General features: G+C 42.7%; 4 protein-coding genes and 2 long non-coding RNA genes across 12 annotated transcripts in view; 4 read left to right on the top strand and 2 right to left on the bottom strand.

Annotated features, from left to right (window-relative positions):
* The window catches only part of LOC135548687 (protein C-ets-2-like), a 7,825-nt gene extending 2,908 nt beyond the window's left edge, over window positions 1–4,917 (bottom strand). The window contains exons 1-7 of one of the 2 annotated variants that reach the window (XM_064978518.1): window positions 4,678–4,917; window positions 3,781–3,850; window positions 2,248–2,368; window positions 1,442–1,561; window positions 899–1,099; window positions 602–676; window positions 207–410 (exon numbers count right to left, since the gene is read on the bottom strand). In XM_064978518.1, the coding sequence (XP_064834590.1) occupies window positions 207–410; window positions 602–676; window positions 899–1,099; window positions 1,442–1,561; window positions 2,248–2,368; window positions 3,781–3,843 (784 nt within the window). In that variant the 5' untranslated portion in view covers window positions 3,844–3,850; window positions 4,678–4,917. Of the gene's footprint in view, window positions 1–206; window positions 411–601; window positions 677–898; window positions 1,100–1,441; window positions 1,562–2,247; window positions 2,369–3,780; window positions 3,851–4,673 lie in introns of both variants that reach the window. The other variant, XM_064978520.1, reaches the window with a different exon arrangement.
* A 22,271-nt stretch (window positions 4,918–27,188) lies between these two features.
* Window positions 27,189–143,848, top strand: LOC135548688 (transcriptional regulator Erg-like). 6 transcript variants are annotated; one of them, XR_010456873.1, is made up of 13 exons: window positions 27,190–27,310; window positions 67,847–67,933; window positions 104,398–104,615; window positions 118,975–119,129; window positions 125,467–125,670; window positions 128,325–128,405; window positions 128,872–128,946; window positions 129,427–129,489; window positions 129,777–129,833; window positions 129,929–129,976; window positions 130,252–130,314; window positions 130,482–131,826; window positions 143,831–143,848. XR_010456873.1 is itself a non-coding variant. In XM_064978521.1 (12 exons), exons 2-12 carry the CDS (start codon window positions 67,895–67,897, stop codon window positions 131,000–131,002), a joined length of 1,524 nt encoding a protein of 507 aa, XP_064834593.1. In that variant the 5' UTR covers window positions 27,190–27,310; window positions 67,847–67,894; the 3' UTR covers window positions 131,003–132,617. The 6 variants fall into 6 exon arrangements, 5 of the variants coding, with proteins under 5 accessions (XP_064834596.1, XP_064834593.1, XP_064834595.1 ...); XM_064978521.1 differs by lacking the exon at window positions 143,831–143,848 and having other exon boundaries at window positions 130,482–132,617; XM_064978524.1 differs by lacking the exons at window positions 128,325–128,405; window positions 143,831–143,848 and having other exon boundaries at window positions 27,189–27,310; window positions 130,482–132,617.
* On the top strand, window positions 86,088–86,718 carry LOC135547977 (uncharacterized). Its single transcript, XR_010456752.1, has 3 exons — window positions 86,088–86,168; window positions 86,379–86,436; window positions 86,644–86,718. It is a non-coding gene; the product is annotated as an uncharacterized LOC135547977 (long non-coding RNA).
* LOC135548689 (ATP-sensitive inward rectifier potassium channel 15-like) lies at window positions 133,038–135,573 on the bottom strand. Its single transcript, XM_064978526.1, has 2 exons — window positions 135,299–135,573; window positions 133,038–134,667 (listed from the first exon to the last, which is right to left on the bottom strand). Exon 2 carries the CDS (start codon window positions 134,596–134,598, stop codon window positions 133,579–133,581), a length of 1,020 nt encoding a protein of 339 aa, XP_064834598.1. The 5' UTR covers window positions 134,599–134,667; window positions 135,299–135,573; the 3' UTR covers window positions 133,038–133,578.
* A 75,973-nt stretch (window positions 143,849–219,821) lies between the features above and the next one.
* LOC135548690 (G protein-activated inward rectifier potassium channel 2-like) overlaps window positions 219,822–288,358 on the top strand; it is a 114,614-nt gene continuing 46,077 nt past the window's right edge. Inside the window, exon 1 of the mRNA XM_064978527.1 lies at window positions 219,822–220,152. Coding sequence (XP_064834599.1) covers window positions 220,125–220,152 — 28 coding nt within the window. The 5' untranslated portion in view covers window positions 219,822–220,124. The remainder of the gene's footprint in view (window positions 220,153–288,358) is intronic.
* On the top strand, window positions 220,866–228,741 carry LOC135548691 (uncharacterized). The gene is made up of 3 exons (XR_010456874.1): window positions 220,866–221,135; window positions 225,861–225,936; window positions 226,102–228,741. It is a non-coding gene; the product is annotated as an uncharacterized LOC135548691 (long non-coding RNA).

The raw sequence follows: 288,358 nt of genomic DNA on the forward strand, positions 1-288,358 counted from the left end.
GTGGATAAACAAAAAAGAAGAATGTTTAGTTCACCTGAAACTGGATTAGGTTTAGGAACTATCACTGAAACCAAACACCTTTTAGGAATCGCTTACGTGTTGCCTTGTTTTTTTTTTTTTTTTTCTCTAATGTGACTTTGATCGAAAATGAACACTAATTAACATTGATTAATAGTTTCTAGTCAACAGTGGGTTTGCCTACTCACAGGCTTTGGAGAGCTGCCCTGTGCCTGGGTTGCTCCTGGCGTAGCTGACGTTGACCGTGCTCAGCTGGGGCTTGGAGAACATGGAGAACTCCTGATCTGGAGTCAGCAGGGCGGTCTTGTCTGAGGTCTCAAACAGCTCTCTAAGCAGACTGTCATTGTTGTCAGGCACCTGCAGGGCACACTGGGTCTCCACCAGACTAAAGCCTGCAGAAAGAAGAGAAGAACAAACAAACGCCCATTTAGCTCATCTCATCACATCTACCTCAGAGACATCTCTGGACAGCTTAAGGCTTCTGTTGTTCAAATGAAGCTGAAGCCAAACTGTTTTGTCTATCTGATGTTTAATTAGATTTGAAGCCTCTGGTGGTTAGTTTGTTTTTCTAATGGACACTCACCGCTAGAGCTCATCCAGTTAGTTACGGAGGGCACAACACTGCTGAGGCTTATGGATTCTTCTTTCTCTTGACACTCTGGAAGAAAACAATGGAGGACAAAAGTCAGGAACCAGCAGAAATACTGTTATTTGATTTTAGCGTGTATCTTTAAGCCAAAGGGTACAGTAATTCCACAGGACAAAAAAAAACATTTCCACCCTAATATAACATTTTGATAGGTGTCAGAAACCTACTCCTTCCGCCATCTGCCTTCCACACTAACACCATCTGACTAAAATGTTCCAACGCCATTGTTACCTTTCATCATCTGATCCAGGTGCTCCCACAGGATGTCGCCCACAAAGTCTGGAGCCAGATCCAGGAAGCTCTCCTTACCCAGGTCATACAGCTCCTGGCCGTTCATGTCAAACTTAAAGAAATGGACGTTGGCCAGGCTGAACTCACTGGCCGCCCAGTGCAGCCACTGCATCACATGCTGCTTTGTCCACTTACGAGGGTCTGTGAAAGAGTGAAAGTAAAAAGATATAAGGCTTAATATAATTTCAAATTACAAAAAATTTCAAGCACAATTCCATGGACACCTCACCAAAATACACCAGTCTTCATCTTGATTTGACTTAACTAGGCTTACTTTTTAATGATTAAAGAAAATGAAAATGAGCCCAAAATGTCTTTGACCTCCAATCCAAATTGGGTAGAAAATTAGCAGGAAATACAGCAAGGAAACAAGCACAAAGTTAACTTAGTAATCATCCTTGTAATTAAAAAAATATATAATGGAAATGAAGAAAAAGGGAGGACGATAAGTGATAGAATGAGCAGGTGTAGAAGGTGACTCACTGTTGGAGATGCCATAGCAACGTTGGACCTTGGAGAACCCACTGAAACTGTCCTTCAGGGCCTGACTCATCACTGCCTTACTGCAAGGGGTCAACAGGGGAACAGAGCAGGGGCCCATGTCTGGAGAGAAAAAACAAATGTTTGCTTACTCTATGAATCAACCATTCTAGACCTTTCTTGTGTCATAACATAGTTGAATGTTTACACAGCAACCGCACCCCTCCTCAACCCAACCCCCCCAAAATAATAAATTATAATTTAAAAAAACTTTTGTGTACTAACACTCACACTTGACTTTGCTACTTTATTGAGGAAAAATATATTTACTATGACTGTGATATGTGGTTGTCCCACCTAGCTATCTTAAGATCAATGTACTAACTGTAAGTTGCTCTGGATAAGAGTGTCTGCCAAAAGCCCCAAAATAAATGTTAAACCATATATATTTAAATAGGGTTCAGGTAGACTAAAATGGCTAACTGCCATGGACCTGGATGGGAGTTTCACTTACAACGTTTGGGTTCTGGATAATTGTTAATCAAAAACTATGTAACCACAAATGAACACTTGTTTTTCTGTTAATCATTAAGTAAAAATCATTTGTATGCCAGCAATCAGTTAACCTACATTGTTAACTTTGTGACATAATGTCTGGCTAATAACTGACTAATAGAGTTGTGAAGAGTTTGGTCTGACTTTGGGCTAGGGTGATTAGTTGGTATAGGTGTTATGAAAGTGACTGGTGTAAAGTAGAGGGCTCTCTCTAGTGATGTGACGCTCGTTCGTAGGGTGTGGTGGTGGCATACCGTGTGAGAAACAGTTGAGGCCAGAGGGCACCTCCTGAAGAGACTGGTCATCGTCTGAGGGGAGGAAGTATCCAGAGAACAGAGACATGGGATCTTCAAACAGGTCAAAGGCTGCCTGCCGCTGTAGAGGACAAACACATAGGAAAACAACACACTGTTAGTTAATAAAAAAAGACACAAATAGTTTTCTTTGGCCTGATAATTTGAGAAAGCCCCATACTACTGTATGCCTACATAATTGGATAAATTAGGTGAAACAAGTATAGCCCTGTCCTGATGACCAACAGCTGATCACCCATAGATACTGTGAATCATTTAGGAAAAACTTAATTCACTTCTTCAAACAGAGTCTTATAAGATAACAGAGCAGGCAAAAGCAAAGAGAGAAAAAATGCTTTATGTGGGCACTCCCTTTCAGCAGAACCAATCTGTCATCATTAGTCAAACACATCAGGCTTTTCATATTCTCCCAGCCAGGCTGGACGACCATATATGGTGTTCCTGTTCCGTAGCGTAGCAGACCTAGAATCTTCCCTTGAGGCAGCTGGCATCCGTTCAGCACTGAGCAGTTCAGCTCTGAGGGTTCACACAAACAGCGTGGGCGGCTGCTTTGTGAGAAGAAAACAAACTCCACCCACTCCTCCCCCTCCATCAGCCTCTCTCTCTTTTCCCTCTCTCTCATCCCCTCTTCAAATCAGGTTAGGGAAACCAGACTCTTCTTCACAATTTGATTAGCTAAGATGGAGCCCCTTTGACACGAGCTCACTGTTTGAATCTACACTGTACCCATCTCAGCATTAGCCCTTTACAGATGCAGATGAGACTTCTAATGACGTTATACTACCAAGCCGCACATGAAACCTTAACAAATCACTAGGACGCTAAAGTGGCATAGGTGCGCCTGTAAGTCTAATAGTGTAAGGCACTTGTGATTTTTTATTTAAAAAAATTGAGGGCTAACTCCCCACACTCGAGGTGGAGAAACAAACACCATCTCCTTTGATCCATAAAGTGTTTAATGATTCATCTATTCGTCCTTAGAAAAGGTAGGCTGCCACAAACAGGGCCCTCAAGGTCCCGAGAGACTTTTTTTCTTCCTAGTTGCCAAGGGGACTAATTACTTTTGTGGCAGTAGAGAAGGTGGAAAAGACAGAGACTCTCGTCCATCAGCTCCCCAATTATCCTCACGTTTAATATGTTTGGCTTTATCATCTTTCATCTCTTCTCTTCTCTTACGGAGAAGGAGAATAGCAGCCCCGAGTGTGCTGCGAGACATGCTGGATTTGAAAATAAATCTCTGCTGACATTTGATCTTTGGAAACGTGCATTCTTAACTAAGTAGCCTCGAGTAAAGGGTGGTCCAACTCCAGTCCTTGAGAGCAATTTGGTGTGCAGGCTTTTGATCCAGCCTTGCATTATCAGTTGTGATACAGTAGTCCTATATGTATTATACACAACCATCTCCAGCATTACAATGTATGTAATTGTCCTACTCATCTACTGTATTAGTGGCACAGCCTTGTGAAGTATCACCTTGAGGCTGGACCGGTAGCAAGTCGACAGAGGGGCCACTTGGTCCATACTGAGGTCACACATCAGGAATCTATAGGTCAATTCAACAGAAAAAACTTTATGAGTAACACTAATACACATAAGTAATGACATCACACTGGATGGAAATTAGTATCATATCTTTCTCTAATGGTTGTAATACATTTTACTATAATGATATTTAATTATATGCAGCCTATAGATGAACTGTTCTCCTAAATAGTAACAACTGCAACAACTACATATTATATTACAATGTCTTATTATATACCGAGCACATAATGGCTTAATAGAGCCTGAATTGCTCGACTATTAAATGATAATACATAATATGCATAAAGCCTGCACATTGAATTCAATAGTCTAATGGACATTGACACACTTACTCAAAGCAACCTGAACATATTGATATGACTAGCTTAGGGAATTACTTACACATGTAAAAAAAAAAAAAAAAATCTACAATTTCACACACCATAATTTCCATGACATCACAAATTGCTGAGACAGAAAAAGCGCATAATTGTCTCATCGGTCAAAAATGTAATGTTTCTCCGAAATGACTCGGCCCCTCGTCATAGTGCACCGTGGTTCCTCATATTAGATTAGCGGCCGCAAATTCAATAGTGTTTCCATTGACATATTCAATAATTCGTAAAGATTAATATCAGTGTTAAATGAATAATTACCCCAACATAAACAATGGAATGGATTTATCTTTGCGAATTCCACCCCCCAAAATGTTTTCGAAAATATTATGCAGAACAAAAACAAACTATTAACGAAAGCGGTATTGAGTCAAATGCCACATTGACAGATTGTCTGGGAATATATCAAAGAACGGGGGAAGATAAACAAATAAGGGAACAACCTACCTACCTGTTGAATTGATCGGCGGCTTCTTAAAACAGCAACAGTGTAAATTACAATCCTTTTCGATATGGAAAAAATGATCCTATTCAATATTGTATGTTCACAAGCCTTTTGTAGCCTACTTTCCAGATACAGTGACCAGTGTAAAATGCAATCAAAACAATGCAGTCGTGTTTGTTCGTGTGTGTGTGTGTGTGGCGAGTGTATCCAGTCAACGAGGAAGTGCAGCTCTTTTTGCTGTTGCTCATCGCGCGCTGTGTTGCACATTCAGTGGGAGGAGCGAGCAGTAAACAAATGGCCAGCAGCAGTGCGTGGATACAATCTCTCAAGCCAAGCCAGGGGGGAAATACTTATAACAAACTGTGTTGTGATAATTGCGTTGTTTGCTATAAAATGTTTCATATGCCTTATCACCGTGATATATGGGCCTAAGGCCAAAACAATAAGAAGACACAGTGGCAGAATACATTCAACCATACCTTTGTTTCATCACAAAACCGGAGAGTCCACAGAGCGAATTGTATGTAACAAACAGTTAGATGACCTAACATGGTCAATCAAGTTAATGTTAAGGGCAGTTTTGGACTAATAAACAACTATTGATTTATAGTGTGTGTGTGTGTGTGTGTGTGTGTGTGTGTGTGTGTGTGTGTGTGTGTGTATATGTGTATATGTGTGTGTATATGTGTGTGTATATGTGTGTGTGCGTTTGTGCAAGTAGAAGTCGGAAGTTTACATACACCTTAGCCAAATACATTCAAACTCAGTTTTTCACAATTCCTGACATTTAATCCCAGTAAAAATTCCCTGTCTAAGGTCAGTTAGGATCACCACTTTCTTTTAAGAATTTGAAATGTCAGAATAATAGTAGAGAGAATGATTTATTTCAGCTTTTATTTCTTTCATCACATTCCCAGTGGGTCAGAAGTTTACATACACTCAATTAGTATTTGGTAGCATTGCCTTTAAATTGTTTAACTTGGGTCAAATGTTTCAGATAGCCTTCCACAAGCTTCCCACAATAAATTGGGTGAATTTTGGCCCATTCTTCCTGACAGAACTGGTGTAACTCAGTCAGGTTTGTGGGCCTCCTTGCTCGCACACGCTTTTTCTGTTCTGCCCACACATTTTCTATAGGATTGAGGTCAGGGCTTTGTGATGGCCACTCTAATACCTTGACTTTGTTGTCCTTAAGCCATTTTGTCACAACTTTGGATGTATGCTTGGGGTCATTGTCCATTTGGAAGACTCATTTGCGACCAAGCTGATGTCTTGAGATGTTGCTTCAATATATGCACATAATTTTCCCTACCTCATGATGCCATCGATTTTGTGAAGTGCACAAGTCCCTCCTGCAGCAAAGAACCCCCACAACGGGATGCTGCCACCCCCGTGCTTCACGGTTGGGATAGTGTTCTTTCGGCTTGCAAGCCTCCCCCTTTTTCCTCCAAACATAACGATGGTAATTATGGCCAAAGAGTTTTAATTTTGTTTCATCAGAGCAGAGGACATTTCTCCAAAAAGTGCGATCTTTGTCCCCATGTGCAGTTGCAAACCGTAGTCTGGTGTTTTTTATGGTGGTTTTGGAGCAGTGGCTTCTTCCTTGCTGAGAGCCCTTTCAGGTTGTGTTGATATAGGACTCATTTTACTGTGGATATAGGTACTTATGTACCTGTTACCTCCAGCATCTTCACAAGGTCCTTTGCTGTTGTTCTGGGATTGATTACACTTTTCTCACCAAAGTACGTTCATCTCTAGGAGACAGAATGCTTCTCCTTCCTGAGCGGTATGACGGCTGAATGGTCCCATGGTGTTTATACTTCCGTACTATTGTTTGTACAGATGAACGTGGTACCTTCAGGTGTTGGGGAAATGATCCCAAAGATTAACCAGACTTGTGGAGGTTCTGAGGTCTTGGCTGATTTCTTTGGATTTTCTTTAGATTTGTGTCCGGACTATGTCTTGTGGAAGGATGAAATAGTATGAATAAATTCATCAAAATAACATTTTAAATGAAAATATGTCAATCATTATTTGAGTATGTTGGTAACCCATTGTATAAAAGTTATAATGCCCTCAAAGCCAGTGTTAAGAGGATATATTGGCACGAACAACACCTGTGCCAATATTTCGTCCAAACACCGGCTTCTTGGACATTAACACTTAAGTGTGTGTGTGTGTGCTCGGGCAGTGTTCAGTAGAGAACAACATTGTTCAAAGTTCAGATAGAAATGAATTGTCTAGATATGATCTTTTTTGTCTCTCTGTCAAGTAGGTCTAGCAATTAATCATATCACCTCTATTCATTACATAGGGACTACTAGCATCTTCAATGTGTATATTGTCATCCACCTGAACTCAACTCTGTTGATGCTGTGCTGTATTGAAGGTTTTTGTTGAAGCTGGGTTGTGTTCATTAAACAAGCAAGTTCCGATAGTATTATACCTCCTGTTTCACTGTGTTTTCTTACATGTTGTGCCTTCTGAACATTACCTTTTCCTTTATTGACTTCTTCTCTGTCCGTCTCTGTAGAGGCCTATTGTTATTATTGCTGTATTGACGATGTTGTCTTCTGTTGTTATTTCCCCAGTGGCCTGGCTGCGTTGGGCCGGGTTGTCAGGTGGTGGTGGTGGTCTCTGTGCGCTGGTTTAGGTAGAGAGGCAGAGGCTGGAGGAGTGGCTGTGAGTGTTGAGGTGGTGCCCGTGCCAGACCATGCCAGGGGCCAGAGAGGGCTGAGAAGATAGCAGCTGAGGCGCTCTGCTTTGCCCTCCCTACAGACACTGGTAGGAGGCAGCCTCAGCAATGGCAACAGACCCTGGAACAGGTGAGGAATGGATGAGGGGAGACGACACAGAGAAATACACACACGGACGTGGTACAGGACTGTACTACAACAAGCAGGCTTCCCAAACACGCACGCACACACACACACACACACACACACACACACACACACACACACACACACACACACACACACACACACACACACACACACACACACACACACACACACACACACACACACACACACACACACACACACACACACACACACACACACACACACACATTACTTTTTAGGCAAGGCTCATTCCATTGGAAATGAAATGTGTAGGCATACTTGATCCGACCCCCTTTTGAGAAACTGTTCACTCAGTCTCCAACTACGATAAGACAGTCATATCTTATTCTTCCCCTTCCTGACTGTGATTTACAATTTAGTAATTTAGCAGATTCTCTTATCCAGAGCAACTTACAGGAGCAATTAGAGTTAAGTGCCTTGCTCAATGGCACAACAGCAGATGTTTTACCTTGTCGGCACTGGGATTCAAACCAGCAACATTTCGGTTACAGGCCCAACACTAGGTTAGTCAGGTAAATCGTTGATGTGAATGAGGAGGAGTAGATATTATTTACCTTGTCTAAAATATTTCCCCCGAGGGGTAAGAAGGTATGGCAACACAGATAGTAGGAGAGATATCTTCCACTCACTGTTCTGTTCTCGCCACAACATGTTCTTCCAAACTCTCCCTCCCTCCCTCACGCACACACGCACGCACACACACACATATAAACACACACATTCTCACACACAGTCCTCGCTGCTGCAGATCTTAGCCTGTACCAGTCTGTTTGTGTTATCTTGCCAACTCCTTGTCACTCATGGTGATGCCAAATGTTTGGGTTGACAATGACATCAATGGAGTTAGCTAGAGCACAAATCTATGACCAGGCTACAGACACCTAGGCTTATTCCTGTAACCAACTCACACTGCACCCCATACACACACACTAACCCCACTACCTGTATGTGCCTGTATGTGTGGGTCTCTCGGCCCTGCCCCTCTTGGCCCTCATCATGCCAGAACCTGTCCGTCACTCCTGAATCCCTGACCTCCCATGGGACAGCAGCCTGCTGTTTGAGTTCCTACTCTTCCTCTACTTGCTTGTGGTACTGTTCATTCAGTCCACCAACATCTAATGGACTGTGTGGTGGTATCCTTACAGCCATCCTGCCACTTCCACGTCTCTGGTGGGTTTTAGTACACACACACGCACACGCACACACACACACACACACACACACACACACACACACACACACACACACACACACACACACACACACACACACACACACACACACACACACACACACACACACACACAGCATCCTCTAGGTCTGTGGGTTTGATGTTGCACTACTTCAGCCACGTTTTTAGCTGGTCCTTGTAGCGCTTCATCTGCCCCCCTGCAGCCCGCTGGCCAAGATGTAGCTGTTCCCCCCTGCAGCCCGCCGGCCAAGATGTAGCTGGCCATACAGGATCTTCCGCAGCAAGCGCTCCTGAGACATTCTAATGACATGACAAGCCAGCGCAGTTGATGTTGGGTGACCATGGCCTCCATACATCCTCTTACAGTTGGTCTTAGCAACTATTTCATTATGGGGCATACAGATGCACCAGGTGATCTTATGTGGAATCGCTCGAGCTGCTTGTGGTGGTGACTAGGTGACTGTAGGTGACCCAGGCTTCACAGCTGTAAATAAGTGTGGGGATGCAGACGGCTTGATAGACTGCAACTTTGGTGTTGAGGTGGAGATCCCTGTTTTGGAAGACCCTGTGTCTGAGTTTCCCAGAGGCAGCTGATGCTTGCTTGATCCTATTTTGAATTTCGAGGTCGACGCTGCAGTCTTCTGAGAGGATGCTGCCTAGGTATTTGAAGGATGGGACTATTGCCAGTGATTTGTGTTAAATGGTGGGGGGGAGGGCTGAATATCCATTGGCAGTCCACCTCTGTCTTAGTGGTGTTGATAGACAGTCCCATCCTGCTATATACCCTCACAGTCGCTAAGGATGGACTGAAGGTCTTCTGGAGTGTGGACCAACAAGAGCACAGTCATCAGCACACTGCAGCTCAAGAACACACTCCGTCAAAACCTTGGTGGTTGCTTGGAGCCTCCTGATGTTGAATAGGTTTCCATCCAGCCTGAAGTCCAATGCAACCCCTCTGCTGTCCTCATGCTCCTTGTGGAGAAGCTGGGTGACACATAGGAGGACGATGTTAAAGAGTGCCAGCACACACCCCTGCCTCACAATGATGCTTACTCCAAAGGGCATTGACTCCTGCCCTCCTTGGCCACCCGAGCCATCATACCATCATGGAACTGGCAAAGGATGTTGACAAATTTGTCTGGACAGCAACATTTGAGTAGAATGCCTTATAGTAGTTACCTGCTTACAGTGTTGAAGGCCTTGGAGAGGTCGACAAATGCCATGAAAAGGTCCTGATGTTGTTCACGGCACTTCTCCTGGAGTTGCCGTGCCGTGAATATCATGTCGACCGTACTCCTGTTCTTTCTGAAGCCACATTGTGACTCTGGCAGCAGTTCCTCTGTGATGTTGTTCACCAGCCTGTGTATTTGTATTTGTATTTATAATGGATCCCCACTCTTCCTGGGGCCTGGCAAAATTAAGTCAGTTATACAATTTTGAAAACATTACAATACATTAATTACAGAATTCACAACACACTAAGTGTGTGCCCTCAGGCCCATACTCCACTACCACATATCTACAGTACAATGCAAATCCATGTGTACGTTTGTGTATAGTGCGTATGTTATGGTGTATGTATGCATGTGTTTGTGCCTGTGTTTGTGTTACTTCACAGTCCCCGCTGTTCCATAAGGTATATTTTTACCTGCTTTTTAAAATCTAATTCCACTGCTTGCATCAGTTACCTGATGTGGAATAAAGTTCCATTTAGTCATGGCTCTATGTAGTGCTGTGTGCCTCCCATAGTCTGTTCTGGACTTGGGGACTTTGAAGAGACCTCTGGTGGCATGTCTTGAGGGCTATGCATGGGTGTCTGAGCTGTGTGCTAGTATTTTAAACAGATAGCTCGGTACCTTCAGCTTGTCAACACCTCTGAGGAAGTCAATCTCTCTTCCACTTTGAGCCATGAGAGATTGACATGCATGTCATTAATGTTCGCTCTCCGTGTACTTTTAAGGACCAGCCGTGCTGCCCTTTTCTGAGCAAACTGCAATTTTCCCAAGTCCTTCTTTGTGGCACCTGACCACATGACTGAACCGTAGTCCAGGTGCGACAAAACCAGAGACGGTAGGACTTGCCTTTTTGATAGTGTTGTTAAGAAGGCAGAGCAGCGCTTTATTATGGACAGACTTATCCCCATCTTAGCTACTGTTGTATCAGTATGTTTTCACCATGACAGTTACAATCCAGGGTTACTCCAAGCAGTTTCGTCACCTCAACTTGCTCAATTTCCACATTATTCTTTACTAGATGTAGTTGAGGTTTAGGGTTTAGTGAATGATTTGTTCCAAATACAATGCTTTTAATTTTGGAAATATTTAGGACTAACATATGCCTTACTACCCATTCCGAAACTAACTGCAGCTCTTTGTTAAGTGTTGCAGTCATTTCAATCACTGTAGTAGCTGACGTGTATGGTGTTGAGTCATCTGCATACATAGACACTATGGCCTTACTCAAAGACAGGGGCCTAAACAGCTACCCTGGGGAATTCCTGCCTCTACCTGGATTATGTTTGAGAGGCTTCCATTAAAGAACACCCTCTGTGTTCTGTTAGACAAGTAACTATTTAACCACATTATAACAGGGGGTGTAAAGCCATAACACATACATTTTTCCAGCAGCAAACTATGATCAATAATGTCAAAAGCTGCACTGAAGTCTAACAAGACAGCTCCCACAATCATTTTATCATCAATTTCTCTCAGCCAATCATCAGTCATTTGTGTAAGTGCCGTGCTTGTTGAGTATCCTTCCTTATATACGTGTTGAAAGTCTGTTGTCAATTTGTTTATTGTGAAATAGCATTGGATCTAGTCAAACACAATTTTTTCCTGAAGTTTATTAAGGGTTGGTAACAGGCTGATTGGGGTAGCGAATTGACTAGCTGCCCTCCAGGCCTGAGGGCACACACTTTCAAGTTGGCTTAAATTGAAGATGTGGCAAATAGGAGTGGAAATTTAATCCGCTATTATCCTCAGTAATTTTCCATTCAGATTGTCAGACCCCGGTGGCTTGTCATTGTTGATAGACAACAATACTTTTTTCACCTCTTCCACACGGAATACAAAAGTACAATTCCTGTCTTTCATAATTTGGTCAGATATACAGTACTTGGATTTGTAGTGTCAGCATTTGTTGCTGGCATGTCATCCCTACGTTTGTTTTCTCACCAATGAAAAAGTAATGAAAGTAGTAATGTCAGTGGGTTTTGTGATAAATGAGCCGTCTGATTCAATTAATGATGGCGCCGAGTTGGCTTTCCCCTCCCAAATTTCATTTAAGATGCTCCAAAGCTTTTTACTATCATTCTTTATATAATTTATCTTTGTTTCATAGTATAGTTTATTTGTAATTTTTATTTAGCTTAGTCACATTTGCCAAAAATTTGCCTGTCAGTTGGGCTGCCCGACTTATTTGCCATACCTTTTGCCTCATCCCTTTCAACCAGTAGCCAGTAGCCTAGTAGCCAGTAGCCTCTGTGTCTAGCATCACCTAGCCTCACCTTGGCCAGGACCTTGGGACATCCCAGAAGGGATATCCCCCAGCTGTAGCCGCAGATGGACTTGTCATCCTTGTTCTTATAGATGGTGATAATGTTTGCATCCCGCCACTGTTGAAGGATGATCTCCCGGTCCCAAACCTCAATGATATACGGGTGCAGAAGTAACCTCCTTTTTAAGTAGCTCTCCCGGGATGCTGTCAGCACCAGGAGTCTAGTTGTTCTTGAGGGAACGGATAGCTGATAACACCTCTTGGAAGGTTGGCGAACGGTTGAGGTCTTGAATGGGTGGACGGACAAGGCAGTTCTTCCAGGATGGAGTGCTCTGTAGGAGAGTGCTGATTGAGTAATGCTTTAAAGTGGTCAGCCCACCTCATTAGGATCTGGTTTTAGTCATTCAAGAGAGTCAGATCATCAGCTGTTTTCATCGGGGTGATGGAGTGACTTCTAGGGCCATAGCTTTAATTGAATTGTAGAAATTGTTAATGTCGTTTTTGTTGGCATAAATGTGGATTTCCTGTGCCTTATTCGTCCACCATTCGTTCTACAGAGAACGCAAGGTTGTTTGCATATCCTTGTACGATGCCTGCCATTGCTTGGGTATGGTAGCAGATGTGGGGCTGTTTTAAGAGCAGACCTGTGCATTTTGTGCATATTGTCCAGTAAGGTTGTGATGGTGTCAGAGTTCTCATCGAACCAGTCCTGATGTTTCCTACCTCTGTAGCCAATGGAGTGGGCTGCTGCCTGATGGAGCACTGGTGTTGGGGGGACGTATTCTCAACTGGAGTTTAGCCAGTATCATACGGTGATCTCTCCAGCATTCTGCACCCCTCATGGCACATGTCAGCAGAACGTCATTAGTGTCAGAACGTCTCACTATGACGTAGTCGATCAGTCTCTTGTTCCCAGCTTTGATGCACCTATACTGACCTTGCCTTCTGGATGATAGCAGGGTGAACAGGTCGTGGCTCGGCTGGTTGATGTCCTTGATGATCTTTTTGGCCTTCCTGTGACATCGGGTGCTGTAGGTGTCCTGGTGGTCTGGTAGTTTGCCCCCGGTGATGCGTTGTGCAGACCTCACTACCCTCTGGAGAACCCTGCGGTTGTGAGCGGTGCAGTTGCCGTACCAGGTGGTCATACAGTCTGACAGGATGCTCTCAATTGTGCATCTGTAAAAGTTTCTGAAGGTTTTAGGGGTCAAGCCCAATTTCTTCAGCCTCCTGAAGTTGAAAATGCATTGTTGCGCCTTCATCACCATGCTGCCTGTGTGGGTGGATAATTTCAGATCGTTTGTGAAACTTGAAGCTTATCACCTTCTCCACTCCGGTCCCGTCGATGTGGATAGGGCTGTGCTCCCTCTGCTATTTCCTGAAGACCACGATTAGCTCCTTTGTTTTTATTAGATTGATTGAGAGGTTAATTTCCTGGCACCACTCTCCCAGGGCCCTCACCTCCTCCCTATAGGCTGTCTTGTCATTGTTGGTAATTAAGCCTACTACTGTTGTGTCGTCAGCAAACTTGATGATTGAATTGGAGGCGCACATGGCAATGCAGTCATGTGTGGCACAGGGAGTACAGGAGGGGGCTGAGCATACACCCTTGTGGCCCCCAGTGTTAAGGATCAGCAAAGTGGAGGTGTTGTTTCCTACTTTCACCACCTGAGGACGGCCCGTCAGGAAGTCCAGGACCCAGTTGCACAGAGCAGGGTTCAGCACCAAGGCCCCGAGCTTAATGATGAGCGTGGAGGGTACTATGGTGTTACTTTGCTTTCTTGGGTACAGGAACAATGGAGGACATCTTGAAGCAAGTGGGGAAAGCAGACTGGGATAGGGAGAGATTGAATATGTCCGTAAACACTCCAGCCAGCTGGTCTGCGCATGCACTGAGGACATGGCTAGAGATGCTGTCTGGGCCAGCAGCCTTGCAAGGGTTAACACACTTAAATGTGTTACTAATGTCAGCCATGGAGAAGGAGAGCCCACAGTCCTTGATAGCGGGCTGCGTCTGTGTCACTGTGTTATCCTCAAAGCGGGTGAAGGTGTTTAGCTTGTCCGGAAGCAAGACGTTGGTGTTCGCGACGTGGCTGGTTTTTCCCTTTGTAGTCCGTGATTGTCTGTAGACCATGCCACATAAGTCTCATGTCTGAGCCGTTGAATTGCGACTCCACTTTGTCTCTGAACTGACGTTTTGCCTGTTTGATTGCCTTACTGAGGGAATAACTACGCTGTTTGTATTCAGACATATTCCCAGTCACCTTGCCATGGTTGTATGTCGTGGTTTGCGCTTTCAGTTTTGCCTGAATGCTGCTATCTATCCACGGTTTCTGGTTTGGGTAGGTCTTAATAGTCACAGTGGGTACAACATCACAACAATACACTTCCTGATGAACTCAGTCACCATATCCACGTATTCATCAATATTATTTTCAGAGGCTACCCAGAACATATCCCAGTCCGTGTGATCAAAACAAACTTGAAGCATGTATTCCAATTTCCTGTTTGAGTTTCTGCCTACAGGAATGGAGGAGCAAAATGGAGTCGTGATCAGATTTGCTGAAGGGAGGGCGGAGAGGGCCGTGTAGGCATTTCGAAAAGTTTGGTAGCAGTGGTCCAATGTTTTTCCAGTGTGAGTACTACAGTCAATGTGTTGGTAGAACTTTGGTATCGTTTTCCTCAAATTTGCTTTGTTAAAATCCCTAGCTACAATGAATGCGGCCCAGGATATGTGTTTTCCGGTGTGCATGCCTCCTGAGTCGGGCAAGAAGTCCTCTCCAAATACCTCTTCTCTGCTGTCGGTGTTTTGGAGCAACCTCTGGGGGGTACTAAACAAAGGATCCAATTTGGGAAGTCATATTCCTGGTCATATGGTTAATGCTCTAATGTCCAAAATTTATTTCCAGCTGTATGTAATAACACCAGCACATTTCTTGGCTAATAATGTAAGAAATAACACACAAAATCCACTAAATACTGCAAAGTTGCTTAGGCGCTAGAAGCAGAACTATGGTAGCACCCAAGGGTCTAGAATTTTCTATTTAGATTTTGTAGTGACGTAGTGTCCCCATGAGTGACAGAATACTGAGCCAATCAAAGCGCAACTAGAGAACATTACCAACCCCTACGCTCCGTATTTTCCACTGGCTGCCCCACCACCACAGAAAGCAGTGAGCTCGGGTGAAACATCTCCATTTTGGAGCTACCTTACTCAAGAAAGCAAAAAAGAGACCAAGTTTGTATGCGGCTTTATTAACTCAATGTAATTTTTTTTATTTGTACGTTGTTTGCAAACTGATATGTGACACGTATTAATGCCAAATGACATGTAAAACAGGCACAACAGGTGGTTAAACAGGTGGGGCTCTGCAACCAGCCATGGAGATATGTCAGTCACCATGGAAGTTGAAGAATGTTTCCTCTGGCAACGGGGGTCTCCTTGGAGATGTTAAGCCCGGACACAGACCAGAAATGGCTTTGCCGCCCTGAATACAGAGGTTCTGGCGCCTTCCTCCTTAGGGGCTTCCGATTCGAGATCAGATCCGAAGTTACTTGCACCTTCGTCCTCTGTTCTGTCTCTCTCTCTGTTGGTGTCGTGATGTGACTAAACATTAATCTGATGACTGTTATGTATCAAATTAACTAGCCAGGCTTAATTGTTACACGATTAAATTAATCATGTAACAATTAACTCATTAAGATTTGGGACACCACCGAAGAAGTTGTTTAACGAGTTACCATCTCCCGAATTAAACGCTAGATGATATATCAGATACATATCGGTAACAGTCATTTATTAATCCTTACCTCATATCAGTCTCAAAATTCTGAACGTCGCATATTCCTTGCATCTGCACAAACCCCAGCTTTACTGAACATTCCGTACCACAGAAATTGATTCAATTATTTATTTACTAACTAATTGATAACACAGGATACACACACACGGCATAGGTTATTGATTAGAAACTTAATACGATGAAAACAGGTCCTTAGCAGACTAACGACAACATGACTGCTTGTTTATCAAAAGAGGGAGGACTAGAGAGGAACAAAGGGAGAAAGAGAGACAAACACTTGGAACTACGCTCACAGTAATCATTCTAATACTTTGCCCCTAACCGCCGCCTGTTTGGGGTAAGAAGCAATGAATGCATTTACGTATTTAGATGTCTTCCTTCATCGTTTATCGCTGTTTGACCCAGGCGTACATGAAAAGGGTCAGAAGACAGCTAACCAGCTATGTCGGTTATCCCCAGTGGGGTGATGAGAGTAGTGTAGTTGACGATGATTTGAAGAGTGTAACAGGATGGTCTTACTTAACTTTCTTAGATACACTACTTAGAACAGCTACTCAGCCATAACCTTGATTGTTAGAGAGGCTACTTTGTCGTCTTCACCTCATGTTGATTTTCAGGGTCGTAACCAATGGAGACCTAAGCTGCAGCTTGAGTCCTTCTGGTCTGATATGTTAATTCTCAACTCATCCTTTATACACTCTGGTATAAAGGGACATTCCCGTCATGCTGACATTCTCTCTGAGCTCCCTCGGGTTGGCTACTTACTGGGCAAAGTATCATCAAAACTATAATCTTGTCCGAAAACTAAAATCACATTCATATCTTAACAAAAATATAATTATCATCTTTGAAATGTCTTACACAACGTAACGGATGAAAACCTGACATATACAGTGTGTATACTGTTCAAGTTACAATATTTCCGTTTGAACGTTTATATAAAAGTAACCTGATCTTTGGATCCTCACAGGAGAGTCATGACAGTGGCTTCTACCTCAGGTTCAGATCCTCAGAGCTCCCACCCATCAGATCGTGAGGCTGCCTGAGGGACCGGCCCATTCATCATCCACGATGGATACTACAGCTGGCTTGGGTCCACTTATGGAGTCTTTACAATATAATATAGCTGACTAGAATTTAAAAGTCTGTATGGTTCTTCAAAAGAATCTGCAAAGAACCTTTCAGATCGAGAAAGGTTATTTATAGAACCATTCTCCATAAGGGTTCTCTGTAGCCACAAAAAGGGTTGTAACCATAGCATAACCCTTTTTTTGGTGCTATATAGAACCTTGTTTAATCTTTATTTATATAACCGTAGGAAAGGGTAGCACCATACAGGTTCCGTTTAGAACCGTATGAGAATGGTTCTTTATTGAACGTTCAAAAAAGGGTTCTTTATATCACCAAAAAGGGTTACGCTATGGTTACAAGCCAAAGAACCCATCTGGTACTATTTAGACGTTTTTTTGGTGTGTGTGTAGAATAGTAGAGGGCCTGATTTGGGTGGCCTAAATGGTGAATCGTTTATTGGACTTATAACAGAGGGCTGAAATAAAGTGTTGCCACTTGTGTCTTAGTGAGTATGAGGTATTTCTTCCTATGATGAGATCTGTAATCCTGCAGTGACCTCCTTTAAAAGTCACACTTACATAAAACACCAGGAAAGGTCAGAATAAAAGGAAACCATTTCAGACTGCTGGCACATAGCCTTGGAATTGTGGAGCACAGTGCTAACCATTATAATTTTTACCTTGATATTGTAGACAAAGCCCCAATTTTACATAAATCCTCACTCAAGGACTCCATGCTCACTTTCCCCCTATTCTGCTATTGAAACCAACTTGTTGATTCATACATACTGTATGAGGATGACGATCCCAATGACTATTTCTTCACTTCAATGGAGAGCAGCCCTGTATTGAAACGACCATGAGAGGTCAGATGATTGTGAGAACGTATGTAAAACACTATTTTTTATGTAACATCGTTCAACTGAGGAAAATATAAATCTGGACAACTGAAACCCTTTTTGGGTGGCAGGGCAAGTTGGTCTGCAAAATGTGATTTGTCTGTTCATTGCATTCATCGCAACCACTGTTACTAAGCAACTCACAACCTGCCTTCTCTGTCTGTTTCATTGCTCAATGTGAAAAGGGAGGGTGAGAGAAAGAGAGTGATGAGGGAGAGAGAGAGAGAGAGAAAGAGAGAGAAGGAGATGAGAGAGAAGGGGAAAGACAAGGAGAAAAATTAAGGAGAGATGTGGAGGAAAGAGGGAGTGGGAGAGATTGTGATTGTGGCTATATCAAATGAAAAAAAGAGCAGCATGTGGAAAACAGTTATATTGTGAACGCTGGCCTCTGACCTGCTCAGTTATGGATGTTGGGAGAGACGAGGTAAACAGTGGAAGTAAAACGTTTCTCAGACTCCTGAACAACCATCACAACCAATCACTCATCTTTATTGATTGGTACACATAGTGTCTAAGTAGAGGGAAATGCATTTAATGTCCCTATACATAGACCTCTCAAACTACTCCTCCTAAGAAATTCTGTGTTTCCCAGATAAGCTTATACTACCAAATCACGACACATTATAACATGACTAACACATCACACCCAGAGTGATGCTAGCTGTTTTTAGAGTTTATGTATTTTTAACTGGGGCGGCAGGGTAGCCTAGTGGTTAGAGTGTTGGACTAGTACCTGAAAGGTTGCAAGATTGAATCCCCGAGCTGACAAGGTAAAAATCTGTTGTTCTGCCATTGAACAAGGCACTTAACCCACTGTTCCTAGGCTGTCATTGAAAATAAGCATTTGTTCTGAACTGACTTGCCTAGTTAAATAAAGGTAAAAAAAAAAGCTTTTCTTTGGCCTCACCTTTTGCTTTTGCATGACTCTTCAAGTTTTTTCCCTTTTCTGTTCTAGGAGTATTCGCAAAGGCCTGAACGATGGAGTGTCCAAGTTCAACAGAAATAAAAGCTGAGTGCAATGCACACACAGCAGTGAAATGTGCTCAGGCACCTGGAAGGACAAACCCCTGGCCCACCGTCAGGCCCTTCTGGAGAGAACCCACCGTGAGAAAATCCTCCATAAAATCATCTCTCAGACTCGACCTGCTGCTTCGACAGAAAGCCTCTCAGCAGATGGCTGTGTAGCATACTGAAATAGAAGGAGTTTGCATATTTTTTTATTTTCCCCTGGTGTCTTTTTCAGTCCTGAATGCATGATGGCTTTTCCGTGCAGAACGGCAGATGTTGAAGCTGATACTCATTGTATAGTAATGGTTCCCCTTTTCTTGAAGTTTTGTTGAGGCGTTTTACACTTAAGAGACAGTCACTGTTACCATAATGGCTGCTGGAAAGGTTGGTGCCATTGTGTACCATTAAAACCATTGTGTATCACATCTGGTCATAAATTAGCTACAGTAGGTTGGACTCAGATGTTCCTCTACTTACTGAATATCTCCCCTGATGAGCACTAGCCTAGTTCTCCACAGAAACACATAGAGACCAAATAAGGGGTCAATCTGTGCCCCTAACGTAAGCCCAAAGGGCATTGTAAAGGTAGAGTACCAAACACATTTAAAACTGGACACTAAATCTAGCTACTCATCTGTCCATATTAAACTTGTGTTATTACTGACATCATCGGTCTGTGATCGATTTCTACATCTCCACTCAGCTGACAGCTCTGTGAAAAGAACATGCAGCTATTTGTTTTGATTGTCTGGGGTTGATTTGCTTGGCTATACTTCCCTCTGCTGGCGAAATGAAATGAAAATAGACTGCAAACGTTTGCCCCCAAAAATGACTGCGCTTCATTTTATGGCTAAAATGTACACACCGTTTCACATATTTATTCTCATACATTTATTCAATATTTTGATGAAATAACACTACTGATCAAGTCTTATCAAGTCTGATCAAGTCTGAAAAATACCACATTTCGGTTTAAGGAGTCCTTGTCAAGGGGCTCACATGATTTGACACACTAGGCGGGGATATTCAACTCTTACCCGTCGACAGGATTTCACAAACTCGGTCCTCGGGACACCAAGGCGTGCACGTTTTGGTTTTTGCCCTAACACTACACAGCTGTTTCAAATAATCAATTAATCATCAAGCGTTGATTATTTGAATCAGCTGTGTAGTGTTAGGACAAAAAACAAAATGTGCACCCCTGATAATTAATTGCACCCACCTGGTGTCCAAGGTCTAAATCAGTCCCTGATTAGAGGGAAACAATGAAAAAATGCATTGGAACTGGCTTCGAGGTCCAGAGATGAGTTTAGGTGCACGAGAGCAGGGGTGTGAAACTCATTCCATGGAGGGCCGACTCTCTGTAGGTTTTTGGTTTTTCCTTTCAATTAAGACCATGACAACTAGGTGAGGCGAGTTCCTTACTAATTAGTGACCTTAATTCATCAATCAAGGTCAAGGGTGAAGTGAAAATCCGCAGACACTCGGCCCTCCGTAGAATGAGTTTGACACATGTGGACTAGAGTTTTCAACATGATATCATAGGAAAACATCATCTTGGTATATTTTTGAGAAAAGGTCAAATGTCACAGTAGCTAATGCTTTTCTCAGTACATCGCAGTCAATGGGTTTGAGTTTCACAGGGTTGATATTTTTCTCAATGCTTTGAAGTCAAAGGGAAAAGATGAGTATCACAGTGTTGAGATTTTCTTGTTTATCTCATGTCTCTCTCACTCTCTACCTTCTCTTGATACCACCTTCATTCTCTTCTCTCTCTCTCTCTCTCACTCTCTCCATTTTTTCAGCCCCTCCAACCTCTCGCCCCTCTCACCCTCTCAGCCTCTCTCTCCCCATCCCTCCCCCTTCTCTTTCTCTCCCTCTTCCCCTATTCCTCCCTCATCACTCTCTCTCAGGCCTCTGTCTGTCTGTAGTCTCTCTCTCCCCTCTACCCTCCCCCTCCCTCCTTCACCCTCTCCCTCTCTCTCTCCCCCCTCTTTCCCACTCCCTCACTCTCCCCATTTTCTCTCTCTCCTCCCCCTCCATTCTCACTCTCTCCTTCTTTCCGTCTCCCCTTTTTCTCATTTGTTGCTTCCTTTCCCTCCTCTCTATCTCTCCTACAGACAGACAGACAGACAGACAGACAGACAGACAGACAGACAGACAGACAGACAGACAGACAGACAGACAGACAGACAGACAGACAGACAGACAGACAGACAGACAGACAGACAGACAGACAGACAGACAGACAGACAGACAGACAGACAGACAGACAGACAGACAGACAGACAGACAGACAGACAGACAGACAGACAGACAGACAGACAGACAGACAGACAGACAGACAGACAGACAGACAGACAGACAGAGTTTCGAGTTTCAAGTCAATCTAAAAAAAAAAAACAGAACAATAACCTCTTCAGATTTCCTTCAAGAAGTCATAACAAGGCTGGTAGTTTCAAAAATAGAGGTCAAAAATACTTTTAAGTCAATTGACTTAAAATGTCATATCCCGGGTCGCAAATATGTACAATTTGGTAAGATTAAACCTTTTTAACCCTTCGAAACCCCCCTATGACCCCCAATTAAGTGACTTCCTGTAATCGCAGGAAGCTGGAATTCAATGTACGGCCTCCTGGGAACACACGCTAACGATGCCCAGAGTTTCACGTCTTTACCTTAAGAATTTACCATTCTAAAGAGGATGGAAGACAGTGTTTTTGTGTAACTGTAGGCAGAGAATGAAGGACTGTGTTGAGGATGAATGTTGCCACAGGAAGCTGAACCTCAACACAGTGCATTCCTATAAGGTCTCGATTAGTTGTATGCAAGGACGGTTAGCTAGCTCAATTGCAATTAACGAGGGGCGTCATGGTTATGTAAGGGCTGTGGGTAATGCTTTTATATGGAAGAAAAGCCTCGTTTTCTGTAGGACCCAACTTTTCACTGTGAAGAGTTAATTTCACATGGTCAGATGTAGGCTTGCGTTCATCGGGAGTGTCTGTTGAACGCTGATGTCACTCAAAAGCACATTAACCCTTGGTCAGGCTTCAAGTAAGGCTTAACTTTCTGCCATGTAATGCGGGGAGGGGCAAAAGTATTAATTGTTAATTGGATTAAGGTTAGGGTTATGTCTAGGATTAAGGCTCTAACCCTAACTCTAACCGTAGCTTCATGTCCACATCCCGGTTCAACCTAAATTTAGCCTCAACCCTAACCCTAGCTTCATATCAATTCCCGGCACAACCCTAACTCTAAACCTAACCTTAACCCTCACTTCATCTCCACATCTTGGCTCAACCCTTCTGCCGGTGTCACTCAAAAGCACATTAACTCTAGGTTAGACTTCAAGTGAGGCCTACCTTTCTGTCATGTAATGGGGGGAGAGGCAAATTAATGAATTGTTAATTTGATTAAGTTTATGGTTATGTCTAGGGTTGAGGCCCTAACCTTAACCCTAGCTTAATGTCCACTTCCAGCTCAACCCTAACCGAAACAGTAACCCTAACTCTAGCTTCTGGCCACATCCCGGCTCAACCCTAACTCCAAGAGCTGAGTCAAGATTTGCAGGGCTAGGGTTAGGGTTAGTGTTATGGCTAGGGTTGAGCCGAGATGTGGACATGAAGCTAAGGTTAGGGTTAGGTTTAGGGTTGAGTTTAGAGTTTTTCCCTGCACGGCCTGTCTGTCTGTGAGTTTATGTCTGTCTGCTTGCCATCTGCCTGTCTCTGTCATTCTGTCTGTGAATGGATATGTCCATCTGTCTGTTTGTCTGAGTCTTTTACAAATGTACCCATTGCAGCGCTATCTCTAACTTTTTTGCCCTGAATGCAATGTATTGACTTATGCGCCAATACCCTTGATGTATATCTATGCTTCAAGATCCTATCTGTGGTGGTGGGAAAGTGGAGAGAGAGGCGAAGGTAGGAGAGAGGAGAGAGAGATGGAGGGAGGGAGAGAGAGAGAGAGAGAGGAGGGTGTCATGTCTGTGATGCCTTTATGAGTCCATATTGTGATATTAATCTTTCCCAATTGAATGCTATGTATTGACATAAGCATTAAACCTGTGACATGTTTTCCCATTGAACCCAATGTATTGAGATAAACATCAACCCTGTGACACTCATATTTTCCCATTGACTGCAATTTATTGACAAAAGATTGGATTGGTTGACGCTTATCTTTTCCTATTGACTTCTATGTATTGACGTAAGCATCAACATTGAGACCCTAATCTTTCCACTTTGATTGAAATATATTGACATAAAGATCAACCCTGTGACACTCATCTTTTCCCATTGACTGCAATGTATTGAGATAAACACCAACTACTGACATTTTACCTTTTGCAAAACAGGCCAGAATGACATTTTCAGACTGATAATGGACTGACAGTGTACATGAAACATTTAGAATAAATGTATCCAGGGATAACCATATGAGTACACAATACATCCATACAGCATATTGCAGGTCAGTTGAGATATTCCAAAACATTCTCTGGGTACAACAACAGCTTATTCAGAGAGCCAGCATGCCCACCCAGTTTTTTATGTTGAGAAGGCGAAAAAAAGCAGAGTGAAAAAATTGTGAACCTTTTCATTTGTAATTAGGCGGTGAAATGTGATCCCTCAGTGCAGAGAGAGAGGCAACCCCGAGCTCTGAGCTGGAGTCAATGGCTTCCAGATTTCCATCCTAACCTCCTCTGTCTAGACTTGACGTTGCTCTTTTCTCTACCCCCTCCCTCTCCTCTCCCCCTCTTCTCCTCTTCTCCTCCCTCATCCCTCCTTTCTATCTCCAGGTTGAAAAAACAGACTATTTACACAAAATGTCAAGAAGCCAGGAGATTCGGTTCTCTGCCCCCACCCCCCCACTTCTTCTCTCTCTCTCCCTCTCTCTATTTGTAGGAAGAGAGTGATCTGAGACACATTGTGGCAGGGCCAAATGTGAAAGTGTTGCAGCTCTCCCTCCTCTCACACAACACATGCCATCTAGGAGAGGCAAGAGTGACTTGTCCTGGGGGCCATTGTGGGGTCACACAGACCCACCTCTTCACCCATCTGAACAGTCTAGCCCAGGCCCCCATCACTCAACACTAACCCCTTGACTACAGATGACATAGCTACTGAAAAATGCCAGAAAGTGCAACGTCAGCAACATTCATGCATTGTGAAAATTTAATTGAGCATATATTTTTAATGTGGAGACAAGGCAAATATGGTGATGAAGGACAACAGATCAACTGTTTTTGTTTCCTTCAACAGATCAACTGTTTTTGTTTCCTTCAACAGATCATTTGATTGTCTTCATTTAACCCAAAAGAGGTCAGTTCAAGGGTCCTGCTGGTATACGCAATAAGATATTGTACATAGGTTGCCATTGCAAATCAAGACTGTTAGCTGTCTGAGCTAAAGCCTAGATATTAGCTCTGGGGACTAACTTCAAATGTCAGGCAATGCTACACATTTTGGTAGGCTAGCTCTGCGAACTAAGTGTTATACACAGGTACAACAAAACTATCTCAGACAGCACAGTGTCTTTGAGCCATCTGGGTACTTCTTCATATTGCTTGAGCCAGTGTTCATTCATGCCATCTGGTAGTTGTCAATTCTGCTTCAGCCTCACTGTGCCTCAAGCTACATACAGGAGGATTTCAATTCCCTAAATATTTAACTTTTGTTTGTTCAGAGCGAAGAATGATCTTCTACGTCTGCATTCTTTGTGTACATATGGTTTGATGTTTGTTTCCATGATTTGACTAAAGTGGAACGTCCTTTGCTTGACTGTCTGTCACAGGAAAGGAAACCATGTCGCAGTCTGCCAAGATTCTGTTTACTGACTCACTGGGACAAGAGATACTGGGCGGAAGGTCATAGCAGTATTTCAAGCACACCTTACCTGGAAGCATTGCAGGCCTGGGACAAATGTATGCAAAATGCTTTTTAATATGTCTGATGCACTTGACTTAGCTTGGCCAGCACAATGGAACCAATAGAACAGTCCCAAACTTGAAAACTCCACCTCTGACTCGCTTGCACTCCGGTCAAGCTTAATCAAGTGCACCACAAGTAATTAAAAGTACTGTATTTAACAAAGGTGCAGCAATGCCCTAATGTCAGATTACAATATATTATGTGATTCACAATTGAACTATCCATCTACCGAGACATTACTGGTGGGTGGATCTTTTCGGTGTGAAAGTGCTCTTTAGTTAAGCATTATATTCCTCTGGTGTCTCTCATGTTGACAATGGTGCAAATGATTATAGAGCATCTAAAAAAATATGTACAATTGATAAAAGTTTTTTGGGCACAAGCAATAAGTATAACTGTTCTCTGTGTTTTGGAGAAGGTAGGGATCAGAATGATTGAGGGTGTTCAATCAGAGGTGGGGCGAGGGGAAGAGGGGGAGGACAATGGAGAAGGGAGGACGGGGCCCTTCGTGCCTTTTGCGTTTCCCCTGACCCAGACTTGGGGGTCCATGTGTGTGTGTTTCTTTATATTATTTTTTAAAATCCTCCTTCTCTGCATTTTATGTCACTGAAAGAATGTCTGGGTGCTGAGGGGATTGAGCCTTTGCTCGTGGTGCAGCATTCTGAAATGAGAGAGGGGGGAAAAAGGGAAAGAGGGAAAGTTAGAGACTAAACCACAGAAATGTAAACATGTCTGGAGCTAAAATAACTTTGCTTTCATTGAAAACACCCCTCCGTCACAAACAGACTTCTGTGTTTTACACCCTGTCCAAAACGGTCACCAAAGGCCAGTTTGTTCTGCAGAAGGGTATTGTTTTACAAATAAAAACACAACAAGTATTTTCCTTTTGGAACCTTAAACCTTGAAAACAGAGTGCTGAAGTAGATATTACTAAAATAATCATTACTAAAGTGTGCTCTTGAGTAATATAAGATTTGTGATTATTACCATGACCTTTTCTGTTTTTCAATGTTTGACAAATACTTCTTTGTATCAATAATTGTGGTTATTTCAAAGACAAAAAACTTGCATGTCAATATGCATTAACATTTTGACACTTTTAACATTAAAGATGCACTATGCAGAAATCGCTCCACCATTTCCTGGTTGCAGAAATTCTAATTGTTTGCCTAATTTCAGTTTATGCAACAAAAATAAGCAAGTATAATGTAGAGAAACACTGTACCATCTAAACTGCTGTGAAATATCTTTTCCATAACCAAAAATATAAGCTGTTGTACAAAACCAAAAATAATAGATGTAAAAATGAAACTTAAGAATGGGAAGCATACAAATAGCTCACATAGAACATATCTACTGCATCTTAGACTTGCTTTCAATGAAAATGACAGATCTATAGCTCACATTTTTATGTGAATTTAGTCCGGTCACCCAAAAAGTTAAATTTTTTTTTAAACATTTTATTTAAAATGTAAGTCAATGTCATTAACATAAATTATTACAAATAATTTTGTGGTCATGTCCTATCATTGGGCCTTAGAATATATCTTGCTTATTGCTGTTGGTTATCACTTCTACTACATCTCTGCTCTAATGGACCTTATTGTTTTAAAAGGGAAGGAGACCTCTCTCACCAGGACCCGATGCTTGACCTCACACTGTGGGGGAACTCTTTAAGCCTAGAGAGTTGGCAATTTGACACAATTATGTTATCATTCAAGTCAATTAGCTCTTTCCAGAAACTGGTCAAGCACAAACCAATCTTTGTCTCCAACTCCACCAAAGAACATTGGTGGTCTAGGCACAAGAGCTGGCATTCTTCAAGGTTCTGAAGGGGTTCACTGTAGCCTACACATTCCCATCCACACCCTACCTACCTGTCAATACATGAAATTCCACTTTCACCGGTTGAATCAAAATAGTTTTACTATTTGATATGAATGAAGTAGTCACATGCCATAATTTTTTAACTATAGGCTTTTAATATATAGGCTACTTTATACTACAAATGCAGTATACATTTACACATACTAGAAAAGCATGCTCACTAAAACACATTTAGATTAAAAATCTGTTTTTTCAAAAGAGGTAGACGTGATAAATAACATTCAGAGATAACAAACAAAAAGTTATTGTGCGCTCTCTGTCTCTCTCTCGCTCACGCTTTCTCTCTCTCACGTGCGCACAGTGGTGTGTTGTGTATGACTTGCCTCCATTCTCCAATATCATAGTAGTAGATGCCGTTTGGCCGCATTGAACCAGCAGTTAGTTCATTGAGACAACAAAAAACTAAAACCTCGTTTTTTGTTTTTTCCCTCGGTGTGGCACCTTCTGTTTCCTTCACCGAAAACGATTCAACGTTTCACGACCAAACTGTAAGTCGAAGCGTTATTATCAAAACTTTTACAACTAAAAGTTGATGTATCGGTTTGTGCCTGTTTCTCCGTATCTGATCTGGACCGAGCAGCTTTATCTCAATTATAGTGTATTACATTATAATGTTTCTATCAAACTTTTTCAATGGAAAAGTTTGTAGTGAATTTTAGGAAGGGAGGGCATTGAGCATGTTCAATGATGATGCATTATGCCCCGAAGTGATGGTCCGCGAGTGACAGTTGACAGGTCAGATAGTTTGTTCGCTCCCTGATGAGTAGGCGAGCTACATTTATGGCAGACCTTTCAGTGAAACAATTGCAAAGAAACCAAAGGTCAATTAGAAACTATAATTTTATTTGATGAATTGTCATTAGTTCATAACATTACAAGTTTACAATTTCTGGAGCATTTTTAAGAATAAAGAAAGTTCTAAAGGAGATCAAATAAGTAGACTAAATAGGTTAGAATGACTTAAAATACAATGTGTTATTGTTCTCTTAAAAAGTCTACCATCCTGTATCAAAAACTTTCACATGAGAAGGTTGAATTTCAATTGAGTATGCTATGGATTTGTCACGTAGCCTACTATTATTGATGCAATACCGACAAAAGTTGTTGTGGATATGTGGTAATTGTGGGATATTAGTATTATCCTTAGTGGGGTTTGAGTCTAACATTTCATAGGACAAAACAACTATCTGACAATTAGACCTATGTGATGTTTGGATTTTTTTAAACTAAGCTGAATGCAACAACAAATTTATGGGGATTTTCATAGACTATTCTGAAATATTCCTGGAATATTGAGCAGCCAAGGCCAATTTACTCATTTATTAATCATAATGATTAGTTTACCATAGCTCTAGTTATGATCAATACTAGACTGCAACAAACTAACACAACTTACAACTGAAATTGTCTCCCTGTATAATATCAACAATGTGAATACTTGTTCACCACTGACTGCTAAATCAGGGTCACACAGAGGGATTCTTGGTAGACTTAAACAAATCTACTTTGAAACAAAAGTGTACACCTCACACACATGGTTATTGGCTTAAAAAAAGAAGACACCTGTACCATGTCAGGCATAGAGTTAAAATGTATTCCATTTTGAGGTTGCATCCAAATATTATACTTTATATACATCACAGAAGATTGAAATATATCAAAACTGTTTAACATCAAAACACCGGATTTTCATCTGTTTTTTAAAAAGTATTATTTATTAATTATGATATTATGAAAAATATGAATAACCTTCCACCCATGAGACTATAGATGGTGCTTTTGGTCATTGTCCACAGGACAGGGCTATGAGATGTCTCCCACGCTACCCACACATTTGTGAATAATTGCATTAATCAAGTGTGCAACATTATGTGCAATATGGTTTAGATGAGAAGCTCCTGTATAGTTTGATTTGCTATCATTATTTTGTTTGTCTATATACTATGGTATTTACGGTATGCTAATAGCTGCATTCACACATGAAGCAGCAATGTGGCAAAATACAAGGCTAGTGTAAACAGAGAAGTTGCAAATCTGAGGAAGAGAATCCACCTTAAGGAAATATACATAGCCTATGTCTTTCATTTATCAGTTAAATAATGAGTTATCAGTCCATCAGCTGCTTTTATAATGAGAACAGTACAGTACTGTCATAATTTTTGTAACTTAGCTTTCAGTGTAGAATCACAATTTATTATATCTATTTGTAATTAAATCTATGCAGTGATTTATAGAGTGGGCAGTGAAGTTTGACATGTGTATATACAGTATATTATAAAAACATCACATGCGACTCGTAATGAGACTAAGCAACTAGCCTATTAAAATGTTTATCTGACTCCATAAAGATAATTAAAATATACAGTACAAGCAAGCATTAGGCAATGAGTTGATGCTGACTAGCAAGAATTGGTCTGAGAATTGTCTATATCAAAGGCAGATATTTAATTAACATTATACAATGAATGATAACATTATACAAGGCATACACCTAAAGTTACAAGCATTACAACGCATACTTCTAGGCATATTATTTTTTTTTGTACCTTTATTTAACCAGGCAAGTCAGTTAAGAACAAATTCTTATTTTCAATGACGGCCTGGGAACAGTGGGTTAACTGCCTGTTCAGGGGCAGAATGAAAGATTTTGTACCTTGTCAGCTCGGGGGTTTGAACTCTCAACCTTCTGGTTACTAGACCAACACTCTAACCACTAGGCTACACTGCCAATAGGCTATGTCATTGTTTTTGAAAGAAAAGCACATTTTTGTCCATTAAAATAACTTCAAATTGATCAGAAATACAGTGTAGACATTGATAATGTTGTATATGACGATTGTAGCTGGAAACGGCAGATTTTTTTATGGAATATCTACATAAGCTTACAGAGGCCCATTAACAGCAACCATCACTCCTGTGTTCCAATGGCACGTTGTGTTAGCTAATCCAAGTTTATAATTTTAAAAGGCTAATTGATCATTAGAAAACCCCTTTCAATTATGTTAGCACAGTTGAAAACTGTTGTACTGATTAAAGAAGCAATAAAACTAGCCTTCTTTAGACTAGTTGAGTATCTGGAGAATCAGCACTGGCTCTAACCAGAATAGAAAAGGGAGTGCGTGGCCCCCTGTGCACAACTGAGCAAAAGGACAAGTACATTAGAGTGTCTAGTTTGAGAAACAAACGCCTCACAAGTCCTCAACTGGCAGCTTCATTAAATTATACCCACAAAACACCAGTCTCAATGTCAACAGTGAAGGGGCGACTCCATGATGCTGGCCTTCTAGGCAGAGTTGCAAAGCTAAAACCATATCTCAGACTGGCCAATAAAAGAAAAGATTAAGATGGGCAAAAGAACACAGACACTGGATAGAGGAACTCTGCCTAGAAGTCCAGCATCCCGGAGTCACCTCTTCACTGTTGATGTTGAGACTGGTGTTTTGCGGGTACTATTTAATGAAGCTGTCAGTTGAGGACTTGTGAGGCGTCTGTTTCTCAAACTTGACACTCTAATATACTTGTCCTTTTGCTCAGTTGTGCACCGGGGCCTTCCACTCCACTTTCTATTCTGGTTAGAGACAGTTTGCGCTGTTCTGTGAAGGGAGCAGTATACAGCGTTGTATGAGATCTTCAGTTTCTTGGCAATTTCTCTCATGGAATAGCCTTCATTTCTCAGAACAAGAATAGACTGATGAGTTTCAGAAGAAAGTTCCTTGTTTCTGGCCAGTTTGAGCCTGTAATTGAACTCACAAATGCTGATGCTCCAGATGTTCAACTAGTCTAAAGAAGGTAAGTTTTATTGCTTCTTTAATCAGTACAACAGTTTTCAGCTGTGCTAACATAATTACAAAAGGGTTTTCTAATGATCAATTAGCCTTTTAAAACGATAAACTTGGATTAGCTAACACAATGTGCCATTGGAACGCAGGAGTGATGGTTGCTGATAATGGGCCCCTGTACGCCCATGTAGATATGCCATTAAAATCTGCCGTTTCCAGCTACAATAGTCATTTACAACATTAACAGTGTCTACACTGTATTTGTGATCAATTTGAAGTTATTTTAATGGACAAAAAATGTGCTTTTATTTCAAAAACAAGGACATTTCTAAGTGACCCCAAACTTTTGAACGGTAGTGTAGATCCTAAGGTTAACTTAGAAGACAAAGCATGAACAAAGAGATGACTATTAGGCCAGAGGCCTAGAAGCCTAAGAAATGAGGATTGATCATACAACCTTCCTCCATGGACTGGAACCAGGATAAGCGAGCGAACAAAGGTATTTCATTCCATTTATAACATCTGAAGGTGCAACCTTTCAACCAAAAACCAACCACCACTGACCAATCAAACGATACCAATTTTACAATAACCTAAACACTGCCAGGCCCGATCTCCACAGGATGTCACAGCATTTAAAGGCTTGTGTGGGAGATCAGACTAATGTAAATAAGACAGAATTCCTGAGAAGACAATGAAAACCTTTGCATAATACAGTCATTCAGAGTCCACCCTGTACAGATACAAGTAACCATAGAGATAATACGTCCATATAGATAGCATCACAGTTATCCTCAGTGAACACGTTTCAGGGCGATATCAAACATGGATACTATATCATTATTCAGTCACATTAGTCAGTCCTCTAGATACTGTAACAGAGAGATACACAATGGTGACTAGTCCTTGGGCATTGTCCTTTGTGCTTTCCTTGTGTTCCTGGACCATTTGCATTTCTGCTCCAGGTGACAGAGAGCACATACATTATGGCCAAAGCTACATTTATAGAGATTATCAACTGTTTATAAGCCATTTATAACACAATAATGTATAGATATATACATTAATACATTTTTTAAAACGACTTTTGAACCAGTATAAACTATATAAGATATTTCCACAATATGATGTCTTAAAATTTCCTCCAATCAACTTTTTCTTCTCAAGGCTAGTAGTTAAGGCCCATTTATACCACATACCCATACACGTAACACACACAGCCACTAACACCCCAGACCATTCTGCATAATTAAATCATTTACTGCTGTTTTGTAAGCTTATGTCTTGGTGATTTATGTGGTGGGGATCACTTCTGCAACATCTGGTTTACTCCTTTATCGTATAAAAATGTAGATCACCATTCCAAAGGCAACATTTAACATTGGGTTGCCAGGTCTTTTCCGGCCCATGTGTCACGTCTTCTGAATTAGATTTTGGCGGAACATTTACCCAGTAGGCTCTTTGTTTCTGAGTGAAATAACTGATCCAATGATTCAACAAAGTGCATGTTCAAAAATATGACTTTGATTTAGTTTTTTTATTTACTCGTAATTCCAAAATTGGTTACTTATGGGTAATTCCACGGTAACGGAATTACGTTTGACTCAGTTTTTTTACTATAAATGTATGGCAAACAAAAAACATTGATTTCAAAGTTTAACAAACCATACAACTCTATACACACAGACTTATTTTAATAATTTATATCGAAAAATTTACAAAAACAAATTTAGTGGAAGAACTGTGCAGATGCTAACTTAGGTATCAGAATTCTATAAGAAGTCAAAAGAAAAATTACAGCTGAGCAAAGCTTGTGAAAGAAACGATCTGTAGAGGCTTATTTCCATAGCCTATTATTAGGAATGTGGGTACAACCTACCACCAACGCATAGAAGTCTAGGCCTAATAATAGAGGAAGATTAGGCAAAAATGCTAATTATTGAATAATTCTGGGGACAGCAAAGTTGCAGCCAGGCCCTTTATAATTTGGTCAATAGAGGGCGATACCATTATGTATCACAATGTTTTATGGGTACTTAGTCAAGATAGGACAAAGGTTGACATCGCCCAACTGTACTCAGTACTGTACTGTGTTGTACTGTATTGTACTGTACTATAATGTGCTCTACACACTGTAATGTGCTCTAAGTAGTGTACTGTACTGTGCTATCCAAACTTGTGAAACATACGTCTATAATAGGTTCAGATTTGGTCCAGTCTGGTCAAGACTAGGGTGGACTGACCAAATTTCAACAACTTTTCAACATCCATGGATATCAAATCAATTTTTTATTAGTCATGTGCGCCGAATACAACAGGTGTAGACATTATAGTGAAATGCTTACTTACTGACAGTGAGTCCCTAACCGACAGTGCAGTTTCAAAAAATACGGATAAGAATAACAGATAAAAGTAACAAGTAATTAAAGAGCAGCAGTAAAAAATAGCAATATATACAGGGGGGGTGCCAGTACAGAGTCAATGTGCGGGGGCACCGGTTAGTTGAAGTTAGAGGTCGACCGATTAATCTGGCCGATTAATTAGGGGCGATTTCAAGTTTTCCTAAAAATCGCAAATCTGTATTTTTGGGCGCCGATTTTGCCGATTTTTAAAATGTATTTATTATATATATATTTTGTTATATACCTTTATTTAACTAGGCAAGTCAGTTAAGAACACATTCTTATTTTCAATGACGGCCTAGGAACGGTGGGTTAACTGCCTTGTTCAGGGGCAGAACGACCTTGTCAGCTCGGGGGATCCAATCTTGCAGTTAACTAGTCCAACGCTCTAACCACCTGCCTCTCATTGCACTCCACGAGGAGCCTGCCTGTTACGCGAATGCAGTGGAAGCCAAGGTAAGTTGCTAGCTAGCATTAAACTTATCTGATAAAAAACAATCAAGCAATCATAATCACTAGTTATAACTACACATGGTTGATGATATTACTAGTTTATCTAGCGTGTCCTGCATTGCATATAATTGATGCAACACTGTGGGATGAGTTAACAAAAGCGCATTTGTGAAAAAAGCACAATCGTTGGACGACTGTACCTAACCATAAACACCAATGCCTCTCTTAAAACCTGTTGGAGATCGAGCTACTATTTTTCAACATTCTGTTAAAAATCGCACAACATTTCAATGTCCTGCTACTCATGCCAGGAATATAGTATATGCATATGATTAGTATGTGTGCATAGAAAACACTGAAGTTTCTAGAACTGGTTCAATTGTGTCTGTGACTATAACAGAACGAGTTCCGTGGTCAAAAACGCAAGAAAACCTGATCACAAAATCCACAAAGAAAAAATCTGGGTAGCCATTTGACTAGATGTTCAGGAGTCTTATGGCTTGGGGGTAGAAGCTGTTTAGAAGCCTCTTGGACCTAGACTTGGCGCTATATGGTACCGCTTGCCGTGTGGTAGCAGAGAGAACAGTCTATGACTAGAGTGGCTGAAGTCTTTGGCAATTTTTAGGGCCTTCCACTGACACCGCCTGGTATAGAGGTCCTGGATGGCAGGCAACTTGGCCACAGTGATGTACTGGTCCTTTCGCACTACCCTCTGTCGTGCCTTGCGGTTGGAGGCCAAGCAGTTGCCATACCAGGCAGTGATGCAACCAGTTAGGATGCTCTCGATGGTGCAGCTGTAGAACGTTTTGAGGATCTCAGGACCCATGCCAAATCTTTTCAGTCTGGAGGGGGGGGGGGGGAGGTTTTGTCGTGCTCACTTCACAACTGTCTTGGTGTGCTCGGACCATGTTAGTTTGTTGGTGATGTGGACATCAAGGAACTTGGAGCTCTCAACCTGCTCCACTACAGCCCCGTCGATGAGAATGGGGGAGTGCTCGGTCTTCTCTTTCCTGTAGTCCACAATCATCTCCTTTGTCTTGATCACGTTGAGGGAGAGGTTGTTGTCCTGGCACCACACAGCCAGCTCTCTGACCTCCTCCCTATAGGCTGTCTCGTTGTCTGTGTTGAGGATCAGCGTGGCGGGTGTGTTGTTACCTACCCTTACCACTGTGGGCGGCCCATCAGGAAGTCCAGGATCCAGTTGTAGAGGGAGGTGTTTAGTCCCAGCGTCCTAAGCTTATTGATGAGCTTTGAGGGCGCTATGGTGTTTAACGCTGCGCTCTAGTCTATAAATAGCATTCTCACATAGGTGTTCCTTTTGTCCAGGTGGGAAAGGGCAGCGTGGAGTGCAATAGAGACTGCATTATCTGTGGTTCTGTTGGGGCGGTATGCAAATTGGAGAGGGTCTAAGGTTTCTGGGATGATAGTGTTGATGTGAGCCATGACCAGCCTTTCAAAGCACTTCATGGCTACAGACATGAGTGCTACGGGGCGGTAGTCATTTAGGCAGGTTACCTTAGTGTTTTTGGGCACAGGCACTATGGTGGTCTGCTAAAATATGTTGGTATTACAAACTCGGACAGGGAGCGGTTGAAAATTTCAGTGAATTTTGCACGCCCAATTTTTCAGTTTTTGATTTGTTAAAAAAGTTTGAAATATCCAATAAATGTCGTTCCACTTCATGATTGTGTCCCACTTGTTGTTGATTCTTCACAAAAAAATACAGTTTTATATCTTTATGTTTGATGCCTGAAATGTGGCAAAAGGTCGCAAAGTTCAAGGGGGCCGAATACTTTCGCAAGGCACTGTAAGGTCCCACAGTTGACAGTGCATGTCAGAGCAAAAACCAAGCCATGAGGTTGGTGGAATTGTCCATAGAGCTCAGAGACAGGATTGTGTCGAGCCACAGATCTGGGGAAGGGTACCAAAACATTTCTGCGGCATTGAAGACCCCCAAGAACACAGTGGCCTCCATCATTCTTAAATTGAATACATTTGGAATCACCAAGACTCTTCCTAGAGTATGTGGAGATGGGATAACCTTCCAGAAGGACAACAATCTCTGCATCACTCCACCAATCAAGCCTTTATGATAGTGGCCAGACATAAGCCACTCCTCAGTAAAAGGCTCATGACAGCCCACTTGGAGTTTGACAAAAGGCAACTGAAGGACTCTCAGACAAATAGAAACAAGACTTTTCTCTTTGGCCTGAATGCCAAGCGTCACGTCTGGAGGATACCTGGCACCATCCCTACAGTGAAGCATGGTGGTGACAGCTTCATGCTGTGGGGATGTTTTTCAGTGGCAAAGACTGGGATAATAGTCAGGAACAAGGGAAAGATGAACGGAGCAAAGAACAAGAGAGATTCTTGATGAAAACCTGCTTCAGGGCTCTCAGGACCTCAGACTGGGGCAAAGGTTCACCTTCCAAAAGGACAATGACCCTAAGCACACAGCCAAGACAACACAAGAGTGGCTTCGGTACAAGTCTCAGAATGTCCTTGAGTGGCTCAGCCAGAGCCCTGACCGGAACGCGATCGAAAATCTCTGGAGACCTGAAAATAGCTGTGCAGCGACGCTCCCCATCCGACCTGACAGAGCTTGAGAGGATCTACAGAGAAAAATGGGAGAAACTCCCCAAATACAGGTGGGCCAAGCTTGTAGCATCATACCCAAGAAGACTCAAGGCTGTAATTGCTGCATAAGGTGCTTCAACAAAGTACTGAGTAAAAGGTCTGAATACTTATGTAAATGTAACGTTTCAGTTTATATTTTCTCATAAATTTGTAAAATTTCAAAAAACCTGTTTCTGCTTTGTCATTATGGGGTGTGGTGTCTAGATGAATGAGGGGGAAAAAACGATTTAATCCATTTTAGAATAAGGCTGTAATGTACTTTCCTATTGCATGTGTATGTAATAGAATAAACGTGTCAAAAACAAATGAAGACATGAATAAATGCATTTCTATAGCTTCCAAAATTTTGGAGTACCAAGATAGCTGCACAGGGGCTTCAATACAGCGCCCCCTGTCATTCATCCAGGATTTATACACATCATTGCTACCGCCCAGGGGTGGAATTAGGGAGAAATCACTCGAAAAACTCACCACTGTCGGAGCATCTGGCAGACAGCTTAAACAATTCAACCACTGCTTATGCCCCAGCCGCCACAGAAGCCTCGATATTGAGCAACACTTAATGAATGAGTGCGAAAAAGTATGTATGAAAAGTGTGAAAATGTATCCACTTACTGTAAGTCACTCTGGATAAGAGCATCTGCTAAAATGACTAAAATGTAAAAAATGTATGGTTGGACTGGTGATGGTGAGAAAGATGTGATGGGATTGCTGAGAGGTGTGGAGTCGCAATGTTTATTCATAGTTGCCTATGGGGCTGTATAGATTTATACAAGTCATATTGCACCACAACACCCAATCTATCAACCAGTCTAGCCCAGCTCTGTCCTCGCCTCAGCCACAGCCCTGTCTGGGCACACACAAGCTGTGGCATGTATGGGGAAAGGGAGGGTGCAGAGGACATGAGAGTGGCTCAAGAAGGTCCTCATACAGTATAAATACAGTAACGATAGTGTGTATACAAGTATTGAGGCTGTCCATGAGAATGCATTTTTTGTCAGGGTTGTTGGTTCAGTGTCAGAGAAAGAGAGATAGAGAAAAGCAAGAGAGAAAGAGAGACCCACTTTCTGTCATTTCCCCAAGTAGCCGACAGATTATATTTGATCTTCCTCTCTTCCTCTTCCATCTCAGGTATAGATGGACAATTGGGAAATATGATAGACAGACTTAGCCAGACAACGGTCAATTACAAAGACCAAAGCAAATACTGTAATGACCGGTTTACTGCAAACATTTTTTTGTCAATATTGAGATATGGAAATATTTCTTACAGTGTGTGTGTGTGTGTGTGTGTGTGTGTGTGTGTGTGTGTGTGTGTGTGTGTGTGTGTGTGTGTGTGTGTGCGTGTGCGTGTGCGTGTGCGCGCGAATGCGAATGTCCAAGCAAAAGAGAGTGAACTGAGGCACAGCAATGTCACAGAAAAAGTGCAATAGTATCTTCAGATTCACAGCCATAGGGTAGTACAGTGTGAATACATGTCTGTGTATCAGGGTAGCTGTGTGCATGTGCACATGTGCGTATACTTTTATGTGTGAAGTGAAGCGCAGCAGTGTCGCAGTCGGCCACTGTGACACAATAGAATGGATGCAGCTACCATATAAAAGCTGAGGAATGGTGCTGTAGACGGCCATAAAGGCCAGGCCTGGCTGAACCAGGGGGAAGGAATGAAGTGGTAAACCCCACACTTGGCCCTGCACAGACACAGCACAGGCCTGGCTGGCTGGCTAATTGAAAACGTGTGTGTATGTGTGTATATGTGTGTGTGTGTGTGTGTGTGTGTGTGTGTGTGTGTGTGTGTGTGTGTGTGTGTGTGTGTGTGTGTGTGTGTGTGTGTGTGTGTGTGTGTGTGTGTGTGTGAGTGAGTGTAAGTGCAGTGTGAGCCTGTTAAAGTATATGTGTATAAGTGCGAGCGAGACATTGCACAAGTATGAGTCTGTCTGCGCTCATGGCGATATGTCCACCAGTGCCTTAGCCACACCAACGTCACCTACCCCTCTACCCCAGCTTCACCATCCCCATGAACCAGGTCCAACATCTTTGTTTTTGTCGGCGAGCTGCAGTTTCTTCGCCCTGTGACTGCTAATTAAACCATCCCGTAAATATTCCATTATAGGTAGTAAAACTTAATTTTAGATTTCCTGCTCAGCACAGCGTTGCGTCTGATTGCTAGCACACTTGCAGGAGGGGGCCCAAGGGGTTACGAGGGGCAGTGGCTATAGTGTGGCGTGCACAGGGGCCATGGTAAACCTTGGTAAAGAAGGGCTTTACGGGCCGCCTCTCGCCCGTTAAAGGCCTTTTATCACGTGGTAAACCTGCTCTCTGCTGGTCCACACTACTGTACACTAGAGCCTACTGCTCAACTCAATAACCACAGGAACAGTAACAGCAAAGAAGGTCACGTTAATGATGAGGGGGTCACACTAATGACAGAACTTACTGTCACTTTAATGACAAGAGTGGTTGATGTCAATAGTTTACAACCCAAAACCAACCCGTTTACCTTATCTTGAATCAGCTGCTGTGAAGGTATTGTTACTTTGGTCCTGTTCTTCACCAATGGTAAGGTGTTAACCTGAGGAGTTTGTAATTTGAACAACTTGGTTAGCATAATCATCACCCTTCTCATAGTGGAAGACTCTAGTCTCCATGAGACAAAGAAGCAAAATACACTGCTCAAAAAAATAAAGGGAACACTAAAATAACACATCCTAGATCTGAATGAATGAAATATTCTTATTAAATACTTTTTTCTTTACATAGTTGAATGTGCTGACAACAAAATCACACAAAAATTATCAATTGAAATCAAATTTATCAATCCATGGAGGTCTGGATTTGGAGTCACACTCAAAATTAAAGTGGAAAACCACACTACAGGCTGATCCAACTTTGATGTAATGTCCTTAAAACAAGTCAAAATGAGGCTCAGTAGTATGTGTGGCCTCCACATGCCTGTATGACCTCCCTACAACACCTGGGCATGCTCCTGATGAGGTGGCGGATGGTCTCCTGAGGGATCTCCTCCCAGACCTGGACTAAAGCATCCGCCAACTCCTGGACAGTCTGTGGTGCAACGTGGCGTTGGTGGATGGAGCGAGACATGATGTCCCAGATGTGCTCAATTGGATTCAGGTCTGGGGTACGGGCGGGCCAGTCCATAGCATCAATGCCTTCCTCTTGCAGGAACTGCTGACACACTCCAGCCACATGAGGTCTAGCATTGTCTTGCATTGGGAGGAACCCAGGGCCAATCAGCATATGGTCTCACAAGGGGTCTGAGGATCTCATCTCGGTACCTAATGGCAGTCAGGCTACCTCTGGCGAGCACATGGAGGGCTGTGCGGCCCCCCAAAGAAATGCCACCCCACACCATGACTGACCCACCGCCAAACCGGTCATGCTGGAGGATGTTGCAGGCAGCAGAACGTTCTCCACGGCGTCTCCAGACTCTGTCACGTTTGTCACGTGCTCAGTGTGAACCTGCTTTCATCTGTGAAGAGCACAGGGCGCCAGTGGCGGATTTGCCAATCTTGGTGTTCTCTGGCAAATGCCAAACGTCCTGCACAGTGTTGGGCTGTAAGCACAACCCCCACCTGTGGACGTCGGGCTCTAATACCACCCTCATGGAGTCTGTTTCTGACCGTTTGAGCAGACACATGCACATTTGTGGCCTGCTGGAGGTCATTTTGCAGGGCTCTGGCATTGCTCCTCCTTGCACAAAGGCGGAGGTAGCGGTCCTGCTGCTGGGTTGTTGCCCTCCTACGGCCTCCTCCACGTCTCCTGATGTACTGGCCTGTCTCCTGGTAGCGCCTCCATGCTCTGGACACTACGCTGACAGACACAGCAAACCTTCTTGCCACAGCTCGCATTGATATTCCATCCTGGATGAGCTGCACTACCTGAGCCACTTGTGTGGGTTGTAGACTCCGTCTCATGCTACCACTAGAGTGAATGCACCGCCAGCATTCAAAAGTGACCAAAACATCAGCCAGGAAGCATAGGAACTGAGAAGTGGTCTGTGGTCCCCACCTGCAGAACCACTCCTTTATTGGGGGTGTCTTGCTAATTGCCTATAATTTCCACCTGTTGTCTATTCCATTTGCACAACAGCATGTGAAATTTATTGTCAATCAGTGTTGCTTCCTAAGTGGACAGTTTGATTTCACAGAAGTGTGATTGACTTGGAGTTACATTGTGTTGTTTAAGTGTTCCCTTTATTTTTTTGAGCAGTGTATATCAATGCTGGGACCACAGTTAAAATTACGAATTGCTTGTAATGATGTAGACTATTCAAGCTACTCAGGGATATTCAGATACATTCATACAGTATACTGTAGTATTACACAACATAGAGATCAATTTGGTTTCCACTCTGATGGAAAATGCACAAAGATGATATAATGTAGAAGTGAATGAAAGTCCAGTCAGATATGAGTCATCTACTTTGCTGGACTAGAGTGAGTGAGTCAGAGAGAGCTCACCCAACCTGCAAGTAATCACCTCCTTTCACAGCTGGGGGTCTCTATCTCTCTCAATTTAATTAAATTAAATTAAGGGCTTTACTGGCATGGGAAACATATGTTAACATTGCCAAAGCAAGTGTAGTAGATAATAAACAAAAGTGAAATAAACAATAAAAAGTAATAGTAAACATTACACTCACAGAAGTTCCAAAAGAATAAAGATATTTCAAATATCATATTATGTCTATGTACAGTGTTGTAACAATATACAAATAGTTAAAGTACAAAAGGGAAAATAAATAAATATGGCTTGTATTTACAATGGTGTTTGGTCTTCACTGGTTGCCCTTTTCTTGTGGCAACAGGTCACAAATCTTGCTGCTGTGATGGCACGTGGTATTTCACCCAGTAGATATGGAAGTTTATCAAAATTGTTTTTGTTTTATTTAAATTCTTTGTGGGTCTGTGTAATCTGAGGAAAATATGTGTCTCTAATATGGTCATACATTTGGCAGGAGGTTAGGAAGCACGGCTCAGTTTCCACCTCATTTTGTGGGCAGTGAGCACATAGCCTGTCTTCTCTTGAGAGCCAGGTCTGCCTACTTGGCCTTTCTCAATAGCAAGGCTAAATCAAATCAAATCAAATTTTATTTGTCACATACACATGGTTAGCAGATGTTAATGCGAGTGTATTGAAATGCTTGTGCTTCCAGTTCCGACAATGCAGTAATAACCAACAAGTAATCTAACTAACAATTCCAAAACTATTATCTTATACACAGTGTAAGGGGATAAAGAATATGTACATAAAGATATGAATGAGTGATGGTGCAGAGCAGCATAGGCAAGATACAGTAGATGGTATCGAGTACAGTATATACATATGAGATGAGTATGTAAACAAAGTGGCATAGTTAAAGTGGCTAGTGATACATGTATTACATAAGGATGCAGTAGATCAGGGGTGTCAAAGTCAAATGGACGGAGGGCCAAATAAAAAATTTAGCTACAAGCCGAGGGCCGGACTGTTCGAATGTTCATTGAAAATTTTTTAAATGACGCATATAGTCTAGTGAACCTAATTGAACCTACTGAAAACCTAACAAATATATTCCAATATGATCAGATAAATAAAGCAATATTTTCTTATGGCTCTGTCAGTAATCTTTAATTTTCAACAGACACAAAAGACAAATTTCCTTTATATAAAAATCCCCATAACATGAACATTAAATGAAAGAAACCGGTATTCAAGGCACCATCAGTAGCCTATATTTTCTATTTTAGCAAAAGTGGGCTAAATTTACTTCAAAGAAAAAAACAATAATAGCAATTTTCTATCATCCACTCAACTGAAATATTTTTAAAATATAATTGGATTGAAATACAATAAAATAAAGTGCAAAAATCTATTAATCAAAAACAACACTTTGTTTAAGGAGAAGTAACATGCAGTGAAAACAAATATTAAACTTTAACTTTTAAACTTGAACTGAGTAAAAACTCTAAATATGTGATTGCACAGTAATGTTCACTTGTTTGAGGTTGAGGGTGATACTTGGTGGTGTCCCATCTTTTCCACAAGTTCATCAATGTTCGGGGTAAGGCTCTGAGCTGAGGAAATCCTCAGAATTGAGTGGAGGTGTTCAGCAGTAAGTCGACTTCTGTGTGATGTTTTGTTCAGGTTCATCAAAGAAAAAAGTTGTTCACACAGGTATGTGCTGCCAAACATAGACAACGTTTGAGCAGCCTGGATGCGCAGCTGGGGCATTGTGTCGGGGAGGAAACGGGCGAACTCCGCAGCACCCACTGCCGCATATTTTGCCCTCAGTGCATCATTGCATTGGAGGTCAATCAACTCCATTTGGAGGTTTGGTGGTGAGCTTTCCACGTCAACAGCAAATGGGTTACCGAGCAGTTCCAACCTGCTTTTTTGTGCTTCAAAGTCAGCAAATCGGCGTCGAAAGTCAGCGGCAAGCATACCTATTTTATCAGCCAACTGTGCGCTCGGGAACGCACTGGTAGAGAGCTTCTCTTTCATGGTCTGGCAGCTGGGAAAGTGGCTCAAATTTTCTTTCCGCATCTGCGTCTCCCACAGAGTCAGTTTGGTTTTAAATGCCTTCACTGTACTGTACATATCAGAGATGACATGATCCCGACCCTGCAGCTGCAAGTTCATTGCATTCAGATGACTCGTAATGTCACACAGAAAAGCCATTTCACACAGAAACATTTCGTCTCGGAGTTGTGTTGTGTCTTTCCCTTTGCTGTCCAAGAACAGACAAATCTCCTCACGAAGCTCGAAACATCTTTGAAGCACCTTTCCCTGGCTTAGCCATCGCACCTCTGTGTGATAAGGCAAATCACCATGCTCCGTTTCTAACTCCGTCAGAAATGCCTTGAACTGGCGGTGATTCAAACCTTTGGCTCTGATAAAGTTAACTGTGCGCGTGATGATGCTCATTACATGCTCCATTTTCAAGGCTTTACCGCACAACGCTTCCTGGTGTATGATACAATGATAAGCTGTCAGCTCACCTGTCGCGTTTTCCTCTTGCATCTTTTCCCGTATCTTCGCCACCAGTCCGCTCCTGTGTCCACACATCGCAGGTGCTCCGTCGGTTGTCAAACCCACGAGTTTTTCCCAAGGCAGCTCCATCTCATTTACACATCTTGACACCTCTTCATACAAATCATGCCCCGTAGTTGTGCCATGCATAGGACGTAAAGCCAAAAACTCCTCTGTCACGCTTAGGCTGGAGTCCACTCCGCGGATGAAAATTGACAACTGGGCAATGTCAGAAATGTCGGTGCTCTCATCCACAGCCAAGGAATATGCAATGAAATCTTTTCCCTTTTTCACAAGCTGCTCTTTTAGATTGATGGACAACTGGTCTACTCTCTCGGCAATGGTGTTTCTGCTCAGACTCACATTTAAAAAGAGTTGCCTTTTTTCTGGGCAAACTTCGTCACAAACTTTAATCATGCAGTTTTTGATGAAATCCCCTCCGTAAATGGCCGGGCTGATTTAGCGATCTCTTCTGCCAAAATAAAACTGGCCTTGACAGCAGCCTGGCCTTGTGATTTGGCTTTTTTGAACAGAGCCTGTCGAGATTTGAGGCCTCGTTTTAATTCCTCTGCCTTTTGTAGCCTTTGTTCCATGTCCATATTCTTGTTTTTGTCCGCGTGTTTCGTTTCATAATGTCGTCTCAGATTATACTCTTTCAGTACCGCCACACTTTCTCCACACAGAAGACACACAGGTTTTCCAGCTACCTCCGTGAACATATACTCCGACTCCCACCTTGTTTGAAACCCCGGTTCTCAGTGTCCACCTTCCGTTTTGCCATTTTTGATGGGTATCTGAAAGTTAATTTTACTGTGATGCTGACGACTGCTGTGCCAATAAATATTGAAATGAAGCAGCCTACTGCTCGGTGCGTCACCGTTGCATTGTGGGAAATGTAGTATTGGTGCGTGTAAAAGATCTGCGGGCTGCCGGCTTGCTGCGGTCTGCGGGCCGGTTCTAATAATAAATCAAGATCATCCCAGGGGCCGTAAAAAACCTTCTCGCGGGCCGGATGTGGCCCGCGGGCCTTGACTCTGACATATGTGCAGTAGATGATAGAGTACAGTATATACGTATACATATGAGATGAATAATGTAGGGTATGTAAACATTATATTAGGTAGCATTGTTTAAAGTGGCTAGTGATATATTTTACATCCTTTCCCATCAATTCCCATTATTGAAGTGGCTGGAGTTGAGTCAGTGTGTTGGCAGCAGCCACTCAATGTTAGTGGTTGCTGTTTAACAGTCTGATGGCCTTGAGATAGAAGCTGTTTTTCAGTCTCTCGGTCCCAGCTTTGATGCACCTGTACTGACCTCGCCTTCTGGATGATAGCGGGGTGAACAGGCAGTGGCTCGGGTGGGTGTTGTCCTTGATGATCTTTATGGCCTTCCTGTAACATCGGGTGGTGTAGGTGTCCTGGAGGGCAGGTAGTTTGTCCCCGGTGATACGTTGTGCAGACCTCACTACCCTCTGGAGAGCCTTACGGTTGTGGGCGGAGCAGTTGCCGTACCAGGCGGTGATACAGCCCGCCAGGATGCTCTCGATTGTGCATCTGTAGAAGTTTGTGTGTGTTTTTGGTGACAAGCCGAATTTCTTCAGCCTCCTGAGGTTGAAGAGGCGCTGCTGCGTCTTCTTCACGATGCTGTCTGTGTGAGTGGACCAATTTAGTTTGTCTGTGATGTGTATGCCGAGGAACTTAAAACTTACTACCCTCTCCACTACTGTTCCATCGATGTGGATAGGGGGGTGTTCCCTCTGCTGTTTCCTGAAGTCCACAATCATCTCCTTAGTTTTGTTGACGTTGAGTGTGAGGTTATTGTCCTGACACCACACTCCGAGGGCCCTCACCTCCTCCCTGTATGCCGTCTCTTCGTTGTTGGTAATCAAGCCTACCACTGTTGTGTCGTCCGCAAACTTGATGATTGAGTTGGAGGCGTGCGTTGCCGCGCAGTCGTGGGTGAACAGGGAGTACAGGAGAGGGCTCAGAACGCACCCTTGTGGGGCCCTAGTGTTGAGGATCAGCCGGGTGGAGATGTTGTTGCCTACTCTCACCACCTGGGGGCAGCCCGTCAGGATGTCCAGTACCCAGTTGCACAGGGCGGGGTCGAGACCCAGGGTCTCGAGCTTGATGACGAGCTTGGAGGGTACTATGGTGTTAAAAGCCGAGCTGTAGTCGATGAACAGCATTCTCACATAGGTATTCTTCTTGTCCAGATGGGTTAGGGCAGTGTGCAGTGTGGTTGAGATTGTGTCGTCTGTGGACCTATTTGGGCGGTAAGCAAATTGGAGTGGGTCTAGGGTGTCAGGTAGGGTGGAGGTGATATGGTCCTTGACTAGTCTCTCAAAGCACTTCATGATGACGGAAATGAGTGCTACGGGGCGGTAGTCGTTTAGCTCAGTTACCTTAGCTTTCTTGGGAACAGGAACAATGGTGGCCCTCTTGATGCTCACTGAGACTGTACATAGTCAAAGTTTTCCTTAGTTTTGGGTCAGTCACAGTGGTCAGGTATTCTGCCACTGTGTACTCTCTGTTTATGGCCAAATAGTATTCTAGTTTGCTCAGTTTTTTTGTTAATTCTTTCCAATGTGTCAAGTAATTATTTTGTATTTTTCTCATGATTTGGTTGGGTCTAATTGTGTTGCTGTCCTGGGGCTCTGTGGGGTCTGTTTGTGAACATAGCCCCAGGACCAGCTTTCTTAAGGGACTCTTCTCCAGGTTCATCTCTCTGTATGTTAAGGCTTTGTTATGGAAGGCTTGGGAATTGCTTCCTTTTACGTTATTCTAGAATTTAATGGCTCTTTTCTGGATTTACATAATTTGCGGGTATCGTCCTAATTCTGCTCTGCATGCATTATTTGGTGTTTTACGTTGCACACTGAGGATATTTCTGCAGAATTCTGCATGCAGTTTGGTGTTTGTCCCATTTTGTGAGTTCTTGGTTGGTGAACAGTCCCCAGACCTCACAACCATAAAGGGCAATGGGTTAACGGATTCAAGTATTTTTTTGCCAGATCCTAATTGGTATGTTGAATTTGATGTTCCTTTTGATGGCATAGAAGGCCCTTCTTGCCTTGTCTCTCAGCTCGTTCACAGCTTTGTGAGAGTTACCTGTTGCGCTGATGTTTAGGCCGAGGTATATATAGTTTTTTTGTGTGCTCTAGGGCAAAGGTGTCTAGATGGAATTTGTATTTTTGGTCCTGGTGACTGGACCTTTTTTGGAACACCATTATTTTTGTCTTATTGAGATTTTACTGTCAGTGCCCAGGTTTGACGCTGTAGGCCCTCCTTGGTTGGTGTCACGTTCTGACCTTAGTTCCTTTGTTTTGTCTTTGTTTTAGTATGGTCAGGGCGTGAGTTGGGGTGGGCATTCTATGTTTGTTTTTATAGGTTGGTTTTTGAGTTTGGCCTGGTATGGTTCTCAATCAGAGGCAGGTGTCGTTAGTTGTCTCTGATTGAGAATCATACTTAATGGCCTCCCGGGTGGCGCAGTGGTTAAGGGCGCTGTACTGCAGCGCCAGCTGTGCCACCAGAGACCCTGGGTTTGCGCCCAGGCTCTGTCGTAACCATTCGCGACCGGGAGGTCCGTGGGGCGGTGCACAATTGGCATAGGGTCGTCCGGGTTAGGGAGGGTTTGGCCGGTAAGGATATCCTTGTCTCATTGCGCCCCAGCGACTCCTGTGGTGGGCCGGAGGTAACCAAGGTTGCCAGGTGCACAGTGTTTCCGCTGACACATTGGTGTGGCTGGCTTCTGGGTTGGATGTGCGCTGTGTTAAGAAGCAGTGCGGCTTGGTTGGGTTGTGTATCGGAGGACGCATGACTTTCAACCTTTGTCTCTCCCCCGAGCCTGTACAGGAGATGCAGCGATGAGACAAGAAAGTAGCTACTAAAACAATTGGATACCACAAAATTGGGGAGAAAACAGGGTAAAAAAAAGAAAAGATAATCATACTTTTTAGCCTTTTTCCACCTGTGTTTCGTGGGTGTTTCTTTTCTGTTTTGTGTGTCATCACTAGACAGGACTGTTTAGTTTGTTCGTTCTTCCTAGTTGTTATTTTGTTTAGTGTTCAGTTTTGATCATATTAAAAATCATGAACACTTAGCACGCTGCACCTTGGTCCTCACCTTCTTCCACTGACGACGGCCATTACAGTTGGCGACAGTAGACAATTGACTTCTGATTCTAGTAGGGTGAGGCCGGGTGCTGCAGACTGTTCTAGTGCCCTCGCCAATTCATTGATATATATAGTAGAAGTCGGAAGTTTACATACACCTTAGCCAAATACATTGAAACTCAGTTTTTCACAATTCCTGACATTTAATCCTAGTAACAATTACCTGTTTTAGGTCAGTTAGGATCACCAATGTATTTTAAGAATGTGAAATGTCAGAATAATAGTTGAGAGAATGATTTATTTCTGCTTTTATTTCTTTAATCACATTTCCAGCGGGTCAGAAGTTTACATACACTCAATTAGTATTTGGTAGCATTGTCTTTAAATTGTTTAACTTGGGTCAAACGTTTCGGGTAGCCTTCCACAAGTTGGGTGAATTTTGGGCCATTCCTCCTGACAGAGCTGGTGTAACTGAGTCAGGTTTGTAGGCCTTCTTGCTCACCCTAGCTTTTTCTGTTCTGCCCACACATTTTCTACAGGATTGAGGTCAGGGCTTTGTGATGCCACTCCAATACCTTGACTTTGTTGTCCTTAAGCCATTTTGCCACAACTTTGGAAGTATGCTTGTGGTCATTGTTCATTTGGAAGACCAATTTGCGACCAAGCCTTAACTTCCTGACTGATGTCTTGAGATGTTGCTTCAATATATCCACGTAATTTTCCTTCTCATGATGCCATATATTTTGTGAAGTGCACCAGTCCCTCCTGCAGCAAAGCACCCCCACAACATGATGCTGCCACCCTTGTGCTTCACTTTTGGGATGGTGTTCTTCGGCTTGCAAGCTTCCCCCTTTTTTCCTCCGAACATAACGATGGTCATTATGACCAAACAGTCCTATTTTTGTTTCATCAGAGCAGAGGACATTTCTCCAAATAGTACGATCTTTGTCCCCATGTGCAGTTGCAAACTGTAGTCAGGCTTTTTTAATCGCGGTTTTGGAGCTGTGGCTTCTTCCTTGCTGATCAGCCTTTCAGGTTATGTCAATATAGGACTCGTTTTACTGTGGATATAGGTACTTTTGTACCTGTTTCCTCCAGCATCGTCACAAGGTCCTTTGCTTTTGTTCTGGGATTGATTTGCACTTTTTGCACCAAAGTACGTTCATCTCTTGGAGACAGAACGCGTCTCCTTTCTGAGCGGCATGATGGCTGCGTGGTCCCATGGTGCTTATACTTGCGTACTATTGTTTGTACAGATTGTAGCGGTATTTATTTGAGAGGGGTAAAGAAAGATTTTGTTCGGGCGCCAGGCAGGTATTAACCATGCCGAAAGGAAAAGAGTAGAATAGAGAGAGTACCACTACCAGACCCACACACATCAGCAGAAGAGACTGCCTAGAGTGTAGCCTGTTTACCAGATAGCCAGTGGAGAGAAAAGAGAATACACACCATATAAAACCCACATCACAGCACAGGGGTAACCCCAACAAGAATACTTCATACAATAATACTAATACTAATAATGGCAGAGCAATTCAACAGCATCTTCATACAAGAACGAACCCAGTCATCAACAGAGGATTTGCAATAATCTGTATTATTTTCTAGTGGATGAGTGCAGAGGGTATGAATGTGGGGGGTGTTCATTGACACAACAAAGGCCTTAAAAATGTCCACAGTCTTCTCGGCCACATGTCATTAGTACACCTCACCTCAATACAGTTCACATTACAATACACAACTTGCAAGAAACCTCCCTTTTAACTAAAATGTCCATCAAAATACTTCTGGCAGGGCAATAATAGTCCAGCTCTAATGAACTTCAATGGGAAGTGCATTTGAAAAATAGAGAGTCTGTTGCAGGGTAAAGCACTGGAATGAGAGGGAAGAGAAAGAGAGAGAAAAAGAGAAATCTTAGCTGTGGTCTTCAGGCCTGCCGGTGTACGGTCTGACTGTCCGATGGTTTGTTGGTTGGTATGGTAAAGCTTCGCAACAATGTTGCTACTAATCCATGCGATCCATAACGGGCGCGGTCCCAAACAAAAACAACCACGATCTAAAGCGATCACACTGATGATTGAGTTAAATACTTTATAAACTACAAACGCTGAAAAACAAACAAAACTTCTGCAGCACAGCAAACACAATCAAATTGTCGCGCCAGCCAAGAGCCCCTCCCCAAAGAGCTGAATGAGCTCTCTTTATCTCCTCCTTCCTTAGTGCTCATGCGCTCTTAAAGTGGCAGTGCACGGTGAAGGCTCCGAGCAGATTTCGCCACAAGATGAACGTGGTACCTTCAGGCGTTTGGAAATTGCTCTCAAGGATGAACCAGACTTGTGAAGGTCTATAATTTTTTCTGGGGACTTGGCTGATTTCTTTTGATTTTCCCATGATGTCAAGCAAAGAGGTACTGAGTTTGAAGGTAGGCCTTGAAATACATCCACACATACACCTCCAATTGACTCAAATTTTGTCAATTGGCCTATCAGAAGCTTATAAAGCCATGACATCATTTTCTGGAATTTTCCAAGCTGTTTAAAGGAACAGTCAACTTAGTGTATGTAAACTTCTGACCCACTGGAATTGTGATACAGTGAATTATAAGTGAAATAATCTGTCTGTAAAAATTTGTTGGAAAAATTACTTGTGTCGTGCACAAAGTAACCGACTTGCCAAAGCTATAGTTTGTTGACAATGAATTTGTGGAGTGGTTGAAAAATTAGTTTTAATGACTCCAACCTAAGTGTATGTAAACTTCCGACTTCAACTGTATGTTGAAGAGGGGGGGGGGGGCTTAAACTGCATCCCTGCCTCACCCCAAGGCCCTGTGGAGGGAAATATGTCTGTTTTTTGCCAATTTTAACCAACTTGTCTCCACTTTTGTGGATTGGGGTGAACAGTCCTTGGCGCTCTCTCTCTCTCTCTCTCTCTCTCTCTCTCCCTCTCTCTCTCTCTCTCTCTCTCTCTGTCTCTCTCTCCAATTCAAGGAGCTTTATTGGCTTGGGAAACATATGTTTACATTGCCAAAGCAAGTGAAATGGATAAATAAAAGTGAAATTAACAATTAAAAGTGAATAGTAAATATTACCTCAAAAGTTCCAGAAAAGTAGAGACATTTCAAATGTCATATTATGTCTACAGTAGTGACTGCAGTGTTGTAACAATTTGCAAATAGCTAAGTACAAAAGGGAACATAAATATGAGTTGTATTTACAATGGTGTTTGTTCTTCACTAGTTGCCTTTTTCTGGTGGCAACAGGTCATTCTCTTTCTCCTCTTTGGTGGATTGATTCACCTTGTTGGCTAACATCAGTGTTTAGTGTTTTGCTGGACATGTTCTATTAGATTGGTAGGCAAGTTCAAAGACATGCCGCCTGCCAACAGTCCTCCGGTTACTACCTGAGAACTACATTTATTTAGGCGAATGATTACCAGCTACAGTGCATTTGAAAATTATTCAGACCCTGTCATGGAGCGCATGTCGTTTGCCAACAATACATTGACATATGGCGCCAAAGTTGAGTGTTTGTTTTGCACGCCAGTTACAGGATCTGCATACAGGTGTGCCAAGCTTGTAGGATCATACCAAAGAAGACTCAAGGCTGTAATCGCTGCTAAAGGTGCTTCAACAAAGTACTGAGTAAAGGGTCTGAAAACTTATGTAAATGTAATATTTCAGTTTTGTTTTCTATTTTTCATTCTAAAAAAATCTGTTTTTGCTTTGTCATTATGGGGTATTGTGTGTAGATTGATAAGGGGGAAAAAGTCAAGGTGTCTGAATACTTTCCGAATGGACTGTATGTCAGAGAATATCCAGTCAGTCAATGTATTGGTGCTGTACCATTTGTTTGATTGTCCCATATAAATAAACGTACACTGACTATAGTATGGCTCATGCATATGTTTCTCTATTTACTTCAATTTGACTGAGTCATTGTATTGTGGTTTAGTGTGTAGGCTATATTTATTTGGCTTAATTTTTTTGCATAAGCCTCTTTGACTCTTATATTATAAACACAGACTTGATCTTACATGTGATCAGCCCTTCAGATATCCTTTGTTTTTCCAAAGCCCATTTGTCAATGTAAAGTGTCACACAGTGTTCAAGCTTTTCCGCGTATGACATCTGATTCCCTTTTAGCTGTATTAAGTCATTAAGTTGTATTCTTGTTTTTCCCTCTCAGAAAACTGACACTGTTACATTTGAAATGAAAGACGTTTGTGGTTAGCTGGAAAGGCTGAATAATTTGGCGCACTGCTCTAGAAATATCTAATGCATGCGTAGGTGGAGTCAAAGCAATGGTATTGTTACAGGTTTCCATGAAGCTTTAAATGCATTTATTTGCCCCAGGCTTAAATTCAACCATCACTGCTAAACTTAGGGAAGTGATAGAGCTTCTCTGCACATGATCAGATTGTCCATGTATTGATTTAATTTCTGTGAAGCTATGCACATAGACAGACAGGCAAACAGACAGCCAGATAGACAGCCAGCCATCCAGACATACAGACAGACAGAGATTGACAGACTCACAGACACACAGAGCGCCAGCCAGCTGGCCAGATGGTTGGATGGATTTATGGTGAGCTTTATTAGATTGCATACAAAATCAATCATTTCCACCATGACAAATTCTACCTGGCAGTCCTCTTCCTATAGTTGAGAGAGAAAAAAGAGATTGTTTGTTAAGTGAAATTTGTCGTAATGTTAGTGGTTCACAGGGAGTGAGAAGTCTGGATTCCCTATCTGTTTTTAGCCTATATGTGGAGAGGACTATAGACCATGAGGGCCACAGGCATGTATGGGGTTAGAATGCTACGTTTTATGACTCCAGGCAGCCAGATGAGATGACGCACTGTGAAAAGCCAAAATAACCCAAAGTTATTGGTGCTCATTATACATTTGTTTAGATCTTGTGTTCACCAGACAAGCATAGTTTTAAGTTGCAAGTTTTATTAGTTGTATGTCCAGTTTACACATGGTACACCTTCCAACTAAATGCTTCCTTGCATGTTCCTTCTCAACAATTCAACAATAAGAAATGACAACAATAAGAAATAATAAAAGAGAGGAATACAAACAAAGTAAATGGCTCAGTAGAATTGAATAAATATTTTAGCATCAGTATAATACAGGAAGGCATCATTTATAGTACAATATTTACACATGCATCAGGAAAGGGCATGTGTGCTAAGGTGTGGTGATTCAGTGGAGGAGGTCAGTCCAGTTCAAGTGTTAGTCTGATGGCTTGTAGATACAAGCAGGCTCAGAGACTGTTTCTATTAGACCTCATGCTCTGATACCATCTGCCCGACGGTAAGGGAGTGAACAGATCATGGCTGGGGTGTGTGTGGTCCTTCATGATGCTGTGGGATTTCTTTAGGCACCGTTTCAAGTAGATGTCCTGGATGGGAGAAAATAACATTGATGTGGATCCCTCAAATGTTAATGTGGATCGGGGCGTTCCCTCCTCTGCTTGCTGAAGTGAACAGTCAACTCCTTTGTTTTGCTGAGGTAGAGGGAAAGGTTGTTGTCATGGCAGCACAATGTCAGTTTACTTACCTCCATTATAGACTGACTCGTTGTTGTTGGTTATCAGGCCTACAACTGTGATGTTGTCAGCAATGTTGATGATGGAGTTGGTGTCGTGCAAAGCCAGGCAGTCATAGGTGAACAGGGAGTACAGCAGATGACTGGGGACACAACCCTAGTGGGCCCCTTTTTTAAGTCAGTGTGGGTGATTCTCATGAAACCAACTGAAACCATGTTTGTGATGAATTCAGCTATATAGTCTCTAAAAAGCGTAAACTATTTACTATCATATTAAGGCTCACTATGTTTGATTTCTGGCTATTTAACTTGTTTTGGGCTTAAATCTTATTTTAGTGTTTTTTAAATAAAATGTTTTCTCAAAATCTCATTACTGTAATGCGTCCAGGTCAATTTTGTAGGACTTCACATGCATTTAATTTATAAAAATAACTAACATATTTAATTAAAACCAATTAAATATTGTTATAAGTGGTACAGTACATATTCAAAGACAGTTATCATTTCTGGGTATTCACATTACAAACTAGTCATATTTTAGAAAAAAAAACATGTGTCCAAGCCATGGTTCTCATTACTGTAGCATTTCTTCAAGTTCCTGTACAAGTACAGTGTTTTTTTGTTATACATTTTTTTCGACCCATAATGCATTTCCAAGAAGAGAAGATCAAATATGTCTACAATTTACATTTGATAATTGCTCTCTTACACCCCATTTACCCATTTTATATTGTCATTACCATAACTATGTAATACTTGATGTTTGAGCAAAGTTATTTATTTAACAATTTACAGTATAATAGATTAGAAAGAGTAAGAGTTGATGATGTCATTTTTTTTGTTGCTGAGTCATAATTGCTTCTGCCATTGTTAGCAAAATTTGCGAAGGGCTTCTCATTACCGTAATGCCCATTTCTCATGACCGTTTCTCATTATGTGTGCAACAGATACACGCTAACCAAACAGCAGTTCTAGGTGCATGCACAATTTCATTAAAGGGTAACTACACCATTTTATTTATTGTTGATTTCTCCCAGACCTAAAACATTGTCTCCTGGTGTGATTTAAGCATTGTTAGCACATGCATTCCTTTAGTTTTACTATTTGAAAAGTGTGATTTTGCTAGCAAAAACCTGAATATATATGTTTTTACCAACCCTGCCCCTTTCACAACACTTTCGCATTTCACCACTGCTAAAAAAAAATCTGGAGGAAACACTGAGTTATCATTTATAATTTAGAGACTTTTCAAAGGCACATTACACTTAAAATCTAAAGTTGTATGATGTTGTCAGAACTCAAAGTGGTCTTCTGTTAACAAATGTCCCCATCCTAGACCATCTGTTTTGCTACTCATTCACTCAGCCTATTGAGTCCACTAGTCTCATTCACACAGAACTACACTACGCCTCCAGGTGACTAGTGAGGTCGGCCGCCCCACAACCTGCCCACTCGACCCCTTCCCCTCCTCCCTTCTCCAGACCATCTCTGGAGACATTCTCCCATTCCTCACTTCCCTCATCGACTCATCCCTGACAATTGGCTATGTCCCATCTGACTTCAAAATGGCCGAGTTGCTTCCTTACTAAAGAAACCAATACTCGACTCATCTGACGTCAAAAACTACAAACGTGTATCCCTTCTTTCTTTTCTTTCTAAAACACTTAAGCTTGCTGTCTCTGATTAACTTTCTCGTTATCTCTCTGTACGATCTTCTTGACCCTAACCAGTCAGGCTTTAAGACGGGTCACTCAACTGAGACTGCTCTTCTCTGTGTCACAGAGGCTCTCCGCACTGCCAAAGCTGACACTCTCTCTCCTCTGTTCTCATCCTCCTAGATCTATCCGCTGCCTTCGACACTGTGAATCAACAGATCCTCCTCTCCACCATCTCAGGGCTGGACATCTCAGGCGCTGCACACTCTTGGATTGCATCCTACCTGGCAGGCTGCTCCTTCCAGGTGATGTGGAGAGGATCTGTGTCTGCACCATGTACTCTCACTACTGGTTTCCCCCAGGGCTCAGTTCTAGGACCTTCTTTCTATACACCAAGTCACTTGGCTCCATCATATCCTCACATGGTCTCTCCTATCATTGCTATGCGGATGACACTCAACTACTTTTCTCTTTCCCCCTTCTGACACCCCGGTGGCGACACGCATCTCTGCGTGCCTGGCTGAAATCTCAACTTGGATGTTGGCCCACCACCTCAAGCTCAACCTCGACAAGACAGAACTGCTCTTCCTCCCAGGAAAGGCCTGCCCGCTCAAAGTCCTCTCCATCATGGTTGACAACTCCACAGTGTCGCCCTCCCAGAATGCAAAGAACCTTGGTGTAACCTTGTACAACACCCTGTTGTTCTCTGTAAACATCAAAGCAGTGACCCGCTCCTGCAGGTTCATGCTCTACAACATCCGTTGAGTACAACCCTACCTCACACAGGAAGCGGCGCAGGGTCCTAATCTAGGCACTTGTCCTCTCCTGTCGGACTACTGCAACTCGCTGTTGGTTGGGCTCCCGCTTGTGCCATCAAACCCCTGCAACTTATCCAGAATGCTACAACCCGCCTAGTTTTCAACCTTCCCAAGTTCTCTTATGTCACTCCGCTCCGCACACTCCACTGGCTTCTCGTCGAAGCTCGCATCCACTACACAACCATGGTGCTTACCAACGAAACAGCAAGAGGAACTACCCCTCCCTACCTTCAGGTTATGATCAAACCCTACCCCCCAATGCCACCTCAGGTCTCTTGGCCCACCCACCCCTACTTTCTACGCCTGTGATATGTGGTTGTCCAACCTAGCTCTTAAGATGAATTCACTAACTGTAAGTCGCTCTGGATAAGAGCATCTGCTAAATCACTCAAATGTAAATGTAAAATGTAGATTCAGCTGTATGCAATCCAAAATTAACGGTAAAGACTAAACTTCTTGATGATATATTAGATTGTAAATAGTCATGGTCAAAACATATTTATTCTATTGTATTAAAGATGTGGATAGGTTTGTATGTGATAAATAGATGCTCTGCTTTTTTAACCTTACATGCAACCAAACAAGTCCTGCAAGCTTTGGTTTTGTTGCATCTTGACCATTGCACAGTTGTATGGTCAGGTGCGGCAAAAAAGGATCTAGAAAAGCTGCATCTGGCCCAGAACAGAGAAGCACGTCTGGCCCTCAAATGTACATAGAGGGCCAATGTCAATAACATACAGGTTAATCTCTCCTGGGTCAAAGTGGAGGAGAGATTGATTGCATCAATGCTTGTCTTTGTAAGAAGTATTGATGTTGAAGTTGTCTGTTCAGCCAGTTAACACACAGCTCAAAACCTACACATACCCACAAGACATGCAATCAGGGTTCTTTTCACAGTCCCCAAGTCCAGAACAGAGGCTGGGAGATGGAGAGTACTGTATAAAGCAATGACTACATGGAAATCTCTTCCATCTCAGGTAACTCAGGCAAACAATACAATCAGTAAAAAAACCCAGATAAAACATAACCTCATGGAACAATGCAGACTGTGAAGAGACACACACACACACACACACACACACACACACACACACACACACACACACACACACACACACACACACACACACACACACACACACACACACACACACACACACACACACACACACACACACACACACACACAGACTCAACACAGACTCAACAGCCTTTGTTTCTCAAATGACTGCCTCAAATGACTGAGAGTTCAGTGGGTCAAATCAGAGGGCCTGTTGTCCGGACCTCTGGCAGTCTCTATGGGGTGCCACAGGGTTCAATTCTCGGGCTGACTCTTTTCTATGTATACATCAATGATGTCTCTCTTGCTGCTGGGGATTCTATGATCCACCTCTACGCAGACGACACCATTCTGTATACTACTGGCCCTTCTTTGGACACTGTGTTAACTAATCTCCAGACGAGCTTCAATTCCATACAACTCCCCTTCCGTGGCCTCCAACTGCTCTAAAATGCAAGTAAAACTAAATGCATGCTCTTCAACCGATCGCTGCCCGCATCACCACTCTGTACGGTTCTGAGAATATGTGGACAACTACAAATACCTAGGTGTCTGGTTAGACTGTATACTCTCCTTCCAGACTCACATCAAGCATCTCCATTCTAAAATTAAATCTAGAATCGGCTTCCTATTTCGCAACAAAGCATCCTTCACTCATGCTGCCAAACATACCCTCTTAAAACGGACTATCCTACCGATCATCAATTTTGGCAATGTAGTTTACAAAGTAGCCTTCCACACTCTACTCAGCAAATTGGATGCAGTCTATCACAGTGCCATCCGTTTTGTCACCAAAGCACCATATACTACCCACCACTGCGTCCTGTATGCTCTCGTTGGCTGGCCCTCACTTCATATTCTCACTGGTCACCATAGCAGAACCCAACCGTAGCATGCCCTCCAGCAGGTATATCTCACTGGTCACCCCCAAAGCCAACTCCTCTTTGGCTGCCTTTCCTTCCAGTTCTCTGCTGCCAATGACTGGAACAAATTGCAAATATCACTGAATCGGGAGACTCATATTTCCCTCACTGACTTTAAGCATCAGCTGTCAGAGCAGCATACAGATCATTGCACCTGTACATAGCCATCTGTAAATAGCCCACCCAACTACCTCATCCCCATATTGTTATTTATTTTTTTGTTCCTTTGCACCCCAATATCTCTACTTGCACATTCCTCTTCTGCTCATCTATCACTCCAGTGTTTAATTGCTGAGTTGTAATTGTTTCACCACCATGGCCTATTTATTGCCTTTACCTCCCTAGTCTTACTTCATTTGCACACACTGTATATATATACACACTTTTATATTGTGTTACTGACTGTACGTTTGTTTATTCCATGTGTAACTCGGTGTTGTTTGTGTCACACTGCTTTGCTTTATTTTGGACAGGTCGCAGTTGTAAATGAGAACTTGTTCTCAACTGGCCTACCTGGTTAAATAAAGGTGAAATAAAATAAAATAAACACACACACACCCATACACACTGACACACATACTCTACACAGACTCACACATTATTCTTAGTATTATTAATTTCTTTCCTCTTCTTTCTATTCTCTTTCTTATAAATGTTAAAAATATTTGTATTGTTCTTTAGTCGTAGTGTTCTGAGTTTAGGTTTGTGTTGCAGATCCTGTCCATTAGTGTTCTGTATTTTGTTATGTTCCATGTTGTGTGTGGTGCTCAGGAAGAATAGCTGCTGCTTCATCAACAGCTAATGTCCCCCCAAAAAATAATGAATCACTAGAGGTTGAGGCATAAAGCATGATGTTTTAATTGTTGGCATGCATAGTGGACTCTTCTTGACATTACACTACTTTTACACTAGAAACATTGATATAAACTGTGTTAAAGGGGCATTACACAAAACAATTCAACGATTAATTGTCAAGATGAATACAAGATGATGCCGAACCTTTGGTGGTTTACACACTAGATTACTGGGAGTTATACTGTATATAGAGTGTGCAATTCTTTTTATTTTTGATAACCTACAGCTTCCTCGCTGTTAGTCAGCACCTGTACTAACTTTTAGTGTGTGTGCCAGATCATGCTATTCACAAGATAAATACACACCCCATGCCATTGATTGTGTAGAGCCAGCTGTATGCCTCAACACCAACAGGAAAAGATGAACACCATATAATTTCCAGATCTTATTTGGTGCTTATCGTTTTCATTCATTTGTATTTTTTTTGCATATGTTTATCTACACAATGAATGGCCTGAGATGTGGACTTAAAGGGGTAGTTCCCACAAATTAAGAAAATACATATTGGCTTCCTTACCCTGTACACAGTCCATGAATGAGTTAAGACAGCAATTCATGCTTGGGTTTTCTTTAGCTTGTCACTGTCTCCAACTTTTTAGCATTTATAGCACGAAACCAATGTAAGTGAATATTTTTCTCATTTCATTTACAAATCATCTTAAAGGAGCTATGCAATACATTTTTGACACTTTGGGATGATTTGGAGATGGAATGTGGAAATGCTTATATCGGGGATATCCACTTGCATTGGTTTCGTGTTTTAAATGTTAAAAGAAAAGCATGTATTGCTGTCTTACCTTGTCCATCGACTGCTTACAGGGTAAGGAAACCAATGTACTGTACCAACGTCATTTTGTAATTTGGGTGACCTATGCCCATAAGACTACTTTTGAGGTATGAAAGATCTAACAAACATAACATTTGAGTGTAATGCCACTTTAGGGATTGTGTAATAATGAGGTCGTCTAATAAACAGAACAATTGGATTAATCTAAACTTGGTGTTATTAAGATTGGCAGATAAGGAAAGAAGAGGGCTGCATCAAAAGAATCGAGAGCAACTGTACAGAAATCCAGAGCTGCTTGAGGAGTACAGAAGAAAGAAAAGAGAGGAAAATTGCAGACAAGAGTGTTATTGAGACCTTTTATTTAACGAGGCAAGTCAGTTAAGAACAAATTCTTACTTACAATGACATCCTAGGAACAGTGGGTTAACTGCCATGTTCAGGGGCAGAACGACAGATTCTTACCCTGTCAGCTCGGGGATTTGATCTAGCAACCTTTCAGTTACTGGCCCAACGCTCTAACCACTAGGCTACATGCCGCCCTTACAGAAAGGTTTGGTAACAATGCACATTACATTGCTTTTATATACCTGTGTTGTAACCAGGGCTCTAAATTACACATTTTCATTGGTAACAGTGGTTTTTATTGGTAGAAAAGTTAGAAGCACAACATAATATTAGATTTTTTAATTGATTGAGATGTACATCAAATCAAATCAAATCAAATCAAATTGTATTTGTCACATACACATGGTTAGCAGATGTTAATGCGAGTGTAGCGAAATGCTTGTGCTTCTAGTTCCGACAATGCAGTAATAACCAACAAGTAATCTAACTAACAATTCCTAAACTACTGTCTTATACACAGTGTAAGGGGATAAAGAATATGTACATAAGGATATATGAATGAGTGATGGTACAGAGCAGCATAGGCAAGATACAGTAGATGGTATCGAGTACAGTATATACATATGAGATGAGTATGTAAACAAAGTGGCATAGTTAAAGTGGCTAGTGATACATGTATTACATAAGGATGCAGTTGATGATATAGAGTACAGTATATACGTATGCATATGAGATGAATAATGTAGGGTAAGTAACATTATATAAGGTAGCATTGCTTAAAGTGGCTAGTGATATATTTACATCATTTCCCATCAATTCCCATTATTAAAGTGGCTGGAGTTGAGTCAGTGTCAGTGTGTTGGCAGCAGCCACTCAATGTTAGTGGTGGCTGTTTAACAGTCTGATGGCCTTGAGATAGAAGCTGTTTTTCAGTCTCTTGGTCCCAGCTTTGATGCACCTGTACTGACCTCGCCTTCTGGATGATAGCGGGGTGAACAGGCAGTGGCTCGGGTGGTTGATGTCCTTGATGATCTTTATGGCCTTCCTGTAACATCGGGTGGTGTAGGTGTCCTGGAGGGCAGGTAGTTTGCCCCGGTGATGCGTTGTGCAGACCTCACTACCCTCTGGAGAGCCTTACGGTTGAGGGCGGAGCAGTTGCCGTACCAGGCGGTGATACAGCCCGCCAGGATGCTCTCGATTGTGCATCTGTAGAAGTTTGTGAGTGCTTTTGGTGACAAGCCGAATTTCTTCAGCCTCCTGAGGTTGAAGAGGCGCTGCTGCGCCTTCTTCACGATGCTGTCTGTGTGAGTGGACCAATTCAGTTTGTCTGTGATGTGTATGCCGAGGAACTTAAAACTTGCTACTCTCTCCACTACTGTTCCATCGATGTGGATAGGGGGGTGTTCCCTCTGCTGCTTCCTGAAGTCCACAATCATCTCCTTAGTTTTGTTGACGTTGAGTGTGAGGTTATTTTCCTGACACCACACTCCGAGGGCCCTCACCTCCTCCCTGTAGGCCGTCTCGTCGTTGTTGGTAATCAAGCCTACCACTGTTGTGTCGTCCGCAAACTTGATGATTGAGTTGGAGGCGTGCGTGGCCACGCAGTCGTGGGTGAACAGGGAGTACAGGAGAGGGCTCAGAACGCACCCTTGTGGGGCCCCAGTGTTGAGGATCAGCGGGGAGGAGATGTTGTTACCTACCCTCACCACCACATTAGGCCTATGTGAATCCTACTTACTTTTTAAGCACTTCCCCTGAAGAAGATATTCAATTTCCTTTCTTTCTGTGCCAACAAATGTTTGCATATACTAGTAAAGTTACCAGGTTGTTAGTATGGCTGCACAATATGGGTAAATAATCTACTTGCGATTTTTATACCAAAGATTATTATTTGACTTGCAATATAGATCTTGGAAATCTGAACAGTTAAGATAATTTAACATGGACAATAATTTGAGATGGTATTTTGTCCATAACAAAATAAAAATAAATTGCCTTTGTCTTTTCAAAATTTACCAAGAGTAATACCAAGTTTTGGAGAATCACCAATGTGGAGGAGGTGTTGTTGCCAATCCTCACAGCCTGTGGTTTGCCCATCAGGAAGTCCAGGATCAACAATAGTGTTGAATGCTGAATGGTAGTCAGTGAACATCATTCGCATATATATACAGTAGGTGTTCCTCTTGTGCTATAGCATGTGCTATTCTAAGCTTTAAAGTGGAGACAGACCATAGCTTGAGGAAAGTGAGATAGATGGAGTAACATGGACTTCTGCAGACAGATATCAACAGGCATAATATACTGTATAATATACTGTATCTTTCTAAAGAATATCATAGTAGCATTTTGGCAGCAAAAATGTAGAATGGTGTATTTTCCTAAACCGTAATCATATAGCATTTGTGAGGAATAATCTGTTGAAGCCTTGCACTTACAGAGCACCTTCATCATATGGCAAAAACAATGCAACACCACAACAGTGAGGAACACGCCAACATTTCTGTGTGCAGAATCACAAGACCAAAGTGTGCCTGTGTGTGTCTCTGTGTCTGTGTCTGTCTGCGTCAGTGTGTGTGCAGGCCAACCTTTCTCCACAACCAAATGTGCCTAATTTGCTGAAAGTTCTGTATGCTAAGTAGTGTAATTCTTTAAGGACTATTAGAGCAAGGCTGGAACTTGCGTATGCTGACTACTCTATCAAAGATACAGTTCACCCCACAAAGACATAGTAGTTCACCCTACAACTTCCCAATACACTCTCCAAGATCTACCAGTGTTTTTTCTAAATTAATTATCTTGTGTGTGTGTCACTGTAAAACAACACCATCAGTCAGCCATGCAGCACAGCCCCACACTGAGATCATGGGGCAATTTTAGAGAAATAAAATTAGATAAAATATGAATGAGATACAGATGACTGAAAACGCTCGAGATCGCTGATCCATGCCAGTGTGCTTTTTTCCTTTCTTTTAAAGGACGTATAAATAATAAAGAGGGTTGTGCAAATTGCATTTTATGTGAATGTGGGTGGCTTCCTCTAAGTAGGACTCGCTAAATGCCTTTAAATGTTTTTTTTAAATAGCTAAAGATAGGTTGTGTGGGAGTCTGGGAGAGGTGATCGGGCACATTTTGTTGTTTTCCAACTAATGTGACATTAAATGGTGGAGTTTGTGGTCTCTGTAACCTAATGATGGCACCACTGAGATTGACTGGGGCCAATGATGTCAGTATGACCAGCACACAATGCCCCTTGGCTTTGGTTGTTAATATAGCAGGCTGGTTCTGAGTTTACATTTACAACACACACTGTCATCAGCAGCACCACAGCTATTCAAAATATGATGTGACAAACACTGGTTGAATCAATGTTGTTTCCATGAACTTTCATTGAACCAACGTGGAATAGACATTGAATTGACGTCTGTGCCCAGTGGGACTCCATTTTGGGCCATTTGGGAATATTTTGATCCACATTGCTGATCTATCGTGTCTGTCAACATCAAGGACAAATGAGCTATCAAAGCAGTTGTCATACTAAATTGTGGACATTGATATGGACTTGGCAGAGTAGTCAGAATAGGGCGGCCTCTCATTTAACTAAATGGAAGAAATTAGGCCATTGTAACCAAGTCAATTTGTTGACCAAGACGTATCCCGTCTTCACATATAGTATCAGTAGGATATTGAGCTCTATTTTCGTCTGGCATTAGGCCAGCGCAAATGTCAAACTCTCGCTTGTTTGAAATTTCGACCTGTTAAAGCCGGCATTCTTCTATTTTCAAACCGTAGCGCAAGAATTGTCAATTAACCTGTCTTATATGAGCTCACTTGCGCTGAGGTGGGAGGAGTGGCAATATCTGAGGTGTGTCCATAAAAACGTGTGCCAGAGTGCCAATTTCATTATGCGCTGGTGGAGATATTTAACACCAACCGAAATCTGGCATGGATTTTGACAACGGAAGCACAGCCTATCCAGCTGTGACGCACAGTGCCCGTATGCATATGGATCAAGAGAGATGTGCTTTTTGTGTCCGTAAACCTTGCATTTAGAAACATATATATATATATATATATATATATATATATGTTATATATATATTTATTTATTCATTTATTTTTTCTTCCTAAAAACCAAGCGTAGCCTCCTCTCAATGAGGGCTGTTTTTTGGTCATTCTCAATACATTAGCCAAGTAGTTAACACAATCAATAAAGGGTTTGGCTCATGAGACCGCTTCAAAATATATCTTACTCATCAAAGCTTTATTGAACGATCAAGTTTGGCTGCAGCAAAACAGTAAGCAAACATCCCTCTATAACTATGTCGGCTATTACATTATTTTAACCAGATCCTGTTATTATTTTGGATGTGCCTAAAAACCCCACCATGCGTATTGAGAACGTGCCTCACACATACAGTGTATTCAGACCCCTTCAGTTTTTCCATATTTTGTTATGTTACAGGTCAAATGGATTAAATAAAATATTTTCCTCGTCAATCTATACACAATACCCCATAGTGACAAAGTCAAAACAGGTTTTTAGAAACTTTTTCATATTTATAAAAAAACAAAAACAGAAATACCTTATTTATATAAGTATTCAGACCCTTTGCTGAGACTCTAAATTTAGCTCAGGTGCAACCTGTTTCCATAAATCATCCTTGAGATGTTTCTACAACTTGATTGGAGTCCACCTGTGATAAATTCAATTGATTGGACATAATTTGTAAAGGCACACAACTGTCTATATAAGGTCCTACAGTTGACAGTGCATGTTAGAGCAAAAACCAAGCCACGAGGTCGAAGGAATTGTCTATAGAGCTCAGAGACAGGATTGGGTTGAAGCACAGATCTGGGGAAGGGTGCCAAAACATTTCTGCAGCATTGAAGGTTCTCAAGAACACAGTGGCCTCCATCATTCTTAAATGGAAGAAGTTTGCGACCACCAAGACTTTTCCAAGAGCTGGCCGCTCGGGGGAAAAGGGCCTTGGTCAGGGAGATGACCAAGAACCCAATGATCACTCGGACAGAGCTCGAGAGTTCCACTGTGGAGATGGGAGAAGCTTCCAGAAGGACAACCATCTCTGCAGCACTCCACCAATCAGGCCTTTTTGGTATAGTGGCCAGACGGAAGCCACTCCTCAGTAAAAGGCACATGCATGACAGCCTGCTTGGAGTTTCCCAAAAGGCACCAAAAGGACTTTCAGACAATGAGAAACAAGATTTTCTGGTCTGATGAAAGAAGATTGAACTCTTTGGCCTGAGTGCCATGCGTCACGTCTGGAGAAGCATGGTGGTGGCAGCATAATGCCGTGGGGATGCTTTTCAGCGGCAGGGACTGGGAAACTGGTCAGGATCGAGGGAAAGATGAATGGAGCAAAGTACAGAGAGATTCTTGATGAAAACTTACTTCAGAGTGCTCAGGACCTCAGGCTGGGGCAAAGGTTCACCGTCCTTGAGTGGTCCAGCCAGAGCCCGGACTTGAACTAGATCGAACATCTCTGGATAGACCTGAAAATAGCTGTGCAGCGACGCTCCCCCATACAACCTGACAGAACTTGAGAGGATCTGCAGAAAATAATGGGAGAAACTCCCCTAATATAGGTGTGCCAAGCTTGTAGCGTCATACCAAAGAAGACTCAAAGACTTTAACTGCTGCCAAAGTTTCTTCAACAAAGTACTGAGTAAAGGGTTTGAATACTTGTGCAAATGTTATATTTCATTTTTTTATTATTAATAAATGTGCAAACATTTCTAAAAAACAGTTTTTGATTTGTCGTTATGGGGTTATTGTGTGTAGATTGATGAGGGGGAAAAAAACAATTTAATACATTTTAGAATAAGACTGTAACGTAACAAAATGTGTAAAAAGTCAAGGGGTCTGAATTATTTTCGAATGCACCGTACAATACAATATACGGAAGCCTAGTATGTTTTATTTGAGGAGAAGTGCGATGCGTAAAGGACTATACACGTTGAAGCCAATTACAACAATGTTGGCTGTCAACATTCCAAACACTTGTTATCACTTGCTATCACTTGTTACTGTAGTTTATGCTATTTAATAAACTGTAGTATCAATTCACAATAGACTACAATGAGAATATTTCGTAATTGTAGTTGATGACAATGCAAAGACAGTCAATAACCTACAGAATTTGAGACAAACGCATGCAGTATTAAGCCATGGAACTTCTTGATTGGCCAGTGAATGGCCAAGCCCTCGTCACGCCTACAACTTGTTTATTCATCAAAACCCAGCCCTTTCACGCCACCGCAAGCCATTGCGCTCATAATAACGGCTGTGAAAATAGCAAAAACATTTGCGACACCCCCCCTGGACCTATAGCGCTACCGCCAGAGCTTAGATTTACCATTGCATTAAGCTTGTTAAAATAGAGCCCAAAGTGTACTCTTGTTAATTTTTTCTTACCGCCATACCTTTTCAATTTAGTGCTTAATCTCAATCTTAATCTGAGCCACTTTAAAATGAATTACTTGGCTGTGATGTCACTCGCCACTCTTTTCCTTGCCTGGAGCATTTTTACTCTCTGGAAGGTTTTATTTCTCTTAAAGAAAACAGGGCATAATTATAAGTGCTCTGGCTAAAATGACATGCCACTGGCTGCAGCAGCAGCAGCATAACTCTATCCCTGGCGGGGTATGCCTGTCACTCACTCTACACCAGGGATGGGCAACTTTGATGGGGTTGGGGGCCAAAATAAAATCTAAATTCATCATGAGGGACGGCAGTGACTCGCGGGACTGCGTACCCACATTCATATCCTTTTGGGGTCCCTACGTGAAATTTTGTTGGAGTGCCACCCCCCCCCCCCCCAGCTTGTGAGCAAAACACTTTAGCGCCATCCATCTTGGCAGCGGTGAGAAAGTTAATTTCCTGCAATTCTACACATTTTTGCAATGGTGCGGTGAGAAGATTTAGCAATTTTATAACTAATTTCATGAGGTGGAGAAAAATGTTTGCAGTTTTTGAATGTGATATCTAAGTGACTGAGTGACTAACACTATGTCTAACTGGCCATGAAAGAGATTATTGGCAGATTCTAATATCATGTTTCTTATAGGCCAACACCAACCAATTATGAATGTGGCATATTGCACAAAGAGTTATTATTCTGTGGTATCTTTTTCTTGCTTTGAGTTTCAGGAGTACCTTTCCCTGGTATATTTTGTGTGTGTGTGCATGTGTGCTCTGTTTGCTGTGGTGGCTGGCCTCCATGGGTGTTCTGGAATATGTTGGGATGTTCTCTGTGTTCTCTGTGTGTCGTGGCTCCCTGCTCTGTGTGTGCTGTTATGATAAGTGTGTGTGCTCTGGCATGTATGTGTGTGATGATAAATTGGCCCTCCTGGTTGTCTTTGGTTCCCCACAGGGTATCAGAGTACTGCAGGCAGTAGGGCGACAGAGTGAGTGGGAGGCCACTATGTTGGGCCAAAAGGGCACCCATTATGACATCCTCAGGGTATGATGTCACCTGGCCTGTTGGCCATCACCTTAGCAATGCCTAACTTGAATCCACGCTTCACTGGTACCTGCTGCATACCAGTGTCCCTCAGAGAAAGAAAAAGGAAGCAGACACTCTTTGGGCAAGATGTGTTTTTCTATAAATAATATGGAGTGTAATTGTTGGAGGTCAGTGGCCTGTACATACGGCCCATCGTGGTTAGTGTGGGCTGTTCAAGAGCTGCTTAGACTGCATGCCTCCTTCTCCTACACACACACACACACACACACACACACACACACACACACACACACACACACACACACACACACACACACACACACACACACACACACACACACACACACACACACACACACACACACACACACACACACACACACACACACACCCCTCGCCCCACCCCTCCGCACACTCCCCTCCTCTCCATGACAATGATAATGAAGCAATGACACGGGATAATCAGAGCGTCCCGTTGCTTAACGAAGTATAAATAATAAACAAGTGCGGCGGTGGCGTCTGGGCCCAGCCTTTGATTAACATGCGTAATCATGCGTAAGTAATTACAGCCGGCTTAGCTCCCAGTGGCCAGGGGGCCGCTTGCTGTCTGTGCCCTGATGGCTCCCAGATGTGGCTGGTGGGACGGAAGAGAGGCGAGGAGAGCCCAGGGCGAGTGGGAGACGTGCCTACCTCTCCAGCCCCACTGGTTAACCCTAATGGGCCACATATTATGACCCAATGGAGCTTTTATGTGCCTGACATTCACAGCGACTTTCGGCCGTGACCGTACAAGCTGTTTATTTATGGAACTGGGGGGATTGCCCCGTCACGCTAAATGGAGGTCTCTGTCTAGAGTCGTTTCCCCATGGCGCGGTTAGTGCTCATCCACGGTGTCAGCATTGTGTCGTCTATGTGGGTCCTGCCAAGGCTAGACGCCCTTGTTAACCGATGGGTGTCCCCCAGTGGCTAGGGGACACAGGTCATTACCAAAATGATTAGAACAGTCCCTGTAATACAGTACACACAGAAATATATTAGTAATGATTTCACAATATTATTGATATTGAATGGCAATATCCCCATCTCTTTCTCTCTCTCTCTCTCTCTCTCTCTCTCTCTCTCTCAGGTAGAAGGCTGTGTGTGCTGCTCGTGTCTCTGATGTCAGCCGGGGGTCATGATTCAGACTGGAGCAGATCCTGCAGGCCCCACCAAAGTAAGTCCACTGGTCCAGACAACATCTCTACACTTAACCTTGTCCATACTGCATTGGATCAGCTGTACCATTAAAACCTCTCAGACGTAAAGTCCCCTGTTTTGGGGACCTGCGTTGTTCTGGTACCGGTTCCGACCGACATTTCCGCTTATAAATCGACATGTGGACACCATATATCGAAATGGCTTGCATTGAGCAGTAGCCCTGATTCTCACGGCAAGTGAGTATGTTGCTTCTGCCTGTGTGATGGTAGGAGGATGTCCCTCCTACCATTTCATTCGCTCTTCTGACTGTCCATTAACTCCTGGCTGAACCCTACATCACAGCCACTAACAACGTATATGTGCCCTCCTTGTGGCGGGCCGGGCACCTGAAGGCTGACTACGGTCATCAGTTAAATGGTGTTTCCTCTGACACATTGATGCAGCTGGCTTCCGGGTTGAGGGAGTTTCAGAGGACGCATGACTCGACATTCGCCTCTCCCAAGCCCGTTGGGGATTTGCAGCGATTAGACAAAATCTTAATCACAAAAAATATATATAAATAATTTAATATTTTCATATTTTGATTGTTTTTGTACTGTGTACTTGAGCTTGTGTCCTTAAAAGTGACTACACCACAGCAATGTATAATTAGTTTTAACTGAAAGCTGAGAAGTTAACCTTTCTTGGAGTATGCAGCATTATTATTATCATGATAAATAATTACATTTGGGGATTACGTAGAGAACATTTTCAATTTTAGTCAATTGCTTGTCACTTATTAGTCAGAGAGAGTACTCTGTTGGACATATTCTGTGACTGAAAGAGTCTCCTCAGTTCATTTGGATACTGTGAATGGAGGAGATGCACAAGTGTATCAAAGCAGAGAAGTAGAGTATTGGAATCCGTATACACTGTGTGTGCGTGCATGCGTGCTTGTGTGCATGTGCGCACTGCACATGCATGCCGTAAGTGTGTGAGTGACCGGCATGTGTGTGAGTGAGTAACTCCATGGCCTCTTCTGGGAATGATTGAGCTGGACTGCTTTTCCCATCCTCTTCCTTTCTCTCCATACCAGTGGATTAGAGTGGGCCAACTGACTCTCTCCAGCAGTGTTATGTCTGTTTATTTTAAAGCCATGACAGTGTACTGTGTGACTGCTGGGCGTTAATTTTACTAGCTGCAGAGCCGCTTTTTATCTCCATAAATTCCCCTTCTCTCCACAGTAATACAGAGGATGACCAGATGGGGGTCCCCCAAGGATCCTATTCACAGGATAGGGTTTCATATCAGGCTGGAGAATACTTGTCCAAAAGGAAATAGTCCAGGATTGTAGCTATTCTTGGTCCAGTATTGGACAATGAAACCTGATGTTTACGTTACCCTTGTGGTATTGTCTGCAGGTCTTGGCTCCCTGTTAGCCTCACACCTGTGTGTAGCGCTACTGTGACGTTATCGTAGCATTATTTCACCTTTTAACGTTTTAGGTTAGTAGATCTGTGAATGCATTGGGTTGACTCAAGTGAATGATAGGGAGATTGTGTCTTTTGAGGGAAGCAATAGGGCCATTGTGGATGGCTCCAGTGTGTGATCCTATTTGGTTTGGCTGCAGGCCCGGGACCGTGGAGTCTGCAGATTGCAGTCTACGTCGTTGTCTACATGTACTGCATCTGACATACTATTAACAAGTGACAATTTAATGCCAACAGTCATGAGACTGTGTCATATGACATAAGTCAGTTAGGACATTAATAAGGTATGTGTGATTTGATGTCCTCCATAGGTCTGTGCTTCCTAATGGTGCTGAATGATGGGTAACAGTAGGTTAAAAAAAAGTAGGTTATTTCTCATGCTCTCTCTTGTCTCTCTGCAGCAGACATACAATGAGTGTACAGAACATTAGGAACACCTTCCTAATATTGAGTTGTAACACCTTTTGCCTTCAGAACAGCCTCAATTCGTTGGGGCATGGGATGCTGGGATGCTGGCCCATGTTGACTCCAATGCTTCCCACAGTTATGTCAAGTTGACTGGATGTCCTTTGGGTGGTGGACCATTCTTGATACACACGGGATACTGTTGAGTGTGAAAAACCCAGCGCCTACTACCATACCCCGTTCAAAGGCACAATATTTTGTATTGCCAATTCACCCTCTGAATTGCACACATCCATGTCTCAATTCACTCAAGGCTTTAAAATCCTCCTTTAACTTGTCACCTCCACTTCATCTACACTGATTGAAGTGGATTTAACAAGTGACATCAATAAGGGATCACAGCTTTCACCTGGAATCACCTGGTCATGGAAAGAGCAGGTGTTCCTAATGTTTTGTGCATTCAGCTGGTCCATTCTTAGCACCAGAAGCAGCAACATCAGCAGTCAGGAATGAGCTTCATACATATAGAATTGTGAGAATCGCAATACATATCGTATCGGCACCTAAGTAGAGTTGTAATATTGTATCGTGGGGCCCAGCCCTATCTAATATCACTGTAAAAGACCTCAACGTCTGTGTATGAGTGGAGGACTGGTGAGTTGTGGGAGTAGGGGACAGACTGGGAGAGACTGTGTGTTATATCCACCTCTCTTTTCTCTTCAGGGGATCTGCTTCCTCTGTGGAAGTATATTCTAAATGGGAACATTGTACACATTTCCAGGGACCCTGCAGTCACCATTGAGTTGAATGGACTGCTACCTTGTGGAAACCATAGATCCTCACTGACTGGTTGATCCTGTGTTTTGCTGGTCTATAAGCATGTCTATACTTGCTATTCCCACACGTTAATTCCTCACAATTCCAAGTCTGACAAAGAGGAGCAGGTTAGACTTCTCGCCCATCGTTCCAAGAAATCTGAGACACTGAGAATCTGAGATTTCAGGAATTTTATTTGAGCGGGGATCAGACCATAGCCCTTCTCTCTCTCTCTCTCTCTCTCTCTCTCTCTCTCTCTATTTTTTCTTTCTTTAGATTCTTCGGTCATGTGTATTTTTTAAGACCAAGGAGGGGGAGTGTGGGGTAGAGGGAGAGAAACTTGCGGTCTGCTCACGTTTCAATTCAATTCTGTGCAGGCCCGGCATGTGGAGCAAACCTGGGTAGATATTTCAGTCATTTGTTACCCGGCAGCCTCGGCGGCGGGCCGGAGCGGTTGCCAAGTTGTGACCAAGACGCTGACACACGCGCTCACATCTGTACATGGCCCCGGCTGCAGGCAGTCAGTCAGCCAGGCCAGATGTGCTGCTCAGCGTGGCAGCTAGAGAGAGAGATAGACAGACAGTGCTCCGCAGCACACAGAGGTAATCCATCCCGCACTCCTCGTCTCCTATATTCTATCTCTCCTCTGTTGTGTCTACACTCTCCTGTTGACATAGTTTACTCTCTTGTGCCCACTCTTTCTTTCCTCTGTATGTATTTTCTTCTGTATCTCCTCTCTTTTCCTGCCTCTCATCTCCTCTCTGTTCTCTCTTAGTATTATTCTCTCATCTTTTGTCTCTCACCCTGTTTCTGTTTCTCTGACTCTTTGCCTTCTCAGGTTCTCAGTCTGTGTATCCTGTGTAAGGCTCTGGGTTAGAGACCACAGGTTGTTTTATGTGTTCCTGTGTGAGTGGGGGGTCTGGGAGGCAATCTCTGACTTCCTGTGCTATTTTCAGCAGCCTATATAAAAAGTCACAAATTAATGTTGCAGTTCTTCAGTGGGCGATTGCTTTTTCTTCTCTGAAATAGATCTTATCATGTAGTCTACAAAGGCATGCATTTTTGTGTCAGTGGGATAGTTGTGTGCGAAAGTTTGGGTTATACAGTGCATTCGGAAATATCATGTTTACATACGTTTTCAGAACCTTTACTCAGTACTTTGTTGAAGCACCTTTGGCCGCGATTACAGCCTTGTGTTTTCTTGGATATGACTCGACAAGCTTGGCACGTCTGTATTTGGGGAGTTTTGCAGATCCTCTCTAGCTCTGTCAGGCTGGATGGGGAGAGTCGCTGCACAGCTATTTCCAGGTCTCTCCAGAGATGTTAGATCGGGTTCAAGTCCGGGCTCTGGCTGGGCCACTCAAGGACATCCAGAGACCTGTCCCGAAGCGACACTTGTTTGTGTGCTTAGGGTTGTTATCCTGTTGGAAGGTGAACCTTTGCCCCAGACTGAGGTCCTGAGCGCCCTGGAGCAGGTTTTCATCAAGGATCTCTCTGTAATTTGCTCCGTTCATCTATCCCTCGATCGTGACAAGTCTCCCAGTCACTGCCGCAGAAAAACAACCTCTCAGCATGATGCTACCACCACCATGCTTCACTGTAGGGAAACTGCCAGGTTTCTCCAGGTGTGACGCTTGGCATTCAGGCCAAAGTGTTCAGTCTTGGTTTCAGAAGACCAGAGAATCTTGTTTCTCATGGTCTGAGACTCCTTTAAGTGCCTGTTGGCTATCTCCAAGCGGGCTGTCATGTGCCATTTACTGAGGAGTGGCTTCCGTCTGGTCACTCTACCATAAAAGCCTGATTGGTGGAGTGCTGCAAAAATGGTTGTCCTTCTGGAAGGTTCTCCCATCTCCACAAAGGAAATCTGGAGCTGTCAGAGTGACGATTAAGTTCTTGGACACCTCTCTGACCAAGGCCCTTCTCCCCCAATTGCACAGTTTGGCTGGGCGGACAGCTCTAGGAAGAGTCTTGGTGGTTCCAAACTTCTTCCATATAAGAATGATGGAGGGCACTGTGTTCTTGGGGACCTTTAATGCTGTAAACATGTTTTGTTACCCTTCCCCAGATCTGTGCCTGAACACAATACTGTCTCTGAGCTCTACGGACAATTCCTTCCACCTTATGGCTTGGTTTTTGCTCTGACATGCACTGTCAACAGTGGGACCTTATATAGACAGGTGTGCGCCTTTCCAAATTATGTCCAATCAATTGAATTTACCACAGGTGAACTCCAATCAAGTTGTAGAAACATTTTAAGGATGATCAATGGAAACAGGATGTACTTGAGCTCAATTTCGAGTCTCATATCAAAGGATCTGATTACTTATGTAAATAAATTATGTCACGTAACAAAATGTGGAGAAAGTCAAGAGTTCTTAATACTTTCTGAATGCACTGTATTTGTTTGTAAGCCTCAAGTTAAAATTCAGGCTTCATTACGCAACAGGCCTGTCCAATTACAGTGGAATAACTCGAACATGAACTGCAATCCTATATGTAAAAATAACCAGGTGTAGACTCTTAGAAAAAAGGTGCTTTCTAGAACCTAAAAGGGTTATTCGACTGTCCCCATAGGAGAACCCTTTGAATAACCCTTTTTGGTTCCAGGTAGAACACTTTTGGTTCCAGGTATAATCCTAGAGGGTTCTACATGGAATCCAAAAGTGTTCTACCTGGAACCAAGAAGGGTTCTACTATAGGGACAGCCAAAGAACCCTTTTGGAATCCTTTTTTCTAAGAGTGTAGCTATTCCATCCTCCATACAATAGCAATCCCTAGTCATTTTCTGCCTAATTGGCAGAACAAGCCTCTGGGTTCATGGATGTGAGGAGCATAAATAAACCTCAGAGTCTCTCTAGGCTCAATGTGCAGGCTCTGTGTCCAGGCTCTGTCACAGGCTGGGCCAATCTTAGCTCCAGAAGCAGCAACAGCAGCAGTCAGGAATGACTGTTTATTTCCACCATCAGGATGACTGATGCTATCCCACTGAGGACTCCAAGTTTTCAGCACACTGTGTGTAGTGTCTCAGGGCCCCGGCCCCGCCGGCCCTGCTCAGCTAAAAACATTAAGTCCTCCATTCCTGGCATGGAGCGAGGGACAAAGGCAGAGGCCCTGCCTGGAAACCAGCCTGCAGCAGGTTGCTCTCAAAAGGACCACTTTGCAGGGTGCCAAATGACTCTATTGGAGTGTCTGGTAGAGTGACCCGAACAGACAGCTAGAGGGTTGGACTGGAGGTTCTGGGAAATTCCACTGGTTGGGTTTGGGAAGAAGGGTTACGCTATGTTGCTGTTTTTCCTCTAGCATGGATTGTTTGTTTGTAGGCTCGTGACCCTGTGTTGGAGCTTTTCACAGTGTGCTCTTAAAATGTCAAATCATACCATCAATACATCTTGGTTACACTCTCTGTTTAGGATCTATTGCACTTTGCCTGTGCCGCTCAGCCATCGCTCATCCATATACTTACATGTACATATTCTCATTCACCCCTTTAGATTTGTGTGTATTAGGTAGCTGTTGGGGAATTGTTAGAGTACTCGTTAGATATTACTGCACTGTCGGAACTAGAAGCACAAGCATTTCGCTACACTCACATTTACATCTGCTAACAATGTGTATGTGACAAATAAAATTTGATTTGATTCGATTTGAAATAGTTAATAATTATGCATATGCTTTATGAATAGTACTTTTTTTTAAATGTATTTTTCCGTTATTTTACCAGGTAAGTTGACTGAGAATACGTTCTCATTTGCAGCAACGACCTGGAGAATAGTTACAGGGGAGAGGAGGGGGATGAATGAGCCAATTGTAAATTGGGGATTATTAGGTGACCATGATGGTTTGAGGGCCAGATTGGGAATTTAGCCAGGACACCGGGGTTAACACCCCTACTCTTACGATAAGTGCCATGGGATTTTTAATGACCTCAGAGAGTCAGGACACCCATTTAACATCCCACCCGAAAGACGGATAATAAATCACAATTATAATTATAATAATTATAATAATAATAATTAATAATAATATAATAATTATAATTATAAAGGAAGGATGTATGACATGCACCCATCATGTATTGATCATTTGGTATTGGTGACATGACTGTCTGTTCTCACATTTGGCAGATACGTACAGGTAACTGCCAAAATAAAGGAAACACCAACATAAAGTGTCTTAATGGGGCGTTGGGCCACCACGAGCCTGAACAACTTAAATGCACCTTGACATATATTCAACACGTGTCTGGAACTCTATTGGAGGGATGCTACACCATACTTCGTTGATAAATTCCATAATTTGGTGTTTTGTTGATGGTGGAGGAAAACGCTGTCTCAGGCGCCACTCCAGAATCCCCCATAAGTGTTCAATAGAGATCTGGTGACTGAGACACACAGATGGTCATGGTATATGGTTTACATAATTTTCATGCTTATTAAATAATTCAGTGACCACTCGTGCCCTGTGGATGGGGGGCATTGTCATCCAATAGCCATGGTAGCCAAAATAATAGCCTGCCCAGTATTTTTATGCCTGACCCCTAAGCATGATGGGATGTTAATTGCTTCATTTCTCAGGAACCACACCTGTGTGGAAACATCTGCTTTCAATATACTTTGTATCTGTCATTTACTCAAATGTTTCCATCAGTTACCTGCAGGTTGCCAAAGAATGTAAAAGCATCTCTTGAGATGTGAATTCAAAAGAAGCATGACAATAGACCATTGATGATTTCATCATCATGCCCCATTTATAATATCATACTTCATAACCTGCTCAGCACAATACAAAACAATACATGAGGACTACATCCGTTGTTTATTGTTGACTTGGTCCTAGCTGAATATACAGTATAAATTGGCAAGGTGATGTGAGAAGGCAGGAATTCTGTCCCTCTTCCCTCCTGGCCATGGACATTCTTTTCTGCTTCGTTGCTTCACCCCACCAGTCTTGTGGCGAGACTCACGGAGGGCTGGCGTGCCAGTGGTCTGGGTCTAGCCAAATGAAATATGTCACAGAGTGGCAGGCAGTCTGTCTGGGTCTCTGCCCTTGTGATAACACAGGTAGACTTATAGGTAGCTACTTCAACCTGGATAGCTAGAAGAGAAGAACAGGTCCCCTTCAAGAATAAGGTACCTTCCGTTGGTGTATAGAGAATTATGAATTATGGAGGAAGAACAGCACTCTTCCTTAATCAACTTAAAGGAGGTTAGCTGGAGAGGAATGTAGAGTACCAGTCAAAAGTTTGAACACCCCTAATCATTCAAGGACTTTTCTTAATTTTTCTACATTGTAGAATAATAGTGAAGACATCAAAACTATGAAATAACATATATGGAATCATGTAGTAACCAAAAAAGTGTTGTTTTTTAAATATTTGAGATTCTTCAAAGTAGCCACCCTTTGCCTTGATGACAGCTTTGCACACTCTTGGCATTCTCTCAACTAGCTTCATGAGGTAGTCAACTGGAATGCATTTCAATTAACAGCTGTGCCTTGTTAAAAGTACATTTGTGGAATATCTTTCCTTCTTAATGCATTTGAGCCAATCAGTTGTGTTGTGACAAGGTATGAGTGGTTAACAGACGATAGCACTATTTGGTAAAATACCAAGTCCATATTATGGCAATAACAGCTAAAATAAGCAAAGAGAAAAGACAGTACATTATTACTTTAAGACATGAAGGTCAGTCATGTCTTAAAGTGCAAGCGCTATGAAGCGCTATGAAGAAACTGGCTCTCATGAGGACTGCCACAGGAAAGGAAGACCCAGAGTTACCTCTGCTGCAGAGAATAAGTTCATTAGAGTTACCAGCCTCAGAAATTGCAGCCCAAATAAATGCTTCACGAAGTTCAAGTAAGAGACACGTCTCAACATCAACTGTTCAGAGGAGACTGCGTGAATCAGGCCTTCATGGTCAAATTGCTGCAAAGAAATGACTACTAAAGGACACCAATAGACATTAGACCGGTGGAAACTGTCCTTTGGTCTGATGAGTCCAAATTTGAGATTTTTTGTTCCAACCACCGTGTCTTTGTCTTTGTGAGACGCAAAGTAGTTGAACAGATGATCTCTGCATGTGTGGTTCCCACCGTGAAGCATGGAGGAAGAGGCGTGATGGTGTGGGGGTGCTTTGCTGGTGACACTATCTGTGATATATTTAGAATTTAAGGCATACTTAACCAGCATGGCTACCACAGCACTCTGCAGCGATGCGCCATCCCATCTGGTTTGCACTTAGTGGGACTATCATTTGTTTTTCAACAGGACAATGACCCAACACACCTCCAGGCTGTGTAAGGGCTATTTGACCAAGAAGGAGAGCGATGGAGTGCTGTATCAGATCCACAATCACCGGACCTCAACCCAATTGAGATGGTTTGGGATGAGTTGGACCACAGAGTGATGGAAAGCAGCCAACAAGTGCTCAGCATATGTGGGAACTCTTTCAAGACTGTTGGAAAAGCATTTCAGGTGAAGCTGGTTGAGAGAATGCCAAGAGTGTGCCAAGCTGTCATCAAAGCAAAGGGTGGCTACTTGGAAGAATCTCAAATATAAAATATTTAACACTTTATTTGGTTTGTACATGATTCCATATGTGTTATTTCATAGTTTTGATGTCGTCACTATTATTCTACAATGTAGAAAATAGTAAAAAATAAAGAAAAACCCTTGAATGAGTAGGTGGGTCCAAACTTTTGACTGGTACTGTATATCTGTAAAACTTTGTCTTTTCTCATCCTAACAGTTATACCCTACTTTAACCCAAGGTTTTCTTCTAGGATAGTTTCTAGTTTGTTTGCTTGTCTTTAATCTCGTCACTGTAGAATAAATACAAATGGATTGTAGCTAGGAAGTGAACATGCTGGGCTGGGCTCCAAACGACCTCTCTGAGTTAACTTTTTCCAAACTTTCAACCGCCTCTCCTCCCGGACTGTACAGAGGCAGGTCGTGTGGTGTACCACTTCCTGGTTCGCCCCTACACATCTAGGGTGAGATTACTACTTGACTGCACACATCATGCCTACACTGTAACTTGCGAGGCCAAATTTGGAACACAGTAAAGCCTGATCTGTGCTTATTTTGATATGGTTTAATATCTCCCATTGAAATCAGTGTAGACACGTGCTTCATTGTATTATGAGTCGATCACACAAAACCTTCTTTGTATTACGAATGAGTGACATGATGTTGTGTCTAAAACCGTATCCCATCACTTCAGGGGCAGGTTCCATAAAGCCTGTGCTGTGACTGGTGCCCTGTGCTGTCCAACCCTGACATATATCATTGTGATGATGTCGCGTAGCGAGATTGGATGGCTCCTGTCAAATAGAAAACACATAATGGTCATGTGGCTTGCCAGAAAGACCCAGAGAGCGCCCACAGCCCCTTATACCGTCAGCTTCAGGCCAGTGTTTTGGCAAGCAACAGACGAGCCATCATGACCAAAGGCAAAAACATTTATGTTATTTTTAATATAACCATCTGGCCATAGTAATTAATTCAAATAATATGGGGTTCTCTCTTTAGCTCTCTCTCTATCTCCCTCTCTCCCTCCCTCCCTCTTCCTGTATGAATACAATGCTACAGGAGGCTGTGGAATGCTAAATGAGCATCCATGCAGTGCTGCTGCAGGATACTGCCAGGCTGTGTTTAGGTGTAAGTGATCCTTAAATGTCCCCCTTCACTCCTTCAGTCTCAACTGGCTCAGGCAGTGTTTTGCAGTGCTTAGGAACCGAGATAGAGCTGGGCTGAGGGAAACTAAAAGTTAGAATTGATTTGTATATACTACTGTTCTGTAATGGAAACGATACATGCCCATCAGTTTTGTTTTATACCTAATAGCAAGCAATATTGCTAACTTTATTTACAAAGTCCTTTTCATACATTGAGCTCAAAACTTTCACACAGTGGCTTTTGAGAGAGATGAGCTGCTGTTAAATCCAATACACATTTTTTGAAATGTTGTCTATCTGGATTGTGGGCAGGAACTTTTTTGTCTTTATTTTTTTAATGGGACTGCTGAAGTAATACTCACAGTGAATAAGAAAACCAATTATTTTATTTATTTGTATTTATTTTTCTGCACACAAGAAAATACCACCAAAAAATGTATGATTAAATGTTTAAAAGGTCAACAAAAATAACATGAGCAGGAGAGGTAAGAAACCCTGATCTTGCTTGTAATCACCTTCCCCTTTCAATGTTTATAGAACAAAACCATTAAAAAAATAACAGAATTAGATTTCTAAGAGAGATAAACAAATGATTGGAGATTTACACAAAGAAGAAGGAAAACATGGTGAATTAGGGGGTAAAGAAAAAAAAAAGAAAATTCTAGTGAAGTGAATAATCAAAATAAGAGGCTGATAACCAGACAGACAGTGTGGTGAAGAAGGCGCAACAGCACCTCTTCAACCTCCGGAGGCTGAAGAAATTTGGCCCTAAAACCCTCACAACCTTTACAGATGCACAATTGAGAGCATCCTGTCGGGCTGTATCACCGTCTGGTACGGCAACTGCACCGCCCGCAACCGCAGGGCTCTCCAAAGGGTGGTGCGGTCTGCCCAACTCATCACTGGGGGGCAAACTACCTGCCCTCCAGGACATGTACAGTACCCGATGTCACAGGAAGGCCGAAAAGATCATCAAGGACATCAACCATCCGGCCTGTTCACCCCACTATCATCCAGAAGGTGAGGTCAGTACAGATGCATCAAAGCTGGGACCTGGAGACTGAAAAACAGCCATCAGGCCATCAGACTGTTAATTAGCCATCACTAGCTGTCTTCCACTTGGTTACATAACCCTGCACCTTAGAGGCTGCTGCCCTATATACATAGACTTGGAATCACTGGCCACTTTAATAATGGAACACTAGTCACTTTAATAATGTTTAAATAATGTTTACATACTGTTTTACTCATCTCATATGTACATACTGTATTCTATTCTACTGTATTTTAGTCAATTGCACTAGGACATTGCCCAATCTAATATTTATACATTTCTTAATTCCATTATTTTACTTTTAGATTAGTGTGTATTGTTGTGAACTGTTAGATACTACTGCACTGTTGGAGCTAGGAACACAAGCATTTCGCTACATCCGCAATAACATCTGCTAAATAAGTGTATGTGACCAATACAATTTGATCTGATTTGATATGCAGAGAAGGCAGGCTAACGTGATATAACCGACCCAGAATTATAATACTCGTCATGAACTGTAATCTAACCTACAAATCTTTTATGCGCGATATGCCACTTTGGAGCCTTATTAATGTTAACAATAGGTCATAAACATGCTTATAAAGCATCAGAATGGGTGTACTACTACTCACTCTGTAAGTCTCCATAAATGTCTGTGGCAGCTGGGCATATAGTGTATGTTGGATGGCAGAGGGATGCTGGTTTCCTGCTCTCTCTCTTGTGACCACCCTGCCTCCCCACAGGGCTACCACAGGCAGACCAACAGGCAGACCACCAGCACACAGACTGGGATCTGTTCAACCCTCTGCTCTCAGACGGTAATGGAGGAGCACTAGCCGTCAGCCAACTGTTAATGGAGTTTATGAGCCCTGTGCCACAGGAGGCACACATACCTGGTCATTAGGCTGAACATAGAGAGCAACGTTTGGTTGTTTACAGTAGTTTACGTCAGAGGGTGTTCGATGGAGAACCTCTGTTGAGGCCCTTTACTCCACTAGTAGCTGAACACGAACAAGCCATGTAGACAGCGCAGAGTGTGAGTCATTCATTGATGGAGGGAGAGAAAGGTAGATTGATTGTTAGAGCCTTAACTTGGTCTGCTATGTCAATATTTTTCATTCAGTTAACACTTTTGCCTCACCTATTTACATGGAGGACTTTTCAGAGTCACGTACCATTGAGACACATCTTAGGAACACTTCCACTTTTACCTGCAGTAGGTTATCTGCCAATGCCCTGCCCTTGTACTGGCATTAATAGACAATTTCCATTAGCATTAGCCATGTGCCCAAGTGCTCCACAATCCACACATACTGTACCCAGCATGTGACCAAGCCCTTCACACTCTTCCTCTATTGTTCAGGTCCAAACACACTAGCCCATACAACCAGACATTCACTTGTGACACCAAGCATTTTGCCCAAGAGCATCAATATGGCTTTTTACGCACACAAGTCTATAGTGGAGCTTCCTCCTCTTCTGGAGCCCCTGAAGTGGAGGATGTGTGTAACGGCTTTCTTCTGTTGAAGGTGGAGCGGACCAAAATGCAGCGTGATGGTTACTCATGTTTATTGAATGAAAGTAGACTAGACGTGAAATAACTGAACATGAACAAAAACAACAAACGGAACGTGAAAACCTAAACAGTCCTATCTGGTGAAGACACAGAGACAGGAACAATCACCCACGAAAACACTCAAAGAATATGGCTGCCTAAATATAGTTCCCAATCAGAGACAACGATAATCACCTGACTCTGATTGAGAACCGCCTCAGGCAGCCATAGACTATACTATACGCCCCACAAAAACCCCAAGACAAAAACACACCACAATAACCCATGTCACACCCTGGCCTGACCAAATAAATGAAGATAAATATAATATATTTTGACCAGGGCGTGACAATGTGCTGCGTGGAGCAGGGCTGCTGTATTTATAAACGGGCCAAGTGAAAGTGTGTGTGTTTGTGTGCGTGTGTGCGTTAGTGCTGAGCAATTAGTGCTTTTTGAGGTCATGGTTTTCGTGAAATAATTATGAAATAATGACAGAAAAAAAATATTCTAGAGCTTTTTTATGGAAATTCCAAAGCCAGATATAGTGAACATTCAATGAAATAGTTGCCAAAACATTAAAAACATTTAATTGTCTCTGTCAGGTCCACATTGGGTAGATATCAATAGAAAAAAAGGAAATTAGTATACATTAAATACAATATTTCATATTGTGTATATTACTTCGTTTTTATTTGATGACTTTATTATTTTTCATTTCTTAAAGTCATCATCTGATCTTTACTCAGGCAGTAACAGCCAACCAGCCAGACAATCATCTAACATTATCTCAGTGCTCCCCATACTGTCCTGGATGTTGGCCCACCACATCAAGCTCAACCTCGACAAGACGGCGCTATTCTTCCTCCCAGGAAAGGCCTGCCTGCTCAAAGTCCTCTCCATCATGGTTGACAACTCCACAGTGTCGCCCTCCCAGAGTGCAAAGAACCTTGACGTGACCCTGGACAACACCCTGTCCTTCTCTGCAAACATCATAGCAGTGACTCGCTTCTGCCGGTTCATGCTCTACAATATCCGTAGAGTATGACCCTACCTCACACAGGAAGCTAATCTAAGGTCCTAATCCAGGCACTTATCCTCTCCCTTCTGGACTACTGCAACTTCCTGTTGGCTGGGCTCCCCGCTTGTGCCATCAAACCTCTGCAACTTATCCAGAATGCTACAACCCGCCTGATTTTCAACCTTCCCACGTTCTCTCATGTCACCCTGCTCCTCTGCACACTCCACTGGCTTCCAGTCGAAGTTCTCATCCACTACAAGACCATGGTGCTTCCCTACGGACAGCAAGAGGAACTGTCTCTCCCTACCTTCAGGCTATGCTCTTCTCTGTCCTGGAGCCCCAATGGGTTCCCCCTGCCCATCTTCCGAAAACATCTGGAACCCTACCTATACAAAAGGTAGCTTAAATAATCCTCCTCCTCACCTCGACCCCCCCCCCCCAAATGTTTTTTTAAATACATAAAAACACTTAACTAGTGCTTTCACTTGCACTTTAATGTGGGGCTATGACAGTCAATTGCAAATTAGTCTGACATAATATATCTTATCTCACCACCACTAATGAAATGGGTGTGTTTGTTGCAAGTCGTGACGGGGCTTCTCAAAGTCAGGGGATGTGGTCGACTGTGCGCACCTCATCTCTGATGTCACAACCTACCTGAATCGATATTTGGGTTTAATGTAGACGAGAGCACTGACGGTGCTTTCAAGACAACTGGGAATGCAAGGTCCAATCATGATATCAGTGACCATTAGGCCGGAAAGTCAGAGCTCTAGAAAGAGGCCAGAGTTCCCAAGTTGAACAGAGTTCCCGAGTTCCACATTTTTTTCCCCCGAGATCCCAGTTGTCTTGAATGCACTGAAGTTGGAAGTCGGAGATTTCCAAGTTCCCAGTTGTTTTGAACGCGGCATTAATGCTCAGAGGGAGACAGCAGGGTATTCACTCTGAGTCAGGAACCAAAACTTGTCCACGGTGTCCCGTGAATGCATTAGATCACATGACAGCTCAATCAGCTGTTCGATTTCACTTACCAGCATGTCAACTGAGCCAGGATCACAGTCAAATGGATTGGGGAGTAGGTCCCAAAGTGCTCTTCGAAGCATTGTAGGTGAGCATTCATCACTCGTGTGGGACACTTACTGATGCTGTTTTCTGTTAGAAACATGCACAGCCAAGGGAAGGGGGCACAGTTCACTTTTAAAAGACTCTCTCCTATAATAATTATTTCCTCTGAATCCACTGATTTTGTCATTCACCTGTAGAATGTTTTTGTATTTCCCCTGCACACTGGCGTTCAGTTTGTTCAGTTTCCCAAATATGTGTCTTACATAGGCACGGAGACACATTTCCTCTGACAACAGTTCCTCTCTCAAACACTCCCCCTCGATAACCACCCCCTCGATAGCGGGCCTAGCCATTCACTGTAGGAAAGATTCAAGTGCAACGGTCAAGTGCCGCCTTATCCCATTATCTAAGGGCGCTCTCTGGTTGAATTTTCATTTAGATTTTTAAGGTTTACCACATTACAATGATTTTGAGATACAAAGATGATATTATAATACATATTTTTGTATATAAACTCAGCAAAAAAATAAATGGCCCTTTTTCAGGACCCTGTCTTTCAAAGATAATTCCTAAAAATCGAAATAACTTCACAGATCTTCATTGTAAAGGGTTACATACTGTTTCCCATGCTTGTTCAATGAACCATAAACCAATGAACATGCACCTGTGGAACGGTCGTTAACACGCTAACATCTTACAGACGGTAGGCAATTAAGGTCACAGTTATGAAAACTTAGGACACTAAAGAGGCCTTTCTACTGACTATGAAAAACATCAAAAGAAAGACGCCCAGGGTCCCTGCTCATCTGTGTAAATGTGCCTTAGGCATGCTGCAAGGAGGCATGAGGACTGCAGATGTGGCCAGGGCAATACACTGCAATGTCTGTACTGTGAGACGCCTAAGACAGTGCTACAGGGAGACAGGGCGGACAGCTGATCATCCTCGCAGTGATAGACCACGTGTAACAAAACTTGCACAGGGTTGGTACATCCGAACATCACACCTGCGGGACAGGTACAGGATGGCAACAACAACTGCCCGAGTTACACCAGGAATGCCCAATCCCTCCATCATTACTCAGACTATCCGTAATAGGCTGAGAGAGGCTGGACTGAGGGCTTGTAGGCCTGTTGTAAGGCAGGTCCTCACCAGACATCACTGGCAACAATGTCGCCTATGGGCAAAAACCCACTGTCACTGGACCAGACAGGAGTGGCAAAAAGTGCTCTTCACTGACGAGTCGCGGTTTTGTCTCACCAGGGGTGAAGGTTGGATTCGCGTTCATCGTCGAATGAATAAGCGTTACACCGGGGCTTGTACTCTGGAGGTGGTGGATGGTCCATCTTGTCTGGGGCGCTGTGTCACAGCATCATCGGACTGATCTTGTTGTCATTGCAGGCAATCCCAACGCTGTGCATTACAGGGAAGACATCCTCCTCCCTCATGTGGTACCCTTCCTGCAGGCTCATCCTGACATGACCCTCCAGCATGACAATGCCACCAGCCATACTGCTCGTTCTGTGTGTGATTTCCTGCAAGACAGGAATGTCAGTGTTCTGCCATGGCCAGCGAAGAGCCCGGATCTCAATCCCATTGAGCACTGGGACCTGTAGTATCGGAGGGTGAGGGCTAGGGCCATTCCCCCCAGAAATGTCCGGGAACTTGCAGGTGCTTTGGTGGAAGAGTGGGGTAACATCTCACAGCAAGAACTGGTAAATCTGGTGCAGTCCATGAGGAGGAGATGCACTGCAGTACTTAACGCAGCTGGGGGCCACACCAGATACTGACTGTTACTTTTGATTTTGACCCCACCCTCCTTTGTTCAGAGTTATTCACATATTTCAATTTCTGTTAGTGACATGTCTATGGAACTTGTTCAGTTTATGTCTCAGTTGTTGAATCTTGTTTATACATGTTTATACAAATATTTACACATGTTAAGTTTGCTGAAAATAAACGCAGTTGACAGTGAGGACATTCTTTTTTTTGCTGAGTTTATATATATATTTTTTTTCAAGATTTTGGAAATTCTCCCACGATCCCATTTTCATATCAGGCGACCCCACATGGGAAGAACAGGCACACACAACAAGCTTCCATTTCCCAGGGGATTTATGGCTGATTTAAGATACATTTGGGCACTTAATAGGCACTAACAACAGTATTTGAGATGGGAAAAATATATTTTTAATGAAGTTGAACATGTGTTCTTTATGACAGAATGTTAAAATTAGATGAAATCAAACGTTTTTTGTGTGTGTGTGTGTGTGTGTGTGTGTGTTTGTGTGTCGGCAGTGTTGGGCGGCCCAGGTTTAGTGAGAGAGGGGAACAGGGGTTATATCCTACAGACTTCCTGCAGAAGGCCATTAAACCAGTCAGACAACAGGAGAGATTGAGGGAGAAAGAGAGAAGCAGAAACTTTTTGATAACTAGCACATTTTCTGATCTTTTGTTGGATTTTTCTCTTCCTGCTCTTCTTTGATGTAATGTCATCTTGTGATCATCTGTTGAAAGACAATGCTAAATATTTTCAACATTTCAAAGTCTTACAAAATGCACACCCATCAATAATACTTCAAATCACAAGTTAAAAATGCTATCATGTGTTTGTTGGTTTTGGTACAAAATAATGCATGTAATGTATTTTGCCCCCTCCCAAACTCAATTTGTTGCAAAAACAACAGACTTGTATTCAATAGCAGACAGTGGTCACATATCAGGTGTTAAATTACTCAATTCCTTTCAAAATTGAGAAAACACTGTTCTTGTCACAGCCACTTCCTCTCTTTGTAACTGATATGATGCAAAGCCACAGTTGGTTTACAATGCAATCTGAACTCTTGTCATGCTGTCTCGGACCACAGAACCACTGCAGTCAGTAGAATGGAGTCCTACTGAGAGTAGGGCTTGCAGGTTTGAACCGTGGTTCTACTGCACACCTGAGAGTGGTCTCAGGTCAGAGATCACAGTGCAGCTGGGTATGCCCCCGCCTGTTTGTTTGTGTGTGAAATCTTTTGACAGAGGTCGGCAGCAGGATGTCAGGCTGCGCTCTGATTTCCTCTCCTTTACTTGCTCCTTGACTCCACCTCCTTATCAGGGCTGCTCAGCTTTGCTGCTTTCTCAATTCTAGTCTTCAGACCCAACCAGACCCTCCTGAAGAAAGGAGGGGCTGAGCCGCTCACATCCCTTTCTCTATTCAATTACCATTAAAGGTAAAATATCAAATCATTTCTGTGTTACAATTAAGAACCTTACTGTGACTGTTTTCAATTAAAATTGTCAAAAATAAACATATAGCTTCTTAGCAAAGATCCATTTCTCAAGCAAGACTTTTGCTAGGACTTTCTGGGAGTGGGGAAAAACTGGAAACTAGCTGTTATTGGCAGAAAGGTTTGTAACTCTGTTTTGCATCGATCTATTAGTTAATTTACCACCTGGTGATGTCCCCAGTCAGGCCAAAACTCCATCCCATCAAAACAGGTATTTTTCAAACAGCTCCTACACTGAAAGGGCATTATCATCATTTTCATAATTTCACAGTATTATTCCAACCTCATAGTGTGGAAATATATATAAAACATAAGAACATCATGTTTTTGACTGCACGGGGCCTTTAATTGTACAAACCTTTTTTTTACTCATCACATATGCTGCTGCTATTGTTTATTATCTGTCATTTATTCTTAGTTACCTTGTACCCCTGCACATCGACTCGGTACTGGTACCCCATGTATATCGGTAGGTATTGAGTATTTATTATTACTTTTATTATTATGTGTATTACTTTTCTATTATTTCACTATTTTCTTTCTCTCTGCATTGTTGGGAAGGGCCCGTATGTAATCATTTCGCTGTTGGCTACACCTGTTGTTTACGAAGCATGTGACAAATAACATTTGATTTGATTCGATTTGAATTCATTGTGAGGATGTTCAGTTGTTCTGTTTATTATGTAGGTAGTGTACTAAATTGAGGCATAAATGTGACCTGACATGCTACTCAATTGAGTTTATATAAGTAGATTATATAAAGTATATAAAAACCTGATAAAGTATATAAAAACCTGCTAAAAAATAAAGTGTGTAGTAATGTTGAAATCTCCCTTGTTCAAAAGTGGTGAAATGAGCTTCCCGCAAGTGTTGAGTGCTCTGTGTCAAGGTTAGTGATGTCCTCACTGTAGCTATCCTCAACTGTTAGGCCTCTAGAGAGGCCCATGGCAGGCAAGCGTGTCAAGTATGGGCCGTAGGATCAGACATCTGCATCCTGTCATGGGTTTATGTCTGTCTGAGACACACACAGACACACACTTCGCACCTGCCTGTGTCAGTAGAGACCCCCTCAGATCAGCCTTCTTGGCTAGTTCCACCCTACAACCTTACCCCTCCGAACTAAAAAATAAAACTTCTAACACACATCATCAAGAATAACAACTTTTTTTTAACACTTCTTATCTCCTCACTCCCAAATATCCTGTTTCTTCGAGTTGCGGTGGCCAGAACCAATAGAAACCTCTTCCTGCTATTGGCTGACTTCACTTCCCAACGTTAGCACAATCTCATCCGCTCCAAACGGCGCTTAGTGGAACCTCAACTAGCTTGCTGTCCAGAAAAAAATTGTATTCAAATTTACATCATTGTGTTTTACCAGGATTGAAAGGTCCTGAACAAATATGGCCAGCACCATCAAGGTAAATCCATTTTAGAACGTTTTCGCAAACTTTGGGGATGTTATTGGTCCGTTTCTGTAATGCTTGGGCATTGTCTTTAGTTTGTGTGGCACTGTACAGAAATACTTACCAAACAGGCAGGGGTAACACCCTTCTGCCATAGTGGTACGACAAGATTTCTTTGCAAATGTCCTTTTTCCTATTCGGCTGGACTGCACGGATTTAAAAAATCTTTGGGGTAATGACAAAATCTGCGATTTCATTCTTTCGGATGCTAAAGTGATTTGAGCTGGCTTGTCTTTTAAACAAATGAAGCAGATACTACATTTTTATCCATTATTATTTGGAGGGACACCACTATTTAAGTTAAAATATTTTTGCTGTGATATTTTAACCAAAGAAAATGAAATAATTTGTATTGTTCTCTATTTTGTTTCAGGGAAGTCATGCAGTTTGATATGTTCTATGTTTTCTGAGATTTGCAAATTTTCATACAAATATTTTCAAAATCTGTGGTATTTGTAAAAAGAACCATCTAAGAAAATTATGCTTTGAACTGAAAAATGTAATCCTGTTCTGAAGAAACTGAAAATTATTGGAGGTTTACATTTTTTGAAGACTTTGTCATGCTATTGTTGCATTAATGCCAAAATCTAAGTTAATTGTAAATAGTTGTAAATACTGCAGTAGTAAATAGTTAATACTTTGATATGGCTATCCTAGTCTATCAAGTAACTAGCTTTGTTGAGTTACTGTAAGAAGACCTATAAGACAATGGACAGAGGAGCAAAGCAGCAATTGGTGTCTCACCCACATACTGAACAAACTGGCTAGGGAGTCTAAGTCACCTGGAAACCTAATTAAACACGGCATTTAAGCTTTCCACTCTCTAGTGCATCTGCCAGTGTCAGCACAAAGATGTTTACAACCTGATCCTAAACACAGTGTGAACAATAAAACCAAAGCAGGGAAGCAATAATGACATAATCAGCTGTCTTGCTGGCATTGGATGTAAACAGTTGCAGTTTGGGAGTAGAATCCAAATGTTTGGAGAGGGAGCTTGTTCCTTTGTGACCTGTTATATTGTGGCACTGGTTCTGCGGTTCAGTTGAGGTCCCAGGGAGAAAGGAGTGTGACTGCTGTTTATAAACTCCTTCTTGGTGCTTTGGCTGGCTTTGTGTGGAACTGATTTAGAAATGTTAAAACATTGTTAAAACAGTTCTGAAGCAGGCTGCTTTGTCGTCGACCTCCCCCTGTTAACTTTGGCAGGGTTAATTGCAGTTATCAACGCTTCTTCTGGTTTGTAACTGATGGAGATACATCATATTTTATGGATTGCAATAAAAAAGATTCCAATCGAATCAAATTGTATTTGTCAGATGTGCCGAATACAACAGGTGTTGTACACCTTACAGTTTACTTACAAGCCCTTAACCAACCATGCAGTTTAAATAAATAAGTGTTAAGATAATGAAAAAATATGAATAAAAGTAGAAACTAGAAAAATAACAAATAATTAAAGAGCAACAATAAAATAACAGCAACGAGGCTATATACAGGGTTACCGGTAGAGAGTCAATGTGTGGGGGCACAGGTTAGTCAAGGTAATTCATGTAATATGTACATGTAGGTAAAGTGTCTATGCATAGATAATAAACAGAAAGGAGCAGCAGTGTTAAAAATGGTGGTGGGGGGTGGGGGTGTCAATGTAAATAGTCCGGGTAGATATTTGATTAGTTTTTCAGGAGTCTTATGGCTTGGGGGTAGAAGCTGTTAAGAAGCCTTTTGGACCTAGACTTGGCGCTCTGGTACCGTTTGCCGTGCGGTAGCAGAGAGAACAGCCTATGACTAGGGTGGCTGGAGTCTTTGGCAATTTTTAGGGCCTTCCTCTGACAACGCCTGGTATAGAGGTCCTGGATGGCAGGAAGCTTGGTCCCAGTGAATGTACTGGTCCGTACGCACTACCCTCTGTAGTGCCTTGCATTCGGAGGTCAAGCAGTTGCCATACCAGGCAGTGATGCAACCAGTCAGGATGCTCTCAATGGTGCAGCTGTAGAACTTTTTGAGGATCTGAGGACCCATGCCAAATCGTTTCAGTCTCCTTAGGCGGAATAGACATTGTCATGACCTCTTCACGACTGTCTTGGTGTGTTTGGACAATGATAGTTTGTTGATGATGTGGACACCAAGGAACTTGAAGCTCTCAACCTGCTCCACTGCACCCCAGTCGATGAGAATGGGGGCGTGCTCGGCCCTCCTTTTCCTGTAGCAACGATCATCTCTTTTGTCTTGATCACGTTGAGGGAGAGGTTGTTATCCTGGAACCACACTGCCAGGTCTCTGACCTCCTCCCTATAGGCTGTCTCATCGTTGTCGGTGATCAGGCTGTTGTGATCAGACTGTTGTGTCATCTGCAAAGTTAATGATGGTGTTGGAGTCGTGCTTGGCCATGCAGTGAACAGGGAGTACCAGTGAGGACTGAGCATGCACCCCTGAGGGGCCCCCGTGTTGAGGATGATTTTTTTTTTTTTTACTTTAGTTGGTAAATATTTTCTTAACTCTTCTTGAACTACACTGTTGGTTAAGGGCTTGAAAGTAAGCATTTCACGGTAAGGTCTACACTTGTTTTATTCGGCGCATGTGACAAATAAAGTTTGATTTGATTTTGATCACCTCACTTAAGTTGTGCTGCAGGAGTGCTCCCAGTTTGCTCGTTGTGTTTCTGTGTAAACAAACACACATGACTGGCTTGAACAGCTGTTTTGGGAAACTAGTACCGGCAAGCTTCAAAATTATCTAGTTATCTAACAGGCGAAATAACGAACACGATCTGCTTGAGCTATTATCTAGTGCACAACTTAACTGCAGATATCTATTTAAAAAGTATAAAAGATATATATACAGTGCCTTGCGAAAGTATTCGGCCCCCCTTGAACTTTGCAACCTTTTGCCACATTTCAGGCTTCAAACATAAAGATATAAAACTGTATTTTTTTGTGAAGAATCAACATCAAGTGGGGCACAATCATGAAGTGGAACGACATTTATTGGATATTTCAAACTTTTTTAACAAATCAAAAACTGAAAAATTGGGCGTGCAAAATTATTCAGCCCCTTTACTTTCAGTGCAGCAAACTCTCTCCAGAAGTTCAGTGAGGATCTCTGAATGATCCAATGTTGACCTAAATGACTAATGATGATAAATACAATCCACCTGTGTGTAATCAAGTCTCCGTATAAATGCACCTGCACTGTGATAGTCTCAGAGGTCCGTTAAAAGCGCAGAGAGCATCATGAAGAACAAGGAACACACCAGGCAGGTCCGAGATACTGTTATGAACAAGTTTAAAGCCGGATTAGGATACAAAAAGATTTCCCATGCTTTAAACATCCCAAGGAGCACTGTGCAAGCGATAATATTGAAATGGAAGGAGTATCAGACCACTGCAAATCTACCAAGACCTGGCCGTCCCTCTAAACTTTCAGCTCATACAAGGAGAAGACTGATCAGAGATGCAGCCAAGAGGCCCATGATCACTCTAGATGAACTGCAGAGATCTACAGCTGAGGTGGGAGACTCTGTCCATAGGACAACAATCAGTCGTATATTGCACAAATCTGGCCTTTATGGAAGAGTGGCAAGAAGAAAACCATTTCTTAAAGTTATACATAAAAAGTGTCGTTTAAAGTTTGCCACAAGCCACCTGGGAGACACACCAAACATGTGGAAGATGGTGCTCTGGTCAGATGAAACCAAAACTGAACTTTTTGGCAACAGTGCAAAACGTTATGTTTGGCGTAAAAGCAACACAGCTCATCACCTTGAACACACCATCCCCACTGTCAAACATGGTGGTGGCAGCATCATGGTTTGGGCCTGCTTTTCTTCAGCAGGGACAGGGAAGATGGTTAAAATTGATGGGAAGATGGATGGAGCCAAATACAGGACCATTCTGGAAGAAAACCTGATGGAGTCTGCAAAAGACCTGAGACCGGGACGGAGTTTTGTCTTCCAACAAGACAATGATACAAAATATAAAGCAAAATCTACAATGGAATGGTTCAAAAATAAACATATCCAGGTGTTAGAATGGCCAAGTCTAAGTCAGACCTGAATCCAATCGAGAATCTGTGGAAAGAACTGAAAACTGCTGTTCACAAATGCTCTCCATCCAACCTCACTGAGCTCGAGCTGTTTTGCAAGGAGGAATGGGAAAAAATTTCAGTCTCTTGATGTGCAAAACTGATAGAGACATACCCCAAGCGACTTACAGCTGTAATCGCAGCAAAAGGTGGCGCTACAAAGTATTAACTTAAGGGGGCTGAATAATTTTGCACGCCCAATTTTTCAGTTTTTGATTTGTTAAAAACGTCTGAAATATCCAATAAATGAAATTTAAAAAAATCAAATCAAATTTTATTTGTCACATACACATGGTTAGCAGATGTTAATGCGAGTGTAGCGAAATGCTTGTGCTTCTAGTTCCGACAATGCAGTAATAACCAACAAGTAATCTAACTAACAATTCCTAAACTACTGTCTTATACACAGTGTAAGGGGATAAAGAATATGTACATAAGGATATATGAATGAGTGATGGTACAGAGCAGCATAGGCAAGATACAGTAGATGGTATCGAGTACAGTATATACATATGAGATGAGTATGTAAACAAAGTGGCATAGTTAAAGTGGCTAGTGATACATGTATTACATAAGGATGCATTCGATGATATAGAGTACAGTATATACGTATGCATATGAGATGAATAATGTAGGGTAAGTAACATTATATAAGGTAGCATTGTTTAAAGTGGCTAGTGATATATTTACATCATTTCCCATCAATTCCCATTATTAAAGTGGCTGGAGTTGAGTCAGTGTCAGTGTGTTGGCAGCAGCCACTCAATGTTAGTGGTGGCTGTTTAACAGTCTGATGGCCTTGAGATAGAAGCTGTTTTTCAGTCTCTCGGTCCCAGCTTTGATGCACCTGTACTGACCTCGCCTTCTGGATGATAGCGGGGTGAACAGGCAGTGGCTCGGGTGGTTGATGTCCTTGATGATCTTTATGGCCTTCCTGTAACATCGGGTGGTGTAGGTGTCCTAGAGGGCAGGTAGTTTGCCCCCGGTGATGCGTTGTGCAGACCTCACTACCCTCTGGAGAGCCTTACGGTTGAGGGCGGAGCAGTTGCCGTACCAGGCGGTGATACAGCCCGCCAGGATGCTCTCGATTGTGCATCTGTAGAAGTTTGTGAGTGCTTTTGGTGACAAGCCGAATTTCTTCAGCCTCCTGAGGTTGAAGAGGCGCTGCTGTGCCTTCTTCACGATGCTGTCTGTGTGAGTGGACCAATTCAGTTTGTCTGTGATGTGTATGCCGAGGAACTTAAAACTTGCTACTCTCTCCACTACTGTTCCATCAATGTGGATAGGGGGGTGTTCCCTCTGCTGTTTCTCTGCTGTCGTTCCACTTCATGATTGTGTCCGACTTGTTGTTGATTCTTCACAAAAAAATACAGTTTTATATCTTTATGTTTGAAGCCTGAAATGTGGCAAAAGGTCGCAAAGTTCAAGGGGGCCGAATACTTTCGCAAGGCACTGTATATATAAATATATATAATCATTTAAAAAAACGTATTGACACTATTGGAAAATCATACCTAGGGTATTTCAAAATACCCCAGGATACGGTATATACAGCATATATAGCATATATGGTATACCACCCAACCTTTGTGGACAGTCTATAGTCTTAAACAATGTTTTTTCTGATGCCAGTGAGTTGGGACTTTTAGTATGTATGTAGTACACAGCTAGTAAGAAATGTTCACAGAACATAAGGGAACATTTTTGGAGGGACATTTTTTTAATCATTCAGATAACAGATCGTATCCCGAACCAATCAGAAATGTTCATGGTAGACCTACCTGTTAACTTTGCATGGTTGTTATTGTTTGAAAAGAAAAAAAAATGGTTAAAAAAAAATGTGTCAGTCCATAGCCACTTCTTTAGTCCTAAATGTACAACAATAAATAAGAGCTAACTTCATACATTGTACAAGATTCAGTGAGTCAACCACATCAGGATATCAGGACACAAACAAAACAGCTTATCATGCCCGCCTGCCGACAGAACTGAGACAAACAATGCAGATGACTTGTATGTGTGTGTGTAATGCACATACCAGAGGGGAATACAGGAAGTTGTGGCTAACCAATCTCTGTAGCACTGTGGCTTTGTGTCTGAGGCTGTGGCCAAACTTTGTCACTGACCTATGAAAATAAATGCACTCATAATTTTTCAAACTGCAGCTTTCCAAGCTTATTGTGGGCCACAGCCAAGTTTCACACTGTATTATAGTTTCACACATCACAAGTAGCCTGTACCACACGCAACAGCTCCGTCTCTTTCTCCATAACATGTGTTACTGCCAAATCAAGACCTCTGAAAATGATTCATCATAGGACATCAACGATGCAACAACATTCATTGTGTTCTGAAACAAAACACTCTTTCCAGCAGTAATGTACAGACCATACTGCTTTTCTATGCTAAGGAAATGGCTTTTGTGGAAATGTAACACAGGAGATCTTCCTGTTTTAAGAAAAATGGATCTTGTGTTTTGGACTAGTAAGGTTTGTCTCTGTCAAGTTATAGTAGGGTTCATGTACAGTCAATGAACTAAGCAGACCAGACAGAGCTGCTAAGGCACTGGTGCCTATGGGAGAGTCACCTTGTTAATTAGACCGGAACTGACATTTATTTTCAATGGTAAGCAGCCTGATTGGGACATCTTCATTCATCCACCATTTTTGGTGGAATCAGGGTGAGGGCTGCTAAAACAACATCCAGAATGGGTGCCCCCCAGTGGTGGAGTGGTGCCTGGAGATGTGGGTATACTCAAAAACATTTTTTAAAGGGCCCACCCGGCAAAGGAAAGGAGCACTTTAAAAAAAATGATATGAGAAACAGTGACATACACTCTGAATTACATAAAATTATCATTCCCATATTGGTCTTTCATAGTCAGGCCAACCCAAGCTGTACTGTGCAAGCAGGCTAATAGTATGCCTACTATTGAAAGAGATAAATGAGGCTGTCAACAGAGTCAGAAATTCATAGGTTTGGCCTCAAAGTCACACTTTTTTTAATAGAAAAACAACAACATTTGATCTTCTAAGTCCATAACAATATGCAGAAATCGCGCTGCCATTTCCTGGGTGCTAAGATTCTAATAGTTCGCATAATTTCAGTTTATGTGAGAAAACAAGCAAGTGTAGTGTAGAGCAGTGATCTCCAAACTTTTTATAGTCCAGTACCCCTTCAAACACTCAACCTCCAGCTGCGTACCAGGGTCAGCGCACTCTCAAATGTTGTTTTCTACCATCATTGTAAGCCTGCCACACACACACTACGATACATTTATTAAACATAAGAATGATTGTGAGTTTTTGTCACAACCCGGCTCGTGGGAAGTGACAAAGAGCTCTTATAGGACCCGGGCACAAATAATAATATAATAAAATCAATAATTTTGCTCTTTATTTAACCATCTTACATATAAAACTTTATTTGTTCATTGAAAATTGTGAATAACTCACCACGGGTTAATGAGAAGGTCTGTCCACACACAGGTCTGTGCCTGTATTTAGTTTTCATGCTAGTGAGGGCCGAGAATCCACTCTCACATAGGTACGTGGTTGCAAAGGGCATCACTATTGAAACAGTTTTAACAAACCATTTTCACTCTAGTGTCCAAAACGTTTATCAAGCTGTCAGGCATTCCCTTGGCAGCAAGAGCCTCTCGGTGGATGCTGCAGTGTACCCAAGTGGCGTTGGGAGCAACTGCTTGCACACACGTTACCACTCCACTGTGTCTCCCTGTCATGGCTTTTGCGCCATCAGTCCAGATACCAACAAATCTTGAACACCAACGTCAATTTGATGTCACAAAGCTGTCTAGTACTTCAAAAATATCCTCTCCCGTTGTCCTGGTTTCCAGTGGTTTGCAGAAGAGGATGTCTTCCTTAATTGACCCCCAATAAACGTAACAGACATATACCAGGAGCCGTGCAAGGCCCGCCACGTCTGTTGACTCATCCAGCTGTAAAACATATAATTCACTGTCTTGTATGCAAAGCAATAATTGTTTCAAAACATCTCCTGGCATGTCACTGATGCATCATGAAACAGTGTTGTTTGATGAAGGAATTGTCTGTATAGTTTTTTTGGCCTTTTCCCTCAGCATTGATGCATCCTTATCCGCGGCAGCAGGAAGAATGAAGTCCTCCACAATAGTATGGGGCTTGCCTGTCCTAGCCACTTGGTAGCTCACCATATAAGACACTTCTAGCCCCCTCTTATTAAAGGTATCTGTTGCTTTTATACATGTCTTACTACTCAAAAGTCGGCTTAATTCTCGCTCAAAAACTCCTAGGGCTTATTTTTCAAATTGGCATGTTTTGTTTCTAAATGTCTGCTGAAGAGTGAAGGTTTCATCAAGTTGTGTGATAGTACTTTATCACATTTAACACACTGTGGCTGAGGAAAGGCACTACTCCCAATATAAGTGAACCCCAAATCAATGTAGTTCTCATCATATTTGCGCCTCTTCTAGAGTCCAAAGTCCCTGTCTGTTGTTCAGTGCTTTCCCGGGTAAGGGGGCAGTAGCTCTTCGGCTGCATCAGATTCGCAACTGTCAGTGTCCATGCTAACTGGGCTAACAACAAATGTGAAATTACTGATGCTAGCATTGGATGTGCTCATGGAAGCAGAACAACTTGTGTCATCGACAGGTGCACTACTGCTGGTAGTGGTAGCAGTACTACCTGTAGAACTGGGATGTGTCTCTATGGACACCGGCCTTACTTTTTTTTAACCATTCATCCATTTTCGAGCAAACGGAATGAGCAGCAGCTACATACGGACCGTTAGTGGAATTCCTGCGAGAGAGTAACGGTTAATGTAATTGGATGCTAATTATTTGACTAGGCTACCTGCATTTGACATTGTGTTGTTACTTGATTGACGCAAATAATCATGATATCATTCTGCCAGGTATGCATTTTTTATTAATTTTTTATTTAACCTTTATTTATCCAGGGAGATTTGAGATTTGAAATCTCTTTTTCAAGAGCGTCCTGGCCAAGATTGGCAGCACCAAGTCATTACACAATTACAGACAGACAATATGAACAACTACAGGAAATCTAGTAAAAAACCATAGACTTCACTAGAGAGTATCAAAATCATGAAACAGCTAATTAAAAGCATAGGCTATTTTGAAGCTAGTTAACTTTTAAGTTAGGTTTTTGGGAAAGCCTTTCCATCTAACAGAAGATGGTTAGGCTAGGGCTGTGGCGGTCACGAAATTTCGTCAGGTGGTTATTTTCAAGCAAATAACTGTCGGTCTCACGGTAATTGACCGTTTATTAACATAAACACATTTAGCATCTCCTGGCTTCCACACATAGCCTACAAGCCACTGATGCAGACCTTTGGAACGTCTACATTTTGAAAAGTCAAATAAATCCATGTAATATAGCCTACATCTTCACAATAAATACATTATTTATTTTAGACAGGTCTAAATAAACATGATGTAAAGAAAACGTAGTCTATTTCAGAAGAACAGAATTACATATTCTTTATGTTAGGTCCTTATCTGGCTATGCCAAATGGCTGTGGGCTACTCTAGCTCATTTAGCAGACAAGATTTGCTTAGGATTCTGTGGCATTAAGTTATATTATTTTATAATATGAAGAAAAAAATTAAACAAAGCTGAATGAAATAGAAAGGATATTTTCTCCAAACATGCGGCCATTCTGTGTTGAGTGGTTAACAAATAAATAGGTACTCATGTATGCTTAATTTAGAGTTATTCACGTAACTTTAGTTGTTCTACAAATGTTGGGCTATATGTTTTGATTTTTAATATGTTGTAAGGCTGCTTGATGCGACTCTAATGATGATTTGAAAAAAGGCGCTTGAAAGGCATGAGCTCTGCTTTGTTTTTTTGCGCAGGCTGTACACACTTCATTAGTCTCTCAATTTGACAAGCACTTGCTAATGCCTCGAATTTCCTGGCGGCATCCCCTTTATGTGGCCGTAATGCACACAAAGAATCCATGCCCTTTGCAGCCATTGTGCCCTTAGCCCAGAGTGCGGCGTACATGAGGTGTTCAACAATGATTAGACAAAGTAGCAATTTTTTTTATTGTTTCTTGATTTACTCTGTGCATCATTCACAAGTGATAATATATTTTTATTTTTTTATTTTTTTATTTCACCTTTATTTAACCAGGTAGGCTAGTTGAGAACAAGTTCTCATTTGCAACTGCGACCTGACCTGACAATTAACAAGTCAATAACACAGTAGAAAAAAAAGGGGAGTCTATATACATTGTGTGCAAAAGGCATGAGGAGGTAGGCGAATAACTACAATTTTGCAGATTAACACTGGAGTGATAAATGATCAGATGGTCATGTACAGGTAGAGATATTGGTGTGCAAAAGAGCAGAAAAGTAAATGAATAAAAACAGTATTTGGATGAGGTAGGTGAAAATGGGTGGGCTATTTACCAATAGACTATGTACATCTGCAACGATCGGTTAGCTGCTCAGATAGCAGATGTTTGAAGTTGGTGAGGGAGATAAAAGTCTCCAACTTCAGGGATTTTTGCAATTCGTTCCAGTCACAGGCAGCAGAGAACTGGAACGAGAGGCGGAGCGCGTGCTACGGATGGAGCGCGTGCTACGGATTGGCGTTGCCATCGTGACCAGTGAACTGAGATAAGGCGGAGCTTTACCTAGCATGGACTTGTAGATGACCTGGAGCCAGTGGGTCTGGCAACGAATATGTAGCGAGGGCCAGCCGACTAGAGCATGCAAGTCGCAGTGGTGGGTGGTATAAGGTGCTTTAGTGACAAAACGGATGGCACTGTGATAAACTGTATCCAGTTTGCTGGATAGAGTGTTGGAAGCAATTTTGTAGATGACATCGCCGAAGTCGAGGATCGGTAGGATAGTCAGTTTTACTAGGGTAAGTTTGGCGGCGTGAGTGAAGGAGGCTTTGTTGCGGAATAGAAAGCCGACTCTTGATTTGATTTTCGATTGGAGATGTTTGATATGAGTCTGGAAGGAGAGTTTACAGTCTAGCCAGACACCTAGGTACTTATAGATGTCCACATATTCAAGGTCGGAACCATCCAAGGTGGTGATGCTAGTCAGGCGTACGGGTGCAGGCAGCGATCGGTTGAAAAGCATACATTTGGTTTTACTAGTGTTTAAGAGCAGTTGGAGGCCACGGAAGGAGTGTTGTATGGCATTGAAGCTCATTTGGAGGTTAGATAGCACAGTATCCAAGGACGGGCCAGAAGTATATAAAATGGTGTCGTCTGCGTAGAGGTGGATCAGGGAATCGCCCGCAGCAAGAGCAACATCATTGATATATACAGAGAAAAGAGTCGGCCCGAGAATTGCATGCTCTCCAATTTGACACACTGAACTCTGTCTGCAAAGTATTTGGTGAACCAGGCAAGGCAGTCATCCGAAAAACCGAGGCTACTGAGTCTGCCGATAAGAATATGGTGATTGACAGTGTCAAAAGCCTTGGCAAGGTCGATGAAGACGGCTGCACAGTACTGTCTTTTATCGATGGCGGTTATGATATCGTTTAGTACCTTGAGTGTGGCTGAGGTGCACCCGTGACCGGCTCGGAAACCAGATTGCACAGCGGAGAAGGTACAGTGGGATTCGAGATGGTCAGTGACCTATTTGTTGACTTGGCTTTCGAAGACCTTAGATAGGCAGGGCAGGATGGATATAGGTCTGTAACAGTTTGGGTCCAGGGTGTCTCCCCCTTTGAAGAGGGGGATGACTGCGGCAGCTTTCCAATCCTTGGGGATCTCAGACGATATGAAAGAGAGGTTGAACAGGCTGGTAATAGGGGTTGCGACAATGGCGGCGGATAGTTTCAGAAATAGAGGGTCCAGATTGTCAAGCCCAGCTGATTTGTACGGGTCCATGTTTTGCAGCTCTTTCAGAACATCTGCTATCTGGATTTGGGTAAAGGAGAACCTGGAGAGGCTTGTGCGAGGAGCTGTGGGGGGGGGGGGAGCTGTTGGCCAAGGTTGGAGTAGCCAGGCGGAAGGCATTGCCAGCCGTTGAGAAATGCTTGTTGAAGTTTTCGATAATCATGGATTTATCGGTGGTGACCGTGTTACCTAGCCTCAGTGCAGTGGGCAGCTGGGAGGAGGTGCTCTTGTTCTCCATGGACTTCACAGTGTCCCAGAACTTTTTGGAGTTGGAGCCACAGGATGCAAACTTCTGCCTGAAGAAGCTGGCCTTAGCTTTCCTGACTGACGGTGTGTATTGGTTCCTGACTTCCCTGAACAGTTGCATATCGCGGGGACTATTCGATGCTATTGCAGTCCGCCACAGGATGTTTTTGTGCTGGTCGAGGGCAGTCAGGTCTGGAGTGAACCAAGGGTTGTATCTGTTCTTAGTTCTGCATATAATTGTGATAGGCTAATATTGTCACCCATCAGACTATTCTTGATTCAATCATGTCTTTACAAATTCAACATAATATATGTGTGAAATTTGTTTTGATTTAGAATGGACCATTATCATCTCGAAACAGGGTTAAGGGCAAAAAATACATGTCATCTATGCACTTAAACAGCAAATGGAGGACACTTTTCCTGTGCCAGTCAGGTAGGCTATACTTCTGTTGTAAAGATAAGCAATGTGCTTAATATTATGAAAGCTGAGAAATAAATATAGCAGGCCTAGCCTATAGAAAGCTGATGGGATCAATAGAGGCCATCACTCTGTTTTCGATTTTTGAATACATTTGCATTGATGTCAGAGTGATTAGAGGGACAGTAAAGTGCGGAGTACCAGGCAGTTAGCAAGTTTGGTAGGCTACTAATGACTATCAGCAGCATCAGAGAAGCCTAATTACCTTGACTAAAAATGGTCACGTTGAATTTGACTGCCTTCATGACTTGTGACCATCGTGTGGCGGTAATATGGTCACCGCAACAGCCCTAGGTTAGGCCTATCATTAGCATCATTATTTTGTTAGGCCTACTGCCGGGTGCACATTTATGCTCCTAAAATTTAAAGAAATAATAGTTCAAATGTTAGGCTAAATATTGTGATCTATACAGCGTATACCTCCACTACACTATTTTGATATGCAACGTGGGGATTAGGAAGTGGGTATACCCACTGCCCACTGAAAACTAAGCGGGTATACGGCATATACCCTCCACTACATCACTGATGCGCCCGATGGCAGGAGGGGGAAGTGTGAGGCCTTAACCTGCACTACTGACGTTACGGCAAGGTTGACTGCCCAATGTCCTGCTGTGTTAAAATGGTAGGAGGTGCTCCCTCCCCTTTTCTCTCTATTTCTCCCTCTCTTCATCCGCCCATCAACTCCATTAGTGTTTCAAGTCTTTCAGCCACAATCAAAATGCCGATGGACGAGCACTTCCTCTTGTGCACTCCCCACCTCCTGATACCCTTCTTGCACTATCAGGAACTTTCAATGCAGGAAATGCTGGGAGAAGGGGAGCTTCCTGTGAGCAGCCACACCACACCATATCTCATTGGGAAGGCTTCCTGGGACATTCTGTATGAATGAGTCCAATTGCCTCATTGAGAGGGACTACATGACTTGAGGGACTAAAACACTGTGGCTATGTCTTTGTATGTTACTTTATATGGTCAGAATTACCCAGGAGACACTGGAGCTAAAGGGACAGGTTTTGGAAGGAATGTTTTATGACAAAATGGCCACCAAAAAGTACTGTAAAACAGCTCAGGCTAACATTATTTTGACTATTACTAATGTGATTTGCACAGCATTATATGAAGTGAAATTAACAGTGTACTACACCAATTTTCCACTTATAAAGCTCAATATTCATGGAGGATAATCTACTATAAATGCCTTGGAGGGGCTCAAGTTCTGATTTGAACCAGCTGCCCTCTGGTCACCAGCTAATTTCCCTACCCAGAAGGCCATGTTGCTGCCCATTTGAGTGTCAGCCCGTGGAACTCCACTACATGCTACCATAGAGGACCTCCCTGAATGTATACATTATATAAATTATTTTCTGGTGGATTCAATGTTCAGTTGGAACACTGGGCTTAGAGCAGCCTGTTTCTTCCATGGCTAATTCGGGGTTCATTTTCTTTGGCCCAGGACACTAAGGTTGGGAAACAATCTCTCACTTTCCTCAGAAGAGGGATAATGGGCCATAGAGGAATGCACTGTACTGAGTTTTGGGCAAGACAGACTCTTGTGCTGTTGTGCTCTCCACTAGTTTAGTTTTCTCACATATTCCTGTTGTCTTGATGGCGGCCAAATATTTTCCAATAACTACTTTCCAATGTTTTCCATAACTTGTTTCCCAGACACAATGTAAACTGACTGCATTAAAATGCCACTAATTGGTTTTATTCCACACGTTTATCAAAAATCCCAGCTGTGATTGATGACGGATCTCTCAGTTAGCCTGTCAGTTGGTTGCTTTTTGGTTGGTTCCTGGCTTTATAGTCTTTTACATAGGATAATGGCTGAACATACTGTAAGCTGTGAGTGGATTTGGTTTTGTTCTGTTTGTGTTGGATGAACAAAAGCTGTGTGTGTGTGTGCCCCTTGTTCATGCTGGCTGAGGTCACCTCGTGTATATCATGCTCTGCTGTCCTCTATCTCTAACCACTGGACCCCCTTTCTCTGTTTTTCTTTCTCTCTTTCTATGTTCCTATCCCTTTTCATCTCTCTCTCTCTCTCTCTCTGCCCCCCTCTCTCCTTCCTCTCTCAGGTGAGGGACAATGTGCCTGGCCTGCTCTGCTCTGTAATGTGGTTTGCAGCTGACATATCAGGGAAGACCAGTCCCCACTAGAATAACCTGCTTTCCGAGAAGGCTTCCTTTTCCTCCTAACTGATTTGAGGCCAGGTTCTAGACCTGTCACCAGATCAGGGCGGGTCACTTACTCCGAGATGTTCAAGGGGCACTCCTTCCGCAATAGAGAGAGAGGAAGGGCAGGTTAAGGAGAGCTAAGGAGCACAGAGGAAGGAACTAAGGAAACGGTGGGACTCTGATATATGTAACCAAAATACAGTGTTTTGGCAAAAGGAATTTAACAACAATACTGGGAAAATTAGAGACAGGTTGCCACGTCATGGCATTTGTGGGAAAAGGTGTATGCTTGTGTTAGTCATAGGTGTTTAATGGACTTGGTAACTGTGGGGTCCCATTGATTTGTTATGGACGGGAAGAAACAGGAAGAACTTTGAAATATAAACAGTAGACAAATCAACATTTATGATAGATAGATAGAACGTGCATTTAATCTTTGAATGTGGAAAAAAATCCTAAAGCTCTACTGTGCACTGTAAACATAGTTGTTATATTCTAGGCAGGGCTTTTCCAATGGTTTGTGTTTTGGACTGTATGTGATTCAATCTTTCTTGGATTAAGATGCGTCCAAGGACGTATGGGGACATGAGTGAGGCCGTGACACCATTGTGATTTCAGGGAGGATACCCAGTGATGAGATATTAGCAGGACTGTGGTCTCCTAACATCACAACAAACTCCTGACATGCTTTCGCTGTCTCTGTCAGTCTGTAAAAACATTGAGCGGTATACTGAAACTCCTCTGCAGTTGTACCAGTCAAAGTGTATGAGATGAATACAGAATATCCTCTCTATGTCCTTACCAAACCCAATAGCCTAAAAAATACCTGGGCACAAAACCTGATTCTCTCTCAATCTGTGTCAGTGCATTACCACACTATCCTGCTTTGCCTTGAGTTATTTTCATAGTTAAATCGGGGGAGAGTCTATGGAGATTCGGAACATTTATGATAGCTTGAAAAGTTTAATTAAATTCATACTGAATTCAATGCCATTGGTGCAGACTACTTAATGTGAAGTCAGAAGTGTAAACCCCCTAAAGCAGTCATTGGGCGACAGTGGCCAGCAGGGGCACCTCAAAAGAAAGAACAGGAAGTTACCTTGGAAGAAGCCAGACTCTTAAGGAGGCCTATCCACATCTGGTTGGCTCTGGGTGAATGTTACCTCAGCTTTGTGATGCCAAGATGTAGCTATTGTCCTATGAGGAAGACGAAAGGTTGGACATAATGCCTCTGAAATGTTAGTGGTTACTAGGGTTAGCATTTGGAGGCTAAGTTTAGAGGGTCATGTTGGTTAATATTGGTGCTCTTTGCCCATGTTCTCGATTATTTGTGGATATTATTAATTTATAATGAGAACTTTATGTATTATAAGGACTGGTAGACACCCTGCTGGTTTAATCATAACATATACTTCTGTGCTGTGCTCTAATTCAACCCAGGGCGATGTGAGTGAAACTAGAACACTTTTACTGGCCATGGTAATCTCTCCATAATTAGGGGGCCTAGTTTTCAGGTGCACTTTCCAGGGGTCATTCTGTCTGCCATTTTACCAACAAAACAATGAGCACACAAGGAGGTATTCATTAGAATGCAATCTACTATTATATCCACCACATTATGTGTGTAGAGCTTACTGTTTAAATCACAGACTGGTCACACATTACCTGTAATGTTTGCAGAGCCCCCGAGGATCCCAAATCAATCAATTGTACTTGGTTAATGGCAAAATCCACACTTAATGAATCTGAACCAGTTGATTGTAAACCAAGTTAATGAAGCTTTGATTGTAATGGAGATCTAAGAGGGATGTGTCTGTGTTTTTTCTTTCTACGTACAGGAAGCGTTGTCAGTGGTGAGTGAGGACCAGTCGCTGTTTGAGTGTGCCTACGGAACTCCCCACCACGCCAAGGCGGAGATGACGGCAGCGTCGGCCAGCGAGTACGGCCAGACGGCCAAGATGAGCCCCAGGGTACACCAGCAGGAATGGCTGTCCCAGCCACCCGCCCGCGTCACCATCAAGATGGAGTGCAACAGTGGACAGGTCAATGTCAAAAGGTACAGCAGTCCACCATTAACTTTACTTCTACATTGACTTTCATGTTGGTTTAATGCGAAACTAATAGTTTCTTTGGATAGATATTTCAAATTGTATTAAAATTTAATTTGTTTGAAACCTAACTACTTACTTATGAGTCTGTTTGGTCAAGTCATTGAAGAAAGTGTTTTTTCAGTAAAATATCAGGAGTGCTGAGCAACTGCAGAAATATCTGCTCAGTGAGCCAATACAAAAGGACCTGCTTTTACATGACAGATCCATTAGCCGTTACTGTTTTGGCTTAGCACAGAGAATTTTTGGCCACCCTTGACTTGGAGATACTGTCTTCATTCTTGATTCGGCCAAACAAAATGTCTGTGTCCAGTTGCAGGTGGTTCTTTTGAATTAAATAAATGCTCCGTATTAAAATAAATAAATACAATTTACCATGAAGTAATACAACAATGTATACACTACCATCTTGTCTATTTCGTCTCTCATTGATTGAGACAGGTGGGTCTGCCCCAAAGTCATGTCATTATGGCACTCACCTGTCTCGATCAGTGATAGATTTTAAATTGACAAGATGGCGGTTAACACATTGTTGGATTACTTCATGGAGCAAGAAATGTATTCATTTTATGAATGGAGCTGTACAAAAGGCCGGCCGACTCAATCCGATTGGCCTGTAACCCTGTCAATCACCCTTCACACCTCTGTTCATCCAACCAATCAGGGTGCTTGGATGCACTCCAGGGCTCCGCTCCGCACATCTCAAATTAGAGTCAGCCTCAGTCAGCTCCCCCAGTGCTACACACTACACCTCCTGCCCTAGCTCCTGGCCCTTTGTCTTCCGTCTCGCTAGGCTCAGAGTTATCTGCTTCTCTAGGTGTGCAGTCCTTTCCCCTAGCCAGTTCACAGCCTCCAGCCTCAGCCGGCAACCAGTCGCCTATACTAGAGCTAGGCTAGAAGTTCTCTGCTTAGGAAAGGTTTGCATTCCTTCACTGCAGTAGGTGAGCCACCGCCTCTAGCTATGGCCAGCCTCCTGCACTGCTGACTTAGAGGGTCCATGGGGCGGCCCAGAACAGTTTCTGAGCCACTGTGCACCTCCCTCACGGGTTGGCCCCTAAGCCCTTACGTGTACCTTTGCCGGCACCCCACATGGTCCTCTAAAGTGACAGTATCAATCAGCTGCCCTTCTAGTTCAGCCAGATGCTCACTTATCTGGTCCAGTCACTGCTCTGCCCCTCTGCCCCGCCTGTCCTGCACGATAGGACTACGCCCTTTCAAGACTAAGCCCCCCACTGAGGTCTTTTAAGTTTTGTGGATTTCCAAAGAAATCCAAGGGAGGCTGTACAAAAGGCCGGCCCCCTCCATCTGATTGGCCTGCAGCCCTGTCAATACCCTTCACACTTCTGTTCATCCAGCTAATGCTTGGACGCATTCCGGCTTCGCCCGCACACCTCAAGTTAGAGCATGTTCACCTGCATCTCGAAAAGAGCAAGTATTGTGTAATGACAGACTCCAACATGCTGTTTTCCTATCTTGAAGTTTTGTGCATCCATCGAACATCTAAGTGTTGTGAAATATGTATAGGTGTGTGTAATGTCTGACCGTTGCAGGACTAGGCCTATTTGCTAGGTTTCGGGTGTTTGAGAGTGAAGTTTGTTAAGGTTATCTTGTAGCTAATGCTAGTGCTATTGTTATTCATTAATGTCTTTGTATTGCCATATTATCAGTAGGCAATTGCATTTCTACCTATTGAGTGTTGCTAAAGACCTTTATATTATAAGTGTTTATCACATGCTACCACAGCCATTTATTTAGCATTATTTGCTACTGTTATTAAAAGGAACTTTCCAGCCTGCTCTCGAGCGCCAGCACATACACAGTAACTAATTGCCTTATATAAGATCTGTTGCCAGGCCATAGAGCTAACCATGCTTTAATGGCCTTAGGTCTTCCATTTCTCTCTTTCTGTCACATGGTTATTTCTTATGATGTGTAAATATGTGACTCACCACTTGGATTTGGTCTTATGTAGCAACATTTGAAATGGTGGTTTTTATATTTGATAAAAGTGGAGAGTCAGAGCTACAAAATGGTATTTCATACACTGCATTCGAGGAACAATGGGAAAGTAATTCTGCTTTGAAAGTTGATCAACTTTTGGTATCTGTTTTGGTATCTAAGTGAAGAGCTTTTTTTGTCTACACCCAATTCAGCATCGTTCACACCCTCTTAAGCTTTTGCCCCACCCATCTCGTTTTGCTCTTGAAGCGCACACTTGACGTTCTGGCCGATGATTTGTTTATCTATGGATAACATGAAACAGCCTAACCAGCTCAGCTGGCAACAATTTCAATATGCTTTTTTTGCTGACGTTTACTGACACCGGCCATATTCAATGGGTGTTGTACATACATCACGTAATGTTAGCTAACGAGCCAGCCAGCCAGCCAGGTAAGGTTAGCTAGATAAACAACAATGAAATCAGTGCCAACAATGTCACAGTGCTGGGAGCCAACCTACTAGGTTCAATATTAGCTAGCTAACATTAGGCTCTAACTAGAAAAGCAAACGGCTCTGGGATACAAATAATAACATCAGCTAGGGAGCCAGCCAGCTAATATTAGCTAGCTAGCTAACAGTACACTTTAGATTGAAATCAAACCACTTTCTGTCAGAATTAGAAACGTGTAATATCTGAAAATGTAGCTAGCTAACATTAGACAATCTTACCTGTATACATCATCATGCATTATGGACACTTCTCCCTGTCAGGAATGCCATACCATGTTTCTTAATTTTTTATTTTACCTTTATTTAACTAGGCAATTCAGTAAAGAAAAAAATCTTATTTTCAATGACGGCCTAGGAACAGTGGGTTAACTGCCTGTTCAGGGGCAGAACGACAGATTTGTACCATGTCAGCTCGGGGGTTTGAATTTGCAACCTTCCGCTCCAACCACTAGGCTACCCGGTTGCCCTTAGTTTGAAGATGTAATCTGGAGACAGGTGTTTTCTCCATCTCTTTAGCTATCATACTCTAATTCCAATGATTTCAAAACTTGATCCTCCAGAAAGTGAAGGGCAACACTTATGAAGCTCCACTCCACAATACATTTTTTTGTAAACTGCGTCCGGCAGGATTACCAACACGGACTGACTAGCTCAAATAAACAGAAGCCTACTATATGGCAGACCAATCCGAAATCATCTCTCGGCATGTCCAGCCCACTCATTATTGGGAAAGTTGCTGGCTTTTTCTGTTGCTTAACCAACAAGGAACAAGTCTCGTAATTTAACAATTTTATTCGTATTTACAGATGGCATACACATTTGTTATTAAGTCACATGAAAATTCATATGTTCGAGAAGGCATTTCTGCCAAAAACCGCATTTTGATAAAATAACATTTTTTTTACGTTCAAACGGCTCTCCTGTGAAGTCGTGACTTGTGACATATGCCTAGTTTCCTGAATCGGGTCACATATCCATGTATTGCATGCTATATTACAGCAGTCATTTGTAGGTATAATATAATGCATTATGTTTATACATCTCCTTGACTTGCATGTAGACTTTGTATATTATTACAATGGTGTAGGCCTATATTATTGTGTATTTCTCTGCATGGATCCTAATGATAGTTTACTCTGCCTTTTGTAGAACCACATCTATTTAAAAGCCTTCAATGGAAGCAGCTGTGTCAGCATGTGTGTGTGTGTGTGTGGTAGTGACAATTAAGACAGTAATGGGCCTCAACATGGTGTTCTAACCAGACAACACTGTAGTGAGCAGAAGTTAATAGCAGGCCGACCACACAGATGAGCTCCAGCTAGCTGTTTTTTCATGGTACTAGGTCTCACTGGAAACTGTTTTTGTTTTCAGAAGCATTTTCTCAATTCAAAACAAACCACCTGCAACTGGACATGGACATTTTAGAAGACACATGTTTTGCCAAATCAAGAATGAAGATAGTATCCAAGTTAATGTTGGTGAAAAATTCTCTGTGCTACGCCAAACAGTACCTATCCTGTAACTGCTAATGGAGCATCACATTAGCTTGTTACAATCAGCTAACTAAGATCCCACTTACATGCAAATTCTATATCATTTAGTTTGAAGGATGGCTTGCCTAAGGTTCTACCCTAACATATACTTATCTGTCTGGACAGTGTAATCCAACTGAGCTACATGATACCGTAGGATATGTCTGGCCCATATCCTGTGTGCTCTGGAGAGTACTAGCATTACAAGGGGTGTAGTAACAAAGAACCACCTCTTCCTAAGGGTTACAGTGCTACACCCTGGGGTCCACTGTGCACTGTGCTGCAGCCGCACTGCCTGTGGCCTTGATTTCCTGTCTATTGTCTGCATTTCTATGAATGTTCTTTAAACAGGCGGGTCGCTGCGGCCTGAAATCGAAACTCACAGTGTAAATATTTTGAATTACGGGGGCAGAAAATGTAATGCGGTGGTGTAGAGTTAGTTAAAGGAACGTCTGTTTTTTAAACCCAAAGCCGCCCTTCAATAGTAAAGAGTCTTGCTTGGCCTACACAGTGACAGTCAGCAGCCGAACTACTTGCCAAACAGACGATGAACTTGAATGACGTTTTCAGAGGAGGGAAGGAAGCAGAGGGAAAAATACAACAGGCAGAGCCGCCTGAGTCCCAATCCAAGACAGAGTTGCTGCTGTTTGAATCCCAAACTCAAAACAGCTGTACCCCTCCAAAAAAAGTGCCGCCAGTAATATTTATAACGTATCACACGCGCAAGAACCCCCCATCCATCCATCCATTCAGCCCTCCCATCCCTACACAGCCATCCCCAATCCTTGGAGCAGGAATCTCCACAGACACCCCGGCAGAGTGCCTTATTTATCTGGCGGTGAGACACGGGAAAGATTGTTCCAATTAATGACGAGTCGGGGATCAGAAGAAGATTTACAGCAGAGATCAACACTTAGACAGCACTGCTTCTCCTGCACACACCACCATCCTCCCCTGTATTCACTAGGTTACTAGAAGGAGGCCTACTGCAACGCCAAATAAAGATGCAGCATGAGTGTGTTTGGAGGGAGGAACACTGCAGGTGTTTGCACGCTGGGAGCTGTGTGTGTATGTGCTCGCATGCGTGCGTGGTGCATGTGTGTGTACACCCGTATGTCTGTGTGAAGGTGTGCGTGTGTGTGTGTGTGCATCTGGGGACCCAAAGCTCAACCCGGAGTGTTCCAAAGCATCCCAGGAGTTTGGTCCAGTTTCTAGAGTGGATCATTTTAAAGATCCCGTTACATGCAATGGCAGTGGGGTTCTTCGGCCTGAGTTATGGCTTTGAAATGGGAGGTGTAAGGGTACAGCTGGGTGACAGATAGCCTCAGCGATGGAAATTATTGCGGGGAATGTTGATGTGGGGGCTAGCGGGGGTCCTGAGACAACCCTCATTATCTGGATTTAATGGGTGTGTAGACCACCACTCCCATGACCCCCTCCATTGCTCCCCCACTCCAGTACCCTCAGTGAGCAGCAGCAGGGTTTATGGGAAGTGAAGTGGGCCCAGGAGCCCAACCTCTTGGCAGATTAATTAGCCGACCCAAACTTGTAGAAGAATGAACAATGTTAGATTCAAGACAGGGCCGATGGGACGCCTGCACTCTTCTACACTAGGTTTGCCTTGGATTATTTGTTATTTTTCTTTGTCTCTCTTGCTCTCTCTCACACACTCTATCTAGCTCACCCTCTTTCTTATATCTCTCTCTGTCTCTCTCTATAAAGTGATAGAGAGGGTTAAATGTGTCTGGGCCCTGTGGACAGTAGTTTAAAGTCGCCTCTGATGGTGACTCATATTGGGTGGGAGGCAATAGAGAAAGTGCGCTGCCTACGTGAAAACATACTATAGTATACTATGGTATAAATACTGTAATAGTCACAGTAGTGTTTTTGCGGACTAAAATCTGAAAAACACTACAGTGAAAACTGTAGTATTGTCACACCCTGACCATAGTTTGCTTTGTATGTTTGTATGTTTTGGTTGGTCAGGGTGTGATATGAGTAGGCATTCTATGTTGGATGTCTTGTTTGTCTATTTCTATGTCTGGCCTGATATGGTTCTCAATCAGAGGCAGGTGTTAGTCATTGTCTCTAATTGGGAACCATATTTAGGTAGCCTGGGTTTCACTGTGTGTTGTGGGTGATTGTTCCTGTCTCTGTGTTTTTCACCAGATAGGACTGTTTAGGTTTTCACACATTTATTGTTTTGTTAGTTATTTCATGTCGAGTTCCTTTATTAAAGAACATGATTAACCACCACGCTGCATTTTGGTCCGCTTCTCCTTCACCAGAGGAAAACCCTTACAGAATCACCCACCACAACAGGACCAAGCGGCGTGGTAACGGACAGCAGCAACAGCGGCCAAAGACACAGGACTCTTGGACATGGGAGGAAATCCTCGACGGGAGAGGACCCTGGGCTAAATCAGGGGAGTGTAGCTGCCCCAAGGTGCAGCTGCAGCAAAAGCAGCAGCAAGAGAAGGAATGGACATGGGAGGACGAACTGGACGGTAAAGGACCCTGGGATCAGCCTGGAGAATATCGCCGCCCCAAGGAAGAACTGGAGGCGAAGAAAGCAGAGAGGCGCTGGTATGAGGAGGCAGCACGGCGACGCGGATGGAAGCCCGAGAGTCAGCCCCAAAAATTTCTTGGGGGGAGGCTCACAGGAAGTATGGCGAAGCCAGGTAGGAGACCTGCGTCAACTTCCTGTGGTTACCGGGGGCTAGAGAGACCGGGCAGGCACCGTGTTATGCTGTGGTGTGCACGGTGTCCCCAGTGCGGGTGCATAGCCTGGTGCGGTATATTCCAGCTCCGCGTATCGGCCGGGCTAGATTGAGCGTCGAGCCAAATGCCATGAAGCCAGCTCTACGCATATGGTCCCCAGTGCGTCTCCTTAGGCCGGCTTACATGGCACCAGCCTTGCGCACGGTGTCCCCGGTTCGCCTGCATAGCCCAGTGCGGGCTATTCCACCTTGCCGCACTGGCAGAGCGACCGGGCGTATTCAACCAGGTAAGGTTGGGCAGGCTCGGTGCTCAAGAGCTCCAGTGCGCCTGCACGGTCCGGTCTACCCAGTACCACCTCCACGCACCAGCCCTCCGGTGGCAGCTCCCCGCACCAGGCTTCCTGTGCGTGTCCTCGGCCAAGTACCACCAGTGCCAGCACCACGCATCAGGCATACAGTGCACCTCGCCTCTCCGGTGCTGCCAGAGCCTTCCTCCTCTCCTGCGCTGCCGGAGTCTCCCACCTGTTTAGCGCTACCAGAGCCTTGCTCCTCTACAGCGCTGCTGGAGTCTCCTGCCTGATCAGCGCAGCCAGAGCTGCCAGTCTGCATGGTGCAGCCAGAGCTGCCAGTCTGCATGGAGCAGCCAGAGCTGCCAGTCTGCATGGAGCAGCCAGAGCTGCCAGTCTGCATGGAGCAGCCAGAGCTGCCAGTCTGCATGGAGCGGCCAGAGCTGCCAGTCTGCATGGAGCGGCCAGAGCTGCCAGTCTGCATGGAGCGGCCAGTCTGCAAGGAGCTGCCAGTCTGCAAGGAGCTGCCAGTCTGCAAGGAGCTGCCAGAGCTGCCAGTCTGCAAGAAGCCGCCAGAGCTGCCAGTCTGCAAGAAGCCGCCAGAGCCGCCAGTCAGCATGGAGCAGCCAGAGCCGCCAGTCAGCATGGAGCAGCCAGAGACGCCAGTCAGCACGGAGCAGCCAGAGCCGTCAGTCTGCCAGGATCCGCCAGTCAGCCAGCCTCTTCCAGATCCGCCAGTCAGCCAGACTCTTCCAGATCCGCCAGTCAGCCAGGATCTTCCAGATCCGCCAGTCAGCCAGGAGCCGCCAGTCAGCCAGACTCTTCCAGATCCGCTAGTCAGCCAGGATCTGCCAGAACCGCCAGCCAGCCAGGATCTGCCAGAGCCTTCCTCCTCTCTTGTGCTGCCGGAGTCTCCCGCCTGTCCGGCGCGGCTGTTGGTGTCTCCCGCCTGTCCGGCGCTGCTGCCGGAGCCTCCCGCCTGTCCGGCGCTGCCGGAGTCTGAAGAGCCCCTCTGTCCCGAGCTGCCCCTCTGTCCCGAGCTGGGACACTGTGTGTTTGTGGGTGATTGTTCCTGTCTCTGTGTTTTTCACCAGATAGGACTGTTTAGGTTTTCACACATTTATTGTTTTGTTAGTTATTTCATGTCGAGTTCCTTTATTAAAGAACATGAATAACCACCACGCTGCATAACCACCACGCTGCATTTTGGTCCGCTTCTCCTTCACCAGAGGAAAACCCTTACAAGTATTTACTGTAGTATACTGTAGTATTTACAGTTAACTATAGTATAAATACTGTAGTAAAGCCTCCCGGGTGGCACAGTGGTTAAGGGGGCTGTACTGCAGCGCCAGCTGTGCCATCAGAGACTCTGATTGCCCAGGCTCTGTCGTAACCGGCCACGACCGGAAGGTCCATGGGGCGACTCACAATTGGCCTAGCGTCGTCCGGGTTAGGGAGGACTTGGCCGGTAGGGATATCCTTGTCTCATCGCGCACCAACGACTCCTGTGGCGGGCCGGGCGCAGTGCGAGCTAACCAAGGTTGCCAGGTGCATGGTGTTTCAACCGTGCATGACTTTCAACCTTCGTCTCTCCCGAGCCTGTACGGGAGTTGTAGCGATGAGACAAGATGCTAAAAAACAATTGGATACCACAAAATTGGGGAGAAAAAGGGGTTAAAAAATATTTCTAAAATAAAAATACTGTAGTAAAATAAAATGGTAGTCAAATCAAATAAACTTTATTTGTCACATGCGCCGAATACAACAAGTGTAGACCTTAACGTGAAATGCTTACTTACAAGCCCTTAACCAGCAGTGCAGTTCAAGAAGAGTTAAGGAAATATTTACCAAATAAAACGTAAAGTAAAAAATAATAAAAAGTATCACAATAACAGTAACGAGCCCATATACAGGGGGTACTGGTACCGAGTCAATGTGGGGGTACAGGTTAGAGGTAATTGGTACAAGTAGGTAGGTAGGTTTACATAGATAATAAACAGCAAGTAGCAGCAGTGTACAAAACAAATGGGGGGTCAATGTAATAGTCCGGTGGCCATTTGATTAATTGTTCAGCAGTCTTATGGCTTTTGGTCCTAGACTTGGCGCTCCGGTACCGTTTGCCGTGAGGTAGCAAAGAAAACAGTCTATGACTTGGGTGACTGGAGTCTCTGACAATTTTATGGGCTTCCCTCTGACACCACCTATTATATTGGATTGCAGGAAGCTTGTCCCCAGTGATGTACTGGGCCGTACGCACTACCCTCTGTAGCGCCTTATGGTCAGATGCCGAGCAGTTGCCATGCCAGCTGGTGATGCAACCGGTCAGGATGCTCTCGATGGTGCAGCTATATAACTTTTTGAGGATCTGGGGACCCATGCCAAATATTTTCAGTCTCCTGAGGAGGAAAAGGTTTTGTCATGCCCTCTTCACGACTGTCTTGGTGTGTTCGGACCATGATAGATCATTGGTGATGTGGACACCAAGGAACTTGAAACTCTCGACCCTCTCCACTACAGCCCCGCTGATGTTAATGGGGGCCTGTTCGGCCCGCCTTTTCCTGTAGTCCACGATCAGCTCCTTTGTCTTGCTCACATTGAGGGAGAGGTTGTTGTTCTGGCACCACACTGCCAGTTCTCTGACCTCCTCCCTATAGGGTGTCTCATCGTTGTCGGTGATCAGGCCTACCACTGTTGTGTTGTCGGCAAACTTAATGATGGTGTTAGAGTCGTGTTTGGCCATGCAGTCGTGGGTGAATAGGGAGTACAGGAGGGGACTAAGTACACACCCCTGAGGGGCCCCAGTGTTGAGGATCAGCGTGGCATATGTGTTGCTGCCTATCCTTAGTGCCTGGGGGCAGCCCGTCAGGAAGTCCAGAATCCAGTTGCAGAGGGAGGTGTTTAGTCCTAGGGTCCTTAGCTTAGTGATGAGATTTGTGGGCTCTATGGTGTTGAACGCTGAGCTGTAGTCAATGAACAGCATGTTCCTTTTGTCCAGGTGGGAAAGAGCAGTGTGGAGTGCGATTGAGATTGCGTCATCTGTGGATCTGTTGGGGCGGTATGCAAATTGGAGTGGGTCTAGAGTATGATGTTGATGTGAGCCATGGCTAGCTTTTCAAAGCACTTAATGACTACTGACATGGGGTGAACAGGCAGTGGCTCAGGTGGTTGTTGTCCTTGATGATCTTTATGGCCTTCCTGTGACATCGGGTGGTGTAGGTGTCCTGGAGGGCAGGTAGTTTGGAGGGCGGGAGCTTTGTATGCATCTGTGTGTGGAGTAAAGGTGGTCTAGAGTTGTTTCCCCTCTGGTTGCACATGTGACATGCTGGTAAAGATTTGGTCAAACTGATTTAAGTTTTGCCTGCATTACAGTCCCCGGCCACTAGGAGTGCCACTTCTGGGTGAGCATTTTCTTATTTGCTTATGGCCTTATAGAGTTGGTTGAGTGAGGTCTTAGTGCCAGTATCGGTCTGTGGTGATAAATAGATGGCTACGAATAATATAGATGAGAACTCTCTTGGTAGATAGTGTGGTCTACAGTTTATCATAAGGTACTCTACTTCAGGCAAGCAATACCTTGAGGCTTCTTTAATATTAGACATCGCACACCAGCTCATATTGACACAAACACACACACCCCCACCCCTTTTCTTACCAGACGTAGCTTTTCTGTTCTGCCGGGGGCATTGAAAATCCCTCCAGTTCTATATTGTCTGTGTCGTCGTGCAGCCACGATGATAGCATGTTAGCAAATAGAATTGATGGCAATGGGAGTTTACTCGCTCGCGTACAGATTCTCAAAAGGCAGCCCGATCTGTGTCCTGTTTTCCTCCATCTTTTCTTCACGCAAATGATGGGGATCTGGGCCTGTTCCCAGGAGAGCAGTATATCTTTCTCGTCGGAATCGTTAAAGGAAAAACCTTCTTCCAGTTTGTGGTGAGTAATCCCAGTTCTGATGTCCAGAAGTTACTTTTGGTCATAGGAGACGGTAGCAGCAACTTTATGTACAAAATAAGTAAAATAATAAGTTACAAACAACGCAAAAAATGTTTTTTGCACAATTGGTTACGGGCATGTAAAATGTCAGCCAACCTCTTCGGCGCCATTTTAATACTATAGTAATTCATTTAGTGTTTTTTTCAGATTGTATTTACTGGTGGGTTTTGAGAACATTATTTGTCGTATTTACTATAGTATTTTTGTTTTATTATCTTGTACATGGCATTGGAGGCTTCTCCTTGAGGAAAGCTACTGGAGAAATATTAAAAGAGCAAATTTTCCATAACCTGTAGGTAGGTAGATAGGTAGGTAGGACTGGGGTCTGAACAGATAGTTCAGAACACAATGTGTGGTCTAAACTTGGCATGTAAGTTTCTTACTTATGGGTGGCAAAAATTGGGATATGGGGAGGGGAATGGGCAGGGTGTTTTTGCGGACTGTAGTGTTTTTGCAGACATTACTGTAGTATTTACTTCATCGTTTTTTGCGGATAATACTGCAGTATTTACTATAGTATTCTACAGTATACTACAACATTCTGTAGTAAGAACTACACCTGATTGAGGGATACTATATTGTTTAGTATAGTATTTTACAGTATACTACAGAATTTAGTACCCTAGCTACTGCAGGACATCAACACAGGCAGACCAGAAACAAACACATTTTTCTGACAATGATGACGTTTTGCTCAGGATGTGATTTGGTTGGTGTGAATCTATTTTCATACTGGCCTCCCATGGGGTGTGTTTTGCTGCTCCAGAACAACCCACAGTTGACCTCAGCTCATCACTGATTGCAATTGTTTTTATCAAGTGAGGCCAAATACTTGCTGGCATCAATCAAATGCTACAGCAGCAACATGCCATACTCTTGTTCCAGACTGCATCAGATACTTGGGCTACACGTACTGAGACAAGGGCGTTGTTTCCCTCACTCGGATCATTTGCAAATTGAAGTAAAATTATGAAAACACAGACGAAAACACAGACATTTTTTATTTTTTATTGGTCAAATATTTGGTGAAGCCTGGCTTCTCATGGCATTCATGAATACATGCCACTGCAGATAGGCCTACTTTCACAATTAATTAGGGGAAGGCTGCAGCAGTATGATCTTCTGCCCAAAGTGTTAAACTCAATCAAGTGTAAATTGATCACAGACAGACAATTTGGTTGTCTACCTCTCCAGTTGGAAAAATGCTGCATTGACTGATATGACATATGATTAGAAATCTTGAAGTATGGGCTATGTGCGTTACATTTTGGGAATGCATGTGAAGTATGATTTGTGTTCAAATGTTCTATAAAACAAATTGTTTTAGGCTTATTTGATCGTGAAAACATGGCTGCGATAGAATATACTTTTCGTGGGTACGTTTTATAATAATTTGGGCCTTCTGAATTCTCCCCAACATCATTTTCGTATGGAAAGTTTTATTATGGCCTAGTTTAGTATCAGGCGTTCTTTTGCAACAGCTTGAAACTTCACTCCTAATACTCCCCAATATGATATTATATTTTGTTTTTGTTAAAATGTTTTTCAATCAGGCGAAGTTCGAGGGACTTTTCAGTCTCAAGTCACACCTTGGACATCTCTCACCTCTTGTTCAACTCATAGATCCAGATATGTCATCCTTATGGCTTAATGATGGATTCCCTAATGATGAGAGTTCCATATTCTGAGAAGGCAATCACTCAGGTTATGCTATTTGGCTGAAAGTGACCATTTTCTTCCACCTGAAATATTCGTAGTGAAGCATTCACCTGATTTTTTTTTTATATGTTGACCCTCTGAACCCCATTGACTCTAGTGTCTGCAGCCTAGTTGCTAACGTTTATGGACATATGTAAGAGAGACCCCCTCTGGGAGGCCGCACTTCTGCCAAGTGAAAAAAACAGAAGGTATTTAAGGCAGTCTATGTTGCAGCAGCAATGTGGTAATTTCAGTTGAAAGTCTCATGTTAACATTCCAATCTGGAAACTGGATCAAAAGAAATGGACACCAACATGTTGTCAATGGACAGTCTTTGGGACTACCAGCACTACAGGCAGTTAAATCCTGAGAATAAGTATAAAACCTCTCTCGATGAAAGTGCTGTAGAATAGTTACTGTAAATTGTAGGACTAACATTGATCATTAGCGTTCACGCTATTGAAATAAGGCTGGGTTAAAAAATCCCTCTAACAACAGATCTGACAAATCACTTTTGTGTTTTTTCAAAACTTTGAAACAGCTATTCCCAAATCACATGCATCTGGGCTGTACCCGTGGCAGGGCAGCCTCTCCATCAAGGCTGGGTCGGTAGAGGCCAACAGTTGGTTGACACATGACTTTGATTCCAATAAATGATCCCAAAATGGTTAATATCTTGGCCAAGGGAGGTTGATATGAATTTATGTGACATTCCATGGGTAATCTGTCCCATCTGTTGACCGCTCCCTGGGGGAATCAGCAGCTATAATAAGAGGAGAAGGGTAATTTGGAATGGGGTCATTTATGGGGTCCAGGGCCTCTGGCACTACTCCCTCCCCTCTACTTTATTTTAGTGGAGATCCCTCTCTTTTTATGTGGCTTCAGGAGAGCTGCGGGGCATAGGTTGCAGCCATAGCTGGTATAGATGAAAAATCTGAGACTGCTTTGTTTCGCAGTCTGTGGTGGGAGGAGAGTTGAAATCACAATTACACCGTCTCCTCTGTTTGGGCATTGAGGCACATGCTAGCATTGTTATGGGGAGATTTTTGTGTAAACATGAATGCATGTGATAAATACATGAACAACAGATAATAATCATCAACAAACAGTTTACTAATGGTTAACAAACAGTTGATAAACAGATGTTCCAATGTAGTGTTATCAGTTAGGGCCTAGGTCTCAGAGAATGCTGCCGTGAGTGTGATGAATGGACGGCGAGTCTGATTATCTGAGACTGCTACAATATCAGCAATCAAAACCCTGTGGTTTTGGTAGCCTGAGATCGCTAACCAACGGAAGACCTGGCTAATACGCATGAATGTTCACAATATTGTATTGTACTGTCCTAGATGTTTGTTATTTGTGTAACTTTGTCCTCAGGCTAGAATGTCTGGTGAGACTATGATTTGTGCCTAGTGGGTCTACTGCGATGCCTGATATGTCTGTGTTTTTTGTTGTAACTTTAGTCTTTTTGAACCACTCCAAACAAGATGTTCCTTCACTGGAAAAATAAAGTTATTCTAATTCTAATTCTTGATGAGCATTGCAAGGGTGGTTGATTGCCCATATATGGGTGACTCCGCCTCTTTTTGACTGACCTCATCACTCTGTGTTCTGTCCCGACAGGAACTCTCCTGATGACTGCAGTGTGGGGAAGAACAGAAAATTGTCCAGTGGAGGTGAGGGCGCTGCCCCCGTCACATACAGCAGCTACCTGGAGGACAAGCTTATCGCTCCCCCCAACATGACCACCAACGAGCGCCGCGTCATCGTTCCCGCAGGTAACAGAACAGGTCAACACCCCAAATTACACCACAGTAATCTGAACACCAGAACACTTTTCTATAGACAGCTGAAGCGCTTAGTTGGATCTGCTCAATTACATTGGGTTGACTCACCTGTCTTCAATTGAGATGATAATCAACATGCACATGTATACATAGCTTAAGAGGACCCACTTTGGAATGAGAAGCAGGACGTTGCCATCTCTGGTTAAAGAAGCCTTCAATACCAGTCCCAGTCCAGTCAGTCAGGTCCAGTATGTGGTCACTCACTGCCTTTGATAAGGGGACCTCATGTCTCTCACGAACAGTGCATTCATCTGTCACAAGGAGAGACTTCCTGTGATCTGCAGCACAGAAGCTCCAGCATTTTGTTGCCGAGTGTGCTGTTCATTGTCTAGACCATTTCCTATGGTTCTGGTCCAAAGGGGTGGAGTAAGGATCAGGGTGAAGGAGGGGGCTCTGAGTCCCTGCCAAACTGGAGAAAGGTATTATTATAATTTCCCCATTCACACACCTAGAAAACAATACCTGAATCCTGACTGGAACACACATAAGACTGTAAAGAAGCCAAATAAAGCCAAAATCTTTGAAATTAGATGAATGTAGATATTTTCCAGAATAAAATTGACATACTAAGGTTTTTCTTTGATTTAAAGATCGACAATGCATAGTCACTAGATGTATACATTTTCTATTCCTGGCTTATGTGCATCAGGGTTTTGAGGACTACACTTTTATGAATTCCATGAAGCGCAAACCAAAGATCACACTAGATCATTCTCCATCCTCCATCCGGTAAACCAAAGATCACACTAGATCATTCTCCATCCTCCATCCGGTAAACCAAAGATCACACTAGATCATTCTCCATCCTCCATCCGGTAAACCAAAGATCACACTAGATCATGCTCCATGTTAGCCTTTGTCACAGAAATGTTTCCAATGGAAAAACACCATAGAGTAACTTTTTTAGAGTAATTTCCCCACAGAAAAACCTGTCCATTGAGGGCATGCAGCACTGAATTCTCTATCTGTGGGTTGTGCATCACAGTTTTTCTGGGGTAGCGCAACTTCCTCTTCAACTGAAGCTGACAAGGACAATGACACGGCATGTTAAGAACATCCTGTTTTTGCTGTTTAGTTAGAGGAGGACAATAGGCACACACTGCTTCATGGAATATAATGGGAGGTCATCATTCAACTGGCTTTTCTGCTCCACGTATAGGAAACACATTCCTGATATTTTGGTATAGGGGAGGTAATCTCAACTTCAAATACATACAGAGCTGTTCCTATATGATGCACAATGCATCCCTTAGGGCATTTTAAGAAGCCTCAACCCCCGCCCCCCCCCGTCCTCGACCCACAATCTATATTATAGAAAAATATTGTGTTGTGAGAAGATCACTTTGGTTACTTTTTATAAAGGCATTATACTCCAAAACTAAATGATGTTGACAACATCTGAAATATAATTTTCCCTTTTAAAACATTTTAACCTGTAGCCCAACTGATGCTTGCCTTGCTACCCACACTCCTTGCTCCAGCCAAACGCCCACATACGTTTGTTTCTTCTCCGCAATGAGTCTGTATCTGAGTACCTCCTCGGCGATTTCTAGAACGCAAACACATTCTAACCGTTCTGATTGGTCCCAGAAACGCATGTGTTGTGCCAGAGTCAGAACACTTGTGGGTAACGCGGTTATTTGAAAGTTTGTCATTGGATTTCATACTTGTTTTGTGCTATACCCCACATTTTGACCTCACCACAAACAACTTCAACGATGGCAGTCTCAGACTGAATTATGTTGCAAAAGATAGATTAGCGGAAGAATTCCGTTTGAGTTGTCAGGCAAATCTGATGCGACACATCGACTTTAAATAATAGGCTAAAGCATGGGGTTGCCCATCTGCATTTACCTAATTGAAAACCCCCAAAAGACTCAATGCATCAAATGCTACAAATCAGTCAGTCCTGTTTAAGATCAGGAAGGACTATTTTTATTATTCTCATGACCATGGCTTTATTTCTATTACAGCCTATTGGATGGGCGTCATTCATGTCCCATTCACCCAGTTCAATGCAACATCGATAGGCTTAGGCTGCTACATGATACTCACATTTTCCCTATACCCATCATGAAGTTGCTACAACCTAGCCTATGAATTAAAGTTTACAATGAAAAATGTAAGGTGACAGACAGTGATACATTCAATACCGCCTTGCACACTCTTGCCTGCATATACAGTACCAATGAAAAGTTTGGACACCTACTATTTCAAGGGTTTTTCTTTATTTTTACTAAACCCTGTCTTTCAAAGATAATTAGTAAAATTCCAAATAACTTCACAGATCTTCATTGTAAAGGGTTTAAACACTGTTTCCCATGCTTGTTCAATGAACCATAAACAATTAATAAACATACACCTGTGGAACAGTTGTTAAGACACTAACAGCTTACAGACAATAGGAAATTGTGATCACAGTTATGAAAACTCAGGACACTAAAGAGGCCTTTCTACTGACTCTGAAAAACACCAAAAGAAAGATGCCCAGGGTCCCTGCTCATCTGTGTGAACTTGCCTTAGGCATGCTGCAAGGAGGCATGAGGACTGCAGATGTGGCCAGGGCAATAAATTGCAATGTTCGTACTGTGAGATGCCTAAGAAAGCACTACAGGGAGACAGGACGGATACCCGATCGTCCTCCAAACATCACACCTGCGGGACAGGTACAGGATGGCAACAACAACTGTCCGAGTTACACCAGGAACACACAATCTCTCCATCAGTGCTCAGACTGTTTGCAATAGGCTGAGAGAGGCTGGACTGAGGGCTTGTGGGCCTGCTGTAAGGCAGGTCCTCACCAGACATCACCGGCAACAACGTCGCCTATGGGCAAAAACCCACTGTTGCTGGACCAGATAGTACTGGCAAAAAGTGCTCTTCACTGACGAGTCGCGGTTTTGTCTCACCAGGGATGATGGTCGGATTCGTGTTTATCTTCGAAGGAATAAGCATTACACTGAGGCCTGTACTCTGGAGCGGGATCGATTTGGAGGTGGAGGGTCCGTCATGGTCTGGGGAGGTGTATCACAGCATTATCGGACTGAGCTTGTTGTCATTGCAGGCAATCTCAATGCTGTGCATTGAGGGAAGACCTCCTCCCTCATGTGGTAACCTTCCTGCAGGCTCATCCTTACATGACCCTCCAGCATGACATGTCCCCAGCCATACCTCTCGTTCTGTGCGTGATTTCCTGCAAGACAGGAATGTCAGTGTTCTGCCATGACCAGTGAAGAGCCCGGATCTCAATCTCATTGAGCACCTCTGGGACCTGTTGGATTGGAGGGTGAGGGCTAGGTTCATTCCCCCAGAAATGTCCGGGAACTTGCAGGTGCCTTGGTGGAAGAGTGGGGTAACATCTCACAGCAAGAACTGGCAAATCTGGTGCAGTCCATAAGGAGGAGATGCAATGCAGTACTTAATGCAGCTGGTGGCCACACCCGATACTGACAGTTATTTTTGATTTTGACCCCCCCCCCCCTTTATTCAGGGACACATTGCTCCATTTCTGTTAGTCACATGTCTATGGAACTTGTTCAGTTTATGTCTCAGTTGTTGAATCTGGTTTTGTTCAAACAAATATTTACACATGTTAAGTTTGCTGAAAATAAACGCAGTTGACAGTGAGAGGACGTTTCTTTTTTTGCTGCGTTTATTTTCTACATTGTAGAATAATAGTGAAGACATGAAAACTATGAAATAACACATATGGAATCATGTAGTAAGCAAAAAAGTTTTAAACAAATCAAATGTATTTGATATTTGAGATTCTTCACTGATGGACTTCAATGCACAACACATCAGATGTGACCAGGTGAAAAAACCTTTCCAAGCCAAACCATATCATAACCGCTACACACAGCCTACATCGTTATCACCATATTAGCTAAAGTAATGCCATAGTCAACATAGCTAATAGAACTAACGCCTTAGTCTAGCCTCCCGAGTGGTGTAGCGGTCTAAGGCACTGCATCTCAGTGCTGAGGCATCACTACAGACCCAGGTTTGATCCCAAGCTGTATCACAACCAGCTGTAACCGGGAGTCCCAAAGGGCAGCGCACAATTGGCCCAGTGTTATCTGGGTTATGGAAGGGTTTGGTCGGGGGGGGGGCCTTTACTTTGCTCATCGTGCTATACCGAATCCTTGTGGCGGGCCGGGCGCCAGCAGGCTGACTTCAGTCTTCAGTTGAACGGTGTTTCCTCCAACGCATTAGGGCAGCTGGCTTCTGAGTTAAGCGGGCGGGTGTTAAGGAGCGCGGTTCGGATGCATGACTCGAACTTCGGCTCTCCTGAGCCCGTTGGGGAGTTGCAGCTATGAGACAAGATTGAAATTGGGAGAAAAAGGGGGTAAAAAATAATAATAATGAAGAACTAACGTGTTAGTAAACCTGCTACAATCATGCAGTAACGTTACAGTGTGCAGTTCAATAAGCAGATTGGCAGTTACACCGGCGGTCCCCGGTGGCAATAAATTTGTCAAGCCAAAAGCTTATCTTGACTTGGGAGAGATCCAGTGTTGTGTTGGATAGTCATAGCTAACATAGCATTCCTCTGTTTGAGCCGAGTGTTTGTGTAGGCTAAACTAGCTAGCTAGCTGCATTTACTAGCTAAGTAGCTAAGTGAAAGTGGAAGTCTCTCTCTCTCTTTCTCTCTCTCTCTTGGTTCTCCTTCATTTTTGAAGATATTTATTTGTTTAAAACTGTTTAACTATTGCCTCTTTCTCTCTTTGAGTCAAATACTCAACACATTTTATGCACTGCAGTGCTAGCTAGCTGTAGCTTATGCATTCAGTACTAGATTCAATCTCTGATCCTTTCACTGGGTGGACAACATGTCAGTTCATGCTGCAAGAGCTCTGATAGGTTGGAGGACATCCTCCAGAAGTTCTCATAATTACTGTGTAAGTCTATGGAACGGGGTGAGAACCAAGAACCTCCTAGGTTTTGTATTGAAGTCAATGTACCTAGAGGAGGACGGAAGGTAGCTGTCCTCTGGCTACACCATGGTGCTACCCTACAGAGTGCTGTTGAGGCTACTGTAGACCTTCATTGCAACAGTGTGTTGAAATAAATTATTTGGTGACGTGAATACATTTAGTATAGTTTTATTTAAAAGTATAACTTTTTAAATCTTTTACTATAAAAATGTAATGAAATTTACTGAAGAGGATGGGGTTTTTTCTGGGACAAAATGGGGAATAGGTGGTGGGCGTGGTGGGGGAATTATAATGGATATGGCCAATGGCGTGGTCTCCAACCAAACATTTTAGAGGCCCTCCTCTTGGCTGCAGAGACAACGTTTAACTTTTAGTTACATTTCCTGAATTTCTACCATATTTTGACATGGGGCTGAGAGAAGAAAATGCTGTTTTATAGCAAATGTTCAAAAAAATTCTACACATTTTGCCATGGCTTATGCCATGTTCTTATGCTATCTGAGTGACTCATTATAACAAAATCAATGGAGGCCCCATGCCATGACATTTTTTGAATGTTAGATTATCCCTGATTGTCTAGTTTATATGCTGGCGATTTTTTGTTCTCAAAGATGATCTTATTAAAAAATATATAGGTTCATTATTTTCTCTACATACTTTATATCTGGTGTTAGTCGTATAGGTTTACACTGAAAACGTTTTGCCATCACAAAAAGGATTAGTGGCCCGCTGTTGCTAAATGAATAAAGGGGAAACACTGCGAGTGCCAGACCCACTGATCGACCCACTGATCCTTGCCTCGTGGTGCTGTAGAGATGGATGCTCACGGAGTTACCGTTGCCTCTTGCTCCTTGCTCTCTGAGCCAGTGTAAGTTATCCCGTTTACTCCATAGGGCTCTGGTAGGGAATAGGGTTCCATTTGGGACACTGGGCCGGAGCTGCTAAGTATGGTTGGAAAGGCGACGGTGTGGTTTGTTTCTGTACGTGTCAGCTGTTTTTGGATCCTGTTATGTGTGTGCCAAAAGAAGGTGTGACAAACTGGTGGGTTCCTGTGAGTGAGTGGGATGTTTGGTACCAGGTGCATGATCTCTGGGAAAGAGAGTGTCACGGTTCTAATCACATTCTCAGCAGTCATCTAATTGGACAATTTTAATTGCAAAATGTTAAATTCGTTTAGAAAATGTTGGTTAATAAAACCAATTTCGTTACAAATGTACACTCAAACCTGTTATCATATAAAGAATGGGAGTAAGTATGAACTGTAAGAAAATAAGTAAGAATGTAGGAATGAAGGTAAGAGTTTTCTCTGTGTTGTGTCCATGGCCTGGCAGATCCCACGCTGTGGTCCACGGAGCATGTGCGCCAGTGGCTGGAGTGGGCAGTAAAGGAGTATGGCCTGCTGGATGTGGATATGGCTCTCTTCCACAACGTGGACGGCAAAGACCTGTGCAAGATGTGCAAGGAGGACTTCCAGAGGCTCACGCTCAGCTACAACGCAGACATCCTGCTCTCCCATCTGCACTACCTCAGAGAGAGTGAGTCTAGTATCTTCCTTCTCCTCCTCATCATCATCCCTCTCTCCTCTCCTCCCTCTACATGCTCCCGCCTTCTGCCCCCCTTCCCTAGCTGGCCAACACAATGCAATGGCAGGCAGTAAAGAAAGAGGCTACAAAGGGATACTATTGAAGGGCTGCTGTGGTCTAGTGGTCCATCTTTTTCTACCTCTATACCAGGGGTAAGGTTAGAGAACTTGTCCTGGTGGGTTATAAGTAAAGCAGGCTTAAGGGGCTTTGTAGCCAGCATCCAACTGAGCTCACACTGACATTCTCCGGAGGGCCTCAGCTACTTTGCTTGACTGCAGATTAGAATGAAACCTGGTGAAGGAGTCCCTGTTGTCGCTGCTTCTGCTGCTTTGGCTGAGTGACTCACTGCTCCAAGACCTGCTTTCCTGTCCACTGACACCTCACCTCCTCTCTCCAACACATGCATTGGTGCATGTCGTCCACATGCTTCTTCACATGCATACACACACACATTCTGGTTTTAAGTTGTTAACATTACATGTTACAGTGTTAGCTATGTAGTAGCAGTAGGAGTAATGGTGGCAGTAGTGTAACAATAATACAATAATTAATCATATGTTTTTAAAGAGGAATAGGTACACTACATCAATAAAGCCATCATTGGCACCCATCTTAAGAAGCATATCTGTTTATAGTCATTGGAGAAGGTTTGTCAGACTCTTGAGATTATGTTTATCTTTGACACTCTCTCTCTCTCTGCTCTCTCTGAGTCCAAGTTCCATTTGATCGTGCAGAGAACTTTCCAGTGAACCATTAATCTTCTCATAGTGACTGCTTGTGGGTTTGTTTGTTTGATATCAGTGTCGGTTTTGGTAGGGTTCACCCACAGATGTGCAGAGGAGGTGAGTGATGGGAGAAAGAGGAGAACCAAACAGATCGAGCCAGCCAGACAGAGAAATGAGAAAGCCAGATAGCTTGAGGAGTTCAGAGTTGGGGGTGATGTGTACCACCACCTTCTGAACATGGGTGTTGTTCATTTTTGTGTGTCATCATTATGTGCCAAAAACTGTCGCCATTCAGACTAAATATAGGTACAGTATAACATTGGGTGATTCCATGTCAGGACATCCCGAAAATATTTTGGGCATCTCAGATTGTTCTGTGAATTCTGACATAGAAACTGCATTGGGAGGAAGGATGTTTGACATGCTTTTTACATTTGTATAATGAAAGTGTCCGATTTAGGCCCTTTTTAGACCACTGTATACATGGCTCCTGTAAGACCCAACAATCCATGAACCGTACGATACAGACAACATATTTTTGCCATTGCACTCCTTATAGTGTTCTCTCAAATATGGAGTATGTCTACATTCTGAAATTTACACATTCATATATTCAACATAAAATGTATTCATATGAAGACCAATTTTATACATTGACGTTATAGGTCATTTACCAATCACAGCCCACCTTTAGGATTGCACATTCAGCAAATCACCAGCAGAGGGAGTTTCCTTTGAATCCATTTTCCCATTCACTGTGTTGGTGGTGCTCATTAAATGAATCATAACTTCAAAACTAGGAGAGAGCCCACTCTGGAAATTTGATGTAATTTTAGAGTATATTGTTGCAAACATTGTCTTAAATTAACTAAATCAAAAAGGGCACTTAATATTAATATGTTGAATGTTGAATAAATTCATGTTAACATTTTTCTTTTAGAATCTTGAAATACTCCATATGTTAGAGCACGCTATAAGGAGTATAATGACACCAAGATGTTGTGTATCCTGTACAGTTCACAGATCATAGGGTCTTTTAGGAGGCAAGGGCCTAAACTGGCCACTCTCATCCTTCCTCCTGATGGTGTTTCTATGTAGATATTGCCAGAACCATATGACATACCCAAAATATTGCCCCCATTGCATTATTCCACAATCCTGTGCTTGAATCGCTCTTGATATGCATGAGTCTCACGAAAATCTTTTGAAAGGCCTTTTCTTATACATTACTTTTAGTGTAATCACCAGTTCCCTCACCCTCATTGAAATACTGTGGGCAGTTTGAAATTGATAAGAGAGAATTGCCAATAGGCATACTTAGTGTCACTCCAAAGACTTGTTTTTTGCTGGCCCTATATTAAAAATAGTTGCTGGATTTGGCTTTGAGGTCTGCTTGACTGGAAAATACACTAGTGATGGGGGGGATGAAGAAAGCCCTCACAAGCTTTCCTTTCATCCCCCTCTCCTCCTTTTGTTTTTGGCAATGGCTGCTGCTTCTCTTTCCCCCTCATGTGTACACACGCTCACCGAATTTACTCTGGAGGAGGGAAAGCGATGGATTCTCACGGACGAATGTGGGCACGAGTGATTAACTGTTTATTTGGGTTGGCCCTCCCTACCATTGTCTTACTTACAAGTTCTCTCTCTCTCTCTCTCTCTCTCTCTCTCTCTCTCTCTCTCTCCCCCACTCCATTTCCTCACCACTCTATCTCCCTGTATCGCTCCTTGCCTGTTGAATGTTGCCTCTAATGGTCTGTGTTTGTGTTATGGCTGCCCCCCCCCCTCCCCTCCCAAAGCATCACTCCTTGCACATCATAGGTTGTTTGAGCTGTTCTATTTTTTTGGTTCATCTCTTTTTCAAAAGAATGTTTTATTTCTCAGCTCCACTTCCTCACTTGACTTCCGATGATGTTGACAAAGCCTTACAAAACTCCCCGCGGTTAATGCATGCTCGCAACTCAGGTAAGGAGTCCCCTGCCCCCCTTCTCTACCTCTGGCTTTGCTCCCGCCACCACAGTATCCGCACACTCACACAGTGCCCACCTATGTATATACAGTGTACTCTTTATATACATTCACACTGATTCGTTTGTATTCATATGAGTATCAGATTATGCATCAAGTAATCAAATTGAATCTTTTGTTGTTATTATTTCTAATGTGTTTTTGTTATGTGGTGCAGAAATTACTGTATGCTGGTGCGGTAATGCATTGTGACTGTAGAGCGTAGAGGACAGCATGTGCTAAAGTCTAACATTGATGCATTCTGCTGTAATTGTCCTTGTGCTGCACAAAATTCCTCCCCATATGGATATTCGTCAAAGCAATTAAATTGGAACATTCAGGAATTGTGTCATGAGAAGTTGTCATTACGGGTACATAATCATTTACATAATTTATTAATGATCCTCTCTTTCACTCTCTGCAGGAGGTGCGAGTTTTATTTTCCCCAACACTCCTGTTTATCCCACTGACAACTCCCCCAGAGTCTCCACTAGGCCAGGTGGGTGATTCATCACTCCTATAAGTTGATGTAGATGAGGCATACGAGCACACTGTAAGCACATCCAATTACACTTGTAGAGGAGCAAGGTACAGGGAGGAGAAACAAGGAACCACATACCTTGGAGACAAAGTACTACATTTTGCAAATTGCCCAATGCCCATGTACAAATACACATAAACAAAGATACATTTAGAAGTTTGTCGAAAAAATGTTTTAGAGGATTTATTTATATTTCAACTCAAGCATCCCTTGCCCTTAAAATAATACTCCAGACTGCAGTAGTTGGGTCTCTGTGTTTGGGCCTCTTGTATTATGGGAAGTTTCTGGCAATCCACAACTCTTGCCTCAGACCGATGAGGTGAACCACAGAAATGCACTCACCCATCAGCATGTTTTTGTTTTTATCATAGCGCCCTCTAGGGTTAATGTTCATAGCTGCAGGCAGCAGGTTCATTTGTCATTTATGATATTTTACAGACCTGGCTTATGAAGCAGCAAGAAGATCTGGCTGGGCTCCTCAAGCTGTGTCTTCCACTAAAGGTAAGGAGTCACAATGTACTGTACATTGGTCCTTTGTCAAAACATGGCACTCCCTTTGGTTTTCATCTATTTGGAAATGTGTATAAGTACATTACAGTGAATTTAAAAGATTTAAAAGCTCTTTACAAGCCTGTAGACTAAACATAAACAAAGGTCAGGCAGAAAACAGGCAGAAAACAGGAATTTGGATACCTCAAGATAAGAAGCTATTTCTCCACTGCATACACTTGGAACTTTGCACTCAGGGAAACCCCGTGCTAATATTTTTGGGAACTTTATCCCTCAAGGTTCCCAGCCCTCCCCAACCATTGTCACCAAAACAGAGGAGCAGAGGCCTCAGCTCGGTAAAATATAAGCTTGAACAGTACTCTGAAATAGATGTTGACTGAGCCGAAAACATACATTTATCCTACTAATGTGAATGTTTTTCACTTCTTAGATCCTTACCAGATCCTGGGGCCTACGAGCAGCAGGCTGGCAAACCCCGGTGAGTTTTAGGGTGGGTGGAAGTGATTATCACTTCATTAGACAAGATTAAAGATTTTAGATATTCATATTACAACAAATGCACCATTTATATAAATAGTTGTTTGTTGCTATTAGTTCTTGTGGTGTTGACTGTAGCACGTCTTTTTGTAGTTGTTATGTTGATGACCACCTGCCTATCTCCAGACTGTATTATAATTGTTACGATATTGACTCCCTGACTCTGTCCAGACTGTATAAGTAATTGTTACATGTTGACTTCCTGTCTCTGTCCAGACTGTGGCCGGGACTCAAACAAACCGCAATCCGCCGACATCGCACTACTCTTGAGCTTTAAAGGTAATTTACGTTTGAGCTGACATCCGTAGCGTTTATCCTGAATGCGATCGTGATCTTCAAGGAAATTGCCTTTGAAAGTGAAGTGCAGTGTGATGTCGGCGTAGTGCGGTTTGAATCGCAGCCAGTATTAGTAATCTTTACTGTGCTGACACCCTTTCTGCCTGCAGGCTCGGGACAGATCCAGCTGTGGCAGTTCCTGCTGGAGCTCCTGTCAGACAGTGCCAACTCTGGCTGCATCACTTGGGAGGGCACTAATGGTGAATTCAAGATGACCGACCCTGACGAGGTGGCGAGGCGCTGGGGCGAGAGGAAGAGCAAGCCCAACATGAACTACGACAAGCTGAGCCGCGCCCTGCGCTACTACTACGACAAGAACATCATGACCAAGGTGCACGGCAAGCGCTACGCCTACAAGTTTGACTTCCACGGCATCGCCCAGGCCCTACAGCCTCACCCTCCAGAGTCCTCCATGTACAAATACCCCTCCGACTTATCCTACATGAGCACCTATCATGCACACCAGCAGAAGGTCAACTTTGTCACACCTCACCCCCAAGCGCTACCTGTCACCTCCTCCAGCTTCTTTGCTGCCCCCAACCCCTACTGGAATTCCCCCACCGGGGGTATCTACCCCAACTCCCGGCACCCAGCCACTCACATGCCCTCTCACATGGGGACTTACTATTAGACCTGCCAGGGAGAGGTCGTCTCACAACTCTAAAACTGGGGGAAGAAACGGGAATAAACCGGCAAACACAAAGGGCAGTTTAGGAACCAAATGAAAAGCGGGCAGGATCAATAATGAAGGAATAATGTAGAGGTAGGGTGTATGAGGTAGAGGTAGGGTTTCATGCCCTATAATTACTTGTGTAATTCTAGGGCATGAGCAGGTAAGGGAACTCAAGGTTTTTTAAAGGATTGAGAGGAGGGCTACAGACATGTCACTCGCTATAAGACGATATAGGAGGGCACACTGTAAAAAGGGCAATAGAGGATGTTGCTATGACCAAGGGCATTGTGTGACATGTAGTTACTGAGAACAGTGAAAGACAAGTCTTTGAGTAGACGTAAAAGGGAGTTATCAGTGGACTATTTAACATGAACATGTCCTTTTTATGAAGGGCGATAAATATACCCCAAAAATAACATATCTGCATGAACAGTTGCTTTTTATATATTATTTTTTTAAACTATTAAACTACCTTATTTAAAGAAGTTAACATATCAAGGACTGTACAGATTAGGCAAGGTAAGTGAGATGTAAGTGAGGAGAGGGGTGTGGTGTTGCAAATGAGTGTGTACTTTAGAGTACACAGAGGAAGTAGGGAGGAGTACTAAACTTGGCTGTGGTCAACTGTGAAATTAGCACCAGCAGGAAACACCTTGGGTCGACTTGTGCTAGATGGTCATGTCATATGACCATGGATGGACTCACAGACTGTTTGTGACCAAGGGTGGGGAAACATCAAGAGAGGATGGCGGATCATCAAAGACAATGAAATATGTGAAAAAGTAAGTATTATTCCTTTGGATATTATTAGTCTTATGTCTTATCAGTATTATTATACTATATGGTAGTCCATATGGCATTATTGAACGTAAAGGAACTTTTTTTAAACTTGATTGTTATTCTTGAAAACAATTCATCAGTGTTTTGGAAATTGAGAAAAACTGGAAATAATATTCGTAAAATGTAATGTGTGACCTCAAATCTTTTTAGAAGGAAGGAGGGTTTTTCTTGACCAGTGCCTTACCACAGAAACTCCCAGTTCAGCTGAAGAGATTTTATGAAGTGCCAATTTTGTATTATTGTTTTTCTGAGTCACAAACGCTGTGCGTTTGTTAGATTGAAGTGTACAAGTCAGTGTTATATTTCTTTTTATATGATAAATATATAACTTATGCATTTATACACTACGAGTTGATCTCAGCCAGCCAAAGACACATACAACGTTTTTAAATTAGATATAGTGACAAAAAAAGTAATTGAAATGGACCAAAGCGGGCAGTAAACAAAAACATTTAAAAAAAACTATTGTCGCCTTATCTCTGTAAACAGTTTACAACATAAACTATATATACTAAAATCTAAAACGGATTGTGTTGGCCAGGCAAGGCATTTCAGACCTGTTCAGTATTATTTTATGGGATGCAGGCTTGGGTAGGACACCTATAAACTGGCAGCCTAGTAAACTGAGAAACAGGACTGAGATACTGAGATTGTTGACTAAAGGGACGATAAAAATCATATACTTTGATAGATTTTCTACAGTGTCATTTCTAATAAAGTATTTTCAACCAAAGTGCTGTCCTCTCTTGTCTTGGAAGGTCAAAGAGTGTGTGTGTTATTGTGCTCTGTCTGCATACAGTAAAGAGAAGTTGCTCCCATTGTTTTGACCCAAAACGTTCAGTGTGTGCCAACAACCAAACGACAGACCTTGGGTTCGATTCAATCTGTATCGCTGAAGCATTGCAGATTGCACAATAGAAATGTAAAGGTAATTTCCGATTGAGCCGACAAATGCAGCGTTTGCCGTGAATGCAGTCTCCATTGCCTTTAAAATTCAATCACGCTGTAACTTGGAACTTTTACGATACGGATTGAGTAGAGCCCTTAATTGGCTCGACCCTAAGAGATGAGGAGTAGAGCAGTGTGGGATGGGGGAAATGGGAAGGGAGATAAAAACATCCCTTCAATCTCATAATGGCATATGAAACATCTCTTCTTCAAAGTCAATGGTTTATTCATAGACAGAAAAAACACAGCTCTCAAGCACTACACACTAAAAAAGTTTTGTTCTATCCCCATCTGCTCTTAGTGTGACATTTGTATAATATTTTAAAATATCCAACTTGAGTGATACAAAGAAACAACATCTTGAATCTTCTTTCCTGGAATCCTATGTACAGGTTAAATATTTCTAGTACAGCAATAGTTGCTGCCACAGTTCCACTCAAACACTGGCACCTGAGACCCAGTCCTTGTTTTGCCTGTATGTCCATATTCTCCTATTATATGGCTTGTGGATCCAAACGATGTGCTAGTTATATACTGCACCAGAATTTACTGTCCAGATGCATACTGATCATGTTGAACATGAGTTTATTTGTCGAAAAGTGTCATCATTCACTCATGCATATTGGGTTTAGCAGTTATATGAAATAAAAACAGATATATTTCCGTAACACGTGTTTACAAATTGTTTCCAGACAGTAACTGTGGGTCATGTTTATTACCAGTGTCCAACATGTTTGAGGGACCTCTTATTCCTTCTTGTACTCCTCTAGTTTCAGCTTATTTTTGTTGTTGCTGGGGAGTGTAGGGTCGCTGCTCACCTGCACCTTGTCAAAGAAGTTAAAGTCGGCCACGTACTGGCCACCAGGGGTGCTGAAGAGCACAGGCTTGAACTTGTAGTCCCACAGGATCTCCTGGGGAACGTATGAGGTGCGGCTCTGACAAGTGGCTGCCGTGGACTCCATGGTGGCATTAAGTGTGACCAGCAGCTCAAAGTCACGCGTCCGCAACCTCTCGGCGGTCAGCCCCGCCAGGGGGCTACTCTCATCCAGCACGTGGTAGAATGTGAGGGGCAGGATTAGGAAGGGGCACTCCCCGCACGAGTCTATGTAGAAGTCCACAGCCGTCTGGCGGATCAGAGTCTTCTCGCCCTCCTCAGTCACATTGGGTGAGAGCAGCTTGCCCATCAGCTGGCACTGGATCAGCAGGCTCTTCCTCAAGTTGGCCACACGCACCATCAGACATAGTTTACCATTGTGGCGGCAGATCACTGCCAACTGGCTGAACTTGATGGTCTCGGCCCGCTTTTTGGGTCGCGCCAGCTTGGCCAGAAAGGCCCCGGTTACAAAGATCTCAGCCAGGCCTGTGGTGACCAGCTGGACCAGCAGGACGAAGATGGCCAGTGGACACTCGTCGGTGATGTAGCGGAAGCCGTAGCCAATGGTGGTCTGCGACTCCAGGGAAAAGAGGAAGGCACCGGTTAGGGTCGCGACGTTCATGACACAGGGCGTGTGGTTGGACAGCAACTCACCCTCGAAGTCACCGTTGACCATGCCAATAATGTAGAAGATGACCCCAAAGAGGAACCAGGTCATTATGAAAGTGGAGGAGAAGAGGGTGAGCTTATAGCGCCACTTCATGTCCACCACCGTGGTCCAGATGTCGTGGAGGTAGATCTTCACCATGCCCTCCACGTTGTCAATGCGCACTTGGTTGTGTCCATTCTTGGAGACGATCCTCCGTTGGACATCTGCCTTCTTGGTGGTCATCTTGGTCTTAAGTGTGTTCTCTGTAGTTTCCACTTTGTTGTCACCCTATTTGCATTGCAAGCGGTGGGACTGAAAAAGAAGAAACAATGTTAGTCAATGGCAACAAATTAGGACACAGTAGGTAACAGAGTTCAGGAATAGTTCAAGCATTAAATGAACCCTTTGGACAACTGTCAGTTACAAAAACATTCTCACTAGAGCTACTGTGGCTGGTTGGCTTCCTCCAGAAATTAGGCAATTTATAAGATATTTCCACACAATTAATTTCACAACACAGATATTTAACCTGTTAGAGACTGTATGTCCTCCCTCTGATGTTCAAATATGTACAGTATATCACTGACCCAAAAACATTTCCTCTAAGTAATGTCTAAATATTATGTTATATGTATTCCCCACTGAAACACACTATTTTTACATTTAAACAAGGTTTCTTTTAGAATATATGCAATATATGACATCTTTGTAAATCTAGATTCTTAATTTTGCCAGTTGACACGGCAACTAGAAAAATAGAGCTCCTCATGACAGAAAGCTCAGGATGATTATTTCTATGGTTAATAAGAAATTATGGAAAGTTGTAAATTAACTCAGTAGCATGCAGTAACACCTTCTGTAGAACGTCTTACAAAGTTCCTAACTTCTCTAAGTTACTTTTAAAATGCAAGGAAGTTGTATAATGAAGTTGTATAATACTTACGTTCAGTGTTGATGCCTTCTCAGGTGTGGCTTCATTTGCTCTCAGTAGTTATAATCTGCAATGTGAACCTGCTGTAAAAAGCCTTCTTGAGAGTTCCACAATGTCCTCTCCTCTTTGTCCTCTTCGGCACAATGATATTTAGGACATTTTGTGAGAACAAAAAGGAGAGAGAAGGAAAAAAGCTTATTCAATGAGTTCTTGGCTACATGTAGGTAAGCTTTTATTTCAAGTGTGGGACAAACTCCACCTATCTACCCCACCCTACCAGGGGCAGGCAACAAGTGCTCCCTTTCACACGTTTTAAAAATTCTCTGAACTCATGGTTTGTTTCGTAGTTCCATGCATGGTTGTTGTTTCTTTATACACACACCCTGATTTACTATCTCCAAGGCTTAATAATGTACTGACAGATATTCTAAATCCTTGACCAGAACAGAACATGAAATGACCCTGATCTCAGCCTTTTTATTTGACTATGCTATTGTATTAAAGGGAAGATATGATGCAGTTGAAAGCTATAATCAATATAATGACATGTATTACCATTAACAAAATGGCAAGTCAAATCACAAATCACACCGTATGTAAAATCACCACATCGAAAATGCAACAATTGTTTTTCAAAGCGCATGTACTGTATGTAGTAGGGAACTGGAAAGTAGGGTCCCATGACCCATATCTAGCCAATAAGGAATCTGTATAATTGGTGAACACAAGAAGTCTCTCTCCAGATTTAATGCAATCCTCTGTGTAACCATTGCGCTGTGACCTTGGATTACATTACAAGAGGTGCAGATAATAGCTCCTTGGGTTATTCATTAACTGATCTGAGGGCTGGTGCTAACAATATACACTGAGTGTACTGCTCTTTCCATTACATGGGCTGACCAGGTGAATCGAGCTGAAAGCTATGATACCTTATGTCACTTGTCAAATATACTTCAATCAATGTAAATGAAGGTGAGGAGACAGGTTAAATAAGGATTTTTAAGCCTTGAGACATGGATTGTGTATGTGTTCCATTGTGAGGGTGAATGGGCAAGACAAAATATTTAAGTGCCTTTAAATGGAGTATGATAGAAGGTGCTAGGCACATAGGTTTGTTTTAATAAATACAACGCTGCTGGGTTTTTCACGCTCAACAGTTTCCCGTGTTTATCAACAATTTGTAATTGTATTTATTATGGATAAATAAATGTATTATGCCAAGGCAGCAGCTACTCTTCCTGTGGTCCAGCAAAATTAAGGCAGTTATACAATTTTAATATCATTAAAATACATTAACAACAGATTTCACAACACATTAAGTGTGTGCCCTCAGGCCCCTACTCTACTACCATGTATCTACAACACAAAATCCATGTGTACGTGTGTGTAGTGCATAAGTTATCGTGTGTCTGTGCCTATGTTTGTGTTGCTTCACTGTCCCCGCTGTTCCATAAGTTGAATTTTTGTATCTGTTTTTTAAACTGCTTGCATGAGTTACTTGATGTGGAATAGAGTTCCATGTAGTCATGGCACTTTGTAGTACAGTGCGCCTCCCATAGTCTGTTCTGGACTTGGGGTCTGTGAAGAGACCTCTGGTGGCATGTCTTGTGGGGTATGCATGGGTGTCCGAGCTGTGTGCCAGTAGTTCAAACAGACAGCTCGGTGCATTCAACATGTCAATACCTCTCACAAATACAAGTAGTGATGAAGTCAATCTCTCCTCCACATTGAGCCAGGAGAGATTGACATGCATATTATTAATGTTAGCTGTCTGTGTACATCAAGTACATCCAAGGGCCTTTCGTGCTACCCTGTTCTGAGCCAATTGCGGCACCTGACTACACAACTGAACAGTCAACAAAACTGCGGTCTGTAGGACCTGCTGTAATGGTGGGTGAGTGATGGGTGTGGAGTCAGACGCAGAGATCAAAAGTAAACTGGAAAAAACGCTTTAATGTCCTCTACAAAGTAATAGGTCCAAACAGGGGTGAAGCCCTAAACACAGGTGCAAACAAACCCAAAACCTACAAAACCCGGACAGCCAAAACCCAAAAAACAACGATAACCACAAACGTAACAATAACAACAAGCCCTCACAAACACCAGTGGGCTAAACAAACTTAAATAACACCCATCCCAAAACCCCAAAAAGGAACAAGTGAAAACAATTAGACAAAAACAAACAAAAAGGAAAAAGGGATCGGTGGCAGCTAGTAGACCGGCGACGACGACCGGCCGAGTGCCACCCGAACAGGAAGGGGAGCCACCTTCGGGGGTATTCGTGACAGTACCCCCCCCCCCCGACGCGCGGCTCCCGCAGCGCGCCGACACCGGCCTCGGGGACGACCCGGGGGGCGAGACGCAGGGCGTTCCGAATGGAGGCGATGGAACTCCCTTAGCATAGTGGGATCCAATATATCCAAATCAAATCAAATTTTATTTGTCACATACACATGGTTAGCAGATGTTAATGCGAGTGTAGCAAAATGCTTGTGCTTCTAGTTCCGGCAATGCAGTAATAACCAACAAGTAATCTAACTAACAATTCCTAAACTACAGTCTTATACACAGTGTAAGGGGATAAAGAATATGTACATAAGGATATATGAATGAGTGATGGTACAGAGCAGCATAGGCAAGATACAGTAGATGGTATCGAGTACAGTATATACATATAAGATGAGTATGTAAACAAAGTGGCATAGTTAAAGTGGCTAGTGATACATGTATTACATAAGGATGCAGTCGATGATATAGAGTACAGTATATACGTATGCATATGAGATGAATAATGTAGGGTAAGTAACATTATATAAGGTAGCATTGTTTAAAGTGGCTAGTGATATTTTTACATCATTTCCCATCAATTCCCATTATTAAAGTGGCTGGAGTTGAGTCAGTGTCAGTGTGTTGGCAGCAGCCACTCAATGTTAGTGGTGGCTGTTTAACAGTCTGATGGCCTTGAGATAGAAGCTGTTTTTCAGTCTCTCGGTCCCAGCTTTGATGCACCTGTACTGACCTCGCCTTCTGGATGATAGCGGGGTGAACAGGCAGTGGCTCGGGTGGTTGATGTCCTTGATGATCTTTATGGCCTTCCTGTAACATCGGGTGGTGTAGGTGTCCTGGAGGGCAGGTAGTTTGCCCCCGGTGATGCGTTGTGCAGACCTCACTACCCTCTGGAGAGCCTTACGGTTGAGGGCGGAGCAGTTGCCGTACCAGGCGGTGATACAGCCCGCCAGGATGCTCTCGATTGTGCATCTGTAGAAGTTTGTGAGTGCTTTTGGTGACAAGCCGAATTTCTTCAGCCTCCTGAGGTTGAAGAGGCGCTGCTACGCCTTCTTCACGATGCTGTCTGTGTGAGTGGACCATTTCAGTTTGTCTGTGATGTGTATGCCGAGGAACTTAAAACTTGCTACTCTCTCCACTACTGTTCCATCGATGTGGATAGGGGGGTGTTCCCCACCGGGACCCAGCACCTCTCCTCCGGCCTGTACCCCTCCCAATCCACGAGGTACTGCAGGCCCCTCACCCGGCGTCTCAAGTCCAGAATGGCCCGTATCGTGTACGCCGGAGACCCCTCGATGTCCAGAGGGGGCGGAGGGACATCCGGAACCTCACTTTCCTGCATGGGACCAGCTACCACCGGCCTGAGGAGAGACACATGAAACGAGGGGTTAATACGATAATACGAAGGGAGTAACAATCGATAACAAACCTTGTTTATTCTCCTTAGGACTTTAAATGGCCCTAAACACTGCGGACCCAGCTTCCGGCGGGGTAGGCGGAGGGGCAATTTTCCGGTCGAGAGCCATACCCTGTCCCCCGGTGCAAACACAGGGGCCTCACTGCGGTGACGGTCAGCGCTCCTCTTCTGCCGTCCACTTGCCTGACGCAATTTACTGGACGGCTCTCCAGGTCTCCTTAGAGCGCTGCACCCACTCCTCCTCCACAGGAACCTCGGTCTGGCTCTGATTCCATGGTGCCAGAACCGACTGGTACCCCAACACACACTCAAACGGTGACATATGGTAGAGGAGTGGCTTAGTGAGTTCTGGGCCATTTCAGCCCAGGGGATGTATCTCGCCCACCCCCTGGCCGGTCCTGGCAATACGACCTCAGAAACTTACCCACTTCCTGGTTTACTCGCTACACCTGCCCATTACTCACCGGTTGATAACCCGAGGTCAGGCTGGCCGAGACCCCCAGACACTCCATAAATGCCTTCCATACTCGGGACGTAAACTGGGGACCCCATTCAGAAACGATATCCTCGGGCACCCCGTAGTGCCGGAAGACATGGGTGAACAATGCTTCTTTAGTCTGCAGGGCCGTAGGGAGACCAGGCAACGGGATAAGACGGCAGGACTTCAAGAACCAATCCACAACGACCAGGATTGTCGTGTTCCCCTGAGACAGGGGAAGAGCCGTAAGATCCTCCCCTAGTGCCCGCTCGATGTCCGCATCCACCTCCCATACTACCGGTGCTACCAGCTTGGCAGCCGGAATGATGGGAATAGGATCGATGGACCGGTCATCAGTGTCGTATAGGCGGGACAGCGCGTCGACCTTAGTATTGAGGAAACCTGGTCGATACGAGATCGGAAAACGGAATCGGTTGAAATACATGGCCCACCTTGCCTGACGAGGATTCAGTCTCCTCGCTGAACGGATATACTCCAGGTTACGGTGGTTAGTCCAGATGAGGAAAGGGTGCTTAGCCCCCTCAAGCCAGTGTCTCCACACCTTCAGGGCCTTAACCATGGCCAACAGCTCCTTATCCCCCACATCATAATTCCGCTCCGCTGGCCCGAGCTTCTTTGAAAAAAAAGCACAGGGGTGGAGCTTCGGTGGCATACCCGAGTGTTGTCAGAGCACTGCTCCAACCCCAGCCTTGGATGCGTCCACCTCTACTATGAATGCCAAAGAAGGGTCCGGATGCGCCAACACTGGCGTGTTGGTGAACAGCGCCTTCAAATGACAGAAAGCTCCGTCCGCCTCTGCTGACCACTGCCTACGCACCGGCCCCCCATTCAGCAGTGAGGTAATAGGAGCCGCTACTTGACCAAATCCCCGGATAAAAATCCAACCTCGCTGCACCTCCTTTACCGTGGTCAGAGTCGACCAATTACGAAACGGCCTTGGTACGGTCACCCTCCATTACCACCCCCGAGGTGGAAATGCGATAACCCAGGAAGGAAACCGCTCGTTTGGAAAACTCACATTTCTCCGCCTTCACGTACAGATCATGCTCCAGCAGTCGCCCAAGAACCTTGCGCACCAGAGACACATGCGCGGCGCGTGTAGCGGAGTAGATCAAGATGTCGTCAATATACACCACTACACCCTGTCCGTGCAGGTCTCTGAGAATCTCATCAACAAAGGATTGAAAGATGGCTGGAGCATTCTTGAACCCGTACGGCATGACGAGGTACTCCACTCATCTCCCCCCGAATATGCACCAGATTATACACGCTCCTGAGGTCCAGTTCCGTGAAGAATCACGCCCTGTGAAATGATTCCACCACCATAGCGATGAGAGGTGGTGGGTAACTAAAACCCACAGTGATGGAATTTAGACCTTGATAATCAATACACGGACGCAAACCACCCTCCTTTTTCTTCCCGAAAAAGAAGCTCGAGGAGACGGGTGACATGGAGGGCCGAATGTACCCCTGTCCCAGGGCTTCTGTGATATAGCCAACGTCTCCTCCTGGGACAAAGAATACACATGGCTCCTGGGTAGTGCAGTCTTTACCTGGAGGTTTATCACGCAAACCCCCTGTCGATGGGGTGGTAATAGGGTTGCCTTCGTCTTACTGACGTTGATAGCCAAATCGGCATACTCAGCAAGAATGCGCACGGTGGAAACCTGGTCTGGACTCTCCACCGTTGTCGCACCAATGGAAACTCCTAAACACCTACCTGAACACTCATCAGACCACCCCTGGAGAGCTCCCTGTCGCCACAAAATTTTAGGATTGTGAATAGCCAGCCAATCCCCAACACCCCCGGAAACGCAGGTGAATCGATAAGGAACAGACTAATCCGCTCCTTATGATTCCCCTGCGTAATCATCTCCAGAGGAATCGTGGCCTCCCTGACCAGCCCTGACCCTAACAGTCAACTATCTAAGGAGTGCACGGGGAAGGGGGGGTCTACCTTAACTAACGGAATACTCAACCTCTGGGCGAGCTTGCGATCTATAAAATTCCCGCTGCGCCTGAATCGACTAGCACCTTATGCTGGAGAGAGGGGAAAAACTTCAGGAAACAAATTAACAAAAACATGTCACCAACAGGAAGCTCTGGGAGAGTGTGGTGCTGACTCACATGGGGTGACCGAGGAGTGTTCTGCCTGCCCTCTCTACTCCCAGATGGACTCCTCCAGCACCGAACGGAAGTGTGTCCTCTCAGGCCACAATGGGTACAGGAGGAGCCTCCTCCTCCGGTCTCCCTAGACGCAGCCACTCCTAGCTCCATCGGGATGGGAGCGGGGGGACCAGGAGGTGGAACTGACAGGACCCTTTCAGAACGTCCGCGAGCAGCCAGAAGATGGTCTAGCCGGATAGACATGTCGATCAGCTCATCCAAGCTGAGCGTAGTGTCCCGATAAGCCAGCTCCCTGCGGACGTCCTCTCTTAGGCTACACCTGTAGTGGTCTATCAGGGCCCTGTCGTCCCACCCTGCTCCAGCGGCCAAGGTCCGGAATTCCAGCGCAAAGTCCTGAGCGCTCCTCGTCCCCTGCTGGAGATGGAACAACCTCTCCCCCGCCGCTCGGCCCTCCGGAGGATGATCGAACACAGCCCGGAAACGGCCCACTCCAGGGTACAACTAGAGCTCTACCTGGTCACCGTTAGGCCGGCTGCCTCGGGTTGAGGAGAGCGCAAGTGTACTCGTCTCCTGCCTGACGGGTAGGGCCCTGGAGTGGGCCTGGAGTTTGATAGGTAGCGATTGGTTTAGATCTTATCTGTCGGAAAGATATCAGTTTGTCTCTGTGAATGGTTTGTCCTCTGACAAATTTCGGTGTTCCTCAAGGTTCCGTTTTAGGACCACTATTGTTTTCACTATATATTTTAACTCTTGGGGATGTTATTCGAAAACATAATGTTAACTTTCACTGCTATGCGGATGACACACAGCTGTACATTTCAATGAAACATGCTGAAGCCCCAAAATTGCCCTTGCTAGAAGCATGTGTTTCAGACATAAGGAAGTGGATGGCTGCAAACTTTCTACTTTTAAACTCGGACAAAACAGAGATGCTTGTTCTAGGTCCCAAGAAACAAAGAGATCTTCTGTTGAATCTGACAATTAATCTTAATGGTTGTACAGTCGTCTCAAATAAAACTGTGAAGGACCTCGGCGTTACTCTGGACCCTGATCTCTCTTTTGAAGAACATATCAAGACCATTTCAAGGACAGCTTTTTTCCATCTACGTAACATTGCAAAAATCAGAAACTTTCTGTCCAAAAATGAAGTGAAATGAAGAAAAATTAATCCATGCTTTTGTCACTTCTAGGTTAGACTACTGCAATGCTCTACTTTCCGGCTACCCGGATAAAGCACTAAATAAACTTTTGTTAGTGCTAAATACGGCTGCTAGAATCCTGACTAGAACCCAAAAATTTTATCATATTACTCCAGTGCTAGCCTCCCTACACTGGCTTCCTGTCAAAGCAAGGGCTGATTTCAAGGTTTTACTGCTAACCTACAAAGCATTACATGGGCTTGCTCCTACCTATCTCTCTGATTTGGTCCTGCCGTACATACCTACACGTACGCTACGGTCACAAGACGCAGGCCTCCTAATTGTCCCTAGAATTTCTAAGCAAACAGCTGGAGGCCGGGCTTTCTCCTATAGAGCTCCATTTTTATGGAACGGTCTGCCTACCCATGTCAGAGACGCAAACTCGGTCTCAACCTTTAAGTCTTTACTGAAGACTCATCTCTTCATTGGGTCATATGATTGAGTGTAGTCTGGCCCAGGAGTGGGAAGGTGAACGGAAAGGCTCTGGAGCAACGAACCACCCTTGCTGTCTCTGCCTGGCCGGTTCCCCTCTTTCCACTGGGATTCTCTGCCTCTAACCCTATTACAGGGGCTGAGTCACTGGCTTACTGGGGCTCTCTCATGCCGTCCCTGGAAGGGGTGCGTCACCTGAGTGGGTTGATTCACTGATGTGGTCATCCTGTCTGGGTTGGCGCCCCCTCTTGGGTTGTGCCGTGGCGGAGATCTTTGTGGGCTATACTCAGCCTTGTCTCAGGATGGTAAGTTGGTGGTTGAAGATATCCCTCTAGTGGTGTGGGGGCTGTGCTTTGGCAAAGTAGGTGGGGTTATATCCTTCCTGTTTGGCCCTGTCCGGGGGTGTCCTCGGATGGGGCCACAGTGTCTCCTGACCCCTCCTGTCTCAGCCTCCAGTATTTATTCTGCAGTAGTTTGTGTCAGGGGGCTGGGGTCAGTTTGTTATATCTGGAGTACTTCTCCTGTCCAATTCGGTGTCCTGTGTGAATCTAAGTGTGCGTTCTCTAATTCTCTCCTTCTCGGAGGACCTGAGCCCTAGGACCATGCCCCAGGACTACCTGACATGATGACTCCTTGCTGTCCCCAGTCCACCTGGCCATGCTGCTGCTCCAGTTTCAACTGTTCTGCCTTATTATTATTCGACCATGCTGGTCATTTATGAACATTTGAACATCTTGGCCATGTTCTGTTATAATCTCTACCCGGCACAGCCAGAAGAGGACTGGCCACCCCACATAGCCTGGTTCCTCTCTAGGTTTCTTGCTAGGTTTTGGCCTTTCTAGGGAGTTTTTCCTAACCACCGTGCTTCTACACCTGCATTGCTTGCTGTTTGGCGTTTTAGGCTGGGTTTCTGTACAGCACTTTGAGATATCAGCTGATGTACGAAGGGCTATATAAATACATTTGATTTGATTTGATTGAATATGTCTATAAACAAACACACCAGCCAGCTGGTCTGCACATGCTCTGAGGACGCGGCTAGGGATGCCATCCGGGCCAGCAGCCTTGCGGGGGTTAACAAGTTAAACGTTTTACTCAAGTCAGTCATGGCGAAGGAGAGGTGGGGAGCAGTCTTTGTTAGCAAGCTGCGATGGTGGCACTGTATTATCCTCAAGCGGCCAAAGAAAGTGTTACGTTTGTCTGGAAACATGACGTTGGTGTCCGTGGTGTGGCTGTCTTTGTTTTAATAGTCCGTGATTTCCTGTAGACCCTGCCACATACATCTCGTGTCTGAACCACTGAATTATGACTCCACCTTGTCCCTGTACCTGTGCTTGTTTGATTGCCTTGCAGAGAGAATAACTACACTGTTTAACTTCTGACATATTTCCAGACCTTTTTGCCATTGTTAAAAGTGGTGGATCACGCTTTCAGTTTTGTGTGAATGCTGCCATCCATCCACTGTTTCTGGTTAGGGTAGGTTTTAATAGTCACAGTGGGAACAACTTCTCCAATGCACTTCTTAATAAATGCACTCACTGAGTCAGCGTATATGTCAATGTTGTTCTCTGAGGCTGACCGGAACATATTCCAATCCGTGTGATTAAAACTATCTTGAAGCGTGGCATCCGATTGGTCAGACAAGCGTTGAATGGTTCTCGTCACTGGTACATCCTGTTTGAGTTTCTGCTTATAAAACGGAACGAGTAAGATGGTGTCGTGGTCGGATTTGCCGAAGGGAGGGCAGGGGAGGGCTTTGTTTGCATTGCGAAAGTTAGAGTAGCAGTGATTGAGAGTATTAGCCCTGCAATAAAGACATGCAATAAATATGCTAATAGAATTTAGGTAGCCTTGTTCTCAAATTTGCTTTGTTAAAATCCCCAGCTACAATAACTGCAGCCTCCGGATATATGGATTCCAGTTTACATAGAGTCCAGTGAAGTTCCTTGAGGGCCGTCTTGTTGTTCGCTTGAGGGGGAATGTACACAGCTGTGACTATAACTGACAAAAATAATCTTGGTAGGTAAAATGGCCGGCATTTGATTGTAGTAAGGAATTCTAGGTTGTGTGAGCAGAAGGACTTGAGTTCCTGTATGTTGTTATGACTACACCATGAGTCGTTAAGTTGACGTTGCTCTTAGTCAAATAGTTCTTCCCGGCTGTATGTAATAAGACTTAAGATTTCCTGGGGTAACACTGTAAGAAATAATACATAAAAAAGCGAAATACTGCATAGTTTCCTAAGACCGCAAAGCAGTATATTTGCCAGTTGGTTGTGTAGCCAGACTTATTTGCCGTTCCTTTTGCCTCATCCCTCTCAACCATACAATTTTTCAATTCCTCATCAATCCATGGGGATTTAACCACTGTTACAGTCATTTTCTTAATGGGTGCGTACTCACTATAATTTCATCGATGTGTCAATTGCGGCGTCTGGTTGCTCCTCATTACACACCATGAACCAGCAAATATTCTTTACATCAACAACATACGTATCACTACAAAACGTATTGTATGACCTCTTAGACACTATATTAGGGCCAACCTTTGGAACTTTGGTTTTCCTAGATATGGCTACTATATTGTGATCAATACATGCTTTAAAGCACATTTCTACAGCATTAGTAAAGTTGTGATCAGTACATGATGATTTCATTCCTGTGCTGTTTGTAACTACCCTGGTTGGATGACTGATAACCTGAACCAGGTTGCAGGCACTAGTTAAATTTGGATACTTTCTCTTAAGTGAGCAGCCTGATGAAAGCCAGTCAATATTTAAATCATCCAGAAAATATACATCTCTGTTGATATCACATACATTATCAAGAATTTCACACATGTTATCCAGATATGGACTGTTAGCGCTTGGTGGTCTATAGCAGCTTCCCAACAGAATGGGCTTTAGGTGAGGCAAATAAACCTGCAGCCATATTACTTCAACAGTATTTAACATGAGATCCTCTCTAAGCTTGAAAGGAATGTGGTTATGAATATAAAACGGCCACACCTCCACCTTTGACATTTCTGTATTTTCTGTAGATCTTATAACTATGTATTGCTACCACTGTATCATCAAAAGTATTATCTAAGTGAGTTTCAGAGATTGTCAGAATATGAATGTTAATGTTTTTCTAGCAAATTAATGATTTCATGAAACTCGTTTCTTAAGCTACAGTTAAAGTCGGAAGTTTACATACACTTAGGTTGGAGTCATTAAAACTCATTTTTCAACCACTCCACAAATTTCTCGTTAACAAACTATAGTTTTGGCAAGTCGGTTCGGCGATCTACTTTGTGCATGACATAAGTAATTTTTCCTACAATTGTTTATATTTCACTTATAATTCACAGTATCACAATTCCAGTGGGTCAGAAATGTACATACACTAAGTTGACTGGGCCTTTAAACAGCTTGGAAAATTCCCGAAAATGATGCCATGGCTTTAGAAGCTTCTGATAGGCTAATTGACATCATTTGAGTCAATTGGAGGTGCACCTGTGGAGGTATTTCAAGTCCTACCTTCATACTCAGTGCCTCTTTGCTTGACATCATGGGAAAATAAAAAGAAATCAGCCAAGACCTCAGAAAAATTGTAGACCTCCACAAGTCTGTTTCAGCCTTTTGAGAAATGTCCAAATGTCTGAAGGTACCACATTCATCTGTACAAACAATAGTACGCAAGTATAAAGACATGGGACCATGCAGCCGTCATACCTCTCAGGGAGGAGACGCGTTCTGTCTCCTAGAAATTAACGTACTTTGGTGTGAAAAGTGCAAAATCAATCCCAGAACAACATCAAAGGACCATGTGAAGATCCTGGAGGAAACAGGTACAAAAGTATCTATATCCACAGTAAAACGAGTCCTATTTCGACATAACCTGAGAGGCCGCTCAGCAAGGAAGAAGTCACTGCTCCAAAACCGCCATAAAAAAGCCAGACTACGGTTTGCAACTGCACATGGGGACATAGATTGTAGTAAATGGAGAAATGTCCTCTGGTCTGATGAAACAAAAATATAACTGTTTGGCCATAATGACCATCATTATGTTTGGAGGAAAAGGGGGGGCCTTACAAGCCGAAGAACACCATCCCAACCATGAAGCACGGGTGTGACAGCATCATGTTGTGGGGGTGCTTTGCTGCAGGAGGGACTGGTGCACTTCACAAAATAGGCTCATGAGGAAGGAACATTATGTGGATATATTGAAGCAACATCTCAAGACATAAGTCAGGAAGTTCAAGCTTGGTTGCAAATGGGTCTTCCAAATGGACAATGACCCCAAGCATACTTCCAAAGTTGTGGCAAAATGACTGAAGGACAACAAAGGTATTGGAGTGGCCTTCACAAAACCCTGACCTCAATCCTATAGAACATTTGTGGGCAGAACTGAAAAAGTGTGTGCAAGCAAGGAGGCCTACAAACCTGACTCAATTACACCAGCTATGTCAGGAATTTGTGCGAAAATTCACCCAATTTATTATGGGAAGCTTGTGGAAGGCTACCCGCAACGTTTGACCCAAGTTAAACAATTTAAAGGCAATGCTACCAAATGCTAATTGAGTGTATGTATCTGACCCACTGGGAATGTGATGAAAGAAATAAAAGCTGAAATAAATCATTCTCTCTCCTATTATTCTGGCATTTCACATTCTTAAAATAAAGTGGTGATCATAAACTGACCTTAAACAGGGAATTTTATGTCAGGAAAGTATTAAATGGATTAAATGTCAGGAAAGCTTAAATTAATTTGGCTATGGTGTATGTAAACTTCCGACTTCAACTGTACTAAACAACCAAAGATGTCAAGACTAAAGGCTGGGTTATACTACGGGTGTTTTCGTAAATTTAATCTGGAGTGACAGAGTTTGCTCTGAGCATTTGTATACTCAGAGCATTGTCAGATTGGCTGTTTGTAAATTCAGAGCATTTCCTTAGTTTAAAGATATAATCCAGAGACAGGTGTTTTATACACGCCTTCTGTGCGCTCTGTTTTTGACTACATCTGCATATTTGCAATCAAACGCCAGAATTCTCTCCATCTCCTTAGCCATCATACTCTAATTCCACTGATTTCAAAACTCGATCCTCCAGAAAGTGGAGAGCAACATTTATGCATGATATCTTTCAAAAAAGTTGAGTTGGAAAGGATTACCTACACGTACTGACCAGCTTATATTATAGACAGAAGCGTGCTACATGGCATACCAATCCCAACTCATCTCTCGGCATGTCCAGCCCACTCATTATCTCAGCCAATCATGGCTTGCGGCGAAGGTTGCTCCCTTTTTCAGTGGCTAAACCAACTAGGCTCGTAATTTAACAATTGTATTTGTATTCACAGATGGCATACACGTTTGTTATTAAAAGCACATAAAAGTTCACATTTTCCAGAAGGCATTTCTGACCCAAAAACACATTTTGATTTAAAAAAGGTTATGTTCAAATGGAACTCATGTGAAGTGGTGACATGCAACATACGCCTAGTTTCCTGAAACAAGTCACAAATGCCATACAACAGCATGCTACGTTTTTACAGTAGCCAACAAGCTTTACAATATCCTATTCCTGAGGATTTGTCCTACCTATGTATTGTATAAGAATAATGAAACTGTAAGACTAACATATTTCCCAGTCATACTTGACATAGCACGTTCATCATTTAAACGGGATATCCTATAGTATACATACCAGTTTCATTACTATGCATACTACTTTCTCCCACTTACTTGTTATTTTTTATTTGACTTTAGAATATAATTTATTTTCATATTTATACTGCACTGTTGAGGGAGCTTGCAAGTAATCATTTTGCTGCACCGTTTATACATGCTATAAACTGTGTAGGTGACAAATAAACTTTCATTTGATTTAGAAGCAGCAGCGGGATCTCAACAGAACTGAGACAGAGGGGTCATTCCCCAGCACTCCACAGCCTGCATGTCAGCTACCCATGCAGGGGAAAATCACTTCCAAAGCTTTTGTAATAGAGTCCCTCTGTCCCTGTCATCAACAGCGTAGGAGTTTGCTGACTGTGATCAATTGACAATCAGGGAGTATACATTTTCTATCGATGGGAATCAGCATGGTGAGGAAAATGTTCCCTATAAGCCAGATGCTTGTTGGGGACCCATGGGAGAGAACAGGGCTATTATTGTAGTTATTGAAAGAGCGCACAGCCCCACTAAAAATTAATTGGCCATTAGTCACGTCACCCATTTAATTGAATCTGCGAGTGTGCCGGGCATGTTGAATGAGATGGCCCCTGGATTAGCTTGTACCTGAGAGTCCCTATCTAAGGGACCAAGTGCATATTAGGGGAAAAAAAGAGGCTACGATGGGCAATGCTATTAAAATTGTGAATTATAGCTCTGATTTAGACCTTGTTGACATGTACTGAGTAAATGGCTTCCATTGGTGCTTCTATTGGAAATAACAGTCGTTAACATTACAACTTTCATATAATATTTTTATGTAGCTCTTTGTTGGTCTTTTTTTTTTAGCAATTAGAGGTTGCTGAAGCAGTTTGAACTGACACACAGAGCAATAGCCTCCTTAGATGTGAAGAGACAACAACTAGAAATTGATAATGCAACAGAAGACCAATACAAAGATTTAAGCACAGCTCACTAAGTGTAGATCATGTGCATATACTCTAATCTACTCTAGTTTCTACTGCTACTGTATACTTCTTGCATTTGGTGTAAACCATAGAAACACCCCATCGACTATTACTATGACGTTGTGTTTAGTCTGCTTCAATATGCTACAGTTTTATTCTGTAATGTCCATTTTGGTGAATCCCTATTGTCATTTAGCCAGAAGAAATGTACACTAACCAACTGTTCCGCATTTTACTGATAGCCTATACTGCATACATTCACTTGCACTCTTCAACTTTCCTTAAATGTCGTCATCTGCATGACTAATACTTAAATTGGAAGGGTAGATTAAATGCATAAAGGTATCCCACCTGTAAATAAAAAATAAATCTTTATGAATACAAAATATTCTCACAACGCTTACTGTAAAATGAAGATAGAATGCATCATACAAGTCACGAGTTAAATAAAACCGTCTTGTTCAGCTCTATCCCCAGTCTACCATTCTGGGTCTATATTTATGTGACGGCTCATATCATTATTATTATTATTTGTGCAATAAACAGTCAAATTCATAGTTGCGGCCAAGTACACTGAACAAAAATATAAACGCAACATGCAACAATTTCAAAGATTTGACTGAGTTACAGTTCCTATAAGGAAATCAGTCAATTGAAATAAATAAATTAGGCCCTAATTTATGGATTTCACATGACTGGGAATCCTGATAAGCAAGTGTTGGTTACAGATATCTTAAAGAAAGGTAGGAGCATGGATTTAAAAAACGGTCAGTATCTGGTGTGACCACCATTTGCCTCATGCAGTATGACACATCTCCTCTCCATAGAGTTGATCAGGCTGTTGATTGTGGCCTGTGGAATGTTGTCCCACTCCTCTTCAATAGTTGTGTGAAGTTGCTGGATATTGTCGGGAACTGGAACACGCTGTCGTACACGTCGATCCAGTGCATTCAAAACATGCTCAATGGGTGACATGTCTGGTGAGTATGTAGGCCATGGAGGAACTGGGACATTTTCAGCTTCCAAGAATTTTGTACAGATCCTTGCGACATGGGGCCATGCGTTATCATGCTGAAACATGAGGTGATGGAGGCAGATGAATTACATGACAATGGGCCTCAAGATCTCATCACGGTCTCTGTGCATTCAAATTGCCATTGATAAAATGCAATTGTGTTTGTTGTCCGCAGCTTATGCCTGCCCATACCATAAACCCATCACCACCAAAGGGCACTTTGTTCCCAACCTTAACATCAGCAAACCACTCGCTCACACGACACCATACACGCTGTCTGCCATCTACCGGGTACAGATGAAACCGGGATTCATCCGTGAAGACCACACTTCTCCAGCATGCCAGTGGCCATCGAAGGTTAGCATTTGCCTACTGAAGTCGGTTACAACGCAAACTGCAGTCAGGTCAAGACCCTAGTGAGGACAACAAGCACGCAGATGAGCAAGCTTCCCTGAGACAGTTTCTGACAGTTTGTGCAGAAATTCTTTGAATGTGCAAACCCACAGTTTCATCAGCTGGCGGGTGGCTGGTCTCAGACGATCCTCCAGGTGAAGAAGCCAGATGTGGAGGTCCTGGGCTGGCGTGGTTACACGTGGTCTGCGATTGAGAGTACACCATCCCTACAATCAAAGACGGGGAAAGTTTGATAATGCTGTGAGTTTGCTATGCTGTCTCTGGCACTGGGGGCCTAGAAAGTGTGCAAGGCATCATGAAATCAGCAGATTATCAGGTGTTTTGAAGTCCAATGTTTAACCGAGTGTTCAAAAAACTGGGTCCCCATTGAAGGTTATGGGCCTTCCATCAGGACAACGACCCCAAACACACAACGAAAGCACCCAGGATTAGTTCAAGAAGAGAAGGTGTACTGTTCTGGAGTGGCCAGCGAAGAGTCCAGATCCGAATTACATCCAAAACCAAAGACGAGATCTGAAAACAGGAGTTGGAGGAGGGCAACCCTCAGATATTGACATTTTTTTGCAATTAGCTGCTGCAAAGTGAGCGAAATTACCAGTAGAAAGGTGTAGCAAGCTCATTGATGGCTACAATAAGTGTTTTTATCTTGACCAAAGAATGAGTCAAGATGGCGCCATACTGTATGGTTGCCGTCTTGTGAGCTCTGACCCAAGCTCTGACCCAACAAATTTCAACTCAACTGCCCAGGGCTCTTTGTGTTCCTCCGACCCAATCTTCAGGCTAGCCTTGAGGAAACCGTGGTGAAAAAGAGGTGAGACTAGGCCAAGGGAAAACAGTCCACCACTTCCCTCCATTCTATTGACCAGTCACTTGATAATAAGATGGATGACCTCTGATCACGGATTTGGGACTTTCGGACAAGATACCGCCCATGGCTAGCCAACTCAACAGATTCTCCATTCAATAAGAGGGACAGGACATTGGATTCAGGGAAGTCCAAAGGGGGAGGGGTATTACTCTTCATCAAAACAAATGGTGTACAGACTCTAGCGCAGTGGAAGTCTCAACCTATTTTTCACCTGTCTTGGAATACCTGATGGTCAAATGACGAATGTTATTGTGCTAATAGGGGGTGCAATAGTAGTGAGTTATGGTTAACTTATCATGCAGTGTAACTGTGTAGACACGTTTGCAAGTAAGAAGTTGCAGTGTTGTTTGCTAGCTCTCGGCTAATGCCCCATTAGTACAGCACCATTATGCGAGATACAGGAGACAATATGAGACAGTGTTTAGTGTGTTTCAACTGTGAAATGTTTATTGTAACAGTTTTCTATGAACATGGTATTAAATCACGTTTGAAGCATATTCAACAATGCAACTAGTACACCACTGGAATAAGAGATTACAGGAGACTATGAGAAACTATTAGTGTGCTAATAGCTATGGCTGTCATGACATTTTGTCAGCAGGTTATTGTCATGCAAATGACTGCCTGTCTCACGGTAATTGACCGTTAATGAACCTAAACATGTTTTCTCAGAAGAATTTAATATGAATTGGCGTACTCTATGTTATCCAGCTATGCGCCATGCCATACGCTGTAGGCTAGTTCTTTTAGCATACAAGATATGCTTAAAAGTGCCCTTATTTTATATTATATGATTTTATTGTAAGAATAATATAATTTAACTGAAAGAAAGTGGCTATGTTGAGCGTAAAAGTGATCATTAGAGTTATTTAGCTAATTTAGGGTTGAATGATACAAACCATAGAATGTTGGGAGACAGGCGCAGGAATGCGTAGTAGTTTTTTTTATTATGCCCAAATTACGGCATGCCGTGTAAGGGCACGGGGACAAAGACCAAACAAACACTATACAAAATACAGGGTTGAAACCCAAACAAAAGAGCAAGGAGTACCTTGAATAAATAACACAAGGGCACAATGATTAACACACGGGACGAGACCCGTAATCATCTGCGCAATCCACAATGGCACGAAAACTCAAAGCACAGGTACTCACACGCACCAATGGACATGGGAACAATAATCGAACAGGACATTGTAACAATAATCGACAGGACATTGTAACAGTAATCAACAGGACAATGGTAAACCAAGGACACACTTATACAATTACTAATCACTGGGAATAGGGGCCATGTGTGCGTAGTGAAAGTTCCAAAGGGATCCTTGACACATAGGCTATTGACTATTTGAAAAAGTTGCAAAATAAGCTTGCGCTCTGCTCCTTACCTCCAGCTGCACACCCTGTTCTCTAATCAAGTTATCATATTTTCACCGATCAGACTATTCTCAATTGAATCTTGTCTTTACTAATATATCAAATGTATATCGATTTAGAATGGCCTATTATCAAATGGGTAGGAACAGGGGCAGGGAAAAAAGACATGTCATCCTTATGCACTCCAATAGCGAATGGAGACCGCTTTCCCGCAGTTTAAATTATGCAAGGTAGGCTACTACGGTTTTATAGAAGAGCAGCTGAGAAATAGGCCTAAAGAAATAGGCCTAAATATAGTAGCAGCTGGGATCCTCCTTTTTTTAGTGGCAACCATCAAAACTCTGCTTCCACGCGCGATTGCATATACTGTAGAAATGTCTGTGCTTATAAGAAGACTTATTTCACTTCATGTACCACTGTTTGAGGAGCATACAGCCTCTAGCTACACGACAGGTGATATTCCCCCAAAACTCTGTATGCCATGGGCTCTCTAACAATGTTCCTGCAGCTACCCAGTGCTTCATTTGGGAAACCAAGTTCAATCAGGGGATATCGGTAGTAACATGATTTTACACTGAAACATATTTAATTAAACTGTTGACAGCCCCTATCTCTGCTTCCTCGAGAAAGGAATGAAGGAGAGAGAGGAGGACATAGAAACGCAGGATGGTGAGATATTCTGTAGTTAAAGGTAATGATTCTGCCTATTAACTATGGTAAAAAATGTATCTTACTAAGCTATTCAAAATCAAATACAAATTCACTGTAATTGTAGGCAAACTCTGTAAGACACCCTGCACAATCAATAAACCAAAAGTATCGCCTAGGCCTGTACGTTCCCTCCCAGACTCATGAATTGACCGTTTGGAGCGTAGCATAAGGTAATCAGTCCACCCAGAATGCATAATAATACAGTCCACACTCAAAGGCGATTACTAGAATTTGTTTCATTTTTGGAATATAGGATAGACCGATAGACCAATTATGTACCAAAGACATCTTAAGTCTATGTTTATTGGGGGGGGGGGGGGGGTTGCTATTAGGCTAGGTATTGGCTATATGTTGTCAAACAACACAATCATTATTGTTTTTTCGGGCTTGGGCTCATTTATAGGCAAACGTGTATAAGCTCAAATATGAGTATGGGTGTTCTAGATGCAACGTCTTAAATGCCTTTAAGTAATCATCACCTTAGAAAGTGCTGTCCATTTCGTTGTGTTTAGCTTTGAAAAAACATCCACAACGACCATGTATTCCACTCAGTTTCAACCTGGGGTTGAAGTTCTTTCTTCAAATAGATTTTTTAAACTTTTATTTAACGAGGCAAGTCAATTAAGAACAAATTCTGATTTACAATGACGGCCTACCGGGGAACAGTGGGTTAACCGCCTTAGTCAGGGGCAGAACGACATATTTTTACCTTGTCATCTTGGGCAGTCGGTCGAGCAACCTTTCGGTTACTAGCCCAACGCTCTAGCCACTAGGCTACCTGCCGCCCCAAAATTGATCATCACAGTAGGACAAAAAATGGAGGCTAAAGGTGAGTTTTAAAAGCATAATACTGTAAAGTGTTTGATGTGATTTTAGATTGCATTTGCAGTGATGTCAGAGTGGTTAGAGGGACAATAGAGCACTGAGTAAAAGCCCATTAATGACCTGATGGTCGTTAGTGAGTTGGGTACTACCAACGCATGTCCAGAGTGCACATTTTTGACTGCGGTCATGACTTATGACCGCTGGTGTGGCGGTAATATGGTCACCACAACAGCACTACCTGTGCATACTACTTTGTCTAGTATTGTTATTCATTGCTACAAGTGTGTGTTTTGTGTGCGACTAGCCTACTCATTAGTCTTTTATTAGCAATGTTTTGTATTACTTGCATGTGTATATGTATCTTAGTATCTTCTAATGCAGTGGTCACCAACCTTTTCTAAGTCAAGATCACTTTCGCAGTCAAAAAGCAATCCGAGATCTACCGCTTAGATTTTATTTTTTAAACATTATTGAAAAAAATAAATAAATAAATAATTAACCTAATAAAACCAGTTCTGTAGGAATGAGGTTTGTGAGGTAGGCCTAATACATTATCATAGCTTGCCAATATCAGTTGGTGTAGCTAGCACTTGCGAGTTAATACAGAGCATAAATTGAAATAATGTGCTTATTTATTTTATTGGACTTATGGTACATGCATCAGATGGTAATGGTGCTTTCAAGACAACTGGGAACTCAGGAAAAAAAAATAGGTCAAATTAGGGCATCAGTGATCTTCAGGTCGTAAAGTCGGAGGTCTAGAAAGATACCCAAGTTTCCTTATTGGAATTCCGAGTTGAATGACTGTTCAAAATTATTTTTCCTAGTCGGATCTTGTTTTTTTTCTCGCTTTCCCAGTTGTCTCGAATAAGGCATTAGTCTCAGTGCAGGGAAGGAGAGAGAGGCAGAGGGTCAGACTCTCAAGGTCCCTACTCTCTCCTTCCTTTCCTCCGGTGAGACTGACCAGAGAGAGTGGACACCGTCTTCCACCTGATGGAGAAACTTGTGTCGCACCACATCTGCCTCATGCACAAATTCACGTTGTTCCTATGACCAGAGAAAGTGAAATATACCTCAATATTAAAATAAACATAACAAGCTGCTAATAATAATAACGCAGGGCCAGTGGTGACCTGTCATTCAGGGCAAGCCCCACATTTTTGGCACCCAAAAAATTAGCATAAATAAAACTAAACTGGGGACGGCTTTCCTGTTTTGCATTTTATTTAATTAATATGTGTCACATATCATAGACTTAATAAAGCCTCCATATAAACATGGTCTATTTTTTGCTATCTTGAGTAAGGCAGCTCCAAAATGCAGGTGTTTCAGTCAGTGTGTCTCTGTGATCTTGTCAAGATAGGATGGATTTGATATATGCCTGTTGATATGGAGGATTGGTTTATGGTTCTGAGTTTGAGAAAGGAGACAAAGCTGAACAATGAATTATGCCGATGCTGTCTTATCCTGTGTGTCTTTGCTATAAAAGTTCTCAGTTGAAATGTGTAAGGAACTCTCAGAGAATTCATTGATAGACACTGAATTGATCTGAGAGTCACAGGGTTGTGATAGAGCTCATATAATTAAAGATGGACTTTGATAACTAACTCTGACTTGTGTGTGGTTTGCTCTCATGATTTGGTAAATAGAGGAAATTTCCACGACACAATCCAGCAAGATTTCTGCTGCACTCAAAAACAACTGTTTACTCGGAACTGGGATATCTGGCTTCAGTGAGTTAAAGACAGCTGGGAACTCGGGAAAAACGAGCTCGGACTGGGAAAATACATTTTGAACGGTCATCCAACTAGGAATTGTAAGGATCTCTTTATAGACCTTAAGACTTCATCATGATTGTACCTTGTTTTTATCAGAGTACTCAGTTGTCTTGAAAGCACCATAAATCCAAAGAACGCCAGACTTTGATGACAAAGTTTGTTGACAAAATTTGCCCACGAAGGACCGCCGCGCCACCTTCCTGTTCATTTGAGCACAGCACAACAAGGTGAATGCAAAAATGTCTTGTATGCTGCTACATAAATTATGTAATATGCCTTGGAGATATGTACAGTGGCTTGCAAAAGTATTCACCCCCTTGGCATTTTTCCTATTTTGTTGCCTTACAACCTGGAATTAAAATGTATTTTTTGGGGGGGGTTGTATCATTTGATTTACACAACATGCCAACCACTTCGATAATGCTAAAAAAAATAATTGTGAAACAAACAAGAAATAACACAAAAAACAGAAAACTTGAGCATGCATAACTATTCACCCCCCCAAAGTCAATACTTTGTAGAGCCACCCTTTGCAGCAATTACAGCTGCAAGTCTCTTGGGGTATGTCTCTATAAGCTTGGCACATCTAGCCACTGGGATATTTGCCCATTCTTCAAGGCAAAACTGCTCCAGCTCCTTCAAATTTGATGGGTTAAGCTTTTGTACAGCAATCTTTAAGTCATACCACATATTCTCAATTAGATTGAGGTCTGGGCTTTGACTAGGCCATTCCAAGACATTTAAATGTTTACCTTGAAACCACTCTAGTGTTGCTTTAGACGTACAGTGCCTTGCGAAATTATTCGGCCCCCTTGAACTTTGCGACCTTTTGCCACATTTCAGGCTTCAAACAAAGATATAAAACTGTATTTTTTTTGTGAAGAATCAACAACAAGTGGGACACAATCATGAAGTGGAACGACATTTATTGGATATTTCAAACTTTTTTAACAAATCAAAAACTGAAAAATTGGGCGTGCAAAATTATTCAGCCCCCTTAAGTTAATACTTTGTAGCGCCACCTTTTGCTGCGATTACAGCTGTAAGTCGCTTGGGGTATGTCTCTATCAGTTTTGCACATCGAGAGACTGAATTTTTTTCCCATTCCTCCTTGCAAAACAGCTCGAGCTCAGTGAGGTTGGATGGAGAGCATTTGTGAACAGCAGTTTTCAGTTCTTTCCACAGATTCTCGATTAGAGTCAGGTCTGGACTTTGACTTGGCCATTCTAACACCTGGATATGTTTATTTTTGAACCATTCCATTGTAGATTTTGCTTTATGTTTTGGATCATTGTCTTGTTGGAAGACAAATCTCCGTCCCAGTCTCAAGTCTTTTGCAGACTCCATCAGGTTTTCTTCCAGAATGGTCCTGTATTTGGCTCCATCCATCTTCCCATCAATTTTAACCATCTTCCCTGTCCCTGCTGAAGAAAAGCAGGCCCAAACCATGATGCTGCCACCACCATGTTTGACAGTGGGGATGGTGTGGTCAGGGTGATGACCACACCATCACACATAACGTTTTGAATTGTTGCCAAAAAGTTCAATTTTGGTTTCATCTGACCAGAGCACCTTCTTCCACATGTTTGGTGTGTCTCCCAGGTGGCTTGTGGCAAACTTTAAACGACACTTTTTATGGATATCTTTAAGAAATGGCTTTCTTCTTGCCACTCTTCCATAAAGGCCAGATTTGTGCAATATACGACTGATTGTTGTCCTATGGACAGAGTCTCCCACCTCAGCTGTAGATCTCTGCAGTTCATCCAGAGTGATCATGAGCCTCTTGGCTGCATCTCTGATCAGTCTTCTCCTTGTATGAGCTGAATGTTTAGCGGGACAGCCAGGTCTTGGTAGATTTGCAGTGGTCTGATACTCCTTCCATTTCAATATTATCGCTTGCACAGTGCTCCTTGGGATGTTTAAAGCTTGGGAAATCTTTTTGTATCCAAATCCGGCTTTAAACTTCTTCACAACAGTATCTCGGACCTGCCTGGTGTGTTCCTTGTTCTTCATGATGCTCTCTGTGCTTTTAACGGACCTCTGAGACTATCACAGTGCAGGTGCATTTATACGGAGACTTGATTACACACAGGTGGATTGTATTTATCATCATTAGTCATTTAGGTCAACATTGGATCATTCAGAGATCCTCACTGAACTTCTGGAGAGAGTTTGCTGCACTGAAAGTAAAGGGGCTGAATAATTTTGCACGCCCAATTTTTCAGTTTTTGATTTGTTAAAAAAGGTTTGAAATATCCAATAAATGTCGTTCCACTTCATGATTGTGTCCCACTTGTTGTTGATTCTTCACAAAAAAATACAGTTTTATATCTTTATGTTTGAAGCCTGAACTGTGGCAAAAGGTCGCAAAGTTCAAGGGGGCCGAATACTTTCGCAAGGCACTGTATGTTTCGGGTCATTGTCCTGCTGGAAGGTGAACCTCCATCCCAGTCTCAAATCTCTGAAAGAGTGAAATATGTTTGGGGAGTCTCCCGCATGCCTTTTGTCGCACACCGAGCATGTTTGCTTATTTTTATCTTTTAGAAATTACTTTTTTTAAGGCCACTCTTCCGTAAAGCCCAACTTTGTGGAGTGTACGGCTTAAAGTGGTCCCATGGACAGATACTCCAATCTCCGCTGTGGAGCTTTGCAGCTCCTTCAGGGTTATCTTTGGTCTCTTTGTTTCCTCTCTGATTAATACCCTCCTTGCCTGGTCCGGGAGTTTTGGTGGGCGACCCTCTCTTGGCAGGTTTGTTGTGGTGCCATATTCTTTCCATTTTTTTATAATGGATTTAATGGTGCTCCATGGGATGTTCAAAGTTAATAATCTGTTTTTAAACCCAACCCTGATCTGTACTTCACCACAACTTTGTCGCTGACCTGTTTGGAGAGCTCCTTGGTCTTCATGGTGTGGCTTGCTTGGTGGTGCCCCTTGCTTAGTGATGTCGAAGACTCTGGGGCCGTTCGGAACAGGTGTATATATACTGAGATCATGTGACACTTAAATAAAGTCCATCTGTGTGCAATCTAATGAACTATGTGACTTCTGAAGGTAATTGGTGGCACCAGATCTTATTTAGGGACTTCATAGCAAAGGGGGTGAATACATATGCACACATCACTTTTCCGTATTTAATTTTTTTTATTTATTTTTTTGAAATAAGTCATTTTTTTCATTTCACCACCAATTTGGCCTATTTTTGTGTATGTCCATTACATGAAATCTAAATAAAAAATCTATTGAAATTACAGGTTGTAATGCAATAATATACGAAAAACTCCAAGGGGATGAATACTTTTGCAAGGCACTGTATGCTGTATCTAAGAAAGCAATACTAAGTGTAGGTTGTGTAGTAAGCTGTTAGTAACCCATGCGTCTCAGCCTAATAATTTGGTCTATTTTTCCCTCTTAACTTCGCCTACTGTTCTGACTTGGTGGTGCACATGTAGCCTATAACCTGTTTTAGAAAAATGTAATCATTGAATATTGTAATCACATTTTTTTATTTCACCTTTATTTAACCAGGTAGGCCAGTTGAGAACAAGTTCTCATTTACAACTGCGACCTGGCCAAGTTAAAGCAAAGCAGTGCGACAAAAGCAACAACACAGAGAGCTTTCATTGTCTGCTTTTATGCCCCCTTTATTTATTCTACGGTTCTGACTTGGTGTACAGGGAGAACACTGTAAGAACGGCCCAATTTCTGAATTCTGTTGCTGTACATTTCAAAAGTGCTGAACAAATATCTTAATCGAAATTACGGATTGCCTCTTATCCGTTTGTAGTCCCCTTATGCCATAGTTTGTACATCTCAATTGTCAGTAGAAACTACCGTTTTAGCAAGTCAGGTATATCAGCTATGTTTTCTTAAAAGGCAATTAATGAGGCTGTTTCGCTGACAGACAAGGCTCTGCTGATAGCCAGGTGTAGCAGTGGTAAGGTTTTGGGACTGCTGTTGCGACTCTGTTGTTGGGACAGATTTATGTCACCGTTATAGTGCAAGGCCTTATCATCTGCTTTCTACAAAAATGTTTGGTGATCGACTAGGAATGCCTTGAAGATCAAACAGTTGATTTTGATCGACCGGTTGGCAACCACTGTTCTAATGGATACGAATGACTGTATTGTTTCCCTTTAAGCACCACACAATCATATAAAACATTGGTAGAACTTTACTTGACATCCACTATCATAACACGTTATGACACAGTCATAACCTGTCATAATATGGTCATAACACTGTCATGACCCATATATTTACACCTGTTGTGACATATATTGCATTATTTTATGGCTGGTTATGACACCTACATAGGGACTGAGCTGCAGAGGGACTACGAGGAGCTGCTCTATGAGAGGAAAGGGATCAGGAGGGCGTACACTCCCGGCTTGAGTCACTGCCGCAAGAGCACCGTTATGGTCACTTACTATCCTGACTGTCACCCTATGGCTAGAGTCATCAGCACTGCCACGGGAGTGCAACCACTGCCGATACTACCTGAGTGGGCCAGGTTACTCCCCTGAGAGACACTGCTCCAGGCCTCCCTGGTGAGATTATTTGCCAGCTCCATGGGGCCGTTGACGTGGCATCTACCAGAGCAACGGGAATGACACCTCCCCTCAAGGTGGCCCAGATGCTCTCCAGATTGACATCCCTCTAGGCTCTCCCCGGCCAGAGGCAGAGGAGAGCCAGGTCCGCTTTAGCTCCCCAGCAGATGAAGGCAACTCCAGAGTGCACAGTCCACCACGCCAAGGTCTGCGCCCCCCTTAGGAAGAGCCTCGACTAGCCATAGTTATGGAGGCTCCCACTTCAATCGTGGAGCCACAGCCACCCGCGGCCATGGGGACCATTCTGGTTACCTTTGCGGAGTCGTCTTCTCCTCCCATTGGGGATCCCCTGCTAGTCGATGCAGACACTCGGGTGCCCGAGGTTTGACTGTCTGCTATCCTGGAACCTTCAACCACAAAGCCTCCACCTGCCTCTCCCCCTCCTGGCCCGGATCCCAAGCCAGCGGTTGATTCTTCACCTGCTCCTATGATGGAGCCACAGCCTGTAGCTACGGTAGATGTCAAGTGCAGCCAGGACATTGAGGCCTCTCCAGCCCCCGGCTAACAGTACGTTGCTAGTTCTAGCCCAAATGGTCCTGCTAACTCCAGACCTCGCAGACTTCGCCTCAGGGGACCAACCAGATCCCCCCCCGGGTGACCTACCAGAAGTCACCCCTGATGTCCCCCCCTGACCTACAGTAGCTGTCCAGTTCCCTACCTCCACGGTAGGGTCAGAGTTCCCTTTATTCTTGGTAGGGGTAGAGTTCCTTTTTTTTCCTGGTAGGGGTAGAGTTCCCTTCCCTCCTGGTAGGGTCAGATTTGCCTTCCCTCCTGGTCGGGTCAGAGTTCACTTTCCTCCTGAAAGGGTCAGAGTTCCCTTCCCTCTTGGTAGAGTCAGAGTTGCCTTCCTTCCTGGTAGTGTCAGGCCCTAGTTGCAAACTTTTCTGATTTAGGTTCCGAGACCCCAGACATTGTGCTAGGCCCCCAGTCCTCAGTCAGAGTCGTTCTCACTGTCAGGTTGAGATTCGTTCTCCCTGTCAGGTTCAGATCGTTCTCCTTGTCAGTCCCAAAGCTATCAGAACTAAGATTCCAGCCTTCAGCCATTCTAGTTTTGCTGTATCCAGTTGTAGTCGGCCCTCAGTCTCAGTCAGTCCTACTGTTCCACAAGACTTTACAGTAGGTTCTCCACTAGCCTTTGCCCTCAGTTGGTCCGCCGCCCCAAGCCTCAGAAGGCAAGCAATCAGCTCCCTCAGTGCTGCATGCCAAACCTCCTGTCCTAGGTCTAGGCCCTGGGTCACCCGTCCCGCTAGACTCTGAGGTATCTGCTCCTCTAGGTGTGCAGTCCCTACCACTAGCCAGTTCGCAGCCCCCATCCTTAGCCAGTGACCAGTCGCCTATACTAGAGCTAGGCTGTAATTTCCCTGCTCAGCTAGGTTTTCAGCCTCCTGGTCCATACCTGGCTTGCAGTCCTCAGTCTTAGTAGAAAGTTCCAAGTCCCCTGCCCTATCAGGCCATGAAGTTCCTGCCCTGCTAGGCCCTCAGACCCCCTGACCAACCGATCAGTGACCCTTGGTGACACCTCCTGCACTGGAAGACCCTCCGGCCCTTGCACCTGGGGAACCACCTGACCTCGTCTCTTGGGGCCCAGCTGGCCCCTGCCCCCAGATTCCTGATGAGTCTCGCCCAGGTGTGGTGAGAGAGTGGTGAGAGAGTCGCCAACCCCAGAGGCAAGTGCCAATGACAGTTGTGGCCGGTGTTCCACATTCCTCCTCCATTCCTCCCTGTCAGTCACCCATCAACCCTCCACTCATTCAAACCAATCAGGGTGCTTCGAGGCACTCTAGGGCACCGCCTCCTATCACTTCATGTTAATGCGTGGCATCTGTCACCCAGAGAAGAAGCAAGGGTTGTGTTGCTGACAGACATTTGGACATGCTGTTCCCTAATTGAACTGTTGTGCATCCATTGACAAGTGAGTGTTGGGAATGTTGTTGTGCTAATAGGGGGTGTCATAGTAGTGAGTTATGGTTACCTTATCGTGCAGTGTAACTTTGTGGATACTTTTGCAAGTAAGAAGTTGCAATGTTGTTTGCTAGCTCCCGGCTCATGCTAGCTCTACTGTTTGTACCTGTGCATGCTACTTTGTCTAGTATTGTTATTAATTGCTACAAGTGTGTTTATTGAGTGCAACAAGCCTACTCATTACTATTCTATTAGCAATGTTTTGTATTACTTGCATGTGTATATGTATCTTAGTATTTTCTAATGCATATGAATGATTGTATTGTTTCCCTTTTAGAACCACACAATCTGTCACTCGGTGGTTGTCGTCACCGGCCTACTAGCTGCCACTGATCCCTTTTCCCTTTTCTGTTTGTTTTGTCTGTTTAGTTTCACCTGTTCCTTGTTGAGGTTGATTAGTTGGGCTATTTAAGCCGGTAGGCCCACCTGCTCTTTGTGCGGGTTTAACTATTTTCCCCACTGTGTTACTGTGTGGCAGTACGTATTTGTGTTGGGCATTTGTTATTGTGCGCCCAGTATTCTTCGCTATTTTTTCCCTGTGCGTGATAAACGCTATCCTGAACTTTATGCCTCCTGCGCCTGACTCCGCACCCACTACGCCCAGATCGTTACACAATCATATAAAACATCTTAAAATGGAAACAGGTGTGTGTGTGTACACTTGTGCGTGCGTGTGGTGGTGACCATCAAGAGTACAGTGATGGGCCTCAACATCATGTTCTAACCAGACAGCATTAGAGTGGGCAGAACCAAAACCAGCATTGTTGTTACTCCACAATATTATCCTGATTGACAGAGTGAAAGAAGGAAGCCTCTAAAGAAGAAAAATATTCCAAAACATGCATCCTGTTTGCAACAAGGCACTAAAGTATTACTGCAAAAAATGTTGCAAAGCAATTCACTTTTTGTCTTGAATACAAAGTGTTATGTTTGGGGTAAATCCAATACAACACATTACTGAATACCACTCTCCATATTTTCAAGCATAGTGGTGGCTGCATCATGTTATGGGTATGCTTGTAATGGTTAAGGACTGGGGAGTTTTCAAAATAAAAAATAAACGGAATGGAGCTAAGCACAGGCAAAATCCTAGAGGAAAACCTGGTTCAGTGTGCTTACCACATGACACTGGGAGATTAATTCACCTTCAGCAGGACAACAACCTAAAACACAATGCCACATCTACACAGGAGTTGCTTACCAAGAGGACAGTGAATGTTGAGTGCTGAGAGGCCAAGTTACAGTTTTGACTTAAATCTGCTTGAAAATCTATGGCAAGATTTGAAAATTGTTGTCTAGCAATGATCAACAATCAATTTGACAGAGCTTGAATAATTTTGAATATTATAATGGGCAATTATTGCGCAATCCAGGTGTACAAAGCTCTTAGTGACTTACCCAGAAAGACTCACAGCTGCAATCACTGCCAAAGATGATTCTAACCTGTATTGACACAGGACTGTGAATACTTATCTAAATTAGATATTTTTGTATTTGATTTTCAATATATTTGCTAAAATTGCTGAAAACATGTTTTCACTGTCATTATGGGGGTATTGTGTGTAAATGGGTGAGAGAAAAAAAACAATGTAATCAATTTTGAATTCAGGCTTTAACACAACACAAAGTGTGGAATAAATCAAGGGATATGAATACTTTTTGAAGGCACTGTATCTACCTCATCTACTCCAGCATCCCTGCACAATATATAGCATACAATCTCCTGTTTTACCTTTTCTAGTTATACTATTTTGAATACTGCATTGTTGGCAAGATAAGCATTTCACTGTACTTGTGCATGTGACAAATAAAACTTGAAACTGCAATGAAGTAGTAGCTCCTTATAATTTTGTCCAAGCCATTTGTCTTTATTTTCTATGTCAAAACTGTAAACTTAAGTTTACAAAAATAAAATTGTTTCTGCAATGCTGAAAATCAAATAACAAGGTGTGGTGACAAAGTTTGTTTCAAATGTTACTTAGAAGAAACAGGGAATTATGCAGCCGTTTTTTTTTCAAATAATTTCTTGGTAACAACTAAGTATCTTACTGTTATTCTTTCAATTAAAAAAGTAAAAATAATAATACCTTCTTAGCAAAGACCGGTTTCTCAAGCAAGACTTTTGCTAGGACTATCAAGAAGTGGTCTGAGTGTGGAGGGGAAAACTGAAAACTAGCTGTTATTGGCAGAGATGTTTGGTCTACGTTTGGTTATTGGTCTATGAACTATTACAGTGAACAAAAATATAAACGCAACATCCAATAAATTCAAAGATTTTACTGAGTTACAGTTCAAGGAAATCAGTTCATTCAAATTAATTCATTAGGGCCTGGATTTCACATGACTGGTCAGGTTCGCAGCCATGGGTGGGCCTGGAAGGGCATAGGCCCACCTACTTGGGAGACTGGCCCACCCACTGGGGAGCAAGAATCAGAATTAGTTTTTCCCCACAAAAGGGTTTTATCACAGACAGAAATACTCAGTTTCGTCAGCTGCCCGAATAAATGGTCTCAAACGATCCTGCAGGTGAAGAAGCCGGTTGTGGAGGTCCTGGGCTGGCGTGGTTACACAGCTGTTGTGAGACCAGTTGGACGTACTGCCAAATTCTCTAAAACGTTGGAAGCGGATTATGGTAGAGAAATGAACATTAAATTAGCTGGCAACAGCTCTGGTGGACATTCTTGCAGTCAGCATGTCAATTGCACGCTCCCTCAAAACTTGAGACATCTGTGGCATTGTGCTGTGTGACAAAACTGCACATTTTAGAGTGGCTTTTTATAGTCCCCTGCTCAAAGTGCACCTGTGTAATGATCATGCTGTTTATCAGTTGGATGGATTATATTGGCAAATTCAAAATGCTCACTAACACGGATGGAAACTAATTTTATGCACAAAATATGAGAGAAATAAGCTTTTTGTGCGTATGGAAAACAAATTGTATGCATTATCCAGTATAAACTAATATATAGCATTTATTACACAAGAAACAAAAACAAATTATAAAGCACAACGGCAGAGTCATGTCTTAAGTGTAAAACTAACAATGACTCAATAATTCAAGATTTTTGGGAACTCTGTAAAGTCCTAAAGTTATGGACGGAGTTAGCTGTCAGAAGTATTACAAGATAAATGTACTTTCTGTCTGCATATTTCAAGACATGAGGGTGCAGTGAGATACCCTACGGATTGGATGATGGGTTGGACGATACGTTTATTGTCAATTGTCTTGAAAAAACGTATACTTAAAATTCGAAATCAGCCAATGATCCATCGTTAACAACAAGGGAACAGTCAAATGCTTTATTGTCTAAATATTAAAAGTGTGTGGGCGACGGAGAGAAACAAAATGTTACTGTTTGAGGTCATGTGGTGGAGAGTTATGCGGGCACTGAAGTTGGGGTGTCAGCAGATGTGTCTGGGCAGGGAGGATGTTGTGGATATTTGTGAGCATCTATGTTGTCATATGTGTATTGTTTAAAAAATAAAATAATATCATGTCTTTGATGCACTAACTTTAACTATGTAGAAATTGCTATGCCATTTCCTGGTTGCTAAAACTGTATTAGTTCACCTAATTTCAGTTTCGTTGAAAAAATAAGATAGTGTAGAGAACCATTGTACCATCTAAACCGCTGTGAAATGTATTTTTTTCCCAGATGTGGTTTCTGTTGTTTCAGATGTTTGAAGCTGGTGTACAAAACTGACACAAAAAAAACAAAACTTAAGAATGGGAAGCACAGAAATAGCGCACATAGAACATATCTACCGCTTCTTAGATTTGCTTTCAAGTGGAATGATGTATTTATAACTCACATTTCTATGTAAATTTGGTTGGGTTGCCCAAAAAGGTTACATATGGCCTATTTAAGAAAAGTGTGAGTGTGCCAATATATTTGGCTGCAACTGTAAATATCATTCTACCACGGCATTAGCACCACATCAATCATGTAATTGACGCAGGATATGAGAGAATGATACACAGTGATGTTACCACAGACAGACTGGGGAGGCAGAAGTTGCCATTTCATCTTAAAGCCCCTCATATGAGTCTCTGTTTTATCAATACACCGGGATCCATTTTCTCCTGGGCGGCAGTGGTGGCGACAGGAGCTGCTGGCTGGTTATTTGAGCTGGGATGTTGACTTGTCAATGTCACATGTTTTTCTCTCTCTCTTTCTCTATGTCTCTCAGTTTAGATGTTAGTGGTTTGAAGTCACTGTCATATAATTTAATTTATATTGAACAATGTCTATATTGAATACTGTCTGCTTTCTGGGAAATAGGTTTAGAGGTGAGTCATTAATGTCTCTCCCAGTTTATGGATTTGTACTGAATGTGAAGCCACCATCCACACAAATACTTACTAAAGAACCCTTACACCCTGATGAAAATATGTATCTCAAAGTTTTCAGAGCAGATAAAATTGTCTTTACTGTCATTTGCGTTGTTTCGCTGGTAAACTATAGTGAAACTCTTCCTGGAAAGTCTCAGCAGAGGGCACTACTGAGTAGGATAAAATAAATCCTAGTCTAGCAGCTCAATGGGCTGTAACAGTGCATTTACTAAAACCCTTCACCTGAATTCAGATTGTACAAACAGGAGGAGTGATTGAATATTTTCTGCAAACATTTGGGATCCAATGGTAGTGTTGTGCCTGTGTGTGTGTGTGCACTGTGTGTGTTAGCGAGGAATGTTGTAAGGTGCAGCTGAACTGCAGATGGTGAGGATGAATATACCAGGGCTGGCATGCAGGGATCAGCCTCTTCCAGAGCCATACTCAATTCTGTGTTTTTTCATAACACTCTAAGTATTCCCCTGCTGCTGAGGAGATAGGCGAGGCACGGGCCAGGCTGATGGTAGTACTGTATTTCCTAGGTGTGTGTGTCCACGTGTGTGTGTGTGTGCGTGTGTGTGTGTGCGCGCCTGCCTGCCTGCATGCCTGCATGTGTCTGCGTGTGTGCTGCTGTAGATGAGACAATGCCTGTCAGGAATGTCTGGGCTAAGCCATGATGGATAGCACTGAACTGGACTGTGCCATGTGGCCCTCAGACCAAGCAGTTTATTTTAGCCATTTATCTTTGATTGGTCCAATCAACCTTGATGATTTTTCAGAGAGCCAATTACCGGAGCCTGGCAGAGCTCTCTCTCGCTCTCTATGGGCAGCAGCTCCACTGTATTGACATCCAGGCTTGGGAAGAAGAGCCTCTCTCTACCCTCTTCCCAACTACAGTATGTATAGTCAGCCATGGTCAGGCGAAGTCAGGAGGATAGGATGGAGGGAATTCAACCAGCACGTACTGTAGATGAAACCTACTGAGTCTTTCCTTGGTCCTACAATGTACAGTTGAAGTCGGAAGTTTACATACACTTAGGTTGAAGTCATTAAAACACATTTTTCAACCACTCCACAAATTTCTTGTGAACAAACTATAGTTTTGGCAAGTCGGTTAGAACATCTACTTTGTGCATGACACAAATAATTTTTCCAACAATTGTTTACAGACAGATTATTTCACTTATAATTCACTATATCACAATTCCATTGGGTCAGAAGTTTACATACACTAAGTTGACTGTGCCATTCAACAGCTTGGAAAATTCCAGAAAATGATGTCATGGCTTTAGAAGCTTCTGATAGGCTAAATTACATAATTTGAGTCAATTCGAGGTGTACCTGTAGATGTATTTCAAGGCCTACCTTCAAACTCAGTGCCTCTTTGCTTGACATCATGGGAAAATCAAAAGAAATCAGCCAAGACCTCAGAATAAAAATTGCAGATCTGCGAATGTCTGGTTCATCCTTGGGAGCAATTTCTAAATGCCTGAAGGTACCATGTTTATCTGTACGAAAAATAGTACGCAAGTATAAACACCATGGGACCATGCAGGCGTCATACTGCTCAGGATGGAGACACGTTCTGTCTCCTAGAGATGAACGCACTTTGGTGAAAAAAGTGCAAATCAATCCCAGAACAACAGCAAAGGACCTTGTGAAGATGCTGGAGGAAAAAGGAACAAAAGTATCTATATCCACAGTAAAACGAGTCCTATACAAACATAACCTGAAAGGCCGCTCAGCAAGGAAGAAGCCACTGCTCCAAAACCGCCATAAAAAAGCCAGTCTACGGTTTGCAACTGCAAATGGGAACAAAGATCGTACATTTTGGAGAAATGTCCTCTGGTCCGATTAAAGAAATATAGAACTGTTTAGCCATAATGACCATAATTATGTTTGGAGGAAAAGGGGGAGGCTTACAAGCCGAAGAACACCATCCCAACCGTGAAGCACGGGGTGGCAGCATCATGTTGTGGGGGTGCTTTGCTGCAGGAGGGACTGGTGCACTTCACAAAATAGATGGCATCATGAGGCAGGAAAATTATGTGGATATATTGAAGCAACATCTCAAGACATCAGTAAGGAAGTTAAAGCTTGGTCGCAAATGGGTCTTCCAAATGGACAATGACCCCAAGCATACTTCCAAAGTTGTGGAAAAATGGCTTAAGGACAACAAAGTCAAGGTATTGGAGTGGCCATCACAAAGCCCTGACCTTAATCCTATAGAAAGTTTGTGGGCAGAACTGAAAAAGCATGTGTGAGCAAGGAGGCCTGCAAACCTGACTCAGTTACACCAGCTCTGTCAGAAGGAATGGGCCAAAATTCACCCAACTTATTGTGGGAAGCTTGTGGAAGGCTACCTAAAATGTTTGACCCAAGTTAAACAATTTAAAGGCAATGCTACCAAATGCTAATTGTGTGTGTAAACTTCTGACCCACTGGGAATGTGATGAAAGAAATAAAAGCTGAAATAAATCATTCTCTCTACTATTATTCTGACATTTCACATGCTTAAAATTAACTGACCTTAGACAGGGAATTTTTAATAGGATTACGGACTGTGAAAAACTGAGTTTAAATGTATTTGGCTAAGGTGTATGTAATCTTCCGACTTCAACTGTATTGTAACCTTCCTCTGAGTGCATTCTGTGTCCACAATGCCACGTGTGTTTGGCAGTACTGTACGTATTACACATATTGGCCCTTCATGGTGCACTCCATTTGGCACTCAATTGGTGGTACCACTGTGATGTTGGAGAGAATAGAAACGAATCGGAATGCCGACATTGTGAAATCTGCCATGCCCAGATGACCGTGCTAGCTATCTATGGTGCCTAAAATCTATAGTAGATAACTCTGCCAGCCATCTACGGTGCCCTGATGGCAGCTTTAGCATCACAGACTGCTTGCTCAATTCTCATGGTGTCATAATCAAAATGTGGTTCTGGAAACTGTTGATGCCTCCAGAGAAAGAGTGCCCCATTGAACTTCCTGTCTTCAGCATTTGTGGGTGTCACCCTCTCAGACTCCCGCCTCCCTCCTCAGATGGCATAACAGGGTTCCTCTGAACCTCTATTTTTGGTGCTCTGATTTCCCCTCTGCCACAGGTAACATGCTCCCATTTTTCCAGTGAGAAGGCTGTGGCTTCCTTCGCCTTAATCTGCCTGGAAGAAAGGTGAGAGTCTCATTCTAGATGCCTGATGTGTCTCTGGGTGCATTTCAATAGTCTGAAGTGGTTTCCTCTCTGCGTTTCCTCTCCTTCATCTTGTCTAATTATGAAGAAAAAAAATCCTTTCGACTGTCCAATTTATTTCCCATCAGAAGAAGAAGCCACTATAGTAAGTAGTTGGGGTTTGGTCATCTCTTCATACATTTTATATTAACATTATGTTAGCCAATATTGTGCCTTTTTTTATCACTGAACATTATTATTTCTCTGACCGCATGTATTGAGTAAACAAGGGATTGTTCTGGTCCAAACACAGTATATTATGGAGGTACCTTGAGGTGCACTATTGCACTTGCTCTTGAGGTGGAGGGAGGCCTGGAGGGGCATGTCATAAAGCATTTAAATTGATCTCTTTTGGGTACATACACCATGAAAAACATTTCTCCTACCAGGATACCAAAGAGGACATGTGGGAATGGCGCTGCATGGAAAAATCTGATCTGGGCAGGAGAAACCATTAACGCTGGGTCTGTGCTGCTGGCACTGTTCCACAGCATTGCTGTGACAAAGCAAGTAAGGATTTGTAGGGTGGGAAAAGGCGATGGGGGATGGGTGTGAGGACTTAAATCCAGCGGGGAGCTTTAGAGCAGTGCATTGTGGGTTGAAATACCTTAAACTACTTGGGGAACTCCCCAAGGACCAGAGAGTGTTCTGGTGAGTCTGTGAAAATGCGTGTCTGAGCAAGAAGTAATGTAAGAGCTGTGCTGCTCATTCCTAACTTGAGACAAACTGAAATACTGTCATGACTACAGTAGTCAAAGTAGGCTGACTGAGAAGGTGTGTGTGTGTGTGGTTTTGTCTTAGGGTCTTTAGTTCACTTCTCATGTGTTGTTTCACACATTTCAAGACAAAATGTTGTCTTTGCTCGTACTTATTAATAATTCATGTTTATTATCTTTTGCCCATACTGCACGCCATCTGCTAACCAGTGCATGCATAACCCAACCTACATTTCACATATGAACACTATCTATGCTGGCTGGGTCTGTTATTTCACCCTAAAGATCTGTAGATTTCCTACAGAAGTATATGCAGATACTGTATAGGACCCACACGAGTGACATCTTGTCACCTGTTTATCTTCCCAAACATCCACCCACAAAGGATAATTAAGTTACCACTACACGTTGACCTAAGGTCACTATTGTGATTTCCCCTTGAAATGGTTGAGGTTTGGTTTGGGGGTAAACTGATCCTCGATCGGTCTCTACGGACAACCACTATATGAAAAATATGATTCATTCTGAAAAGCTTTGCACTTTAAGGCAGAGGGACAAGAGCATTAAGTCTAAGGTTCTGGTTATTTTCTGACATGTCAAAACGTAAGACGTTTCACAAGTCAAAGGATCACTAGACGGACCAAGTTCAGCGCTGACCCAAATCACATAGATACTAGAGCTAGAAGAAAAACAGAAAAACTCACAAAGCAGAAGAAAAAAAAGGCATTACTGAGGGATTAGACTTGGTCACTCAGTCTGGGTCCAGTTTATTTGTGTAAGGCACTCTGGAGCATTTGTAGGGCAGTCAGGCCGCTAATTTTAGAGGTAACATTGATTGGAGGAAGCTGAGTGTTCCAGGATCTGATCTCCATGCTCGTCCCTGCAAGATGATCAGGGTCAGATGGAGGGACGGACAGACAGACTGACTGACAGAAAGATACACACAAACACATGCACACTTAATCACTGAGCAGTAAGCTAAGCATCTCCACCCAGTGACATTGTCTGTCGAAAGCTGAAGACAAAATGTGCCAACTGTTGAATGTGTGGACAAGTGTTGAAGAGTGATGGATTTGTGAACAGATAGGTATCGACATTTCTGCAAATCTCACATGTTATCAGTTCCCCTTCCTGTTGAGCCTTCCTGATATACATAGATGGGATAGGAGAGCCTGTAATCTCACTGACAAACACAAATGACTGATCACCTCTTCTGTCATTCTCCTGGATGGTAAGACTGTGTCAATTTAGAAATGACTACATCAGTATCACTTTCTCAATGCTGTTTACAGTCCATCCAAATCATTCTAATGCATAGAGCGCACTTCAATTGAAATCTACAGTGGTGATTTAAACGTTTAAAAGCCTACGATATATTTCGAAATTAGATGTTGAGCTTTACAATATCAATATTATCAAATAACTAACTTCTACTGCAAAACAGTGAAATACACTTTCCACTGAAAGTGTAGAAAGTTTGAAAAGTTTGGCTTTCACTGTTTGGCAGTAGAAGTTCTGGATGCCTCGGTTCTTGACTTGTCAGAGGCTTGAGTTGAGAGTAATCTCAGACACAGCAAGTGGAGTGGTTCTGAGGGAGCCCATTTTGGATTGACAGGCGTACCTGGGATGGAGATTGCTTTTGGAGAGTCTGAGACTCAGGTTAAAGCTAGCTTTCATCTTCCCTTCACTTTGTTGTTTTCCCTGTCTTGAATGACAATGACATAGTGCAACAAAACCAGAAGCACGATGTTAAGAGGAGTGGTGTATCTTCTCATAGGGGTACTATAGCGTGTCATTGTAATTGCACCTACAGTACTGTACCCTCATGACAAAGTACTACTGAATTACTACTCATCACTACTACACAATATCTACACAAAACCTACTGGTTTTACTACTTGATTGCTATTGAGATGTGTAGTACACCAGTAGTGATTTATGTAATAATTTTAGTAGTAATGAGTGTTACATTTTCTTCTCTTTCTGCCCCTGAACAGGCAGTTAACCCACTGTTCCCAGGCCGTCATTGAAAATAAGAATTTGTTCTTAACTGACTTGCCTAGTTAAATAAAGGTAAAATTTAAAAAAGGAAAAATTGGGTTGTTTCACTACTGGTGAACACTACATATTTCTTATTCAAATCACTACATAATTTTCCCTTAATTTTTCCCTTAATTTTCCCATAACTATTGAGCTTTTGGGTATCTACTACTTAAAACGTACACATACCTACATGCTCACTATTGAATTGCTATGTAATGCATACACATTACTGCTGTATGCCTACTCAATCCCTATTGAATTACTGGGCAGATATGAAGAGAAATGAGAGATTAAACGTTTCGGTGCTCATCGACCAATGGACATAAACATTACACAACAATTCAGAAATCGTAAATTCAACAGTGAGTGGTTTGGAACTAAGCATTGTCTAACTACGAGCATTGCAAAGCAATCACTATTTTGCTTCCCCTGCCTGCAATTCAGCGGAGGAGGTGCGTGGTCCCAGTCTGGGTATAAGGATTTAAAATATCTGTCTGAAAGGGTCTCAAAACATAAGAATTGTGCATCACATGTAAACAACGCTGTTAAACTGGGATTACAGGGGAAATCAAATCAAACATTGTAGCACAGCTAGACACCGCATATAGGCCGTCATTAGGCCGTCATTGAAAATAAGAATTTGTTCTTAACTGACTTGCCTAGTAAAATAAAGGTTAAAAAAATAAAAATAAAAATAAAATAAATATAGACAAGCCATGACATTCACAACCAATAAACGGAGGAGAATAGGTACATGCTTGCCAGAATTATAGCATGGATTGTTTACCATTTGGCCATCAGATTTGCCACCAATGCTCGTTATAGGACACATCACTGCACTCTATACTCCTCTGTAAACTGGTCATCTCTGTATACCCGTCGTAAAATCCACTGGTTGATGCTTATTTATAAAACCCTCTTAGGCCTCACTCCCCCCTATCTGAGATATCTACTGCAGACCCCATTCTTCCACATACAACACCTGTTCTGCCTGTCACATTCTGTTGAAAGGTCCCGAAAGCACACATATCCCTGGGTCGCTTGTCTTTTCAGTTCACTGCAGCTAGCGACTGGAACGAGCTGCAACAAACACTCAAACTGGACAGTTTTATCTCAATCTCTTCATTCAATGACTCAATCATGGACACTGTTACTGACAGTTGTGGCTGCTTTGCGTGATGTATTGTTGTCTCTACCTTCTTGCCCTTTGTGTTGTTGTCTGTGCCCAATAATGTTTGCACCATGTTTTGTGCTGCTACCATGTTGTGCTGTCATGTGTTGCTGCCTTGCTATGTTGTTGTTTTAGGTCTCGCTTTATGTAGTGTTGTCTCTCTTGTCGTGATGTTTGTCCTATATATATATATATATATATATATACATATCTTTTTTTTAATCCCAGCCCCGTCCCCGCAGGATGTCTTTTGCCTTTGGTAGGCCGTCATTGTAAATAAGATTAACTGACTTGCCTAGTTACATAAAAGGTTAAATAAATACAATTCAAATAAAACATACAATTGTGTGGCAATTGTGAGACAGCACTGGGGGGTCATGATGAGTCGAGCAACTCCTTGAACCCATGTGTTTTCAGGTGTATTTTTGAGACCATGCATGAAGGAGATTACAGGAACAAAGGCCTTATGACGACCAACCTCTCCCTGGCGTGATCCAAAACGTTAATAATTTAGACAGGTTACTTTAGTTTCCTTGGGCACAGGGACTATGGTGGTCTGTTTAAAACATGTACTGTAGATATTACAGACTCAGCCAGGGAGAGGTTGTAAATATCAGTGAAGACACTTGCCATTTGGTCCACGCATGCTTTGAGTACACGTCCTGGTAATCCGTCTGACCCCGCGGCTTTGTGAATGTTGACCTGTTTAAAGGTCTTGCTCACATCGGCTACGGAAAGCGTGATAACACAGTTGTCCGGAACAGCTGGTGCTCTCATGCATGCTTCAGTGTTGCTTGCCTCAAAGCAACACTGGGATGTGATCACCATCAGCGGGGCATATGGCTTTTCCATGAAACTCAACGATTCCAAATTTCGGCAACTGCTCAAGTTCTTTTCTTTGGTCATGCCAGAGGTGGATGTTTTGGGCAACATCATGCAGAAACGAACCATTGATGCAACAGGAATCGCCACGAGCAACTTCAAGGTGAACATTCAAAACATTCGCAAGCAAACAGATGTACTGGCCACAGGACATGTTGATGCCACTGAATCAAGGTGTAGAAACCATAACACTGCACCCATGATTTTTTTTAAAAAGTGACTATTTAATTGCTGCAAAGTTTGTGGACAGCTAGTTTTCCCCCCCAGTATGTACATTCCTTTCCAACTGCAGAACTCCAGTGTGCTACCAAGCTATGGCTCACGTGTGGGCAACCAGGAGAAGTTGAAAACGGAGCTGGTCACTCTCTACCGCCATCCTGAGCTGCACACTGGAAATACCACACTTTCTCTATTGAAATCACTCTACAAAAACAACCTGCAGGAGGCCTTGTCTGAGACGGTTTGTCTTCTCATTATCATCATCAACACCTTCACACGCAACACCATGGGCTAGAAAAGGTTGAACGTATTGACCATGCTTTCATTCCAGCATGACAGACTTTGATGAGTAATTGAGAAGTTTTGCTACAAGAAGGGCCACCGTGCATACTGATTTAGTTAAGAAAGTAATACTAAGTGTATGTTGTGTAGTAATCTGTTTGTAACCTATGTGTCTCACCATAAGAATTTGGTTGATCTCCCCCCCAGAACTTAGCCTACTGTTCTGACTTGGTGGTGCACATGTAGCCTATAGCCCGATTTAGAGAAATGTCACCATAGAATATTATAAGAGTTTTCAGTGTCTGCTTATGTGCCCTGTTATTTAGCCTACTGTGTTGACTTGTGTACAGGGAGAATACTGTAAGAACGGCATATGTTCTGAATTCCTTCGCTGTCCATTTCAAAAGTGCTGAATGTAGGCTACGTCTGTCTCAGCGCACTCATGTCTTAATCAAAATTACCGCTGGCCTCTTATCCGCTTATTGTCATATATGCCATAGTTTGTACATACATTGTTATATTGCTTATACACTGTAGATCTATATCATTAGTATCTTATTCATCATTTCATTCAATGATAGAATGATGCATTTCATTGTTTTGCTTACTTTGTGTGTTATTGTCACGCCTTGGTCTTAGTATTTTGTGTTTTCGTTAATTAGTTGGTCAGGCCAGGGTGTGACATGGGTTTATGTTGTTGTATTTCGTAGTGGGGTTTTTTAGTTATTGGGATTGCGGCTGAGTAGGGGTGTTGCATAGGTTTGGCTGCCTGAGGCGGTTCTCAATCAGAGTCCGGTGATTCTCGTTGTCTCTGATTGGGAACCGTATTTAGGTAGCCTGGGTTTCACTTTGTATTTCGTGGGTGATTGTTCCTGTCTCTGTGTAGTTTCACCAGATAGGCTGTACTTAGGTTTCACGTTCCGTTTTGTTGTTTTGTATTTTGTCTCAGTATTTTCATGTATTCGTCATTTGTTTCATTAAACAACATGAGTAACCAACACGCTGCATTTCGGTCCGACTCTCTTGCAACAAACGAAGAACGCCATTACAGAATCACCCAACACACACGGACCGAGCAGCGTGTTAACAGGCAGGAGCCACAGGAGAGGCAACAGAAGCAGCTTCAGTGGGAGAGGCTGCAACACTTGGAGAATTGGACATGGGAGGAAGAACTGGACGGAAAAGGACCCTGGGCTCAGCCTGGTGAATATCGTCGCCCCAAGGAGGAACTAGAGGCGGCTAAAGCGGAGAGGCGCTGGTATGAGGAGGCAGCACGGCGACGTGGATGGAAGCCCGGGAATCAGCCCCAAAAATTTATTGGGGGGGGGCTTTCAGGGAGTATGGCTACGCCAGGTAGGAGACCTGCGCAAACTCCCTGTACTTACCGGGGGGCTAGAGAGACCGGGCAGGCACCGTGTTATGCAGTGGTGCGCACGGTGTCCCCAGTGCGGGTGCATAGCCCGGTGCAGTATATTTCAGCTCCGCTTATCGGCCGGGCTAGATTGAGCGTCGAGCCAAATGCCATGAAGACGGCTCTACGCATCTGGTCCCCAGTGCGTCTCCTTGGGCCGGCTTACATGGCACCAGCCTTGCGCTCGGTGTCTCCGGTTCGCCTACATAGCCCAGTGCGGGCTATTCCACCTCGCCTCACTGGCAGGGCGACCGAGAGTATTCTACCGGGTAAGGTTGGGCAGGCTCGGTGCTCAAGAGCTCCAGTGTGCCTGCACAGTCCGGTCTATCCAGTACCACCTCCAGACCCCGGCCCTCCGGTAGCAGCTCCCCGCACCAGGCTTCCTGTGCGTGTCTTCGGCCCAATACCACCAGTGCCAGGACCACGCATCAGGCCTACAGTGCGCCTCGCCTCCTGCGCTGTCGGAGCCTTTCTTCTCTCCTCCGCTGTCGGAGTCTCCCGCCTGTTCAGCGCTATCAGAGCCTTTCTTCTCTCCAGCGCTGCCGGAGCCTCCTGCCTGTTCGGAGCAGCCTGAGCTGCCAGTCTGCATGGAGCAGCCAGAGCTGCCAGTCTGCATGGAGCAGCTAGAGCTGCCAGTCTGCATGGAGCAGCCAGAGCTGTCAGTCTGCTTGGAGCAGCCAGAGCTGCCAGTCTGCATGGAGCTGCCAGTCTGCGTGGAGCTGCCAGTCTGCGTGGAGCTGCCAGTCTGCAAGGAGCTGCCAGTCTGCAAGGAGTTGCCAGTCTGCAAGGAGTTGCCAGTCTGCAAGGAGCTGCCAGCCTGCAAGGAGTTGCCAGTCTGCAAGGAGCTGCCAGTCTGCAAGGAGCTGCCAGTCTGCAAGGAGCTGCCAGTCGGCAAGGAGCTGCCAAAGCTGTTAGTCTGCATGGAACAGTCAGAGCTGTCAGTCTGCAAGAAGCCGCCATAGCTGTCAATCTGCATGGAGCAGCCGGAGCCGCCAGTCAGCATGGAGCAGCCAGAGCCGTCAGTCAGCATGAAGCAGCCAGAGCCGTCAGTCTGCCAGGATCCGCCAGTCAGCCAGACTCTTCCAGATCCGCCAGTCAACCAGACTCTTCCAGATCCGCCAGTCAGCCAGACTCTTCCAGATCCGCCAGTCAGCCAGACTCTTCCAGATCCGCCAGTCAGCCAGACTCTTCCAGATCCGCCAGTCAGCCAGACTCTTCCAGATCCGCCAGTCAGCCAGACTCTTCCAGATCCGCCAGTCAGCCAGACTCTTCCAGATCTGCCAGACTCTTCCAGATCTGCCAGTCAGCCAGACTCTTCCAGATCTGCCAGTCAGCCAGACTCTTCCAGATCTGCCAGTCAACCAGACTCTTCCAGATCTGCTAGTCAACCAGACTCTTCCAGATCTGCTAGTCAACCAGACTCTTCCAGATCCGCCAGTCAGCCAGGATCTGCCGGATTCAACTGCCTGGCTGGGCTTCATCTCAGTACTGGGCTTCCTCTCAGTACTAGGCTTCCTCTCAGTGCTGGGCTGCTCCTCAGTCCCGAGCTGCCCCTCAGTCCCGAGCTGCCCCTCAGTCCCGAGCTGCCCCTCAGTCCCGAGCTGCCCCTCAGTCCCGAGCTGCTCCTCAGTTCAGTGGGGTTCTGGGTGAGGACTATTAGGCCAAGGTCGGCGGCGAGGGTGGATCATCCCAGGACGCAAAGGGGAGGAACTATGACATTTATGGAGTGGGGTCCACGTCCCGAGCCGGAACCGCCACCATGGACAGACGCCCACCCGGACCCTCCCTATGGTTTTGAGGTGCGTCCGGGAGTCCGCACCTTAGGGGGGTTCTGTCACGCCTTGGTCTTAGTATTTTGGGTTTTCGTTAATTAGTTGGTCAGGCCAGGGTGTGACATGGGTTTATGTTGTTGTATTTCGTAGTGGGGTTTTTTAGTTATTGGGATTGCGGCTGAGTAGGGGTGTTGCATAGGTTTGGCTGCCTGAGGCGGTTCTCAATCAGTCAGGTGATTCTCGTTGTCTCTGATTGGGAACCGTATTTAGGTAGCCTGGGTTTCACTTTGTATTTCGTAGGTGATTGTTCATGTCTCTGTGTAGTTTCACCAGATAGGCTGTACTTAGGTTTCACGTTCCGTTTTGTTGTTTTGTCTCAGTATTTTCATGTATTCGTCATTTGTTTCATTAAACAACATGAGTAACCAACACGCTGCATTTCGGTCCGACTCTCTTGCAACAAATGAAGAACGCCGTTACAGTTATGATAAGCACAGGTGCTTTTCTCCACGAGAAGGGGATACTATAATATCATGTTGTTGGGTCTGTAACCATATTTGCCAGTGACAGTCTCTTCCTATTCAAATGTTTTTGTTCAACAAAAAGTTAATTAATACGAGGGTTGTTTTCTTTGTGCAATGTGCTGTCTGTGGGTCGGTATGGCTCTCTCTCTCTCTCTCTCTCTCTCTCTCTCTCTCTCTCTCTCTCTCTCTCTCTCGATTTAAAGAAGAGTTAAGGCCTCAACATCTTGCTGTATTAATCTGAGCTAAAATCTATCTGAATTTCTGTTGCTGTCTGTAACGTCGACGCAGGGAATCATGAAGCAGGTGCAGTTAGTCAGTTTAATATAAACGAACATAGAACGATACAAAACAAGAGAAATGTCTGACAAGGAAACATAACCAATACTGCTTGATAACTGTTAACAAAGAGTGCTATATAAAGGGTAAGTTAACAGGAAGTAATGAAGTCCAGCTGTGACTGATGATAAGGCGCAGGTGTGCATAAAGATGGGTTGCCAGGATGAGCGCCGGAGAGAGGGTGCGGGAGTAGACGTGACACGTAGCTCATTTGTTTGCACTTGCTTTAACTTAGAGCTGAGTATTAATTATATTAGAACAGACATTATGAATTTACTGAACATAAATGTAATAATGTTTGTGTATGGTTCAAAAGTCAAAACTCATGTCGGCATTCATTATTATTGAAGGAGAATGCGGTTCTTATCGAGTTACACAAATCCACAAGAAGTCAGTAGAAACCATATTTATTTAACCCCATAGAGTGGATGCCCACGCCAACGCGGAAATCTAATTAGCATAATGCAAACATCTACATAAAAATATGTCAGTTTAAGCTAGAGATATCTCAATCGATGTGCAGGCTGTGTATCCATCAACCACGTTGTTGTCCTTCCAACCTGGAGATTTCACTCACACATCACCTGTTTCCACGATGGTGTTGTAGCCTATTCCCTTATCATAACCTTTCTTTTTCTTTCTAAGGTTAGGCCTACGTTAGCCATTTTCACGTGAGCTAGGCTATCCAGGCAGAGTGTCAGTTGGGTATAGTAGGGCAGTCACCATACCATAAACTCAATACTATTTTCTTTACTAAAATCTACTCAAATTATTCCAATCCAGATTAAAATCAAATGGCTGTTTAGGGTATTGATTAGCTGGCTTTAGGACCATGGGAGAATTGCTCTGAGAGAGTAGCTGTCAGCCTGCAACCTTTTCTCTCACTTGTAGAAAGCAGAGACAGTGGCAGTTTGCTTTGCAGGTCAGCTGTTTAGGCAGGGCACCGATTGCTTTGAATTTGATGTCGGCATTTGAACTCGGCCCTGTAAACCTTTTTGCAATCTGATAGCCAGTGGATATGTTAATTGAGCATTAGAAACCGAAAGCTATATAGGTTTCGATAGGTGTTGGCCTAATTTATAATTTAATTCATTCACCGAGTAGAGTTGTGCAATTTTGGTTTAATGTATTGGCATTGGTGTAGTGGAGGGTAAACACAAGTAAATGCTGTTTACCGACGTACATTTTTCGCACGTTTTGCAAAACAATGCATTGAAAGTATAGGGAGTGTTACTTTTTTTCTTACCGTGAACAGTGATCACGGTTTACCACTACTTCACTGTCTATTGGTATGAAAATAAACACATATAACTGAACAGCTTGCTATTTAGAGCATTTGCCCAAAATACATATCCAGTATTTGGCTTCAAAGACAATAACAATTGTAGGCTATAACAAATGTGCATTGTCATGCAGTAACAGAATGATAATTACGATCATGCAAATCATTAATGACTACTTAGCTTTTTTTTTGAACTTCTTGCTGCAGGCCTACGTCATCATTCATCATCCTCTGCCTGCATCCCTAATCCCTATTTGTAGCCTACCTTCCTCTGATACAATGCATTTCCACCTCTTGGTCTTGCTTCCTGAATTAAAATGACATATTCTAACAGATCAATCTTGCTGGCAGAAGGTCATTAAATATTTAGCTGTAGTGTGAATGTAGGGCTGTTGTTTTATATAATGAGCACCCATATAGTGCAACTGCTACATAGGGAACACATTAATATCAGACTGAGACAAGATGGCCCAGGGAAAAAATGAGTCCCCTCGTTGGCTACTATGTAGCAATATCAATATTCTCGCAGCTGCCTTGTTGATACAAAATGATTCAATATTCTCATAGCCACCTTGTGTTTACAATGCTTCAATACACAATGTTAGTACCCGAAATACATAGGTTTGACAAGGTGACATGTTAAGGGGCTTTAGCTCCATTTAAAAAGGCATGTGCAGGTTTTCCTTTTGTATTTCATGATTTTCGTGATGACGCACTTTTGTGGAGTTTGTCATGCTTCCTTGTCCTTGTTCATGCATCTTTGTCCTTGTCGTGACTATGTATAGACGTGTAGGGGTTTGTGTAGTTAATGTGCAGTTTATCCACAACTCAAGATACATAAGTAGAGTTTTGCAGTGTTGATTCAGTAGGAAAACAGTAGTGTTTCCAGTACACTGTTAAAATAGAAAGACTCAAAACACCATCTTTGTGTACTAAAACCATGAAAAGTAGTGTACCTAAACTGACATCTGTTTTTTTAATGTTGTTTGATTGTAAACACAATGCAAGTGTTACACTACACTGACTATACTTCAAAACACAATGGAAGTACTCTGAAACAACAGTCGTCCTTAAATGTGAATAATTGTGTTTTTAAAACAATGCATGTAAAAAGAAGCATCAAAACACAAAAGATTGTTTTGTCAGACTGTGTCTCTCATAGCATAAATAGTGATTGATGATGATTTTCAGTCAATATGTTAATTAACATTTTAAAGAAGACACTGGGAATGGAATACTTTTCCTCGGGTAGACTTTGTCACTATGTTAATAAACACATGGACTAAAAATTATCATCAGTCAATATTTGTACTATGAGAGACAGTCTGCCAAAACAATCTTTTTGTGTTTTGACGCTCGAGCCAACTTTACCATAACTTTCAGCCTATGTTAGAGAGGGTGCACTGGGAGGGCGTACGATTGACTCTTGTGGCTTCCCGTTGGCCATGGTAGCCTTGGTTTGTGGAGATCATTCACCTTTTATGTGCGGCCCCCATTGAGCTTCTGGAGTCAGTGGATCTGAAGTGGATTTCTTACCAAACCTCCCTGCTCAGGACTTTGGCCTCAGCTAAACATGTTGGGGAACTATATGCGTTATATGTACACCCTTTCTGTACTCAGTTCGGCCTGGGCGACTGTAAGGTGACTTTGCGTGCAAATGTGGCCTTCACCCCGAAAGTCATGTCTATGTCCTACAGGTCCTTAGCTTTGAGCTATTTCCCTTTTCACCTCATTTTGCTTCTGAAGAGCAACAGAGGTTACATGCCCTGTTTCCTGTGCGAGCTTTACTCAAGCACATTGAACGGAACCAGGATATGCGGTTATGTGACCAGCATTATGTCTGTCTTGCTAATTCGGCTTGCGGCAGGGCGCTCTCTAAACGCAAGGCGGAAGTCTTACCTAGCGTTCTACACGACAACTCCACCGGGGGTCTGGCAGCATATTGGGGGTTGTTTAAAGTGGTGACTATAGAAGATATTTGTGCTGCGGTGAGTTGGGCATCACCACACACTTTTGTGAGGTTTTAACGCTTGGATATTAATTAATCAATCAAGTGTATTTATAAATCCCTTTTTACATCAAAAAGTGTGCTTACAGCTGGGACAGGGGAAAGTCACTAGGCTCGGCGCCGTGTGGCAATACCCAGACTGCTGCATCTGGCGGGGTCAGGTCTGGGTGGTTTGCCATGGCTATTTTAATTTAGTATCTGTTGGGGTTGGCTCAGGTGTTATTATATTTCCCCATAGTATGTTGTATCGAATTTGATTGACTAAAAGGGAACGTAATGTTACCTGAAAGACGGAAGTGAGATACAACACCTGTTTGGCCTGCGCAGCTCGTTCGTGAGCTCGGTGAAGAGTGGTATTTAATTGAAGGAATGAGTCCACTTCTAGCGCTGTGTGGATTTCATTAACCTTGTATATCTTTTAACAGAAGTTGCAAGGGTGCGAGGTCCTATAGTATGTTGTAGTCATACCGTAAAAAATAAAACATTTCCCGGAGATGTTTTTGGGTTGTAGAGTTGTCTCGTTTTTTAAGATTCCAAACATATGTCATTTTCTTAACCCATCTAGTGACTAAATGTCAGCATAGGTTTCAAATATCATGCTAGATAGTCTTGGGTGTTAGCCTGTGAGAAGTTACAGGGGAGACAGGTGGGACAAAAGTAAAACAATGTTAACTGATGACCTGGAATATAATAAAATAAATGTTTAAGCACAGGCCATTGTCTCCTCTAGTTCACATAGCTTTTATAATGTATCCAGTGGCGATTTTAGCATGTAATCTTGGTGGGGCAAACAATCAATTGTTTTAGATGAATGCCGCGAAGCCATCACAACACACTAAATAAACAGCACATTAAATGTACATTAAATAATGTGACAAACGGTGCCCACAAACTGTTAGGGCTAACATAAAGCTGACTGTCCTGACTGTGGAGCATTCCTTTCAGCACCATGGAGTCAAATCAAATTCTATCTGTTAAGGAGCGTGTGAATTTTTCAGCTTTTTGTTAAAAATCGCGCAAAATTTCAACGTCTTGCTAGTCATGCCAGGAATATAGTATATGCATATGATTAGTATGTGTGGATAGAAAACACTCTGAATCATGTCTGTGACTATAACAGAACGTGTGTAGGAGGCAAAATCCCAAGGAAAACTGTTCACAAAAAACACACAAAAAATAACCATCCGCCAGTCTCTGTATTGTCTATGGCAAGGGAAAATAGATAGCGTCCAGTTTACAGTACCTACAGCTTCCGCACGATGTCGCCAGTGTTGGGAATTGGGTTGAAGTTAATCCTTGGTCAAATGAGAAATAGGCACTTCTTGTCGTCGAGTACACCGGAGGAAGTTATGAAAGGGAGAATATGGACCATGATTTCAAGACTTGCTGCTATTGAATATAGATCGCCCCGTGATCAATTTGAACGATTATTAACGTTTACTAATACCTAACGTTGGATTACTAAAGTAGTTTGAAGTGTTTTGTCAAAGTTTAGAGGCAACTTTTTTAATTTAAAAAAAATGACGTTGCATTTTGGAAAGCAGTTTTTTCCTGGATCAGACGGGCTTCATAAATGGACATTTTGGGTATACATGGACGGATTTAATCGAAAAAAGACCCAATTGTGATGTTTATGGGACATATAGGAGTGCCAACAAAGAAGCTCGTCAAAGGTAATGAATGTTTTATATTTTATTTCTGCATTTTGTGTAGCGCTGGCTATGCTAATTATTTTGTTTACGTCCCCTTTGGGTATTTCGGGGGTTTGCATGTTATCAGATAATAGCTTCTCATGTTTTCGCCGAAAAGCATTTTAAAAATCTGACATGTTGGCTAGATTCACAAAGAGTGTAGCTTTAATTGAGTACCCTGCATGTGTGTTTGAGTTGTATCGAGTACTATTACTATTGTAAAGTGGCTGTTCCACTGGATGTCAGAAGGTGAATTCACCAATTTGTAAGTCGCTCTGGATAAGAGCGTCTGCTAAATGACTTAAATGTAAATGTAAATGTAATTAGTTGACGCTCTGAAATTTCCGCTGATTTTGATCCCTATACAGGGACCGCAGCCATAGGAAGTTTTAATGCGAGTGTAGCGAAATGCTTGTGCTTCTAGTTCCGACAATGCAGTAATAACCAACGATTAATCTAACCTAACAATTCCATAACTACTACCTTATACACACAATTGTAAAGGGATAAAGAATATGTACATAAAGATATATGAATGAGTGATGGTACAGAACGGCATAGGCAAGATGCAGTAGATGGTGTCAAGTACAGTATATACATATGAGATGAGTAATATGGTATGTAAACATAAAAGTGGCATAGTTTAAAGTGGCTAGTGATACATGTATTACATAAAGATGGCAAGATGCAGTAGATGATAGAGTACAGTATATACATATACATATGAGATGAGTAATGTAGGGTATGTAAACATTATATTAAGTGACATTGTTAAACAATGTGATACATTTTTTACATCTAGTGATACATCATTTTTTACATCAATTTCCATCAATTTCCATTATTGAAGTGAGCTGGAGTTGAGTCAGTATGTTGGCAGCAGCCACTCAATGTTAGTGTTGGCTGTTTAACAGTCTGATGGCCTTGAGATAGAAACTGTTTTTCAGTCTCTCGGTCCCTGCTTTGATGCACCTGTACTGACCTCGCTTTCTGGATGATTGCGGGGTGAACAGGCAGTGGCTCGGGTGGTTGTTGTCCTTGATGATCTTTATGGCCTTCCTGTGACATCAGGTGGTGTAAGTGTCCTGGAGGGCAGGTAGTTTGCCCCCGGCGATGCGTTGTGCAAACCTCACTATCCTCTGGAGAGCCTTACGGTTGTGGGCGGAGCAGTTGCCGTACCAGGCGGTGATACAGCCCGACAGGATGCTCTCGATTGTGCATCTATAGAAGTTTGTGAGTGCTTTTGGTGACAAGCCGAATTTCTTCAGCCTCCTGAGGTTGAAGAGGCGCTGCTGCGCCTTCTTCACAACGCTGTCTGTGTGGGTGGACCAATTCAGTTTGTCCGTGATCTGTACGTCGAGGAACTTAAAACTTCCTACCCTCTCCACTGCTGTCCTGTCGATGTGGATAGGGGGGTGCTCTCTCTGCTGTTTCCTGAAGTCCACAATCTCCTTTGTTTTGTTGACGTTGAGTGTGAGGTTATTTTCCTGACACCACACTCCGAGGGTCCTCACCTCCTCCCTGTATGCCGTCTCATCGTTGTTGCCTACCACTGTAGTGTCGCCCGCAAACTTGATGATTGAGTTGGAGGTGTGCATGGCCACGCAGTCGTGGGTGAACAGGGAGTACAGGAGAGGGCTCAGAACGCACCCTTGTGGGGCCCTAGTGTTGAGGATCAGCGGGGTGGAGATGTTGTTACCTACCCTCACCACCTGGGGGGCGGGGTCGGGTTGCACAGGGCGGGGTCGAGACCCAGGGTCTCGAGCTTGATGACGAGTTTGGAGGGTACTATGGTGTTAAATGCTGAGCTGTAGTCGATGAACAGCATTCTCACATAGCTATTCCTCTTGACCAGATGTGTTAGGGCAGTGTGCAGTTTGGTTGTGATTGCGTCGTCTGTGGACCTATTGGGGCGGTAAGCAAATTGGAGTGGGTCTAGGGTGTCAGGTAGGGTGGAGGTGATATGGTCCTTGACTTGTCTCTCAAAGCACTTCATGATGACGGAAGTGAGTGCTACGGGGCGGTAGTCATTTAGCTCAGTTACCTTAGCTTTACTGGGAACAGGAACAATGGTGGCCCACTTGAAGCATGTGGGATAAGGACAGCAGACTGGGATAAGGATTGATTGAATATGTCCGTAAACACAGCAGCCAGCTGGTCTGCACATGCTCTGAGGACGCGGCTGGGGATGCCATCTGGGACTGCAGCCTTGCGAGGGTTAACACGTTTAAATGTTTTACTCACGTCGGCTGCAGTGAAGGAGAGTCTGCAGGTTTTGGTGGCGGGCCGTGTCAGTGGCACTGTATTGTCCTCGAAGTGAGCAAAGAAGTTATTTAGTCTGTCTGGGAGCAAGACATCCTGGTCCACGACGGGGCTGGTTTTCTTTTTATAATCCGTGATTGACTGTAGACCCTGCCCCATACCTCTTGTGTCTGAGCCGTTTAATTGCAACTCTACTTTGTCTCTATACTGACGCTTAGCTTGTTTGATTTCCTTGTGGAGGGAATAGCTACACTGTTTGTATTCGGTCATGTTTCCGGTCACCTTGACCTGGTTAAAAGCAGTGGTTTGCACTTTCAGTTTCGCACGAATGCTGCCATTAATCCATGGTTTCTGGTTTGAGAATGTTTTAATAATTGCTGTGGGTACTACATCACCGATGCACTTTCTAATCAACTCACTTACCGAATCAGCATATTCGTCAATGCTGTTGTCCAACAAAATCTCCCTCAACGTGATCAAGACTAAGGAGAAGATCATGGACCACAGAAAAAGGAGGGGCCGAGCACTACCCCATTCTCATCGACGGGGTTGTATGTTGAGAGCTTCAAGTTCCTTGGTGTCCACATTACCACTATCATGGTCTAAACACACCAAGACAGATGTGAAGAGAGCACGACAACGCCTATTCCCCAACAGGAGACTGAAAAGATTTGGCATGTGTCCTCAGATCCTCAAAGTTCTACAGCTGCACCATCGAGAGCATCCTGACCGTTTGCATCACCGCCTGGTATGGCAACTGCTCGGCCTCCAACTGCAAGGTTCTACAGGGGGTAGTGCGCACGGCCCAGTACATCACTGGGGCCAAGCTTCCTGTCATCCAGGACCTCTATACCAGGCGGTGTCAGAGGAAGGCCCTAAAAATGTCCAAAGACTCCAGCCACCATATTCATAGACTGTTTTCTTTGCTACAGCACGGCAAGTGGTCAAGGTCCAAATGGCTTCTTAAGGTCTGTTCTTAGGCACAATGCAACACCATATATCACAAACCCCCATACCAATTATATGTGGGTGGGTCGGGTTATGTAGAAAAATCTGTCCTGATGTTGGGTATCGGGTGGGGCTCAGAAATGATGTGGCTGGCGTAGGGCGGGTGCAGCTCCAAAAAACTGACCCGAGCAGGACAATTTCCAGTAGATTCTATTATAGCCACAAAGTCAAAATCCCTCCTTGGAATCAGCTCTACTTCCAAGCCCCTATCCAAACAATTGTAATATCTTGAATTTCCTAAAACAGTAGGGTTTACAGTGATGAATCAATGCTGCAGCATACCTTCATCATTAACCACACACCATGCAGCCTTCGCTAGATAGTTTCCATGGTTTTGTGGTTTGGATGTTCAATAATTACTTTACTTGCTGATACATAAGGGCAGTTACTACACCATTCCCGACATATATAGACGATATTGAAACCTTATTGCTTCAGCTAAAGTAAATTAACTGAATACATTTTCAGAGAATTCTGGTACATTATGTCAATTTGCTGATGGTGTGCACATCAGGTTTGTACATCAACATATCTGAATCTGATTCTCAGCAGTTGTAACGGGTGTTGTCGTCTGATGAGGAAGAATCGGACCAAAGCGCAGCGTGGTAAGGGTTCATGACTTTTATTGAACTGAACACTAAAACAAAACAACAAAGTGAATAAACAAAACCGAAACAGTCCTGTCAGGTGCAGAACACTAAACAGAAAACAACTAACCACAAAACACCGGTGGGAAAAAGCTACCTTAGTATGGTTCCCAATCAGAGACAACGATAGACAGCTGTCCCTGATTGAGAACCATACCCGGCCAAAACAAAGAAATACAAAACATAGAAAACTGAACATAGAATACCCACCGAAATCACATCCTGACCAAACGAAAATAGAGACATAAAAAGCTCTCTAAGGTCAGGGCGTGACAGCAGTTGATTTAAATGTCTTGTTTATTGGTAGTATTCTGCCTATATACCAAATATCTTAGGCTATAATATCTGGTGGATATCATGTATATGGCTGCTGCTGTAGGCTAATGTCAGCAGGCTGTATGCATATGTTATTATCAGCCATATGTCCAAGCTAGCTTTGCTTAGCACAGCTCTGCACACAGGGTTATGGTTCACTGAAAATGTCTCAGCATTCTCCACTTCAAACAGCTACAGAGAGCTATTTATGGGCCACAGACAATGGGAGGTATTCTGTTTTGTCTCGCTGCAATCAAAAGTATTTTTGGCTGAGCTAAGTTTACTGCACTGAGTTGTGTTTGTGTCTTACATATGTGTGTGTGTGTGTGTGTGTGTGTGTGTGTGTGTGTGTGTGTGTGTGTGTGTGTGTGTGTGTGTGTGTGTGTGTGTGTGTGTGTGTGTGTGTGTGTGTGTGTGTGTGTGTATTTTTCAGCAGCTGTATCTCTCTGTGTCTGTGACAGTAACAGTAATTTATTTTGGCATGTTGTGAAAAGCAGGTCACATACAGTACATAGACATGGGCCAGATCAGGATGGCTTGTGCCCGCACTGTGGTGTGGGGTTCTGAGCTACAGTGCCTTCATAACATTCACACCCCTTGACTTTCTTTTCTTCACATTTTGTTTTGTTACAACCTGAATTTAAAACTGGCCTACACATAATACCCCATAACAAATTAGTAAAAACATTTAAAGCTGAAATGTCTTCAGTCAATAAGTATTCAACCCCTTTGTTTTGGCAAGCCTAAATAGGTTTAGGAGTACAAAAGTGATTAACGAGTCACATCAAATGTGCATGGACTCACTCTGTGTGCAATAGTAGTATTTACCATGATTTCTTAAGGACTACCTCACCTCTGTACCGCACACATACAATTATCTGTAAGGTCCCTCATTCGAGCAGTGAATTTCAAACAGATTCAACAACAAAAAGTGGGGAGGTTTTCCAATGCCTCGCAAAGAAGGGCATCTATTGGTAGATTGGTGGAAAATATAAAAAGCAGATGTTGAATATCCCTTTGAGCACAGTGAAGTTATTACACTTTGAATGGTATATCAATACACCCAGTTGCCGGAGAGGAAGGAAACCGCTCAGGGATTTGACCATGAGGCCAATGGTGACTTTAAAACACTTACAAAGTCTAATGGTTTTGATAGGAATAAACTAGTCCAAGATGGCGTAGCAGTCAGACGTCTTTGTCTTTGTCTTGTCTTGTCCCACATATATATCTTCTCCTTCGCATTCTTTTTAATATTTTTCCTAAATCTCAACTTCAAAATACTCTCCTGCAACCCGCCTCACCCAATGTGGTGTAGATATGTTTTTTTCTAAAGTATTTCTATTTACCTCCGAACTGGAATACCTCAAGCTACCAGCTATCAGTCAGCTAACCACTGCTAGCGGTCATCAGCTAACCTTTAGCTCATCAAGCTCTTGCCAGTTCGTACAACGCGTTTCAAACCAGAGCATACCGGATCTATTTTTCTCTCCATATCCCCGGATTTCTACCGCAAACTCTGAACCTTTTCATCTGGATCATCGCAGCTAGCTAACCACAACCCGGGTTGACTACTCCTGGCTAACCAACTAGCCCGGAGCTAGACCCATCTCCCAGCTAGGGCTCCTGGGCTACTCATGAAGCCCACTCCTTGGCTACAATATCCGGACCCCTTCTACTGCCAGGAACAGGGCAAGGAACCCCGCCGATCCTTCACGACTGGAATACCGACATAATCTGCCCGAGGATCCCGACAGGCCCCTCAGGCGCGACGTCCCCTGAGAGCCCATTCTGCTAACCGCAGTCTACTAGCTATCTAGAGCATATTGGACTGTTAGCTGATCCATCGGTCAGTTTCTCTGACCACTATACCCATTTTGCCAATTGGACTAGGACCCCTCTGCTACTTGGAACCCTACTAATTCCACGACTGGTCTATTGACGTCACCGCACGAGGAGGCAAAAACACATCACGACGTCCATCTAAGGCTCTTATCCTAGCTTGCTAGCCCCGGTCTGCTAACTGCTAGCTTGCTAGCCCCTGCCTGCTAACCGTGTGAATCGCCGTGTCCCCAGCAAGCCCAACCACTCACTGGACCAATACGATCACTTGGCTATGCATGCCTCTCTCTAATATCAATATGCCTTGTCCATTAACTGCCTTGTCCATTAACTGTCCTGTAACCGTAAAAGCCTTGGTTTCATGCATGATAACATTAGAAGCCTACTCCCTAAGTTTGCTTTATTCACTGCTTTAGCACATTCTGCCAACCCGGATGTCTTAGCCGTGTCTGAATCCTGGCTTAGGAAAACCACCAAAAACCCTGAAATTTCCATCCCCAACTACAACATTTTCCGCCAAGATAGAACTGCCAAAGAGGGAGGTGTTGCAATCTACTGCAGAGATAGCCTGCAGAGTTCTGTCTTACTGTCCAGGTCTGTACCAAAACAATTCAAGCTTCTGCTTCTAAAAATTCACCTTTCCAGAAACGAGTCTCTCACCGTTGCCGCTTGCCATAGACCACCCTCTGCCCCAGCTGTGCCCTGGACACCATATGTGAATTGATTGCCCCCCATCTATCTTCTGAGCTCGTGCTTCTAGGTGACCTAAACTGGGACATGCTTAACACCCCGGCCATCCTACAGTTTAAGCTTGATGCCCTCAATCTCACACAAATGATTTATGAACCTACCAGGTACAACCCCAAATCCGTAAACACGGGCACCCTCATAGATATCATCCTAACTAACTCGCCCTCCAAATACACCTCTGCTGTTTTCAACCAAGGTCTCAGCGATCACTGCCTCATTGCCTGCATCTGTAATGGAACTGCAGTCAAATGACCACCCCTCATCACTGTCAAATGCTCCCTACAAATCTTCAGCAAACAGGACTTTCTAATTATTATTATTTTTTTACCTTTATTTAACCAGGCAAGTCAGTTAAGAACAAATTCTTATTTTCAATGACGGCCTGGGAACAGTGGGTTAACTGCCTGTTCAGGGGCAGAACGACAGATTTTGTACCTTGTCAGCTCGGGGGTTTGAACTCTCAACCTTCCGGTTACTAGTCCAACGCTCTAACCACTAGGCTACACTGCCGCCCCATATCCTGGAATGACATTGACCTCATCCCGTCAGTAGAGGATGCCTGGTTATTCTTTAAAAGTGCTTTCCTCACCATCTTAAACAAGCCTTGCTCCATTAAAAAAAATTGAACCGGGAATAGATATAGTCCTTGGTTCACTCCAGACCTGTCTGCCCTTGACCAACACAAAAACATCCTGTGGTGTTCCGCATTAACATCGAATAGCCCCGGGAAGTTAGGAACCAATATACAAAGGCAGTTAGGAAAGCTAAGGCTAGCTTTTTTCAAACAGAAATTTGCATCCTGTAGTACAAACTCAAAAAAGTTCTGGGACACTGTAAAGTCCTTAGAGAATAAGAGCACCTCCTCCCAACTGCCCACTGCACTGAGGCCAGGAAACACTGTCACTACCGATAAATCCACAATAATTGAGAATTTCAATAAGCATTTTTCTACGGCTGGCCATGCTTTCCATTACCCCGGTCAACAGCCCTGCGCTCCCCACAGCAACTCGCCCAAACCTCCCCTACTTCTCCTTCACCCAACTCCAGATAGCTGATGTTCTGAAAGAGCTGCAAATTCTGGACTCATACAAATCAGCCGGGCTAGACAATCTGGACCCTCTCTTTCTAAAATGATCTGCCGAAATTGTTGCAACCCCTATTACTAGCCTGTTCAACCTCTCTTTCGTATCGTCTGAGATTCCCATAGATTGGAAAGCTGCGCGGTTATCCCCCTCTTCAAGGGGGAGACACTCTAGACCCAAACTGCTACAGACCTATATCTATTCTACCCTGCCTTCCTAAGGTCTTTGAAAGCCAAGTTAACAAACAGATTACTGACCTTTTTGAATCTCACCGTACCTTCTCCGCTATGCAATTTGGTTTCAGAGCTGGTCGTGGGTGCACCTCAGCCACGCTCAAGGCCTTAAACAATATCTTAACCACCATCGATAAGAGACATTACTGTGCAGCAGTCTTCATGGACCTGGCTAAGGCTTTCGACTTGGTCAATCACAACATTCTTATTGGCAGACTCAACAGCCTGGTTTCTCAAAAGACTGCCTCGCTTGGTTCACCAACTACTTCTCCGATAGAGTTCAGTATGTCAAATCAGAGGGTCTGTTGTCCGGACCTCTGGCAGTCTCTATGGGGGTGCCACAGGGTTCAATTCTCGGGCACACTCTCTTCTCTGTATACATCAATGATGTCGCTCTCACTGCTGGTGATTCTCTGATCCACCTCTAAGCAGACAACACCATTCTGTATACCTCTGGACCTTCGTTGGATACTGTGCTAACTAACCTCCAGATGAGCTTCAATGCAATACAACTCTCCATCCGTGGCCTCCAACTGCTCTTAAATACAAGTAAAACTAAATGCATGCTCTTCATCTGATCACTGCCCGCACCTGCCCGCCCCTCCAGCATCACTACTCTGGACGGTTCTGACTTAGAATATGTGGACAACTAAAAATACCTAGGTGTCTGGTTAGACTGTAAACTCTCCTTCCAGACTCACATTAAACATCTCCAATCCAAAATTAAATCTAGAATCGGCTTCCTATTTTGCAACAAAGCATCCTTCACTCATGCTGCCAAACATACTCTCGTAAACCTGACCATCCTACCGATCCTCGACTTCGGTGATGTCATTTACAAAATAGCCTCCAACACTCTGCTCAGCAAAATGGTTGCAGTCTATCACAGTGCCTTGCGTTTTGTCAGCAAAGCCCCATATATTACCCACCACTGCGACCTGTATGCTCTCGTTGGCTGGCCCTCGCTTCATACTCGTTGCAAAACCCACTGGCTCCAGGTCATCTACAAGTCTCTGCTAGGTAAAGCCCCACCTTATCTCAGCTCACTCGTCACCGTAGCAGCACCCACCTGTAGCATGCGCTCCAGCAGGTATATCTCACTGGTCACCCCAATTCTTTCTTTGGCCGCTTCTCCTTCCAGTTCTCTGCTGCCAATGACTGGAACGAACAGCAAAAATCTCTGAAGCTGGAGATACTTACCTCCCTCACTAGCTTTAAGCACCAGCTGTCAGAGCAGCTCACAGATCACTGCACCTGTACATAGCTCATCTGTAAATAGCCCATCCAATCTACCTCATCCCCATATGGTATTTATTTATTTATCTTGCTCCTTTGCACCCCAGTATCTCAAATTGCACATTCATCCTCTGCACATCCTGAAATAAATAAATAAATACAATTGTAGTTACTCCACAATACTAACCTAATTGACAGAGTGAAAAGAAGGATGCCTATACAGAATACAAATATTCCAAAACAAGCGTTATGTGTGCAATAAGGCACTAAAGTAAAACCGCAATAAATGTGGCAAAGAAATTAACTTCATGTCCTGAATACAAAGCATTACATTTGTGGAAAATCCAATACAACACATCACTGAGTACCACTCTTCATATTTTCAAGTATAGTGGTGGCTGCATCATGTTTATGGGTATGCTTGTCATCAGCAAGGACTAGGGATTTTTTTGCATGAAAAGAAACAGAATAGAGGAAAACCTGCTTCAGTCTAGTTTCCAACAGACACTGGGAGATGAATTCACCTTTCAGCAGGACAATAACCTTAGACACAAGGCCAAATATACACTGGAGTTGCTTACCAAGATAACATTGAATGTTCCTAAGTGGCCGAGTTACAGCTTTGACTTAAATCATCTGGAAAATCTATGGCAAGACTTGAAAATGGCTGTCGAGCAATGATCAACAACCAACTTGACAGAGCTTGAAGAATTTAAAAAGAATAATTTGCAAATATTGTACAGTCCAGGTGTGCAAAGCTGTTAGAGACTTACCCGGAAAAACTCACAGCTGTAATTGTTGCCAAAGGTGATTCTAACATGTATTGACTCAGGGGGTTGAATACTTATCTATTCAAGATATATTAATATGGAAGTTTTTATACTTTCTTTCAAATGTTAGAAATGGTATTCCACTTTGACATTACAGACAATTTTGCGTAGATCGTTGACAAAAAATGACAATTAAATAAATTTTAATCCCACTTTGTGGGATTAAGGGTGTGAATACTTTCTGAAGGCATTATATCTGACTGACTGACAGCGCGTGTGTGGAGGAGGGTATGGTATTTCTGGGAGTATGTGACTGGGGGAGACATATACAGTAGATGTCCTCATTTTATTCCCCATCTGAAAATAACTCTGTAACTAGAACATGAAATTGTCATTTATGTAATTTCTTATTCATGCAGTCTGACTCACACACACAATGGCGGCTTATTGAGTTGTTTTGAAGAATGCACACGTGAATAAAGCCACAGTATTGTAGAGTACAGCGTTGGCTGCAGCCCTATCGACCATCCTGATGTCCCTGTGGATAACAATACATATGGTAAACACTGTCTACCCCCCGATGGTAAATAGTGTAGTGTCTACCTGTCTAGGGGGAAAACCCTTCACACAAGGGTGAGGCTGACAATGCAAGGCAAAATAAGGTCCGATTGTCAAGAGATATAAGCACTATGTGGTTCGAGAACACCTGAGCTAAAGCCTCTGAGTCAGAACCCTCTCTCGCCCTCCCAGGTCAATACTGCAGTACATTAAGATTTGTGAACATTCAGACTTGTTTGCCTTTGGCAGGTAAGATGAGGTGAGCGCAAAAAAAGAGCAGGTCCTTGGTGAATACTGAGATGTGCTGTCAGGCAGTGAAAGCAAGGAAAACGGACAGTTGTTTTTACTCCTGCAACTCCTTGTATCGGCATTTCTTCTAAAAAGTTTGGATTTGCTGAAACCCTCTTTGAAGGTAGCAGAAATCCCACAGACCCTAAGTTATTACATTTACTTAGGCTCCCAGACCCTTACCTTCCTGTCAAGAACATCACTCTTTTTTGAGACCGGATATTGAGTGTACTGTATTATGTTAGTGTTCTTGGGCTGGGTGATTAAGTAACCTGGCCTTAGCAAGAAGTAGGTGTGACGCAAACTCTTGTAACACTGATTCATTCGAACACCACACTTGGACTCCAGCCAAGCCTCCAAGCTCCAGACAAGCCGTGAAGAAGGCACCCTAGGCTGGCTGTGGTTCTACAGGCAACAGTGAATTGTTCTGCTCTAACTAACTCCACAGTAATAATGCTCCCAATCCTTCTGCATGAATAGTATCTGATTGACAGTCCCTCTCCTTGACAAATAAACTCTCTCTGGGCCCAATAAGATCGGAATGATTAGCTTCTCCTTGGCTGGAGTAGGAGATGGGAACTGGCAGCCCCACCATCGTTGGAAAGGCAGGCCTGCGTGACTAAGGAGTTTGAGGAGGTCCAAATGTTATTTATTTCCATAGGGAGAAAACCTAGTCTGTTCTCCTAATGCTTATGTGGAAGATGTGTCTGTGACTATTCTTGCTTTGTTAACTCAGAACAGGTCAAATTAAATATTACGTTTTCAGACTTTAAAAGATTGCTCTGGAAGTGTTATGTGGAATTGCATTATACAGATGTAGGATTTTCATTTGAGCCAGTTTGCTATAGCAGGAAAATAACCCTGCAGCAACAGGTAATTATGTTGATTATTATTATTAATGGACATTTTTGTAGGGGTTCGGGTTGATACTGCTGGCCTTCCTATCGACCCAGTAAAGTCAGCAGACTAGTCTCTTTTATTGGTATGTAAATGTTATGAAAGTTGTATTGTAAAATTGTTTTGTATTTAAACGCCACTTTAAACGTGTACATGACATTGCAACAAAATGTCCCCATTGGGGCCTATAAAGTCAGTAAGGTAAAGATACATTCTTTGTAGGAGAAAATCACAAAATGGAGATAACAAAATTCAGAAGCTTTTTTAAACCTCAAATACACTACAAGTATTACATTTCCTGTATTGCAGGAAAGTTCTCCTGCAACAGGGTGATCAAATTAAGATCCTACATCTGTATTTTCCCAAGTTCTTTGAACAGTGGGGGTCAAAGAGGAGGTCATAATATCTGTAAAATGCCCAAAATAACATAACTAGCTTTAGCAAAGTCAAAAAATTACCTTTGGTAAAAGATTGTGCAACATACCACAGAGCTAATTAACTAACCTTACCCACAAAATGTGTATTGATACACAAACGAATAAAAGGTTTTCACAAAACATGAAAAGCATACCAAGCATCATCAAACAAATTGTTGATCTCTCCTCTATTATGGAAAATATCTCAATCCCCAAACTCATTGCAGATTAAGCCATGCATACTCACTGGCCAGGTCTATCCCTGACTCCATAGCCTCAATCAAGCTGCTGCTAAATTCTGCTGCTAAATTCTGCCACCCCATGGGAAGGATATGGAAATAGGTTCCCACAACAAGCTGCAGCTTTCAAAGACTTTCTCTCCACGTTCCTGCTCCAGCTCCAAACAACTTCTCTCTCTGTCTCTCTATCTCACCCAGTTTGTACCATTCCTCCGTGTATCTGATTTATAATTTTGTTGACATTGATTTCTCTATGAATTTCAAACATAGTTTTAGAGGCACAATACATGATATTTTACCCTTTTATATTGAGTTCTAACAACCACACTATGGGTAATGGCCTGTTTTGATCCAATTCTTTGGATCAACTTTAAAAAAAGGAGCCCTGCAAACACGGTGGAGGGAGATGACGACAGTACATTTGATTCAGTGGTGTAAAGTATACTGAGCAAAAATATAATCACAACATGCAACAATTTCAAAGATTTTACTGAGTTACAGTTCATATAATGAAATTCGTCAATTAAAATCAAATCATTAGGCCTTTATCTACGGATTTCACGAGTGGGAATACAGATATGCACCTGTTGGCCACAGATACCTTTAAAAAAAAGTAGGGTCGTAGATCAAAAAATAGTCAGTATCTGTTGTGACCAGCATTTGCCTCATGCAGCGTTACACATCTCCTTTGCATAGAGTTCATCAGGCTGTTGATTGTGGCCTGTGGAATGTTGTCCCACTCCTCTTCAATGGCTATACAAAGTTGCTGGATATTGGCGGAGAGTGGAACACGTAGTCGTACACGTCTATCTATAGCATCCCAAACATACTTAATGGGTGACGTCTGATAAGTATGCAGGCCATGGAAGAACTGGGACATTTTCAGCTTCCAGGAATTGTGTACAATCCTTGCGACATTGTGCATTATGTGCATTTGCCAGTAGCATACCACCCTCAATACCACTGCTGGCTTGCTTTTGTAGCTAAGAAGGGTTGGTTCTGGTCAGTTCCCTGGCTGGGAGACCAGATGCTGCTGTAAGTGGTGTTGGAGGGCCAGTAGGGGGCACTCTTTCCTCTGGTCTAAAAAAATTATCCCAATGCCCCAGGGCAGGGATTGGGGACACTGCCCTGTGTAGGATGCCATCTTTCGGATGGGACGTTAAATGGGTGTCCTGACTCTGAGGTCATTAAAGATCCTGTGGCACTTATTGTAAAAGTAGGGGTGTTAATCCCGGTGTCCTGGCTAAAATTCCCAATCTGGCCCTCAAACCATTCACGGTCACCTAATAATCCCCAGTATACATTCCTTTCCCCTGTAACTATTCCCCAGGTTGTTGCTGTAAATGAGAATGTGTTCTCAGTCAACTTACCTGGTAAAATAACTTATTAATAAATAAAATGATCATGCTGAAACATGAGGTGATGGCGGCAGATGAATGACACGACAATGGGCATCGGGATCTTGTCACGGTATCTCTGTGCTTTCAAATTGACATTGATAAAATGCAATTATGTTTGTTGTCCGTAGCTTAAACCTGCCAATACCATAACCCCACCACCACAATGGGGCACTCTGTTCACAATGTTGATATCAGCAAACCGCCCACACGATGCCATATAGGTTGTCTGTTGTGAGGCCGGTTGGACATATTGCCAAATTCTCTAAAATTACATTGGAGGTGGCTTATGGTAGAGAAATTAACATTCAATTATCTGGCAACAGCTCTGGTGGACATGACAAAACTGCATATTTTATTATGGCCTTTATTGTCCCCAGCACAAAGTGCACCTGTGTAATGATGATGTTGTTTGATCAGCTTCTTGATTTGCCACACTTCTCAGGTGGATGGATTATCTTGGAAAAGTAGAAATGGTCACCAACAGGGTTCTAAACAAATTTGTGTACAACACTTGAGAGAAATGAGCTTTTTTTGCATATGGAACATTTCTGGTATCTTTTATTTCAGCTCATGAAACATGGGACCAACACTTGACATGTTGCACGAGCCTTGGCGTGTGTGAGCCAGAATGGCTCATTCTGTAGCACGAGGCAGTTTGATATACAAGTACATTTTTTATTTATTTTTTATTTCACCTTTATTTAACCAGGTAGGCCAGTTGAGAACAAGTTCTCATTTCAACTGCGATGTGGCCAAGATAAAGCAAAGCAGTGCGACAAAAACAACAGAGTTACACATGGGATAAACAAATGTATAGTCAATAACACAATAGAAAAGTCTATATACAGTGTGTGCAAATGTGGAAAGATTAGGGAGGTAAGGCAATAAAAAGGCCATAGTGGCAAAATAATTACAATTTAGCATTAACACTGGAGTGATAGATGTGCAGATAATGATGTACAAGTGGAGGTGCTGGGGTGCAAAAGAGCAACAAAAAAATAACAATATGGTGATGAGGTAGTTGGGTGGGCTATTTACAGATGGGCTGTGTACAGGTGCAGTGATCGGTAAGCTGCTCTGACAGCTAATGCTGTCAGTCTACAGTATCTCAGGGCCTGATGTAAAGTACTTAAGTAAAACTACTTTAAAGTACTACTGAAGTAGTTTTTTTGGGTATCTGTACATTACCATTTCTATTTTTGATTACTTTTACTTCACTACATTCCTAATGAAAATTCTGTACTTTTTACTACATACATTTTCCCTGACACCCAAAACTACTTGTTACATTTTGAATTCTTAGCAGGACAGGAAAATGGTCCAATTCATGCACTTATCAAGTGAACATCCCTCATCATCCATACTGCCTCTGATCTGGCGTACTCACTAAAGACAAATGCTTCGTTGGTAAATGATTTCTGAGTGTTGGAGTGTGCCCCTGGGTATCCGTAAATAAAAATAGCAAATATAATTGTGCTTTCGGGTTTGCTAAATATAAGGAATTTGAAATTATTTATACTATATTTTAGCAATTACATTTACTTTTGATACTTAAGTATATTTAAAACCAAATACTTTTAGACTTTTATTCAAGTAGTATTTTACTGGGTGACTCACTTTTACTTGAGTCATTTTCTAGCAAGGTATCTTTACTTTTAGTCAAGTTTGACGATTTCATTCAGGAGCATGGCACTCTAAAGAGATTTCCATTTAGCACTGACACAGAAAATCTATCCCACCATGCCATAAATGTGCCACTGCCTGTACTGTGACATCCACATCCACCCATCTAGAGGCAGCTTCGGCCCAGGCTGTAGCAGAGAAAAGCGACTGTGTCTGACAGCTCCACTCTCACTCAGTCACAGGGATTGAACTGATAAAGGGATCATATCTAACCCCGAAGGACAGCCGTGTCACAGCCATGACACAATGCTGTATCATCTCCCCTCATGCCCAATGGCTGACCGTGGAAATAGTTATCATAAGAAAACAAAGACAAAAGTTACACAAAGATCGTCCAGTAGTGAACTCTGAAAAGTTAATTAAACAGTTGTGTTAACAGTGATGATGTGAAGGTTTGGATTGGAAAGGTTTTTTCGCCTGGTCACAGACAGCTGATGTGTTTTGCACTGAAGTCCACAAGCGAAGGGAAAAGGTGAGAGGAGCAGAGTGCGTAGATATGAGAAGGAGTCCTACAACGAGCAAAATGATCATGCTGTTTTTTATGGCTGCTATGAAAGTGAACTTTGGTTGAATGTGATCAGGGGTGTACTCATTCCGGCTGATTTTGTTGAAAAATGTTTCTTAACAAAACCAAAAGCTTACCTTGACTTGGAAGAGTTTCAGTGTTGGATAGCCATAGCCAGCTAGCTAACATAGTATCCCTATCTGTTTTGAGCCAGTTGTTTGAGTAGGTTAAATTACCTAGCTGGATTTGATAGCTAAGAAAGTGAGTTTAAAAAAAAAGAAATATAGCTAGCTCCCTCTTTCTCTCGCTACTGCTTTTCCTTACATTTTTAAGAAATGAATTTGTTCAAAACAGTTAAACTATTTCCTTTCTATCTCTTTGAGTCAACTACCCACCACATTTTATGCACTGCAGTGCTAGCTTGCTGTAGCTGATGCTTTCAGTACTATATTCATTATCTTATCCCTTCAAGAGCTCTGATTGGTTGGAGGATGTCCTCCAGAAGTCGTCATGATAACTGTGTAAGTCTATGGAAGGGAATGAGAACCGTAAGCCTCCTAGGTTTTGTATTGAAGTCAATGTACCCAGAGGACGACGGAAAATAGCTATCCTCTGGCTACACCATGGTGCTACCCCAGATAGTGCTGTTGAGGCTACTGTAGACCTTCATTGGATGTTACAGTCTTGTCCTATCGCTGCAACTCCCTTACAGACTCGGGAGAGGAGAGGGTCGAGAGCCATGCGTCCTCCGAAACACGACCATGCCAAGCTGCCAGAAGCACTAATGTGTCTGTAATGACACCCCAAGCACTGTGAGGATTAAAAAAGTATTACTTTTTTAATGTTTCAATATTTTTTTCTTCCTGAAATTCACTGAGTAGGATGGTCCTCCTCTGAGGAGCCTCCACTGCTCAACACACAGAAATGCATTCAAATCTCTCCCTCGCCCCCCATTTGGCAAATCTGACCATAACTCTATCATCCTCATTCCTGCTTACAAGCAAAAACTCAGGAAGTACCAGTGAAGAACTCAATGCGGGAGTGGTCCGATTAAGTGGATGCTAAACTACAGGTTTTGTTATCAGAGACTGGAATATGATCCGGGATTCATCCGATGGCATTGGAGGAGTTTACCACATCAGTCACCGGCTTCATTACTAAGTACATCAACAATGTCGTCCCTACAGTGACCATACATACATATTCCATCCAGCAACCATGCATTACAGGCAACATCCGCACTGAGCTAAAGGCTACAGCTGCCACTTTTACAGAGCGGGACCCTAATCTGGATACTTCTAAGAAACGACCTCAGACAAGCCATCAAACAGTCAACGTGTCAATACAGGACTATGATCGAATCCGCTCTGATGCTTGTTGGATATGGCAGGGCTTGTAAACTATCCCGTATTACAAGAATAAATCCAGCCGTGGGCTGGATTGTGACGCGAGCCTACTAGACAAGCTAAATTCCTTCTATGCTAACTTCGAGGCAAGCAACACTGAACCATGCGGAATGCATGTTCCGGACGACTGTGTAATCATGCTCTTTAATCTTTCTCTGACCCAGTCTGTAATACTTTCATGTTTAAATCAGACCACCATATTCCCTGTGCACAAGAACACCAAGGTAACCTGTCTAAATGATTATTGCCCCGTAGCACTCACATATTTAGCGATGAAATGTTTTGAAAGGCTAGTCATGGCTCACATCAGCACCATCATTCCAGACACCATGGACCAACTCCAATTCGGATACCGCCCCAATAGATAGACAGATGACGCAATCTCTATTACACTCCACACTGCCCTGTCCCATACAGACAAGTTATATTTGCATGATTTAGCTATTAATTCATAATTACTTCATCATTAACGTTTGCTTCATTCATGTGACCGACCAATACTGGGTCATGCATGTGACAGAGTAATACCTCACGAGGCTTCTTCTCTCTAAGCTGAGACCTTGAAACTGAGACATCTTTTGTTCTCAAAACAATTTGGGTGTACTGCCAAATTGCAAATACTAATAGTGAGGGTTCGTTCAATCAGTCACTTACATGAACACAGAAAATGGTTATTAGAAAAGCACAAACATAGAACAAAGAAATGTTTAAATAGAAAATAACCGACATAACATTTTCTATCACATTCTTCAAGCTCATCACTAAGCTAAGTGCCCTGGGACTGAACACCTCTCTCTGCAACTGGATCCTGGTCTTCCTGACGGAAATCCCCCAGGAGGTGAGGGTAGGCAACAATAGATCTGCCACGCTGACCCTCCACATTGGGGCCCCTCAGGTGTGCGTGCTTAGTCTCCTCCTGTACTCCCTGTTCACCAAGATATTGTTACGCATTGTGTATTTATTATTACTTGAATTATTATTTTCTATTATTTCTCTATTTTCTTTCTCTCTGCATTGTGGGGAAGGGCCTGTAAGTAAGTATTTCACTGTTAGTCTACACCTGTTGTTTACAAAGCATGTGACGAATATATATATAAATATATCAATATATATATTGCTGTGATATGGCTCTATGGCTCTCTCTAAGGGTCCATAGCCTTCCAATGCTTTATCTCTGCCTCTCTCTTCACCTCTCAACCAGCAGCTCTCTCCACCGTGGCCTTGGCCCTCATCCTCTGGAGCTGGTCTGGTGGAGTCCGGCCGTTCCCTGGTTCACCCCGCTGCCTTGGCCTGGACTAGTGGTGGATAAAGAGCAGATGCAGAGAAGAGCTCATGGATCGCACAACTGGGCCATGGCATGTTGACCCAGGGCTAAACTATGTCAAGTCGGTGTGCATGCCTGCATGTGAGTGCTTGTAAGAGTATCTCTGTGTATATGTATTAGCAAGTGTACAATAGTTGTAAACATGTACAGTTGAAGTCGGAAGTTTACATACACTTAGGTTGGAGTCATTAAAACAAATTTTTCAACCACTCCACAAATTTCTCGTTAACAAACTATAGTTTTGGCAAGTCGTTTGGGACATCTCCTTTGTGCATGACACAAAGTAATTTTTCCAAAAATTGTTTACAGACAGATTATTTCACTTATAATTCACTGTATCACAATTCCAGTGGGTCAGAAGTTTACATACAGTAAGTTGACTGTGCCTTTAAACAGCATGGAAAATTTCAGATAATTATGTCATGGCTTTAGAAGCCATGACATCATTTGAGTCAATTGGAGGTGTACCTTTAGATGTATTTCAAGGCCTTCCTTCAAACTCAGTGCCTCTTTGCTTGACATCATGGGAAAATCAAAAGAAATCAGCCAAGATCTCAGAAAAATAATTGTAGCCCTCCACAAGTTTGGTTCATCCTTGGGAGCAATTTCCAAACGCCTAAAGGTACCACGTTCATCGGTACAAACAACAGTACGCAAGTATAAACACCATGGGACCAAGCAGCCATCATACCGCTCAGGAAGGAGACGTGTTCTGTCTCCTAGAGATGAACGTACTTTGGTGCGAAAAGTGCAAATCAATCCAAGAACAACAGCAAAGGACTTTGTGAAGATACTGGAGGAAACTGGTACAAAAGTATTTATATCTGCAGTAAAACAAGTTCTTTATAGACATAACCTGAAAAGCCGCTCAGCAAGGAAGAAGCCACTGCTCCAAAACCGGCAAAAAAAGCCAGACTACGGTTTGCAACTGCACATGGGGACCAAGATCGTACTTTTTGGAGAAATGTCCTCTGGTCTGATGAAACAAGGGGGATGCTGGCAAGTCGAAGAACGCCATCCCAACCGTGAAGCACGGGGGTGGCAACATCATGTTGTGGGTGTGCTTTACAGCAGGAGGCACTGGTGCACTTCACAAAATAGATGGCATCGTGAGGCAGGAAAATTATGTGGATATATTGAAGCAACATCTCACAAGATCAGTCAGGAAGTTAAAGCTTGGTCGTGAATGTGTCTTCCAAATGGACAATGACCCAAAGCATACTTCCAAAGTTGTGGCAAAATGGCTTAAGGACAACAAAGTCCATGTATTGGAGTGGCCATCACAAAGCCCTGACCTCAATCCAATAGAAATTTGTGAGCAGAACTGAAAAAGTGTGTGCGAGCAAGGAGGCCTATAGACCTGACTCAGTTACACCAGCTCTGTCAGGAGGAATGGGCCAAAATTCACCCAACTTATTGTGGGAAGCTTGTGGAAGACTACCCGAAAAGTTTGACCCAAGTTAAGCAATTTAATGGCAATGCTACCAAATACTAATTGAGTGTAAACTTCTGACCCCCTGGGAATGTGATGAAATAGTGAGGGTGAAATAAATAATTATCTTTAATATTAGTCTGACTTTGCACATTCATAAAATGAAGTGGTGATCCTAAACTGAGTTAAAATGTAGTTGGCTAAGGTGTATGATAACCTCCGACTTCAACTGTATGTGTGGGAATGAGTTATTATTATTATTTTTAGATATGGACCCAAATAGCTAATTCTGCATAAGGAGCGGCCATCCTGAGACTGTAGCAGCATGAGGAGGAGGGACCACAGTTTGATATCCTGTCTGAAGTTCCGCTCCCCAATAGAAAGGAATACAGCAGCGACTTTGGCTGACTGGCACCATATGGTCTCTGTGTTCTACCAGCTGGGCTCAGTTCTGTGTGGCTGCATTTCAATGCTTAGTCCTCTGAAAACAAAACATGGAGCTACTCAACTGCAGCTAGGATGACATTACATTCTTGGGAGAGAGAACATTTGTATAATAATACAACTCCGTTCCCATAAGATTTGCCTTACAGTATGTTTAATTGAGTGGTCTCGTTCTCAAATAAACATTTCACCCATTTCCAATTGGTATGATAACTGCTACAGCACTGCTATACATGAGCACATTGCTCTAGACATATTTTACAGTACAAGTACAGTGCTCCTATCCGTTCTGTCTTAGTGTGCAGTTTCTTAGCAGTAACACCTGTCCAGTTCTCCTCCTCCCATTATTTAATTTCCACTCACCCAGGCTTCTCCTGGCAGTGACAATCATTAGATCAGTAAATTACAGTGTTAGATTCATTTCCTGGCACAAGCTGTCGCTCTGCTCTGCTCAGAAAGAACAGCCGGCTGGCCTTTGGTGACGGAACCAGTCATTTCCTCCACTCGAAGTGTCTGGTTAGGGGATATATTTCAGCAGAGAGGTTCGGTGCTTCTCAGTCAGACCCATATGCAGAGATTGAAGGAAATGGATTGGTACTTTGTGGCATAGATGTGGACGCATGCAACAGGAAGCTGCTGAGGGGAGGATAGCTCATAATACAGCAGGAATTGAGTGAATTGAATGGTATCAAAAACATGGAAACCATGTGTTTAATGTATTTGATACCATTCCACTCATTCCGCTTCAGCCATTACCACGAGCCCGTCCTCCCCAATTAAAATGCCACCAACCTCCTGTGGTATGTGCGTGCTGACACACAGATGTAGGATCTTAATTTGATCACTCACACTTTGAGTTTTAAAAATGCTTCTAAGGTTTGTAATTTCCACATTGAATTTCAGACATGCTATGCCTTATTAACAAAAAATTTGTCCAGTAAATTAAAATCCACAAAATAATTTACATTTACTGTTGCTATAGGATTATTTTCCTGCTGTAGAAAACTGACTCAAATTAAGATCCTACATCTGTAGTGTGGGTGTATGAGTGTATGTGTGCAGGCCAACACTGCCTGGTGTGTTTATGTGTTTGCCAACATGGATGCATGTACATGCACTAGCATGTGTGTGTGTGTGTTTACCGGAACAGATGGGTGTTAATCGTATGTAGGGGACAGAAATAATGGCTCAGGTTAATACTTCTGATTAAGTGCCAGCTTGACAGATGATGCCTGGCTTTGTTGAGCAGTGTTGAGTCAAGGCCCTTTTTGCCAGGCGGATTTTTCCAGGGAAGGATGTACATTGACATATCTGTTACGAATATCATTATGTATTTAAGCCATTTAAAATACTGATTGACTCTCATTCAATGGTTTCATATAATTATTCACCTATCAATGATGAGGACCGCAGTCCCATTAGAGAGCATGTGTGCCAGTAAAATTACTGCTTGAGTGACTAGATTTAAATGTGCTGAGCATTCAATATGTAACAAGTACTTTTAGGTGTCAAGGGAAAATGTATGGGAGTAAATAGTACATATTTTATTTTGGAATGTATTGGAGTAAAAGTAAAAGTTGTCAAAAATATAAACAGTAAAGTACAGATACCAAAAAAACGACTTAAGTAGTACTTCAAAGTATTTTTACTTAATTACTTTACACCACTGGGAAATATCCATGATGTAGTTATTGAACCAATAGTTACAGTACACTTCTCATGTAAATTAAAACATAATGTCACAGACTGGATATGCTTGGATAAGAATAATAAAGTTTAGTAATTGTTGCCACTTTCTTGTCTCTTTCAATATGCATACAAAGTAAATGAGTTTTCAATTATACATGAACCCAATTCAGGTACCATTATTTATCATTGACCGCAAATATACTGATTTTACATTTTCTCCTTGAATAGAGGAGAGTGGTGTAAGTTTAGTTAAGCCACCCCTTGTTTCTAGGAAACCATACACTAAATGAGTCAGGTGACCAAATATTTAGGAAGAGGTCATCATTTCATGGAGTCTGTGAAGGATGAAAACGTGGAAAAGGTACTTCGCAAGTTAGGTCCAAGAAACAGATTTCCAAGTCAAATGAATGAATTGTGTTATAGGTTTAATGATGCTTGTATCTAAACCAAAGTAGATTGTTTTAAGAATGTTTTATACATCAGTTGGGGTCTCTATCAGCTACAATATGAGGTCCTAGACCTAGCATGAAAGGTGCTTCCTTATAACTGTGTTGGCTAATGTAGTCAAAAAGTTTGCCACCATACCCCATACCAAATAATGATTACAAGAGGAGGGAGAGAGGGAGATGCAGGAGACGAGATGAGATAGAGATCAGGTGAAAGAGAGTGCAGGAAAATGAAAGAGGGAGAAAGAGGGAGAGTGCAGGAGGAGGAGAGAGAAAGAGATTTGTGCTGGATTTGAGCTACTTTGCATATAGGATTTCTCTCATCCCTGGAAGACTCCTACACAGCTGGAGTGAGAGAGTGATGAGAGGGCTTCTTCGTGTGAACAACGAAACACAGACATAAACTAAATGCTGGAGAGAAAAGAAATGCTTACAGCACAACAAGTGAAACGGAAGCATAAAACAACAATGATTTTTACAATTTTTATAACCTCCATATTTGACTGACACATCCTACAAAATGCATCTCATAGAGGGATACCACCAAGTTGACTCACAATGCAAAGCATCATTGAGCTCTCTGACTAGTTAGTTCAACCTGAATAATACATAAAAATACAGAGTTACATATATCACAACCTATATACCTTTAACCCTAATCCTAGAAGGAACCTGTAACCACTTTACTCAAACAGAGAAGTGCCTGTAATCAGCAATTCGACATCAGAAAAGATAGGAAAGATAAACAAGAAACAAGCTATCGCTCCTTTACTTATAATTAGATGTTAATCTGTCTGCAAACTCGAACTACTGGCTCGTATGTGATTAGCAAAGAGTAAACCTGCATATCCAATGAAAAGTGCTCAGGAAGATACATTAACAAACTAATAAAACGTGACCAGGTCTTGGCTCCCAGAAAAGTTGTCCAAGGCAAAGACATCAAGCTCCGTAACCACAAAACCTCTTGTATATTCCCATCTTCCCATCTAGGAATATTTTCTCTGCCCCCGCACTGCAGATAATGCCAAACCACCAGCTTGATCCCAATGAGCCACTGTGCTTGAACCAGCTCTCTCATTTCTCTCTCCAATAACCTTCTTGGAGAGAGAAATGAGAGAGCTGGTTCAAGCACAGTGGCTCATTGGGATCAAGCTGGTGGTTTGGCATTACCTGCAGTGCGGGGGCTGAGAAAATATTTCTCGATGGGAAGATGGGAATATACAAGAGGAGGTTGTGGTTACGGAGCTTGATGTCTTTGCCTTGGACAATTTTTCTGGGAGCCAAGACCTGTTCACGTTGTATTAGTTTGTTGATGTATCTTCACTACACTAACTCTCTGATTGAGATGAAGGGTTAATTTCAGGGGCAATGTTTTTCAGTTCTGTAAGATGACAGGGGTTGTTTATGTGTACTGTGCATAAGAGGCCATTATGGTTGCAAATCACTTGGGAAGTAGGACTCGTTCCCAGTGAGCACAGAGCGTTGAATCAATGATCTGTCTGTGCTGTAATCAATTTCCATAATGGCCCTTGAAGGCCATCAAAACCAAATTGTAATTTAAAAATCCAATAAGATTTCAAGAGACACAATTACTAGAGAAACAGCAGGTGGGAGTAGGGATTAAGTGGAATATAGTACCTGTCTGTCTTTTCTCAATGTACTCTTCACAAAACAGAACTAAGTGAACACAGTAGATGGTACCTTGGAGAGCTCCCAAGAAAGAAATGAGAAGCCTTCCATTTAAATATTTTTGGCCACCATTTAGCTTTTGTCCAATGGGAGCAAACACCCCAACAGGACTTATAAACAAATGTTGAGCTCCAGAAGGTGTGAATTAGCCCAGCAGTGTTCCCGTCTCCCCTCCTTCACACCCCCAAACCCACCATTCACAACACACCTCCTCTGGAAACCTCTACAACCTTGGAGTGTGCTAGATCAGCTGCCCTGAGTGAGAGGGAGACACTTGAAGGTAAGACAGGGGCCACAGTGCAGGTGGCCGTGTTAAAACACTTCTTGCAGGACACCATCAGTATGATTAGGCTTTAGCCCTGTTGCTGCTGAGTGACAGATGTTTTTATTTTCCAGCAGAAATCCTTTGGCTCCCGGAGGTGGGCCTCTTGGATATCACACTTCTGTGATATCCAAGAGGTCCCCTTATACATACCCCTCCTGTCAGATGGGGGGGATCATAGTGGATGAATTGTGTGCTCTAGTTAAAGTGACAGCCATCCACTCCCTAATGTTGGTAGCCTAGTGGTTAGTGTGTTGGGCCAGTAACCAAAAGGTTGCTGGATCAAATCCCTGAGCTGACAAGGTAAAAAGCTGTTGTTTTGCTCTTGAGCAAGGCTGTTCCCAGGGCATCAAAGACATGGAGGACGATTCAGGCAGCCCCCCGCACCTCTCTGACTCATGGAAAGAAGATACATTTCAGTTGAAGGCATTCAGTTGTACAACTGACAAGGTATCCCCATTTCCCTAAGGTGACCAAGAATAGACATTAACGAGGGACAGACTTCATATCAAAAAGGCTCGCCACAGAGGATTGCAATGAAGACGATTTGTTATTGAGACAAGGATCTACGATGGGTTGCGTGCCCACCTTTAATGAAGAATGACAGTGAAGTAGATAGGACTAGAATAGAATGACTGGGGAAATAGAAAGCATTTAAGGATTACAGCTACAGATAATATTTTACTATGGCCGTAAGACAAACCATTTTGTTGCTGTCACAGTCAAGTTTAAGATGAGTTAGCCTTGTGTAGCCTACCAGCCGTGAAAGATCGTTTTTTAAAATTAGATTTTACTGCTCGCTTGAGTTACTTGATGTGGAAGAAAGTTCCATGTAGTCATGGCTCTAGGTAGTACTGTGCATTTCTTGGGGACTGTGAAGAGACCCTTGGTGACATGTCTTGTGGGGTATGTATGGGTATCTGAGGTGTGTGTTAGCTTTAAACACGTCAATACCTCTCACAGAGACAAGAAATCTCTGTATGTCAGAAGGGACTGACATACAGTGCCTTCGGAAAGTATTCAGACCCCTTGACTTTTTTCACATTTTGTTAGGTTACAGTCTAATTTAAAAAAAAATTTTTTGTCAAATTCCTCATCAATCAGGTATTCAGACCCTTTACTCAGTATTTTGTTGAAGTACCCTTGATTCTTCTTGGGTATGACGGTACAATACATCTGTATTTAGGGAGTTTCTCCCATTCTTCTCTGCAGATCTTCTTGAGTTCTGTCAGGTTGGATGGAAAGTGTTGCTGCACAGCTATTTTCATGTCTCTCCAGAGATGTTTGATCGGGTTCAAGTCTGGGCTCTGACTGGACCACTCAAAGACCTTCAGAGACTGTCCCGAAGCCACTCCTGCGTTGTCTTGGCTGTGTGCTTAGGGTCGTGGCCTGTTGGAAGGTGAACTTTCTGCCAAGTCTGAGGTTCTGAGCGCTCTGGAGCAGGTTTTCATCAAGGATCTCTTTGTACTTTGCTCCGTTCATCTTTGCCTCGATCCTGACTAGTCTCCCAGTCCCTACCGCTAAAAAACATCCCCACAGCATGATGCTGCCAACAATATGCTTCACCGTAGAGATGTTGCCAGGTTTCCTCCAGATGTGACGCTTGGAATTCAGGACAAAGAGTTCAATCTTGTTTTCATCAGACCAGAGAATCCTGTTTCTCATGGTCTGAGAGTCTTTAGATACCTTTTGTCAAACTCCAAGTGGGCTGTCATGTGCCTTTTACTTCGGAGTGGCTTCCGTCTGGCCACTCTACCATAAAGGCCTGATTGGTGGAGTGCTGCGGAGATGGTTGTCCTTCCGGAAGTTTCGCCCATCTCCACAGAGAAGCTCTAGAGCTCTGTCAGAGTGACCAGGCCACTGTATTCTTGGGAACCTTCAATGCTGTAGAAATGTGTTGGCACCCTTCCCCAGATCTGTGCTTCGACACAATCTTGTCTCGGAGCTCTACGGACAATTCCATCGACCTCTTTGCTTGGTTTTGGGCAGAGAAAGCTTGTTGGACACTAAGAAAGCTTTGTTGTAGAGCGTTTAACACAAAATCCGGGGAGGGGCCAGCAGTGTATTAGACTGTATCATCTGCATATAAATAGATGAGAGAGGTCCCTACTGCCTGGGCTTTGTTGTTGATGTAAATTGAGAAAAGCATGGGGCCTAGGATCGAGCCTTTGGGGGTACATCCTTGGTGACAGGCATTGGTTGAGACTGCAGACTTTATACACTGCACTCTTTTAGAGAGGTAGTTAGCAAACCAGGCCAAAGACCCCTCAGAGAGACCAATACTCATTAGCCGACCCACATGAATGGAATGGTCTACCATGTCAAAAGCTTGGGCCAAGTCAATAAAACATAGCAGCACAACATTGCTTAGAATCAAAGGCAATGGTGACATCATTGAGGACCTTTAACCTTTTTACACGTACCAACAAACGGGTGTGATCATTCTATAGTGGTCCCTGTTGCGTAAGTTCAAACCGGTGTGATTAGAACGCTTGATTAGAATGCTTATTTAGAACATCCATTTTTAATTGATGCAACAATCAGCATTTGAGCTGGCAACAGAAACATTTTGCACAAACACGGTCTTTACAAAGTTATGTCCAGAATGTGATCCGTTTATTTTTGGATGCAATGTTCAGACATTCACAGAAGAAGCTACAGCATAACACAATCATCCAAACCTGAAAATGTAGGTTACATTTGTCCTTGTGCTAACTGAGGAAAGATTGACCTAACACAAACAGTCATATGTTTGTAACTCTCGGCTGACAGAAACTACAATATGAATTATCTAATAGCAATTACTATTTATAATTAATTCACATCACGGGTGAGCTCACCATTGATTGAAATAATTGAGTAAAACACTTTAAAACACTAGAAATCAAAAGTAATCCATGCCTGGAATGTTGTTTTTTCGCATCAACCAAAGATAATAAGAGGAGACAAGATGACTTTGGTCTGTTTATAGTATGCATGTTGAAGGGGGTGTGTCGTCTACGATCATCCACTTCCTTTCATTCACTTCTGGAAGTTTACCCGAAAGATGAGTGAACCATTCCTTCACCTCATTATAACATCTTTGGTCTGACAGATTGTGACACCCAGAATGCATTGTATAATGCACCATGTTTGTTATCTTTGGTTGATGCGAAAAAACAACACTCCAGGCGTGGATAACTTTTGTTTTCTAGAAAGTGTTTTACTCAATTATTTCGATCAATGGTAGGTAAGCTAGCAAATAGCTTAGCTCATTATAATCAGTACGACCTTTAAAAAGTATTTTACACACATCATAGGTGTCCATTACAATATATGCAAAAATCAGAATGAATTATTTGTCACCAGTACTTGTGAATAAAACTGTAAATAAATGATACATACATACATACATACATACATACATACATACATACATACATACATACATACATACATACATACATACATACATACATACATACATACATAGATGTGTTCTCTTTTAACTTGCTGATACATTTTTTATTTCATTGATAGAAATAATTTCATCACAATACTTTTGGAAGTCTTCAACTCTGAATTTTGCATAGTCTTTGACAGAGTCTAGAAAGGCAGATATGTCAGTAGTAGGACAGGCATTAACTGGTATAAACGTTACCATAGAATTCTGAAACATGTTTTGAAATATCTTTGGGGTTTTCATTTTCTTTGCCATCTATATTAAGCTTATGAATAGATGTAAATTCAGAATTTTTTCTTTCTAAATTGTAAAAGTATTTTGTATTTCTTTCACCTTCCTCCAACCATCTCCTTCTTGATCTTACAAATGCCCCTTTTGCTCTCTCTTCATACATTCGGTCCATTTCTAGCTGCAAAGAGAATAACTGACACTTTCCTTCTTCATCAAGGTCATCCATAGAGTTTAGAGAAAGTATTTCCTTAACAAGTTTATCTTCCCTCAATCTTTTAAGTTTAGAAATTTCTTTGCCTCTCTTCATGGCTGTTTGTCTTATTTCATACTTCATTAATTCCCAATATTTCCCATAAGACTTAAATAGTTGGGCTTTCCTCCAATTGTCTTGTATAATATCTTTGGCATCCATCTTGAAATTACAATCTTCCAACAGTCTACTATTGAGTTTACAATAACTCCGATTCGGTTTAACTTCAGATCCAATAATATTTAAAGATAAGAATATAACTTCATGATCAGTAATAATGGATGGTTCAATTGATACCTTGAATCCAATGAATTAGAAATCAACCAGAAGTAATTTCTTGACTGTCTGGACATGTCCTTGTTACTCCAAGTGAATTCCTTTTTATCAGGATATTTAGATCTCCAGATATCGACTAATCCAAGACCAAGACATAGGTTATTAAACTCAGGATTAGCAATGCTAGATCTGCTAGGAGGGGGATATCTGTCAATCATTACATTAGATACAGAATTAAAATCTGCACCTATGATAATTTTGATATCCTGAAATACACCTATAACTCTATTAATCTCTTCTTCAAATTCTTGAAGTAATATCATGTTGTTTTGTTTATTTTTGGATGCATAAATATTCCCTAATAAAAAAAAAAATCACTGTTGAAATTTACTGTTAAAATTAACCAACGTCCAGAGTGGTGAGTCTTACTACTGATGACCTTCCCTTTAAATGCACCTCTTAAAACTGCTACACCTGCAGAGTGGTTGTTGCCATATGATAGCCAGATATCGTTACCCCATTGATTTTTCCAAAAAGATAGATAGGAAGAACAAGCATGAGTCTCTTGTAAAAAGTAAAAGTCTGCATTAAACCGTTTGCAATACAGGAAAATAGTCTTACGCTTGAGTAAATTACGAATTCCCCTGATATTAATTGAACAAAGAGATAAAGACATAAACTTCAACCAACAACCTTGTTATGCTAATATAAGCTTTTCCTAATGATATGTAAGTCAAAAGGATTTCCATCACATTATTAACCTCTCTAACAAAAAACAAACAAATATTGGTCATAAAGTTACCAAAGTATTCTTTTTCTCACAAGGGGGTGACATTGTGTAGACTTTACAATAAGCAGTCATTCACCTTTAGTTAGTGTTTAGTTTACCAGTTCTCGGGTCAGTCTTTTCTCATTCATGTGTTTGTGTACATTTTTTATAATAAAAGGCTGCTTTTCACCTGGCAATTAATTTTTTTGGCCTGACAGTTCTGTCCGAGTTAGACTCTGGCTCTCTCTCGAATGTTATGATTTGGCCGCATTTCTTTCCCATCGATGATCACTCTTGCACAGATTAAAAATGCAGTTTTCCCTGCCTTTCGAGCTGCAGCCACCATCGGCCATAGTTTCTCTCTTGTGAATTTCACCAATGAGGTCAGATCCTCTGTGAACCTCAATTTTTGCTTGATGAGGAATTCACAATTCTTCGCTCGCCTCCAGAAAAGATCCTGTGTAGATCTGTTGGTGAACCAGATGATTGTTTTCCTCGGTCTCTTGTCTTGATACTCGAGTCTCCCAAACGATAGACAATGTCTACATTTTCCATAAGTTCAGCTTTTGAATTGGGAATGATAGCTCCACAAATGTCAACAACTCTGCATTTGATGTCCGCACCCGCCTGCTCTGGAATTTCATGGAGCCTCAGGTTCCACCTGCGCTGGTATCTCTCCGCCTCATTCAGCTTTTGCTCGAGTTCAGCCACCTTCTTTAAATTTTCCTGGCAGATAACTTCCACTTTCTTCATGTCACTTTTGAGGGATTTCACTTCTCCAAAGATAAAGTCAACAGATTTTTTTAATGGCCCCAATTTTCATCGTATTCTCCCTAACCATGACCTCCAAGCCATTTGCCCTTTCATCTATCTTTGCTGTCAAAAGCATTACAATATTGCTTTGCATCTCAAGAAGTGACATACCCTCTTGGCCTCTGATCTTTTCCCCCTGGGGCTTGACTGGAGTGCAGGGGTCGTAAGGTAACAGCCTAAGCTGAGAGGTGCGAGTGGTATGAACCAGATCTCCAGTGCTCACCCACAGCCCGGTTCAACCTGTGCCTGCACTCTGGAGTGTCCGGGCTAAAGTGGTCATCCAGCCTGGAGGAGTGGTGCCAAGGCTGCGCGCCAGGCCTCCTGTAGGTCTCCCCAGCCTGCTGGGTCCTGTGGCAGTCCCATGCACAAGGCTGTCTCTCAGTATCCTCCCTCCAGGTTCTCCCTCCTGTCCGGAGCTGCCAGAGACGCCCTCCTGTCCAGAGCTGTCAGAGCTGCCCTCCTGTCCGGAGCTGCCAGAGCCGCCTTCCTGTCAGGAGCTGCCAGAGCCACCCGTCAGTCAGGACCTGCCAGAGCCGCCCGTCAGTCAGAACCTGCCAGAGCCGCCCGTCAGTCAGGACCTGCCAGAGCCGCCCGTCAGTCAGAACCTGCCAGAGCCGCCCGTCAGTCAGGACCTGCCAGAGCCGCCCGTCAGTCAGGAGCTGCCAGAGCCGCCCGTCAGTCAGGAGCTGCCAGAGCCGCCCTTCACTCCGGCGCTGCCAGAGTCTCCCGCCTGTCCGGCGCTGACGGAGTCTCCCGTCTATTCGGGGCCCACTACAAGGGTCCCCAGTCCGAGGTTGGCGGCGAGGTTCGCCGCTCCAAAGGCGCCACTTAAGTGGGCCAAGACTATGGTGGAGTGGGGTCCACGTCCCCACCCAGACCCCCTCTATGGATTTAGGTTTTGCGGCCAGAGTCCGCACCTTTGGGGGGGTACTCTCACGTCCTGACCTTAGTTCCTTTTCAGGTCTCTGTTTTAGTTTGGTCAGGGCGTGGGTCGGGGTGGGTATTCTATGTTTTTGTTCTATATTTTGTATTTCTGCTTTTGGCCTGGTATGGTACCCAATCAGAGGCAGCTGTCAATCGTTGTCTCTGATTGAGAACCATACTTAGGCAGCCTGTTTTCCCACTATGATTTGTGGGTAGTTGTTTTCTGTTTAGTGTGTTGTTTCACCAGACAGGACTGTTTTGTTTCTTTCATTCACTTTGTTATTTTGTTTTGTGTGTTCAGTTCTAATAAATTAACATGGACACTTACCACGCTGCATATTGGTCCGATTCTTCCTACTCCTCCTCAGACGAAGAAGAAAACTGTTGCACTGAAGACGAGTACCCAAAATCATACTGTCTTTTGTGATTAATTGTCCATTTGACGTTCTCTCTATTTCTTTCCTTTTGGTTCTGGAAGTTTCCATGTACGTTCGACAAACTAGTTTGAGCTCGCTCGCTTATCTGGCTATCTAGTGTTGTCACAAACTTAGTTTTAGAGGTGAATAACTTGCAGAAAGTAATCAATTACTTTGGTAAATAAACTAAACCATATTCATACAGGGTTTTATGACCATAGAAATGATCCAATGGTCATAAATGGGTAAGGAAATCCAATAATTCCTTCAGCTACAAAAACAAATTATCTGCACTGACCGCCATCTTGCGTGCCCCCTCTGACGTTTGCATTATACACCCACTCATCCACCTCTAGTAGCCACCCTAGTTTTGTTTTTACTTTAAGTTATCATCTGTCATATACAGTGGGGCAAAAAGTATTTAGTGAGCCACCAATTGTGCAAGTTCTCCCACTTAAAAAGATGAGAGAGGTATGTAATGTTCATCATAGGTACACTTCAACTATGACAGACAAAATGGAAAAAGAAATCCAGAAAATCACATTGTAGGATTTTTTATGAATTTATTTGCTAATTATGGTGGAAAATAAGTATTTGGTCAATAACAAAAGTTTCTCAATACTTTGTTATATACCCTTTGTTGGCAATGACATTTTCTGTAAGTCTTCACAAGGTTTTCACACACTGTTGCTGGTATTTTGACCCATTCCTCCATGCAGATCTCCTCTAGAGCAGTGATGTTTTGGGGCTGTTGCTGGGCAACACGGATTTTCAACTCCCTCCAAAGATTTTCTATGGGGTTGAGATCTGAAGACTGGCTAGGCCACTCCAGGACCTTGAAATGCTTCTTACGAAGCCACTCCTTCGTTGCCCGGGCGGTGTGTTTGGGATCATTGTCATGCTGAAAGACCCAGCCACGTTTCATCTTCAATGCACTTGCTGATGGAATGAGGTTTTCACTCAAAATCTCACGATACATGGCCCCATTCATTCTTTCCTTTACACGGATCAGTCGTCCTGGTCCCTTTGCAGAAAAACAGACCCAAAGCATGATGTTTCCACCCCCATGCTTCACGGTAGGTATGGTGTTCTTTGGATGCAACTCAGCATTCTTTGTCCTTCAAACACGACGAGTTGAGTTTTTACCAAAACGTTCTATTTTGGTTTCATCTGACCATATGACATTCTCGCAATCTTCTTCTGGATCATCCAAATGCTCTCTAGCAAACTTCAGACGGGTCTGGACATGTACTGTCTTAAGCAGGGGGACACGTCTGGCACTACAGGATTTGAGTCCCTGGCGGCGTAGTGTGTTACTGATGGTAGGCTTTGTTACTTTGGTCCCAGCTCTCTGCTTGTGATCATTTTGACCCCACGGGGTGAGATCTTGCGTGGAACCCCAGATCGAGGGAGATTATCAGTGGTCTTCCATTTCCTAATAATTGCTCCCACAGTTGATTTCTTCAAACCAAGCTGCTTACCTATTGCAGATTCAGTCTTCCCCGCCTGGCGCAAGTCTGCAATTTTGTTTCTGGTGTCCTTTGACAGCTCTTTGGTCTTGGCCATAGTGAAGTTTGGAGTGTGACTGTTTGAGGTTGTGGACAGGTGTCTTTTATACTGATAACAAGTTCAAACAGGTGCCATTAATACAGGTAACGAGTGGAGGACAGAGGAGCCTCTTAAAGAAGAAGTTTCAGGTCTGTGAGAGCCAGAAACCATGTTTGTTTGTAGGTGACCAAATACTTATTTTCCACCATCATTTGGAAATAAATTCATTAAAAATCCTACAATGTGATTTTCTGGATTTTTTTTTTCATTTTGTCTGTCATAGTTGAAGTGTACCTATGATGAAAATTACAGGCCTCTCTCATCTTTTTAAGTGGGAGAACTTGCACAATTGGTGGCTGACCAAATATATTTTTTTACCCCACTGTATAACCATACAAACGTAACATTTCAGACTCAGTTTAGTGTTCCGGATTTACATTTACTGTTACATCTAGTCTATGAGACCTTGCTGGTACAACACAAACATCTCGCAACTAATTAGCAACTTTTCAACTACTTACTATTTTTTTGTTACTTTGCAACTACTTAGCATGTTATCTAACCCGTCTCCTAACCCTGACTTTAACCCTTTAAGCTAACTCTTCCCCTAACTCTAACCCTTTAACCTAACTCCTAAACTTAACTTTAACCCCAACTCCAACCCATAGCCTAGCTAATGTTAGCTAGATAGCTAACGTTAGCCATCTAGCTAGAATTTGTAACATATCATGTTTTGCAAATTCGTAACATATTGTACCTTTTTTGCAAATTCAGAACACATATTACAAATTGTTATTCATAACATGTCATAAAAAATGGAGTGTCTCGGATTTACGTACAGAATAATACTAAATGCTCTGAGACCAGGTTGCCTGGTTGGGTTGCTATCACAGATCCTCTGTGATTTCCTCAATTCTCATACACTTCCTCATGACAGCTCTGTCCATACACAACAACCTGGATCTCAGCTATTTGAAGTCCTCCTCCCCCTCTCCCGCTCTTTCTTTCTCTCTCAACCCCTGTCCCTCTTTACACACAAATAGCCTACTCTCTCCCTCACTCAGACTTTCTCTCGCCCATTCTCTCTCTCTCTTCATACTTGGCCGAGCTCAAAAGAAGGGGACATAACAGAATGAAAGGAGATGGATTTTTCAACGAGATGTGAGGGGAAAGGTGAAATTAGCAACTCTTAGCCTACGTTGCCCCTATGTGAAACGACAATCTTAATTGTTCAACAGGATGAATGAATAAGAGCGGCGTCTATCAACAAGGTAGGTTATGTAAACTGGCTTATTTTACCCCGGACGTTAGACTGGTTTTGTGGTGACTGAGAAATTACGGATAATATAAGTGGGGGAGTGGGTGATTTTACATAACACAGTGCACCGTTTCCCCTTTTTATCTTTCGTAAATTGTACAAGTGAACAAGAGTATCCAGTTATCATTTAAATGAAAAAGCAACAAGCTTTGAGTGTGAAGTCTCGTTTATAACATGCACTTGCCGCACGTGAAAAAGGAACAGTGGAACCTTATACAGATGGTTTCCACATGATCTCTTATCTATCCTTGCATTCTCATTTGTCAGACATTATTAATAGTAATTGAATAACGTGTGTGCTTTATCAGAAAAATCTGTCAAAAGAGTATTTCCATAGACCTGTGTTGGCTACTTAGCCTATAGGCCTATGTTCCACAGAATATTAATGAAGCACTTTATTTTCCTTGAGGTCTGTGGGTCAATTGTGTTTTCAACCTTTCTAATAATGTTAGTATACCATAAAACAAAAACATTTAACTATCAGTTATTTCATTTTCCATTAAACTGAGTCTTGTTCTTTCAAACACAGGCCTGACATTTTTTTAATGTTCTAGAATATAATCTTATTCTAGAATCAGTTTCTGTCTAGAGAATACTTTCTCATTAAATTAGTGATCACGACAATAAGGCATTTTTGTCTTCAAAGCAAATGCTGAAGGGGCCGGCTTGGTGAAGCGTTGTTGCTAATGAAGCGATACCTATTATTTTCTGGATAAGAGCTCCCTCCATCTCCATGGCGACGTGGAGATCTTACATTCAAAACCATGGAGTGTGCGCGCAGCTTTCTCGCTTGAAGGGGATCGGTTCGATGGCAGGACAAAGCGAAAGGTAGAGCCCTCTACCTTGCGGAAGAAAAGATAAACGATAGGATCTGTTTTGGGGACGAAAAGGTGAACAATTCTGAGACACAAGTCATCTTCATAGGAAAGGAGCCGGGTGAGTGAACTGAGTAAGGTTAGACTATTGTTTAAGAACAATGCCTGTTGCTTGCTACCCTATCCTGGGAAATGTCATTTTTTTAGGCTATAGGTCTAGCCTCCAGACTGTTGCCTTTCTGCAGCAGCGCAGCCCAGTGGGCATACTATGTGATAAAGACGTATGTTACTGGTTGAAATAATGTTCGGGGAGGTCTTATTACCAGATCGCAACCAAACGTTTTTTTGACGTCATGAAAAATACATATTATTTTGGGTGACATCTGTTTTTTGGTTGAAATCTGATTGAACTACTGACCAGTTATCTGAATGCTACACCAATCTATATAAATATGTACATAGTGTTTGTAAGCCATGCACCCAGTGCAAATAAGACATTAGAACCATTACAATTATTACAGTTGGAGTAATGTTTTTTTCCAGAGGTGTTTGCATGATTCAGCTTAGCACATTTGGCAAACAACAGCTGGCAGAGGGCACCAAAGCAGGTTAGGGTCTCGTGGCATACTGTACCCAGTCAACATGCTGGGCTCGGCCCTATTCCGTTTTGACACTCTGCATGGGCTCGGACTCGGTGGGCTTCATGCAGGCCAAGCTTTTCCAGAGTCTGGCAGAATGATATTACTCTGGGCTCCGGTTAATGGTACTCTGGCCAAGTCCACTTCAGCTTATCCAGCCCAATTCACTTTTTCAGGAGTAGGGACATTTGAAGTTTTTATTCAGCAGGTGATGAAATACCAATTTTAAAAAATAACAAAGAATTGTGATATTTCACCTCCAGGTCATCGAATTTGATAGGTCATTAAAAGCTAACATTAGTGACAGTCTCTGCGGTCCTATAGCTATCAGAAATTATCCCTAAATTAGAGAATCTCCAATGCTATAAATGCTTTTGCTTTTACTACAGGCTATGGCAGTGTTTTTCATAGTTGCAGGCCACCCAATTGAAAAGTGCACATTCACTTCCATAACATTTGTTCTTGGCTACCAGCATGGAAGATAAATATGCACAATAATACAAAAATGCGGTAAACCTGCAGTACATTGAAATAATTGTTGTTTAATGAATGATATCTGGTAGCTTGCTGTGTGTGTTGGCTTCTAATGATAATCTTTTGTTGATGTTAATTGCAATATTTATTGTAGTGCACATTTTCTTCTGTTCCACTGAATGCAATTTGTTGTTCTATTATGACTAACTACATTTGCTTTCAGAATTTAACAAATAACACATAGGCCTATGTCTTTTATTGCAATATCCTACTACAATCCACCAGGATTTACAAAACCCTATTGTTATCCCATTTATTTCCATCAATAATTACAAAAGCATTATTGCACCTGAATTTGACCCTGAGAATATGACAATTGTCTTTTCCCTTAAAGCTTTTAAGCAATTAACATAATGCATGCAGTAATTTTATTTTAATTTCAGTAACTAAGTAAGGACGTAGGCATATCAGTTCCAGCTAAAACTTGGATTGGAATCTGTGCCTCGCGCAGCAATAGATCTGTGAGCGCAGGCAGTATGCTTGCTTGAGCATATTGCTCGAGCATCAACATTCCATACAGCATGTTGGGACAAAGTGCCCAGTAGGCTACACAACAACATCACTGGGAAACAACATCAGTGTCTCGAAATGTACACAAAAAAATGTGAAAAGATTAGACTGCTAAATGGTAGTCCCTGTTCTCCTGCATTCTTGTTTTATTTTAAAGCGGCGGTTTGTTGGGGAGAAGAACATCAAGAAAAGTATTGCTAGCTAGCTGGCTAGTTTTAGCTAGCTAATGTTAGCTCTCTGGCTAATACTCCATGGACATGGTAAGTTTAAATTGTTACCTGTTGTAGCTAGCTAGCTAACATTTTGATATCTGTTTAGTTAAAGTGGAATTGTCAGCTTTTTAACTACTTTGCAGATATGAAACAAACAGACAATCATAACATCATCCCAAAATGGAACATTTCCAGTTTATGCTACAAAATCAACTTTATAAAAGCTTTTAAAAATAGGTTATATTTGCCGTAATATTTCATGATGTACACTAAGGCATTGTTGGCAGAATAGATGGATGCAGTTCAATGCATGAATAATATAATTCACCAATTCATTTCTTGATACTTCCAAAAATATTGTGATCAGGTTTAAATCACAGCTGGCCTGGTACAAAGTTTGCTGCCTCCATTTGGGATGCACTGTTTCAGTTTCAATTGCTCAATATTTAGGACAAAAACAAATGAATGTAACTAAGGCTGGTAATGTCAATACAATCAAACTAGCAAGGGCAATGATCATAAGTCAGTCATAATGTGGCTTATAGGCTGGCATATCTATTTACGTAGCATGCCAAACGATAGCTATATAGCTAGCTTGCTAGCTGCTAGGAGGATGTCATGTCATGTCATTGGAGGAGTGGGTGAGTGAGTGACTTTTCCCCCTCATATAATTTTTCGGTGACTATACTGTACACAGCTAGAGATGCAGGTGTCATTTGGTTAGCTAGCAATAACTTGAACGACTGTTATCCAGTTAGCATATCGCTTGCGTTCACAAATTCACTCTGGCTATTTACTCCGATTTCAGAGCACTCTCGCTAAGTGTGGCAGAGCGCAGAATAACTGATGAATTTACGAAGTTAGTCATGAACGCTCTAGATAACATGTAAACAGCCTGACCAGCTTTGCTAGGGCGAGTAAAATGGTCAGTAAGGTGTTCTCTCGTTTGTGTCTAGAAGTAGCTAGCCAGCAAGCTAGCCAACTTTAGCCAGTTAGCTTTGGGAACTTGGTTGGGACAAGCATGTATTGTTATCAGGCAAGCTGAAGAAGAAGGAGTAGGCTACAATTCCCCACTGTTTATCAGTGCAATTTTGACTGTCAATTAAATTAAAACATTTGAGAGAGTTTATCTAATGTTCCTTCGTTAGATTTTAGCTCATCTTTCTCTGGCTAGCATTAGTTGTTGATTTTTTTGTTGATGTGCATAACTGAGGGAGAGAAAGCCTAACTTTTCATGGTTGTTTGATCAATAGGACTGTTAAGTTCCCAAATGTAAGAGGACTCCCAAGTGGCATTGACATATTTGCAGAAATGTGTTGTGACTTTTTGAGACGCGAATGCGTTTGAAATATCTTAAGTCTTGCTGTTGCAACTGCCTGTAAACAAACAGTCCAATTCAAAGTGAATGATGGCAGGCCTGTGTGGAAAATACAGGTCTACTGTAGCTCTGATTGGCACACCGGTCTGCGTAGACTCTGGTCGTGGACGAGACAGATGTTTTTATTAGGTTTTATTTACTGCAGTTAATTGTCCAAACGCACGGCCGCTTTCCCACTTTATATTGCTATGGAATTTTCACAAAAGCCTTAGTATACGTAATTCACAAACCTTCTAAGAATGTATGAAAATTACAATATCTAAGTGCTTTCTTGTCAGAATAAATTTGTTTAAGTGTCATATTCTTCCTGGGGGTGTATATGAACAGATTTTAAGATTTTATGTTGCTAAAATGCTGTTAGTTCCACTTGAAATGACAGTACATTTCTGTGTCTGTGTGTATTCTCTCTCTCTCTCTGTGTGTGTGTGTGTGTATAGAAAACATTGTCATGTCAATGTTGTCATGCTATCTATGCGCGCGCGTGTGTGTGTTCTGTGCATAGTTTCCATTAGCCAGTATTAGCCGGCTTTTGGCAGATAAAAAAATAGAAAAGCAGATAAACAAAATTGGTACTGGCCAATTGTCTGGGAGAAGAAAAAATCCCATTGTGAACTAATGCTTTTTATCCTATTCATTGATGACCAGTCATGCTTATCGGTCTATAGGTTTATAGCATACAGATACAGAGCCTTTGAGCAGAAAATCTGTCAGACAGCGCGACAGCTACAGTATCTCAAACCACTTTGTAATGAGGTGGAGGCAGTATGCATTTTGAAAACATATACTTAATGGTTGCTTCAAAGTACCTTGCTTCAAAGTACCTTGCTTCAAAGTAACCCAGCCAAAATCAGACCATATCCGTGGAGGCAATTATTTTATATAAACTTTCTTTCATTGTCCAGTAGCCAAATGCACAATCCTAGCACCCCATGTTCGTTGTTGTATATCAGATCTCCCCTCTTTCTAAATTTAGAAATTATATTTTAATCTCTGTCACATGAAATGTCTTGTTGGCATCAGAATTTGGTAAGAAGGACCGCGCATCGTTGCATCCTCAACTTGCAGGTTCTGTTAAGATGAATTACCATAATCTAAATGTGATTTCTGTCAATCTGAGAACCTTGGGTGGATGTCCTAATCAGGTTATGCATCCAATGCATACAGGTCTGGTAAATTTCTCAAAAGTTAAAATGCTGCCGGTCAAATGTCCAGAGCCACATTTTCGTATTGGAGAGAGGGGGAAAGAGATGATGATGATGATCACAAAAACATATTGAAAAGATTTCATCATGTCAACATTGTGTCATGCCAGCTGTGTGTGAGATAGTGTCTGAGAGAGAACCAGAGAGATTGTGTGTGTGTGTGTGAGAGAGAGAGAGATATTTTAAGATAGCCTAATTCTTGAAACATGTACCCCCCATATGGAAGTGAAGTTTTTCTTGATTCATCAGGGATACTGGTATTTTGTATTTGACAATACAATATATTTAGCCTATCCCAGCTCCCCCTCAACACTCATTCTAACGTTACAACTCTCAACTGCCTTTTTCAATTCTTGGTTTTCTTTTTTGCAGGAATCTTCTAGCTTGGATGGCAGGATAGAGGAGGGAACAAAAGGAAGGAGTACAGAAGTTATCCTAACTAAGAAATGTATGTAAATAGCCTATGTTTTGCTGTCTCTCTCTCTCGAGCTCTCTCCGTATGTCTGCCTGACTGGCAGATTGCTGAGGGGCAACGTAGTCACTTTCTATGCTAAGTCGAACTTAGTGAAGACCTTATGTAATGGTTAATCATGATTTGTCTCTGTCTTTACAGTTCCTGAAAAATGTCAATGACCTGATGCATGTCCTCTACAGCAGTGCTTGGCCACCCTCTCAGTGGAAAGGAGAGAGCAGCACCACCACTCCTTAAATCAATAGTCAAGTTTTGTCTTTTTTTTTCTTCTGTTTGATACTCTGATCTTCAATGTGTATTGATTCCTACTAACCAGCTTTGTAAGAGCTAGGTTTGTACTAGCTATGTTAATGATCATTACAGTTTTTTTCTATGCATCAGGAGAGAAACTGGATTCCACAAGAGAAAAAAGATGCCATCTCGAACCTAAAAGGGTTCATCAAAAAAAGTGCCATCTAGAATCTAAAAGGGTTCTCAGCTGTCACCGTTAAGAAAAGGATGGAGGTTTTTACATATTTTTACTGACCAGAATATTAAGTATTTTTCTGGCCATGATACAACCAGCTGGTCATAGTTTTGACCACTATTATGTGCTATATTATGTACTGGTCATAGTTAAGACCTCATCGAAACCTGGTAATGACCACCTGACTACAACTTATTACCTACCCTAAAAAGTATTGTAGAGGAACAAGTTGGATATTGAAAACATTTCATATTTATTTGTTTACATAGGCACCAATTAAAGTTTAAATCTGCAACATATTCTTACATTTAAAATAGATCAAGTAATGGCAAAAACAAATCATAACTCACACACAGACATTACAGGCATAGAAATACTGGGAAACAGACGATATAATGGCCCATTGTATTATGTTTTATTAATGATTAATAAGAGTGGTGTGATGGGGTAGATCCTCATCAATTCCACCGTCCGCAACCACATGGCTCTCCAGACAATGGTGTGGTCAGCCCAATGCATGCCTGCCCTCCAGGAAATCTACAGCATCTGGGGTCACAGAATGGCCAAGAAGATTATCAAGGACCTCAGCTACCTGAGCCACGGCCTGTTTACCCCACTACCATCTAGAAGGCGGGAAATGTGTAATTAGCGACAAAACACCATTCTCAAAAGCGCACCGCATGAGAATGGGGAGATCTAAAGATGCATCAACTGGGTTACTGATTTGACTAGGATTATGCCTTTGGCTGCTGGACAATAAAATAACATTGATTTGAAAACCAATAGATAATGCTGGTTTTAATGGCATATAAAGTGTTTATAAAATAATAATTCCCCCAACATGTCTATGATCGTATTTTGGCTAGGCTAGGCTACTTTAAAACAAGATATGATATGCTTCATAAAATGACATGAAACATCCAGGTTTTAAACAATTAAGATTATGGTTAAATAATTTCAAAATGCTAACCGCCTCAGCTCAGATTCAAGGTAAAATGAAATGTTATTTGTCACATGTTTCGTAAACAACAGGTGTGGACTAACAGTGAAATGCTTACTTACGGCCCCTTCCCAACAATGCAGAGAGAAAGAAAATAGATAAGTTAAACATCTAATAATAAAAGTAATAATAGATACACTATGAATATAGATAACTTGGCTATAGACAATGGGTACCAGTACCGTGTCGATGTGCAAGGGTACGGGGTACTGTAGATATGTACATATAACTAGGAATAAAGTCAGAGAGTAAACAGCAGCAGCACCGTATGTGATGAGTCAAAAAAAGTATGCAAAAAGGGTCAATGCAGACAGTCCGGATATCTATTTGGTTAACTATTTAACTAACTGTTTAGCAGTCTTATGGCTTTGGGGTAGAAGCTGTTCAGGGTCCTGTTGGTTCCAGACTTCTGTACTGCTTGCCATAGAACGTGAAGCTCTCGACCCACTCAACTACAGCCCCGTTGATGTTGCTTTTCTCGAAGCAAGGCATTTAGCTTGTCTGGAAGGCTTGTGTCATTGGGCAGCTCGCAGCTGGGTTTCCCGTTGTAATCCATGATAGTTTACAAGTCCTGCCACATCCGAGGAGCATCAGGGCCAGTGTAATAGGATTCAATCTTAGTCCTGTATTGATGCTTTGGCTGTTTGGTGGTTCTTCGAAGGGCATAGTGGGATTTCTTACAAGTGTCCGGGTTAGTGTCCTGATCTAGGGTGTAATCATTAGTCAATCTACTGTGTAAGTATATGGAAGGGGGTGACAACCACACGCCTCCTAGGTTTTGTATTAAAGTAAATTTACCTAGAGGAGAACGGAAACTAGCCGTCCTCTGGCACGTATTAATGAGGCCGGTGACCGACGTGGTAATTTCCTCAATGCCATCGGGCGAGTCCCGGAACATATTCCAGTCTGTGCTAGCAAAACAGTCGTGTAGCTTAGCATCTGCTTCATCGGACCACTTCTGCATTGAGCTCATCACGGGTACTTCCTGTTTGAGTATTTGCTTGTAAGCAGGAATAAGAAAGATAAGAGTTATGGTCTGATTTGCCAAACGGAGGGCGAGGGAGAGCTTTGTATGTGTCCCTGTGTGTGGAATAAATGTGTTCAATAGTTTTTTCGTTTCTAGTTGCAGAAGTGACTTGCTGGTAAAAATTAGGTAAGACAGTTTTCTGTTTCCTGCATTAACCCTTTGATGTGTACTAACCAGAACAACCTTCTAAAATGTATTTTACACACATTATATGTGTCCATTATAATATGCAAGAATCGGAATGCATGATATGTCACCAGTACTTAAAACAGTAAATAAAAAATGTATTACCACACAAACCAATTTCTGATAGTGATTTATTGATACAAGTGGCCCGTGCCGGTGTTATGAAAACATTACTGAGGATTTGTCACCACAGATGGTCTGTTTAAGTTTCTACCATTGTAGCTAGATAGAGCTGTTGTTGGCATGGCTACTCCATCTTTTTTTAAATGTATTTTTTTACCTTTATTTAACTAGGCAAGTCAGTTAAGAACAAATTCTTATTTTCAATGACGGCCTAGGAACAGTGGGTTAACTGCCTGTCAGAACAATAGATTTGGGGATTTGAACTTGCAACCTTTCAGTTACTAGTCTAACGCTCTAACCATTAGGGTACCCTGCCACCCCTAGTGGTCATGTCAGAGACAACAGTTGTTGACAACAGTAGCATTGTAGTTAAGCCTATCCCGAACCCTCTTCCTAACCTTAACCTCATTCTCGTAACCTCCTATGTTAATTTACCTAACCTGCTGCTTTAGTTATCCTAACCTGACACATTAATTACATTAACCTGCTATGTAAACAAACCATCTGTGGAGACAAATCATCAGTATCACCACACCAGCCAATCACATCACCCCTAACACTCACTTGGAGCCATTCAGTCAAAAAAGCGGAAATTCTGGAGATTTTTGTCCATTCTGACAATGATTCTGACTATGACAGTGAGGAATCAGATTCTGACACTGACAGCGAGGAGAAGGAGCAGCAGACCCCGCTCCCCACCTTGTGGCCATTGAGAACCCTGATTCTGAGGACACCTTGTCCACTGACAAAGTCCCAGGTCTCTCTGAAGATGCTGGTGGTTTTGGAAGCACACCAAAAGTGTGTGAAGTACGGAAGTCTGCGGTAGCTGGAAGGCCTCCTGCCACTTCACTCCTCCTGGCCCTGTTGTTGGCTTTGATAAGCCAGGCTGGAGTGCAAAGCCCCTTGCCATCTCCCTCTGAGGCAGAATGCTTCAAGCTGATTCTGACAGGGGATCTGGTGGGAGACAGTGTTGGAGACCAATTGCTATGCCTTGGAGCTACAGGAGCAGAGACAGCCACGGGGAAGGTGGACCACCTGACAAGAAAGGGAACGATCAAACCAGACTGTATGCTTGACTTTAATCGCAAAATGGGGGCAGTGGATAAAGCGGACATGATAAACAGCTTTGTGACATGCACTCGGAAAACCACCAAGTGGTATAAGAAGATATTTTTCCATCTGATCTACACTGCTGTCCTCAATGGCCACATAGTTCACCGCCATCTAGCATCTAGATGATTACTGAACAACGTTTTTTTGTAATTGGACATAGTTCACACACAAATCAAATGCAGTTCTATTATGCAATTATATTGACAATATCTCACTCACCTCTCCACTCCCTCATCATCCTCTCCACTCCCTCAACTTCCCTACTCCCTCTCCAAACAGTTTGTTGCTAGCATACAAAAGCTGACCTCAATCTTCTGCACATGTTCAGTTCCAGTTATGATGTTGGCAAGTTTTGTTCAATACTGTGTGTATGTGGCTTCTGAAAGTACGGAATAAAGAGGAATTATTAGTAATTAGAATAAAATATATTCAATAAAACAATATTACAATAACTGAAGAGCTCCACAAGGGCTTCACAAGGGGGCAGGGCAGACCTATGTAGACCAAATGAATACACAGGACAATGCAATGGTCATGATAAGGCCAAGGCAGCTTCCAAGGATACAACACAAGCTAATACTTCTTTGGAGCAATTAGCATTGTTTTATAGAACTAATATAAAAATATAACTACATAAGCACAATTGAGTATAACACCACAAAGTTTATGAAATCAATACGTCACTTGTCTGCAGTTATAAATGAATACACACATAATACATTATGCTCCATATATAAATAAGGTGTGCTACAGTAGATATGACATAACATGTTACACAGAAACTGTGTTATGATAAGGTAATACGGCACTTACTTTGACAGGGATGCATAGTAATTATTATTAAGGAAAACAACAATGAAGGCAATGCGGGTGCCAGCCAGAAAATACACCAGGGGGAAAAAGTTCGGGCAGGTTCTGTTTTTAATTTTTATTTCTATTTATTTTTACCTTTATTTAACTAGGCAAGTCAGTTAAGAACAAATTCTTATGTTCAATGACACCCTAGGAACAGTGGGTGAACTGCCTGTTTTGACTGGAGATGTGCAAATGGCTGCATACTTGACCTGAGGAGACACTGTTGGAGTGCTTGGGTTATCATCGAAGAGAGTAGTTTCATCTAGCTAATCCTCACCTTACATTAGCATGGCATGTCTCAAACATTAGTTGAAATTGCTAATTCTGTGTGAATTAATAAGGAGGCAGGACATACCTAATTTCAAACTGCTGTTAGAAAATCATGTAAAATATAAAAGTTTAAACATAGCCTATAGATAATTAGCAAGCCGTGCCTTGGGTTGAGGGCAGCATGGGTTAACTGTCCTGTTGCGTAACAGTCTCAGTGAGTGAATTGGAACAGTGAGTGAATTCTGGCATCATGGCATAAGAAAACTCACGCTGGGGGGACCGTTAGAGATATTTGGAACTCATATGTGAAAAGATTGAAATCACCGGCCACTAGGAGAGCTGCCTCTGGATAGGCATTTTCTTGTTTGTTTATGGCCCTATACGTTGAGAGCAGGCTTAGTGCCAGCATCGGCTTGTGGTGGTAAATAAATAGCTACGAAAAATATAGATGAAAACACTCCTGGTAAATAGTATGGTCTACAGCTTATCATGAGGTAATCTAACTCAGGTGAGCAGAATCTTGAGACTTCCTGAACACCGCACCCCCTTGAACTTACCCGACGCTGACGTTCTGTCCTGCCGATTCATAGAAATAACAGCTAGATTATTATCCATGTCCTAGTTCAGCCAAGTTTCCAAGAAACATGAGATATTACAGTTCTTCAGGTCACGTTGATAGGATAGTCTCGAATGGAGCTCTTCCAGTTTGTTCTCCAGTGATTGTACATCTGCCAATAGAACAGAGGGTAGAAGCCCACGACGGCCTCTTATATCGCTCTCTTTCTCTTCCGAGTGTCAGGAATTAGGGCCTGGTCCGGGGTGAGCAGTATATCCTGTGCCGCCGGCTCATTGAAGTAGAAATCTTCATGCAAATCGAGGCTAGTGATCGCTCTTCTGATGTTCAGAAGCCCTTTTCAGTCAAAGGAAACAATGACAGAAACATTATGTACAAAAAAAGTTAAGATCAGCGCCTAAAAAAAACACAAAATAGCAGAATTGGTAAGGAGCCTGTAAAATGGCCGCTATACATTCCAGCACCATTCTCCTTTATCACAGGTGAGTGATGTGCAGTGCGCAACAGGCACTGTCCTTCACTCTCCGATCTTGTAACCTTTTGATCTGAATGAACCATACCTCAAGTATGTATGTCGGCAGAATCAAGCCTTTAGACATGAATGTTAATTATCCTTCATAAGATTTTTTTTTTTATATAGGACTCCCATGATGTCAAGCAAAGAGGCACTGAGTTTGGAAGTAGGCCTTGAAATATATCCACAGGTACACCTCCAATTGATGTCAAATGATGTCAATTAGCCTATCAGAAGCTTCTAAAGCCATGACATAATTTTCTGGAATTTTCCAAGCTTTTTAAAGGCACAGTCAACTTAGTGTATGTAAACTTCTTACCCACTGGAATTGTGATAAAGTGAATTATAAGTGAAATAATCTGTCTGTAAACAATTGTTTGAAGAATGACTTGTGTGATGTACAAAGTAGATCCTAGTCCTAACCGACTTACCAAAACTATAGTTTGTTAACAAGAAATTTGTGAAGTGGTTGAAAAACTAGTTTTAATGACTCTGACCTAAGTATATGTATACTTCCAACTTCAACTGTAGTTTGATTGACTTTGAGTTTGAGTGAGTGACAGGGAGAATGAGCAAGAGAGAAATAGGAGAAACTACATGACTCACCAAGGGAGGTGTCTGTTGAATTATTTATTATAATTATAAATGATATACCCTAATTAGCCTACTCCTGTCTATTTTTGTCTCACCTTCTCGTAAGCCTATTATATGGACAATGTCGCTTTTATTGATCTGTTTGTCAGAGTCAACAGTGGAGGCTACCCTGTAATTTGATGTATTAAAAAAGATTCTGCTTAACGTCTCCAGCCATACAGTGCATTCGAAATGTGAAGAGGCGACTCCGGCATGCTGGCCTTCTAGTCAGAGTTGCAAAGAAAAAGCCATATCTCAGACTGGCCAATAAAAAGTAAAGATTAAGATTGGCAAAAGAACACAGACACTGGACAGAGGAACTCTGCCGAGAAGGCCAGCATTCCAGAGTCACCTCTTCACTTTTGATGTTGAGACTGGTGTTTTGCAGGTACTATTTAATGAAGCTGCCAGTTAAGGACTTGTGAGGTGTCTGTTTCTCAAACTAGACACTATAATATACTTGTCCTTTTGCTCAGTTGTGCACCGGGGCCTCCAACTCCTCGTTCTATTCTGTTAGAGCCAGTTTGCACTGTTTTGTGAAGGGAGTAGTATACAGCGTTGTACGAGATCTTCAGTTTCTTGGCAATTTCTCGCATGGAACAGCCTTCATTTCTCAGAACAAGAATAGACTGATAAGTTTCAGAAGAAAGTTATTTGTTTCTGGCCATTTCGAGCCTGTAATCAAACCCACAAATGCTGATGCTCCAGATACTCAACTAGTCTAAAGAAGGCCATTTTTGTTGCTTCTTTAATCAGAACAACAGTTTTCAGCTGTGCTAGCATCATTGCAAAAAGGGTTTTCTAGGGTTTAGCCTTTTAAAAAGACAAACTTGGATTAGCTAAAACAACTTGCCATGGCAACACATGAGTGATGGTTGCTGATAATGGGCCTCTGTACGCCTATGTAGATATTCCATTACAAATAATTTCCAGCTACAATAGTCATTTACAACATTAACAATGTCTACACTGTATTTCTGATCAATTTTAGGTTATTTTTATGGTCAAAAATTTAGCTTTCCTTTCAAAAACAAGGACATTTCTAAGTGACCCCAAACTTTTGACCGGTAGTTTACGTCTCGTGTTTAAGCCGTTGAATTGCGGCTCCACTTTGTCTCTATACTAACACTTTGCATGTTTGCCTTATGGAGGGAATAACTACACCGTTTGTATTCGGTCATGTTTCCAGTCGCCTTTCCATGAATAAATGCGGTGGTACGTGCTTTCAGTTTTGCCCGAATGCTGCCATCAATCCACGGTTTCTGGTTAGGGAAGGTTTTAATAGTCACAGTGGGTACAATATCTCCTATACACTTCCTTATAAACTCCCTCACTGAGTCAGCGTATACGTCAATGTTATTGTCTGAGGCTACCAGGAACATATCCCAGGGCACGTGATCGAAGCAATCTTGAAGCGTGGAATCCGATTGGTCAGACCAGAGTTGGATAGACCTAAGCACGGGCACTTCCTGTTTTAGTTTTTGGAGCAACAAGATGGAGTCATAGTCAGACTTGCCAAAAGGAGGGCGGGGGAGGACCTTGTATGCATCGTGGAAGTTAGAGTAGCAGTGGCCGAGTGTGTTACTCACTCGTGTACTGCAATTGATATGCTGATTGATATCAGATTAGTTTGTTAAAATCCCCAGCTACAATAAATGAAAACCTCAGGATAAATGGTTTCCAGTTTGCATAAAGTCCAGTGAAGTTCCTTGATGGCCATGTTGGTATCCGCTTGCGGGGGGTCTGCTAACTACTAAACTGCCGGGCCCTGGTCTGCTAACTGCTAGCCCCTGCTAATTGCTTGCTTGCTAACCAGGTCTGCTAACTGCTAGCTTGCCTGCCCGGTCTGCTAACTGCTAGCCCTTGCTAACTGCTTGCTTGCTAACCTGGCCTGCTAACTGCTAGCTTGCCCTGGTCTACTAGCTGCTAGCTTGTTTAGCTCCGGCCTACTAACTGTTAGCTTGTTAGCCTGCTAACTGTCTGAATCGCCGTGTCCCCAGCCAGCCCAACCACTCACTAGACCCATATGTTCACTTGGCTACGCATGCCTCTCTCTAATATAAATATGGCTTGTCCATTACTGTACTGGTTAGTGATTACTGTCTTATTTCACTGTAGAGCCTCTAGCCCTGCTCAATATGCCTTAACCAACCATGTTGTTCCACCTCCTACATATGTGATGACAGCACCTGGTTTAAACATCTCTAGAGACTATATCTCTCTCTTCATTACTCAATGCCTAGGTTTACCTCCAATGTATTCACATCCTACCTTACCTTTGTCTGTACACTATGCTTTGAATCTATGCTATCGTGCCCAGAAACCTGCTCCTTTTACTCTCTGTTCTGAATGTGCTAGACGGCCAGTTCGTATAGTCTTTAGCCGTACCCTTATCCTACTTCTCCTCTGTTCCTCTGGTGATGTGGAGGTTTATCCAGGTCCTGCAGTGCCTAGCTCCACTCCCACCCCCCAGGTGCTCTCATTTGTTGACTTCTGTAAACGTAAAAGCCTTGGTTTCATGCATGTTAACATTAGAAGGCTACACCCTAAGTTTGTTTTACTCACTGCTTTAGCACACTCTGCCAACCCAGTTGTCTTAGCCGTGTCTGAATCCTGGCTTAGGAAAACCACCAAAAACCCTGAAATCTCCATTGCTAACTATAATGTTTTCCGCCAAGATATAGCTGCCAAAGGGGGCGGTGTTGCAATCTACTGCAAAGATAACCTGCAGAGTTCTGTATTACTTTCTAAGTCTGTACCCAAACAATTTGAGCTTCTACTTCTAAAAATTCACCTTTCCAGGAACAAGTCTCTCACTGTTGCCGCTTGCTATAGACCTCCCTCTGGCCCCAGCTGTGCCCCGATACTATATGTGAACTGATTGTCCCCCATCTATCTTCTGAGCTCGTGCTACTAGGTGACCTAAACTGGGACATGCTTAACACCCCGGCCATCCTACAAACTAAGATTGATGCCCTCAATCTCACACAAATGATCAGTGAACCTACCAGGTACAACCCCAAATCAGTAAACACGGGCACCCTCATAGATGTCATCCTAACTAATTCGCCCTCCAAATACACCTCTGCTGTTTCCAATCAAGATCTCAGCGATCACTGCCTCATTGCCTGCATCCGTAATGGGTCTGCGACCAAACGACCACCCCTCATCACTGTCAAACGCTCCCTGAAACACTTCTGCGAGCAGGCCTTTCTAATCGACCTGGCCGGGGTATCCTGGAATGACATTGACCTCATCCCGTCAGTAGATGATGCCTGGCTATTTTTTTAAAGTGCCTTCAGCACCATCTTATAAACATGCCCCTCTCAAAAAATGTAGAACTAGGAATAGATATAGTCCTTGGTTCACGCCAGACCTGTCTGCCCTTGACCAGCACAAAAACATCCTGTGGCGTTCTGCATTAGCATCGAATAGCCCCCGTGATATGCAACTTTTCAGAGAAGTTAGGAACAATTATACACAGGCAGTTAGAAAAGCTAAGGCAAGCTTTTTCAAACAGAAATTTACATTCTGTAGTACTAACTCAAAAAAGTTCTGGGACACTGTAAAGTCCATGGAGAATAAGAGCACCTCCTCCCAGCTGCCCACTGCTCTGAGGCTAGGAAACATTGTCACCACCGATAAATCCACTATAATTGAGAATTTCAATAAGCGTTTCTCTACGGCTGGCCATGCTTTCCACATGGCTACCCCCTACCCCGGTCAGCTGCCCGTCACCCTCCACAGCAACCCGCCAAAGCCCCCACCATTTCTCCTTTACCCAAAATCCAGATAGCCGATGTTCTGAAAGAGCTGCAAAATCTGGACCCCTAAAATCAGCCGGGCTAGACAATCTGGACCCTCTCTTTCTAAAATTATCCACCGAAATTGTTGCAATCCCTATTACTAGCCTGTTCAACCTCTCTTTCATATTGTCTGAGATTCCCAAAGATTGGAAAGCTGCCGCGGTCATCCCCCTCTTCAAAGGGGGTGACATTCTAGACGCAAACTGCTACAGACCTATATCTATCCTACCCTATCTTTCTAAGGTCTTCGAAAGCCAAGTTAACAAACAGATTACTGACCATTTCGAATCCCACCATACCTTCTCCGCTATGCAATCTGGTTTCAGAGCTGGTCATGGGTGCACCTCAGGCACTCTCAAGGTTCTAAAAGACATCATAACTGCCATCGATAAGAGACATTACTGTGCAGCCGTATTCATCGACCTGGCCAAGGCTTTCGACTCTGTCAATCACAACATTCTTATTGGCAGACTCGACAGCCTTGGCTTCTCAAATGATTGCCTCGCCTGGTTTACAAACTATTTCTCTGATAGAGTTCAGTGTGTCAAATCGGAGGGCCTATTGTCAGGACCTCTGGCAGTCTCTATGGGTGTGCCACAGGGCTCAATTCTCGGGCCGACTCTTTTCTGTATACATCAATGATGTTGCTCTTGCTGCTGGTGATTCTCTGATCCACCTCTACGCAGACAACACCATTCTGTATACTTCTGGCCCCTCCTTGGACACTGTGTTAACTAACCTCCAGACGAGCTTCAATGCCATACAACTCTCCTTCCATGGCCTCCAGTTGCTCTTAAACGCAAGTAAAACTAAATGCATGCTTTTCAATCGATCACTGCCCGCACCTGCTCGCCTGTCCAACATCACTACTCTGGACGGCTCTGACTTAGAATACGTTGACAACTACAAATACCTGGGTGTCTGGTTAGACTATAAACTCTCCTTCCAGACTCACATTAAGCATCTCCAATCCAAAATTAAATCTAGAATTGGCTTCCTATATCGCAACAAAGCATCCTTCACTCATGCTGCCAAACATACCCTCGTAAAACTGACCATCCTACCGATCCTCGACTTTGGTGATGTCATCTATAAAATAGCCTCCAACACTCTACTCAACAAACTGAATGCAGTCTATCACAGTGCCATCCGCTTTGTCACCAAAGCCCCATACACTACCCACCATTGCGACCTGTACTCTCTTGTTGGTTGGCCTTCGCTTCATACTCGACGCCAAAGCCGCTGGCTACAGGTTATCTACAAGTCTCTGCTAGGTAAAGCCCCACCTTATCTCAGCTCACTGGTCACCATAGCAGCACCCACTCCAGCAGGTATATCTCACTGGTCACCCCCAAAGCCAATTCCTCATTTGGTCATCTTTCCTTCCAGTTCTCTGCTGCCCATGACTGGAACGAATTGCAAAAATCTCTGAAGCTGGAGACTCACATCTCCCTCACTAGCTTTAAGCACCAGCTGTCAGAGCAGTTTACAGATCACTGCACCTGTACTTAGCCTACCTGTAAATAGCTGATCTATCCACCTACCTCATCCCCATACGGGTATTTATTTATTTATTTTGCTCCTTTGCACCCCAGTATCGTTACCTGCACATTCATCTTCTGCCGATCTACCATTCCAGTGTTTAATTGCTATATTGTAATTACTTCGCCACCATAGCCTATTTATTTCCTTAACTTACCTCATTTGCACTCACTGTATATAGACTTTTTGTTTTCTTTTGTTCTACTGTATTATTGACTGTATGTTTTGTTTATTCCATGTGTAACTCTGTGTTGTTGTATGTGTCGAATTGCTACGCTTTATCTTGGCCAGGTCACAGTTGCAAATGAGAACTTGTTCTCAACTAGCCTACCTGGTTAAATAAAGGTGAGAAAAAAAACATGGCTTTCACTATAACTGAGGAGAGTTCTCTTGGGAGATAATAGGGTCGGCATTTGATTGTGAGGAATTCTGGGTCAGGTGAACAAAAGGACTTGAGTTCTTGTATGCTGTTACAATTACACCATGAGTCGTTACTCATGAAACATACACCCTCACCCTTCTTCTTACTAGAGAGATGTTTGTTCCTGTCGGCACAATGCACTGAAAATCCCGTTGGCTGTACGGACTCCGACAGCATGTCCCCAGCTAGCAATGTCTCCGTGAAACAGAGTATGTTACAATCCCGGATATCTATTTGGAAAGCAACTCAATGTCAACTGATGTCAATTAGATTGAAGCATTCATGGATTTATGACATTTTTCTTGTGAGCAAGGGTTTATTTAGTCTTATAGGGCAGAAGAGAAGCTGCATGTATTTAATTATAGACAAGTTGACTAACCAAAGTGTCAGAAGTTTTAAGTAGATACGTAAAAAATTATTCTGCCGTCTCTGGCTGTACATCGCATTTTTAATCGGCCTAATTGCGGGCCTCAGATTTCCACTTTATCACATATAATCTGGCGGCTGCGGATGGATTAATAGCAATTGTGGGCGGGTGCGATGAACAAACAGCTGACCCCCACATCACTGATGTGCATGTGTCTTAATGTGTGCATCTGCGTATGCATGCGTGTGTGTGTTGCGCAAGTGCATGAGTTTGTGCTTGTGTGTTATAGTCCTACATTTGTGTGTGCACCTGTGCATGTAATGGTATAGGCCTACTGTGCAGTATGTACATAATAATGTATCTCAGTCTGGGCTGTGAGGAAATCCATTAGGATTTACCAGGCGAAAGGAAGATGCTGCCTCACCACAGCATGATTGGTTCTGGGGCTCCTCGCCTGGTGGCTACAGCTGATTAATGGCTTTGTGGCACACTATAGATTTAGTGAGGGACCGTGGAAATTAATTTAATGTAAAAAGTGAGATGGTGGAAAGGATGAGCTTGGGTCAGAGACGAGAGCTCTTAGCTGGACATAATTATTTTATTTTTTAACCCTTCTTCTCCACATTTGGTAGTTACAGTCTTTCCGCATTGCTGCAACTCTCGTACGGACTCGGGAGAGGCGGAGGTCGAGAGCTATGCATTCTCCAAAACACACTTCTTGACACAATGGCCACTTAACCCGAAAGCCAACCACACCAATGTGTTGGAGGAAACATCGTATACCTGGCGACCATGTCAGGGTGCATGTTCCCAGCCCAACACAGGAGTAGCTAAAGCATGATAGGACAAGGACATCCCTGCTAGCCAAACCTTCCCCTAACCAGGATCTCTAATGGCACAGCTAGCTGCAACGCAGTGACTTAGACCACTGCCCCACTCAGGAGGTCCTTAAATGGACAGATATAACTGCTGTCATGATTTAAGGTCATCATTTTTGGGGTAATTTGTTTTGCTCCCTTGGGTGTGAATCATACCGCCTATGGCCCCAGAGCCAGCAGAGGTTATCAAAAAGATATATACACCATCAGCTGGCTTCTCACAGGGTGTCAACCCAAGGACATTTCATTACGAAAACCCACGGTTTAAGAAGTGTTTGCGAAGGAAAGGAGGTTAGGACTAGGTGTTTCAGGTAAATAGACATTGTGTCTCGTCTGGGAGGAAGTGAGAAGTACATGCACGGTCTACTAGATGGCCCCTTATATTAGACGGCAGCCTCAGCATTGCATCTCTCTGGCTGTCCCTGACACATTATTACTGGCAGGCTCATTTCCTTATGATCGAGGATGATATACTGTTAAACAAGCACAGTACCATCCGTCACACATGCAACAAATATGATTTAGCGCTAGTTCTAACAGTGTGAACACAGTGAGATAGAATTATAATCTATTTTCTGTATTTCTATGTGAAAAGGCTGCGTGATTATGTTCCCTTGTTGTCATTTTACAGATCTGCCTTTACTTGCTATTCTGCTTCGGTTTCATTTGGTGAAAATGCAGCTCTGGTTTTGTTGACTGAGCCACCGAAGGAAGAATATTGAATTTAAAAAACTAAAAAAGATTTCACATTTATTTAACCAGGTAGGCTAGTTGAGAGCAAGTTCTCATTTGCAACTGCGACCTGGCCAAGATAAAGCAAAGCAGTGTGACACAGACAACAACACAGAGTTACACATGGAGTAAACAATAAACAAGCCAATAACACAATAAACGTGTCAATGACACAGTGGAAAAAAAGAAAGTCTATATACAGTGTGTGCAAAAGGCATGAGGAAGTAGGCAATAAATAGGCCATAGGAGCAAATAATTAAAATTTAGCAGATAGAGTAGAGATACTGGTGTGCAAAAGAGCAGAAAAGTAAATAAAATAAAAACAGTGTGGGGATGAGGTAGGTAGATTGGGTGGGCTATTTACAGATGGACTATGTACAGCTGCAGCGATCGGTTAGCTGCTCAGATAGTTGATGTTAAAAGTTGGTGAGGGAAATAAAAGTCTCCGACTTCAGCGATTTTTGCAATTCGTTCCAGGGACTGGCAGCAGAGAACTGGAAGAAAACGTGGTCAAATTAGGTATTGGCTTTGGGGATGATAAGTGAGATATACCTGCTGGAACGTGTAATACGGGTGGGTGTTGTTATCGTGACCAGTGAACTGAGATAAGGCGGAGGTTTACCTAGCATAGACTTATAGATGACCTGGGGCCAGTGGGTCTGGCGACGAATATGTAGCGAGGGCCAGCCGACTAGAGCATTCAGGTCGCAGTGGTGGGTGGTATAAGGTAATTTGGTAACAAAACGGATGGCACTGTGATAGACTGCATCCAGTTTGCTGAGTAGAGTATTAGAAGCTATTTTGTAGATGACATCATCGAAGTCGAGGATAGGTAGGTTAGTCAGTTTTACGAGGGTAAGTTTGGCGGTGTGAGTGAAGGAGGCTTTGTTGCAAAATAGAAAGCTGATTCTAGATTTGATTTTGGATTGGAGATGTTTAATATGAGTCTGGAAGGAGATTTTACAGTCTAGCCAGACACCAAGGTATTTATAGTTGTCCACATATTCTAGGTCGGAACCGTTCTGGGTGGTGATGCTAGTCGGGCGGGCGGGTGCGGGCAGCGAACAGTTGAAAAGCATGCATTTGGTTTTACTAGCGTTTAAGAGCAATTGGAGGCCACTGAAGGAGTGTTGTATGGCTGTGAAACTCGTTTGGAGATTAGTTAGTTAGCCCAGTGTCCAAGGAAGGGCCAGATGTATACAGAATGGTGTCATCTGCGTAGAGGTGGATCAGGGAATCACCTGCAGCAAGAGCAACATCAATGATATATACAGAGAAAAGTGCCAGAGGTCCGGACAACATGCCCTCCGATTTGACACACTGAACTCTGTCTGCAAAGTAGTTGGTGAACCAGGCAAGGCAGTCATTAGAAAAACCAGGCTATTGAGTCTGCCGATAAGAATACGGTGATTGACAGAGTCGAAAGCCTTAGCCAGGTCGATGAAGACAGCTGCACAGTCCTGTCTTTTATTGATGTTGGTTATGATATCGTTTAGTACCTTAAGCGTGGCTGAGTTGCACTCGTGACCGGCTCGGAAGCCAGACTGCACAGAGGAGAAGGTACGGTGGGATTCGAAATGGTCACTGAGCTGTTTATTAACATGGCTTTCGAAGACTTTAGATAGGCAGGGAAGGATGGATATAGGTCTGTAACAGTTTGGGTCTAGGGTGTCACCCCCTTTGAAGAGGGGGATGACCGCGGCAGCTTTCCAATCTTTATGGATCTCGGACTATATGAAAGTTAGGTTAAACAGGATGGTAATAGGGGTTGCAACAATGGCGGCGGATAGTTTTAGAAAGAAAGGGTCCAGATTGTCTCGCCCAGCTGATTTGTACGGGTCCAGGTTTTGCAGCTCTTTCAGAACATCCGCTGTCTGGATTTGGGTGAAGGAGAAGCTGAGGAGGCTTGGGCGAGTAGCTGCGGGGGAGGAGGAGCTGTTGGCCAGGTTTGGAGTAGCTAGGAGGAAGGCATGGCCAGCTATTGAGAAATGTTTATTGAAATGTTTAATTATCATGGATTTATCAGTGGTGACCGTTTTACCTCTGGCTTCAGTGCAGTGGGCAGCTGGGAGGAGGTGCTCTTGTTCTCCATGGACTTTACAGTGTCCCAAAACGTTTTGGAGTTAGAGCTACAATATGCGAATTTCTGCTTGAAAAAGCTAGCCTTTGCTTTCCTGACTGACTGCATGTATTGGTTCCTGACTTCCCTGGACAGTTGCATATCGTGGGGACTATTTGATGCTATTGCAGTCTGCCACAGGATGTTTTTGTGCTGGTCAAGGGCAGTCAGGTCTGGAGTGAACCAAGGGCTATATCTGTTCTTAGTTCTGCATTTTTTGAACGGAGCATGCTTATCTAAGATGGTGAGGAAATTACTTTTAAAGAATGACCAGGCATCCTCGACTGATGGGAAGAGGTCAATATCCTTCCAGGATACCCGGGCCAGGTCGATTAGAAAGGCCTGCTCGGAGAAGTGTTTTAGGGAGCGTTTGACAGAGATGAGGGGTGGTTGTTTGACCGCGGACCCATAGCGGATACAGGCAATGAGGCAGTGATCGCTAAGATCCTGATTGAAAACAGTGGAGGTGTATTTGGAGGGCAAGTTGGTCAGGATAATGTCTATGAGGGTGCCCATGTTTACGGATTTAGGGTTGTACCTGGTGGGTCCCTTGATGATTTGTGTGAGATTGAGGTCATCTAGCTTAGATTGTGTTAAGCATATCCCAGTTTAGGTCACCTAACAGAACAAACTCTGAAGCTAGATGGGGGGCGATCAATTCACAAATGGTGTCCAGGACACAGCTGGGAGCGGAGGGGGGTCAATAGCAGGCGGCAACAGTGAGAGACTTATTTCTGGAGAGGTTCATTTTTAAAATTAGAAGTTCAAACTGTTTGGGTATAGAACTGAAAAGTATGACAGAACTTTGCAGGTTATCTCTGCAGTTGATTGCAACTCCTCCCCCTTTGGCAATTCTACCTTGACGGAAAATGTTGTAGCTGGGTATGGAAATCTCAGAATTGTTGGTGACCTTCCTAAGCCAGGATTCAGACACAGCAAGGACATCAGGGTTGACGGAGTGTGCTAAAGCAGTGAGTAAAACAAACTTAGGGAGGAGGCTTCTGATGTTGACATGCATGAAACCAAGGTTTTTTTGATCACAGAAGTCAACAAATGAGGGTGCCTGGGGACACGCAGTGATGATAAGAGAGGTTGTATCTCTGGATAAGCTGGTTATAATGGGTGAGGTCACCGCATGTGTGGGAGGTGGGACAAAGGAGGTATCAGAGGTATAATAAGTGGAACTAGGGGCTCCATTGTAAACTAAAACAATGATAACTAACCTAAACTTTTCTTGGTGGTGCCGCCGGGCGCCGTGTCGACTAAGGATACAAGCCAGATGGCGAAAGAGATATTGTAGTTGTATTAATTTAGTTTGCTAGCCGGGAGACGCACCTAGCTCACGGCTAACTGGTGCTAGCTTCGGGGCAGGGGCATTAGCCACTATAGTCACTCGGGAGCAGCGGTGATCCGGTTGCCAAGGTCCAGAGCTTACGCTAAGGATCCGGTGGAGTAGTGTGTTCTCGCCGTGTTTGGGTGGAGTCCGGGTGAACAACTGAGTAGGCCGGGAGGTGGGCCTCAGGGATAGTTTCGGTACTGGGTAACTCGGTGGGTGCTAGCTAGCTGTGAAGATCAGGAGAATGGTCCATAGATTACAGCAGGAATCCGGTGTTGTGGTTGAGAGATAGTCCGTTTCTGGTAGGCTGGCGAGTATTATCCAAGCTAAAAAAAAGGGCTGGTACCTGTGCAGAAGGTAAAGGCCGCTAGCAGTGGCTAACAATGACTAAATAGCTTATAGCAAATTAGCTGGTTAGCTTCTGATGGCTAGGTGGTTCTAGAAAGGGTCTAAAAATTAAAAATATTAGCGGTTCCGTATCACATTGGGTGAGGCAGGTTACCGGAAGGTATAACTGAACTATAATGGAGAAGAGATTGAAAATAAAATTGAAATACAAACAAAAAAGTCGAAAAAATACAAAAGTACATAAGAGGACGAACAAAACACGTCTGCACTGCTACGCCATCTTGGAGGAAAGGAATCATTGCATGTGAGCCTTCTTTTGGCACCAGGTTTGGGGGAAGTCTATGTACACTGTTTTGCTAACTCTGTGTTGATTTGTCTTGAATACTCCACTGAATAGTCCACAGTCTATGGTTTGATAAAAAGTCTGTTTCAAAAATACTTTAAATGTGCAACATGCTGCGCCTTAGCTTTGTCCCTCTCCCGCAGAAAAGTATGCAAGAAGTCATTGTGCACATTGTTCAGTCAGATGATCCTTCCAACTCTATTACTGGATTTATTCTGTTGGATCGAAGCCTCTGTTCTGAATGCGTGTTAATTAATTTATGTTGAGACCACTCAACGCTTGCTCCTGCCATGTCTTTCCTATATACAGTATATACTGTATTGTCACAGGGACTAGCCTAGTAAGAGCAACCTGTTGAGTAAGCCTAGAATTCCAGCCTCTAGATGGCCAAATCATATCCAGCGCATGTTCCCTGCCAAAGTATGCTAAATCTAGGAACTGTCATCAAGCTGATAATCCAGGAACTGTCACCAAGCTGAGATGCAGCACAGTGTGTCCCTGTGCTCTGAGTGGCACTGATTTCAGGGAAACTTCCTTATGCTCCACAATATGTCGCCATAATATTATATCACCCTGCTAATATTATATAGTCAGAGTACCAAGCTTAAATGAATGGCTGAATAATTCATTAATCAAAGGGGGTGAATCGCTAATCTAATTTCCTATCCCCCTCGGTTCTGTATGTCTTGTGTCACAGCGACACAAACATTGTGTTTTTCTGTTCTCTCTGCCCCTGCTTCTTGCTTTGGCTCTGGGCTTTTTTTTCTTCAGGACAGTGGTCTAAATACAGCTGTCTGTTGGAAGAGGATGATTCACTCCCATCAGTGTCAATCGCAAACCTACCTACCTCTGTCTGTGGGTCTCTCTTTGTGTGTCTGTGATTGTAGACGCAGCCACAGGATACTTTGGAACATGAACATTAAACATTATCTCCCATCAGTGGCAGTCAGTGCTGTTTAAGATGAGGCAGGACAAAAAAAATTATTGAGCATTGCCTTATTTCTATTGTATGACTCTCATTCATATTCCATTCACCCAGTTCAATGTAACCGGGATATATTTAGGCTACTACATGATACTCTACATTTCCCTATACCCATCATGAGGTTGCTACAACCTAGCCTATGAATGAAAGTTTACAACGTAGGTGCACACAGGTCGAGAGACAAATTTGAGGTGACAGACAGTGACATTCAATACCGAATTGCACACTTTTGCTTGCATCTAGCTGATATAGGGTGCTTCCGTTAAAGAAACGTTTTTCAACAGAATCAGTGGAATGAATACACCTCTGATCACACATACACAGTTCACTTTCATAGCAGCCTCTCACCTCTTCCCTTTGCTAGTGGACTTCAATGCACAACACATCAGCTGTACGTGACCAGGCCAAAAAAACTTTCCAAGCCAAACCGCTGCCCACAGTATACATTGAGGTATTAGCTAAAGCAACGTTATAGTCAGCATAGCTAATAGAACTAACGCGTTAGTAAACCCGCTACAATCGTGCAGTAACATCAGTAAACAGTTACACCGGTGGGCCCCGGTGGCAATAAGCAAGTACAGGGGGCTTTACTTTTCTTAGGTAGGGGAATCACTTTTGCTTCCCTCCAAGTGTGAGGGCACATACTTTCTAGTAGGCGTAAATTGAAGATATGGCAAATAGGATTATCCTCAGTAATTTTCCATCCAAGTTCTCAGAACCTCTTCCACACTTACTTTACAGAATTCAAAATTACAATAGCTGTCTTTCATAATTTGGTCAGATACAGTGCCAGTCAAAGGATTGGACACACCAACTCATTCAAGGGTTTTTCTTTATTTGTACTAATTTTACATTGTAGAATAATGGTGAAGACATCAAAACTATGAAATAACACATATGGAATCATGTAGTAACCAGATTCTTCAAAGTAGCCACCCTTTGCCTTGACAGATTTGCACACTCTTGGCATTCTCTCAACCAGCTTTATGGGGTAGTCACCTGGAATGCATTTAAATTAACAGGTGTGCCTTGTTAAAAGTTAATTTGTGGAATTTCTTTCCTTCTTAATGCGTTTGAGCCAATGAGTTGTGCTGTGACAAGGTAGGGGTGGAATACAGAAGATGGTCTTTTACCAAATAAGACTAATGTCTATATTATGGCAAGAACAGCTCAAATAAGCAAAGAGAAATGACAGTCCATCTTTACTTTAAGACATGAAGGTCAGTCATTATGGAAAATGTCAAGAACTTTTAAAGTTTCTTCAAGTGCAGTCGCAAAAACCATTAAGCAATATGTTGAAACTGGCTCTCATGAGGACCGCCACAGAAAAGGAAGGCGCAGAGTTACTTCTGCTGCAGAGGATAAGTTCATTAGAGTTAACTGCACCTCAGATTGTAGCCCAAATACATTTTTCACAGAGTTCAACATCAACTGTCCAGAGACTGTTATTCAGGCCTTCATGGTCGATTTGCAGTCATTATGGAAAATGTCAAGAACTTTGAAAGTTTATTCAAGTGCAGTCGCAAAAACCATCAAGCGCTATGATGAAACTAGCTCACTTGAGGACCGCCACAAGAAAGGAAGACCCATAGTTACCTCTGCTGCAGAGGATAAGTTCATTAGAGTTACCAACCGCAGAAATGTCAGCCCAAATAAATGCGTCACAGAGTTCAAGTAACAGACACATCTCAACATCAACTGTTCAGTTGCAAAGAAACCACTACTAAAGGAAACCAATAAGAAGAAGAGACTTGTTTGGGCAATGGACATTAGACCGGTGGAAATCTGTCCTTTGGACTGACGAGTCCAAATTTGCGATTTATTGTTTCAACCGCTGTGTCTTTGTGAGATGCAGAGTAGGTGAACGGATGATCTCCGCATGTGTGGTTCCCACCGTGAAGCATGGAGGAGGAGGTGTGATGGTGTGGGCTTGCTTTGCTGGTGACATTGTCAGTGATTTATTTAGAATTCAAGGCATACTTAACCAGCATGTCGACTACAGCATTCTGCAGCGATACACCGTCCCATCTGTTTGCGCTTTGTGAGACTATCATTTGTTTTTCAACAGGAGAATGACCCAACACACCTCTGGGCTGTGTATGGACTATTTGACCAAGAAGGAGAGTGCTGCATCAGATGACCTTGCTTCCACAATCACCCAAACTCAACCCAATTGAGATGGTTGGAGATGAGTTGGACTGCAGAGTGAAGGAAAAGCAGTCAACAAGTGCTCAGAATATGTGGGAACTCCTGTTGGGAAAGCATTCCAGGTGAAGTTGGTTGAGCGAATGCAAAGAGGGTGCAAAGCTGTCATCAAGACAAAGGGTGGCTACTTTGAAGAATCTCAAATATAAAATATATTTAGATTTGTTTAACACTTTTTTGGTTACTTCAATATGTGTTATTTCACAGTTTTGATGCCTTCACTATTATTCTGTAGAAATTTAGAAAATAGTAAAAATAAAGAAAAACCTTGAATGAGTAGGTGTGTCCAAACTTTTGACTGGTACTGTACCTGGATGTGTAGTGTCAGCATTTGTTGCTGGCATTTGAGTTTACTTTTCTTGCCAATTAAAAAATCATTAAAGTAGTTGGCAATATCAGTGTGTTTTGTGATGAATGAGCCATCTGATTCAATAAATGATGGAGTGGAGTTGGATTTTTTGCCCAAAATTTCATTAAAGGTGCTCCAAAGCTTTTTCTTATCATTCTTTGTGTAGTTTCTTCTTCTTTTTATTCAATTTAGTCACATGATTTCTCAATTTGCATTAATTTTCCAATAGGTTGTACAGCCAAACCTATTTGCCATCTCTTTTGCCTCATCCCTCTCAACCATCCGATTTTTTAATTCCTCATCAATCCACTGGGATTTAACCGTCTTTACAGTCATTTTCTTAATGGGTTCATGCTTGTTAATAACTGGCATATGCAATTTCATAAATGTGTCAAGTGCAGCGTCATTACACACCACGGACCAATAAATATTCTTTACATCAACAACATAGTTTATTGTATGACCTCTTATACATTACATTATAACTTTGGTTTTCCTAGATATGGCTACTACAATGTGATCACTACATCCGATGGATTTGGATACTGCTTTCAAACTAATTTCGATACTAATTTGGATACTGCTTTCACTTAAAAATTTCCTCGTCTTTGAAAGAAAAGCAAAAACATTTGTCCATTAAAATAACCTAAAATTGATCAGAAATACAGTGTCGATATTGTTAAGGTTGTAAATGACTATTGTAGCTGGAAACGGCAGATTTAGTTTTTAAATACAGAGGCCCATTATCAGCAAACATCACTCCTGTGTTACAATGGCACGTTGTGTTAGCTAACCAAGTTTATCATTTTAAAAGGCTAATAGATCATTAGAAAACCCTTTTGCAGTTATTTTAGCACAGCTGAAAACTGTTGTTCTGATTAAAGAAGCAACAAAACTGTCCTTCTTTAGACTAGTTGAGTATCTGGAGAATCAGCATTGATGGGTTCGATTACAGGCTCAAAGTGGCCAGAAACAAATAACTTTCTTCTGAAACTCGTTAGTCTATTCATGTTCTGAGAAATGAAGGGTATTCCATGCGAGAAATTGCCAAGAAACTGAAGATCTCGTATAACGCTGTGTACTACTCCCTTCACAGAATAATAGCAAGAGGAGTGCGAGGCCCCGGTGCACAACTGAGCAAGAGGACAAGTACATTAGATTGTCTAGTTTGAGAAACAGACGCCTCACAAGTCCTCAACTGGCAGCTTCATTAAATAGTACCCGCAAAACACCAGTCTCAATGTCAACAGTGAAGAGGCGTCTACGGCATGCTGGTCTTCTAGGTAGAGTTGCAAAGAAAATGCCATATCTCAGACTAGCCAATAAAAATAAAATATTAAGATGGGCAAAAGAACACCGACCCTGGACAGAGGAACTCTGCCTAGAAGGCTATCATCCTGGATTCGCCTCTTCACTGTAGACGTTGAGACTGGTGTCTTGCGGGTGCTATTTTATTTTAATAGACTAAAAAAATGCTTTTCTTTCAAAAACAAGGACATTTCTAAGTGACTCCAAACTTTCGAACAGTAGTGTAGATGAAGATAAGATATTTTTTTTAATATTTTTTTTTATATCATATTTTATGATAGATTTATGCAGAAATCCAGGTAATTCCAAAGGGTTCACATGCTTTCTCTTGCCACTGTATGTCCTTAATCAGTATAATGGAGGACATATTGCTTACTTGTTGAGCAAAATCAAAGCTGCAATGCATCCTATGTCTTTGCTTGCTGGTTCAGTAGGGCCCCCCAGAGACAGCTGCAGGTCTTGACAGATGGTCTTGCAGTCAGTAACCATCCTCTGGTAGACAGACCGCTCACTCTGAACAAGTGCTTGCTTGGACCAGCTCTCTTTTTGATGGGGGGCATTAGACCGTTCTCCTTGTATGACTGGTGGAGGAGAGTCAGGCGAGTTCTACTGATGCTGAAAGACAAATTCCAGATACAAATATTTTTGCATTATTATACAATAGATAGCCGTAATCACTGTCGGACACACCTGGCTAACTTGATGGGTCATGTAATCATCTGGCGAAGTGGAGTCTTTTGTTTATTCCAGTCTTGTGGTATGATTTTGTGGTCCCAGATCTTGCGAGAGAGGTCAGTCAGCACCTTGGTAGCTGTGTTGACATCAGCTTTAAGTAGCTCAGCCTGCAGAGAGTCAATACCTGGTGCTTTGCACACAGTCTTCCGGAACAGCTGGTGCTCTCATTCATGTTTCAGTTTATGTGAACTTTGCCAAAACATTTCAAACTACTTTTGTAATACAACTTTAGGTATTTTTAAACGTTAATAATCGATCAAATTGAAGACGGGTCTATCTGGAAGACAACAAACCAACGCTACTTTTCAAGTCTTGCGCAACTCTCAACAGTATTACTTCTTCATTGAACAAAGGAATAACCTCAACCAAATTCCAAAGACTGGTGACATCCAGTGGAAACCGTAGGAACTGAAAATAAGTGCCTTTAGACATATAATTTCCCAATGAGAACTCACTGAACAGACAGAGGCCTAAACAAAAAAAATCTGAACGGTTAGTCCTCTGGATTTTGCCTGCTACATAAGTTCTGTTATACTCACAGACATGATTCAAACAGTTTTAGAAAATTCAGAGTGTTTTCTATCCAAATCTATAATAATATGCATATCTTATATTCTTGGCATTAGTAGCAGGAAGTTGAAATTTGGCACGCTATTTATCCATTGGTGAAAATGCTGCCCCCTATACCGTAAGAAGTTAATATCATTTTCACATGGGTGTTCCTTTTGTTCAAGGGCAGTGTGGAGTGCAATAGAGATTGCATCATCTGTGGATTTGGTAGGGCGGTATGCAAATTGGAGTGGGTCTAGAGTTTCTGGGATGATGGTGTGTTTATGTGAGCCATGACCAGCCTTTCAAAGCACTTCATGGCTACATACGTGAGTGCTATGGGTCGGTAATCATTTAGGCAGGTTACATTAGTGTTCTTGGGCACAGACACTATGGTGGTCTGCTTAAAACATGTTGGTATTACAGACTCGGACAGGGAGAGGTTGAAAATGTCAGTGAAGACACTTGCCAGTTGGTCAGTGCATGCTCACAGTTTTATTTAAATTTTACCTTTATTTAACTAGGCAAGTCAGTTAAGAACAAATTTGTATTTTCAATGACAGCCTAGGAACAGTGGGTTAACTGCCTGTTCAGGGGCAGAATGACAGATTTGTACCTTGTCAGCTCGGGGGTTTGAACTTGCAACTTTCCGGTTACTAGTCCAACGCTCTAACCACTAGGCTACCCTGCCTCCCAGTACATGTCCTGGTAATCTGTCTTGCCCTGCGGCCTTGTGAATGTTGACCTGTTTAAAGGTCTTACTCACATCGGCTGCGGAGAGCACGATCACACAGTCTTCCGGGAACAGCTGGTGCTCTCATGCATGTTTCAGTGTTATGTTCCTCGAAGATAGTGTAGAAGAAGTTTAGCTGGTCTGGTAGGCTCGTGTCACTGGGCAGCTCTCGGCTGTGCTTCCCTTTGTAGTCTGTAATGGTTTGCATGCCCTGCCACACCCTACGAGCATCAGGGCTGGTGGAGTACGATTCAATCTTAGTCCTGTATTGACGCTTTGCCTGTTTGATAGTTCGTCGGACACCATAGCAGGATTTCTTATAAGCTTCCGAGTTAGAGTCCCGCTCCTTGAAAGAGGCGGCTCTACCCTTTATCTCTCTGTGTATGTTGCCTGTAATCCATGGCTTCTGGTTGGGGTATGTAGGTACGCTCACTGTGAGGATGACGTCATTGATGCACTTATTGATGAAGCCAATCACTGATGTGGTGAACTCCTCAATGCCATCAGAGGAATCACAGAATAGAGGAATCTTGTAGCTTAGCATCTGCTTCCTCTGGCCACTTTTTTATTGATTGAGTCACTGGTGCTTCCTGCTTAAATTTTTGCTTGTAAGCAGTAATCAGGAGGTTAGAATTATGGTCAGATTTGCCAAATGGATGGAGAGGGAGAGCTTTGTATGCATCTCTGTGTGTGGAGTAAAGGTGGTCTAGAGTTTTTTTCACTCTGGTTGCACATTTACCACGCTGATAGAAATTTGGTAAGACCGATTTAAGTTTCCCTACATTAAAGTCCACGGGCCACTAGGAGCGCCGCATCTGGGTGAGCATTTTCCTGTTTGCTTATGGCGGAATACAGCTCATTGAGTGTGGTCTAAGTGCCAGCCTTAGTCTATGGTGGTATGTAGACAGCTACGAAAAATACAGATGAAAACTCTCTAGGTAGATAGTGTGGTCTACAGCTTATCATGAGATACTCTACTTCAGGCGAGCAAAACCTAGAGACTTCCTTAGATATAGTGCACCAGCTGTTATTTACAAAAATACATAGTGGGCCGCCCCTTGTCTTAGCAGACGCCGCTGTTCTATCCTGCAGATTCAACGTATAACCAGCCTGTTGATGTTGATAATGTCGTTGTTCAGCCATGACGTGATGCATAAGATATTACAGTTTTGAATGTCCTGTTGGTAGTTTAATCTTCCACGTAGGTCATCAATTTTATCTTTCAAAGATTGAACGTTTGCTAGCAGAATGGAAGGCAGTGGGGGTTTATTCAATCGCTTTCGAATGTGAATTCTTGCAGCTTGTTCCTCTTTGGTTTTAAACATTTTAGATTGTCTTTGGCTGGCTCTGTGAGGTTGCTAACTTGGCTGTATTGCTGTCTCGTGATCTTATATACAGTGCTTATTTCTGCTCTTGCTGCAGCTTGTTCTGCCCAGTGGTGGGAAAATTACCCAATTGTCATACTTGAGTAAAGGTAAAGATACTTTAAAAGAAAAGTAAAAGTCACCCAGTGAAATGCTACTTGAGTAAAAGTCTAAAAGTATTTGTTTTTAAATATACTTAAGTATCAAAAGTAAAAGTATAAATAATTCCAAATTCCTTTTATTAAGCAAACCAGATTGCACAATTTTCATGTTTTTTAAATTTACGTATAGCCAGGGGCACACTCCAACACAGAATTGACAAACAAAGCATTTGTGTCTAGGGAGTATGCCAGATCAGATGCAGCAGGGATGACCATTTAACTTATTAAATTTAATGAGACGATGACATCTTATCAACTGAGATTAGCTGGATTATCAGAAGTGTAAACAGTATTTTAAATGTTAGGGTACTGTAATGCTCGTCGGAAGAAGTGGACCAAGGTGCAGCGTGGTAAGTGTTCATACTTTAATTACAACTGAACACTAAACAGAACAACAAAAGAACAGCGAACGTCACGTTCTGAAGGCTACACAGAGCTAACAAAAAACAACATCCCACAACCTAAGGTGGCAAAACAGGCTGCCTAAGTATGATTCCCAATCAGAGACAACGATAGACAGCTGTCCCTGATTGGGAACCATACCTGGGCAAAACAGAAACACAAAACCTAGAAATAAAGAACATAGAATGCCCACCCAAATCACACCCTGACCAAACCAAAATAGAGACATAAAAAGCTCTACGGTCATTTGGGAATTAAACTTTAATTAACCTGAAAGCATAGCTGCATCAAGGTTAATGTGGAAACGTTTCAATTGTCTCAATTGTCTCATTTGTACAAACCAACCAATTTGAATATTATTTAATTATTTAAAAAAGGTAATTCTTGCAATTTTACCTCTTAGTTAAATTTAATGAGGCAACGATATCCAGTCAGTTGAGATTGGCTGGATATCATAAGTAACCACTAGTTAAACGTGATACACGTTGGGTGTCGCATAAATAATATATATTTTTAGATTACTGTCGATTCTTCACCACCAGGGGTCACTGATCACAGAAAGCTGAAATCAAACGCAAGTGCAAAGGGCGGGACTTCAGTCGCCCAAGACCGAGGAATTTCAACAAGACATAGGAAAAACTAAATGGCTGCTCTCCCTTTGTTAGCTCTAGCATCTTGTGCAAGCCAATCCTACTTTGTACACTTTCAAGCATAACATAGGATCCCCTTAAACAAGGGAACGGTTTTACTAGTAATCGTCTTACATTCAAACCTTTTCTGTGTTATTTTTTGTGATGTATTACCGGAACTATAATGAAATATAAATAATATATATAATGTGGCCTACTCACGCTACTGAAAATGCGAGGGACAGAGATGATTATCGCTTGGTTAGCTAATATCTCAAATTTCATTTGGCTGGCCCTATGTACTGGGTATTTTTTAATAGTCACAGTGGGAACAACATCGTCAATGTTATTCTCGGATGCTACCCGGAACATAGCCCAGTCTGTGTGATCCCAGTCCGCTCAATCTAGAAGCATGGATTCCGATTGGTCAGCCCAGCATTGAATAGACCTTAGCACAGGTACTTTCTGTTTGAGTTTCTGCCTATAGGAAGGGAGTTGGATGGAGTTGTGATCTGATTTTCCAAAGGGATGGCGATATTTTAACTTTTACTCAATTATGACAATTAGGTACTTTTTCCCACCACTGAGGAGTACTTTAAAGTATTTTTACTTAAGAAATTTAAACCAATAGTTCTGCCTCACTGGCCAATTCCTAGAGAAAGGCTCTCTTATCCCTTAGAGCAGGTATTCCCAAACTGGGGCACGCGCAATGCCGTCAGGGATATGCCAAATAAAAATGTGATTCACATTTTTTTTTAATAAATACAAATAATAATAATTTTCTTCTCATTTTCAAACAGTCCATTTAATTTTTCAAACGGGGCTATACATTTGGGTGAGGTTTTTTTCTGCCCTGAGTAACCTCGTTTCACTGCCAAAAATAACATTAAACCATCTAGTGTTCAGCGAAATAACAACACAATGTCAATTACAGGCAGCCTAGTCAAATAATTAATATCCAATCACATTAACCGTTACTCTCTCGTGGGAACTCCCCTAACAGTCCGTATGTAGCCAAACGTAGCTGCTGCTCATTCCATTTGCTCGAAAATGGATAAATGGTTAAAAAAAAGTAAGGCCCATAGAGACACATACCAGTTCCACAGGTAGTACTGCTACTACCAGCAGTACTACACCTGCACCTGTCGACGACACAAGTTGTTCTGCTTCCACGAGCACATCCAATGCTAGCATCAGTAATTCTACATTTGTTGTTAGCCCAGCTAGCATGGACACTGACATTGAGAATCTGATGCAGCAGAAGAGCTACTGCCCCCTTACCTGGGAAAGCACCAAAAACAGTCAGGGACGTTGGACCATCAAAGAGGTGCAAATATGATGAGAACTACATTGATTTGGGGTTCACTTATATTGGGAGTAGTGCCTTTCCTCAACCACAGTGTGTTATATGTGCAAAAGTACTATCTCACAACTCAATGAAACCTTCACTCCTGCTCATACATTTAGAAACAAAACATGTACATTTGAAAGATAAGCCACAGGTGTTTTTAAGCGAGAACTAAGATGATTTTCGAGTAGTCAGACATGTATAAAAGCAACAGATATAATTAATAAGACATTGCTATTCTGCAAACCACTGGAAACCAGGACAACAGGAGAGGATATTTTTAAAGTACTGGAGAGCTTTGTGACATCAAATGGACTTTGGTGGTCAAGTTGTGTTGGTATCTGTACTGATGGCGCAAAAGCCATGAAAAGGAGACATAGTGGAGTGGTAATGCGCGTGCAAGCAGTTGCTCCCTACACCACTTGGGTACACTGCAGAATCCACCGAGAGGCTCTTGCTGCCAAAGGAATGCCTGACACCTTGAAAGACGTTTTCGACACTACAGTGAAAATGGTTAACTTTCTTAAAGCAAGGCCCCTGAACGCTCGTGTATTTTATGCACTATGCAATGATATGGGCAGCGATCATGTAACGCTTTTACAACATACAGAACTGCGTTGGTAATCAAGGGGCAAAGTATTGACACGTTTTTTTAAATTGAGAGACGAGCTTCAAGTTTTCTTTAATGACAATAATTTTCACTTGTCTGACCATTTGCATGATGATGAGTTTCTCACCCGACTGGCCTATCTGGGTGATGTTTTGTCTCGCCTGAATGATCTGAATCTAGGATTACAGGGACTCTCCGCAACTGTATTCAATGTGCGGGACAAAACTAAGGCTATGATTAAGAAGTCGGAGCTCTTCTCTGTCATCATTAACAAGGACAACACACAGGTCTTTCCATCATTGCATGATTTTTTGTGTGCAAATTAAACTCAAGCTTATGGACAATGGCAAATGTGATATAACGAAGCACCTGAGTGAGTTGGGTGCACATTTACGCAGGTACTTTCCCAAAATGAATGACACAAACAACTGGATTCGTTATCCCTTTCATGCCCTGCCTCCAGTCTACTTACCGATATCTGAACAAGAGAGCCTCATCAAAATTGCAACAAGCAGTTCTGTGAAAATGTAATTGAATCAGAGGCCACTGCCAGATTTCTGCATTGTACTGCGCTCAGAGTATCCTGCCTTGGCAAATCCCTCACTAGCATGAAAACTAAATACAGGCACAGACTGTGTGTGGAAAATGATGTAAGACTGAGACTCTCCAACACAACCCAACATTGCAGAGTTATGTGCATCCTTTCAAGCACACCCTTCTCATTAAGCTGTGGTGAGTTATTCATAATTATTAATTATTATTATATTATTATTTGTGTCCTGGTCCTAAAAAGCTCTTATTAGAGCTCTTCCCACGAGCCGGGTTGTGACAAAAAACTCACACTCGTTCTCATATTTAATAAATGTATGGTATATTGAATGTGTGGCAGGCAGGCTTACAATAATGGCAAAAACAACATTTGAGAGTGCGCTGACCCTAATGCTAGAGGGGGTACGCAGCTGATGGTTGAATGTTTGAAGAGGTAGGGGACTATAAACATTTTGGATCCACTGCCTTAGAGCACTCTTTTTTACCTTTTTGTCCTTGGTCTTATATTCTTGCTGTGCTCACTCAATCATTTTGCGCTCAGCAGTTTATCTTTGGCCAGCTTTCTCTCATCTAGTTTCTTCCATGTATCTTGTGTAAAACCACTTCTTGCCCTTTTTCTTTCAAATGCCAATAACTTTCTTTGCGGTTTCTGTGTACTCATTCTTGATGTTACTCCCCTTGTTTTCAACTGTGCCCTGGTCTTCTTCCTCTGCGCTGGCTAATGGACTGAAGCGATTTCTTCACTCAACGGTTAAAGCTTTTATTTATTTCAGGAGATGTGAGCTTGTTGATGTCAAACACTTTAATTTGGGCCAGTAGCTTTCAGTTGGTACTGGCCCGGTGTGCCACTGGCAAATTTACCTGGATGTCAAGCTCTGGTTTTTACACTCTTCGGGGAAAAAAGGTGCTATCTAGAACCTTAAATGGTTCTTCGGCTGTTCCCATAGGAGAACCCTTTGAAGAACCCTTTTTTGTTCCAGGTAGAACCTTTTTCTATAGATGGTTCTACATGAAACCCAAAAGGGTTCTACCCGGAACAAAAACAGGTTCTGCCTGGAACCAAAAAGGGTTCTCCTATGTGGACAGCCGAATAACCCTTTTTTATAAGTGTGCGTCTTTTTTTGAAAGGCTTTATGGATATGAGTTATTTTTGGGTTGTATTCTTCCATTTATGTCTGTGACTGGACATTGACACCCAACCACATAGCATAAAAGAGGTTAATCATTTGAGTATTTGGATAAAAATTTGCTGGATGTGAAATGCTCATAACAAACCTTAAAAGGTCAGTGTTAGTGTGTAAGAAGAGGAAAAGAGGAAATGCAGCTACAGAACGAGTGTTACGCAGCGAACATTATACACACACACACACACATTAAATAACTCCTTTATGCATGGCATGATGACATCATCCCTCTTCAGCTCCTCTTAAACGGAAACCAATCGTGTCAGTGTGTCCAAACTTCAATTGCCTCCTATTGATAGGAACATAATTACAAAACCTTTCTGTAAGCCCCACTTTAGAGAGATAGACAGAGGCAGGAGGCTAACAGGAGAGTGACAGGAGCTAACAGATCAGATCTGAGTTGAGGAAAGACAAACAGTTAGCAGGAAAGAAGGAGTAGAGGGTTGTGCCTCAGCATTCATTTCAATCTTCACAGAGAAAGAGGGTGAGAGACAGGGAGAGATGGAAGGAGGGAGTGAGAGAGTGATGACATGAATGTGTTGGACTCAGGTGATGGCCTGCTAAACAGCGATCGAGGAGGGAGAGAGAGAGGGAGCAAATTAATCCCAACAAATGTTTACACATCTGCTGCTGTGCTGTGACCATATGCCCTCTATTCAATTAGGAGAATGAGACTTACTTTATGGCTCCACTACAGAGAATATAGGCCTACTTTGCTGGTTCATAATGAAACTAATAGTAGTCAATGCGGATACAAAATCAATATGACAATGTAGGTACTTAAGGTTAGAGTTTACCACAACTGGCATAGCTGTTAGATATGAGTACATTTTGCATGATGTTATGTAAGGCTACATTTTCCAGGATTATCTACAGAATAAAAAAAAATCCTTGCCACTCGTGCCCACGATGCTGAATCTAGCATGCGTTAACCTTTGACGGCATTGCTATTTTTGGGTCCGTCTCCGATGCCAGCTTTAGTGTTTTTAGCATAGATTTGATTACTGCTTTAAATCATCTACTCTTTTGGCTCGTTGGAACATCACGATGTCATCCATTGTGGAAGACTAGGGAAACAATCTTAAAAGAAACCTCCATAGGATTTATTGACAATCTCAAAGTTTGATTTGATTGGTTGACCTCACACGATCTAACACAAAACTGCCCCAACACATGAGGACCAAAGATAAGAGGATGTTTCTTCAGCTTCATCTCCGCCTCTTGCAGTGCAGAAAAGCAGCCGAGAACACAGACTCAATGTGGTGGATTGTTGCTTCTAATCCTTGGAGTGACGATTGAAAAAGTATACACCTGATACAGGCTATATTGTGTTTCTGAATTCTTCATATCTGAAGTCTTTGCTTTATTGGATTTAGCCAAGTCAGTGCCATTTAAAATTAGGGAGGCCAGTTTTTTTTGGATGACTGTCATTCATATTTCATCCACCCAGCTCAATGTAAAATTGATAGACTTAGGCTACTTAGGCTACTACTAACCTAGCCTACATAGGAACGTTTATAACGTAAGTGCAGTTTGAGAGACAAATTGGAGTCATCAAGGTGACACATTAAGGATTTTGGGAAAGCCAGTGAATTTATTGAAAGTTCCCAGAATTGTGCAACTGTACTCTTGCCTGCATCTAGCTGATCTGGGATGTAATCATTAGACCAAACAGTTGCAAAACGTTCCGTTCTGTAACTAAAATAATAGCTTCTATTGGACAAATTCCCTCCCCTTTTCATTGCGCTTGCTTCCATTTTAGAAATGTTTTCAAATCAGCAGATGGAATACACCCCTGATCACCTGCACACACAGTTCATTTTCATAGTACCCACATACTGCATCATCACTTTGTTTGTTATATAATTCCTTCTCACATCTACGTGCTCTCTTCCTCTCACCTTTTCCATTTGCATGTGGACTTCAGTGCACAACACAACAGCTGTCTGTGACCAGGCGCAAAAACATCTGAAGCCAAATCTTCATACCATACCCTCTAACCGCTACACAGCCTATATCGTAAACCCATAATCCAATCCATGTGTACATCAGCAAGCAGGTCATCAGTTACACCGGCGGGCCTCGGTGGCAATACATTAATAAAACCAAAAGCTTACCTTGACTTGGAAGAGTTGCTGTGTTGGATAGCCTTAGCTAGCTAGCTATCATAAATAACATTCCTCTCTGTTATTGAGTGGGTTACATTTGCTGCATTAGCTACTAAAGTGAAAGGTAAACTAAGATGAAACAAATACAACAAAATATAGCTAGCTAGCTCTCTCTCTTTCTCTCTCTCTCGTTCTCCTACTTCACCTTAATTTTTGATGAAATACATTTGTTCAAGACTGTTAAACTATTGTCTTTCTCTCTCTTTGTGTCAACTACTCACCTCACTTTATGCTACAGTGCTAGCTAGCTTTAGCTCATGCTTTCAGTATTAGATTCATTCTCTTATCATTTGATTGGATGGACAGCATGTCAGTTCATATTGCAAGAGCTCTGATAGGTTGCAAGAGCACTGACAGACATCCTCCAGAAGTTGTCATAATTGCTGTGTAAGTCTATGGAAGGGTTGAGAACCATGAGCCTCCTAGGATTTGAATTGAAGTCAATGTACCCAGAGGAGGATGGAAAATTGCTCTCCTCCGGCTACATCATGGTGATACCCTAGAAGGTGCTGTTAAAACTACTGTAGACCATTGCATAACAGCGTGTTTTAATCAGTTATTTGGTAACGTGAATATGGTTAGTATAGTTTTATCCAGTTTAATTTGTTTTATTTTTATGAAATTCACTGAGTTGGATGGTCCTCCCCTTTGTCCTCTGAGGAGTCTCCACTGCTGCAGAAGACTTAGGGAAATTCTAAGACTCGTTACTTGAAATGTAATGACGTGATTTCCATTTTTTTTTATGATGTTTTCACACTATGAGGTTGAAATAACACTCTGAAACTGTGAAAATTATGATAATGGTCTTTTAGTGTAAGAGGTTTGGAGAAACAAAACAGCCTGTTCAGGTGGGATAGAGTTTTTGGCCCAGAGCATGACATCACAATCTGATCTGAATATTCTGACCAGTCATGTTTTATTTGCATATGCATCCTCCTGTTTTGAAGGGGTAAGCAGGATAGGTTTAAGAGTCCAGATGATCCTATCTGCCAATCTGGGCTGTGTATGTAAATATATTTCAATTTGTATCAACATGCCACACGATCAGATTGAGCATTTCAATGGCAATACCTGGCTCTGGGAAATAAATAATAAAAATATGTTTAGAGTTATTTTCATGAAATAAACACACACAGAGATTGATTAGACATACAGTGATGATTGAGACATTTAAAAGACTGCATGGGGGCTTTAAATGTTACTTCAATTGCGATTTCCAGTTAATTCTATGTTTATTTATTCCATACAGTTTACTTTGAGTCAGAGTGAGCACTGCAAAGGGAGACATGACCTGATTCTTGCAGGTTCACACGATTAGATATATCACCTCTTTTGCATGTGTGCTGCTTAGCATGAATGGTGTGACACCGATTAGGACATCTCTTTCTTTGGATGTCCCACCAAGCTTTCCCCACTAATCACAATTCATTTAATACACCATTGCCCGCACCCTTCAAACAGGATTCTCTCTTGGCCTCACTCTCACAAGGGCAATAGGGAGGTTGAAAGGGCTCTAGATGGAACCCAAACGGTTCTACCTGGAACCAAAAAGGGTTCTTCAAAGGGTTCTGCAATGAGGACAGCCAAATAACACTTTTAGGTTCGAGATAGCACCTTTTTTTCTAAGAGTGTACAAACAGTAATGGTTTGTCATTTTTCAATCCACTTTGTTAATGCACAGAAGCTAATTGACACTTGTGTAAATGCATGTTATTAACACTATTTGAAAATCAAAGCATGTATATCAGTAAAGACAAGGTATACTGTATAAGCTCAATGTGCTAACTGGTAATATTGTTAAAGGAAAGTTCACCTTTTTTTATTAATCAAATGTCTTTTTTTATGTAAATTGGAGTTTCACTTAGTTTTGAGAAACTTACCCCACCAGTGATAAAAATAGAGATTTGTTTAAAAAAAATTAAGTTGACCTTTAAGCTTTATAACATAACTACACTATACACAAATATAAACACAACATGCAACAATTCCAGCGGTTTTACTGAATTACAGTTCATTTAAGGAAATCAGTCAATTGAAATAAATTCATTAGGTCCTAATCTATGGATTTCACATGACTGGGAATACAGATATGCATCTGTTGGTCGCAGATACCTTTAAAAAAAGGTAGGGGCGTGGATCAGAAAACCAGTCAGTATCTGGTGTGACCATGAGGTGATGGCGGTAGATGAATGGCACGACAATGGGCCTCGGGATCTCGTCACGGTATCTCTGTTCAATCAAATTGCCATTGATAAAATGCAATTGTGTTCCTTGTCCGTAGCTTATGCCTTCCCATAACCCCACCGCCAACATGGGGCGCTCTGTTCCCAACGTTGACATCAGCAAATCACTTGCCTACACGACGCCATACACGCTGTCTGCCATTTGCACAGTACAGTTGAAACCAGAATTGATACGTGAAGAGCACACTTTTCCAGCATGCCAGTGGGCATCGAAGGTGAGAATTTGCCCACTGAAGTCAGTTCCGACACCGAACTGCAGTCAGGTCAAGATCCTGGTGAGGAAAGCAAGCACACAGATCAGCTTCCCGAGATGTTTCTGACAGTTGGTGCAGAAATGTGTCTGTTGTGCAAACCCACAGTTTCATCAGCTGTTTGGGTGGCTTGGTCTCAGACGGTTCCGGAGGTGAACATGCCAGATGTGGAGGCCCTGGGCTTGCGTGTTAACACGTGGTCTGCGGTTGTGAGGCTGTTTGGAAGTACTGACAAATTATCTAAAACGACGGTGGAGGCGGCTTGTGCTAGAGAAATGAACATTCAGTTATCTGGCAACAGCTCTGGTGGACATTCCTGCATTCAGCATGCCAATTGCTCGCTCCCTAAAAACTATGTCGCACATCCGCATCTGAGGTGAAAGGTGACAGAGCTAGAGCGATGTTTGTCAGACCGTGAAACATCTTGAAAATGTTTTTCATAAAAACGTCTGTAGTGTCTTAACAGTTTGGCTTACTGTCATGAACGCGATGGTGTTCTCCGTTTTGCCCTACGAGTGTCTTGGAACAAATCTGAATCTGGTACAGCTGATCTGCCAACTTCTGTCTGTAGCGTCCAAACAGTTTGGGATACACACTAATATGACCACTTTGTGGAAAAGTGAGACTCTCATGAACACGTATGTCAATTGTTTTGCCCACACAGCCTCACAAGACTTCCGGCGCCGACAGAGATGGCCGCCTCGCTTCGCGTTCCCAGGAAACTATGCAGTTTTTTTTTTTTTTATGTGTTATTTCTTACATTAGTACCTCAGGTCATCTTAGGTTTCATTACATACAGCCGAGAAGAACTACTGTATATAAGATCAGCGTCAACTCACCATCAGTACGACCAAGAATATGTTTTTCGCGACGCGGATCCTGTGTTCTGCCTTACAAACAGGACAACGGAATGGATCGCATGCAGCGACCCCAAAAAACGACTCAGAAAAAGAGGGAAACGTAGCGGTCTTCTGGTTAGACTACGGAGACGGGCACATCGTGCCCCACTTCCTAGCATTCTTCTTGCCAATGTCCAGTCTCTTGACAACAAGGTTGATGAAATCCGAGCAAGGGTAGCATTCCAGAGGGACATCAGAGACTGTAACGTTCTGTGCTTCACGGAAACATGGCTCACTGGAGAGACGCTATCCGATGCGGTGCAGCCAACGGGTTTCTCCACGCATCGCGCCGACAGAAACAAACACCTTTCTGGTAAGAAGAGGGGTGGGGGTGTATGCCTTATGGCTAACGAGGCATGGTGCGATGAAAGAAACATACAGGAACTCAAATCCTTCTGTTCACCTGATTTAGAATTCCTCACAATCAAATATAGACCGCATTACCTACCAAGAGAATTCTCTTCGATTATAATCACAGCCGTATATATCCCCCCCCAAGCAGACACATCGATGGCTCTGAACGAACTTTATTTAACTCTTTGCAAACTGGAATTCATCGTTGTTGGGGATTTTAACAAGGCTAATCTGAAAACAAGACTCCCTAAATTTTATCAGCATATCGATTGCGGAACCAGGGGCGGAAAAACCTTGGATCACTGTTACTCTAACTTCCGCGACGCATATAAGGCCCTGCCCCGCCCCCCTTTCGGAAAAGCTGACCACAACTCCATTTTGCTGATACCTGCCTACAGACAAAAGCTAAAAAAAGAAGCTCCCACGCTGAGGTCTGTCCAACGCTGGTCCGACCAAGCTGACTCCACACTCCAAGACTGCTTCCATCACGTGGACTGGGACATGTTTCGTATTGCGTCAAATAACAACATTGACGAATACGCTGATTCGGTGTGCGAGTTCATTAGAACGTGCGTTGAAGATGTCGTTCCCATAGCAACGATTAAAACATTCCCTAACCAGAAACCTTGGATTGATGGCAGCATTTGTGTGAAACTGAAAGCACGAACCACTGCTTTCAATCAGGGCAAGGTGTCTGGCAACATGACTGAATACAAACAATGCAGCTATTCCCTCCGTAAGGCTATCAAACAAGCTAAGCGTTAGTACAGAGACAAAGTAGAATCCCAATTCAACAGCTCAGACACAAGAGGCATGTGGCAGGGTCTACAGTCAATCACGGACTACAGGAAGAAATCCAGCCCAGTCACGGACCAGGATGTCTTGCTCCCAGGCAGACTAAATAACTTTTTTGCCCGCTTTGAGGACAATACAGTGCCACTGACACTGCCTGCAACGGAAAAATGTGGTCTCTCCTTCACTGCAGCCGAGGTGAGTAAAACATTTAAACGTGTTAACCCTCGCAAGGCTGCAGGCCCAGACGGCATCCCCAGCCGCGCCCTCAGAGCATGCGCAGACCAGCTGGCTGGTACTGGACTTCCTGACGGGCCGCCCCCAGGTGGTGAGGGTAGGTAACAACATCTCCTCCCCGCTGATCCTCAACACTGGGGCCCCACAAGGGTGCGTTCTGAGCCCTCTCCTGTACTCCCTGTTCACCCACGACTGCGTGGCCACGCACGCCTCCAACTCAATCATCAAGTTTGCGGACGACACAACAGTGGTAGGCTTGATTACCAACAACGACGAGATGGCCTACAGGGAGGAGGTGAGGGCCCTCGGAGTGTGGTGTCAGGAAAATAACCTCACACTCAACGTCAACAAAACTAAGGAGATGATTGTGGACTTCAGGAAACAGCAGAGGGAACACCCCCCTATCCACATCGATGGAACAGTAGTGGAGAGAGTAGCAAGTTTTAAGTTCCTCGGCATACACATCACAGACAAACTGAATTGGTCCACTCACACAGACAGCATCGTGAAGAAGGCGCAGCAGCGCGTCTTCAACCTCAGGAGGCTGAAGAAATTTGGCTTGTCACAAAGCACTCACAAACTTCTACAGAGGCACAATCGAGAGCATCCTGGCGGGCTGTATCACCGCCTGGTACGGCAACTGCTCCGCCCTCAACCGTAAGGCTCTCCAGAGGGTAGTGAGGTCTGCACAACGCATCATCGGGGGCAAACTACCTGCCCTCCAGGACACCTACACCATCCGATGTTACAGGAAGGCCATAAAGATCATCAAGGACATCAACCACCCGAGCCACTGCCTGTTCACCCCGCTATCATCCAGAAGGCGAGGTCAGTACAGGTGCATCAAAGCTGGGACCGAGAGACTGAAAAACAGCTTCTATCTCAAGGCCATCAGACTGTTAAACAGCCACCACTAACATTGAGTGGCTGCTGCCTACACACTGACACTGACTCAACTCCAGCCACTTTAATAATGGGAATTGATGGGAAATGTTGTAAATATATCACTAGCCACTTTAAACAATGCTACCTTATATAATGTTACTTACCCTACATTATTCATCTCATATGCATACCTATATACTGTACTCTATATCATCGACTGCATCCTTATGTAATACATGTATCACTAGCCACTTTAACTATGCCACTTTGTTTACATATTCATCTCACATGTATATACTGTACTCGATACCATCTACTGTATCTTGCCTATGCTGCTCTGTACCATCACTCACTCATATATCCTTATGTACATATTCTTTATCCCCTTACACTGTGTATAAGACAGTAGATTAGGAATTGTTAGATTACTTGTTGGTTATTACTGCATTGTCGGAACTAGAAGCACAAGCATTTCGCTACACTCGCATTAACATCTGCTAACCATGTGTATGTGACAAATAAAATTTGATTTGATTTGATTTGTCTGAAGGTTGCCTGGTGCCAGTTGAAAGAATGCATGGAGACTGTTTAGTGCCAAAGATTAAGGGGTTGTGGCTCAGTGGTCTAAGGAACTGCATTGCAGTGCTAGCTGTGCCACTAGAGATTCTGGGTTCGAGTCCAGGCTCTGCCGCAGCCGGGCTGCGACCGGGAGGCCCATGGGGCGGCGCACAATTGGCCCAGTGTCATCCAGATTAGGGGAGGGTTTGGCCAGCAGGGAAATCCTTGTCTCATTGTGCACTAGCGACTCCTGTGGCGGGCCGGGCACAGAGCACACTGACACAGTCGCCAGGTGTCCAGTATTTCGTCCGACACATTGGTGCGGCTGGCTTCCGGGTTGGATGGGCATTGTGTCAAGAAGCAGTGTGGCTTGGTTGGGTTGTGTTTCGGAGGAAGCATGGCTCTCGACCTTCACCTCTACCGAGTCCATATGGGAGTTGTAGCGATGATACAAGACTGTAACTACTACCAGTTGGATACCAATAAATTGGAGAGAAAAAAATTACAAAATACAAAAAAAAGGGGTTAATTAAGTACATGTCGATTTTGTATTTTTTGGGGGACTCTCTGTCGTTCCGTGTAGTGAATTTGTTTTTTTATATTTGTTTTTGATACTTCAAGGGGTCTTAACATTCTAATTCAAACAGCAAAATGATCCTTGGTATGACCTTCTTAAAACAATTCCATATAGCTTAGCAGAACTTAAAAGACCCCAGAAATTCTACTATTTCATCTCATGAAACATGGGACCAACACTTTATATGTTGCGTTTATATTTTTGTTCAGTATATATCCTTCTTTACTTAAAGGGGCAATCTGTGATTGCTACATCATTTGTTTTACTTTTAAATTCATGATATATTCCTATTGATTCTTGAACAATATAACTTATACATGCCGAATGAGCTTAGTTCAATTGTGTTAGCCCATCAGAACCCAAAAATATAAGCTTGTTTTACTCCTTTGTTTGTAAACAACATAACCATGTAAACAAACACTGTATTGCCTCAAACATGGGGTTAAACATTTCTCCAGGCCCATCCTTCAGCTATTTACTCAATTATTGTTTAAACTACATATTGCTCCTTTAAAGAAAAACCTATGCATTTTAGTGCATTCCATAAGTATATTCCATTATTTCATGCTTTACCAACAGTTGTGTGATATGGTCATTTTCTTCAGAAAGGAGAGTGTCGCTAGCAACTGCATTGTGACAGCCAATGTAGCATTTGACTAGGCGTAAATTTACTTGATATCCATAATATCATCAGCATCATCATTATTATATCACTCACCATCAATGTGGGATGTGTCTTCTCTGTGACAGCCATGATAAGCCAGGCATCCTGTGTTAGTCCCCATCATCACCTTGTCTGTCACTCAACAATTCCACCATTAAACCGTCCTCATGCCTTCTCTCAGATTCTCTCTCTCTCTTTCTCTCTCTCCCCTTTCCATTTATCATGCACTCACTATTCATTTGTTCTCTCTATCTCTTTATTTTTCACACACACAACCATACAGTGCCTTCGGAAAGTATTCATACCCTTTGACTTGTTCCACATTTTGTTGTTAGAGCCTTATTCTAAAATGGATTAAATAAAACCATTTCTTTATCAATCTACACACAATACCACATGATGACTAAGTGAAAAAAGTTGATTTTATTTTAGCAAATGTATTAAAAAAACAAAAACAGAAATACCGTATTTACATAAGTATTCAGATCCTTTCTTATGAGACTCAAAATTGAGCTCAGGTGCATCCTGTTTCCATTGATCATCCTTGAGACGTTTCTACAACTTGGAGTCCACCTGTGGTAAATTAAGTTGATTGGACATGTGGAAAGGCACACACCTGTCTATCTAAGGTCCTACGGGTTGACAGTGCATATCAGAGCAAAAACCAAGCCATGAGGTCGAAGGAATTGTCCGTAGAGCTCCAAGACAGGTTTATGTTGAGGCACAGATCTAGGGAACGGTACAAAAAAAGATTATGCAGCATTGAAGGTCCCCAAGAACACAGCGGCCTCCATCTGGATATCAAATGGAGTAAGTTTGGAACCACCAAGACTCTTCCTAGAGCGCTCAGGACCTCAGACTGGGGCGAAGGTTCACCTTCCAACAGGACAACGACCCTAAGCACACAGCCAAGACAACACAGGAGTAGCTTTGGGACAAGTCTCTGAATGTCCTTGAGTGGCCCAGCCAGAGCCCAGACTTGAACTCGATCAAACATCTCTGGAGAGTTGTGCATCTCTGAAAATTGCTGTGCTGTAACGCTCCCCATCCACCCTGACAGAGCTTGAGAGGATCTGCAGAGAAGAAATGGAAGGAACTCCCCAAATACAGGTGTGCCAAGCTTGTAGCGTCAGACTCGATGCTGTAATCACTGCCAAAGCTGCCTCAACAAAGTACTGCGTAAAGGGTCTGAATACTTATGTAAATGTGATTTTACAATTGTTATGTTTTTATAAATTAGCCTACATTTCGAAAAAATAGTTTATGCTTTGTCATTATGGGGTATTCTGTGTAGATTAATGAGGAAAAATATCACTTTTATGGGGTATTATGTGTAGATTGATGAGGAGCCAAAAATCTCAAGTGTGGACTCATCAGACCATAGGACAGATTGTCCACTGGTCTCATGTCCGTTGCCCGTGTTTCTTGGCCCTAGCAAGTCTCTTCTTCTTAGTGTCCTTTAGTAGTGGTTTATTTGCAGCAAATCAACCATGAAGGCCTGAATAACAGTCTCTGGACAGTTGATGTTGAACTCTGAAGCATTTATTTGGGCTGCAATCTGAGGTGCAGTTAACTCTAATGAACTTATCCTCTGCAGCAGAAGTAACTCTGCGCCTTCCTTTTCTGCGGCGGTCCTCATGAGAGCCAGTTTCAACATATTGCTTAATGGTTTTTGCGACTGCACTTGAAGAAACTTTAAAAGTTCTTGACATTTTCCATAATGACTGACCTTCATGTCTTAAAGTAAAGATGGACTGTCATTTCTCTTTGCTTATTTGAGCTGTTCTTGCCATAATATAGACATTAGTCTTATTTGGTAAAAGACCATCTTCTGTATTCCACCCCTACCTTGTCACAGCACAACTCATTGGCTCAAACGCATTAAGAAGGAAAGAAATTCCACAAATTAACTTTTAACAAGGCACACCTGTTAATTTAAATGCATTCCAGGTGACTACCCCATAAAGCTGGTTGAGAGAATGCCAAGAGTGTGCAAATCTGTCATCAAGGGTGGCTACTTTGAAGAATCTCAAATGTAAAATATATTTAGATTTGTTTAACACTTTTTAGTTATTACATGATTCCATATGTGTTTTTTCATAGTGTTTATGTCTTCATTATTATTCGACAATGTAGAAAATAGTAAAAATAAAGAAAACCCCTGCAATGAGTAGGTGTCCAAACTTTTGACTGGTACTGTATATGGAGTTTTTTTATCCATTAGGTAGCTGTCTTTACTCTTGTTACCACTACTGATTCAAAACCCCAGCAGTGCTTTTATAATGACTTATTTTCAGTGACTTTTGTGTGGAAAAATAGCATATATCTAGAGGTTACAGTAATGAATCCTCCATCCATGATTAAAGTGAACTTTTTAAATAGTATTGTGTACTTGGACGTTGGATGTAAAACATGGCTGGTGTCACCTAACTGTTCTCACATTAATCAGTCGTTCACACTCTGGCTGCAACGGAGTCATGTAAGGAGAATGAAAGGCTTGTCACATGTCACCATAGCTGACACATTGCTACAGTCACCTTTGTACACAGACTGAAGGAAGCCTTTACTGTGGGAGAGGTGGAGCAGACATGGCTGGCATTGCACTGAGTAGCCCAGAGTGAAATGTCAGTAGTTTTTGTACTTTCTGTCTTTCTTATCCGTGTTCGCTTCCAGACAGACATAAAACCAAAAATATAACCCCTCGTGTTACTGAAGTCTGTTCAAAACATCTTCACCATGGCTTGATAAGAAAAATGTAATAAGAGAAAAGGAACAGCTAAGTCTCCATTATTTATTTCACGGAAGTGAAGGAGAAGCCGAGATCAAATTATACTCAATAATAATGTAATATCACAGGGCAAATCCTGAACAGGTCAGATTTGGTTTGAGGGCCCTTTCATGTTTTCACAGAGATAGAAAGTGAAGGAGAGTTGACAAGCTGGGTTTGAAAATGGCAGCCAGACCGGTAAGCTCTTTCCCTGGCAAAATGGGTGATGTGACATGATATGACGTGAAGTCCGTATTGACAGACAGTATACCGAAAATCTAGGGTTGCAAAGCTACGGTAATTTACCTTCTGTAATTTTGGTTATTAACAAGTAATCTATGGCAATCTATGGTAATTTTGGTACTTTATAAATTAATAACTTTAAAAATATATATATGTTTCCATGAGATTCTTGTGGAAAGACCATATGTTTCAAGAGAAAATAGCCTAATGAAAAAGCATATAATCAACAATGACATTATTTTCAATTAACTCTGCAACTTTGGCCCCAGAACATTTACAACAAAGGCATATTGACATATGTCATTGTTCCCCAGAAAGAAAAATAATTATCCCGTTAGTTTCTATGGAGAAACTCATTAACTGGTATATGTTGAAGTAATGGGCAAGAAAATGGCTTCCGAGTCACATACATGCGCTGTGACAGACATAGAATTGAAGTCGGAAGTTTACATACACCTTAGCCAAATACATTTAAACTCAGTTTTTCATAATTCCTGACATTTTGTCCTCGTAAAAATTATCTGTCTTAGGTCAGTTAGGATCACCACTTTATTTTAAGAATGTGAAATGTCAGAATAATAGTAGAAGAGAATGATTAATTTAAGCTTTTATTTCTTTCATCACATTCCCAGTGGGTCAGAAGTTTACATACACTCAATTAGTATTTGGTAGCATTGACTTGTTTAACATGGGTCAAATGTTTCGGATAGCCTTCCACAAGCTTCCCACAATAAGTTGGGTGAATTTTGGCCCATTCCTCCTGACAGAGCTGATGTAACCGAGTCAGGTTTGTAGGCCCCCTTGCTTGCACACGCATTTTCAGTTCTGCCCACACATTTTCTTTGGGATTGAGGTCAGGGCTTTGTGATGGCCACTCCAATACCTTGACTTTGTTGTCCTTAAGCCATTTTTCCACAATTTTGGAAGTATTGTCCATTTGGAAGACACATTTGCGACCAAGCTTTAACGTCTGATGTCTTGAGATGTTGCTTCAATATATACACATAATTGTCCTCCCTCATGATGCCATCTATTTTGTGAAGTGCACCAGTCCCTCCTGCAGCAAAGCACCCCACATGATGCTGCCACACCTGTGCTTCACGGTTGGGATGGTGTTCTTCGGCTTGCAAGCCTCCCCCTTTTTCCTCCAAACATAACGATGGTCATTATGACCAAACAGTTCTATTTTTGTTTCATCAGGCCAGAGGACATTTCTCCAGAAAGTCTGCCTTTTTCATGGCAGTTTTGGAGCAGTGGCTTCTTCCTTGCTGAGCGGCCTTTCAGGTTAGGTCGATATAGGACTTGTTTTACTGTGGATATAGATACTTCTGTACATGTTACCTCCAGCATCTTCACAAGGTCCTTTGCTGTTGTTCTGGGATTGATTTGCACTTTTCGTACCAAATACATTCATCTCTTGGAGACAGAACGCGTCTCCTTCCTGAGCAGTATGACACCTGCGTGGTCCCATGGTGTTTATACTTGCGTACTATTGTGTGTACAGATGAACGTGGTACCTTCAGGCGTTTGGAAATTGTTCAATACTGAATGAACACTTATTTTAACTTAATATAATACATCAATAAAATCAATTTAGCCTCAAGTAGATAATGAAACATGTTCAATTTGGTTTAAATAATGTAAAAACTAAGGGTTGGAGAAGAACGTAAAAGTGCAATATGTGCTATGTAAGAAAGCTCACGTTTCAGTTCCTTGCTCAGAACTTGAGAACATATGAAAGCTGGTGGTTCCTTTTAACATGAGTCTTCAATATTCCCAGGTAAGAAGTTTTAGGTTGTAGTTATTATAGGACGATTTCCCTCCTTACCATTTGTATTTCATTAACCTTTGACTATTGGATGTTCTTATAGGCACTTTAGTATTGCCAGTGTAACAGTATAGCTTCCGTCCCTCTCCTCGCTCCTCCCTGGGCTCGAACCAGCAACACAATGACAACCGCATATCGAAGCAACCGTTACCCATGCAGAGCAAGGGAAACAACCACCCCAAGGAGAAGTCATAAACAGAGCAATGCTTGACGCACAACGAAGAGCTGCTGGCAAAACGCATGAAAGTGCTGTTTGAATGAATGTTTACGCGCCTGCTTCTGCCTACCACCGCTCAGTCAGATACTTAGATACTTGTATGCTTGTATGCTCAGTCAGATTATATGCAACACAGGACACAATAGATAATATCTAGTAAAATCATCAACCATGTGTGGTTAACTAGTGATTATGATTGATTGTTTTTTATAAGATAAGTTTAATGCTAGCTAGCAACTTACCTTGGCTTACTACATTTGCGTAACAGGCAGTCTCCTTGTGGAGTGCAATGAGAGAGAGGCAGGTCGTTATTGCGTTGGACTAGTTAACTGTAAGGGTGCAAGATTGGTTCCCCGAGCTGACAAGTTGAACATTTTTCTTTCTGCCCCTGAACGAGGCAGTTAACCCACCGTTCCTAGGCCGTCATTGAAAATAAGAATGTGTTCTTAACTGACTTGCCTAGTTAAATAAAGATTAAATAAAGGTGTAAGAAAAAGAAGAAAAAAAATCGACGCCCTAAAATACCGATTTCCCATTGTTATGAAAACTTGATATCGGCCCTAAATTAATCGGCCATTCCGATTAATCGGGGTACACCACCTAATACACAGGTACACCTGCAATTGACTCAAATGATGTCAATTAGCCTATCAGACGCTTCTAAAGTATTGACATAATTTTCTGGAATTTTCCAAGCGGTTTGAAGGCACAATCAACTTCTGACACGCTGGAATTGTGATACAGTGTATTTATAAGTGAATCTGTCTGTAAACAATTGTTGGAAAAATTACTTTGTGTCATGCACAAAGTAGATGTCCTAACCGACTTGCCAAAACTATTGTTATCAAGACATTTGTGGAGTGGTTGAAAAACGAGTTTTAATTACTCCAACCTAAGTGTATGTAAACCTCCGACTTCAACTGTATATAGAAAACACATGAAAGCCTGGAATAAATAGTCAACAAATAGGGGATGTCTGCATTTTGAAGTGTTGAGGGCTGTGCTTCATGATGTTTTGTCCCTCGTCTCTGGACATTACCTGGGGGCTGACATCACTTGACAGGATGTGTGGGTGTTGGAATGTTGGCTGTTCCCTTGGGCAGAAACAGAACACATTTGGCCACCATTCTGTCAAAACTAGACTGCAGCGGTGCGGCAAGCCACCGAAACGAATCATCATCATAATGCAAAGGCAGTTTCGTATGTGCAATGGATGGTATAGTGGTCATTTGTTGGCATTGATGTTGCTGCTGCCTGAGCTGTTGCGTAGGTTTGCATCGTTTTGAGCCAAGCTAGAAGTTCTTTGGTGTATGGTATAAACAAGCATGAGGGGAATCTATTAAACATGGCACAGACATATTTTAACTTCTCATATTATACTGTATATTCAAAGTTGTCTGAGATTTTCCAAGCAGATTGTGTGATTGTGTATATACTTTGACTCTAACATGGTCTGGTGTCAGTGACTCAATGCATGCAGCTTTGTCCTCGGCCACTCTGCCTATACAATACTATATTTGTCCAGTTGCGTCAGTGTCATTTAGATCTTCCAGGGCCAAATTGTATTATATATGTCACAAGCTGTGCCTGAGCTGGAGCACTGTAGACATGGATTGGTCCAGCTATGATGACCAAGATCAATAGCCTCAACAGTACCTCAAAGTGTTGCAGTGGTCTTTTTCCCCGGCTGAGGGGCACGGGACGTGATTGTATTTTCTGGTAGGAAAGCATACTGAACCAGGTTTTCCTCTAGGAATTTGCCTGTGCTTAGCTCTATTCCTTTCTTTTTATCAAAGAAAATCCTTAGTCCTTGCCGATGACAAGCATACCCATAACATGATGCAGCCACCACTATGCTTGAAAATATGTGTGAGTGGTACTCAGGGATGTGTTTTGTTGGGTTTTATTCTGGACATAAAGTAAATTTCATTGCCACATTTTTTGCAGTTTTAATTTAGTGCCATATTGCATACAGGATGCATGTTTAGAAATGTTTGTATTCTGTACAGACTTCCTTCTTTTCACTGTCAATTAGGTTTGTATTGTGGAGTAACTACAATGTTGTTGACCCTTAGTTTTCTCCTATCACAGCCAATAAACTCTAACTGTTTTAAAGTCACCATTGGCCTCATGGTCAAATTCCTGAGTGATTTCCTTCCTCTCTGGCAACTGAATTAGAAAGGACTGTATCTTTGTAGTGACTGGGTGTATTGATACACCATCCAAAGTATAATTAATAACTTCAACATGCTCAAAGGTATATTCAATGTCTGCTTTTTAATTTCTACCTATCTACCAATAGGTAGCCTTCTTTGCAAGACATTGGAAAACCTCCCTGGTCTTTGTGGTTGAATCTGTGTTTGAAATTCACTGTTTTTGAGGGAGCTTACATATAATTGTATGTGTGTGGTACAGAGATGAGACAGTCATTCAAAAATCATGTTAAGCACATTTTTACTCCTGGACTTATTTAGGCTTGCCAAAACAAAGAGGTTGAATACTTATTGAACCAAGCCATTTAACTTTTCCTTTTTAATTAATTTGTAAAAATTTCGAACATGGGGTATTGTGTGTAGGCCTGTGACAGAAAAATCTAAATTCTGATTATAACACAACAAAATGTGGAATAAATCAAGGGGTGTGAATTCTTTCTGAAGCCACTGTATAACAACACTGTATATCACTGTAGGTCAAAATTCACAACAGACTGGAATATGTTCCCGGGATTCCTCCGATTGCATTGAGGAGTACACCACATCAGTCATTGGCATCATCAATAAGTGCATCGATGACTTCATCCCCACAGTGACCGTACGTACATACCCCAACCAGAAGCCATGGATTACAGGCAACATCCGCACTGAGCTCAAGGCTAGAGCTGCCGCTTTCAAGGAGCGGGACTCTAACCCGGAAGCTTATAAGAAATCCCGCTATGCACTCCGACAAACCATCACACAGGTAAAGCGTCAATACAGGACTAAGATCGAATCATACTACACTGGCTCTGACGCTCGCCGGATGTGGCAGGGCTTGCAAACCATTACAGACTACAAAGGGAAGCACAGCCGAGACCTTCCTAGTGACACAAGCCTACCAGACCAGCTAAACTACTTCTATGCTTGCTTCAAAGCAAATAAAACTGAAACATGCATGAGAGCATCAGCTGTTCCAGAAGACTGTGTGATCACGCTCTCCGCAGCCGATGTGAGTAAGACCTTTAAACAGGTCAACATTCACAAGGCCGCAGGGCCAGATGGATTACCAGGACGTGTACTGCGAGCATGCTCTTACCAACTGGCAAGTGTCTTCACTGACATTTTCAACCTCTCCCTGTCCGAGTCTGTAATACCAACATGTTTTAAGCAGACCACCATAGTGCCTGTGCCCAAGAACACTAAGGTAACCTGCCTAAATGACTATCGACCCATAGCACTCACGTCTGTAGCTATGAAGTGCTTTGAAAGGCTGGTCACGGCTCACATCAACACCATTATCCCTAGACCCTCTCCAATTTGCATATCGCCCCAACAGATCCACAGATGATGCAATCTCTATTGCACTCCACACTGCCCTTTCCTACCTGGACAAAAGGAACACCTATGTGAGAATGCTATTCATTGACTGCAGCTCAGCGTTCAACACCATAGTGCCCTCAAAGCTCATCAATAAGCTAAGGACACTGGGACTAAACACCTCCCCCTGCAACTGGAACCTGGACTTCCTGACGGGTCTCCCCCAGGTGGTAAGGGTAGGTAACAACACATCCGTCATGCTGATCCTCAACACAGGGGCCCCTCAGGGGTGTATGCTCAGTCCCCTCATGTACTCCCTGTTCACTCATGACTGCACGGCCAGGCATGACTCAAACACCATCATAAAGTTTGCCGAGGACACAAGAGTGGTAGGCCCGATCACCAACCACAACAAGACAGCCTATAGGGAGGAGGTCAGAGACCTGGCCGTGTGGTGCCAGGACAACAACCTCTCCCTCAATGTGATCAAGACAAAGGAGATTATTGTGGACTACAGGAAAAAGAGGACTGAGCATACCCCCATTGTCATCGACGGGGCTGCAGTGGGGCAGGTTGAGAGCTTCAAGTTCCTTGGTGTCCACATCACAAACAAACTAACATCACAAACAAACTAACAAACTAACATGGTCCAAGTACACCACGACAGTCGTGAAGAGAGCACGACAAAACCTATTCTCCCTCAGTATACTGAAAAGTTTTGGCATTGGTCCTTAGATCCTCAAAAGGTTCTACAGCTGCACCATCAAGAGCAACCTGACTGGTTGCATCACCGCCTGGTATGGCAACTGCTCGGCCTTCCGATCGCGAGGCACTACAGAGGGTAGTGCATACGGCCCAGTACATCACTGGGGCCAAGCTTCCTGCCATCCAGGAACTGTATACTAGGAGGTGTCAGAGGAAGGCCATAAAAATTGTCAAAGACTCCAGCCACCCTCATCATAGACTGTTCTCTTTGTTACCACACAGCAAGCGGTTCTGGAGCGCCAAGTCTAGGTCCAAGAGGCTATTAAACAGCTTCTACCCCCAAGCCATAAGACTCCTGAACACCTAATGAAATAGCTACTGAGACTATTTGCATTGCCCCTCCCCCTATCTCCCCCTCTTTTACACCGCTGCTACTCTCTGTTGTTATCGTCTATGTATAGTCCCTTTAATAACTCTACCTTCATGTACATATTACCTCAACCGGTGCCCCTGCACATTGACTCTGTACCGGTACCCGCCTGTATATAGTCTCGCTATTATTATTTTATTGCTGCTCTTTAATTACTTGTTTCTTTTATTTCTTATACAGTTGGGCAAAAAAGTATTTAGTCAGCCACCAATTGTGCGAGTTCTCCCACCTAAAAAGATGAGAGAGGCCTGTAATTTTCATCATAGGTACACTTCAACTATGACAGACAAAATGTGGAAAACAAATCCAGAAAATCACGTTGTAGGATTTTTAATGAATTTATTTGCAAATTATGGTGGAAAATAGATATTTAGTCACCTACAAACAACCAAGATTTCTGGCTCTCACAGACCTGTAACTTCTTCTTTAAGAGGCTCCTCTGTCCTCCACTCATTGCCTGTATTAATGGCACCTGTTTGAACTTGTTATCAGTATAAAAGACACCTGTCCACAACCTCAAACAGTCACACTCCAAACTAAACTCTGGCCAAGACCAAAGAGCTGTCAAAGGACACCAGAAACAAAATTGTAGACCTGCACCAGGCTGCGAAGACTGAATCTGCAATAGGTAAGCAGCTTGGTTTGAAGAAATCAACTGTGGGAGCAATTATTAGGAAATGGAAGACATACAAGACCACTGATAATCTCCCTCGCTCTGGGGCTCCACGCAAGATCTCACCCAAAGTGATCACAAGAATGGTGAGCAAAAATCCCAGAACCACAAGGGGGGACCTAGTGAATGACCTGCAGAGAGCTGGGGCCAAAGTAACAAAGCCTACCATCAGTAACACACTGCTGCCAGGGACTCAAATCCTGCAGTGCCAGACGTGTCCCCCTGCTTAAGCCAGTACATGTCCAGGCCCGTCTGAAGTTTGCTAGAGAGCATTTGGATGATCCAGAAGAAGATTGCGAGAATGTCACATGGTCAGATGAAACCAAAATATGACTTTTTGGTAAAAACTCAACTCGTCGTGCATGGAGGACAAAGAATGCTGAGTTGCATCCAAAGAACGCCATACCTACCGTGAAGCATGGGGGTGGAAACATCATGCTTTGGGGCTGTTTTTCTGCAAAGGGACCAGGACGACTGATCCGTGTAAAGGAAAGAATGAATGGGGCCATGTATCGTGAGATTTCCTTCCATCAGCAAGGGCATTGAAGATTAAACTGGCTGGGTCTTTCAGCATGACAATGATCCCAAACACACCGCACGGGCAACGAAGGAGTGGCTTCGTAAGAAGCATTTCAAGGTCCTGGAGTGTCCTAGCCAGTCTCCAGATCTCAACCCCATAGAAAATCTTTGGAGGGAGTTGAAAGTCTGTGTTGCCCAGCAACAGCCCCAAAACATCACTGCTCTAGAGGACATCTGCATGGAGGAATGGGCCAAAATACAAGAAACAGTGTGTGAAAACCTTGTGAAGACTTACAGAAAACGTTTGACCTCTGTCATTGCCAACAAAGGGTATATAACAAAGTATTGAAATAAACTTTTGTTATTGACCAAATACTTATTTTCCACCATAATTTGCAAATAAATTCATTAAAAATCCTACAGTGTGATTTTTTAAATTTTTTTAATCATTTTGTCTGTCATAGTTGAAGTGTACCTATGATGAAAATTACAGGCCTCTCTCAACTTTTTAAGCGGGAGAACTTACACAATTGGTGGCTGACTAAATACTTTTTTGCCCCACTGTACATATTTTTTTAACTGCATTGTTGGTTAGGGGCTCGTAAGTAAGCATTTCACTCTATTCGTTGTATTCGGCGCATGTGACTACAATTTGATTTCATATCATGATGCCTAGTCACCTTACCCCTATACATACAGTGCCTTGGGAAAATATTCAGACCCCTTGACTTTTTCCCCATTTTGTTACGTTACAGCCTTATTTTTAAAAAATGTAAAAAGGTAAATTGTTTGTTTTCCTCAGCAATCTACACAGAATACCCCATAATGACAAAGCAAAAACTGTTTTTTAGAAATATTTGCAAATTTATAAAAAATAAAAACTGAATATCACATTTAGAGTCACAGGCTTGATGTAGTTACTGCATGCTAGGAATATGAGTCAGAATGCTAAACTTTAGACTACTTTAGTACACTTAAGTGAATTTGTCCAAATACTTATGACACCTTGAAATGGGGGACTTTCCGATGGCACTGTTTATACCTCTATCACTCCAGTATCCCTGTACAATGTAAATATGCTATTGGAACTGACTCTGTTCTTCTTTTTTCTTGTATTTTTATTTATTTATTGTGTGTTTTTGTTCTACCTTATGTTATTTTTAGTGCTACATTGATATTGTTTACGGCATTGTTGGGTTTGGAGCTTGCACTGTACTTGTGCACATAATATTAAAACTTAAAACTATATCACCAATCACATCTCAAATCTAATCTGCACGGGGATGAAAGAGGGGGACATTTGGAAAAGCTTGGATCAGATTGCCTTGGGTTGATTTACCAGATAAAATTATCCAGTTAAAGTAAGATTCTAACGGTAATCAGCACCACTTATTGGCTCCCAAGACAGGGCCTCCATCACACTGTTGGAGTCTGGGCCAGAGATACCCTGAGTTGGTTCAGTTATCCTGCTCCTTGGATATCTGTCGATGCATATATATTCATTTATCCTAGCATTCAAGCCTCTTGAGATGCAAGCAATATAAGAAATGTAAATACTTAGTGTCGTGATGGGCAGGTCCATCTTAGGAGATTGGCTGACGGATGAAGAACGAGAGCGAAAGAAAGAAGAGAGTTTGTATGGCAGAGATCTGGAGGAGTTCTCCCACAAGGGAGTCATGGTAATCCATCTGTCTCAGTCAGTGTGCCGTTACTGTGAAGGTAGACACTCTGGGACCTGGGCAATAGAGTGGTCATATCTCCGAACTCGTGACTGCATTGGCGAAGAAAATGCAAGGAAGATGATTAGGTGGGTGAGTGAAGTGCAAGCAGATCCGCAGGCAGGTGGGCTGCCCCGAGGTCGGGCCTCTTTGACAGCTCGGTGGGAGTTAACAAACATGGCGTGTGTTGTGACATAAACCTTTGGCCCGGCAGCTTTACAGATGTAGCACAAAGGAGCCATCATAATGTCCCTCAACAGAAAACCCCGTGCCACTAATATTATTTGATTGCCACGTGAAATGGCATGACCTTTAAGAAGAGCGATTGTTTTCGGAGCGTTTCTCCCTCCTCTGTAGCCGAGCTTGAACACAGCCAGCCTCCACAATTGTTCTTAAAAAAAAAGGAAATAACCTTGACATTTTTGTAGAGTTTATTATTACAAAACTCACATATGTACACAACACACACACACACACACACACACACACATTTACACTCATAATTTGCTGCTGCTGCTCTATTCTTTATTTTATCATTATCTATCCTGATGCCTGGTCACTTTACTCTGCCTTCATGTGCATATCTACCTCAAATACCTCCTACCTCTGCAGTTTTATTCCTCGTGTTACTATTTCATTTTTTAACTCTGCATTGTTGGGAAGGGCTCGTGAGCAAACATTTCACAGTCAAGTCTACACCAGTTGTATTCGGTGCATGTGACAAATATAATATATTTTGATTTGATTACAGAGGGAGAGATACTCTCTATGGGGTGGGTGAGGGATGTGAGTATGAGCAGCGGTGGTGGCTGATTGACTAAATAAACTGGGTGCAAGAGGATTGAAGTTGTCAACAAAGCAGCATCACAGAAATATGATGCCAAGTTTTCAAACTACCGGTAGTTTATTTGAGAAGATATATAAAGCAACCTGTGCATTTCAACAACAACATAAATGCACCTATTGCACTTTTGTATATCAAAAACCGAATGACCACTGCTGCACATGCTGCCACTGTTTTGAACAGATTAGATTATACTATTTAGAATGAGGAAGTCAGCTCATGAACGAGCGTACAAGGAAGAATGCAACAAGCACGCAGATGCAAAGGGGTCCATGGTATCTGGGATTAGGGAGTTTGTGTGTGCCATTACCAGCCTTTCAAAGCACTTTTTGATTTCAGATGTGAGTGCTACGGGGTGTTAGTCATTGAGGCAGGTTGCCTTAGAGTTCTTGGGAACAGGAACAATGGTGGTCAGCTTGAAACATGTTGTGATTAGACTGGGAGTTAAAAAATGTCAGTGAAGACGCTTGCCAGCTGGTCTGTGCATGCTCTGAGGACACGCGCACGGGTATTCCTTCTGGTCCCGCGGCCTTGGTAGTATTAACCCTTTTAAAAGTCTTACTCATGTCAGCCACAGAGAAGGAGATGTATACACTGAGTGTACAAAGCATTAAGAACACCTTCCTAATATTGAGTTGCACCCCCCTTGGCCCTCAGAACATGCATCAATTCATCGGGGAATGGGCTCTACAATTTGTCGAAAGCATTCCACGTGGATGCTAGTCCATGTTGACTCCAATGCTTACCACAGTTGTGTCAAGTTGGCTGGATGTTGTTTGGGTGGTGGACCATTCTTGTTACACACGGGAAACTGTTGAATGTGAAAAACCCAGCAGCGTTGCATTTCCTGACACAACCAATGCACCTGGCACCTACTACCATACCCTGTTTAAAGGCACTTCAATCTTTTGTCTTGCCCATTCACCCTCTGAATGGCACACACACACAATCCATGTCTCAATTATCTCAAGGCTCAAAAATACTTCTTTAACCTGTCTTCCACTTCATCTACACTGATTGAAATGGATTTAACAAGTGACATCAATAAGATATTATAGCTTTCACCTGTATTCACCAGGTCAGTCTGTCATGTAAAGAGCAGATGTCCTTAATGTTTTGTACACTCAGTGTATCTATCTATCTTTAAGCTACCTCTGGGTGAAACTATTTGCACCACACCTGAAAAAGGCTGCATTTGGCTGTGTTGCAGTTGGCACTTCCGGTGTGTGTGTTTTTGTAGATGTGATGTAGTCTAAGCAGCGCTGTATGGATTTTCCTGTTGTGTTTGTGCTGTGGAGAGGGTATTTGATATTTATCGAAGACAGCGGGGTCTCGCTCAGGGGCAGGGCCAGCGGGAGGGCGTTAAGGTAGGGTGAGGGTGGTGAGTCTAGAATTGAGAAGCAGTTTGGGAGTGAAGGGAGTATAAAAGTGAGGGAGACGATAGTTCATGGAATGTGTAGGCCATCAGTGGTTAGGCTTTGCTGTGAGTTGACACACTATGTCCTGTCTTCTTATACTCAAGCTGCCTTACATACAGTCGGCATCTCAGATACACTGCAGGCTTCGCCTCTCACACCTTCCCTGTAGCACAGACAGACAGACAGACAGACAGACAGACAGACAGACAGACAGACAGACAGACAGACAGACAGACAGACAGACACAGACAGACAGACAGACAGACAGACAGACAGACAGACAGACAGACAGACAGACAGACAGACAGACAGACAGACATTATGATTGTCACTTCCTTCTGTTACATATATGATGGAAGCCTTGAGTATGTTGCTGAGAGGATTAGTTACATAGCAGAGTTATACGTACATAGCTGTATTAGTAACTTCATTGAATAATGCATGAATGGTTAGAACAACACTGACGCAAAGGTATTTGCTGGGATTACAGTGACAGAAACTAGGCTGATTAATGTTTTAGTTTTTCATTTCTGATCATGTTCCTGACCATTTTTATTAGATTTCAACCTAGTCCATGGCCATGCATCTAGGGACCCAGGGTTGGAGAGAATATCCGTGACATATTAATAAACCAGAAATATAAGAACGGCATCCAATAGCAATGAATATAAGTACACAACTCCACCATTTCAGGTTTCTATTCTATTCATCCTATTACCTTTTCCACTGTCATCTATATCCCATTTCAGAGTTGTCAACTGCATGGTCTCAAGTGCCTCTCATCCCAAAATCCTGTATTGTGGGTTGCTGTAGAAATGGAGTGGCACACAAGAGGTAGAAGGTCAGGGGTGGGTTATTTGATGACATTGATTGAAACTGGTGGTCTCTTCTTCAGCTGAATAATCAACGACAAACCCTATAGGATCGATGGATAGAACATGCATCTAGTGCTATTGTATCATTCATCTTCATCTGTCCATTGTTTATTCTACTATGAATCTCATTGAGATTGAATTGCTTTTTTTAAATGAGATTTTGGCCTTGAGGTGCCCACGCAAGCATTAGCCTTAGCTACAGTTCAACCATTCATTCTAAAGAATCTCTCTCCTCTTCAGTGTAAATGAGACATCATGCTGTGGCTCTCTGGCTCTCTGATGGTGGCCCGTTATGCGTGTGATTCTGCTGTTCTTCATCACCAACTAAATATGAACAATGGCCTCTTTATGTCCATACTTGTTGTGGATTTCTTCTTCATATTGATTGGGAAACATAAATGTGGCCTAGACACAGGGACCCTCTTAATTTAGAATGCAGAGAACATGATGTCTTCTTCTATGGACACAGGATTTATGGGCCATTAACTCTCCTACATGCTGTGCCTGTAGGGTTGTTCCATATGATTTCAATCACTTTCTGACCTGCACCCATTTTGATTTGAACAAAACCTTCCATAAATGTTTGCCCAGGGCCGGTCCTGGACGTTCTGCCAACCTAGGTGAGATAAAAATAAATTATCAGCTAAAAGTCAGAGGAACATAATAGCAGCCCAATTAATAGGCCTATGCTACAAATTAAACACAATTTTTAACACATCTGGTTAGTAGGCTATATAAACAGTTCAATGTCAATAACTTAACCTAATATTTTCAATCTGATTACATTGATAAAATCACCAATGCCCTGGACTGCTGCTGCCATAGGCAGGACCAAAATGATTACATCTTAGACATCCTTATGAATCTAAGCATGGCAATTTCAAAAGTTACCTTTCCACCCAGACAGACTCTACTGATGTAGAAAACTGTAAGCTTCAACCGCTGGCTACTCGTCCGTTGTATAACCCAATAACAGAAGTGCTTCCCTAAAAGCTGCCTGGGTTTAAACAAACATATTATATTTTCAGAAAGAGAAAAGCTCATGTAATAGGGACAAATTTGCAAACTCAATGTTTTTATCTCCTCAAATATTATAGGCTGCAGTTTAGCTTCAGATCGTCATAAAGAGGAATCAATATCCCCATATGCATCGGAGTCACGTCTTTCGCATTTAACAGTTTGTTTCTACCATAAAGGCATCACCGAGTTAAGCATTGTTGTAGAACGCTTGATGTAATCTGGATACGTTTTATGTATTTATTTCAAAATATAAAGCAAACAATTTACATCATTTTTGCCCTTTTCTTTAAAACAAAGGGTATGTGATACCCTCACTTAATTCGAGCCCTGGTTTTAGTCAAGCACACCAAGCCCTTCCCAGACACCGAAGTATTTAATCAGTGCATGTGACAGTATTGGAGTGTTTGGCTATACTGTACCGACATCTATGGATTGGATAATTGTGTCTGTCAAACAGGTAGGCTTGACCACTTATTTTTTGGAAGATGAAGAAATAAGCTCCAAGTATATATGTAATTCTATGTTTATAAAAATGTTTGGTGCACATGTGCACATATAGGAGGTCCCTTACCAGGCAGAATGGATTGTACTGCATCAAAGAATTACAATGTTGCTATCACTATGCAACCTACTACCTATAGTAGGAAAACAAGTTTCTTATTAATATCACACATGCACGACCCCATCATTGTTACAATTACAATAAAAAAATAACCCTTTATATAACATATTTAACATATATTTTAATATTCCTGTAGAACTGTAAAATAGAGTAAGATCATTTGAGCTTTGGAAACAAGTGCTTTCATAAATGCATGGCGGGCCTCGTTTCGCTGGAGCAGTGTAAAATAAACTTTATGTCAATGACCCAGCCTTAACAAGGTTTGTTTATTTACATATCCAATTTCATTGTCCAACATTAGTTTCAGCATTTATTTATTTTGTCTCCACCAAGAGTGGCCTCTTTCCTTTCCTGTGGTGCTGCATTGCAGTCAGCGATGTTTTCTGTCGGTAGATGTTGATGGTCCTGAAATCAAATCAAGTGTGCTTGGACTCAAGCCCGATCTCCAGCTCCTTCCACGTCTGGAAACTATCTAGGTAGTCATGCGACTTCTCATGCGAGCTGAGGAGGTGGCACGGATTCTTCCAGTCCCTGGTTCCATCCCTGACCATCGCAGATTTGCACTCGTGTGAAAACAGAAGGCTGCAACGTTTTGCTTGGAATAGACAAGCCTTGGTCTCGCCACTCTCTCCCCGTTTGGCATCCTCCAATTGTAGTGGGCCACCGACAACTTCCCTTGCTCCTCGTCTCTTCGGAAATTCCCCTCCTTATCCTGATGTGGCCCAGCCTGCACTAACATATCCCGTAAAGATCCATACATATATTTTGGCCACTCACTGGGATCTTTTATGTTTTTTGTCTGGTAGTTGGATTTACCACCACCACCACCACCACTGTCATTGGGGACGGGGAGTGACGAATCTGAATCTGGGCATTGTTTGGAGGTGAGTCTAGGTGTGGTGCGACCACCTGTTCTTGTCCAGCCAGAGAGCTGTCATCGTCGGTGGAAGTGCATGACTCGGAGTCCTCCGTTTGGCAGTCTTCGCTACTAGAATCAGCGCGTTCTATGCGAATGAATGGCCTTTCCTCGTAGGCTTGTCATTCTCCATACCGGCTGATGGACATTGCTGCACGCTGATACATTTCACCAGAAAAATTTCTTTGGATTAGAGATTGTGCTTCTTTTATCATTGTTTTTTAAAAACATAGACACTTCCTGATGGTTTTTGTCTCTTAGACATGGTAGCAAAATTGTTTCAAATCTCTATAGATGACTTTTAACTGAAATTATATCCACTAGTAGTAGTTAGCTAACCTTAACAGGCTAGGTTAGGCTACTGCATTAATCACACAAACATGAACATAATACAACCATTTAATTGGCAGATTCATTTTTATTAATGTTTCACAATTGGATAATCCCATATAAAACACACACATCACTTTAGCTGCCAAAGATAGTAGGAGTGAACTTCGGGAGAAGCGGGAATGAGGTGGGGGCGGGAACTGCAGCAACGCTATGAGCTGGTGGCTGGGGTGCCGCGGACGGTGTAGTAGCCGATCAGGCGGCCTAATCTTGCCTAATGTTAGGGCCAGCCCTGTGTTTGCCCATGGGGGAAGTGTTGACCCATTTTGACCCAAAATGGACCCATTTTGCACACCCCACTCTACCATGAAACATCCGTGTATTAAAGAAGGTGTGGCGTGGCGGAGGTGTGTCTACACCGTATGCTGACTTTGACCTAATTCCCTAATAATTCCACCACCTATACACATGAGACAACCATTTAATAAGGTCTAACAAACCTACAGGTTCCAAGTAGAAAAAGCAAGCATCAACAATAACAAAAATCCAGAAAGAAATAACTCCATTCTCCATGCACTGTAATTTACATCTTGATAAGAACTATTGATAAGAGCTTTATAAATTAGTAATTTGTTTGGATATGGGACTTGTAAATATAAATGACACTTGTTTTAGATCTATTTTACCTTATAGTCGCTGGAGACAAAGCATTTGGCAGCAAACTGAAGCATATTGTCACAGAACCCCTGGTACTGTTGCTCACTCCGTTCACCAGCTCCGGAGGTCTAGTCACCGGCCTTCTAGGTGTCACTGAACTGGATTCATTACCACCAACCACGGATTGTCTTGTCTCATTACGCACACCTGGTTCCCATTCCCCCTGATTAGTATGTGTATATATGTGCCCTTTGTTCCCCATTCTCCTGGTCGGTTATTGTCCCCATGTCCGTTGATCTTGTGAGTACCTGTGCTCTGTTGTAGCGGCTTTCGTGCTAAGTGTTATTGTGCACTTGTTATTACGGGTCTCCTCCCATGTATTATTTTGAGGTTTTACACCTCGCTCTTTTGTTTGGGTTACATCCCTGTTTTTATATATACAGTGCCTTGCGAAAGTATTCAGCCCCCTTGAACTTTGCCACCTTTTGCCACATTTCAGGCTTCAAACATAAAGATGTAAAACTGTATTTTTTTGTGAAGAATCAACAACAAGTGGGACACAATCATGAAGTGGAACGACATTTATTGGATATTTCAAACTTTTTTAACAAATCAAAAACTGAAAAATTGGGCGTGCAAAATTATTCAGCCCCTTTACTTTCAGTGCAGCAAACTCTCTCCAGAAGTTCAGTGAGGATCTCTGAATGATCCAATGTTGACCTAAATGACTAATGATGATATATACAATCCACCTGTGTGTAATCAAGTCTCCGTATAAATGCACCTGCACTGTGATACTCTCAGAGGTCCGTTAAAAGCGCAGAGAGCATCATGAAGAACAAGGAACACACCAGGAGAACTGAAGATGGATCAACATTTTAGTTACTCCACAATACTAACCTAATTGAGAGTGGAAAGAAGGAAGCCTGTAAAGAATAAAAAATATTCCAAAACATGCATCATGTTTGCAACAAGGCTCTAAAGTAACACTGCAAAGAAATGTGGCAAAGAAATTTAGTTTTTGTCCTGAATACAAAGTGTTATGTTTGGGGTAAATCCAATACAACACATTACTGCGTACCACTCTCCATATGTTCAAGCATAGTGGTAGCTGCATCATGTTATGGGTATGCTTGTAATCATTAAGAACTGGAGAGTTTTTCAGGATAAAAAATAAACAAAATGGAGCTAAGCAACTGGCAAATTCCCGAGAGGAAAACCTGGTTCAGTCGGCTTTCCAACAGACACTGGGTGATGAATTCACCTTTCAGTAGGACAATAACCTAATACACAAGGTCAAATCTACACTGAAGTTGCTTACCAAGAAGACAGTGAATGTTCTTGAGTGGCCAATTTACAGTTTAGACTCAAATCTACTTAAATCAATGCAAGACCTGAAAATGGTTGACGAGCAATGATCAACAACCAAATCTTTTGAAAAGAATAATGGTCAAATGTTGCACAATCCAGATGTAGAAAGCTCTTAGAGATTTACCCAGAAAAACTCACAGCTGTATTCGCTGCCAAAGGTGATTTTACAAAGTACTGACTCAGGGGTGTAAATACTTATGTAAATTCCATATTTCTGTATTTCATTTTCAATAAATTAGCAAAAATGTCTAAAAACATGTTCTCACTTTGTCATTATTGGGTATTGTCTGTAGATGGGTGATATTTTTTCTTTATTTAACGCAACATAATTTGGTCAAGTC

This window comes from Oncorhynchus masou, chromosome 11, assembly GCF_036934945.1.
Source record: "Oncorhynchus masou masou isolate Uvic2021 chromosome 11, UVic_Omas_1.1, whole genome shotgun sequence".
Classification (NCBI taxonomy): Eukaryota; Metazoa; Chordata; class Actinopteri; order Salmoniformes; family Salmonidae; genus Oncorhynchus; species Oncorhynchus masou.

Bases quoted from the DNA above. Each gene is read 5' to 3' on its own strand.
- LOC135548688 (XM_064978521.1), top strand. From the start codon at position 67,895: ATGATTCAGACTGGAGCAGATCCTGCAGGCCCCACCAAA. The intron at 128,947-129,426 runs GTGGGTGATTCA...GATATTTTACAG, and splicing joins CAGAGTCTCCACTAGGCCAG to ACCTGGCTTATGAAGCAGCA. The intron at 129,490-129,776 runs GTAAGGAGTCAC...TTATCCCTCAAG, and splicing joins AGCTGTGTCTTCCACTAAAG to GTTCCCAGCCCTCCCCAACC.
- LOC135548689 (XM_064978526.1), bottom strand. From the start codon at position 134,598: ATGACCACCAAGAAGGCAGATGTCCAACGGAGGATCGTCTCCAAGAAT.